Below are 288,358 nucleotides of genomic sequence, written 5' to 3' on the forward strand. Positions count from 1 at the left end.
GGCTGGTTGACATAAAGAATAGCAACTCAAGTGACAGGAGTCTATGCTAGGTAACTGAAGAACCAGTTGTCAACCCATGTTGATGAGCCACATGGGAGGAGATCCTTGTGGCTGCATGAAATAGTTTGTTTTTCCCAGTTGTTGGTTTATTTCAATGGTTTATTTAATTCACACCATGAGAAAACATCCCTTAAAGCAGGCTTTCTTGTTAAAATCTCTATACACTATCAATTATGGTGACATGTAACAAAATACAGGTGTTCCATGTTTTGATAATGTTTCACACATTTTGATTGTGGGTGACACACTGACAGATCTGAGGTTGACAGACAGGGTGCGGTAAAGGATAGTGTTTTCAGATGAGGATGCTGCTGCATGTTTGTATGTGACAGAAAAGAAGGCAGAGGAGAGGTTTAGGGACATGATAATACATCTGATCTCCAAAGGTATTTAGGTGCTTGATTCCCACTGATTTCAGTGGCATTTACAGAATAACTGAGAATCTGGGCCAGGGAGATCAACATCTGAGGGGGGTTGGGCAAGGGGAACAGGTTGAGGGATTGAAACTGGAGAATAAATCATAGAATCAATCATAGAATCATAGAATATCAGGGTTGGAAGGGACCCCAGAAGGTCATCTAGTCCAACCCCCTGCTCAAAGCAGGACCAATTCCCAGTTAAATCATCCCAGCCAGGGCTTTGTCAAGCCTGACCTTAAAAACCTCTAAGGAAGGAGATTCTACCACCTCCCTAGGTAACGCATTCCAGTGTTTCACCACCCTCTTAGTGAAAAAGTTTTTCCTAATATCCAATCTAAACCTCCCCCACTGCAACTTGAGACCATTACTCCTCGTTCTGTCATCTGCTACCATTGAGAACAGTCTAGAGCCATCCTCTTTGGAACCCCCTTTCAGGTAGTTGAAAGCAGCTATCAAATCCCCCCTCATTCTTCTCTTCTGCAGGCTAAACAATCCCAGCTCCCTCAGCCTCTCCTCATAACTCATGTGTTCCAGTCCCCTAATCATTTTTGTTGCCCTTCGCTGGACTCTCTCCAATTTATCCACATCCTTCTTGAAGTGTGGGGCCCAAAACTGGACACAGTACTCCAGATGAGGCCTCACCAATGTCGAATAGAGGGGAACGATCACGTCCCTCGATCTGCTCGCTATGCCCCTACTTATACATCCCAAAATGCCATTGGCCTTCTTGGCAACAAGGGCACACTGCTGACTCATATCCAGCTTCTCGTCCACTGTCACCCCTAGGTCCTTTTCTGCAGAACTGCTGCCTAGCCATTCGGTCCCTAGTCTGTAGCTGTGCATTGGGTTCTTCCGTCCTAAGTGCAGGACCCTGCACTTATCCTTATTGAACCTCATCAGATTCCTTTTGGCCCAATCCTCCAATTTGTCTAGGTCCTTCTGTATCCTATCCCTCCCCTCCAGCGTATCTACCACTCCTCCCAGTTTAGTATCATCCGCAAATTTGCTGAGAGTGCAATCCACACCATCCTCCAGATCATTTATGAAGATAAATGAGTTACACAGAGCTGGTGACTGGGGTAACAGAAGCGATGGGAAAGGGTAGTGAAAGAGGTGGAAATGAGGGTTGAAAAGGGCTGAAAATGGAAGGATCTTGTCAAATTTCTTGGGAAAAAATCACGAGGCCCTGGGTGGAGAGAGAGAAGGATTGAACTACAAGAGAAGGCTTGAAAAGGTAGTCAAGGATGGTAAATAGGTGATGTGAATTGTAGGCATAGGACTCAAGGACGGAAGCTGTAGTTTTTTTGCAAGAAACATAGAGGTGAAGGGGAACAGGAATGTGTTTATGTGAGCAGGGGTCAGGAACAGCACTGCAGTGAGAAAGGGGGTCAGAGAAATAAAGGGTTGCAGGGGGGTAAAGTTGAGGAATTTGACTACAGAATCAAGGAAAGGGGAAGGAAAGGGGGGTGCTTAAAGCTGAAAGAGATTGGGGATGGTAGTGAATTGGAGGGCATGGAAAGACCAGGTGAAAGGCAGAAATGCAGGGCCTGGCAGACTGTTACAGGTAATCAGATGGTGACTGGAAACTAGTTAGTAAGAGGTTTGAGAATAAGTAGATCTCAGTGAAGATAAGGAAATGGCCTCATTGGTGTATAGGAGACTTGATGGTCAAACAAGAAGGTGAAGGCAAGAAAATGGAAGGCTAAAAGGTTGGACAGGTTGTCAACTCAAAAGGTGAAGTCACCAAGGTAGATTCTGAAGAGAGGAAGAGCCACATGTCAAAATCAGAAAGGAAGGAGTCAGAGAGTTGATAGATATCAACAAACTTGGTATTATCCAAAAGCTTCATTAGCAAGCAACTGCATATCTAGTAGCATCAAAATGGCAAATTTGTATTCATTGCTAAAAACAGAATTAATTTCCATAAGTGGATCATCTAAAAAAGAAATCTTTTACATTTTCTTGAGGTTTCATCGGAGTCAGTTTTAGAAGGAAGATGTGTGAGAATCCCTTTATAAATGTTCCAGCAAGGATAAGGGAGTATGATGGAGAACAAAGGGTGCTTTTATATTTCACTGTTTGCAGTGTTGCTGAAACTGTGTTGGTCTCAGCATATTGAGAGACAAGGTGGGGGAGGTAATATCTTGTATTGGACCAATTTCTATTGGTACAAGCAACAAGCTTTCGAGGTTACACAGAGCTCTCCTTCGGGTCTGGGAAAGGTTCTTCAAGTGTGACAGCTAAACACAAGATGGAACAGAGAAGGAGTTACCACGTTGCAAGAGACCATTCAGGGTGAAGTGGGCAGTTATACGACAGTCATAGGATGAAGGAGGGCTAGTAGTTTACAGATTGTTGCAATGAGTCATAAAGCCAGTGTCTTTATTAAGTCCATGATATTTGGTGGCTAGCAGAGTTACGTTTTACTAGAAAATTCATGACCAGATCCAGTATGAACTACTTCAGGGTAACTGCAATCAGTTAATTTGCAGTTAAAAACTGGTGAAAACAAGCCCTCAAGTCAAGCCTACACAGTTCTTGTACTGATACAACTATTTGGGTTCAAGGTGTGATTTTTTTTAACCCCAAGAGTTATACCTGTACAATCCCTAGTTAGACACAGTTAGATCAGTATAGTTTATTTCCCTTCCCATATGGGAAGAGCTATACCAAGAAAACACTCCGTTATCTCAGTATAACTCCACGCTGGGAGTTGTATCCTTTCATTATTGTTAAAGGATACAGCTTTTGTTCAGACCAGCCCTTAGAGAGTGAAATCCTCCCATGTGTGCAGGGCTAGGAATATTAGCAGTCTGTAACATATTCCTGTGGGAGCATGAAAGAGACTGAAAACGACTAGACAAAGTCACTCAGAAATCTCAAGGGTATGATGATCCATACAAGAATGGCACTTGGGAAAGGCTCGTTTTCTTTACAAGAAACTAGCTGCCATCTGAGACCACTGACCATTGTGCTACAGACCAACATAATAAAGCTAAGGCCAGGTCTACACTAGAAATTCTTGCTCACATAGCTATATTGGTCAGGGGTATAATGAGATGTGATTTATGCGATCAGTAGCTGTGCCAGCAAGAGCCTGTAATATGGATACCAGCAAAACTGCATCTGCAGTAGGAGCAGGGCAGTATACTGGTCTAGCTGGTACAGCATAGCACTCTTAGTATAGACCTGGCCTGAACCAGATGGATCTGAACAGTTAACTGGTGCAATGACCTAGAGAGTCAATTATTTATGGTATAACAGAGCAAGGTCAAAGCAAACTTATTGCAAGTAAGGGTCTTGATTTTGGAACCAACAATGGCTAAAATGCTTGCTGATGAAAGTTACATGCCCCATACTTCACCTGGAGGCCTCCCCCTATTTGGGGGAACAGTGTCTCCCAGTTGCTACCAAGAAAGATGCCTGGACCCTTTTCTTTTACCCAGATGGTGCGGGACGAGGGGCTCACTCCCCTCGGGGGGGGGGGGCAAACAACTTAGTTAGTTTTAGGAGAGAGAGGGTACAGGGTCTGAGAGAGAGGGTGACAAATTTGCGACTGGGAAGGGATGATGTGGTTGCTCGCAGTGACCAGTGTCAGCAGGGCTTAGCAGGCCTGGAGCTCCCTTCCAGTCTGTCCTATGTTCCCAGGACCTCGTGCTCCCGCGGGCCCGCTGCTGGGGGCAGGGAGGGGGCTCCCCACCCCCACGCACTTTGATGTAGCCCCTGGTCTCGGAGGCGCCAGGGCGGGGCGCAGCTGGAGGCGGGACACGGGGCGGCGCGGGCCAGGGTGCGGGACTCCCTCCGGCAGGTGCGTGGCGGGTTCGCTGGCTCAAGGCCCGCCGGGGGCCGGGGCCGGGGGCGGCTCTTCCCCCCGGTCCGGGGGCCGGTGACCCCGGGGGCCTCCAACGTGCTCTGCAGCGCCGGGGCTCGCTCGTTTCCCGGCCAGCGCAGGGCCCTGGGTCTCCTCAGGCTCCCCCCCCAGGGACACGTAACCCTGTGGCCTCCCGCGCTCCGTCCCCGGGCCGGGCCCCGACCCGCGCCCTGCACCTGCCGCCCAGCCCCCGCCCCCCTCGCGCGAGGGCACGCGCCACGCTGCGGATCCCGGGCGGGGAGCAGAGGCGCGTGCACGGCGCCGCCCCGCCCACCAATCAGCGGCCGGGGTGGTTCCTCTGACTCCTCCCCCGCGGGGCCGCCCGGCGGCCTCTCTGTCTGCGTCGCGCGCGCGCCAAGGCCCGCCCCTCGCCTCCTGCGGCCCCTTCAGCCCGCGGCCCCGGCTGGCGCGAGAGGCGCGTGAACGCGTTGGCGGGCTCGCGCCTGCAGGGGCCGTGGAGCAGCGCGCGTGCGCGCGGGGCCGGTCGGCCTGAGCCGAGCAGCGCCGTTGCCCGCCGCCGCCCGCGCTCAGTGTCGGCTGAGGGGAGCGCGAGGCGGCCGCCGCCCGCTGGTGAGCGGCGGGGCGGGGGGAGCCGCAGGACCCGCGGCCAGGTGAGGGGCGGCCCCGGCGGGGCTCGCCGCGGCTCGAGGGACCGCCCCGCCCCGCCGGGACCTGTCCAGGTCCTGACGCTCCGTCCCCGGGCTGCGCCGGCCCGCCCGCCCGCCGGAGGCTGCGGAGCGCTCGGGGCGGGGGTCCCGGCGGCGGGGCGGGGGTCCCGGCGGCGGGGCGGGCTCGGGGTGCCGGCGGCGGGGGCCAGGGCGCGCGGCGGCAGGTGCGGGGGCGCCGCGGCGGGGGCCGGCCCCGGGGCAGGGCGACGTCCTGTTTCGCTGGACCCGCGGCGGGGCCGGGGCGGGGGGACTCGGGTCACAAGCCCGCCGCGGCCCCCCCCCCCGGCTCCCCTCGCCCGGGCGCGGTGTCCGGGGAGAAGCCGCCTCCATCCCCGGCATGTTTGCGGCGGGCGAGGCTGCGACTTGCTGAATCCGTAGCGCAGGTTTGCTGGGGGCCGGGGCACCGCGCTGGGGGCCGGGGCCGGGGCCGGGGTTGGGTCTCTCGCTCTCTCTCTCTCTGCAGGGAGTTCAGACAAGATTAGGCCCAAAGACCGCTGGCGATTTTCAGTCCATATGTGTGAGGGGTCGCTAGCCGGCTTTGCTGTGGCTGTGGGCAGCTGCAGGGAAGACTCTTCAGAGGGTCCGTTTCTAGCTACCTAAAGTCCCTCGCGTCTGTCTTCGTGCTCTGCCGAGTTAAAACGCAACGTGTATTTTGTTCTGGCAATTCATATCCTCGGTCATTGCCTTTAAAATCAGTTGTGTAAGTCTACTCACTTCTCGCCACTCAACATATTGATAGCTAAAGCTGGAGGTTTTGGGTTTTGGTTTCTTGATGCTTAACTAAAATGCAGTTTAGGAACCTAACATGCAACCAATGCCTCTGATTTGGGATTAGAAAATAGTATCGTTCAGTCACATTTAGAACACCGATTCAAAGACAAAGGCTCAAAATGGCTTTAAAGTACTCCATGTTCACTAAAATTACCTTTTAAAATTTATCCTTTTAAAAAAGTTGATGAAACACTATAAAAACTGACCAGGATCATCTGATCTTTAAATGTAGTTCATTGATGTGTGAGTACAATATTTTCATGCTTAATCTTCTATGGTGCAATGGTCTTAGGGAGTGGGTAAGGTGAGGGGATTCCACTTTAAAATGTATTTTTTTCAGCAGTTCGCTCTTGCATTTCCTAACTGTAGATTTATTTAGGGTTGTTTATGCATAGGCACTGTCAACAAAACTTTTGTCTTTCATGGGTAGTTAAAAAGTCCCCCCACGAAGGACAAAAGTTTTGCCGACGCGAGTGGCAGTGCGAACGGGGCTTTGTCGGCAGGAGCGCTCTCCTGCCGACAAAGCTAATGTTGCTCGTGGGGTTGAAAGTATTTTGTTGGCAAAAATGCCGACAAAGTACCGAAAAAGAGTGTTTACGCACGCTGACTTTTAGCAACAAGGATGTGTCGACACAGCCTTGTCACTAAAAGCTGCATGGCGTAGACAAGCCCTCAGAGTGGTATTACTCTAACAAACTCAAGTTCAAGAAACTAATAGAATTGAGGGGTCCTGTCTGTAAAGAGCAACAATTAGAGAGGGATTGACCGAAGAAGATGCAGACACACACATACATCTCAACCAGCAGACAATAGTGATGTAAAGAGAAGCACAATTCCCTGTAGAGTAGTTGGTGATGGGGGCATGTGGTTTAACTAATTACAGAACTGAAAACCTGGACTACCAAGAAAGATTTATGCTATGCAATTTGAAACACGATTAAGGTATTTGAGCACTGGGCTAAATAAAATAAATTCCTTAAATTACTTGTAATTTCAGAATTTCATTGGTGTATAGAATATTTCTTTTGGAGTGGCCCACAAGGGGTGAGAGCATCACAACATTTTAGTTATTAACAAATATATGTTCTCCTGGTGGCTGAGATAGTTGTACCTAAATGTTTAATTACACTTGTGCATAGCTAATGGTCAAAGAACCCTTAAGTTTCTACTTTTCCAGTTCTGTAATCTAAAAATTCTAAAATAGTTTAGTGCTGCAAATTCACAGTTTACTATGTGGTTTGAATGTCAGCGGATGTAAGAAACTATATAAAATCTTTGGAGAAAATTAAATAACCCAACAAGGGTACCATGGCGAAGGAGGAAAAGAAAGTCTTTTTATTATAAGTCCACCATATCCTGCTTTTCTATTACCGTTAAGTATGTTTTTTAGAACTAACTTCACCTACATTAGGAATTCATTGTTACACTGAGTGCTCTGAATTTGTGATGTCTCAGGATAACTGAAGTGTGCCACCAGCAGGCTGCTGCATATTGGCTTCCAGCTGCATAATTTGCTTTATATATTACAAATGATAGTCCACAAACCTTAAGGACACTCCTTACTAAAAAAGGGAATAAAGTCTATTCTAACTAGCATCAGCTTATTAATTTTTTCATTTGATTTCTGAAATATTGTGGTTAAAGAAATGAATTATGCTGGTATGTTAACATGTTAGTGATACTTTTTTAAATGCTCAGTTATGAAAGAAGTTTACAGTGAGGTATATTTGTAGTCCTACCTAATATACATGGTGGTATTCTAAAATTATTAATTGCTTAATGTAATTGCTCTTCTTTACACCCTCACAGAAGAGTTTTATGTTCTGAACTAGCATGTTTTCAAAGTAAATATAGTGGTCTTGAAAAGATTAGCTTGTAAGCTTTTTTGGACAGGGAGAGTGAAATGTATGGAGCCGGCTGTAACACTTAACAAATATCAGCTATTACTAGACAGTAAAGTGTTCTGTTTCTTTGCAAAATAAGTATGGCAGGTGCAAAACAAACTTCCCCATTCTCTCCAATTTACATTGTAATTCTGTTCTAGAGATTTCTAGGAACGCTTACGGTGCAGAGGGCAAATTAGTCATCTTGGACCGTCATTGATCGCCCTCTTAGGCCTTGTCTACACTACAGGGGAAATTCGATCTAAGTTATGCAATTTTAGTTATGTGAATAGCGTAACTCAAATTGATGTAGCTTAGATCTACTCACTGTGGGGTCCACACTACGTGATCTCGACAGGAGATGCTCTCCCGTTGACTCCCCCATCTCTTCTCCATCCAGTGGAGTACAGAAGTCGATGGGAGAGCGATCTGCAGTTGATTTAATAGGTCTTCGCTAGACCCACTAAATCGACCGCCGATGCATCGATCACTGCTCGTCGATCCTCTGGTAGGTGTAGACAAGCCCTTAGACATCAGCAAGGGGCCTGACACAAAATGTTTAATAAATACCAATCTGGGCGGATAAAAAAGATTTTAAAAACATCCCATTTTTAATTTAAAAATTGTTTGCTTCAGTTTTTAAATTAAAGCAGATTTTTATTTGCATGTTGCTAGTTCTTTACTTTCTTCCCATTTTGTAGTCTTAAATTGCTAAACTGGGCTTTGTATATTAATTCCCTAGAATTTCATATTTTCCATGGAGGTATTTTCTACAAGAAGTATCCCATTTAAAATGTTCACTATGCTGGAAAAGAAGTCCAGAGCCTCATTAACATAGTTATTATGAGAACAATTGCAAATAGATAAGAAAATAGCCCATGCTGTATTTTCAGTCAGCATTGCCTGCTGATATATCAGGCTTCTACAAATCAAGAAAGTTGAATTGCATCATCCAGGCTATGCTTCATCTGAGGTTGAAGTCAGTGGGCCTTGTGCTACTAGTTCTAGTTCTTCATGATGTGACAAAGATTCTGTGCCACTAAGAAGTTTTTAATAAAAATACAATTTTAGCCTGTTATGCACTGAATGTTATGCAGATACAGGTATTTAACTTTAAGCCCATTGATAGCCCCACTGAAATCAGTGGGGCTAATCATGTGTGTAAAATCACGTATCTTCTTAAATGTTTGCAGGGTCAGGGCTTCAGTTGTAAGTATTTCATTTTTTTTCTTGTAGCAGCTCAATAAACTCAAATAAGGGACTCTTTCAGTAGTATGTCTTTATATACTTAGTTAATTATACATTAGTTTAAAAAAGCTTCAGCCTCAATTAAATCAATGATTTTAAAAAAAGTGATTTTTATATTGCTTCACCCTGATCATTAGATAACTCTTAAGTAGTGGTCTCGTCTGGATTTGAACTGCTGACCTAGAGGTGCAAAGTTCTATGAACTATTGCCGATCATTGAACCATTCACTTCATAGAAGGTATATTTTAATAACTTCTTGAAGTTAGTTGCTGTGCGACTAGCTGAGATCTATTCCTTGTTAGTTTTTCAGACTTTATGCTATCGAGAGAGCTGTTGCTAGAAAGGTTCTGAATTGCTGTATCCATTTCTAATAATTTCTAGCCAATCTTCAGAATTTCATTTTTAATATCTTGGACTCCTGTTTGATATTGTTCTCTTTTGAAGAGGAGAACTGTATGTGTGTATAGATTAATTACTGTAGAATAAAGAGCACCATGGCTGCTCTTTGAGGTCGAATGGCTTTGTTCCCTGATTGTTTAAAACAAGCTACATTGATTTTCCTAGCATGGCTTTGCCATCTGTTTCTCTGGCCTGTGTATACTTAGGTTTCATTATTTCTGGAGTATTTGGTTGGGTCTAGCTGGATTTTAAATTGGCTTCACAATTTTTTTTTTTTTTTTTTTTGGGGCAGGCCAAGCTGTTACATTTTAATTTGGGTAAAATCTGTTTGTTGAAGGGTTTTTGTATTTTAAAATTCTTTGAACTATAGCTAAAGTGAGTTAACATAAGTCAACTTAATTATTATTGCAGATAAAAACTAATTTGTTTGATGCTGCTTTTTCTTCAGACCAGTTTTAGATGATAGGAAATGTTTTAAAGATTTGAAGTCAAAACTGCCATTGCGATGGTATCAGATACTGAATCAAAACAGTATTTTTTGTGGCTTTCCTCACAATGTTGCTGTAAGTGGTGTTTAAATGTATGTAATTAGAAACAAATCGCTTTCCATTGCGGCATGTAGTAGTTAGCTCAGGGTGTCATATTAACACTTCATCATTTTTGCCCATATTTGAACTTCTTCTGTTTCCATCCCTGAGCATTTCTTTATTTTTTTTAATTTTTTTAAATTACATGACAAATTTACATTAAATATATCAGGGTTTTTCAACCTTTTTTCCCCACGTATAGCCCCAAAAAGAGCTGCTGTTTGTTTCCAGGTTCCTAATCCCACAGTACTTTGTAGCTGCATGCATCCTACACTCTCTTGTAGATTGCTGCCGCTAATTTTTGCACATTTAATTGAATATATTTTTCCAGAGATTGAGGAAGATTGTTGTGCGCTTGGGTGGTGGTGGAAGAGTGGCTGCTGCTTGTTGTAGATCCTCCCTTTTTTGTGCATTCCTGCTTGACCCCTTTGAGGTCTGGACAGAACACTGCTTAAGAATTTTTCATTCAGCTGATTTCTATAAGCGAAGGAACCTTGTCATCTCAAACTTGTCAAAAATGTTACAGAGGTATGTGTCGTTTTGAGCAGTGTCGGTCATAAAGTTGGATCAAGTCTTTAAAAGCAAAACTGTTTTTTGAGCTATGCTTTCCATTAGCTCTTCAGCTAGGTGCTAAATAGCAAAGATAAGACATTCCACACACATGATTCTAAATTAGTCTTTTTATTTTTCTGCTAGCAACTTTGAATGCTCAACTAGCACCAGAGCCAATGTGATGCACCTAGCATGCACCATGTTGGAATTTCCCTATTAGCTTTGAGGCTACTGAAGAAGCATAGAGATGAGGCTTGGGGGGCTCCGAGCAGGAGGTAGATGACATAATGGTAAAAATGCCAGAGCAATGTCTACTTCTACCCCTGATTGAGGGCTTGTCTACACCTCTGCACGAGGTCGATCTAAGATACGCAACTTCACTGCGGTAAGTCGACAGCTGAAGCTCTCCTGTTGACTCTGCTTGCACTCCTCGTTCTGGTGGAGTACTGGAGTCAACGGGAGAGCGCTTAGCGGTCGATTTATCACGTCTATATTAGATGTGATCGACCCCTGCTGGATCGATCGCTGCCCACCAATCCGGCAGGTAGTGTAGACAAGCTGTTGGTTTTACCAGTAATGAATTAAATGATCCCATTTTTCTTAGTGTAAACAGGACCTATTGGTTTGAGTTAAGTATGTGGTACAATTTTGCTTACTTGAAAACACAGTAACACATTTGCCATGCTGTTTGACTCCGTATAAAACCTTGCTGCTTCTTCCATCAGGAGACTGTTCTACAGTAGAACCTCAGAGTTACAAACTGATCAGTCAACCACACACCTTATTTGGAACCAGAAGTATGCAATCAGGCAGCAGCAGAGAGATGACACCCCCCCCCCCCAAAAAAAAATACAGTACAGCAGTGATGAGCTGCCAAAATCTTAACAACCGGTTCCCTATAAAAAGTTATGATTTAAGGGATGTGCCACAGTACGTATTTTTTGTACCTTTTTCCATAAGAAATGGCAATGCATTGAGTCATTGGGAGTCATACTTAACAATAAAAACAATTTTTTTTACGTTTATTACAATAGAAACAAAGTATTGCTTTCTTAAACGAATTTAAAATACATTTGAAAAGAAGAAAATATAAAGAAGAGATGTATGAGTAAGCAAACGATAATAATATTTAAGAATGAAATGTCTATTATTCTTGTATTTTTAAAATATTACCTGTGAACTACTTAAGTTGTTAAAAATAAAAAGTGTAATATATTCATGTTGAAGTATACAATGCAACAAGCAATATTTTAAAGAATATTTAAGTACATTATTTATTACTAATTAGGTAGTAATTTCCAAATGGCTTCTTGATCTTCTCCATAATCTTTCGTGTTGGATACACAAACTCTGGTATCTAATGTGGATCGATGACTTCTCATCCATGCTTTAACATATGGTATTGGGTTCCAAGAACTTAGTGGTTTTCCCAACAAATAGATGGTCATAAAGCTTGAGATACGTTTAATTGTTAAATTCGCCCTTTTATTACTAAAAATAATATTCATCAATGAAAAAGCTCTTTCTGCTTCTGCAGAACTAATTGCAATTGTGTTCATAATTTGCTTTGCTTTCCTTATTGTTTCCAGATCAGGAAGATTTTTTAAAATCCTTTACATCAACTACACATTTTATGAATTTATTTAATTCATGCACTTTTTCTTCTCCTGATTTCTAAAGTAACCTGACTTCTTCAATATTCCATGAAATGGGATCCATAACATTGAATAATTCAACTGTTTTAGGTGTATTACTAGAATGACCTAAATTATCTTCTTTATATTTAATGTGATTTTCGTTTACTAATCTTGCCTTCATTTTTTAAATTATACACTCTATTACTTTGTCTCATGGCAGTGATTTAAACCTTACATTATCTTCAAACTCTATACATTTAAAAGCATCACTTTCTATCATTTCATTAATTTTATTTTCTTATATACTAAAACTATCTTTTAATTGTATGAAAAAATCAATTGTTCGTTTGATTAGCTTATCTGCCTTTGTTAAACTCAGTTGTCTCGCCTGCAGTGCATTTGATAATCATGCAAGTTCATCCAAAATGTCAATCGAAATGTTAATGCCAAGTCTTTTAAAAATTTTGTTTTTCAATCTTTTTTCCATGCCAGAAAATGTCTTATTTTTGGAAAAATAAATAAAAGAGCTGGATAAGCTCTCCAGACCACTTTGACAGCTCTAAGGCTACAAGAAGCCCATCGTGGACCAAAAACACTGCCTATTTTGATGATTTCAATATATAGTTCTTCAGAAACTTGTTTAAGTTCAAACTGTCTTTTATTTGACTGATGAAAAATTGCCTAAATCTTGTCCAAAAAATCTTGATAATGGCTTATTTATTGATATCATTTATAGCATCATCCAAAGCCAGTTGTAGCTGGTGATTCAAACAATGCCAAATTATAATGTTTGGAAAAATCTTGAAGCAGTCTTGTAGCAACTCCAGATTTATGTCCAAGCATGGTGCTTGCGCCATCAGAACAAAATCCGATTAAATTTTTCTTTAAATATTCTGTGTCAAGTCCTGTATCAGTTAATATATTTCTCAAAACATTATAAATATTTTCTGCTTTTGAAGAATCTTGTAATTCACATTTTATAAGACTTACAAGCACAGTTTTACTTGAAATTGTAGAAGCTTATTCAATAATAATACAAATCTTTGAATTGTTTTAGATGATTTTACTAAAAATTTGTTTTCTTATTAATTCAGCAATATGCTCTACGATTCTGATGGCTGAAAATCGAGAATGTAGGCCATTCCCTAAATCGGTTTCATTCTTAATTTGTAGCTCCACTTCATCCTCCATATCCGATATTGATCGGTTTCTTTTTACTAAGCTGTAAACTATGTTGAAAATTTTGCTGGTTATTGCAATATTTTGTTCAGTAAGTTTATCAATCACTATAGTGAGAGTTTCTTTTTTTAGATTCATTGAAAATATTTATAACTCTCAAATGAGAGCTTGATTCCAAACGTTCCTTCTTTTTTTCCCTAATGAGGCTTGCTGAACTTTATCTGTTCCAGATGCTTTAATAGTACACTTTTGCCATTCTGAAGAAATGTGTAAAGATTTTCCTTCAATGACCCTCAAATGTGACATTTGCACAGTGGAAACAGCCAAGTTTTTTGCCTTCAATTATCAAGCCATTATATTTCTTTAAAAAAATATTGTGCTGCTTGGCAGTCCAACAATTAGGTACTACATTTTCACAATCATGTAAATCCTCTTCCGTTGCAGACACATTTTCAGATGATTCAACATTTAAGGTATTTTCATCACCAAAATTGTCATCGGTGTTTTCAGTATTTAAATAATTATTTTCACTACTAGAACTACTGACTAATCATAGAATATTGGGGTTGGAAGGGACCTCAGGAGGTCATCTAGTCCAACCCCCTGCTCAAAGCAGGAGCAATCCCCAACTAAATCATCCCAGCCAGGGCTTTGTCAAGGCTGACCTTAAAAACCTCAAAGGAAGGAGATTCCACCACCTCCCGAGGTAACGCATTCCAGTGTTTCACCACCCTCCTAGTGAAAAAGTTTTTCCTAATATCCAACCTATACCTCCCCCACTGCAACTTGAGACCATTACTCCTTGTTCTGTCATCAGCTACCACTGAGAACAGTCTAGAGCTATCGTCTTTGGAACCCTCTTTCAGGTAGTTGAAAGCAGCTATCAAATCCCCCCTCATTCTTCTCTTCTGCAGACTAAACAATCCCAGTTCCCTCAGCCTCTCCTCATAAGTCATGTGTTCCAGTCCCCTAATCATTTTCGTTGTCCTCCGCTGGACTCTTTCCAATTTTTCCACATCCTTCTTGTAGTGTGGGGCCCAAAACTGGACACAGTACTCCAGATGAGGCCTCACCAATGTAGAATAGAGGGGAACGATCACGTCCCTCGATCTGCTGGCAGTGCCCCTACTTATAGATCCCAAAATGCCATTGGGCTTCTTGGCAACAAGGGCACACTGTTGACTCATATCCAGATTCTCATCCACTGTAACCCCTAGGTCCTTTTCTGCAGAACTGCTGCCTAGCCATTCGGTCCCTAGTCTGTAGCGGTGCATGGGATTCTTCCATCCTAAGTGCAGGTCTCTGCACTTGTCCTTGTTGAACCTCATCGGATTTCTTTTGGCCCAATCCTCTAATTTGTCTAGGTCCCTCTGTATCCTATCCCTACTCTCCAGCGTATCTACCTCTCCTCCCAGTTTAGTGTCATCTGCAAACTTGCTGAGGGTGCAATCCACACCATCCTCCAGATCATTTATGAAGATATTGAACAAAACCAGCCTGAGGACTGACCCTTGGGGCACTCCACTTTATACTGGCTGCCAACTAGACATGGAGCCATTGATCACTACCCATTGAGCCCGACAATCTAGCCAACTTTCTGTCCACCTGATAGTCCATTCATCCCCCCCATACTTCTTTAACTTGCTGGCAAGAATATTGTGGGAGACCGTGTGAAAAGCTTTGCTAAAGTCAAGGAACAACACATCCACCGCTTTCCCCTCATCCACAGAGCCAGTTATCTTGTCATAGAAGGCAATTAGATTAGTCAGGCATGACTTTCCCTTGATGAATCCATGCTGACTGTTCCTGATCACTTTCCTCTCCTCTGAGTGCTTCAGGATTGATTCCTTGAGGACCTGCTCCATGATTTTTCCATGGACTGAGGTGAGGCCGACTGGCCTCTAGTTCCCAGGATCCTCCTTCCCTTTTTTAAAGATGGGCATTACATTAGCCTTTTTCCAGTTGTCCGGGACTTCCGCTGATCGCCATGAGTTTTCCAAGATAATGGCCAATGGCTCTGCAATCACATCTGCCAACTCCTTTAGCACTCCCGGATGCAGTGCATCCGGCCCCATGGACTTGTGCTCGTCCAGCATTTCTAAATAGTCCCGAACCACTTCTTTCTCTACAGAGGGCTGGTCACCTCCTCCCCATGCTGTGCTCCCCAGTGCAGTAGTCTGGGAGCTGACCTTTGTCATTTTATTGGAAAACCAATCACTAATGCTTTTCTGGCGTTTCATTATGAAGGGTAAATAATATTGAATAGAAAACTTTAATCTTCGAATAACAGTGCAGTTAGTATTACACACTGAAATATCACGCGCAATTTACTAGAAACAAACAGACCGACTATAACTCACTGGTCTTGTTGAATCGGATAGAAAACAGTTGAGCAAGTGCACGAACGAGGCAAGTGCGATCCCTGTTAATAAAATAATAAACTAGACGTTTGTCTCGCGTCAGGACGAACTTGGATGCAACTGAGTTGCAGCCTGTGACGACATTACATGCGCATGCATGTAGCAACATAAATCTTGACCTATCTGTTGTAGAAACGGCTCTTTAACGGCTAGAATTGTGCATCCCTTTGCATTTGAAGTTTATTTTATATACCATATTACAGGGGTCGGCAACTTTTGAGAAGTGGCGTGCCAAGTCTTCATTAATGTAAGGTTTCCCATGCCAGTTATAAATTTTACATTGACAAGAGCCCCCAGTGGAACCCCAGACTGGCAGCGGCCTAAGCGGGGCTGGCGGCCAGGTGACTGGAACCCCGGACCAGCAGCGAGGTAAGCGGGGCTGGTGCCTGGTATTCCAGGTCAGCAGCAGGCTGAGCGGGGCTGATGGCCAGGACCCCGGCTGGCAAGGGGCTGTCAGCCGGAACCCCAGACCATCAGTGGGCTGAGTGGGGTGGCGGACAGAACCCCAGACTGGCAGTGGCTCACCTGCCTCCGGTCTGGGGTTCAGTCCACCAGTTCCTGCCAGCTGGGGTCCTGGCCGCCGGCCCCGCTCAGCCTGCTGCTGGCTGGGGGCTCCGTTCACCCAGGCCAGCAGCGGGATGAGCGGGGCCAATGGCTGGGACCCCAGCTGGGAAGAGGCCAGCAGCTGGAACTCCAGACCGGCGGTGGGCTGCGCGGGGCCGGCGGTGGGCTGCGCGGGGCCGGCGGTGGGCTGCGCGGGGCCGGCGGCCGCCGGTCTGGGGTTCCGTCTGCTGGCTCCTGCCAGCTGTGGGCCCGGCTGCCGGATCCACTCAGTTCCATTCACCCAGGCAGGCAGCAGGCTGAGTGGGGCCAGCGGTGTGGCAGCAGTGTGTCAGTAAAAATTGGCTTGCATGCCGCCAGTTGCCGACCCCTGCCGTATTATTTTCTACACTGTTTTATAAGATTATTCGATTTTAAGATCATTTTATAACATTTGTTTTCATAACTATTTTTAACAACCGGTTTTAAAAGTGCTTCAAAATTTAACAACCGGTTCACGCGAACCGGCTCCAACTCACCACTGCAGTACAGTACTGTGTTAAACATAAAATACTAAAAAAAAGGGAAAGTTTAAAAAAAAAAATTTGATAAAGTAAGGAAACTTTTTCTGTACTTGTTTCCTTTCAGTTAAGATGGTTAAAAGGTGCATTTTTCTTCTGCATAGTAAAGTTTCAAAGCTGTATTGAGTCCTTGTTCAGGGATAAACTTTTGAAAGAACAACCATAACGTTTTGTTTAGACTGTGTAACTCTGAAATATTCATAACTCACCACCTCCATTCCTGAGGTGTTCATAACTCTGAGGTTCTACTGTAGATGTAAAATGTGTCATGTGCCAGGCTGTAGTGTCAATATGGGAGCTGGCTACACTTCTGGGGATGGAAGCAGGCCAATGTTTGGGAAGCAGGACATGTTTAGAATAATTAATGACGAAATAGCTTTTTAAAACTAATTGTTTATCTAATGCTCACTTGTAGTGCTAGCTACCTCTAAAAATATGCAGGCCTCCTGTGTAATAAATCTTTTACGTAAACAGTCATGTCTTGAATGACAGTTGATACTTTTGGAATGCTACTTACACACTGTTGCAGACTTTTGCGATTTTTATGATGAGTAATATGATGTAGCCTCTGTTGTAAACAGTCTTGCCATGATGAGAAGCTCTGGCCTCACAATTTTGGGAAAGAAAACCAGGTTGTGAGAGACTTCTCCAACAATTCCCTGCAAACCCAGACATCATGAGTTCTAGTCCCAGTTCTTCCATGGGCTGATGTTAATATTTTTGTATACCCTTATGAGAATATAGCTCAAACTGCTGTCTTGAGGGATAACTGTAATTTGCCTATTTCAGAGGTAAGATAGCTGAGAGCTTGCACAAGATCACTACAAAAAGAAAAGGAGTACTTGTGGCACCTTAGAAACTAACCAATTTATTTGAGCATAAGCTTTCGTGAGCTACAGCTCACTTCATCGGATGCATACTGTGGAAAATACAGAAGATGTATTAACATTAAGATATAAGAACATCTTCTGTATTTTCCACAGTATGCATCCGATGAAGATGTTCTTATATCTTAATGTTAATACATCTTCTGTATTTTCCACAGTATGCATCCGATGAAGATGTTCTTATATCTTAATGTTAATACATCTTCTGTATTTTCCACAGTATGCATCCGATGAAGTGAGCTGTAGCTCACGAAAGCTTATGCTCAAATAAATTGGTTAGTCTCTAAGGTGCCACAAGTCCTCCTTTTCTTTTTGCGAATACAGACTAACACGGCTGTTACTCTGAAAGGTCACTACAGACACAGTTGGGAATAGAACCCCAGTTTCTAATATAACAGAGTAAATTTTTATCTACTTTACCACACAGTCTTTGAGACTGGGTGAATCTGTAGCACATGCTAACATAGTGTGGCACTGTGCCTTTACCAGATAAACCTTTACATGTTATCTAAGACAAGAGATCTGATTCTTCAGGTGAAGTGGTAGAGGTTCATGCTTTTACATCTATAGGTCCTGAGTTTGTTCCCCAGAGTTTACCAAAATAGGGGCATTGTTGCATTTAGTTATGCTATCTGTAACTACAATATCACAGTCTGTTTCTGGAGCAGGCTGAGAAATTGTTTTGGTAAGCTTATCTTTCAAAAACAAGCGTCATTCTCAAAGATGTAACATTAACAATTATGGGGAGTGGATGTCTTAAAGCTTTGCTAATGAACTGTAGAGGCTTTTGCCTGTATGTCACCAGTTTTGAATCCTGCCGAGTTCAATCAGGATGAATTGTCCTTATCTAATGGAATTTTGGTAGCCCGTGTATGAAATGAGTTTGTGTTTCCTGTGTCCAACTCCCACATAACTAACTACACTTTGCACTAGATTCTAAGCTCTTCAGAGCAGGAACTGTCTCGTACTCTGTGTTTGTACAGTGCCCAGCACTACGAGATCTGTAAGCTGGCCAGAGAATTCTACATAAGAACGGCTATACTGGGTCAGACCAAAGGTCCATCTAGCCCAGTAGCTTGTCTTTGGCTACTGTCAGAAGACAGGATACTGGGCTAGATGGACCTTTGGTCTGACCCAGTATGGCTGTTCTTATGTCTTCCGACGGTGGCCAATGCCAGGTGCCCCAGAGGGCATGAACAGAATAGGTAGTCATCAAGACATCCATCCTTCACAACGTCTAGCGAGAGCTCCTGCAAAGGAGTCAAAGTTAAACATGGTTAATGTACAAAGTTAAACATCATTTAGTTTTTTTTCCTCAAAGTCATAAGATTTTTTTTTAATCTCATATTTTAGGTATCTGACCTGATTTTGGAAGTTTTGGAATTGTAATACGGAGTATGTACCAATAAGGCTATATACTATAAGCACATCTGTATATGATGTCCCAAGGCATTTGGTGCCAATAGTAATAAGCTAAAGAAAAAATTCTAGGCCAAAACCTTTATCTTGGGCACACAGATGGCTTGATATTCACAGGTGTTGTTTCAACAACTTCTACTGAAGACAGTGGATGAATGGGGCCGAAATACGGATTTTGGTGCTTAAGGTTAGGTACTAATGTTACATTTGGTTTTAGTTATATTTGGTTGTAGAGGCCCTTTTCAATGTGAAATTGAAATTTATAGCATACTATAAAGGACCTTTTAAAAAATGATCACATGAGGAAGCTTAAATTACTTTTTAAAACCACAGTTTCTTTTGTACCTACATTGAATGTGGCTATTTCTTGGCTGTTACCTATCTTTTAATAACAAAGAATGCATTTTTTCCCTTCTGTTAGAATATATTATTAATATTCTTTTGCATTTTAAGGATTTTATATAAATGGTGGACTTGAATATTTGGAAATCAGAAACTAATTAAATTCATTTTAGAAGATGGTGAAAATATTAATCAATATTTAGTTTCATGATTTTAGTTTTTTAATCAGTAAAAGAGGTTTGTGTGCAGGATTGAGGTTTTTGTAGTTTGCAGGAGCTAGCTCTGAGTCTCAGACCCAATAACTGACAAGAACAAGGCGTTTTGGAATCCAGTTTTTAGAGAAGGGTCTAAAATCTACACTGCCACATGTAACTGCTATTTTATTTAATTTTCTGGGACAATTTTGTTACAATGGTATCAGCAACTATGACCTTATCACAAACAATATCACTCCATGCAGTGATAGAAATACCTGAGTCAGCTGTAACATATGGGGTGCCAGGTATGTGTACAGTAGGATCTCAAGTATTTGAGAAGAGTGGAGAGTTCCAGCAAGCCTTTTTGAAGACAACCCATGGAGACTCCTGTAGGATCCAGGCATCATTTCAGAAAAATGGGGCGGAGTTGTCAGCATTTTGGCTTCCACTTCCTTGCTGAGTCAATGACTGCTTGTGGGAGGTTAGTGGGCTGGTCCTATCCCATAGTGGGCAGGGATGTGACATGACAGTCCTATTTCAGGGAATGTAGGGGGTCTCACTGAAGGCTGGTCATCTCAATGGCAGCAGGCCTGAGGCAGGGATTGAGGCGCAGCTCGCTTTGTGGTCAGCTCCGGCCCAGGTTGGTAGCTGCTTCCTGTCTTGACAGCAGTGAAAGGTGTTGGTGCCAGAGGCTGTTCAAGGTAATCTGCTGCCCCCCTTCTCATTGGCCTAGGGCGACATATTTTGCCTGGCTGCTGGAGGGAAGGCTGGACCAAATTAGAATGAGTGGCATTGTGATCTGGTTGCAGCCGCACTCAAATTTGGCCCTCCCACTCCTCTGTTGAGAAAGAGGGGTGGTTGAGCCAAATATGCCACTCTAGGAAGCTGTGCTGAAGAGCATTGATCTGGAAGAGAATCTAGTAGAATCAGAGGTGTGATGTCAGAGAAAGCCAGGAGCTGATTTGATGGATCTTTTGTTTTCTAATACCTTTCCAGACTATTGTGGACCTTTACTTCCTTAGAAGAAACAGGGAAAGAGTGAGAGCTAAGGCTTAGAGCAGAGATACTATGTATTAGAGCTGTTTGCAGAAAGATGGATGAGGATTTGAAGTTCCACTTTAGAGAACTTTATGATCTGGTCTACAAAAATTCCTTCAGAGATCCTGCTTCTGCCACTTGAGTCATGATTTTTCTGTGCTGAGGGGCTTTGGCAAAAAAGTTGAATGTATTTTGGGGATTGACAACCATGTAATGATTTTTTTTTCCTGTTGAACCAGATATAGTTTTAAGGAGATTGTTTATGCCTTTCTTCCTTTCTGGAGTGGTCCATTCTAAGGTCATTCTTTTCAAGGGATTTTTCAATACAAAAGTCAGCTTTGTCCTTTCATCTCTCTAAGGGGATGTGGGTTGGAATGAGCTGAGAGTTTGGATCTGTTGTTTTTAGGGACACTGATAAAATCCAGGTATGTCCTCAGTGCACTCATTCAGGAAGGGATAGCATGAATAATCAGAATCGGAGTGCTTTAAGAGTGAGTGGAAAATAGGTGATGAGTTTGGGGACCAGTTGCAATGCCTGACTCGGAATTTCACACAGGTTTGTGCTTTTTGTTTTGGAAGTCTTGAAATTGTGAGAACAATTTTCTGTGGTTTATAACTAGGTCAAATCTGGATAGACTTTCACAGGGAAAGTAAATGGCATCTCTGATTTTAGGACAATCCTTCTGCCAAATTTCAGCTACTTACTCCAAACCACAGGTATACTAAAGCTGTTAACTTTTCTATCTGATTTTTATTTTTCACTATATTAATGTAGTTTTGCCAACCTCATTTTTGCAAAGGGCTGATCTGATTTAAGCTCGAGCAAAAGGGAGGGGGAAAAAACCTAATCTGAGGCAGACACCAGGCATAGAAAACTTCTGCCCATGCCGCTTGACAGTTATATGTTTTAGCCACAGGTATTTTTAGTAAAAGTCATGGACAGGTTACAGGCAATAAAAGTTCATGGCCCATGACCTGTCCATGACTAGTACTATATGCCCCTGACTACATCTTGGGGGAGGGAGATGGGGGTGGTCGTGCATGGCCCAAGACCTCTGCTGGTGCTGGGGGCGAGGGGAAAGGATTGGCAGGCTCCCTACCTGGCTCCATGCCTCCCCAGAAGCGGCATCATCCCCCTCCCTCTGCTCCTCGGTGGAGACATGGCCAGGCAGCTCTGTGTACTGCCTCTGCCCTGAGCTCTGGCTCCGCAGCTCCCATTGGCCAGGAACTGTGGCCAGTGGGAGCTGCAAGGACAGTGCCTGCAGGTGGAGGCAGTGCACAGAGCCCCCTGGCCATGCCTCCGCTTGGAGCCAAGGGATGTTGTCGCTTCTGGGGAGCTCCCCCAAGGTAAGCGTTGCCCAGAGCCTTCACCCCCTCCCACGCTCCAGCCTTGAGCCCCCTCCCACACCCAAACTCCTGCTGCTGTTGGGGGCAGGAGGCGTGGTGCCCTGAGACTGCCCCAGCAGCAGCCGGTGAGGCTAGCCTGGGGGCTGATCAGATGGCCCACAGGCCCGCCACACTGGCTGCTGCAGAAGTCACGGAAAGTCACAGAATCCATGACAAACTCACAGCCGTGGTTATAAGCAACTGAAAATGGGGTTTAAAATAGAAATTTTTATATGCAACCTTAATAACAGGCATTGTTGTGACTCTGCCTACAATGTAGGCTCTTATTTAAGTGCATGGTTGCTGAGGTGCTGAGAGCCTGCAGCTCCCATTCCTGTTGAATTCAGTCGGAGCTGCAGATGCTTAGCATCTCAAAATGGGGCCACTTTCAGGTACAGTAGAACCTCGGTGTTGGACACCTTGGGAATGGGGGTTGTCAGTAACTCTGCAATGGTCCGTAACTCTGAACAAGATGTTATGGGCCTCAGCCACAGGGGAGTTGGGGCTGCAGCCGCAGGGCTGGGGTGGGTGTCAGGCAGTGTTCCCTCTAATTTTTGACAGGCCGTGTACACAAAATAATTTCTTCTGTGCAAATTTTTGTGCGCGCAGTGTTTAGGATCTGTGTGCACGCGCACACGCACACAGCTTAGAGGAAACAGTGTTGTCAGGGCTCAGGGTGGGAGGGGGTCGGGGCTTCTGACCCTAGGGGCCGCCAGGGCTCAGGGCTTTAGACTTGGGGGAGCGCTGGGGCCTGGGGCTTCAGCCCTGTGGCTTCGCGTCTGGTTTCAGCTGGGTGGAGTGGTGCTGGGATCGGAGCTTTAGCTATGGGGGAGTGCTGGGGTTGAAACAAGTGCTCCTCTCCTAGCTAAAGACCTGGTGCGCCCTCCCCCCTGGGCTAAAACTGGGAGTGGATCTGTCAGGCTGAAGCCCCGAGCTCGAGTGCTCCTCCCCTGTCTAAAGCCCTGAACCCCAGAGATCCCGAGCGTCAGAAGTCCCGAGCTCCCCTGCCTCTGCCTGGAGCCCTGACATCTCCCTCCCCTGCCACAGTGGCTGAAGCCCCAAGGCAGTACAGTATTTTCTTTTTTTGGGGGGTCTGTGCTGCTGGCTGATCTGGGGTGTCAGGTAGACTGGTAAGTCTGTAACGCTGGTGTTCGTATCTTTGAAGTTCTACTGTATCAAATATTCAGAGTCCTAACTTTACACTTGAAAATTTTGGTCAGTTTCTAGTAAACTTTATTTATTGGTTCTCTCTACTGCCATAATGCTGCAGTGTTTGGGTTGCAAATTGAAGGGAAATGATTATTGAAGACAAAACTTTTCATGAATTTTTTGAAATCAGTGACATTTCAGTTAGTTTTGTAAAAGCTTTTTGTTTGGCTCAAAATGTAGTGTTCGTAAAGTCTGTTTACTTTGCATTTTTCTCTAATGAAACTTTTCTTCTATCTAAAGTATTGAGTTTCTAGGGTTAATATGAAAGACACCACTGCTACACCACTGATTGGATCTTGTATAATCTGTAACTCAAAAGGCTGTTCAGCCAGCTCTACTCATTCAGAAGCTGTTCGCACAAAGATTAACGGGAACACGTAGGATGAATATTTTCATTAGGATTTTCGGAACCACATTTAAAAATAATATTGGGTCCACATTTAAGCTAAGTAAAAACAAGTTTTTACAAAACTGCACTGTTTTCATGATTAAAAATGCATTGGGAAAATGTCTTGCAAAACCATAAGGGAAGTTATTTGTTTAAAAAGATCGCATGACTAGTGTGTGAGAGTCAACAAGTGAACTAAGTGAACAAAAGTGAAATTGATTAGTTTGTTTCCATTGTGCAAGCTAATAGAAATGCAAAAGTAAATACTATGAGTAGTGAGAAGTCTTAAAACTATGATTTAATGTTGCACAGGTTAAAATTATTAGTAAAATAGGTAAGTAAATAAAAAGCTTTTAAACCTGACATTGTCCTTCTAATCCATGTGCAGTATGAGACTTAGTAATAAGTGCATTCTTGAATATTTTTATTGATTGAGCTCCAAAGAGACAGCAGCACAGTTTTCTTGCTACCCAGTGAAATCACGAAGAGCTGGACTAAGTGGGGGACCCTCAGAACACAGCATCGCAGAAGTGGTAGTGAGCAGCAAGCAGCAGCAGTGATAACAGAGGCAGGGATGAGTGGGAAAGAATGTATGTTTGGACATATCTTCTGTGTATAATAGAATATAGCTGTTAAAAACAACTTGAGTAGCTGTTTTTACAAAGTATTCTGTGTATCGGAGAATGGTCCCTAAATACTTGCACTTTTCCATTTTGTGCAGTAATGAAGATTACTTTGCACCATTCATTTCTTTTAAAAAAAACCCTAAGATTAGTGCTGAAGTCGTCTAATCCCTTTTAAGAGATACCATATTGAGCCTTAATTTGCAGTGCATTGCAAACATAACAGTGGAATGCATTGCTTGATACAGCTCCCTACCCGCTTTTCAGGGGTGGGAGCTAGACCCATGTAACTGCACCTCTGAAATCGAGGTCTTTGCTGACTAATGACAATGCTTGGGGTGCAGTGTAGGAAAAGAGTGGCGTGGTAAAGAGACATTCGTCCATCAGACTTTTACAAAGCAAAGAGGGAAACTGAGACACAGGACATTGCCCAATGTATTGTGCTGTGGGTATTTCAAATGCTTATGGTTACATGCTTTTGAATTGTGGTTGTGGTGTCTTCCCAAATGAATTCTGGGTTCTCTTTCCTTTTTAATAAAAGTTTTCTTTTGTTATACACAGACTCCGTGCTTGTGAGTAGAACAGTGTTGCTTCTTAGAGGCTCTCAGGAGGATAAAAGGGACTTTCCTGCGTACATAAATAAAGTGCTCTGCATGGCCCTCCCTCACCACCTAATCCAACAGGGAAATGAAAAGAGGATGACAACTCTACCTCTGTTTATTGTACCTCTACTTCTTCTCATACAAGTAAAACAATGAAAACTAGATACTTTTGTCTTGTCTTGGGGATGGGATGGTTACCACCTTTAAATTTAAACGTTTTAAGAGAAAATGCATGCACATACTTATCAGAGTTCCCTTCCCCTTTATCAAGCTTATCCATGCTCACCTGGAAGGGCTGGCTAGAGTGTGATGGAATCTTGAACAGGTCCTGGCTCACAGTATTACTAGAGCCTCTCTCTGCATCCTCCTTGCTGTTCACTGCAGTGGTCTTTGTCTCTGGCTTTTCTGAGGTATCCACAGTAGTCTGTGGGATGCTGATGAGGTCTTTGACAAGAATGGCATGCAGTTCATTGTAAAAGCAGGAGGTCTATGGAGTAGCACCTGATCTACTGTTGGCCTCTCTGGCCTTACGGTATCCTTGGTGAAGTTCCACCACTTTCAAGTGGCACTGCTGCTGATCCCTGTCATACCCCTTTGACTGCATTCCCCATACAATTTGTTCATAGATGTACACGTTTCTACGGCTGGTCTGTAGCTCTGCTTCCACAACCTCTTCACCCCACAAGCCCAGGAATCATAGAATCATAGAATATCAGGGTTGGAAGGGACCCCAGAAGGTCATCTAGTCCAACCCCCTGATCGAAGCAGGACCAATTCCCAGTTAAATCATCCCAGCCAGGGCTTTGTCAAGCCTGACCTTAAAAACCTCTAAGGAAGGAGATTCTACCACCTCCCTAGGTAACGCATTCCAGTGTTTCACTACCCTCCTAGTGAAAAAGTTTTTCCTAATATCCAACCTAGACCTCCCCCACTGCAACTTGAGACCATTACTCCTTGTCCTGTCATCTTCTACCACTGAGAATAGTCTAGAACCATCCTCTCTGGAACCACATCTCAGGTAGTTGAAAGCAGCTATCAAATCCCCCCTCATTCTTCTCTTCTGCAGACTAAACAATCCCAGTTCCCTCCGCCTCTCCTAAGTCATGTGTTCCAGACCCCTAATCATTTTTGTTGCCCTTCGCTGGACTCTCTCCAATTTATCCACATCCTTCTTGTAGTGTGGGGCCCAAAACTGGACACAGTACTCCAGATGAGGCCTCACCAATGTCGAATAGAGGGGGACGATCACGTCCCTCGATCAGCTCGCTATGCCCCTACTTATACATCCCAAAATGCCATTGGCCTTCTTGGCAACAAGGGCACACTGCTGACTCATATCCAGCTTCTCGTCCACTGTCTCCCCTAGGTCCTTTTCCGCAGAACTGCTGCCTAGCCATTCGGTCCCTAGTCTGTAGCTGTGCATTGGGTTCTTCCGTCCTAAGTGCAGGACCTTGCACTTATCCTTATTGAACCTCATCAGATTTCTTTTGGCCCAATCCTCCAATTTGTCTAGGTCCCTCTGTATCCTATCCCTGCCCTCCAGCGTATCTACCACTCCTCCCAGTTTAGTATCATCCGCAAATTTGCTGAGAGTGCAATCCACACCATCCTCCAGATCATTTATGAACAAAACCGGCCCCAGGACCGACCCCTGGGGCACTCCACTTGACACCGGCTGCCAACTAGACATGGAGCCATTGATCACTACCCGTTGAGCCTGACAATCTAGCCAACTTTCTACCCACCTTATAGTGCCAGCCCATACTTCTTTAACTTGCTGACAAGAATACTGTGGGAGACCGTGTCAAAAGCTTTGCTAAAGTCAAGAAACAATACATCCACTGCTTTCCCTTCATCCACAGAACCAGTAATCTCATCATAGAAGGCGATTAGATTAGTCAGGCATGACCTTCCCTTGGTGAATCCATGCTGACTGTTCCTGATCACTTTCGTCTCATGTAAGTACTTCAGGATTGATTCTTTGAGGACCTGCTCCATGATTTTTCCGGGGACTGAGGTGAGGCTGACTGGCCTGTAGTTCCCAGGATTCTCCTTCTTCCCTTTTTTAAAGATTGGCACTACATTAGCCTTTTTCCAGTCATCCGGGACTTCCCCTGTTCGCCACGAGTTTTCAAAGATAATGGCCAATGGCTCTGCAATCACAGCCGCCAATTCTTTTAGAACTCTCGGATGCAACTTGTCCGGCCCCATGGACTTGTGCACGTCCAGCTTTTCTAAATAGTCCCTAACCACCTCTTTCTCCACAGAGGGCTGGCCATCTATTCCCCATGTTGTGATGCCCAGCGCAGCAGTCTGGGAGCTGACCTTGTTTGTGAAGACAGAGGCAAAAAAAGCATTGAGTACATTAGCTTTTTCCACATCCTCTGTCACTAGGTTGCCTCCCTCATTCATTAAGGGGCCCGCACTTTCCTTGGCTTTCTTCTTGTTGCCAACATACCTGAAGAAACTCTTCTTGTTACTCTTGACATCTCTCGCTAGCTGCAGCTCCAGGTGCGATTTGGCCTTCCTGATTTCACTCCTGCATCCCCGAGCAATATTTTTATACTCTTCCCTGGTCATATGTCCAACCTTCCACTTCTTGTAAGCTTCTTTTTTATGTTTAAGATCCGCTAGGATTTCACCGTTAAGCCAAGCTGGTCGCCTGCCATATTTACTATTCTTTCGACACATCAGGATGGTTTGTCCCTGTAACCTCAACAGGGATTCCTTGAAATACAGCCAGCTCTCCTGGACTCCTTTCCCCTTCATGTTAGTGCCCCAGGGGATCCTACCCATCCGTTCCCTGAGGGAGTCGAAGTCTGCTTTCCTGAAGTCCAGGGTCCGTATCCTGCTGCTTACCTTTCTTCCCTGTGTCAGGATCCTGAACTCAACCAACTCATGGTCACTGCCTCCCAGATTCCCATCCACTTTTGCTTCCCTTACTAATTCTTCCCGGTTTGTGAGCAGCAGGTCAAGAAAAGCTCCCCCTCCCCCCCAAGTTGGCTCCTCTAGCACTTGCACCAGGAAATTGTCCCCTACGCTTTCCAAAAACTTCCTGGATTGTCTATGCACCACTGTATTGCTCTCCCAGCAGATACCAGGAAAATTAAAGTCACCCATGAGAACCAGGGCGTGCGAGGTAGTAGCTTCTGCGAGCTGCCGGAAGAAAGCATCATCCACCTCATCCCCCTGGTCTGGTGGTCTATAGCAGACTCCCACTATGACATCACTATTGTTGCTCACACTTCTAAACTTAATCCAGAGATACTCAGGTTTTTCTGCAGTTTCGTACTGGAGCTCTGAGCAGTCATACTGCTCCCTTACATACAGTTTTCAGAGTAACAGCCGTGTTAGTCTGTATTCACAAAAAGAAAAGGAGTACTTGTGGCACCTTAGAGACTAACCAATTTATTAGAGCATAAGCTTTCGTGAGCTACAGCTCACTTCCTCAGATGCATATCGTGGAAACTGCAGCAGGCTTTATATATACACAGAGAATATGAAACAATACCTATTCCCACCCCACTGTCCTGCTGGTAATAGCTTATCTAAAGTGATCATCAGGTGGGCCATTTCCAGCACAAATCCAGGTTTTCTCACCCTCCACCCCCCCACACAAATTCACTCTCCTGCTGGTGATAGCCCATCCAAAGTGACAACTCTTTATACAATGTGCATGACAATCAAGTTGGGCTATTTCCTGCAGAAATCCAGGTTTTCTCACATCCCCCCACCCCCATACACACACAAACTCACTCTCCTGCTGGTAATAGCTCATCCAAACTGACCACTCTTTAAGTTAAAATCCAAGTTAAACCAGAACATCTGGGGGGGAGGGGGGGAGGAAAAAACAAGAGGAAACAGGCTACCTTGCATAATGACTTAGCCACTCCCAGTCTCTATTTAAGCCTAAATTAATAGTATCCAATTTGCAAATGAATTCCAATTCAGCAGTTTCTCGCTGGAGTCTGGATTTGAAGTTTTTTTGTTTTAAGATAGCGACCTTCATGTCTGTGATCGCGTGACCAGAGAGATGACAGTCCCTACCCAGGCCATTTAGTCAATGTTTTATGTGTAAAATGTGTACTGTATAACCTGTCATTGTAAAAAGTGTGATACAGCAGGGCCAGAGGGCAGCAGGAGAGTGGTCGATGGGAGGTATATAAGCCCTAGGATGATCAGAGCCTTATTCCCTGTGGACTGGGGAAAGGTTATGACAGGTTAATTGGAGCACCTGGAGCCAATTAAGGCCCTGCCCCAGACCTAATAAAACCCCCTACTTCAGTCAGACAGGGAAGGGAAGGAGAGTTGCCTAGAGTTGGAGGAGTACTGTTGTTAACCAGAAGACCAGAGTGCGGATAAGCAGCCCGCAAAGCTGAAGGGGCTGGGATCTGGAGTAGGGGGAGGACCTGGGTCCCTTCCCCGCTCCTCTCCCTCGCCCCCATGGGGGCACGAACAGAGCCCACAATGCCCAAGAAAAGGGGCAAGGGGAGGCACCCTGACCCATCATACTAAGGAAAAGCACAGTACCCACCATAGTAGTGTCAGTCATTTGCCACAAAAGGTACACCGTTTAGGCAAAAAGAGCATTGTCAAAGATGAGTGTGGTGAAGTTGTTAGCACATTCCATTATTTTGTCTGGGGAAAAATTCCTTGGTATGAAGTTGTTGCTCTTTCCTCTCTTCCATTGACCTTGGAACAGAAATGGATCAGATCATGAAAGATCTAGTTCTGTCACCTGGAGATGTTGTGTTGCCTACAGATCTCTCAACCACTTCCAACTCTGTAGAGTGTGCCAGTGTTCAGCACTTACATAAATTCTGCATGTTTCTGACTTAAAGCGGTTAAAAGAGTGGTTTGTCTCTCTTCCTTTTTGAGCCGTGTCTGTCTTAACTCCTATTTCTGAACCTGAAGACAGGAAAAGAGTGAGGGACCTGGGCTGCAGGGGAAAAATCAGATAAGATCAAAGAGAGAGAAGGGTTGGGAAGGATTTGGGGGTGGGGGTGGGAACTGGCGGGGATTCCTCCCAGCTACTTCCTTAGTGGTTGGCTGCTCAAAGTACTCACTCCCTTCCATTCCCTGCTGAGGGGCCAGGATAGGGGCACACTGTTCCTTGCCCACTCTTCCTCTCCATTTCCCCCAAACTGGGCAAAGGCAGGGACCCACCAAATAGCTCCTTCCTATCTGCATACCTGTCTGCTTCCTCCATGTAGAATGTGTAGTAGGGCCCTTCATCCCCATAACCCTCACTGTCTACTTCCCTTCCACTCACTGTTTAGCACGTCCATGCTACATTTTGACCTTTTGATACACATTTTAGAGAGCTCTGCAGCACATCTTGTGTCTAGGAAATTGTGGCATGAGTGGTTGTGCTTTATAAATTTATGAATCAATAAAAATCAGTATGACAGAATAAATACCTAGTTTGAGTACTGGCAAAATAATTGATTTTTTCTATGGTAAATGAATCCTCAAAATACTTTGCCTCTTTAGAAAATTGTCAAAATAGTGTACTTTGATAATCTGTGAGCTGGACAGGAATTCCTTAATTTAAACTTCTATAAAAAGAGCTGTGTTTAATATCTAAAAATTCAGCATACAACATATGAATAGATAACTGCGCAGTATTATACAGGTAAGAAATGCTTTCACATGACAGTTTTACATTTCAGAAATTAGTGACATTGGTTGGTAGACTGAACAAGAGTGTGAATTTTTTTGCTATTTAGAATTAGAGAAAAGACTCTAAAACTTGCATAGCAAATTACACGAAACTTCTCGTAGCTAAAACACTTCCTGTTTGTGTACTTGGATAACAAACTTTTTGTTCCTGGATGTCTCAAAGGATGAAGAGTAGTTCTTGATCTCAGTCTCATTAGTTGGTTTCACAGTGTGATAGTTGCAGAAGCCAAAGATTGAAATGGTCATGGAGGCCTTTACTAGCCTTACCTCTAGAGGTGATCCTTCTAGAACAGGGCTTAGTGGTGCATTGTCAGGGCAATATAGGGAATCTTGCATTGTCAGAGTTGCTGTTCTGTGAAAAACTGACTATTCTCATGGGCTATCTATTAATCTTTTTGCTGTCAGTAAATTCATTCAAATCAAATCAATGAAATCTTTATGCACATTCAGAAATGTCCATCCAGACTTCTTAGAGACAAGGTGGGTGAAGTAATATACTATATTGGACCAGCTAATATTACCTCACCCGTGTTGTCTCTCTAATATCTTGGGGCCAACATGACTACAACACTGCTGCATACATCCAGACATATAGCAGATCTTCCTAACTAGAAACAGCACTGCTGAAAACTGGTACCAAGGATTCTCTTTCTTCACTGAGCCTCAGAGGTCTCAACAGCATGATGCTACTTCAAATAAAGAGATCCATTAATAATGGAAAAAGCTAGTGAAGAGAAGCAAGAAGTGTCTTGCTTGTGGGGCTCAGCTGTTCAGGCATGCTTACTGTGTGATTGGCTCACTGTTCCCCTGCTGGCCTCATATCTGATAACAGGGACATCAGCTTAGCGGTCCTAAATGCTCCTCAGCCAAGAGACTGTCATAGATCTGTCTTCTGAAGGACAAATCAAAAGCCTGTTATCAGTAGATGATGTAGCTGGACTATTCATTCCCTCCACCATCTCAGCATCTACTCACTGCATAACTCTCCTTCACATCCCTCCACAATGTGCACTAATCCTGCATTACCATTGGAGATAACCCACAGTCAGTTGAACGGATGTTTTACTAAACAAAAACTTAAAAACAAATCACCTACTGTTCCGCTGTGCATCTCCAATATGTGTGCACAGCACTCTGTTTAATGGTTGTCTAGGTTTGTCTTGGCTTGTATACTCCTCAGTGTAAGGACTTCTACTCCATATTACTATGATGCTAAGTACACTGTTAGTGCACCACAAATAACTAACACAGAACTATCATTTTTAGAGCAGAAACAAGGATCTAGAAAGCTTTCCAACTTTGAGGGGGTATACCTCTATGTGGAACACAGAGGTTGTCTTTCGCTTTTAAAAATTTTCACTGGTGATAGTTGAACTGTAAGAAGGAAAGCTGCAGGAGGACGACATTCTGGAGGACAGTCAAGATATTCCTAATTCACTGGTTTGTGGAGGGAGGCGAGTGCAGTGGCAATGTGCATTCTGATTAAAAACAAACAAAACAAAAAAAATCCCCAAACCAACTGTTCTTCAAGAATGCTTCAGGAGACTACCATACCATTCATACTCTTCTGACTGAAGGGAATAGATGTAAATAAGTCATAATTTCCTTTCAAGAAGGAATATATTAGGAGCATTGTTTTAAAAAAACCAAAAAGACTGGCTTCGATGGCTGCCTTTTCTTTTGGGTCCATCTACTACTTTCAAGCAGTCTACACCAAGCAGTGCTGTATGATGCTCTGAAATAATGCATTGAGAGCAGAGACTAAGTCTCAATGTTTCCTTGTATTCCCCCGTCTGTCTGCATCTCTCTTGTCTTTTATTGTAAGCTTCTTGGGGCAGGCATTGTCTTTTTCTTCTGTGTATATACAATGCCCAGCACCATGGGGTCCTTGTCCATTACTAGGTTCTCTTAGGCACTACAGTAATGTATAAAATACATGCTATTTCTCACTATGTGCAAATACCACCACAGATCAATGGGTCCTTCTCCAGTACTAAAGGAATGCTCAATAGAACTTGCTTCAAATCTTTTTTCCTTTGGTGTCTCCAAAATAGCTTTCTGCTGATGTCTACTTCTTCATTCTCAAAATAACAGGGTTTGATGCCTGCTGTTGATATGAGACTCCTTCATCAGAGGCAAGCATTTTCATGGGGTCATTGAAGTCCATCACCAGGTGGTAAATTGCAAGGGAATATATCATCATGTACACTATGCAGATTTGCTCTTAGTATAACGGTTTTACGGATTCCCTTTATTTTCCTATTCTGGGGCACCTTACCAACACCACACAACGTTTTCCAGCTTGGTGTTGATAAAGCATCGCTGGTGCCCTGCCAAGTGTTCTGATGTCATAGAAGAGTTGGTAATGCTTAGGTAACCTAGACACAGCTCTCAGAAAACTCACTAAAATATAATGGTGGTTCAGCAACAGCTTTTAGATCGGGTAGGGTTTGTTTCCCTGTACCTTAACTACTGGCTAATCAGAGCTGAGTTGGAACACTGCCACATTAGTAATATGGTAAGTCTGCTACTGGAAAAGTATGACTGAGTCATAAACCAGGGCATGCTGTTCCAGCTCAAGAGCTAGTGTAAGTATGTTCCACTTCCAAATTCAACTTTGCAAAGTCTCTGACTGAAGAACTACCAAATTATAGAATAAAGTCTCAACTCTCCTATATAGACATTAGGATCAGCAACAGGCTGGTCCAAGATAGTACCCTCAATGTATTTCCATATGTACATCCTATATCTCTTCCATCAGCATACTGATACGGTTTCACTGTACTGAGTATGAAGTCTGTTTTCTGATGTATGTTTCAGTGTTAATAAACATTTTGGAAATTACATTAATCTCTCAATTTTGCTGTTTTCCACTGAGATCTAATCTGGCAATTTACAGGGGAGTGATGTTGCTGCAACAACTCATTGTATTAGATGCTTGGCTAAAGATCCTCCCTAAGCTTTTGTAAAAGCAGCTATAAGAATTAACAAGACAAATTTCCCTTTAAGGTTTTACTAGTTTCCATTAGGTCTGATAAGTGGTGTGCATGAGATCCAGGCTTGGAGACCACTATGTTAAATGCATCTAACTATTTATCTGCATACTACCTAGCCCCTCTTCTCTCATTTCCAGAAAACTGATCCCAGATACAAACCAATCTTCAACATGGAAGTTTGAAAGGCAGTAGCTGTTTTGAATTTAAAGTGTAGAAATGAAAAGGAGTACTTGTGGCACTTTAGAGACTAACCAATTTATTTGAGCATAAGCTTTCGTGAGCTACAGCTCACTTCATCGGATGCATACTGTGGAAAGTGTAGAAGATCTTTTTATACACACAAAGCATGAAAAAATACCTCCCCCGACCCCACTCTCCTGCTGGTAATAGCTTATCTAAAGTTATCACTCTCCTTACAATGTGTATGATGATCAAGTTGGGCCATTTCCAGCACAACCTCAGCCTGGTCCAGTCCACACAAGAGATCCACTTCCTGGACACTACAGTGCTAATAAACGATGGTCACATAAACACCACCCTATACCGGAAACCTACTGACCGCTATTCCTACTTACATGCCTCCAGCTTTCACCCTGACCACACCACATGATCTTGTCTACAGCCAAGCTCTGCGATACAATCGCATTTGCTCCAACCCCTCAGACAGAGATAAACACCTACAAGATCTCTGTCAAGCTTTCTTACAACTACAATACCCACCTGCGGAAGTGAAGAAACAGATTGATAGAGCCAGAAGAGTTCCCAGAAGTCATCTACTACAGGACAGGCCTAACAAAGAAAATAACAGAACGCCACTAGCCGTCACCTTCAGCCCCCAACTAAAACCCCTCCTACGCATTATTAAGCATCTACAACCTATCCTGAAGGATGACCCAACACTCTCAAAAATCTTGGGAGACAGGCCAGTCCTTGCCTACAGACAGCCCCCCAACCTGAAGCAAATACTCACCAGCAACCACATACCACACAACAGAACCACTAACCCAGGAACCTATCCTTGCAACAAAGCCCGTTGCCAACTGTGCCCACATATCTATTCAGGGGACACCATCACAGGGCCTAATCACATCAGCCACACTATCAGAGGCTCGTTCACCTGCACATCCATCAATGTGATATATGCCATCATGTGCCAGCAATGCCCCTCTGCCATGTACATTGGTCAAACTGGACAGTCTCTACGTAAAAGAATAAATGGACACAAATCAGACGTCAAGAATTATAACATTCATAAACCAGTCGGAGAACACTTCAATCTCTCTGGTCACGACTGTTGAATTGGAATTCATTTGCAAATTGGATACAATTAACTTAGGCTTGAATAGAGACTGGGAGTGGTTAAGTCATTATGCAAGGTAACCTATTTCCCCTTGTTTTTTCCTACCCCTCCCCCCCCCCCCCCCCCGTTCCTCAGACGTTCTTGTTAAACCCTGGATTTGTGCTGGAAATGGCCCACCTTGATTATCATACACATTGTAAGGAGAGTGATCACTTTAGATAAGCTATTACCAGCAGGAGAGTGGGGTGGGGGGAGGTATTTTTTCATGCTTTGTGTGTATAAAAAGATCTTCTACACTTTCCACTTTATGCATCGGATGAAGTGAGCTGTAGCTTATGAAAGCTTATGCTCAAATAAATTGGTTAGTCTCTAAGGTGCCACAAGTACTCCTTTTCTTTTTGCGAATACAGACTAACATGGCTGTTACTCTGAAACATTATGCAAGGTGTAGAAATGAGTAATCACTATCAGTATTACATTTACCTTCCTTGGTGCTTCATAATACTGCATATTTTAAGTTCACTTAAGAATGGCCCTCCTATCTAGACCATATTCTATTCTTTGCATTCTGCCTTTCCTGTGTTCCCCAAGTAATTTACTATCAGCCAGATTTTTGAATCTATGAATGTAGCTGCCTTGATGTGAAGCAGAGAGACTTGCTGGGTTTTGGTTCAAATTTAATACGGAAATGTCAATCTTCATATATTTCATCTGTATTTAAATTTTATTTTCAGGATCTAGTAGAAAATAACAGATTTCTTCACACATATAACTATGCTCTCCCTGTTTATTTTAAAGTTAACTATTTTAGTTTGAATGCTGTCAAGAAAATTTCACTATGTACTATAGTGGGAACAAATTTGACTAAATTGTCCTTTATAAGATAACTCAGTAGAAATTGCAAAGAAATAGCTATATTTTATAATTTCACTTTATTATTTATATTCCTGCAGAACCTAGCTAATTACATTGTTTATAATAAGAAAGCATCTGAGTGTTTATTTTAACAATTCTGAATATTTTCCAAAAATGTAAGGCCAGTTCTTTGCATCTAGACCAGTTTTAAAATAAAAGGGCCATCTCCAAGCAAACTTAGTTGTTTCATTTGTTAGGGTGATCAGTTCCTTTGAATAGACTAGGACGATACTTGGCACATATCCAGAGTCATTTCAAATACACATTAGATAAATGAAAATTTTGGTCCTTATCTGAACTTCTCTTTCCTATCACTATGTATATTGGTTTGATAGGTATTTGGGAATAAAAGGGGTATTCAGATTGAGGACATCACTTTTTGTTGAAAGCTGTTCTCAAAGAGGAAGGACTTTCTCAGGATGGTCTGTCTCTGGATTTGCCCGGTCTCCTCTGGAGCATTGTTCTGTAGCTGGATCCCTTTGACAGAGAATACTTTGTCCCTAGTTCTTAAATGCTTTGTGGCCTGCATTATCTCAAAGAAGTGCAGCTGTCATGGTGGTTCATAGATCAAAATTTGGTCTCTGATGTACCTGAGACTTGATTCATTAATTGCTGTGAAAATGAGGTCCAAGGGAGGGACTTCAGCAAGGGTCTGATGTGCTTACAGCAACCTGAACCATGGAGAAGATGGGCAGCTGCATTTTGTACCAAGTGGAGCCTGTGCATAGTCTTCACATTCTGGTTTGGGTACAATCAGTTACTGTAATCCAGCCTGGAGGTGACAAATGCATGGATTACTTGACCACATTCTGGTCTAGGAGGAAGAGATGAAATTTTTTGTCAAACTGAAAGCGAAAGATGCCATTTTCATGCTGTCTGGTATGTGGCTCACAACTGAGTGTACCAGTCTCTGGTCAGACTGTCAGAAAAAGGGCAGACACCCCAAACTGATGGTATAATATGTAATTAGATTTTACCAAGCCAGTAACGGGTGCTCCTGAATCACTATATTAGTATTACAATGGAGCCACAAGCAATCCCCTTCAGCTCTTCAGCGCATCTTGCCACTCAGACAAACTGGACTTCTGTGATGAAAGGTTATTAAAACGAAAAATCACCTCACACTGTGTTTTTTCCAACCCCAAAGGGTCAGTCAATCACCCCAGGTCAGTGGATACTCCAGATCTCACCAAAGACAACGCTGAAGCCACTTTCTCTAGTAAACAGACTATAGATTTATTAGGTAAGAAATAGAAATGAGTTATTGACAGGTTAACATTGGTAAAATATATTAACAATTGAGTTAGAGTTTGCAAATCCAAATGATAGCAGAGATGTAGTATCTGCTAGTTTCCCATAAGTCTCTCAGGGCTACACAAAATGGCTTTGGGGATCTCTGTCCAATCGCTCAGAATTTCATCCTGTCAGAAATCATCAGTCCAGAGATACAGAATTGCTCCCATGGTTCATTTTTATAGCTGTTTTCCCCAGAAAGCAGTCTGGCAGGTGTTCCCATCACAGCATGGATCTTCCTTTGTTGGCTAAATGTAGGATAAGTCTGTGGATTTTCCATTGTTAAACACACTGACCCATGCTTTGAAGTTAGCATGTTTCTTCATTTACAGTTCTAAGACTCCAATCCTGTTTGATGGGCAAATGCCAAGTACACACAATATGTTAGCCAGAAACAATCCTTCATTAGTTTTTATGAAGCCTTACACATTAAGTCAATTCTCATTCTAATGTTAATAAATACTTTTGATCTAGGGTCATCTAATTACAGGCTATACATAAGGTAATGCGATCGTAAACAAGAAGTTATAGGTAAGTGAACTATTCCTTTGAAAGGTTTCAGAGTAGCAGCCCTGTTAGTCTGTATTCACGAAAAGAAAAGGAGGACTTGTGGCACCTTAGAGACTAACCAATTTATTTGAGCACAAGCTTTCATGAGCTACAGCTATAGCTCACTATACACTATAGCTTACGAAAGCTTATGCTCAAATATATTCCTTTGAACTATACCAACAAGTGAATTGGCCTGATCGCATTACAGTGCTTTTTGACACTTCGTAGATTCCTATTAGCATGCAAATGATTAGCCTGCTTTGGTCTGAGCTGGCAATCTGCTAGACAGCATCACAGATGTATTTGCAAACTGATGCAACCTGATCATCCAAGTTTAGCAACGAGTTCCAAGGGTTCTTTGATGAATTCAGTGGAAGGCGGAAACATCTTTGGCTAGCTCTTCTCAAGTGTTTCTTGTTTCTGACCAGCATCTCTTCCATCTTGCCTGTGTTCATATTCAGCTAGTTGTTTTTTATCCAAGACCTAATTTCCTGTTGGCATTCTCACATTGAAAGAAATGGCAGTGGTTGTATCCATTGAGAATAAGATATAGAGTTGAGTGCTATTTGTTGAAAAGCCCTTGGTGTCGCACTATCTCACCCAGTGCCAGCATGTAGATATTGAAGAGAAGCAGGGATAGTATGGATCCCTGTGGGACACTGCACACGACAGACCTGAGGAAGGAGCAGTTACCATCACCAGTCTACTTTCTGCTGGAGAGGAATGATTGGAGCCACTGCAGTGCTGGGCCATCAACCCCTGTGATGTCATGTAGGTGTCAGTAGTACCTTGTGCGTCCCCTGTGTCAAAGGCTGCAGTTCAGCAGTATGAGAATTGTAGTCTTAATTGTGTCCATGGCCATGAGGTCATCTTTTTATTGCCACTTAGAGCTATCTCTGTGCTGTGCCCCAGTCTGAACCCTGATTGTAAGGCATCAAGGATCTTGAATGATGTCACATGTTGGGTCTTTGTTTAAATTAGTTTGTCAGTTTATCCAGGAACAGAACTCTGGAGATGGGATGATAGTTGGAGAGTTGGCTTCTTGAAGATTGCATTTTTGAGGAGTTTGGTAGGAGTCCTTCTCTGAAGGCAACATTGATTATTTCCATTAGTAATGCGTATATTTGTTCTTCACTGGCTTGAACAAGCGTCACAGGTTCTGACTCGATAAATTATATTCATTACGTGTGATGGTGCCAAAATCAGTCAGGATGGTGGGATAGATTTGTTGATTGATTTTATCAGTGAAGTATGCTGACAGTTGTTCAGTGGCAAATGGCACATGAAATTTAATGTGGATAAATGTAAAGTAATGCACACTGGAAAAAATAACCCCAACTATACATACAATATGATGGGGGCTAATTTAGCTACAACTTATCAGGAGAAAGATCTTGAAGTCATTGTTGATAGTTCTCTGAAGACGTCCACGCAGTGTGCGGCGGCAGTCAAAAAAGCAAACAAGATGTGAGGAATCGTTAAAAAAGGGATAGAGAATAAGACAGAGAATATCTTATTGCCCTTATATAAATCCATGGTACGCCCACATCTTGAATACTGGCGTACAGATGTGGTCCCTTCATCTCAAAAATGATATAGGGGCATTAGAAAAGGGCAGCTAAAATGATTAGGGGTTTGGAATGGGTCCCATATGAGGAGAGATTAAAGAGGCTAGGACTTTTCAGCTTGGAAAAGAGAAGACTAAGGGGGGGATATGATAGAGGTCTATAAAATCATGAGTGGTGTGGAGAAAGTGAATAAGAAAAAGTTATTTACTTGTTCCCATAATATAAGAACTAGGGGCCACCAAATGAAATTAATGGGTAGCAGGTTTAAAACAAATAAAAGGAAGTTCTTCTTCACTCAGCGCACAGTCCACCTGTGGAACTCCTTGCCTGAGGAGGTTGTGAAGGCTAGGACTATAACAGTGTTTAAAAGAGAACTGGATAAATTCATGGAGGTTAAGGCCATTAATGGCTATTAGCTAGGATGAGTAAGGAATGGTGTCCCTAACCTCTGTTTGTCAGAGGGTGGAGATGGATGGTAGGAGAGAGATCACTTGATCATTACCTGTTATGTTCACTCCCTCTGGGGCACCTGGCATTGGCCACTGTTGGTAGAAGGGATACTGGGCTGGATTTACCTTTGGTCTGACCCAGTCTGGCTGCGCTTATGTTCATGTTTGGGTCTGCTGTCTGGGCTGTGAATCTGCAACTTAATGTCCTGACTTTTTTGGAAAACATAACTGTGTCATCTTAATATAGCTGTATGAAATAACAATAAGGAATTAAATGTTAATTACACAATATTGCACCCACTAATTACATGATACAGCCAAGTGGACATTTAGTTGGCATCCAGTTAGAATGCTCAGGCATTGTTCAAATTGAAAATAACTTGGTAAGCAATTGGAAGAGTGATAATAGCGATTATAAAAAGACCAGCCAGAGGGTGCCAGAATATCTGTGGTAGCTAGGACAAAGCTGTTTGAATAGATCAGGCCTTCTGATGGTGGCAGGAGGAGTGACAGACTGTGGAGTCTGAGGGGAAGAAAGGAGGGAGCAAAGGAGATAGAGTAATGGCTGTAGGAGCTCTCCATGGTACCCTGGGAAGAGGTAGATATTCTGCACAGTATTCTTGAAATGGGATTTGAATCCTAGTATTATAAAATTTAAAACTGGCAAACCTTAAAATGAAAATAGAAGTCCAATTTTCATAATGGCAAATATGTAGACAACTCTAACTTTGCTCTAAAATCCTTTGATCAAATTATAGTCCTGAAATCTAGTTGACTGTTAATTCATAAATACATATTGTGAGATATGCAGAGCACTCACTTATATAATCATTTAAGGCATAGTAGAACACCTCTTCTTCCTGCAAAGACTTTTTTGGTAATTGAACAGAAATGCAAGAGGAAGGAATAGGAAATGAACTTATCTTACTCTTTTGTGCAACAGCTTATACAAGCCTGTTATATTCACAGCAGTGCTGCTTAGTTATTGTGACTCATAAGTATTAATAATTGTACACTAGAAATAAGTCATTTGAGCAAATTAGAACTTAGCTTGGCTTTTAGATGATTATTTCATTCTTTTCATCCTGGATGGTGTGCTGCTTGTGTTTCTAAGAGCCTTCTCATCCTTCAGAAAGGGATGAACTCTTGGTGGTAAGCCTTCTTAAAGAATTATCCTTGATGGCATGTGCCACATTCTGAGTTGCTTGGTTTGCTTTATAATATTTTCTCATATTCTGAAGCAATATCTGGGCAGTTAGAAAACAGTACGCATTCAAAATAGTCAACTTAAATATCATTCATGGTTCCCAGTCCACTTGTTTTAATCTTTACAATACCATTGTCATTAAACACTTCAATATTTTCAGGACACAGATGCTTAAATGAAATAAGTTTTTAAAATTTTATTTTACTACTCGGTGAAATGTTGTTGAAAAGGTGAGAGGAGTTGATAGACACACATACCTGGATTTTCCTCAGCCTTTATTAAATGTAAAAGGCTACATTAATGAATCCTTAAGGATGAAAAATTAAAACAGGATCAATAAAATTCAAAAGTTAAAGATCCTGCAACTCCTTTAACTCAATCACATTGAGTATTCTCTTACAAATATACCTGCTTAGGCAGAGAGAAGATCGTATATGCAATGTAACCATTAATATTTCTGTAGAAGTCTGCTTTTTAATTTTTGTGTTTAAATTCTTAACCTCAATATTGAGTTAACGTACATTTTCACATTTATTATGTTTTTGGTGAAAATACATATATGGAATGTGAATGTTGAAAAGCAAAACCTCAGTTGTGCATAGGTGTATAATTTGCAATGTTTATTTTCCTATATTTGCAAATGTGCAGCAAATAATTTGTTGATACTAAATAGCAAATATAAGGATTGTTATGTGATCCTCCTGACTGCCAGTCACTTTTTGTAGAATGAAAGATGGAAAAGTTAGCGTGATAGCTCCTTCTACTAAGAAGCAAGGAGGAAAAGCATGGACAATTTCATTGTCCCCCAGTCTCTTCTTCCCAGTTCTTTTGCTACTTTTGATGTGAAAGAATGGAGTCTTCACCTCTTTTTCTTACTCTGTCTGTTTCTGTTCCCTCATATCTCTTCATTCATCCTTTACTAAGAAGATTGTCACATATTTGTCTATGAGATCTCTTGCACTCCATACATCTCTTGAAGTTGGGGGAACTTGCGCAGAAAGGGAAAACGGAAGACAGTTTTTCATTTGAGAGTCAGAGTCATTACCCTTCTCTCTGTGATTTGATACTGGAGATACCAGACATCCCACTTCTGTACAGGGAGTGGACACCGCCTCCAGTAGTTCCATCCCTTCTCTACCGGGCTGCTGGAAAACATGGCAATATTGCATGTTTTTATAGATCTCTCCTTCCCACTCCACTTCAGGTTATGTCAGCTACCATCTCATTTGCTAGCCAGTTGATATACATTTGACTTGGGTGATCTCAGTAATAGAAAAAAACACTGTCCTATCTTTCAATACAATAGTACAATCACTGGAAACTGATGCATAGGCTATATTTAAGGAAATTAAGTTGTGCTAAAGAAGTTTAAGCAATTGTTGTATCCATGTCAATAGCTCAGGTCTCAAGTAGCATCATTTAGATGTCAGAGGTAACACAACCAAATCACTCTTTCCTTTCAAAAAGAAAAGGAGTACTTGTGGCACCTTAGAGACTAACCAATTTATTTGAGCATGAGCTTTCGTGAGCTACAGCTCACTTCATCGGATGCATACCGTGGAAACTGCAGCAGACTTTATTTATACACAGAGAATATGAAACAATACCTCCTCCCACCCCACTGTCCTGCTGGTAATAGCTTATCTAAAGTGATCATCAGGTGGGCCATTTCCAGCACAAATCCAGGTTTTCTCACCCTCCACCCCCGCACACAAATTCACTCTCCTGCTGGTGATAGCCCATCCAAAGTGACCACTCTTTACACAATGTGCATGATAATCAAGTTGGGCTATTTCCTGCACAAATCCAGGTTTTCTCATATCCCCCCCACCCCCATACACACACAAACTCAGGTCTGCAGTTTAGTTGTGGGAGAGGCTGTTGCCACAGCAGCTGTGCAGCATAACCCAACACAGGCAGCTGGACTGACTTTCTGTATCCTTGGAGACTTTGTCAACCCTACAGATATTCTAAGCTTCCCAGGATTCCCTCCACTGCCTCAGCTCAGAGTACCTGCAGAGCTCCCGTGTTTCACGTGCTTTTTGTGTCCTCATCCACCAGAACCTGTAGCCCTCATGAGAACTTGGCTAGCTTCCCTGAGTGATCTGCTTCCCTGCTTTTTAGCTTTCCCAGTGTGCAAATCTCTTGCAATAGGGGCAGTTGATATAATCACTGGTGTTTAATATTCATAATGAGTCTGAAATAGGACAGTCCAATAGTTGCTGTTACAGTAGCCTTCAGGAAAATATTCAATTGCTGCCCTCTAGTGGACATGCCTAAGGAATTCGGACTGGAAGCGTAATTCCTGCTATACAGTGGCATTGCATTGTAAAAACATAACATTTCTGAGAAGCGGTAGAAAACTAACTATGCTTATTAGTCCACAAGTTCATCATCTTAGTTATAGAGTAAGTATACAAACAATATCTATAGGTATGATGGAAGTAGGCTGTGTTTTGGAACGTACTGAAGCTTGGGGATTTGATTAGTTTGTGCTATTCAGGTCAGATGCTAAGTGAAAAAGATGAGTATTGACCTGAAAGGTACCATGGACTTAGGCTCAGAAGGAGAATTTGTTCCAGGTGGTGCAGCAGTATTGGGGAGACACTTAACTTATAGTTGAGGGACAAGAGTACACAAAGATGATGGTATCTGAGGGAATTTAGGAATGGGCTGAAGGACTGGATGGGCTGAGGTTAAGGCAGAATCCATTAAATGGGGTGGGGGTGGGAGTTGCACTTCATCCTTAAAAGAAACCCAGTAAGGTATGAAGATGGTCCTCCTTCTAGGTGGCTATTGGGTGCACTTGGGCTGGATTTAAAAAAAGTATTTAAGAATATCATAAACTAGTCAGTACACATGTTGATCAGACAAAGTAGGCAGGAATGATCAAAGACTGGAGGGTGCCTTAGGTGACAGGGCAGATTTGCAGACCAAGGAACCAGCTGTTGAGTTGAGTGACTGACTCGTTCTTCACAACATGAGTGAATTGGAGATGGAGGATGTAGAGCTCTTGTGAAAAACTATCATAATTGGTCTTAAATTTATTTAACTTACCATAATGACCTAGAATGCTATGGTATATTCTTTTAGTAAATGTTAACATGTAGAATACTACATGTGGAATTATTTTATTTTTCTACCATGCTGATCTCTTATGTGTAGGAAACATCCAACCAGTTGCTTGTCTGGCTTTGGTTTTATGGTGCTTGAACTACATCCAGTTATAAATACAATTTTTAATTATCTGAGATTACCCTTTAAAAGAAAAAACAAAAGAAAAATTAGAGACTAACCAATTTATTTGAGCATAAGCTTTCGTGAGCTACAGCTCTCTTCATCAGATGCATACTGCAGAAAGTGTAGAAGATCTTTTTATATACACACAAAGCATGAAAAAATACCTCCTACCACCCCACTCTCCTGCTGGTAATAGCTTATCTAAAGTGATCACTCTCCTTACAATGTGTATGATAATCAAGGTGGGCCATTTCCAGCACAAATCCAGGGTTTAACAAGAACGTCGGGGCGGGTAGGAAAAAACAAGGGAAAATAGGTTACCTTGCATAATGACTCAGCCACTCCCAGTCTCTATTCAAGCCTAAATTAATTGTATCCAATTTGCAAATGAATTCCAATTCAACAGTTTCTCCCTGGAATCTGGATTTGAAGTTTTTTTGTTGTAATATCACAACTTTCATGTCTGTAATCGTGTGACCAGAGAGATTGAAGTGTTCTCCGACTGGTTTATGAATGTTATAATTCTTGACATCTGATTTGTGTCTATTTATTCTTTTACGTAGCGACTGTCCAGTTTGACCAATGTACATGGCAGAGGGGCATTGCTGGCACATGATGGCATATATCACATTGGTGAATGTGCAGGTGAACGAGCCTCTGATAGTGTGGCTGATGTGATTAGGCCCTGTGATGGTGTCCCCTGAATAGATATGTGGGCACAGTTGGCAACGGGCTTTGTTGCAAGGATAGGTTCCTGGGTTAGTGGTTCTGTTGTGTGGTGTATGTTTGTTGGTGAGTATTTGCTTCAGGTTGGGGGGCTGTCTGTAGGCAAGGACTGGCCTGTCTCCCAAGATTTGTAAGAGTGTTGGGTCATCCTTCACCTGCACTCTACATTTTCTGCAAAAGCTGCATGGTGGGTATTGAATGAGGTAGGAAATGGCGAGAAGTAAGAGGATGGTCTTCTTGTTAAGGTGGTGAGTCACTCACGAGAACTGGGCTCTATCCCAGAGTTTGCCGCAGACTTGCTGTGTGTTACTGAGCAAGTTATTAAATGCACTGATTGTGTGATCTTCATGTTCTTGGTGCCCAATTTGAGACATATGGGGTCTGATTTTTTTCAGAACCAAAACCAGAGGGACTATCAAACCTCTTATCAGAATTAATAGCAATAATGTCCAGAGCAGAGAGAGATGCAGTTTCTTTCAAGGAAGTTCATATAAAGGATACACCTCAGCTGCTACTTTTTTTTCCTCTGCTTTGATCTTAATCCTAGTTTGGTACTGTCCCAGAAGTCATTGTTTTCAGACTTTACAGAACCAGACAAGGAAACTCACTTGCATATGCAAAAAAGACCCAGACTTCCTGAATCAAGGGTCCCTTCTTAATCCTGATCCCTAGAGTATTTGCAATTGACAAGCTTGGGTTATAGAAGAAAAGTGTAATTCACCAGTGGTTCTCGGTTAGAGTCATTGATATGCTTTTAGTATCCAGATGGGACTCAACTATAAAAATCCATGTATTGTTTTGGTCAGCTTTTACTTTTGGTATGAGGGGAACAAGAATCTCAAAGGTCTGGACATCCTGACTGATGAGAGTTTCTTCAGGATGATTTCAGCAGACTCCTGTAAAGAAGCAATATGTAGCAAGAAAAAAAAAACATCCCTCAGAAGCATTCTTATACAGGCACATCAGTATCCTTAACTGAACATCCACAAGACTCCTTAAAAAGGCCAGAGCGAAAAGACTGTGTGCAAATCCTATTTCCTAAAATCATATGTTTCTAGGTATCTAAACTCTGGCAGTTACTTCATACTATCTGTAGATTAAATTCTGCTTCTCCAGAGGCGATCTTCAAAATCCTGGTTTTGAACAGTGGAACGATTTTAAATTCAATTTTAAATCACTTTAAAAATCCTCAAAGCTTCAACCTAATTTGAAAACTCGTGCTACTCCATTGGAAGACTAACATTCATAACGAACTAAATTATCAATCCTATTTTTAAACATCACCAAGAGTGGGGGTATCTCATTTGAGTCTTACAAAATTGCAGTGAACAAAATATTGGAAAATTTGGGCCTTGATCTTGTGAAAACACTTACGCACAAAGAAACTTTACTCACATGAATAGTCCCAATGACTTCAGTGACACTGCTTGTGCTTAAAGTTAAGCAAGTGCATTCGTATTTGCAGGATCAGAACTTTATAACAGCAAAGTGTCATAAAATTTTTGACTACAAAACAAAATTATTTCAATATTAACAAATGAAAACGGAGACTTGTGAATTTTTTCATACACACAATCTCAGATGTTACTAAATATTTTCATAATTCAGCCTGTTAAACATAATTGGAATCCTGGTCAAAATCACAAATCAATTAAAACTGAGTCAGTTAAATTTCATTGAGGGTGCTTTTAAGTCAATCAAAATAAGAATTCTTGAAAATGAAAACCGACTTTGAAGCATGATCTGTTTTCATGAAGTTTCTAATCTTTGGGAGCCCCAGGCCTAATGATGAATGTACTCAATGGGCACCTGCAGAAGAAGCCACAGCAGTTAACTGCTGAGATGTTACCTTAATGAACTGCATCCTTGTTTTCTTCTGGAGCATTTACTTGATTTTAGCCTCTGAATAACTCTTGTATTTTTCAGTATTTCATTGGAGAACATGACGTTTGAAGTGCAGGAGACTTGGCTTGCAGTCAAATGACTAGGAGTCTGGTGGCACCTTAAAGACTAACAGATTTATTTGGGCATAAGCTTTCATGGGTAAAAAACTCCACTTCTTCAGATGCATGGAGTGAAAATTACAGTTACAGGCATAAATATACTGGCACATGAAGAGAAGGGAGTTACCTTACAAGTGGTCAGGCTTGACAAAGCCCTGGCTGGGATGATTTAGTTGGGGATTGGTCCTGCTTTGAGCAGGGGGTTGGACTAGATGACCTCCTGAGGTCCCTTCCAACCCTGATATTCTATGATTCTAAGTGGAGAATCAGTGTTGACAAGGCCAATTCAGTCGCTCTCAGTCCCTATTGAAGCCCAAATTAATGGTGTTATGTTTGCAAATGAATTGTAGCTATTCAGTTTCCTTTGAAGCCTGTTTTTGAAGTTTTTCTGTTGAAGGATGGCTACTTTTAAATCTGTTATTGAATGTCCAGGGAGATTGAAGTGTTCTCCTACTGGCTTTTGTATGTTACCATTCCTGATATCTGATTTGTGTCCATTTATTCTTTTAGGTAGAGACTGTCCAGTTTGGCCAATGTGCATGGCAGAGGGGCATTGATGCCATATATCACATTAGTAGATGTGCAGGTGAATGAGACCCTGATGGTGTGGCTGGTGCTGTTGGGTCCTATGATGGTGTCGTGAGAGTAGATATGGAGACAGAGAAGGCAACGGGGTTTGTTACAGGGATTGGTTCCTGGGTTAGTGTTTCTGTGGTGTGGTGTGTAGTTGCTGGTGAGTATTTGCTTCAGGTTGGGGGGCTGTCTGTAAGGGAGGACTAGGCTGCCTCCCAAGGTCTGTGAGAGTGAGGGATCGTTTTCCAGGATGGCTTGTAGATCGTTGATGATGTGCTGGAGAGGTTTTAGCTTGGGGCTGTATGTGATGGCCAGTGGTGTTCTGTTATTTTCCTTGTTGGGCCTGTCCTGTAGTAGGTGACTTCTGGATACCCATCTCGCTCTGTCAATATGTTTCCTCATTTCCCCAGGTGGGTATTATAGTTTTCAGAATGCTTGATAAAGATCTTGTAGGTGTTTGTCTCTGTCTGAGGGATTGGAGCAAAAGCAGTTGTATCTTAGGGCTTGGCTGTAGACAATGGATCATGTGATGTGTCCTCGCTTGATGCTGGTTTCTGGTATAGGGTGGTGCTTATGTGACCATCACTTATTTGCACTGTAGTATCCAGGAAGTGGATCTCTTGCGTGGACTGGTCCAGGCTGAGGTTGATGGTGGGGTGGAAATTGTTGAAATCCAGGTGGAATTCTTCAAGGGCTTCCTTCCCGTGGGTCCATATGATGAAGATGTCACCAATGTAGTGTAAGTAGAGGAGGGGCGCTAGGGGACGAGAGCTGAGGAAGCGTTGTTCTAAGTCAGCCATAAAAATGTTGGCATACTGTGGGGCCATGCGGGTACCCATAGCAGTGCTGCTGACTTGAAGGTATACGTTGTCCCCAAATCTGAAATGGTTGTGGGTGAGGACAAAGTCACAAAGCTCAGCCACCAGGTGTGCGGTGGCCTCATTAGGGATACTTTTCCTGACAGGTTGTAGTCCATCCTCATGTGGAATATTGGTGTAAAGAGCTTCTACATCCATAGTGGCCAGGATGGTGTTTTCAGGAAGATCACCACTGCATTGTAGTTTCCTCAGGAAGTCAGTGGTGTCTCGAAGACAGCTAGGAGTGCTGGTAGCGGAGGGTCTGAGGAGAGAGTCCAAATAGCCAGATAATCCTGTACAGCTGAGGTTATGGGGCAAGTGATGCTATTTGTTCACTATTTCAGCCTGTACATGTGTGTGGAAACACATTATATAGAAGTCCAGTCTGTCATTTTGACCATCAGGAGGAGTCCACGCAGAATTCCTCTTCTTGTCGTGTTGGTAGGAGGGTCCCTGTGGGTCAGTGCACTGTTCAGTGGTGTGTTGAAAATATTCCTTGAGTCGGAGATGGCGAAAGTAGACTTCCAGATCACCGCAGTACTGTATTATGTGCATGGGGCTGGTGGGGCAGAAAGAGAGTCCCCAAGATAGGACAGTCTAAGTGTGTGGTTGGATAGATTAACAATATCTTTGGGTGAGTTAAGGGTACCACAGTTGTAGCCCCCGGTGGCATGTAGGAGTTTAGGTAGTTTACTGTCCTTTTTCCTCTGTAGTAAAGCGAAGTGTGTGTTGTAAATGGCTTGTCTTGTTTTTGTAAAGTCCAGCCACTTTACCAAGTTTGTGTGGGTTTTGTATGAGAGTCTCCAGTTTTGAGAGCTCATTCTTGATCTTTTCCTGTTTGCTGTACAGGATGCTGATCAGGTGGTTCCTCAGTTTCTTTGAGAGTGTGTGGCACAATCTCTCACCATAGTCAGTGCCGTATGTCGATTGCAATGGATTTTTTACCTTCAGTCAAATGACTGTCGGCAGAAATCCATTTCTACACAAAACCTCTTCCTCATACTTCAAAAGTATGTGTTGATTCTGTTGCAAGTAGAAACAGGCACACATGGGATTGATCATATGCTAGAAAATGACATGGTGCTAAAGCCTGATGGTAATTTTCAGAACACACATACACACTGCCATTATGTAAATGCAGTTTAGTAAAAGTTTCTCAGTCTTCTTGAACTCTTCATTTTCAGAATTGAACAAGAATTCCTATGCACATAATATAGTGCCATTGCTACCAGTTTTAATATTTAGACCAATTCCGTAGAAAATCTCAGACCACTTTTTTTTTTTTACCATTTAATTTGGGCCACTTTGAAATTTACTTTCAGACGGTATGTATGTTAAAATATTCCACTTCATTTCTCGAGGCATGACAAATGTATGACATGTATCCTGTTTGAATTTGGCAGCTACTGGAATATAGTTAGTAACAAACTTAAATTTTTCTTCTAAAGGGAGATGTATACATATACACGTGCACTTTAAAGAGAATATAATTTCAAGTTCTCTCAATGGTAAAAAAACAACAACCCACATTTGTTTCTCCAGCACTGAAAGAACTTAGCTGGTGGCTAAAAATGTGGGGCAGGAGTTAGTCGTAGGGCCCCAAACAGCATCTGACTGCCTCTGATTTCCACAGGAAAGTGGCACAGTCTATTCATACATACAGAATTAGTGGAGAAGCTACTACCAAGGAAATCAATGGTAAGAAAAGGAGTACTTGTGGCACCTTAGAGACTAACCAATTTATTTGAGCATGAGCTTTCGTGAGCTACAGCTCACTTCATCGGATGCAGTAGCTCACGAAAGCTTATGCTCAAATAAATTGGTTAGTCTCTAAGGTGCCACAAGTACTCCTTTTCTTTTTGCGAATACAGACTAACACGGCTGTTACTCTGAAATGGTAAGAAACTTTTCCTTCCATCTTCTTTCACCCACCCAGCTTGGATGGCCGGGAAGGTAAGGAAGGACTGGGTTTGTTTCCTCTTATAACAATGTATTGGCTGTGTAGACCTTGAGATGTCATTTTGTGCTCCTTGGAAATTGCTGTTCTTTAAAGACCTGAAAAAGAAACCAGTATATTGTGAATCTCTGGACAAGTTCAAGCTATATCCTGGAACTTGAGTATGAATCTTCCAGATTTCAGGTACTTCAAACAGCTACTTGATATCCTACACTCCTGAAAGCATTTTGCATCTAGGGCAGGGGTAGTCAATTATTTTTTGTCAAGGTATATTCAAGGTCCAGACCCCCACCCAGCTCCCCTCCCATCCCCTAACATTATTAATTTCAATTACAACACAGAATACAAAGTATACAGTGCTCACTTTATATTATTATTTTTGATTACAAATATTTGCACTGTAAAAATGATAAAAGAAATAGTATTTTTCAGTTCACTTCATACAAGTACTGTAATGCAATCTCTTTATCGTGAAAGTGCAACTTACAAATGTAGATTTTTTTTTTGTTACATAACTTCACTCAAAACTAAAACAATGTAAAACTTTAGAGCCTACAAGTTCACTCAGTACTCCTGGGGGAATTCGGTGCCAAAAAAATTAAAAATTTCTACGCACAATATTTTAAAATTCTGCATATTTTATTAGTCAAAATAACACAATATTATCACACCAGTTTCAATTATTTTTGGTCATTTATTTCAAAATACCTGTCAGCAAGTATGTCTGTAACAATACAGACAACAACAAAAATTGTTTTTTTGACAAATAGATTCCTTATTAGGAATATTAATACAGAACTCTGAATAATAATTCATTTAAACTACAATACAGAATCGTATTTCCCACGCCCCTCAGAAGCAGTTGAAAGGCTTGGGGGAGTCAGGGGTAACAGAGGAGCTTAGGGAGAGGGAAGTAAATTGCTGGGAAGTAGCCTGGGTGTGAACTTGGAGGGTTGTTGGGTATGGGTGGGAAAAGTATGGAACAGTTTTTTTGGGGTGGGGAGGGATTGTTAGGGAGCTTCCCCCATGCAGACCCTGGCTAAACCCTAGCCTCTCCCATTGTCAGGCACATCTGTCCCTGTCCCCATGTGTTCCTGCACCTCCATTTGTTCTTGCACCCCCCGTCCACAAGTCCCTCCACCCCCACTCAGACATCCACTCCCCTCATCACCATATGGCCCTGCACCCCTCCCCCTGGACCCATGTGGCTCTGTATCCCATCCCACATCTGGTTCTGTACCCCGACCCAGCCACTCCCGTGTCCCTGGTCCCCCTCCCCCGTCCCCATATGTCTCTGTGACCCCACCCCACTCCCCTGTCCCTGTGTAGCTCTGCACATATTCCCCATCACCATGTGGCCCTGCACCTCCCTCCCTGCTGTGGCCCTGTGCCTCCATTCCCATTCAGCCCCTGCTCCAGTCTGTCCTCCCCCACTAGCCCTTATGAGCCCCTGTGTGACCCAGCACCCTGTCTCCTGACCTGGCCTGACAGGTGCTGCAAAAAAGTTAGGCTCTTTCTCTTTTCTCTCCTGGCCAGGAGCTGCTTCTATGTTCTAACACCACAGCGCCCTCTGGTGGGCAAAAGGTGGAATCACAGTAATATTTCGGCAGAAGCTTTTTTCTGCGCAAAAAATTTAAAGTATGCATGACTCGTTAATTATGTGCGCGCACAGTAGTGCAGAATTCCCTCAGGAGTATCTCAGTTCTACTTCTTGTTCAGCCAATCACTAACAAAACAAGTTTGTTTACATTTATGGGCAATAATACTGCCCAATTCTTATTTGCAGTGTCACTTCAAAGTGAGAACAGGTGTTCATATAGCATGTTTGTAGCCGGCGTTGCAAGTTATTTACATGCGAGATATGCTAAATATTCGTATGCCCTTTTATGCTTCAGATACAATTCCAGAGAATATGTTACCATGCTGATGATGCTTGTTAAAAAATTAAATTTGTGACTGAACTCCTGCGGGATAATTGTATGTCTTCTGCTCTATGTTTTACCTCCTGTGATGGGTTGGATCACCTGATGTGCTGGGGTCCCACTGGTTCCGCCCATTCCACCAGCCTGGGTTTCCTCACCCTGTTATAGCTGTGCCAGGCCCTCATGCTTTCCTTAGCGCACACACACAGGTAAGGCCACACCCAGCTGCAGACACAGACTGAAATCAGCTCTGTGTGGGAAGATTCAGCTTGGGGATTTACTCAGCTTGGGGATTTACTCAGCACTGACGTGCAAGAGAGATCTGTACAGAACAAACTCATAAAAATCAACCCCTCCCTGAATGTGGAGAGAGATATGCACAGCTTTTTGCTCCCCCTTCCCCCCCGATATGAATTGTACAAACTGGGATTTGTAATAAATAAAAAAGTTTATTAACTACAAAATGTAAATTTTAAGTGATTAAAGGGAGAGCAAACAGAACAAAGCAGATTACTGAGCAAATTAAACAAATCATACAAACTAAGCTTAATACACACAAGAAACAAGTTACAAAATATAATTTCTCACCCTAAATGTTCACTTTCAGGTGACATTGTAAACAAGAAGTAGGCAGCATTATTTCTCACAAATGTAAACAAACTTGTTTGAGTGAGTGATTGAATAAGAAGTAGGACTGAGCGGACTTTGTTTTATTTTTGAGTGCAGTTATTTTTTGTACAGAATTCTGCATTTGTAAGTTCAAGTCATGATAAAGAGATTGCACTACAGTACTTGTATAGATGCATTGAAATACTATTTCTTTTTCTTTTTTACACTGCAAATATTTGTAATAAAAATACAGTGAGCGCTGTACACTTTGTATTCTGTGTGGTAATTGAAATCAATATATTTGAAAATGTAGAAAACATCTAAAGTATTTAAATGAATGACATTCTATTATTGTTTAACAGTGCAATTAATCGTGATTAATTTTTTTAATCCCTTGACAGCCCTATTATACTTATATTTATTTCATCTTATTGTTTAAATCAGGATATTATGCGACCTTCATTTTGTCCTAATCCACCTTACTCCTATGACGCAATAGCCCCACCTGGATTTCTTGGGCCATTACATTTCATTTGAACCCAACGTTTTCTGGAAAAATTATTTCTCAGTTTAATTCTCTGGCAAGAATAAAGGCCTTCTAAGCTTTGAAAGCAACATGCAGTTTTTTAGTAATCTTGTGTAGCAGTTAAGATTTAAGAATTCTGGAAAATTTCACCATCTAGCCTTAGAACACATTTTGCAAGATTCAGAGTAGCAGCCGTGTTAGTCTGTATCTGCAAAAATAAAAGGAGTCCTTGTGGCACCTTAGAGACTAACAAATTTATTTGAGCATAAGCTTTCGTGAGCTACAGCTCACTTCATCGGATGCATAAGTGAGCTGTAGCTCACAAAAGCTTATGCTCAAATAAATTTTAGTCTCTAAAGTGCCACAAGTACTCCTTTTCATTCCACAAGATATATTCCACTTCATGAATGGAGACTCAGATTTGTGAGAGGGAACTAGAAAAGCAGTTGTAATCTACATATTTATACTGCAGAATTTGATTTTATTTTTTAGCTAAAAAAGTGGGAGTGAAGCGGTGGGAGAGGAAGGAACATGGATTTTAATTGAATCCTTTCTTTCTGCACCTGTGCAGAGAGCAGGGCAGAGCAACTTGCTTAGAAGACCCCAGAGGCATCTAGAGGAGAGGTGTAGTTACTGGACATGCTCAATAACTGTTTCTGAAGTTGTACAGATAGATTCCACTAAGCGCAAGCAATCTTGCAAGTTTCATACATTGACCATCTGAGAAATGAGGCAGTGAGAGTTCAGGGGAAAAGGTTATGCATTTAGGAGTTGGAGCTAGCCCAAGGGACTCAGCACCTGTTTAATGCAAAACCAAGAGAGGTCTTCTGTGCAGACTGCATCCCGGTACTTGACTACTTTATATGTGTGCTAAAGATTCCCTGATTTGCTAGGCACCAAAGAGATAATTAGCTAATTAGCTATTAGCTGAGGGATTGAAATTTGCTGCTGGCTGAAAGAATCTTTGGATTGTTTTGTTTAAGAGATTCTGAAGTGTTTGGAGGGGAGCCAGGATCCATTCTCCTGAGGCTCTGGGGGAATTCAGGAGAGACACGGGTTTTGAGGCTATGCTATAGACCAGAGGTAGTCAATAGGTGGACCACAGGCCAAATCCATACCATCAGATGCTTTTGAACTGCAAAATCTTATTTACTTATTATTATCAGTATTGTTATTGTGGTGTGAAAAGTGTTTTCCTGGAGTCTGGACCTTGACTATACCTTGATCAAGAAATTTGGACCTGAGAAAAAATAGACTATCCCTGCTATAAATACAGAAATTGTCTCTGTGAGAAGATCAGAGGGGAATATGTCTACAATATGAACTACAGTATAAAAGTGTACATGTTCTGTTGAAAACTTGCATTGAAATTTATGTAACAGCAACAAGATTGAGTAATGTATAAAGAACATAAATAGGTTTACTGCCTAATAGTTTTGTTTGTTTGCAAGTATTCCAAATACCAAAATTATTCCAACATTCGTAAATGTTGTGTATGTATTAGGCATACCTCTGTTCTTTCATAAATTATTACAGCATAAATGTGCCATCATCCTCAGATGTGGCACTTGGTCATCGGGTTCTGCAGCGTGCTATCCTTGACCTTTGTTGCTACTTCACCTGCTCCATTTCTGGATTAGCTGCTTGCTAATTCCTAATAGTCCATTCCAGGCTGATGGATTGCTTGTGTATGACAGTGTGACTTTGTCCTTACTTGTACATTTGTCTTCTCTGAATGAGGAAATTAATCTGTTTTTATTCCCCCCACCCCACTTGTGACAATATATTTTAGTTTTATCATAGAACTTCAAACATTTGAAGCTATCTACTGGGCCTGTGGTGCTGATTTGGTTTGTACAGGGGGAGCACTTGGGTGCCAGACCTTCTATAAATTGAGCGGCCGCCTAATTGCTTGCAGATGAGCTTACCCAACAGTCTCTTTCAGACTGATAGGGTAGATTTTCTGATCTGAGAAGGCAAATTTACAGGTAAGGACCAAATTGTCTTATACCCTTTTACTACTCTTTTAATATATAGAATGGGGTCAAAATTTGTTTTATGTATTTCTGAAAATGTTTTGACTTTCCATCTTTGTTGGTGAACTCCGGCAAAGTTTGGAGGACTAGAGCAGTAGCATCAGGATAAACTGAAGCATGAATGCAGATCATAGAATCATAGAATATCAGGGTTGGAAGGGACCTCAGGAGGTCATCTCGTCCAACCCCCTGCTCAAAGCAGGACCAATCCCCAACTAAATCATCCCAGCCAGGGCTTTGTCAAGCCTGACCTTAAAAACTTCTAAGGAAGGAGATTCCACCACCTCCCTAGGTAACGCATTCCGGTGTTTCACCACCCTCCTTCTGAAAAAGTTTTTCCTAATATCCAACCTAAACCTCCCCCACTGCAACTTGAGACGATTACTCCTCGTTTTGTCATCTGCTACCACTGCGAACAGTCTAGATCCATCCTCTTTGGAACTCCCTTTCAGGGAGTTGAAAGCAGCTATCAAATCCCCCCTCGTTCTTCTCTTCCGCAGACTAAACAATCCCAGTTCCCTCAGCCTCTCCTCATAACTCATGTGTTCCAGTCCCCTAATCATTTTTGTTGCCCTCCGCTGGACGTTTCCCAATTTTTCCACATCCTTCTTGTAGTGTGGGGCCCAAAACCGGACACAGTACTCCAGATGAGGCCTCACTAATGTTGAATAGAGGGGAACGATCACGTCCCTCGATCTGCTGGCAATGCCCCTACTTATACATCCCAACATGCCATTGGCCTTCTTGGCAACAAGGGCACGCTGTTGACTCCTATCCAGCTTTTTGTCCACTGTAACCCCTAGGTCCTTTTCTGCAGAACTGCTGCCTAGCCATTTGGCCCCTAGTCTGTAGCGGTGCATTGGATTCTTCCGTCCTAAGTGCAGGATTCTGCACTTGTCATTGTTGAACCTCATCAGATTTCTTTTGGCCCAATCCTCTAATTTGTCTAGGTTCCTCTGTATCCCATCCCTACCCTCCAGCGTATCTACTTCTTCTCCCAGTTTAGTGTCACCTGCAAACTTTCTGAGGGTGCAATGCATCCTCCAGATCATTTATGAACATATTGAACAAAACCGGCCCCAGGACCAACCCTTGGGGCACTCCACTTGATACCGGCTGCCAACTAGACATGGAGCTATTGATCACTACCCGTTGAGCCCGACAATCTAGCCAACTTTCTGTCCACCTGATAGTCCATTCATCCCTCCCATACTTCTTTAACTTTCTGGCAAGAATACTGTGGGAGACAGTGTCAAAAGCTTTGCTAAAGTCAAGGAACAACACATCCACTGCTTTCCCTTCATCCACAGAGCCAGTTATCTCATCATAGAAGGCAATTAGATTAGTCAGGCATGACTTTCCCTTGATGAATCCATGCTGACTGTTCCTGATCACTTTCCTCTCCTCTGAGTGCTTCAGAATTGATTCCTTGAGGACCTGCTCCATGATTTTTCCATGGACTGAGGTGAGGCTGACTGGCCTGTAGTTCCCAGGATCCTCCTTCTTCCCTTTTTTAAAGATTGGCACTACATTAGCCTTTTTCCAGTCATCCGGGACTTCCCCTGTTCGCCACGAGTTTTCAAAGATAATGGCCAATGGCTCTGCAATCACATCCGCCAATTCTTTTAGCACTCCCGGATGCAGTGCATCCGGCCCCATGGACTTGTGCTTGTCCAGCTTTTCTAAATAGTTCTGAACCACTTCTTTCTCCACAGAGGGCTGGGCACCTCCTCCCCATGCTGTGCTGCCCAGTGCAGTAGTCTGGGAGCTGACCTTGTTCGTGAAGACAGAGGCAAAAAAAGCATTGAGTACATTAGCTTTTTCCACATCCTCTGTCACTAGGTTGTCTCCCTCATTCAGTAAGGGCCTCACACTTTCCTTGACTTCCTCCTTGTTGCTAACATACCGGAAGAAACCCTTCTTGTTACTCTTAACATCTCTTGCTAGCTGCAACTCCAGGAGTGATTTGGCCTTCCTGATTTCACTCCTACATACCCGAGCAATATATTTATACTCTTCCCTGGTCATTTGTCCAATCTTCCACTTCTTGTAAGCTTCTTTTTTGTGTTTAAGATCAGCAAGGATTTCACTGTTAAGCCAAGCTGGTCGCCTGCCATATTTACTCTTCTTTCTACACATTGGGATGCTTTGTCCCTATAACCTCAATAAGGATTCTTGAAACTACAGCCAGCTCTCCTGGACTCCTTTCCCCCTCATGTTATTCTCCCAGGGGATCTTGCCCATCAGTTCCCTGAGGGAGTCAAAGTCTGCTTTTCTGAAGTCCAGGGTCCGTATTCTGCTGCTCTCCTTTCTTCCTTGTGTCAGGATCCTGAACTCTACCATCTCATGGTCACTGCCTCCCAGGTTCCCATCCACTTTTGCTTCCCCTACTAATTCTTCCCGGTTTGTGAGCAGCAGGTCAAGAAGAGCTCTGCCCCTAGTTGGTTCCTCCAGCACTTGCACCAGGAAATTGTCCCCTACACTTTCCAAAAACTTCCTGGATTGTCTGTGCATTGCTGTATTTCTCTCCCAGCAGATATCAGGGTGATTGAAGTCTCCCATGAGAACCAGGGCCTGCGATCTAGTGACTTCCGTGAGTTGCCGGAAGAAAGCCTCGTCCACCTCATGCCCCTGGTCTGGTGATCTATAGCAGACTCCCACCACGACATCACCCTTGTTGCTTGCACTTCTAAACGTAATCCAGAGTCTCTCAGGTTTTTCTGCAGTTTTGTACCGGAGTGCTGAGCAGTCATACTGCTCCCTTACATACAATGCAACTCCCCCACCTTTTCTGCCCTGCCTGTCCTTCCTTAACAGTTTATATCCATCCATGACAGTACTCCAGTCATGTGAGTTATCCTACAAGTCTCTGTTATTCCATCATAATCCTTGACTGTGCCAGGACTTCCAGTTCTCCCTGCTTGTTTCCCAGGCTTCTTGCATTTGTGTATAGGCACTTGAGATAACTCTCTGATCGTCCCTCTTTCTCAGTATGAGGCAGGAGGCCCCCCCCTCGTGCGCTCCTGCTCGTGCTTCCTCCCAGTATCCCACTTCCCCACTTAGCTGAGGTCTTTGGTCTCCTTCTCCTGGTGAACCTAGTTTAAAGCCCTCCTCACTAGGTTAGCCAGCCTGCTTGCATAGATGCTCTTCCCTCTCTTCGTTAGGTGGAGCCCGTCTCTGCCTAGCACTCCTCCTTCTTGGAACACCATCCCATGGTCAAAGAATCCAAAGACTTCTCTCCGACACCACCTGCGTAGCCATTCGTTGACTTCCACAGGGAGGATGGACGAGAACACCACTTGCACCTCAAACTCCTTTATCCTTCTTCCCAGAGCCACATAGCCTGCAGTGATCCGCTCAAGGTCATTCTTGGCAGTATCATTGGTGCCCACGTGGAGAAGCAGGAAGGGGGAGCGATCCGAGGGCTTGATGAGTCTCTGCAGTCTCTCCGTCACATCATGCATCCTAGCTCCTGGCAAGCAGCAGACTTCTTGGTTTTCCTGGTTGGGGCGGCAGATAGATTACTCAGTCCCCCTGAGGAGAGAGTTCCCGACCACCACCACCCGCCTCCTTCTCTTGGGAGCGGTGGTCGTGGAACCCCCATCCCTAAGACAGTGCATCTCATGCCTTCCAATCGGCAGAGTCTCCTTCCGTTTCCTTCCCTCAGATGTATCATCTAGTCCACTCTCCTCATGAGTACCTGTGGAGAGAACATGAAAACGGTAACTTACCTGTATCTGTGTTGCTGGTACATGGACGCTCCCCTTTTTTCTTCTGGAGGTCACATGCTGCCAGATTTCTTTACCGTCCTCCTGTCCCTGCAGTGCAGCTTGCTCTGAATCTTCAGAACGTTGTGTCCGAAGAAGCATATCCTGATGTCTGTCCAGGAAATCTTCCGTTTCTCTTATGCAATGCGGGGTCGATACCTGTTGCTCCAGACCTTGAACCTTCTCTTCCAATATGGAGACCAGCTTGCACTTTGTAGAGACAAAGTCGGTTCTGTCCTGTGGAAGAAAGACAAACATGGCACATCCAGTGCAGGCCACAACAGCTGAACACTCCCCATCCATATTACCTTCCTTCTACGAGCTTCCTCAGGAGTTGTAGTAACTACTCAGAGAAGCCGGCAAGATGTAAGCCTCAGTGGGCTCTCCCCAGGCAAATTCCCTCTGTTAGCCTCTCTGCTGTTCGCAGCTCAGTTGGTTCGTAGATCTGTTGTTGTCTAGGGGGAGACAACGTTGAGTGCTAGGTAGTCAAATTTAGTGTGAATTATTTGAATCCGGTTCCCTCTTAATTTAGAATTGGGATAATTGCAGCTCAGGTTTCTGATTAGTCTCCCTTCATTAATTTTATTGGAGGGAAGTCAGGGCTTAGATCTTAAAAAACAAAAAAAGGTCTCCAAAACCCAACCCTTGCTGAAGCTGTCTTTATAAACAAGAAGGGGCGTAAACATTATTATTGCTTTGTAGTTCATTCTTTAGAGTTTAAGGTGGTTTGAAATTTTAAGCTTCCATAAGAATTTGTCAGCTTAAGCACTTAGCTTCCTGTAAGTGCTTAGCCAACTTTTATCCTGAAGACAGTTTAAGCAGTGAAGGTGCCCCAAAGCTAAAGAAGTTACAAACGCCCACAACCTTCTTACTGATTTTAGTTTTGAGTTAACCTAGAGAGAACTATCTTGTGTTCACATACACATCTTTAAATCTTCATATCATAAATAAACTTAACCAATTTTCTCCAGATTTGGAATATTTCTTTTATTTTATGAATATTGTAAACAACTAAAGTTTAAAGTTTATAATTTCTGCCATTTGAAAGTTTATATCTAAGCAAAAAAATTTTAAAATGTGGGCAAAATACTGAATACTGAAATATTTAAATATGAACATACATTAAAAAAACCCACTTAACTATAAACAAGTGAGGAAAGTTTCAACCTAATAATTTGAGAAAATTATATGAGTAACTCAGTGGGGGGCGAAGAGGGTTGGAATGGAAACACTTTCAAAATTTCAGCCATAAGTATAGTTACAAATGCTTTAATAGACACTGAATTGTTTAATGAAAAACAACTGAATAATTCTAGACAAAAAGTTGTAACTCCATAATCAAGGCTTAGTTGAGTTTTGACTTAAAGAAGGAATTCAGCAACTCTGACTTCATGGATGAAAAATACAGCGTATCCTCCTGTAAATTATGCTACTTTATGAGTACAGAATGCATTTTCTGAAGATTTACAAATTGACTAGTTTGAATTCCAAAGAGGATGGAGCTTGGCTGTTTTCAATGGTGGCAAATGACAGAACAAGAAGCAATGGTCTCAAGTTGCAGTGGGAGAGGTCTAGGTTGGATATTTAGGAAAAAGTATTTCACTAGGAGAGTGGTGAAACACTGGAATGGGTCACCTAGGGAGGTGGTGGCATCTCCTTCCCTAGAGGTTTTTAAGGTCAAGCTTGACAAAGCCCTGGCTGGGATGATTTAGCTAGGGTTGGTCCTGCTTTGAGCAGGGGGTTGGATTAGATGACTACCTGAGGTCTCTTCCAACCCTAATCTTCTATGATTCTTTAATTCTATGAATTTAAAAAATAAATAAATGACTCCTTTAAGAGATTTGCTACTCTGTATAAGGCCTTTTTGTCCTAATGCTATCTTAATGGAGCAGTGCAGATTTTACACCCTTCCCATGTAGTTAAAACCCACTGAAACTTGTGTGTAGGCTACATTTGAAGAACTTCTTTTTGAATTAATGGTCAGTTTTGTCCATTATTTTTCATAACTGACAGTTTCTCCTTCAGCAGAGCTCAAGAAAAAAGTTCTGCTTGAAAAGATTCTATAAAAACTGTCCATTTTCAAAATGGCTGACATCTCCTATCACTGTCGATAATACTGAGGCCACACTTAGAAAAAATAATCCCTGCCTCCATTCACCTTATTGTCACAATGCTCTCTTCCACGCCCTCAGAGTACAGGAGGCCTGTCGTATTAATTTCAATGGAATAAACAGGCCCAGAGTCAATGGTATTCATATGACCCTGTCAGTGTACAATATTAAACAGTTATACAAAGCCTGGGATACAGAGACCTTGGCTTGCTTAATCTTATGACACACACACTATTAATAAAAGGTTAAAAGATTTGAAAAGGAGAAACTGTTAAAACATTTGAAATGTAAAGTACAAAAGAAGCCTTTTGTTTTAACAATATTCCATATTCCCTTTAGTTGTAGAGAGATTTTTAGAAGAACTCTCATCCTCTTGTGAAAGTCTGTCTTTGATGGGATTAATGGTAAAAACTGTCCTTTGGGGGAAGAGAGGAGGAAGGGGGGAAGAAAAAGTGTTAGTTCAGATGGGCTGGAGCTGTTGTTGCTGTTGCTGAAGTCCATCCCTGTTTCCTATAAGGTGCAAACACAGAGTGGGAGAGAAGAGAAGAGCAAAGATAGCAAAGCTTTGGGCAGCTGCAGAGTGGCATAACCATTGCTGATAAAATTTGTGGATGACACACAGGTTGGCAGAGTGATAAATGATGACCAGGCATTCACACAGATTCATCTGGATTGCTTGGTAAACTGAGCCCATTCAAACAAAGGGCATTTTAATATAGCCAAGTGAAAGGACATACATCTAGGAAGAAAGAATGGAGACTATATTTACAGAATGTGGGGACTGTATTCTGGAAAGTAGTGGGTCATACTGGACAAACAGCTGAACATGAGCTCCTCATGCAAAGTGGTGGAGAAAAGGGCAAATGTGATCCTTGGATGTTTAAATAGTGGAACCACAAGCAGGAGTAGGGAGGTGATTTTATCTCCATATAAGGCATTTGTGAGATAGATGCTGGTCTACTGTGTACAGTCTGGTTTCCACATTTTAAAAAGGATGTTGAAAAATTGGAGAGGGTGCAGAAAAGAGCTGCAATTCCAGTGTTAGAGAAAATGCCTTACTGTGAGATACTTAAGAGTTCAGTCTGCTTTTAGCTTATCAAAAATATTGAGAGATGACTTGATTAGCGTTTAAATATCTTTATGGGGAGAAAATACTGAGTATTAAAGGACTCTTTAAGCTAACAGAGAAAAGCATGGCTCAAGAACCACTGTCTGGAAGGTGAAGCCAGACAAATTCAAGTTGGAAATGAGGCATAGATTTTTAGCAGAGAGGGTGACTAACTATTGGAGCAAACAAATAGAAATGGTGGATTCTCCATCTCTTTGTGTGTTCAGGTCATTAGTGGATGCCTTTCTGGAAGTTCTTCCAGTGAGCTCCCTATGTGGATTCCAAACGTGGATATGCATATGCACCATGCGCTGGAGCAGGAACTGTTCATAGTAGTGTCCACTGACTCTCACGTGTGTCAACCACGTGGCGCGTCCAAGGCTTTAAGAGGCTCTGCTGGTCAGTGCTGCTCCAGTTCCTTCTTACTGCTGCATGGCCACAGTCGGAACCCCTATTCCTCAGTGCTTTTAGCTTGCTAAGAGAACTGTTCTTCGATTGTTGTCTGTAGATAGTTTTTCTAGTTGTATATAGTTGTCTGTTAGTTCGTTACTTCGCTAAATCTCCTTTATTGGACTTCTCCCCTTGCGGGGCTCCTCCCCAGCCAGGGTCTATGCCCTGGCAAGCCAGGTTTAAATATTGTGCTTTGTGCCTATGCTCCTTCTCTGTGAGTGGTGAGTACCAACATTACCTCTACTGTTTGGGCGAAGCTCGTATTGCTACCCGGTGCTCCATCTGCCACTCTTTCCCGGCTCGGACTTGAGAGGCTAGGGAACTTCACCTCCGCAAGTTCCTTATGCAGGAGGGAATGTGCCCACATGCACAACCAGATCTGGCACCGACGGATCCAGCGGAGTGCCACTTGTACCAGTGGTGTGCACTGCTCTGGGCCCTTCCCAGCCAGCACCAATGGCATGACTGCAACTGCCCAAGACCCACTGTGCTCACAGGAAGCACAGCCTTGGGCAAAAAGGTGGCTCCCCAGTGGGGACTGCCTCTAAATGCAGCATTGTCTCCCCAGGCTGTGCTAGGTCAGGTGAGAAGTTGTGCGTTAACCAGGATGCTCTAGCACTGAAGAAGTTCAGATCAGAGTATAAGTCGAAGTACTGCGCTCCATTGGCCCTGCCGCCATCACCTCTTGTCCCATCCACTCCACTGGAACTGTCTGGACTTGCATGCCTGGTCCCACGTACATTGGGGCTCTTGTCCCCTCTCATGCCGGTGGTTGAACTGATGTTGCCACATGCCAGCTCCCCTCCATGCTCTGGGCCTCATCACTTCCAGACTGCCGTCTCCCACAGATGAGCTGCTTCTTTTCCAGCATCCTGCTCCACTGTCTCTCTCTGCCGGGCCCTTCCACAGAGGAACCTTTTGCTCTTGGACTGTCTACCCTTGTCTCATCCGAGACTGATGGTTCTGCCCCTACCGGATCTGTCTTCAGCCTCTGAGTGGTTCTCCAAGCCAGACTCCGCCTTCTTGCCCACATGGTCATATAGCCTGGACCCACAGTGCCACCCATACCATCCAATGTATGCTCTGCTGGTCGACCTGTGCTTTCACTATCTGCAGGCATGGCCGATACCTGGCGACCCCTATGCCTGGCCATACTGGGCCACTTGGGACCCCTACCATGACCAGGGAGGGCAACCATGCCCTCATCATCATCCATCCCCGATGCACACCATCCCTCCCTCTGTCTATGAGGAGCCCCAGGACGTTCTGGCCCTGCCGGCACATATGGTACAGGTGGTACCATCAGACCCTCCAGTCTCTACTTGCGCCTCTTCCTCCCTGGACAATGCACTTATTCCATCCTCTGTCTCTTCCCCTGCCGACCACCTGCAATACCAGGGTCTGCTTTGACGGATGGCTACGGCCCTCAACCTGCCTGTAGAAGACGTACAGGACCCCCAGAGCCAGTTTCTGAACATACTGCAACCCCCCGGGCCCTTTCTTACCTCCCTGCTTATTCACAAGTCCATTTTATAACTGGCCTAGATGGTCTGGCACACCCTGGGCTCTTGTGCCCCTATTCGCAAGGCGGTAGAGTATCGTTATTTCATGCCCTCCAAAGGGACAGGCTTTCTGTTTACTCACCTGCCACCGAACTCACTTATAGTCCACACGGTGACTGAGCGCAGCCCATAACAGCATTTTAAATCTATCCCCCTTACCCCGATCACACCGCCAAAAAGCTGGACCTGCTGGGCTGCAAGGTCTGCTTTTCTGTGGGTCTGCAATTCTGTATTGCCAGCTACCATACCATCCTGGCGAAGTATAACTTCCTCTAATTTTTAAAGCTTGTAGAATTCCAAGCCTGCCTCCTTCCAGAGAAGCAGCAGGACTTCCAACAACCTTCTGGACAAAACCAAGTTGGTTGCCAAGGAGGCTCTCCAGGCAGCAGTTGATGCTGCTGATACTGCGTCCCTCTCTCTGGACTTGGGGTTTGTCCTCCACTGTGATTCCCGGCTGCAATGTAGCGGGTTTCCAAAAGAGTTCCAGACTATACTCGAGTATGACAACTCCCCTTTGATGACGACAAACTATTTAGTGACAAAACCAATGAATTCCTGCACTCCTTTAAGGACTCTTGTATACCCAACGACTGGAGGGTGGCACATATCTCAGCCCCAACCCACAGGCAACAGAAGTTGACCTTCAGACCCTACCCTTGTGCTGCTTACCAGTCCTAGCCTCAGTGTCCATTGGAACTGTCTCGGCATTGCCGGTGCTCACAGTGACCCTGCTATACCACTCCTGCTGCTCCTGCCACTTCTGCCTTCCTGCAATGTTCCTCCAAGCAGCCCTTTTGACTCCTTCCCCGAGAAGTGTGAACCTCCCTCCACCCTTCCAGTCATCCCCCAGGTTGTTTTTGGGGTCATCTCGCCCTCTTCAGTTGCAACTGGGGTGTGATTACCACCAATCTCTGGCTGCTGGGCATTGTTTGTTTGTTGGGGTACCTTAGAATTCCTCTCCTTTCCACCCTGTCACCAACCCTGGGGACCTCTGGGAAATACTTCCCAGTACCATCTTGTCCAAGAGGAAGCGGGTGCCCTCCTCTGGAAGGGAGCCATAGAACGTGTTCCACGGTGCTACCACAGTCATAGTTTCTGCTCCCCTTACTTTCTCGTACTGAAGAAGGCAAGTGGTCTCCGTCCCATTTTGGACCTCTGGTTGTTCAATAAATTTAACCACGGATTCCATTTTTGGATGGTCACGCACCCCCCATCATACCTCCTCTTCCCCCTTGTGCCTCGTTCACGGCTCTCAATATGAAGGATGCATATTTCCATATAGACATCCACCCCACTCATTGCAAATTCCTCTGCTTCATGGTGGGGCGTTCCTACTACCAATTTCAGGTCCTTCCCTTTGGGATTGCTACAGCCCCCTGCATATTTACAAAGGTTTTCGCCGTCATGGCAGCCCACATGCATCTCCTGAGTCACTCTGTATTTCCCAGCTAGACGATTGGCTTCTCGTGGCACTATGCTGGGCCCACCTCTTTACCATTATCTGGACCCTACGCATCCTCTCAACACCTCCATGACCCCACTCTCCACTCCCTATTTCATCTCTGGAGCATGGCGTTCTGGGATCTCTTCGCAACACCAGAGAACCACAAGCTTCCCTACTTTTGCTCTAGGGGCACCTTTGGACTGGGTTTCCAGGGTGACACCCTTCTTATCCCATGGACCACTGACCTCCACTATGCCTTTCCCCCATCCTCTTGCTTCCCCAAGTCCTGCTCTAGGTACGTCATGACCAGGCAACAGTTATTCTTATTGCTCCTTCCCTGCTTCTTCACCTTTCCATTCGCCCTTTGATCCGTCTTTCAGTCCTCTTGGATCTCCTCTCACAAGCTCACGGTCACCTGCATCACCCAAACACAGGTCCTCTCCATCTCACAGCGTGGTATTTGGATGGAGCTCATGCATCAACAAGTTCTGCTCTGCCCCCGTCTGTGACATCCTCATGCATAGGCCACGCTCGCCCACTCAGGCCTACTACCAGGCCAAGTGGTGGTGTTTTATTGCATGGGTGCACTGTCACCATCACCCCATTGACTCTGCCTCTATTCCTTTTCTCGTTGACTACCTCCTTCACCTACGCCAGTCGAGCCTCACCAACTCCTCCATCTGCCTCCACCTGGCAGCACTTACTGCCTTTCTTCCCACCTGTGGATGGGTTCTCTGTCTTCACTCACCCGACCACCTCCTGCTTCCTTCATGGCCTTCTCAATGCTTTCCCCACTGTGTATAAACCTACCCCCTCTTAGGACCTTAACCTCATTCTGCCCGCCCTCACTGAGCCACCCTTTGAACCACTCACAATCCGCTGCCTTGCCCACTTTTTCCATGAAAGTGATCATCTTGATGGACATCACATCCATGAGATAAGTTAATGAACTGTGGACTCGCCATTCATCATCTTCCACAAAGACAAGGTATCCCTCCAGCTCCATCCCAAGTTCCTTCCCAAGGTGGCCCCCCCATTTCACCTCAACCAGTGTGTGCATCTCTCAGTCTTTTACTCTAAACCGAAAGCCTTTTATCTCCAACACACGCATGCCTTCCAAGTGTCCCCTTGACTCTTTTTTGCCATTTAGAGGGCTGCCAGAGTTGCGCGCACTCTTCACAGCGACTCTCCAAGTGGATCTCCTGCTGCATTGCAAACTGCTATATACTCTTACATGTCTTTCCCCGCTCCCTGAAGTCACAGCACACTCTACCCGGGCATATGCTGTGACATTAACTTCCTTGTGGATGTTCCCTGGGATGACATTTGTAGGGCTGCCACCTCGCACCTTTTCCACCCATTATGCCATTGCCCAGCCTCGGCGTTGGATGCTGCTGTCGGTCCTTAAGACTGTGTCTTCTGATGAGCCCTTGTGCCTGCCTCCACGCTGAGCACTGCTTGCTACTCTCTCATGTTGGAAATCCACATAGTGACCATCATTCGAAGAAGAGGAGAAGGTTACTTACTGTAATTGGAGGTTCCTCGAGATGTGTGATCCCTGTCTGGATTCCAATCCTGCCCTTCATCCCCTCTGATTCAGGCTCCTCTGCTTCCTGGTAAGAGGGAACTGGAGCATTGTCAACCTGCACAGTGTCTTAAAGCCTTGGACGTGGTTGACACATGTGCGGGTCAATAGACACTACTATGAACAGTTCCGGCTCTGGCTCATGGCACGCAAGTGTATCCATGTTTGGAATCCGGATAGGAACCACACATAAAATATTTACAGAATTTGATATCAGTTGGCTGTAATTTGGGGTGAAGTGATTCCCTGTATGCATATACGTATGTGTTTGTGAGGTATTTTTATTCTGAATGAAAGGCCTATATAAGTGTGTGTGATAAAGTTAATGAAGCAGAAAGACTAATTTGATTTGAAATAGTGTATCGTATACCATTTGAAAAAGGTTGGCAACTTTAATAACTTAAGTCTCAAACCTTTTGAGAAGTAGTGATTTGAGATGGTTGTAAATTAATATTGAGCAATTAAAAACTTAGAAATTATATCCATCTCAAACTTGATTCCAAATTAAACTAAAATATCCATACATGGTGGATACAATTTTAGTTCAAAATTACATGGATTTTTTAAAATTCAAACTATAAACCATGTTACCTTTATATTGAAATTATTTATGAAGCTAGCAGACATTCTGCTTAGTCTTCAGTGCCCTCAAGTGGTTACCTTTCATTTAGCACCTGTTGAAGTGTGTGTAAACTTCGGTAGTCTCTTTTTATAGTATGCTTGTATATGCGGTTATAATATGCACCACAGCATTTCATATTCTTTTTCACTTAAATGTTGCTTGCAAAAATGTACAGATATTGGACAGCTGACTGAGGAGATATCTGAGCCATTAGCAATTATGTTTGAAAACTCATGGAAGATGGGAGAGATTCCAGAGGACTGGAAGAGGGTGAATATAATGCCAATCTATAAAAAAGGGAATGAGGACAACCTGTGGAATTACAGACCAGTCAGCTTAACTTCAGTACTGGGAAAGATAATGGAACAAATAATTAAGCAATCAGTTTGCAAACACCTAGAAGATAAGGTAATGAGTAACAGTCAGCATGAATTTGTCAAGAACAAATCATGTCAAACCAACCAAATAGCTTTCTTTGATGGACTGACAAGCCTAGTGGATGCGGGGAAGCAGAAGAAGTGGTATATCTTGACTTTAGTAAGACTTTTTTGATACTGTTTTGCATGACCGTCTCATAAACAAAGAAGGGAAATATAACCTAGATCAGTGGTCCCCAAAATTTTGAGGGTTGTGCCTTCTCCTTACCGCTGTCCGCACCCTCCTGGAGCTGGGAGTGGGGCTGCAGCTGGGGTTGAGGGGGGGAAATGCAGACAGGGATAAGGGGGCTGGGGCTGGGAGTGGGACATGGATGGAGCCACGGCCAGGGGCTGATGCTGGGAGTGGTACTGGAGCCACAGTCAGGCCATGGTGGGGGCTGGCAGCCAGACCCCTGGCTGGATGCAGAGCTGTATTGAGGCTGGGGGGCGGAGCCATGGCTGTGAGGCGGGGTTGCATGCCGCTCCCTCCCTTCCCCTTGTGGTTGGAAAACTGTTCCCAGAGAGTAGTTATCAGTGGTTCACAGTCAAGCTGGAAGGGTATATTGAGCAGGGTCCTGCAGGGATCGATCCTGGGTCTGGCTCTCTTCAGTATCATAGAATCATAGAATATCAGGGTTGGGAGGGACCTCAGGAGGTCATCTAGTCCAACCCCCTGCTCAAAGCAGGACCAATCTCCAATTTTTGCCCCCAATCCCTAAATGGCCCCCTCAAGGATTGAACTCACAACCCTGGGTTTAGCAGGCCAATGCTCAAACCACTGAGCTATCCCTCCCCCCATTGATTTAGATAATGGCCTAGAGAGTAAACTTATAAAGTTTGCAGACAATACCAAGCTGGTAGGGGTTGAAAGTGCTTTGGAGGAAACAATTAAAATTCCAAATGATCTGGACAAACTGGAGAAATGATGGGAAATAAATAGGATGAAATTCAAAAAGGACAAATGCAAAGTACTCCACTTAGAAAGGAACAATCAATTGCACACATACAAAATGGGAAATGACTACCTAGGAAGGAGTACTGCGGAAATAAATCTGGGGGTTATAGTGGATCACAAGCTAAATATGAGTCAACAGTATAACACTGTTGTAAAAAATAAGCAAACATAATAGTGGGATGCATTAGCAGGAGTGTTGTAAGCAAGACACAACAAATAATTTTTCTGCTCTACTCTGGGCTGATGAGGCCTCAGCTGGAGTATTGTATCCAATTCTGGGTGTCAAATTTCAGAAAAGATGTGGAGAATTTGGAGAAAGTCCAGAGAAGAGCAACAAATATGATGAAAGGTCTAGAAAACATGACCTATGACAGAAGATTGAAAAAATTGGGTTTGTTTATTTTGGAGAAGAGAAGACTGAGATGGGACATAACAGTTTTCAAGTACATAAAAGGCTGTTAAAAGGAGGATGGAGATAAATTGTTCTTGATTTACCTCTGAGGATAGGACAAGAAGCAATGGGCTTAAATTGCAGCAAGGGCAATTTAGGTTGGACATTAGGAAAAACTTCCTAACTGTCAGGGTAGTTAAGCACTGGAATAAATTTCCCAGGGAACTTGTGGAACCTTCATCATTCCAGGATTTTAAGAGCAGTTTAGATTAAACACCTGTCAGGGATGGTCTAAATAATACATAATCCTGCCATGAATGTAGGGGACTGGACTAGAAGACCTCTCGAGGTCCCTTACAGTCCCACACTTCTATGATTGGTACTTTAATTATAGACGGTACGTGTCTCTTTTGTTTGGGGAGGCTTATGCGAGCACCAGAAGCTCCCTTGAAGTGGGGGTTGTGATGGGTTGTCACCTCCAGGGTTCAGTCTGGGAGCCCTGGGAACCGCTGTACCCTCTAATCCCCCAGCTGGGCAGGCTTCTCTCACACTGCTTTGCTGGAGATTCAGCCAGCCTCACCAGGCCCTGTTATCACCCAACATGACACCAGGTGGCACCACACACCCAACTGAGTTACCTGAGTGCTTTAACTAAGCCACTCAAGGACATATTGTGAATTTTCCAGCTACCCTGCCTTGCATCCCTGCTGGAGTATAAACCCAGAATTATACCGTTTTACACTGCACAAGGATCTGTACAAAATGAGCTCCTTAATATAGCTCTCTTTCCCCTCGTTGTGGGAAAGATATGCACAACAAGCTTGTGTGAACCAAACTGAGATTTTTTTTCCCCCAGACACTTCACTCAAAACACACTGTTAAAGATGAAACATATAACAAGTTTATTAACTACAGAAGGATAGATTTTAAGTGATAACAAACAGATCAAAGCAGATTAGGCTTAGCTTGTGGTTTTGTTTATTACTAGGTAAACTACCAGATAGGATTTGAATCCATAATCTCTCACCCTGACTGATGATACAAGCAGTCCACCAAGTTTCCATACACAGGCTAGAAATCCCTTTAGCCTGGGACCAGCAATTCCCCCAGTTCAGTCTTGGTCCTTCAGGTGTTTCCAGGAGTTCTCTTTTGTGGGGAGTGAGGCAAAGAGATGATATCGCTCACCGCCTTATATAGCTTTTCCATATGGCGGTAGCTCTTTAATCCAAATTGAGTTCCCAGTCCAGTTTGTGGAAAAATACAAGTACCAAAATGGAGTTCAGTGTTGTGGTCAGGTCACATGCCCTTGCAGGCCTTGCTCAGTCATAGCGGCCATTATCCATAGGCTGCCTGGGGTGTTCCCCGGAAGCTTCTCCTAAGGTCTGTTGTTTCCCCTAATGGCCCATTACCCTTCACAGCCAGCTGTCTAGACTGGAAGCATCTTGCCTAGTGGGTGTCACAAAGGTGTAACTACATTTGAAATACATCTTATGGAAGAATAACCACCAGTTTTTGGGTGTGTGTGCCCCTTTTCCCAGCAGCTTGTTCTGAATTTGGTATTCTCGGTTGTGACCCACAGAGGCACAGTGACAACCAGTCAGCCTAACTTCAATACCTGGAAAGTTACTGGAACAAATTAATCAATTTGTAAGCACCTGGAGGATAATAGGGTTATAAGGAATTGCCAGCATGGATTCCCAGAAACAAATCATGCCATGCCAGCCTCATTTCCTTCTTTTACAGGGTTACTGACCTAGTAGCTGGGAATCACAGAATCATAGAATATCAGGGTTGGAAGGGACCTCAGGAGGTCATCTAGTCCAACCACCTGCTCAAAGCAGGACCGATCCCCAATTAAATTATCCCAGCCATGGCTTTGTTAAGCCTGACCTTAAAAACTTCTAAGGAAGGAGATTCCACCACCTCCCTAGGTAACGCATTTCAGTGTTTCACCACCCTCCTAGTGAAAAAGTTTTTCCTAATATCCAACCTAAATCTCCCCCACTGCAACTTGAGACCATTACTCCTTGTTCTGTCATCTGCTACCACTGAGAACAGTCTAGAGCCGTCCTCTTTGGAACCCCCTTTCAGGTAGTTGAAAGCAGCTATCAAATCTCCCCTCATTCTTCTCTTCCGTAGATTTAACATTCCCAGTTCCCTCAGCCTCTCCTCATAAGTAATGTGTTCCAGTCCCCTAATAATTTTTGTTGCCCTCCGCTGGACTCTTTCCAATTTTTCCACATCCTTCTTGTAGTGTGGGGCCCAAAACTGGACACAGTACTCAAGATGAGGCCTCACCAGTGTCGAATAGAGGGGAACGATCACGTCCCTCGATCTGCTGGCAATGCCCCTACTTATACATCCCAAAATGCCATTGGCCTTCTTGGCAACAAGGGCACACTGTTGACTCATATCCAGCTTCTCGTCCACTGTAACCCCTAGATCCTGTTCCGCAGAACTGCTGCCGAGCCATTCGGTCCCTAGTCTGTAGCAGTGCATGGGATTCTTCCGTCCTAAGTGCAGGACTCTGCACTTGTCCTTGTTGAACCTCATCAGATTTCTTTTGGCCCAATCCTCTAATTTGTCTAGGTCCCTCTGTATCCTGTCCCTACCCTCCAGTGTATCTACCTCTCCTCCCAGTTTAGTGTCATCTGCAAACTTGCTGAGGGTGCAATCCACACCATCCTCCAGATCATTTATGAAAATATTGAACAAAACCGGCCCCAGGACCGACCCTTGGGGCACTCCACTTGATACCGGCTGCCAACTAGACATGGAGCCATTGTTCACTACCCGTTGAGCCTGACAATCTAGCCAGCTTTCTATCCACCTTATAGTCCATTCATCCAGCCCATACTTCTTTAACTTGCTGACAAGAATACTGTGGGAGACAGTGTCAAAAGCTTTGCTAAAGTCAAGGAACACCTTGATTCCTTGAGGACCTGCTTCATGATTTTTCCATGGACTGAGGTGAGGCTGACTGGCCTGTAGTTCCCAGGATCTTCCTCCTTCCCTTTTTTAAAGATGGGCACTACATTAGCCTTTTTCCAGTCGTCCGGGACTTCCCCCGTTCGCCATGAGTTTTCCAAGATAATGGCCAATGGCTCTGTAATCACATCCGCCAACTCCTTTAGCACTCTCGGATGCAGTGCATCCGGCCCCATGGACTTGTGCTCGTCCAGCTTTTCTAAATAGTCCTGAATCACTTCTTTCTCCACAGAGGGCTGGGCACCTCCTCCCCATGCTCTGCTGCCCAGTGCAGTAGTCTGGGAGCTGACCTTGTTCGTGAAGACAGAGGCAAAAAAAGCATTGAGTACATTAGCTTTTTCCACATCCTCTGTCACTAGGTTGCCTCCCTCATTCAGTAAGGGCCTCACACTTTCCTTGACTTCCTTCTTGTTGCTAATATACCTGAAGAAACCCTTCTTGTTACTCTTAACATCTCTTGCTAGCTGCAACTCCAGGAGTGATTTGGCCTTCCTGATTTCACTCCTACATGCCCGAGCAATATTTTTATACTCATCCCTGGTCATATGTCCAATCTTCCACTTCTTGTAAGCTTCTTTTTTGTGTTTAAGATCAGCAAGGATTTCACTGTTAAGCCAAGCTGGTCGCCTGCCATATTTACTCTTCTTTCTACACATTGGAATGGTTTGTCCCTGTAACCTCAATAAGGATTCTTGAAACTACAGCCAGCTCTCCTGGACTCCTTTCCCCCTCATGTTATTCTCCCAGGGGATCTTGCCCATCAGTTCCCTGAGGGAGTCAAAGTCTGCTTTTCTGAAGTCCAGGGTCCGTGTTCTGCTGCCTTCCTTTCTTCCTTGTGTCAGGATCCTGAACTCGACCATCTCATGGTCACTGCCTCCCAGGTTCCCATCCACTTTTCCTTCCCCTACAAATTCTTACCGGTTTGTGAGCAGCAGGTCAAGAAGAGCTCTGCCCCTAGTTGGTTCCTCCAGCACTTGCACCAGGAAATTGTCTCCTACATTTTCCAAAAACTTCCTGGATTGTCTGTGGACCGCTGTATTGCTCTCCCGGCAGATATCAGGGTGATTGAAGTCTCCCATGAGAACCAGGGTCTGTGATCTAGTAACTTCTGCGAGTTGCCGGAAGAAAGCCTCGTCCACCTCATCCCCCTGGTCCGGTGGTCTATAGTAGACTCCCACCACAACATCACCCTTGTTGCTCACACTTCTAAACTTAATCCAGAGACTCTCAGGTTTTTCTGCAGTTTCATACGTGAGCTCTGAGCAGTCATACTGCTCTCTTACATATAGTGCAACTCCCCCACCTTTTCTGCCCTGCCTGTCCTTCCTTAACAGCTTATATCCATCCATGACAGTACTCTAGTCATGTGAGTTATCCCACCAAGTCTCTGTTATTCCAATCACATCATAATTCCTTGACTTTTCCAGGACTTCCAGTTCTCCCTGCTTGTTTCCCAGGCTTCGTGCATTTGTGGATGTGATATATTGATTTTAATAAAGTTTTTACACAGTTCCACATGATAGTCTCATAAGCAAACTAGGGAAATGTGGTCTAGATAAAATTAGTATAAGATGGGTGCACAACTGGTTGAAAGATGGTACTCAAAGAGTAGTTATCAATGGTTCACTGTCAAACTGAGAGGATGTATCTAGTGAGGACCCAGAGGAGTCAGTCCAGGGTCCAGTATTCTTCACTAATGACTTAGACAATGGAACGGAGAGTATGCTTATGAAGTTTACAAATGGCACCAAACTAGGAGGGGTTGCAAGCACTTAGGAGGACAGGATTAGAATTCAAAATTTGGTCTGAAATCAACATGAAATTCAATAAAGACAAGTCCAAATTATTACACTTAGGAGGGAAAAATCAAATGCGCAGGTGCAAAATGGGGGGGTAGCTACCTTCATGGTTGTACTGCTGAAATGGATCTGGAGGTTATAATGGATCTCAAATTGAATATAAGTCAACAATGTAATGCAGAAGCAAAAAAGGCTAGTATTCTGGGGTATGTTAATAGGTGTTGTATGTAAGACACAGGAAGTAATTGCCAACTCACTACTGGTGAGGCCTCCTAAGGCTGGGCACCACACCTTAGGAAAGGTGTGGACAAACTGGAGAGAGCCCAGAGAAGAACAAAAAAAATGATAAAAAGTTTTGAAATCCTGACCTGTAAGGAAAGGCCAAAAAATCTGGGTATGTTTAGTCTTGAGAAAAGAAGACTGAGGGGGAACCGGATAGCAGTCTTCAAATATGTGAGGAGCTGTTATAAAGAGAACAGTGATCAATTGTCCACTATGCCCCCTCCCTCCCGCCGCCTCCTAACCCTTTTCATCATGAAAATTTCTTATGACTTTCCTTTTCAATAGCTCTAATTGTTTGCAACAAGCCTTTGAAATTTGCCCAAGGGTGGGGAATGGGGGTGGTGGTGAGGGAGGAGCAGCTAGGGATACGGCTTTTGCTAATTGCAGGTAAATCCATTCAGTTCTAGAGCTCAGTGCATGCACCGTTCCCCAGTACCTCACTGCAGCATTCCACAAGCCCCATATTGACGAGCAAAAAAGACGGCATTTTTCTTTTTTTCAAAATGCCCTGCTCAATATACCCTTCCAGCTTGACTGTGAACCACTGATGATTACTCTCTGGGAACAGTTTTCCAACCATAGGGGGCAGGGAGGGAGCAGCATGCAGCCCCGCCTCACAGCCATGGCTCCGCCCCCCAGCCTCAATACAGCTCTGCATCCAGCCAGGGGTCTGGCTGCCAGCCCCCACCATGGCCTGATTCCAGTACCACTCCCAGCCTCACCCACTGGCCGCGGCTCCATCCATGCCCCACTCCCAGCCCCCTTATCCCTGTCTCCATTTCCCCCCCTTGCTGTAGCTCACAAAAGCTGATGCTCAAATAAATTTGTTAGTCTCTAAGATGCCACAAGTACTCCTTTTCTTTATGCGTAGATGGGCGTCTTCCATGGTCCACTGTGAGTTAAGTGTACCTTGATGAGCCATTTAACATGACTAGTTCCTTCACAATGTGCTGGCTAAATAGCTTGTTACCACATGAGCAAACATTTGAAATACAGGTACATAGTTAATATTTATAACCTGAGATACAAAAATGATACATTCATACAACTAGCATAATCATAGTCAGGAAATCATAACCTTTCCATAGATACCCTACTTGACATACTTTGTACAAGTTTTGTTGCAATTATATAACAGTGATAGCAATGATGTGTGTGGTCATATTTGAATTAGATAACGTAACACTGGTCTATAATTTCCTGGGTTCTCTTTGTTCCCCCTTTTTAGAGATAAGTACTCTGTTAGCTCTTCTCCATTGTTCTAGGACCTCCAAGAGTTCTCAAAGATAATTACTAATGGTTCTGAGATTGCTTCAGACTTCAGTACATCTCATGTATCTAATATTCTTTAATCTGTTCTTTCCCTATTTTGGTGTGTGTTCCTTTTTGACATTATTGACATAAACTGTGACCATATAGATTATTGTTGCAACCAAGGTCCTGTAGTGGCACCAAATATTGTAGAAAGGTTTTCATGTGAGGTATCTATAAAAAGGTTATGATTTGCTGGTTATTATTATGCTATCTGTATGTGTGTATCATTTTTGTAGTTGAAATCATCAATATGTTAGTTATGTTCTTGTATCTCAATGTGTTTGATTCTAAATAGCCTCATTAAAGCATTTGGATAGTTTCTTGAGAAAGCAATTTGCAGATTAAGTGCCCAATCAAGAAACACTTAACTGACAGTGAATTTTGGGAGATGCCAGTCCACATCTGAGCTTTCCTGGGAACGTTCAAACTAACATGTAAACAAAGGCATAGGTCTGCAAACTGAGTCATGCATGGACATGTGACTGCCCATGTGACTCCAGGCTCCATCTTGCTGCTGTGTTTTTCCACAATAAGAACCAAGGGAGAGAATATAAAAGGCACTTGAAAACCCATCCATTTTGTCTTCAGTCCTGCTTCTTACTTCTGGAGGAATGTTGCTTCAAACTGAAGCTCAGAACAAAGGACTGAATGACCCATCCCAGTTGTGGATATACTCCAGAGACTTGATTTGAACCTGCAGTTTATTCCATCACTGCTACAAGACTGAACCAAGAACTTTGCCATTACTGTATGTAATTGATTCAATTTAACCAATTCTAGCTCTCATCTATATCTTTTTCCTTTTATGAATAAACCTTTAGATTTCAGATTCTAAAGGGTTGGCAACAGCGTGATTTGTGGGTAAGAACTGACTTGTATATTGACCTGGGTCTGGGGCTTGGTCCTGTGGGATCAGGAGAGCCTTTTTTCTTTTATTAGGGCATTGGTTTTCATAACCATTCGTCCCCGTAACGAGTGGCACTGGTGGTGATACTGGGAAACTGGAGTGTCTAAGGGAATTGCTTGTGTGACTTATGGTTAGCCAGTGGGGTAAAACCGAAGTCTTCCCTGTCTGGCTGGTTTGGTGTGCCGTAGAAGTGAGAAAACCCCAGCCTTGGGCTGTAACTGCCCTGCTCTAAGCAATTTGTCCTGAATTGATACTCTCAGAAGTGTCCCACCAAAGGCAGCATCATTACATCCTTTTCTCTTGTTGTTAATATTAATTGTGTTAAGTATCTGGTCATCATTAACATTTTCAGTGAACACTGAAGCAAAATAGGCATTAAACACTTCGGCTTTCTTAATGTCGTCAGTTGGATGACATTGGAATATTGTTGGAATATGTTTCTAAATAAAAAGCCTCCCATTCTTTGCTACTGTCATTATTAAAAAAGTAACATTTTCTTAAGAAAGGACACCAGAAATATGGGGCCAACCCAGTGTTAGTATAATTTTAGATAACAATCGGAACTGTCCGAGGAAGAAATGTTTGGCTAAAAGCAGGGTTCAATTGAGATGTTTGAATTCAAGATAAAGTATTTTCTGTGAACTAAAGACACAAGAATCAAATGTGTGTGTGCAAAAATCAATTGAGCTTCGTGTCTATGGGACTATTTCGGGGTGGGGGGGATTGATGAAGGGGCACGGGATATGGTGCTTACAGCATGCTGATAAATCTAATCCAGGGTCCACTGAAGTAAATGGAAATCTTCTCTCTGACTTCAGTGAACATTAGACTGGGCCTTGTCTCCATGTCACTTCCTTCATTGCATCATCCTCTAGGCAATATCCTTAAGATATTCTGTCACTTCAACTGTGCTTATGTCTTCCAATGATTCTGAACATCATGAAGTGTTTTAAAAAAAATCTGATGTGAATTAACCAGACTGTGGGTTTGTCTACCTGGGAACACTCAGGAAAATTAACCCGGATTAATTTTTAAAGTGGATTAGTTAAACCACATTAAACCGCAGTGTGGATACTCTTATTTGGAATTAAAATGCCCTTAATTTGGTTTAGTTTAATGGACTGAAGTGATCAATGGCTCCAAGTCTAGTTGGCAGCCGGTGTCAAGTGGAGTGCCCCAGGGGTCAGTCCTGGGGCCGGTTTTGTTCAATATCTTCATAAATGATCTGGAGGATGGTGTGGATTGCACTCTCAGCAAATTTGCGGATGATACTAAACTGGGAGGAGTGGTAGATACGCTGGAGGGGAGGGATAGGATACAGAAAGACCTAGACAAATTGGAGGATTGGGCCAAAAGAAATCTGATGAGGTTCAATAAGGATAAGTACAGGGTCCTGCACTTAGGATGGAAGAATCCAATGCACTGCTACAGACTAGGGACCGAATGGCTAGGCAGCAGTTCTGCGGAAAAGGACCTAGGAGTGACAGTGGACGAGAAGCTGGATATGAGTCAGCAGTGTGCCCTTGTTGCCAAGAAGGCCAATGGCATTTTGGGATATATAAGTAGGGGCATAGCGAGCAGATCGAGGGACGTGATCGTTCCCCTCTATTCGACATTGGTGAGGCCTCATCTGGAGTACTGTGTCCAGTTTTGGGCCCCACACTACAAGAAGGATGTGGATAAATTGGAGAGAGTCCAGTGAAGGGCAACAAAAATGATTAGGGGACTGGAACACATGAGTTATGAGGAGAGGCTGAGGGAGCTGGGATTGTTTAGCCTGCAGAAGAGAAGAATGAGGGGGGATTTGATAGCTGCTTTCAACTACCTGAAAGGGGGTTCCAAAGAGGATGGCTCTAGACTGTTCTCAATGGTAGCAGATGACAGAACGAGGAGTAATGGTCTCAAGTTGCAGTGGGGGAGGTTTAGATTGGATATTAGGAAAAACTTTTTCACTAAGAGGGTGGTGAAACACTGGAATGCGTTACCTAGGGAGGTGGTAGAATCTCCTTCCTTAGAGGTTTTTAAGGTCAGGCTTGACAAAGCCCTGGCTGGGATGATTTAACAGGGAATTGGTCCTGCTTCGAGCAGGGGGTTGGACTAGATGACCTTCAGGGGTCCCTTCCAACCCTGATATTCTATGATTCTATGATTCTAAACCAAATTAAGGCCACTTGAATTCTGAGTAAGAGTATCCACTCAGGATTTTTATGTGGTTTCACTAATCCACTTTAAATTCACATCTTTCATTAATTCAGATTAATTTTCCTGAGTGTCCTCATAGAGACAAGCCGTGAGTTAATGCAATATTTTAAAAAATGGCTCTTGACTTTAATTTATTTTAAGTGATCTTATGTAGTGCAGCATCTCCCTCTCATGGAACAAAACTAACATTTGAAATATTCTAGTTTCTGAATGAGAAAAGAAATCAAACTTGCTTAGTAGAAAAACCTTTATCCAAATACTGTAGAGGTGGTGTCTGTTTATGTTCAAATTATACTTCTGCAGCAATACATCGTTTCTGAATTCTTGATTGCACAGCTGTTTAACCACAAATATTACTGTGGAAATAGTTTCTATGACTTATAGAATTATAGAAGATTAGGGTTGGAAGAGACCTCAGGAGGTAATGTAGTCCAACCCCCTGCTCACAGCAGGACCAACTCCAGCTTGGTGATACCCACAGCCATTTTGGAATTTGTCAATATAAACAGAAAAAATATTTTTAGGCACAGATGCAAGTATTACGATCCAACTAGTTTTTTATTCTGCATAGATGACAGCCCTGCCGGCTTCGTTTCTCAAGGGTATCTTTAGGGTATTTTAAATACAGCTTGCGGTTGTGCGCCATAGTAGGCGTGATTCTTTTCTGCACCCTTATGTTAGATACAGGAGAGCATGAATGGATCTGTGCTCTGCCCAGCCCTGGCTGCAGGTTACAGCAACCTCAGGGGCTGCTCTAAACTGTGCCAGCTGATAGGAATTCCCAAGAGGTTCTCCACCATCTGGGGATTTCCAGAGCGAATTGTTCCCCTGCTGGTGCTTTCCTGGTCCCCTCCCTGTGCCTGAGGGCTGCGTAGTAGTTGGCTCTGGTAGTTCTGTGTCTGCTGTGCGGACGCCTTAGCTGGCGGCTTGTGGCAGGTATCCATTCCCTTTGTGCAGCCTGAATAGAGCAAACAGGGAAGATAATCTCCTGCTAATAATTGTATGTTTTGCCACATGAACTGTAATCAGTGATTATAGGCCGAATCACCACCAAAGCAGCTTTGTCCCTTTATGGACAAAAAATTGCCACTTACTAAATGGAATGTGTTTTTTCTTGGATGAATCTAAGTGTGGTTGTTTTTTGTTTTGTAGGTTGCAGGACCAGCACGTGCTTCTAAGAGTTGAAGAGGTAAGCAGTAAATGAGCCAATTTAATGGCCTTTAATTAAGAAAAAAATACTTATGTTTACAAAATTATTACTGAGAGATTGTGTGGTTTCTAATTGATATATATTCAAGTTTTTTATGGAAGAAAATGTGTGTACACAATGAATTCTTCAGTTTTAAAAAAAGTGTTAAAAAATCAAACATTTAAAACGCTTGTTTATAAATTCATTCAAGAATTAAAAGGTACAACTTTTAAATTTATAAAACCAAAACCAAATGTTTCAGTACAATAAAATCCTGAATCAGGACTGAAAATAAAAAACATGATATCCTGAAATATCTGATCTCTATCAAGTGAAACTGCATTTTAAAAGTTTACTAGTTCACTTAGTCCTGATTCTGCAAATCAGTATTTATCACATAAATAACTCTTACTCACACACTGACTATAATGAAATTACTTGTGAGAGCAAGGACTTCTTGTGTAAGTCAGGTTTGAAAGATTTGATACAGTATTTGTATCTAGTTTGGTATATTGTAGCAATTAGCATCAGTATGGTTAGTGTAAATTATTTTGGAAGATTTAGTGGTAAACTTGTGACATAATGAATGGTTTTTGTTTTATTTATGAACTAGCGGTCCCATCCTGCAACCTTTTCCTCATAAAAATAAAACCTGTTAGCGTACTATAGTGGCTGCTAATTGTACTCACTGTAGTAATGTTTTAAGCCAGTTAGTATTCTAGTGACTTGTTTGAATATTTTTTTGTTGTTTAAAAAACATTCACCTTTCAGACTGAAATTTTCTAAGCAAGGTCTGTGGCTGAATGTAGCAGATCAAACACTCATCTGTGCGGTGCCTCCTGCTGGTTGTCCGGGAATTAGCTCTTTGCAGGCTCAGAGCGCCTCCTGTTGGCTAGTGTCTCTCCTGCCTCAGGCCCCCGTGTCCCTCCCGGACCTTAGTGCCCTTTACTTTGGGGTTCTGCCCCCAGCAGTACCCCTACACTCTGGGTCTCCCCTTCCAGAGGCACCCCCCACTGTCTATGCCCACCTTGCCTCAGTGGCTACTGCCAGTCATCATCTAGCCCCCTTTCTCTAGGGCAGACTGCAGTCCTTAATGGCCACTCATCACTAGCAAGGGGGTTGGACCAGCTGCCTCTGCCTATCCCCGGGCTGCTCCTCTGCTGCCTCAGTACCTCCTTAGGCCTTTAACAGGGCCTCAGCCGGGGGAGTTGACAGGCTGGAGCTCCCCAGCTCCTCTTGCCCTTCCCCAGCACTGCTCTGCTTCCGATACCTTGTGCTCCCAGGCAGCCAGGTCCTTCCCACTCCAAGGCTGGAGTGAGACTGACCCAGCTCCTCCCTTAGCCCTTACATCAGGGCCAGCTGTGGCCTGATTGGGTGTGGCCCCAGCTGTGGCCGCTTCCCCAGTCAGCCTCCCTTTCCCCAAGTAGTAACTGCGGTAACTGCCCCACTACACTGAAGGTGAATATTTTCATTAGTGTGTGAGAAAAATCCCTTTAGCAGTTCTTCAGGTATGGAAGAATAGACAAAATACTCTTTCAATTAACCTCCTTCCCCCATTCTGTCCTTTTTGCTGTTCTTTTAATAGCAAGCCTCTAATCTTCAAAACCACTTAAATAGATATTAATAAGGTCCTATTCAATTTGTGATATTGTAGAAATTGTGAATCTCGCAATATTAGGCTTCGATTGCAATTTTGACAGCAGGTGTCCCAGCTATCAGTTCCGGGCGGCCAACAGCGGGAGTCCCCACTGTCAGCTTTTCCAAATTATTGCACATAATAAGGACCATTATTTTTCTGCAGTTTTCCATGTCTGGCCCACAACTCAGCCGCAATTATTTGACAATTGTCCTGTGATTCAAGTAGGGCCTTAGATATTAATTCAACTGAAATACATAAACTACCCTTTTTTACACAGCAATACTTGGTTGTAGCTAGTTTATATTTTTTCCCAAAGTACAATAAAATGCTAACAGTATTCACCCAAAGATCCAGAATATTCTGGTTTTCTGGCTGAAATGGTATGTCATCCTTTTCACTTTCAAAATGTTGTTTTCTTGGTACCAAGCCCTACATCTCTGTTTTTTTCATCTGGCAGTATATTGGGGATCAAGAATTTGGCAGAAGTTTTTCAGAAATATTAAGTTATTATGTAATTAAAGGCTGTGTTGTAATATGCAAAGATTTGTGTGCAACCTTAACTTTAGCATTTCCTGACTTTTGTGTGCTTAATTTTGTAATTTTAATGCTTTAACATAGTTTTTAAAGTGGAATCCTGTCAGTGGTGTTAATTTTATGCAATGTGATTGTGTTAATTGTCTTTTTTAATAATATATATTTTTACCTTCCCTTTAAGACCCAATTTAGCTAGAAGCACTCTTTTCAGATTAAGGTTTTTTTGAACATATTACTGTAGAAATAAGTTTAAGACATTTTTTGGGAAAAAATAAAATTTTAGAGCTTTTTTCACTCACTGGAACATTACAAGAGAAATACAGTTGTGTATGTAGTCTGTAACATTAGAGGGTGCTGTTGGATTGCATTTCTGTATTTCAGGATTTTAACAAAACATGCTCTGTAGTCTATCGTTTACAGTACTAAATCAGTGGTTTTACTGTACAGTTCAGGCATTCTGGGTTAGTGACATGAGAATTTGTTTTACTGTGCAAATCTTATTTGGCCTATTACAATGTTTAGCAATTGTACTAACTTACTGTAGTAAGCCCGCATAGACCTGGAGTTAAGTGAGCTGGCTGACTATTTAGAATAGCAGGAAGGTTGGTGCTGGTGTACTGTAATAAAACATATGAAACCATTTTCCTTTATTCTGTTGTGCAAAAGGGGTGGAACACTTGGCTCAATCACTTAGTCTTGGAATAAAATGGTCCCTTTGACGGTGTTACCATTATCATAGTTGATTTAACTTGGGTGGGAATGAGTAAAAGCAAGATAGTAGTGGCTGAACATGCAAGTGAGAGTGAAACTTAGACTATCATTTTTATTGATCTGTGGAGTTATATTACATATGAGCTCAATCAAACGTGAAGTGATATCCTTTTGCTACATAAGTTTCCAATTCTATCTTGACATTGCACCTAATTCTCTTTTTTGATCTAGTGGTTCCGTAGCTTAGTTGAGAAAATAAGTGTTTATCAGTCTAGAGAATTATCAGATACAAAATTTGAACCCAACCTGCCCCAAAATTAAATCATTCCATGTGACTGTAGGAAACATCCAGTAATTTCATACCTCTAATCTTCCCACTGATTTCAATATTTATCTTTCCTTCATTCTCTCTACTTTCACCTTCACTGTGAAAATTGAAGTTACTGAGGATTAGATTCTATCCAGTGTTCTAGCTCCCTGCATTCATTTTCCTGTTTGATCTTCAGCCCTAGATCTGTTTTCCCACTCAGTGAGCACTGAACCTTCTCTGATCTTTTCATAATCAAATACCCTCTTTATGACCATCCAATCTCTTTTAACGGCCCACTCACCAATGAAGGGGGTCCCTCTCCATCTCATTTGTCTTCAATTCCTTGTCCTCCTCCTCATCTTCTCTTTTGTTACCTAGTGCTTCCACGGCACACTCATCACCATGGAGGACAGAGGTCTAATGGGAAGTTAGAACATCAGAAAGGGGTAACTTTTTAAAATCCGGTTTTCATTTATTTTATTTAAATTTATGTAAAACATAAACAAGTACCTCTTAAGGGCTCTGGCTGCCTTTGCCATATACTCAGATTTAATACAAAAAAGAATCAATTCATCAGCCTGCTCAGAACAAGAAAGAAAAGAGGGACCCCCTCTGTGTACAAATACCAGCCTTCAACACACCCTTCCCTTGCGAGAACACTGAGAAAAGAGATGGGTTTTGCAATGTATCACAGCGATTTTCCTCCCCAGGAACAATCTGTTGTTCCCTACCCAAGGGGTTGTTTCCTCTTTCTGTCCCACCTCTGCAAAGGTCGAGAGTTAGGGTCCCCTGGGGCAGTACTCCAGTTTCCACAGTAGGGGGAGGCAGTGGATTTGCCTCCCTAGCCACTGACTCTTGCCTCTGTGTGTTTGCACTTAAGCCAGTTTGGCGCTCTCAACCTGTAGGGGAGTGGGCAGATTTTCTCCCTGCTTCCCCTCCCAATACGGGTCCATTTGTATTCTCACACACACCTGGGCAGTGTCCTAAGGTCACCTCCTTGTCATTGGAAGAGGGAAGGCATCTCCAACCTACTTTTCCCAGCTAATTCATTTGTATTCTTACACTCTTCAGCTGCTGTGCGTGAACAGAATTGCCTGAGCTTGCTCCAGTAGCAGGACTGGACCCTGACTCAGACTTGCAATGTCATTCCCCAATAAAATATTAAATGGAATATCCTTTAATGTTTCCCCAACCATCATTCTCAAGCCTTCCTGGCTCTTGACAGGGATCATGACAAAAGGCAAGGCAAATAACTTTACCCTTGGAACTCTTATCTATATCTGGCTGCCTTCCAGAACCTCATTTGATTTCACCACATGGGGCTTGACGAGGGTATGAGCAGTGCCTGTGTCTCTCCATTCCTAGAATGTCTCCCCATTAACTTTCACATTTTGCCCCCACTGGGGATCTGGTGTTTGTTCCCATTAGAGTGTCTGAGGTGTGAACTCAGCACCATGTTTGCTGTATGCCCCAGATGAGCTGACTAAGGCACACAGTTAACTCCATAAATTCGAGGTGTAGTCTGGATTGCTAATAGGTTAGTCCATTGTGGCGCACTGTCAGCAGCCTAATATGTGGTTCCTTAGCAGTTAGCTCACTTGTTCTTTGTTCCTTGATGGTTAAAACACCTCAGATCTCTGGGATTTCTCTGAGGGGGCTAGCTTGGACTAGTAGCTGCTTCCATCTTGGGATTAATCACTTTTCATTGCTGGGATGCATCTGCATGTCCCCCTCCTGGGTCCCATACTTGACCACTTTTCTCTTGGGCTTCCTCCCAGAACCTGACCTACTGTCCCCATACTTGTCTGCCAGGCAGCTTGTGGTCAACTGCCCACATTTTAAAGTCATGGGAACACAGATGATAAAACTCTTACAACACAACCATTTCATACAACCTATCTAAGGTGGGGACTTTCTACTTTTGCCCCATTTGTGGCGGTAGTCCACAACTGAGTTTCCATCTCCATATAGAATTGTAGAACTGGAAGGGATCTCAAGAAGTCACCTAGTCCAGTCCCCTGCACTCATGGCAGGACTAAGTATTATCTAGATCATCCCTGACAGATGTTTGTCTAATCTGCTCTTAAAACCACCAGTGATTGAGATTCTACAATCTCCCTGAGCAGTTTATTCCAGGGTTTACGCACCTTTATAGGAAGTGTTTCCTAATGTCCAACCTAAACTGCCCTTGCTGCAATTTAAGCCCATTGCTTCTTGTCCTATCCTCAGAGGTTAATAAGAACAATTTATCTTCATCCTCCTTTTAACAACCTTTTATGTACTTGGAAACTGCTATCATGTCCCCTCTCAGCCTTCTCTTCTCCAAACTAAACAAACCCAATTTTTTCAATTTTCTCTCATAGGTCATGTTTTCTAGACCTTTCATCATTTTTGTTGTTCTTCTCTGGACTTTCTCCAGTTTGTCCACATCTTTCCTGAAATGTGGTGCCCAGAACTGGACACAATCAGCACGGAGTAGAGTGGAAGAACTACTTCTCGTGTCTTGCTTACAGCACTCCTGCTAATACATCCCAGAATGATGTTCGCTTTTTTTGAAACAATCTTACACTATTGATTCATATTTAGCTTGTGATCCACTATGACCCCCAGGTCCCTTGCTGCAGTACTCCTTCCTAAGCAGTCATTTTCCATTTTGTATGTGTACAACTGATTGTTCCTTCCTAAGTGGAGTACTTTGTATTTGTCCTTACTGAATTTCATTGTATTTATTTCAGACCATTTCTCCAGTTTGTCCGGATCATTTTGAATTTTAATCCTATCCTCCAAAGCACTTGCAACCTCTCCCAGCTTGGTATCATCTGCAAATTTTATATGTATACTGTCTAAGCCATTGTCTCGATCATTGGTGAAGATATTGAACAGAACTGGAACCAGAACTGATCTCTGCAGGACCCCACTCAATATGCTCTTCCAGCTTGACTGTGAACTACTGATAACTACTCTTGGGGAACGGTTTTCCAACCAGTTATGCACCCATCCTATAGTAGCGCCATCTACGTTGTATTTCCCTAGTTTGTTTATGAGGAGGTCATGCAAGACCGTATCAAAAGCCTTACTAAAGTCAAGATATCTCCCCCTCTCCCCCTCCCCAAAGCTTGTTAACATGTCAAAGAAAGCTACTAGGTTGGTTTGACTTGATTTGTTCTTGACAAATCCATGCTGACTGTTACTTATCTTCCTATTATTTTCAAGGTGTTCGCAAATTGATTGGTTAATTATTTCCTCCATTATCTTTCCCGGTACTGAAATTAGGTTGACTGGTTTGTAATTCCCCAGGTTATCCTTATTTCCCTCTTTATAGATGGGCACTATATCTCTCCTGTCTTCAATGAGTTTTCAAAGATTATCGCTAATGACTCAGATATCTCCTCAGTCAGCTCCTTGATGTATTTCATCAGGCCCTGGTGACTTGAAAACATCTAACTTGTCTAAGTAATTTTTAACTTGTTCTTTCCCTATTTTAGCCTCCGATCCTACCTCATTTTCACTGGCATTCACTTTGTTAGACGTCCAATTGCTGCTAACCTTTCTGGTGAAAACTGAAATAAAAAGTAATTTAACGCTTCTGCCATTTTCACATTTTCTGTTATTTCTCTCCCCTCTCCCCCATTTAGTAATGGGCCTACCTTGTTGTTGGTCTTCTTCTTGCTTCTAGTGTTTTTGTAGAATGTTTTTTTTTTTTACTTTTTATGTCTCTAGCTAGTTTAATATCGTTTTGTGCCTTGACCTTTCTAATTTTGTCCCTACATACTTGTGTTATTTGTTTATATTCATCCTTTGTAATTTGACCTGGTTTCCGCTTTCTATAGGACTCTCTTTTGAGTTTCAGATCATTGAAGATTTTCTGTTTAAGCCAGGGTGGTCTCCCACACATTGGGATAGTTTGCTCTTGTGCTCTTAATAATGTCTCTTTGAAAAACTTCCCACTCTCTTGAACTGTTTTTCCCCTTAGACTTGTTTCCCAAGAGATCTTACCTACCAACTCCCTGAATTTGCTAAAGTCTGTCTTTTTGAAATCCATTATCTTTATTGTTCTGTTTTCTCTCCTACCATTCCTTAGAATCATGAACTTTACCATTTCATGATCACTTTCACCCAAGCTGCCTTCCACTTTCAAATTCTCAACCATTTCTTCCCTAATCTAGATATAAATCATCCTCTTATTCTTCTGAACCTCTCCCCCCTCAAAAAGCCCCTCTTTCTTTAAGCCTCTGGAGTCAGTTAAAATTTAAGGGGCAAGGCCATTTTATATTGGCACATATTAAATTGATTGAAAACTGGTTAACTGATACGTCTGACAGTGTAATTGTAAATGGGGAAACATCACTGAGTGGAATGTTTGTAATGAGGTCCTACAGGGCCCGGTTCTTGGCCCTACGCCATTCAATATTTTTGTCAATATATGGAGGAAAACATGAAATTGTTTTTGATAGTTTGCAGATGACACAAATTGGGGAGTGGTCAGCAATGAAGAGAACAAGTCACTGATAGTGATTTGGGTCGCTTGGTAAACTGGGTGCAATATGCATTTCAGTTTGGCCAAATGTAAGGTAATATATAACCAAACAAAATGTAGACCATACTTACAGGATGGGGGATTATATCCTGGAAATCAGTGAGTATGAAAAAGCATGAGACTCATATTTGATAATCAGCTGAACATGAGCTCGCAGAATGATGATGTGGCTAAAAAGGCTGGTGGGATTTATCTGGCTATACTGGAAGAAAGACAGGACAGGTTGGGTATAGTTTAGTTAGGCTGCACCTTTATTATTAGATGTCTGGGACTACTCGGCAGATAAAAGTGTACAGTACAGGTAACTCCATCATTTCAAAATTGACCTGGAGGCTTCTGTCAGCTCCCCCACCCCCAGCCAACCTGCTGCTGGGACCTTACCATCTCTCCACTCCCTTGAATGAAGGTTGAGGTGGCTTATAAAGGAGGCGGTGGTCTGCTCCCTGCTGTGCCAGTCATAGGCGCCCTAAACCCCCTTGTTCTGGTCCTTTAACATATACCTCATTTAAATCCTTTTCCAAACCATTTGTCTGATTACTGTATCCCCTCCCTCTGGAGTACCTGCACAGGACATCCACCCGACAATTACACAATGAGTTGTGATATCATAGCCTAACTCCTATTCCCTACTCGCCCTAACAAAGCCCCCCCACCCCCCTCAACCCGCTGCGGGAAAGGCCAAAACCACCCCAAGTCCCCCTTGGCCAATCTGATTGTGAGGGGAAAATTCCCTCTCAGCCTCCCTGAGAAAGGAGCAGCTTGTAGAATGCCCACAGTGGATCCTGACCAAATCTGGTATTTTGCCATTCCCAAGGGTGGGAGGGTGAGTGCTGCTCTGCCTGGTTTGGGGAAAAGGGGACTTCTCCTACTGGCCTTGTCCTTTATCAGCTCCGTTCCCTTCCGGTCCCTGGGGGATGAGACAGCATCACCATGCTGATCCTCTCTGCTTCTGCAGCAGTGTCCGTGTCTCTCTATCCCACTTCCCACCCTAAAGAAGTATATCCCTTCCCCTAGTAAGCCAGACAGGGGCCTGTCACTTTGGATGTATATGTGGGGTAGAAGGGGAGATAGACATTGATATCTCACTGCATTTGAGAAGGCTTGTGACTTGAATCAGGTTTTCTCTGCAGATCAGCTCCATTTTCAGGGAATATTGAGTAGGAGTAAGGAGGATTTATTATCTCTGTTTTGCACTGGTCTGACCACTACTGGAATACTGTGTTAAGTATGGTGTTCTCAATTCAAGAAGGATGTTCAAAAATTGGAGAACATCCAGAGAATAGCCACAAGAAAGATCAAAGAAAAGAAAAAAATGTCCGATAGTGAGAGATTCCAGGAGCTCAATTTACTTATCTTATCAAAGAGAAGATTAAGGTGTGACTTGATTATAGTCTAGATGTATCTACATAAGTGCCAGAAATGTGATGACTGTCTTTAGCCTAGCACAGTGGTTTTCAACGTTTCTTCATTTGTGAACCCCTAACACATTTCTCTACGTAAAAGAATAAATGGACACAAATCAGATGTCAAGAATTATAACATTCATAAACCAGTCGGAGAACACTTCAATCTCTCTGGTCACGCAATCACAGACATGAAGGTCGCTATCTTAAAACAAAAAAACTTCAAATCCAGACTCCAGCGAGAAACTGCTGAATTGGAATTCATTTGCAAATTGGATACTATTAATTTAGGCTTAAATAGAGACTTGGAGTGGCTAAGTCATTATGCAAGGTAGCCTGTTTCCTCTTGTTTTTTCCTACCCCCCTCCCCCAGATGTTCTGGTTTAACTTGGAGTGGTCAGTTTGGATGAGCTATTACCAGCAGGAGAGTGAGTTTGTGTGTGTATGGGGGTGGGGGGGATGTGAGAAAACCTGGATTTGTGCAGGAAATAGCCCAACTTGATTGTCATGCACATTGTGTAAAGAGTTGTCACTTTGGATGGGCTATCACCAGCAGGAGAGTAAATTTGTGTGGGGGGGTGGAGGGTGAGAAAACCTGGATTTGTGCTGGAAATGGCCCACCTGATGATCACTTTAGATAAGCTATTACCAGCAGGACAGTGGGGTGGGAGGAGGTATTGGTTCATATTCTCTGTGTATATATAAAGTCTGCTGCAGTTTCCACGATATGCATCTGAGGAAGTGAGCTGTAGCTCACGAAAGCTTATGCTGTAATAAATTGGTTAGTCTCTAAGGTGCCACAAGTACTCCTTTTCTTTTTGCAAATACAGACTAACACGGCTGTTACTCTGAAACATTTCAAATGAAAGTGTAAATCCCTTTGAAAATCTTAGGCATTGTCTGAGGACCCCAGGGTTCCACAGCTCATAGGTTCAAAATGACTGTTCTATGGTAACAACAACCTTCCATGGGCCCCTTAGACATAGTCTGCAGGCCCTCAGAGATCCGTGGACCACAGGTTGAAATCACTGGTCTAGTGGACAAAGGTATAACAAGATCCAATGGTGGGAAGTAGAAGCAGGGCAAATTCAGACTGGAAATAACGTACACATTTTTAACAGTGAGGGGAATTAACCACTGGAATTAATTACCTAGGGTTGTGGTGGAATCTTCATCACTTGCAGTTTCAAAATCAAGATTGGATTTTTTTTCTAAAAGATATGCTCTAGTTCAAACAGGAATTAATTCAGGGATGTCCTACAGCCTATGTTATGCAGGAAGTTAGACTAGATGACTTCAGTGGCCCATTTTGGCCTTAAAATCTATGAATAAACTCTATATTGCTCATAATCCCCACAGTCTGTACCTTCCATTTGGCTATAGGCCCCTGTGGTTTTTTCTACCAGTAATGGGATTAGAAGAGGGAGCTAATCTGCAAAGAAATTCTGATTTGAGTGAAAAGCCTTCTCAAGCCTCTTATCAAAGGTGAAGCGATGGGCTTTAATACCCTCCTTCCTTAAGTTGGGGCATCAATTTAGCATCTGTGCTCTCTGCGGAGTTGGCATTCTGTGTTCCATCCCCAGTTATTGTTTATGTGCTTTGGCTAGGGTTGGGGTGTGCTCCAGGTGCGCCTCCTTCAGCTTCTGTGTAGAGTCCATTGTCCCAAGGAATTGCATTGGTCGTTGAGCCATTCAAAGGCAATGGCACTGCTAGGAGAACACCCAGTGTTCCAGTAGAAAAGAGTCATTCGTTGTTGCTGGTCCTTGTTAGCTATCTCATTGTTGGTACTTGTCAAGTGTCCCATCCCCTACCCTGAGCACACAACATCCAGAATAGACCCTGTCAAGATTTGACTGGCTTTCGACACCACCTGGATGTCTTAACCCAAGATGGAGGTTACAGTTCAAGGTGAAGGGTATAATTGAAAATGGCATTCACCAAACAAAATGGAATTCAGTTTGTGACAGACATAACCCACAACCTGTCATAGAATGTTTCCCCAAAGTCAGTGGATTTGGACTGTTTTGGACAAAGGAGAATGTGGAATGAATTCCAATGTTCAGGTCCCAAAGAGAATGGCCTGCCAGCACCTCTCTCCTAACTGTAGGAGCTTGAACACCCATGCTAACAGTGTTGCAGCAATGGAGAGAGGCAGTCTGTGTTAGGTAGATTCCAAGCCATTTAGGGCTTTATAAGTGAAAGGACCTAAACTCTACCTGAAAACAGTAGTCAGCAAGGTGAGTTCTGGGTGGTTTTTCTCACCTAAAAAGAAAGTAATTCAGAAACTGCCAGAATGCACATAGAACAGTCAAGGGACCCAAGTCAGTCCCTTATTAAGATAACTGCCCTGGCAAACTTCCATGTGTTGCCAGCTATGTAAGGGCGCGATGAAATCTGGGTAGTGAACTAGGGGAAAAATGAGAGTGGTTTAATGGATTGGACACTGGACTGGGATCTGGGGGACCTGGATTCTACTTCTAGCTCAGTCACTGACCTGCTGTGTGAATTTACACAAGTTACTTTACCAGTCTGTGGTTCTTTTCTCATCCCAGCCATTGTCTTGTCTCAGTTGGGACCTTGAGATGCTACTGTAATACAAATAGATAAGGGGAAGTAATGAGAGAGGATGGGAAGAGATCTAGGAAAACAGATAGAGAAGGGGAGACAGGTCTAATAGGAGGGATTGTTTGACATGCATTTAAGAGGATTATGTAGTCAGGACTTTATCAATATCGATATCAATATTTGACCCCATCCTGATTATTTGTGTGTTTTGTCATTCCCTGCTCTTCTGCATACCAACCCACAGGCCTTATTTATGCTGTGTGTGTGTAATTTCCAATCCAGGAAAGAGAGAAGTAAACTGGATGATATAGGACTATATAAACCTCATTAATGCTATAACACGAAGAGCTGGCTGAGTGTTTAAATCCTTCTGTCCTGAGGTATTTGTCATTCTTTTTAGGTGACATGCTTTAGCTAGTGATCTCTGAGAAGCTTGAGGACCTCTCACAAGCCAGGTGATACTTCGGCTGTCAAGCATAGCTGTCTTTCCAGCCTGCTCCCCAACTATTCCCCCCATTCTTGAGTTGCGCCTAAGCTCAATGAATGGCACTACTGTGGGGTCAGGGTTCTCCACTTATCTATGTTTCAAGTCTGCACTCCAAATACTGTGTTAAGCTTAAGTAAAACAAATTCATATTTTTCAAACAATACCTGCTGAAATACTGTGGAACCGTAGCTGAACCGTAGCTCCAGCACAGTGTTTCTCAACTCTGGTCCACCACTTGTTCAGAGAAAGTCCCTGGTGCACCGGCCTGGTTTGTTTACCTGCTCTGTCCACAGGTTTGGTCGATCGCTGCTTCCACTGGCCACGGTTCGCCACTCCAGGCCAATGGGGGCTGCAGGAAGGGCGGCCAGCACATCCCTCGGCCCACGCCACTTCCCGCATCCCCCATTGGCCTGGAACAGCAAACCGCGGCCAGTGGGAGCTGCCATCGGCCGAACCTGCAGAAGTGGCAGGTAAACAAACCTGCCCGACCCGCCAGGGGCTTTCCCTGAACAAGCGGTGGACCAGAGTTGAGAACCACTGTTCTAGCACCTCCTATTCTATTTGATATCACGGAAGTTCTACACATTCGGCTTTGGCCCCAGAGGCACCCTTCCAAATTTCAGCCCCAAAAGAATTTATTTGAATATTTGAGAAAATGTGAACAATAAGGCTTATAATGGTAACTGTGATAAAAGCTTAATTTACCTTATGTAATGGCATAAGCAACAATAAAACTTTTGTCTAACTGGAAACTGGAGATAAGAAAATGTTGTACAAGTACTTTCATTGGAATTTAGAAACTTGATGTATACTGTTAAGCAAAACAAATAGAGCTTAATTTATGTTATGTACTTAATATTTAAAGTAAAGTTAAGTTAGTCTTTGTATAAAGTGACATCTCAAGCAGTAAATCTTATGTATCTTATTACAGATCTCTTGATCTTGTGAAAACTGTACATAGGGCCTGTTCTTATTCTTCTTCGAGTGCTTGTTCATGTCGATTCCAATTAGGTGTGTGTGCACAGTCGTTGGAAGGTTTTACCCCTAGCAGCCCTCATCGGGTCAGCTGTGGAGCCCCCTAGAGTGACACCTTCATGGCGGTGAATATAGGACCCTGCTGACCTGCCGTCTCTTCAGTTCCTTCTTACCACCAGTGACAGTTGTTGGAACTGTGGTCGCTTGCCTTAGCAAATGCTTCCCCTAGTGATTGTAATTGAGCTTTCTGTAAATAGTTTAGTTAGTGTAAGTTACTTAGTTAGCTAGGTGTGGGAGGCCTTCCCCCACCCCAGTTTGTCTCCCCTCTTGGGGTTCAGGGCATGCCTCAATTCCAAGGGTTTAAACCCTGTGGAACCTGCCACAAGCCCATGCCAATGGGCAACCCCCACAACTCTTGCCTCAAGTGCCTGGGGGAGGTGCATCAAACAGATTGGTTCAAGACCTGTAAAGGGTTCCACCCATGGACAAAAAAAGAATGGGACTTCAGGCTGAAGCAGATCCTGATGGAAGCAGCCCTCCATCCCCAGATGGCTCCAGGCTGGCAGGAGCCAGCACCAAGCACCTCTGTGCAGAGTGCTCCGGCCTCCATTCCAGCGGAGGGCAATAAAAATGATTAGGGGACTGGAACACATGACTTATGAGGAGAGGCTGAGGGAACTGGGATTGTTTAGTCTGCAGAAGAGAAGAATGAGGGGGGATTTGATAGCTGCTTTCAACTACCTGAAAGGGGGTTCCAAAGAGGGTGGAGCTCAGCTGTTCTCGGTGGTACCAGATGACAGAACAAGGAGTAATGGTCTCAAGTTGCAGTGGGGGACGTTTAGGTTGGATATTAGGAAAAACCTTTTCACTAGGAGGGTGGTGAAGCACTGGAATGCATTACCTAGGGAGGTGGTGGAATCTCCTTCCTTAGAAGTTTTTAAGGTCAGGCTGACAAAGCCCTGGCTGGGATGATTTAATTGGGGATTGGTCCTGCTTCGAGCAGGGGGTTGGACTAGATGACCTCCTGAGGTCCCTTCCAACCCTGATATTCTATGCTTCTTTGAAGGACTCCGGCCATAGAGATCCTCAGCACGAACACTCCCTGGCGCTGAAGCATGCGTAGACAGCACAGCACTGCTCGCATTCTCTGGTGCCACATAAGTGGCACAAGAAGGTGGACAGAGGGCGTTCACCAACATCTAGAGCAGCCAGGTTGGACAGTGCCACCAGGGTGCATCCCATGCATGGGCACTCAGCGCCAGTCTTGCAGGAGCCGGCACCTTTTGGACTTGCAAGGGGGTCTGTCGAGTCCAGTGCCGTTGGACTCCCCTGCTTGAGAGTGCCAGGGGAGAAGCTGGAGCTGCCTTCCACCCCAGACACATTTGAAGTGGCCAGGGACTTGATTGCCATGATGGCTCCACAGTCCCGTCAGCCAGGATAAACCTCTAGCGCTGCAATGCGCAGCACCGTCCAGAGGCAAGACCGCAATGATGAGGCGCTGCTCGCTGTCCCCATGGCACCAATCCCTGCGGCATCGTTCCCCAACACTGTCCTCGCAGCACCACACCCCATGGCAGTGTTCTCTGGCACCGTCCCACTCGGCACCGCTGTGGTCTTCGCTAGGGTGACTAGATAGCAAGTGTGAAAAATCGGGATGGGGGTTGGAGGTAATAAGCCTCTGTATAAGAAAAGGCCCCAAATATCGGGACTGTCCCTATGAAATCAGGATATCTGGTTACCCTAGTCTTAGAGCTCTATGTCCCAGTCATCAGACTTAGAGATGGAGTCCTGCTATTCGCGGCGCAGACACAGGCAGGATGCGAGGATGGTGCCGTGGCAGGTGCAGTGGCAGGGGCCTGCACCATGACCATTCTGGACCCCCATGGGCCTACCATTGGTCCAGGGCACGCACTCTAAAGGTTCCCAGTTTGAGGTATCGGAAGGACGTGTGCCCCTGCCAGCCAGGGACCATCCCACCCCTCAGGGCTCCGAAACAGCTTAGGTGAATGGCACGGAGCCTTGTCCAGGTCCTGGGTCCACGACTGGCACCGAGGCCGCAGTCAGCGCCAAGAAGCACAGCACCGAGCAGGACGAATCGAGGGAGCCGGAGGCCAAGAGGGCCCGGTATCGCCTCTGGCTACTTTGTTGTCCTCACTGGACGAAGCGGTAGCGGGGTCTTCATCCTCTGGGCCACCCCCTATCAATAGTAGAGCGCATCAGGCACAGGCGCCGACTTTCCAAAGTGCTGGGGGGTGCTCAACCCCAGGCTCTGTCCCCAGTCCACCCCTTCCCGCCAGGCCCCACCCCACCTGTTCTTGCCCCCGCTCCGCCTCCTGCCCACCTCTTCTCTCCCAGTTCCCCTCCCCTAATCCCCAAAGCCAAAGGGGCTCTCAGACCCATCCTCTGTCTGGAAGGTCTCATCAGATTCATGAAGAAGTTGAGCTTCCACGTGGTCTCTCTAAATGTAATCATTCCACCTCTGGATCTGGTAGACTGATACCCATCCTCGACCTCAAGGATGCGTACTTCCACATCTCTCTAATTCCAGCCCACAGACGTTTTCTCAGGTTTGTGGTCGACTACAACCATTACCAATTTGCAGTGCTCTTTTGGTCTGTCAATGGCCCCTCAAGTGTTTACCAAATGCATTGCAGTCGTAGCTGCCTTCCTGCAATGAAGGCAGGTGCAGGTATTTCTGTACCTCGGCAACTGGCTGCTCAGGGGCCGATCAAGTGGAACTCCATGTCAATTTGGTAAGATCTACCTTAGGCAGGCTGGGTCTCCTTCTCAATGAGCACAAATCAACCCTATCCCCTGTGCAGAGGATAGAGTTTATTGGAGCAGTGTGAGACTCGGGTCAAAATGACAGACAACATACAAAGATTCAAGCAGTACCCCACCACCACAGCGAGGAATTGCTTGAAACTCCTTGGTCACATGGCAGCGTGTACGTATGTGGTACAGCATGCAAGGCTGAGGCTCAGACCTCTCCAGGCCTGGCTGACATCAGCCTATTGGCCAGGGTGTGATAGTTTGGACAAGATGGTCACCATCCCAGTGTCAGTTCTTGAATCTTTCCACTGGTGGCTCAACCCACAGAAGGTACGCGCGGGAGTCCCCTTTGCCAAGCCCCAGCCCTCCCTGTCTCTAGTGACAGATGCATAAGCATTGGGGTGGGGTGCTCACCTGGGAGACCTTCAGACTCGAGGTTTCTGTTCCCAAGATGAACTCTCACTCCACATCAATGTCAAGGAGCTGAGAGTGGTCTGCCTGGCATGCCAGACCTTCCAGGCCCACTTCTAAGGGAAATGCGCAGAGGTGATGACAGACAACACAACTGCAATGTTTTATATAAACAAGCAGGGTAGAGCTCATTCCTCCCCCCTGTGTCGGGAAGCCCTCAAGCTATGGGACTTCTGCATAGCCCACTCAATTCACCTGGAAGCATCCTATCTCCCAGGTTCTCAGAACGAGTTGGCGGACTATCTCAGCAGATCCTTTCACAATCACGAGTAGTCTATTTGCCTGGACTTGGTGAACAATATTTTTCAAAGTTGGGGCGTTCCCCGAATCAACTTGTTCGCCACAAAGAGCAACAGAAAATGCCTACAGTTCTGTTCCTTCCAGAATGATAGTCTGGGCTCCCTTGTGGATGCGTTCCTCCTCCCTTCCTGACGTTTCCACTCATCCACAAGGTTCTGCTCAAGATCTGCTGGGAAAGGGCTGTGGTCATTCTGATAGCACCAGCCTGGCCTCACCAGCACTGGAATGCCATGCTCCTGGAGCTATTGGTGGACACCCCAATCTCATTGCCCCTGCTTCCCAGACCGCAGCCGCCTTCATCATCGCAGCCTCAAGTCTCTTCACCTCACCGCTTACAAGTTTCTTGGTTAATCCCGACAGAGCTAATGTGCTCTGAGGCTGTTAGGGAGGTCCTACCTGGCAGTAGGAAACCTTCCACCAAGGCCACCTACCTAGCCAAGTGGAAAAGATTCTCAACCTGGTGTTCTCAAGTTCACGCTCTCCTGATGCTGGCACCTATACTTTTCATTTTAGACTACCTACTACATTTGAAACAGTAGGGCCTCTTGGTATCATCTCTCAAGGTCCACCTGGTGGCCATTTTGGCATTTCATCCATGAGCGGCTGGCCGTTCAGTCTTTGCCAACCTCATGGGCAGTCGTTTTCTGAAGGGTCTTGACAGACTATACCCGCAGGTTAGACAACCAATCCCAATTCGGGACCGTAATCTGGTCCTGTCCAGACGAATGCCCTCCCCCCTGCCCTTCAAGCCCCTAGTGACTTGTTCATTGCTCTACCTATCATGGAAGGTGTCATTTCTGGTCTCCATAACATCAGCAAAGAGAGTGACTGAGCTTAGGGCCCCATCCCTCCTTATATGTTTTTTTATAAGGACAAGGTGCAACTTAGGCCTCATCTGACCTTCCTTCCAAAGGTTGTCTCCCAATTCCATGCCAATTAGGACATTTTTCTACTGGTTTTTTACCCTAAGCCTCACGCAGATAGTTGGGAACAAAGACTACACTCCTTGGATGTTTGACGAGCACTGGTCTTTTACATTGAATGCATGAAGCCGTTCTGTAAGTCGAACCAGTTGTTTGTGGCAGTTGCAGATAGAATGAAAGGCTTCCTGGTGTTGTCACAGAGAATTTCATCATGGCTCACGTCCTGTATCCGAGCATGCTATGATCTGGCAAAAGTACCAGCCCCTGTACTAACTGCATATTCCACAAGAGTGCAGGCCTCCTTGGTAGCGTTCCTGGTCCAGGTACTGATTCAGAAGATTTGCAGAATGGTTCTCTCTTTCACCTCTCACTATGCTATTACCCAGCATGCCAGGGACGATGTGGTATTCAGCAGAGTGGTGCTTCAATCTGTAATTCCATAAACTCCGACCCCACCTCCTAGTTAGGGCTTGGGAGTCACCTGATGGGAGTGGACATGAACAAGCACTCGAAGAAGAAAAAATGGTTACTCACCTTCTCGTAACTGTTGCTCTTCGAGATGTGTTTCTCATGTCCATTCCAAGACACACCTGCCTTCCCCTCTGTCGGAGTAGCCGGCAAGAAGAAACTGAAAAGGCAGTGAGTTGGCAGGGTCCTATCTTCACCGTCATGAAGGTGCAACTCCAGGGGGCTCCACAGCTGACCCAACGGGTGCTGCTAGGGGAAAAACCTTTCAATGACTGTGCATGCAGTGTGCACACACCTAACTGGAATGGACATGAGCAGCACATTTCGAAGAACAGTTACGAGAAGGTAACTGTTTTTTTTCCTCACCTTCTCCTAAGCCAAAATGAGGCAATGTAAATGTACCCAGGAGCCAGGTTGTAGTAAAGATACAAATTTAGGAAATAACCTAAATTATGGGAACTCTTCTGAGAAGTGGATCTGAAATAAATTAACATACAACAAGAGAGCTGATGAACCATTAGATGTAATCTGCAGTTCATGGCACACAAATTTAACATAATTAGGGTACCGTTTGTTTTGCTATGCTGATAGATTTTTAAATTACTCAGACTTTCAATAAAGAAAAAAAAATATGGTGTTGGGAAGATTTACTGTGTGTTCTTCCTCCTCAAATAATGCAGGTCAATAACAGGCTGGGTTGTCAGTTGGGGAAGCCTGTGGCGTGATGTCCATTTGCACCTATTGAGACTCCGGCCCAACATATACATTGTTGTGTTAGGGAAGAAAATTCAGTAGGCCATATTCTGATCTTAGTTACACTTGTGTAAATCCAGACTAACTTCAGTGTTACTGTAAATGATGTAAGAATCTAACCCAGTACATCTTGATACTGACAGTAAAATGAAACCCGATTTAGAACCAAGGATTGTAATGTATGTTCTTGCTGCTTCTTAGAGCTTGTACCACCTGAGGCATGTTGTGCATAATCAGGATTAATCACCGAATTTGGTCTGCTGGTTGGATCATTAGCTTCCCCGGTGCATGCTGGGTACTGATGGGGAGATGCTGATCCATGCCCCCCTATGTTCTTGCTTGAATAACACCACCTTTTCTTTTTTGCTTTTCTTTCATAGATCTCAGAGTGCTTTACAAAGAGGTCAGTAATATTATCCTATTTTACAGATGGCAAAAGTGAGTATTCTAGTACTTTACCATAAGATTAGTATTAAATATAGATTCAATATTCCTTTTTTCTAAACTTATTACTGCTTTGCGTAAAGAGGATTTTTAGTCTAGTTTTCAGTTTTATTTTTTTATTCAAGAAGTACGACTTTTACAAACAGTCTGTTACTGAGGAGAACAGTTGCAGTTGCACCTGAAGACACAGGGCAGAAGAATCTTTATATGTATATATATAAACTTTTTTCAACAATGGGTAACAACAGTAACATATTCAAAGTTTTCTTTGTACTAGTATAGTACATGTCCTCAGTAGTAGCTACAGATCTGGATGTAAGATTGTCTTGTAAGTGATATGAGTAAGAGAAGTATAATGTTGAAATTGAGTAATTGACAACTTGAGTGAAAAAAATTATTCTTGTGCTAGAAAAGATCTCTAGAAGAGAGCAGCAATTAAATATAAATCATTCAATTTTGGGCAAAGGGTGATTTACGAAATATTTTCCTGTATCATTCCTTTATGGTCACTACCGCTGTCTAATGAAATCTTCTGTTGTGGGGGAGAAAAACCCGCCTCACTAAGTATAAGGTTAAGGCACTGGAATGGGACCTACAAGACTTGGACTAAATTTCTGAATCTGTGTTTAGATTTTCTGTATGACCCTGAGCAAGTCGTTTACTGTGTCTCTCAGTTTCCATCTATAATATGGGGATATTACTTCCTGCCTTTTGTCTGTCTTGTGTGTTAGTCTGTGAACTCATCGAAGTAGGAACTGTCTCTTACCACATGTACTTTCAGTGTCTTGTGCAAAGGAGCTAGATTGGTGCTACTATAAAGAAAATGAGAGCAAACTCTGTTATCTGTATGCTTAAGCAGGAAACATTCAACCTCATAGGAGAAGATTCTCTGCTATGAAGAAACTTGACTCAATTTCCAGCCTCTTAGGTTGAGCAGATTTGTGTGGGTGTTTGGCCCTGGATCCTAGGAGAAAGGGGCAGAAATCAAGGTTTTATATATTGCTAGTTCTGTGATGTCCAAGAACCAGATTCAGAAGAGGATGGCTGCGGAGCAGTAACCCAATTTTGGCTCCCAGTTTTAGGTAAAAGCTTTTAGGTAAAAGACAGGTCAAGGGGCAGGGCGGTGGGGGTTTCAGAATAAAAATGAGAACTTTCCAGTGTAAAATGCAAGTATTGTGATGAGGGTAAGCATTCTTCAGGAAAGATGCCCTGCTGAAAGTACTGGAAGATGGATCTGGAAGTTTTGATACAGAATTTCTTCCTTAGGATCAACTTGGCTGGGCAGTGCAGGTATAGGATAGGATATAACTCACCTGTCCAGTTTTGGATGTGGACATACCGGGAGGAGAACACCTAGTCCCATTTTTGAGAAGGAATAGGCAGGTTGATTTGTTTGAAAAGCATCAAGAAGTCTGATCTGGAGGGCAGAGGGCTTATTGGGATCACTGGGCTAAAGGATGGGATGGAAACCTAAGGGATGAGAACCCAGGAGAAACACAACTGAGAATTCAAGAAACCACCTGTTGTACCAGGAAGTTGAGAATTCAAGCCCATATCTCTACAGAATAGAGAAGGAGGCCACTGTCCGGCGGCAGTTTGTCTAAGGGCGGAAGAGGCAGTGGCTTGGGTTCAGTAAATTTGCTTAGAAATAAAGGCAAAAGGGGTTGTATGGGAGTAATCCTGTAGGTGGGCTCTGAACTGCCTACACAGGGAAGAAAGCAACAAAATCAGTGGTGGCATTGTTAGGGTCCATAGGAAGGTCCCCAAGAGATGGGAGACCCTTTTCTGAAATGCATAGCAAGAAGAGAAAGAGGGCTGCCTTACCACAGTTAAATGTGTGTCTTGACAGTTTTATTGCCTGTTTCTTAATCAGTTTGTTTTTTCCCTAGTTAGGTATTTTACTTTTTTCTGATTGGGTAAGGGTTAATTGTTTGTTTATTATCTGCACTATTATGGTTCCTTAGCAGGTCAAAACTTTAGCCCTGGGGTGTGACTGTCTTAGCTGTTTGGCCTTTTTCTGCTGATTTGTCATGGCTCATGCTTACAAGATGGAAGGGTTGTGTACATTGTGTAACAAAACTCCAACCTTGCTGCCGTTGCGTGGAGTAAGGGCATTCCCCAATTTCCTAGTTGAGTGCTCTGATTGTGTGGGCTTCAAGTCTGCAGCTGAGAAGCAGAGAGATGTGCTAGAGGCTTTAACTGTTTGCAAAGCGCTTTCAAATTGAGCACTCTAGATTTGCCTTTGTCTGGTCTGATTTTGGTTGGAGCATTGGGCAATCTAACTCCTTGAACTTAGGGGCAAGTCAAACAATAAATATGCAAGATTACAGTAGTTCTTTCAAGACTGTACAATATATATATTTACTAACCAAAGGAAAGGCTAATAAGGATACCCAATCTGGTAAATGTTACTAAAGATTATGGTTTTGTAACTCCTACTTAAAAATGAAGCCAACAGCCCTGCAAACGTGCCAGTTGGGACAGAATGCAGCAGACCATGCAATGTATCTCCCTCTTTGCACTAGCTCCTCATTGAATACAGCAATATTTAGTATCTCTCTTGTGGTATTTGAAGTCCTCTGTGGGTTTAGCTTAAACTGCCTGAGAAGATGTTTAGGGCACAACTGTCTATTACTTTGTGTTTTTACAGTAATTTACACAATGGGTCCTCTGCGTGTGACTGTAACTACAAATAAATAATCAGTTTTATATTTACCGACTAAAATAAATCATGGCTGTTTGTTCCATTTAGTGTTGCAGAGTGAATACAGTTGTGGGGGAGTAAGATTATATTTTGGTTCATGAAACAACAGATTTGTCAAACTTAAGTTCCATTTCCAGAGTCTCTATTATTAGTGGTGATGTATAAGGCTATATAATCTTTATGGGCCTCTCAGCTTTCATGTGAAGTTGCCCTTTTTCTATGTAGAATGGTAAAATCAACTTTTCAGAGATTTTAGAGAAATTCAAACTTTCTGCTAGTGTTTCACTGTCATATGTGCAGAGACAAGCCTGAAAGCTGTGGATGGGACTGAGTTGTCTCTCCAAGGTAGAGCTGAGCCTTTAGGAGGGAGGGAGGCCTGAGGCTGGGGTGGAGCCAGCTTGACGTAGTCTTGAGCTCTCAGAGACTTTGTCTGCAGTTCATATCACTGAGAGCAGAGTGGAGAAAGGAAAAGAAAATGCAGGAGCTGAGAAGAAAGGGGGCTCTCTTCTCTCCCAAATAAAATGGTACTGTTTTCTCATGTGGACAGAAGGGCTGGGTCCTTTTTTCTGCTAAGTTCTTGTTCTTCGTGTAATGTCCCGATGGGTGCTCCACTGTAGGTGCATCTGTGCCCCTGCTCCTCTAATTGGAAATTTTAGGTAGCGGCATCCATTTGGCCTGCTCATGTGCCCTCCCTCCCACATGGTTTGCCTCGAGGTTATCTAGTACTGTGCAGGTGAATTGCCCTCAGTTCCTTCTCAACCACCTTTGGCCTCGAATGGAGTAGGTACTTCTCTTCCTTTTTCTGTGTCATAAGAATAATTATGCAATAGAACCTCAAAGATACGAACACCAGAGTTACGGACTGACTGGTCAACTGGACACCATGGGGAACTGGAAGTAAGCAATCAGGCAGCAGCGGAGACCAAAAAACCCGACCACCAACAAAACAAACCAGCAAATACTGTACTGTACTGTGCCTATATTGCACCTTAAATGTAGGCACATCTGGGCTGCCTGTCCCCACCCTCACTCTCTACTCCCCATGGTGTGGGGCAGCCACTTACAGGAAGGAGGTGGTGAACACTATTTTCCCCTTTCCCTCCCCCCGTGGCTGGGAGGGGGACAAGCTTGCAAGCTCAGAGGCCAGGAAAGCATTTCTAGTTGCCATTACCTCAGGTTGATAGGAGAAATAGTGTCCCTGATGGCATACCTGCCCTTCATGGTCTTTTTTAAAGACAAAGTCACATTGAGGCCAAATCCCAAGTTTCTCCATAAAGTAGGCTCCCCACCTTTCATATGAATCAACTAATCCATCTTCCCATTTTTTCCAAAAACCTCATCATAACAACAGGGAGGCAATTCTATATACGCTAGATGTAAGAAGAACCCTAGCATTTTATTTGGACAAGACTAAGGACTTCGGAAGTCTCCTAAACTCTTCCTTTCATTCGCAGAAAGATCCAAAGATTCTGCAATGTTGGCTCAAAACCTCTCCAAATGGGTCTCTGGTAGTATTTATTAATCACTGTTACCAGGTGCACAATCTGCTGCTCCTGTTGGGAACCTGCACGCACTCCACAAGATCAGTTTCTAGCTTAGTGGTGTTTCTTAAAAATGTTCCCATCTTGGAAATTTGCAGAGCAGCGACCTGGGCCTCTGCCCATGAGATCACTGGAGACTCAGCCTCTAATGCCATCTTCGGCTCCATAGTACTGTCTTCAATAATAGACCCCACTCCGAAGCCGCAGTCCTCCATAAAAGATGCTGCTGTGAAGTCACCTACAGTGAAGCAACCATAGGAACACTACTTGAAGAAGTTACTCACTTATGCAGTAACGATTGTTCTACGAGATGTGTCCCTATGGGTGCTCCATAGCCCTCCCTCCTCCCCTCTACTTCGGAGTTCCTGATAAGGGTCTCTGTGGTAGAGAAGGAACTGAGATTCACCCATGCAGCGCTAGATCACCTCGAGGGAAACCATGAGGGCACATGCATGGGCCAAACGAACACTGCAACCTAAAATCTCCAATGAGAGGAGCAGGGGTGCAGATACACCAACTGTAGACGCACATCTCAAAGAACCATTGTTACTGCACAAGGTGAGTAACTTCTTTTCTTTTCCAGATTCCCATTGCTGTGATCATTTTAGGAGAAGAGGGTCTCCCAAACACTGCTAACAAATAGTATCCATCTTCTGTGAATTGAAGCAGGAATTCCCATTCTCCTAAATAGTTTTTCCTCTTCCGCATTTCTGAATGGTTTAATCCTCCTCAGGTCCATACAGACTTTAGCTATCTTCCTTGCTCTCCAGGTAAGCGACTACTGACATACTTTTAAATTGATTGTTGTTGTTCGGTGTATGAGAAAATTAAGTTAACCCTTTTGAGTTATAAGAAGGTAAATATATTTTTCCTATTCTGAGTAACACATCCCCCTACTTTTTTTAAATAAGGGACATGGGAGTGTTTCTAGTCCTCAAGACTGTGCAGGAAAAAACTTGAGAATGTAAATGGAATGTAACCAATGCATGATGTCTGCCTGAGCCTGCAGGCTGCATTTAGCAGAGGGGGAAGCAGCAGCCCCTGCAGTCAGAAAGAAAACTACCCGTCCCTATCTTACCACCAGAGAAGACCAGGCCTCTGCTGCCCTACAATCATAGAAATGTAGGGCTGGGAGGGACCTTGAGAAGTCATCAAGTCCAGCCCCCTGCACTGAGTCAGGACCTAGTAAACCTAGACCATCCCTGACAGGTGTTTGTCCAACCTGTCCTTAAAAGCCTCCAATGATGGGAATTCTACAACCTCCCTTGGAAACCTATTCCTGTGCTTAACTGCCCTTATAGTTGGGAAGCTTTTGCCTAATATCTAACCTAAATCTTGCTGCAGATTAAGCCTATTCCTTCTCCATGTCCATTAAAGATAGACAAGAACGATTGATCACCATCCTTTTTGTAATGGCTGTCAACGTAGCCGAAGACTTACCAAGTCCCTCTTCTGTCTTCTTTTCTCAGGACTTAACATGCTTAGTTTTTTTTTTCACCTTTGCTCATAAGTCAGGTTTTCTAAATCTCTTACCATTTTGTTGCTCTCCTCTGGACTCTCTTCAGCTTGTCCTCATGTTTGCTAAAGTGTGGCATCCAGAACTGGACACAGTACTCCAGCTGAGGCCTCACCATTGCCAAGTAGCGCAGGACCCCCCATATCTTACATACAACAATTCCGTTAATACACCTCAGAATATTAGCCTTTTCACAACTGCAGTATATTGTTGGCTCATATTCAATTTGTGGTGCACCATAACGCTCAGATCCCTTTCAGCAGCACCTAGCAGTTAGTCCCCATTTTGTAGTTGTGCATTTGATTTTTTCCTTTCTAAGTGTAGTACTTTGCACTTATTGCTATTGAATTTCATCATGTTGATTTGAGACTAATTCTCTTATTTGTCAAGGTCATTTTGAATTCTAATCCTATTCTCCAAAATGCTTGCATCCCCTCTCAGCTTGGTGTCCTCTGCACATTTTATAAGCATACTCTCTGCTCCATTATCCAAGTAATTAACGAAATTATTGACTAGTACTGGACCCAGGACTGACCTCTGCAGGACGACAGTAGCTGCGCTCTTGCAGTTTGACAGCAAACCATTGATAACTACTCCGACTACTCACTTTGTACTGGAATGGACCTGGTCATTTTAGAGGGTGTCTTGGATGTCTTTCTGTGTTCTGTGACTTGACTTCTCCTTGATGGGGACTCAGATGTCCTTCTGGGCTCCTCTAGTGTTTTGGCTGTAGGATTTAGTTGGGAGTGTGGTGGGGAAGTGTAGTGGTTGCTTCCCATGCATCATCCGTGTGTTGCACCAAAATGAGAACTCTTAGAGTAGATTGTTCCTCTCATTTCTTACAAAAAGAAAAGGAGTACTTGTGGCACCTTAGAGACTAACACATTTATTTGAGCATAAGCTTTCGTGAGCTACAACTCACTTCATTGGATGCATTCAGTGGAAAATACAGTGGGGAGATTTTATATACACAGAGAACATGAAACAATGGCTGTTACACTGTAATGAGAGTGATCAGGTAAGGTGAGGTATTACGAGCAGGAGAGTGGGGGGGGGGGACCTTTTGTAGTGATAATCAAGGTGGGCCATTTCCAGCAGTTGACAAGAATGTCTGAGGAACGGGGCGGGGGGAGGAGGGTTGTATTGTCCATTGTCTACAGCCAAGCTCTATGATACAACCACATTTGCTCCAACCCCTCAGACAGAGACAAACACCTACAAGATCTCTATCAAGCATTCTTACAACTACAATACTCACCTGCTGAAGTGAAGAAACAAATTGACAGAGCCAGGAGAGTACCCAGAAGTCACCTTCTACAGGACAGGCCCAACAAAGAAAACAGAACGCCACTAGCCGTCCCCTTCAGCCCCCAACTAAAACCCCTCCAACGCATCATCAAGGATCTACAACCTATCCTGAAGAACGACCCATCACTCTCACAGATCTTGGGAGACAGGCCAGTCCTTGATTACAGACAGCCCCCCAACCTGAAGCAAATACTCACCAGCAACCACACAACAGAACCACTAACCCAGGAACCTATCCTTGCAACAAAGCCCATTGCCAACTGTGTTCACATATCTATTCAGGGGACACCATCACAGGGCCTAATAACATCAGCCACACTATCAGAGGCTCGTTCACCTGCACATCTACCAATGTGATCTATGCCATCATGTACCAGCAATGCCCCTCTGCCATGTACATTAGCCAAACCGGATAGTCTCTACATAAAAGAATAAATGGACACAAATCTGACATCAAGAATTATAACATTCAAAAACCAGTTGGAGAACACTTCAGTCTCTTTGGTCACTCGATAACAGACCTAAAAGTGGCAATTCTTCAACAAAAAGACTTCAAAAACAGACTCCAACGAGAGACTGCTGAATTGGAATTAATTTGCAAACTGGATACAATTAACTTAGGCTTGAATAAAGACTGGGAGTGGATGGGTCATTACACAAAGTAAAAGTATTTCTCCATGCTTATTCCCCTCCTCCCCCCGTCACTGTTCCTCAGACATTCTTGTCAACTGTTGGAAATGGCCCAGCTTGATTATCACTACAAAAGGTTTTTCCCCCCTTCTCCTGCTGGTAATAGCTCACCTTACCTGATCACTCTTGTTACAGTCTGTATGATAACACCCATTGTTTCATGTTCTCTGTGTATATAAAATCTCCCCACTGTATTTTCCACTGAATACATCCGATGAAGTGAGCTGTAGTTCACGAAAGCTTATGCTCAAATAAATTTGTTAGTCTCTAAGGTGCCACAAGTACTCCTTTTCTTTTTGCGGATACAGACTAACACGGCTGCTACTCTGAAACCTGTCATTTCTTACAGTCTTTGATCAGCAGTGAAATAATGAAGTGCTCATATTTAAATAGTCATCACTGGGCATGCAAGTTAATGCTCCATTGAGAGAAATGGGAAAGTTCACACTTCTCTTAATACTGGTTTTTGGCTTTCTGCAGACCCAGGCAGACATCACTATGTTAGTTACATTCACTTAGTTTGAAAGTTTCCTTCTCAACCATAAGGGTTAGAGACTTCATGATTAATAATAAAAAATCTGAGATTCTGGAGAACAAGACTGCAGCCTTGGGGGGGGGGGGAGAATTGCATGATTGTTTACCCACTCAACTTGAGCCCGAATAATTTTTATCAAAGTTTTAGGAAAATTTGAAGATGCCAGTGAGAGAATGCACCGTAAAAGAAAACTTCATTTGAAAGTGCATGCCCCACTAGCTATCAAAATACACTTTTTCAATTCCTTAAGTCATGAATTCATTTTTGTGCTCATTTTTGGTAATATGTTGGCTACCAGTTGGCCAAAGCTTATCTTATCAGAAAACTATGATCCGTAGTTGTGTGTGTGTGTCGGGGAGAAGGATGGGAATGACACGTATTTCATAGTGACAGAATAATGTGACAGGAAAATGTTGGGCAGCCACAGCAGAATTTAGTCTCACTGTGTGGTAGAATACAAGGGGTCTTACATAATCCCTCTGATAGCATATGTTATCTGCCCCTGTTGTGTTTGGTCTATGTAGAGGATAACAGTTTACTGTTGCTACTAGTTATTCCTTTAGTCTAATGTGGATATAGGGCCTGTTGTCAACCTTGTTGAATTACCAGGCGTGGGGGTTCAGTATAGTTTCATATGCTATAAACCCTGTTTTCTTCAGTGTATGTAATTTTCTAGCCTTTTTATAAACAATGTTAACGTTGCAATGTCCAACACTCAAAAGTTAGAATCTGTGTGTTAATCCATCTATGTAAAACAAAGTGTCTGTATACATAGTCATGTTTATATTATGTTCTTCGAGTGATTGCTCATGTCAATTCCAAGTAGGTGTGTGCACGCCATGTGCACGGTCGCCGGAAGGTTTTTCCCCTAGTGTTACCTAGCGGGTCAGCTGTGAAGCCCCCTGGAGTCGCGTCTTCATGGAGGTGTATATAGGTCTCTGCCGACCCACCGCCTCTTCAGTTCTTTCTTACTGCCAGTGATGGTCCTTGGAGCAGCTCCTCTCTTGCTAACAGCAAGTGATCCCCTAGTGGACTTTTTTCTTATTGTTATCTGTAAATAGTTAAAATCTTAGAGTTAGTTCAAATAGTCTAGTTAGTTTCGTCCCCAGGCGGTATCTGACCCGAAGTCCAGTACTTTGGTGTGAATCATAGAATCATAGAATATCAGGGTTGGAAGGGACCCCAGAAGGTCATCTAGTCCAACCCCCTGCTCAAAGCAGGACCAATTCCCAGTTAAATCATCCCAGCCAGGGCTTTGTCAAGCCTGACCTTAAAAACCTCTAAGGAAGGAGATTCTACCACCTCCCTAGGTAACGCATTCCAGTGTTTCACCACCCTCTTAGTGAAAAAGTTTTTCCTAATATCCAATCTAAACCTCCCCCACTGCAACTTGAGACCATTACTCCTCGTTCTGTCATCTGCTACCATTGAGAACAGTCTAGAGCCATCCTCTTTGAAACCCCCTTTCAGGTAGTTGAAAGCAGCTATCAAATCCCCCCTCATTCTTCTCTTCTGCAGGCTAAACAATCCCAGCTCCCTCAGCCTCTCCTCATAACTCATGTGTTCCAGTCCCCTAATCATTTTTGTTGCCCTTCGCTGGACTCTCTCCAATTTATCCACATCCTTCTTGAAGTGTGGGGCCCAAAACTGGACACAGTACTCCAGATGAGGCCTCACCAATGTCGAATAGAGGGGAACGATCACGTCCCTCGATCTGCTCGCTATGCCCCTACTTATACATCCCAAAATGCCATTGGCCTTCTTGGCAACAAGGGCACACTGCTGACTCATATCCAGCTTCTCGTCCACTGTCACCCCTAGGTCCTTTTCTGCAGAACTGCTGCCTAGCCATTCGGTCCCTAGTCTGTAGCTGTGCATTGGGTTCTTCCGTCCTAAGTGCAGGACCCTGCACTTATCCTTATTGAACCTCATCAGATTCCTTTTGGCCCAATCTTCCAATTGGTCTAGGTCCTTCTGTATCCTATCCCTCCCCTCCAGCGTATCTACCACTCCTCCCAGTTTAGTATCATCCGCAAATTTGCTGAGAGTGCAATCCACACCATCCTCCAGATCATTTATGAAGATATTGAATAAAACCGGCCCCAGGACCGACCCTTGGGGCACTCCACTTGATACCGGCTGCCAACTAGACATGGAGCCATTGATCACTACCCGTTGAGCCCGACAATCTAGCCAGCTTTCTACCCACCTTATAGTGCATTCATCCAGCCCATACTTCCTTAACTTGCTGACAAGAATATTGTGGGAGACCGTGTCAAAAGCTTTGCTAAAGTCAAGAAACAATACATCCACTGCTTTCCCTTCATCCACAGAACCAGTAATCTCATCATAAAAGGCGATTAGATTAGTCAGGCATGACCTTCCCTTGGTGAATCCATGCTGGCTGTTCCTGATCACTTTCCTCTCATGCAAGTGCTTCAGGATTGATTCTTTGAGGACCTGCTCCATGATTTTTCCAGGGACTGAGGTGAGGCTGACTGGCCTGTAGTTCCCAGGATCTTCCTTCTTCCCTTTTTTAAAGATTGGCACTACATTAGCCTTTTTCCAGTCATCCGGGACTTCCCCGGTTCGCCACGAGTTTTCAAAGATAATGGCCAGTGGCTCTGCAATCACAGCCGCCAATTCCTTCAGCACTCTCGGATGCAACTCGTCCGGCCCCATGGACTTGTGCACGTCCAGCTTTTCTAAATAGTCCCTAACCGCCTCTATCTCCACAGAGGGCTGGCCATCTCTTCCGCATTTTGTGATGCCCAGCGCAGCAGTCTGGGAGCTGACCTGTGCTGTGGAGCACGCCAGCCTTGGTAAGAGAAACCATGGTGCCGAGAAAGGACTCTGGCTGCAGGGACCCTTGGCACCGCCATTCCCCAGCGCCAAAGACCTCTTCCAGTCCGAGTGCCTGGCACCACTCCCATTCACCGGTGCTGCACAAGAAGAAGAAAATAGAGAGCGGTCGCTATTCCATTAAAGTAGTGGAGAGAGGAGGCACCAGTGGGGAGTGCCCCGTGCTGGGACACCCTGCCCCAGCTCCAACTCAGCCAGCATGTTGACTCCAGCCTCACAGGAAGGTCTGTTGCGTCTGGTTTTAGTGGACTCCCTGGTGCAGGAGAGTCAGAAGGAGGACATAGACCTTCCTTCTATACCAGACACTTTTGGGGCAGCTAGGGAGCTTATTCTGGTGACGGTGAGTCACCGGCACTGGTGCCACAAAGAGGCACCGTGCTACTTTGGGGCAAGCTGCTGCTGCTGAGGCACTGCTCATCCTCACCTCGGCACTGCTCCCTGGCACTGTCTCGCTCTGCAAGGTCGCCAAGGTCGGAGTCCTCATCGGACTTGGAGGTGTAGTCGCCTGTAGGGGAAGCCGGCACTGTTCCTGGTACCACTCGAGGCAACAGGAAGGGCAGCTGCTACCCATGATGTCCTGGCTTCCACGGTGGCAGGCACTGGCTCAATGGCCCTAGTGGGCCCCTTGGGCCTACCACCAAGTCCAAGGGCCAGGGTCCAGATCCTTGTCAGTGCCTTCGGAGGCATGGGTCCCTCCATCATCGACTTCAGTAGCCTGGGAACCTCTGCAAGGGCAGGAGATGGACACGCAGGTTGGCACTGAGACCACTGTGGGACCTGGCACTGGGGTCAGTACCTAGACGGGTTCAGGCCCGGGAAACAGCACCACCCCCTGCACCACACAGGGCGTTGCAACACAAGGGGATCCCCACGAACCAGAGGGACAGGAAGACTCGGTGCCCCCGCAGGCATCCTCCTCATCCTCCCCAGATGAAGCGGTGGTGGGTACCACCACGCTGCCTGCCATGGACACCAGGGCACACCAAGAGTTGCTCAGGAGGATAGCTCAAAACTTGAGCATGCACGTGGAGGAGGTCTCAGGAGACTGACCCTAAGGTGGATATTCTGTCCCTGAAGGTCCTTCAACGGTGGCTTTGCCCCTCATTTAGACTATCCATAACCACTAAGGTGGTAGAGGGTAGAAAGGGTAGAGAGGATATATTTTGTGCCCTCCAAGGAGTATGAGTACTTGTTTACCCATCCTCAACCAGGTACTCTGGTGGTGGAGGTGGCCAACCAGAAAGAAAGACAGGGACAGCTGGGGCCGACCCCTAAGCAAAGAGTCCTATACACACCTCCATGAAGGCTCAACTCCAGGGGGCTCCACAGCTGACCCAATGGGTACCGCTATGGAAAAACCTTCTGGTGACTGTGCACACGGTGGACAGACACCCACTTGGAATGGACACGAGCAACACATCTTGAAGAACAACAGTTACTAAAGGTAGGTAACCAGTTTTTTTACAGCTATCCATATATACATATAATATATGCATATTTACCTGTGTAAAATAGAAGCATATATATATAAATATCTGTGTGTGGTATATAAAGTGGAAAGCTAAAACTACACTAGTGCTACATTAAGTTGGAACAGTTAAAATGAGTCAACAAGAGTCAAAATGAAGATTCATGCAGGAACCTTAATATGTTGCTTGTACCTATCATGTAGTATTTTTGTTTTTCTTGCCACATTATACCTTTAATATATTGTTCAGATAATTGCTACAAAATATAAAGGAAGAGGTACAGTCTGAGTTAACCTTGCTGTTGGAACCTTATCTTTTGTGTTTTCTTGCTTAATTTTACTGTAACAGTGATACAGGTTATTTCCATTTTATAACGGTGAAAGGAAAAGACAGACTGTAACTAGTTGGTGTGGTGTTGGTGTCCTCATCTCTGGAAATATATGTTCAGTTTCATAAACCTGTCCCTCCTTGCTCTCTCATTTTCAAAACAATCTGTAAGGGTTAATTGTCACATGTGCCTCTTGCGGATAGTAGGAATGAACTGCAGTGTTTAGTGTACTGTGCAGTTAATCCTGCAGTTTGATGAATGGACCTTGAATAGACAAGGAGAGTTTGTAGTGCTGACATGTTAACACAAGAGTTAACTGTTCTCATTGCTTCTATGGCTTGCTGAAATAAATCACTGTAGTAACACAGTGAGTTTTTGAGACAGAGTGAGATTTAGCACTCTGGCAACCTGAGCTGACTGGGTTGTAGCACTTAGCCTGCATGGCATCTCTGCTAACTGGGACTTTGAACATGGGGACCTTCTTCAGCATTGTGAGGCGTCGCTATAAAAGGAGGCGTAAGAAACGTTCTGAGAGGAAAGGTAGTATATTAATTTTTGTACTGTCAAAACAGAATATTGGTGAGCTTTTACAAATAGAAAAATGCATTGTAGAAATGTTTTCAGATTATACTGAAATGTAAATACTAAATATAATTTTTTTCATACATATCTTTAAAAAATAATTTCTGTAACACTTTTTTTATTATGTTTGAGTATTGAACACCAAAAGCAATAAGCTTCAAATGGAAATCAATTTTCCAATATATTTCACTTTCCTTCCAGGCTTTCAAAATTCAAAATATTTATTTTTAGACAAACATGTGGAAGCCTTAAAGTTGCACAGCTTTTTGTATTTTACTGCTTATTTTATCCCTAATGAATTGTTTCATGTGTCAGACTGTAAGCTGTCTGTCTTGTCACTGGATATTCATTAATCAGCTCATAAAATGTGCTTCTTCTGTCTTTAAAATTAGCCTGTCTTGAACAGCAAGTATAAATTGAGAGCTACTAAAAGTCTCCTTTATCTTTTAACTAAATTTGTAAGAAATCTGTAAAGTATCCAAACTATTAAAATCTCATTTAGATTGCATTGCTATTCATCGAGCTACACCTTTGCTGTTTAACACATTTAGATTAGGTAAAGAAGGAATTATTTTATTCCTTAAAATCTGTCAACTAGCTTACATATCTCTTGAAAACAAAGTGCATTAATGAGAACCCTGGTATAGGCTCGTTATAATTTCTTGAAGTATTTTGTACTATTTGTATCTTTGTACAATTAGAAAATACTGAATTGTCTCTGGAGAATAATATGATATCTGGAAAAACAGAACATTTCATATATGACACTTCATAAAAATACATAAACCTTGTAGAAAGGTGTAATTCTGCTGCTGTAAATGTTATTTTTCTGATTCCATTTGTATCTGTGCATATCTGTAATTCTTCTGTCATTTTTGTATCTGGTTGATTGGTATGGCTGGCATGTAATGTATTTAGAATTACAGGCATTCTTGTCAAATGCTGCTCTTTCCATTTTAGAATATGGCAGTAGATACAGCCCTATATAGATGACATTAACTGCAGTAACTGTATTTAGTTACCAAATCTATTTTGTGTTTTTGATTAAATACGTCAAATAACTCTAAAACAGTGATCATATATCTGAAAATACAGCAGAAGACTGTACTAACTGAAGCAATATCTCTAGGGAAAAATGATGGCTTGCAAACTGGAATTTGGTTTTTCATTATTTAGATTCCATAAGTGGTAATTAATTTATGTAAAAACTGAGTAACTCAACCCAAATCACTAACAAAGTTGAGCTGGCATGTTGGCTATATCTTATAGTACCTTTACCCTACTGCAAATCCCTGCTAAGCAAATATTTAAATTTTTTCTTGACTCTTGTCTTTTGTTTGAAAATACATTTTTTCCCAGTGCTTTCAAAGTTTAGTATTCAAATATTATGGATCATATTTTAGAACAGGCAGGAGAGGAAAAATTAAGAGGAAGGCTAAGGGCTGCATCCAGACAACTTAAATGGACTTTGGATCATGCCTATAGTGAGAAGATAATGATTATCTGACAAGACAACTTGAATCTGTGTAGAACTCTGTGCATTTTGTCACTGGACAAATTTCACTAAAAATCACTGATGGATAAAATAGATCATTTTTAGTTTTGATACTAGTGCATGCAAGCGTTACTCATTTTTCAGGTTCTGAAAGCTCTCTGGGTTAGTAGTGGATTAGTAGTATTGCATGAAGTGCATATTCCCTATTGCACATACATTCAAATCGATCGTGCAATGTTTTTTTTATTAAGATCCTTAAAATAAAATGTAAACATTGTATTGGAAAGTTCAATCAAGCTATGTTAGTTCTTTCTCTCTTATGTCCCATCTTTTAGATGAATTTAGAAAAAAATTATGTTTGTCAAAGTAGACTGGTGACATGATCCACGAATCTTGTAAAATAATACATCTGTTTGAGTCAAACTAGAAGTGTATGGAAGGAATATTTAAGCTCTGTGAATAACTGTATAGGGATGAAGAAATAAAACAGTTAAAAGAATAAAGCTTCAGTGTATAAAGTGCTATAGAAGATAGACTAGTTAAGGATTCAACAAAAACTTTTTACCAAATCAACACACACTTCACTTTAAAAAAACAAACAAACAAACAAAGCTGGAGATTTCTAAATCCCTTTAGAGACCTGCGAACAAGACTAGATTTATTGTACAGTGTTTTTTCAAATAATGTTAGGGATTTCTAAAGAGCCAAATCTTGGTCCCAGTGAATTTAATGGATGTTTGTCATTAACTTCAGTGGGGCTCGGATTTGTCTAAACGTGCTCTTTGGTTCTGTATGTATTTTTTTTATTCTGTTCTTGAACATTTGTTTACTTTTGACACCACTGAAGTGGAAATGTGAGTTTTACAAGGTGGCTGGTTTTTGTTCTTATATAATTAATTAACTATTTTGTAACAATTTCCTAAAATATAAAAATGTTTTGGTAGATTAATTTGGCATTTAAAAGATGAGGAATCTAAAATTCTGTTTATTATTTTAAGTAATGTGACTGATTAGAAGACATGATAATCAAAACATTGTTCTTCAGAACGTAATCTGAATCAGATCGGCTTGTGGTTTGAAAATTGATCAAGTTTGGGTTTGTTCAAAAGGGGAGCTGATTTGGGACGGTGGATGGCGGATGGCTTAATTTTAATTCTGTTTCTAAAACCTGTAATCCAGATTTTCCAATGTCTGTAGCACCCACTAGCTACTGTTCTCAATGGATTTGTTGAGAACTGAGCCGTCATGAAAATCTATCCCTTATGGCCCAATCCTGTTTCAACTGAGGCCAGCAGAAAAACTCCCATTGACTTTTTTGGGAACCAGAAAGCAAAATTAGACCCTTTGTTATATATACTTTCCTAAACCATGATCTTTACAGTCCTATTGTATTAATTTCAGAGATCAAGCATTAAATGGTGTTGTAAAATCTGTCATGGTCCAACATGAAACAGCGTAACAAAGGTTTGGAATTTTTTTTTCTACAGAGGCCTTGGTTTCACTTGGTTCCTTGGCAAACACCCAAAAGCATTAATTCTAAAGTTGAAATTTTATTGATCAAACACAAGAAAGAATAAGCAATTAAAACAAGCATGTATATTGAAATGGGGAAATTGAGTGATTATGGAAAACAAATGATCATAACCTTTAAAATCTCTCTCCTTTTTTGGAAGCAAAATATCAGCATGTCATTTTCAGAACAATCTGTCTCTGATGAAAAGGAAAAGATTAATTCTACTTTTAGTCCTGATGTGTAAAGTGCATTCACTTCTGTTTCTAACAAACACAGACACATGGTGGAGGAGAGGGGATCGAAAAGATGAGGAAAATACAGCTTTTGTTGATGTGTATATATACCTACTGCTATGCTCTTATTATTAGAGAATGGAATTACTGTCCATAGAGATTCTATAGTACACTTTTTGGTTCATTTAAGATTTTTACTTCATTTTATTCTATGCTTTCTTTCACATATAGTGCCACTCCCCCACCAGCACGACCTGTTCTATCCTTCCAATATATTTTGTACCCTGGTATTACTGTGTCCCGTTGATTATCCCCATTCCACCAAGTTTCTGTGATGCCTATTATATCAATATCCTCATTTAATACAAGGCACTCTAGTTCACCCGTCTTATTCTTTAGACTTCTAGCACTGGTATATAAGCACTTTAAAAAATTGTCACATTTTAGCCGTCTGCCTTTACATGATGTAATTGAATGAGACTCTTTTTCATTTGACTGTTTCTCATCAAATGCTACTTGTATTTTATCATCTTCTATCTTCTCCTCCTTACTAGGACATAGAGAATCTCCATTTAATAGACCCTCCCCTAAGGGATGTCTCTGTCCGAACCACGTGCTCCTCTACACCTGTTGGTTTTCCCTCAGCCCTTAGTTTAAAAACTGTTCTATGACCTTTTTAATGTTAAGCGCCAGCAATCTGGTTCCATTTTGGTTTAGGTGGAGCCCATCTTTCCTGTATAGGCTCCCCATCTCCCAAAAGTTTCCCGAATTCCTAATAAATCTAAACCCCTCCTCCCTACACCATTGCCTCCTGAGTGGTTTAGGTGGAGCCCATCTTTCCTGTATAGGCTCCCCATCTCCCAAAAGTTTCCCGAGTTCCTGATAAATCCAAACCCCTCCTCCCTACACCATTGCCTCCTGAGTGGGCACTTGGAGCACAGGTGCAGCCCCACACCTATGCTCCAAGTGCCCACTCAGTCCTGACAGCTGAGGGCATAAAGGCAGGGCAGATACAACCTGCAGTCAGTTCCTTCACTAAGAATCCCCCAGGGGTAGGACTCTGATAAGCAGGGATGGAGGGAAAGCTCTGGAGTCCATGCACACAACACATCTCAAAGAACCAGTTACTTAAAATAACTGCATCCGATGAAGTGAGCTGTAGCTCATGAAAGCGTATGCTCAAATAAATTGGTTAGTCTCTAAGGTGCCATAAGCACTCCTTTTCTTTTTGCAAATGCAGACTAACACGGCTGCTACTTTAAAACTTAAAATAACTGTTCTTTCTTCAAATGATCACACATATTCTACTCTGGGTGAGTAACAAGCAGTTACCCCAGTGCCAGGAGGTGAGTGAGCAGAGGCCTTCTTGTAGAATGAACATAGGACTACCCTGTGAAAACAATCATTTGACCTGGCAGCTTGCATTAAGGAATAAGGCATGGTAATAATGTGGATCAAACATCTTGCTGCTGCTTTACATATTTCTGATACAGAATGTTACCCAAGCAGGCCACAGGGGCTACCTGGGCCCTAGTAGAATGAGTTCAACCTGTCCAGATGGGTATTTTAGCAAAAGCTGGAAAGTTCTGACATAGTGTGAGACCCAATGACTCTGGCTGTCCCTTTACCCTTTCAGCAAATGCCATGAAGAGTCTAGGTGTACACATGGATAACTTGGTCCTGTCCAAATGAAGCTCTCATAACATCCAATGCTTGAAGTCTCATTTTGTTTGGGGGGTGGGAAGGAATATGGGTTAGGGAAGAAAAGTGGTGGGGGATTGGGAATAGACTGATGTGGGAGTCCTAACCACCCGGAAATGTCAGGTGAGGCCTGAGAGCAACTGGGTGTAAGACCCTACATGGGGGGCCTGCCATTAGTCTCTCCTATCCTAACTGATAGCATGACCACCAAAAAGTCTGTCTTCATCCATAGCTGGTAAAGAGAACAAGTAGCTAATGACCCAAAAAGGGAGGCTCCATCAGAGCAGCCAACACCAAACTGAGGTTCCAGGAAACAATGTCTTGAACTGCAGCAGGTACCAAAGGTGTACCTACCTCCTATATGCTGTCATTTCTCTTTGAAGATTGGATGTTTTCCCTGTGGTGGGGAAAACACCACAGGAACCCAACACTTTAGCATTTAATTTCAGAAAGGGGGACTACACAAAAACGAGGGAGTTAGTGAAACAGAAATTAAAAGGTACAGTGTCAAAAGTGAAATCTCTGTAAACTGCATGCAAACTTTTTAAAGACACCATAATCGACGCTCAACTTAAATGTATACCCCAAATTAAAAAAACCTAGCAGGAGAACCAAAGAAGTGCCACCGTGGCTAAACAACTAACTAAAAGAAGCAATCAGAGGCAAAAAGGCATCCTTTAAAAAGTGGCCATTAAATCCTAGTGAGGAAAATAGAAAGGAGCATAAACTCTGGCAAATGAAGTGGAAAAAATATAATTAGGAAAGCCAAAAAAGAAATTGAGGAACAGCTAGCCAGAGACTCAAAAAGTAATAGCGAAATTTTTTTAAGTACATCAGAAGCAAGAAGCCTGCTAAACAACCAGTGGGGCCACTGGACAATTGAGATGCTAAAGGAGCACTCAAGGAGGATAAGGCCACTGTGGAGAAACTACATGACTTCTTAGCATTGGTCTTCACTGCTGAGGATGTGAGGGAGATTCCCAAACCTTAGCCATTCTTTTTAGGTGACAGATCTGCGGAACTGTCCCAGATTGAGGTGTCATTAGAGGAGGTTTTGGACCAAATTGATAATCTAAACAGTAATAAGTCACCAGGACCAGATGGTATTCACCCAAGAGTTCTGAAGGAACTCAAATGTGAAATTGCAGAACTACTAACCGTAGTCTGTAACCTATAATTTAAATCAGCTTCTGTACCAAATGACTGGAGGATAGATAATGTGATGTCAATTTTTAAAAAGGGCTCCAGAAGTGATCCCGGCTATTGCGGGCCGGTAAGCCTAACTTCAGTACTGGGCAAACTGATTGAAACTATAGTAAAGAACAAAATTGTCAGACACGTAGATAAACATAATTTGTTGGGGAAGAGTTAATATGGATTTTGTAAAGGGAAATCATGCCTGACGAATCTGCTAGAATTCGTTGAGGGGGATCCAGTGGATATAGCATACTTAGATTTTCAAAAAGCCTTTGACAAGGTCCCTCACCAAAGGCTCTTAAGCAAAGTAAGCTGTCATGGGAGGAGAGGGAAGGTCCTCTCATGGATTGGTAACTGCTTAAAAGATAGGAAACAAAGCGTAGGTATAAATGGTCAGTTTTCAGAATGGAGAGAGGTAAACCGTGGTGTCCCCCAGGGGTCTGTACTGAGCCCAGTCCTATTCAACATATTCATAAATGATCTGGAAAAGGGGGGTGCACGTTGAGGTGGCAAAATTCGCAGATGATACAAAACTACTCAAGATAGTTAAGTCCCAGGCAGACTGCAAAGAGCTATGAAAGGGTCTCAGAAAACTGTGTGACTTGGCAACAAAATGGCAGATGAAATTTAATGTTGATAAATGGAAAGTAATGCACATTGGAAAACATAATCCCAGCTCTACATATAAAATGATGGGGTCTAAATTAGCTGTTACCACTCAACAAAAAGATCTTGGAATCATTTTGGATAGTTCTCTGAAAACATCCATTCACTGTGCAGCGACAGTCAAGAAAGTGAAGAGAATATTGGGCATCGTTAAGAAAGGGATAGATAATAAGATAGAAAATATCATATTGCCTCTATGTAAGTCCATGGTATGTCCACATCTTGAATACTGCCTGCAGATGTGGTCGCCCCATCTCAAAAAAGTTATATTGGAATTGGAAAAGGTTCAGAAAAGGGCAACAACAATGATTAGGGGTATGGAACTGCTTCTGTATGAGGAGAGATTAATAAAACTGGGACTTTTCAGCTTGGAAAAAAGATGACTAAGGGGGAAGATGATAGAGGTCTATAAAATCATGACTGGTGTGGAGAAAGTAAATAAGGAAGTGTTATTTACTCCTCATAACACAAGAGCTCGGGATCACCAAATGAAATTAATAGGCAGCAGGTTTAAAACAAACAAAAGGAAGTATTTTTTCACACACTGCACAATCAACCTGGGGAGCTCTTTTTGATACTAAACTGGGAGGAGTGGTAGATACGCTGGAGGGGAGGGATAGGATACAGAAAGACCTAGACAAATTGGAGGATTGGGCCAAAAGAAATCTGATGAGGTTCAATAAGGATAAGTGCAGGGTCCTGCACTTAGGACGGAAGAACCCAATGCACAGCTACAGACTAGGGACCGAATGGCTAGGCAGCAGTTCTGCGGAAAAGGACCTAGGGGTGACAGTGGACGAGAAGCTGGATATGAGTCAGCAGTGTGCCCTTGTTGCCAAGAAGGCCAATGGCATTTTGGGATGTATAAGTAGGGGCATAGCGAGCAGATCGAAGGACGTGATGGTTCCCCTCTATTCGACATTGGTGAGGCCTCATCTGGAGTACTGTGTCCAGTTTTGGGCCCCACACTTCAAGAAGGATGTGGATAAATTGGAGAGAGTCCAGCGAAGGGCAACAAAAATGATTAGGGGACTGGAACACATGAGTTATGAGGAGAGGCTGAGGGAGCTGGGATTGTTTAGCCTGCAGAAGAGAAGAATGAGGGGGGATTTGATAGCTGCTTTCAACTACCTGAAAGGGGGTTCCAAAGAGGATGGCTCTAGACTGTTCTCAATGGTAGCAGATGACAGAACGAGGAGTAATGGTCTCAAGTTGCAGTGGGGGAGGTTTAGATTGGATATTAGGAAACTTTTTCACTAAGCGGGTGGTGAAACACTGGAATGCGTTACCTAGGGAGGTGGTAGAATCTCCTTCCTTAGAGGTTTTTAAGGTCAGGCTTGACAAAGCCCTGGCTGGGATGATTTAACTGGGAATTGGTCCTGCTTTGAGCAGGGGGTTGGACTAGATGACCTTCTGGGGTCCCTTCCAACCCTGATATTCTATGATTCTATGAGAGGAGGTTGTGAAGGCCAAGTCTATAACAGGGTTCAAAAAAGAACTAGATAAGTTCATGGAGGATAGGTCGCCCAATGGATCACTTGATGATTACCTGTTCTGTTCATTCCCTGTGGGACGCCTGCCATTGGCCACTGTTGGAAGACAGGATACTGGGCTAGATGGACCTTTGGTCTGACCCAGTGTGGCCGTTCTTATGTTACCATCTCCATTACCATTTTAGCCATGAAGTTATCTGCATTAGTAACCAGAACACATAATACCCTCAGTTTCAATATCTTTGAGTTTATCCCTCCTTCCCGTTCAACACATCGTACTATTATATTCCATACTGAATGAAAGCAAAACTCCTCTACATACATAATTTTCTAAGAACTCGAATGTATTTTGCTTGAGAGCTACATAGGCCTGATTAACAATTATTTACTGACCTCATAAGGTGCACGTATAGTTTCATGCTCTCCCTGAGCAGCCCTTGTCTATGCCAGTAGTTCCCAACCTTTTCTTTGCCACGGGACACCTCGATACCTTTGTTTATGTTGAGGTATACCACCATATTGTCTCCAAATGAACTCGCCCTCTTATTGCCTCAATTTAAGCTGCTTACTACTTTTGCCATTCACAGTCTGTACAATACAGTTAACAGTATTATAGTCTAATCTCACACCAGTTCAGTGCCCAGGCCCCACCCAGTTTTGCCCCCCAGTTCTGCCCCTCTTAGCTCCCCCAACTCACCCCCAGCCTCCACCCCCTTTCACCTCACCTCTGCTTCTTCTGGGGTTCTTTCCACCTCCCAACCCTGGGGGCTGCAGTGGGGTCCCTGCTTCCCTTCCAGGCTGAGAAGAGCAGCTCCAGGGGCTCTGCCCCGTGCCCTGCCAGTGGCTGCAAGGGGGAGAGGCAGAGGAGCTGACCTGTTGCTCACAGGAGGGAGAAGACCGAGATTCAGCTCTGATTGGTTGCTCTGTCCCTGGAGGAGGTGGGGCAGTGAGGCAGACAGCCAATAGAAGATGGCTTTCCCCTCCCCTGCTTGAATCCCACAGGAGTCAGATTTGCTCTTAACCTGGCTTTGTGGAATGGAATGTGACACACATACATAGTATTTGAAAGGGGCCTCATCAGTGGTGAGCTGGAGCCAGTTCGCACCGGTTCGCTGGAACCGGTTGTTAAATTTAGAAGCCCTTTTAGAACCGGTTGTTCCGCGAGGGACAACTGGCTCTAAAAGGGCTTCTAAATTTAATAACCGGCCAAAAGTGGCGCCTTAGGCGCCGACTCTATGGGTGCTCCCGGGCTGGTTTACCCAAGGGGAAAATTTGGTGGGTGCAGAGCACCCACCGGCAGCTCCCCGCCCCACGCCCCTGGTCCCAGCTCACCTCCACTCCGCCTCCACCTCCTCCCCTGAACGCGTCACCCTGCTCTGCTTCTCCGCACTCCCAAGGCTTCCCGTGAATCAGCTGTTCACGCTGGAAGCCTGGGAGGGCTGAGAAGCAGGCGGCGGCTTCGCACTCAGGCCCAGGGAGGCGGAGGTGAGCTGGGGCGGGGGAGCGCGAGGAGGGCCGCCCATGCTGCAGCAGGTAACCTGGGGGGCGCGCAGGGGAACCGCTCCCCACCTCAGCTCACCTCCACCACCCTGGGCCTGAGTGCGAAGCCGCCGCCTGCTTCTCAACCCTCCCAGGCTTCCCGCCGAACAGCTGATTCGCGGGAAGCTGGGGGGGGTCGGAGAAGCAAAGCGGGGCGGTGCCTTCAGGGGAGGAGGCGGAGCGGAGGTGAGGTGAGCTGGGGCCAGTGTGGGGCGGGGAGCTGCCGGTGGGTTCTCTGCACCCACCAAATTTTCCCCGTGGGGTGCTCCAAGGTTGGAGCACCTATGGAGTCAGCGCCTAAGGCGCCACTTTTGATGTGATCAGTGGGGGGAGCAGCCACTCCCCCTGCTTCCCCCCCCCAGCTATGCTACCCCCCCCCAGGAACCAGAGGGACCTGCTGGATGCTTCCTGGGAGCTGCCCCAGGTAAGCACCTCCAGGACTCCCCACCTCGCCCCCCGGCAGGTCCCTCTGGCTCTTAGGGGAGGGGTGGGCACCCACTACGGTGGCCCACGAGACCCTCCTGCCCAGTTCTGGGGGCAGACACGGGACGGGGGTGGATGGGGCAGGGGTCCTGGGGGGGGCATCAAGGAGCGTGGGGGGGTGGATGGGGCAGGAGTCCCGGGGGGCGGGGTTGGGAAACAACCCTCTCATGGGGTGAGGAGGGAACCAGTTATTAAGGTTTTGGAAGCTCATCACTGGGCCTCATGCTGGAGAGCAAAAGTACAGAATGTGATCCAGCTCTAACACTAATTAAAATACAAGGAAAGTATATTTTGTTTTCACATGGACCTTTTCAAAAAATTCCAAGCAATACCTGTTCGGGCCTCATGGCACACTGGTTGGGAAACACTGGTCTATGCTACTGTTACATGATTATGTCATAACCTTATTACCACACAGTTTGGTTGTGCCTATGTAGATCAGACCAAATCATGTTATTACCATGTTAATGGAATCGTTAAGGTTTATTTCCCTTAACATGGTTGTAACATGATTTGCTCTGGTCCATGAAGATACAACAAAAATGTGTTCTGACATGTTTAGGACGAAACAGTGTTGTGGCTGGGGTCTCAAATAGGTGTGTAATTGTAATATAGACAATACAAGAGTGGTATTCCCTATGCTGATGACTCATCACCATATATATAAACTGCATCCAAAAAAACTATGTGAAAGAATATTGATTGCAAAATCAAGCAATCAAAGCCCAGGCAATGCCAAAATTAAGGTTTCCTGTACATACCTGATTCAGCCCTCTCGTAGATATGCACTGTGATACAATCTTTCATTACATATTTTTCCACAATTATTTTTCTATTTCTTTTAGTGTATTTTAATGTAATTTTCTAAGCTTTTAAAAAATTTAATAGGGAAAAAACAAAATATGGTTCCATATTGATCTCCCCACATGGGTCAACAGCAGTGCTGGAAGCTTTAGATTCACAACAGTCCTCTGCCACTTGAGCTAATGGAGTAACTGATCACAGCCTTCTACTACTATCTTCTACGTGAAGCACCTTACCAGAGGGGTTGGAGATGTGCACTTTGCCAGTGGGTTTCATCACAGTTTTTCCTAGACACCAGATGAATTTTGGAATTTGAGATGCCTGGGGTCAATTCCAGGCTCTGTAAGGAATTGTCTAGTAGTTATAAAGTTTTCTGTCCCTGCCCAGCCTCTCCCTGTCCCTTTATACTCCTACCGCCTCACTCCCCATCTGCTGTTGCTCCTCCTGTTCCACCTGATTATTGCCCCCTGTTGTTCCCCCCACTCCCAATGCCTGGCAAGTGCCTCTCTCTCACCTTCCTCCTTTTCCTGTCCGTTTTTCTCTTCTCACTCCCTTCCTACCAGGGGCATCACAAGGGGAGAAAGCACAGAACTCTTCCAGCCCTGTGGAGACAATGGCAGGGAGAGTGATCCAGGACGGGGGAGGGAGGGAGGAAAGGAAGAGCAAGCTCCTGCCAGGGTGGGGGAATGGAGGAAAGGAAGAGCAAGCTCCTGCCAGAGCTGGTGAACACAAAATGTGCCCCCCTGAAAAGGGGTCAAAGTTAAATTTCTGTACACGACCCTGCTTCCTACTATTCCTGAACTTTCAGCATTTGAGTTAAGCTGCTTCCTCCTTGCTCCCTGTATTCCAGAAAGGTGTAATTGAGAGCGTGCTTTTAGTATTTCTGTATCTGGTACCAAAGCAGCCCCAGCAGCCAGGAGGAGCAGTTGCTCAGAAACTCCTTCTTAGTTTCTATAGCCCTGGGATAGAACATGCTGAGTCTTTGGATGGTGCATATGCTTTCCAGTTGCCACACAGGAGCTGTGAGAGAATGCAGCACGCTGAGTGCAGTTGGAATCTGCAGCTAATTTAGCTGCCATACTCTAACAAGTCTCTACTGAACATGTGTGAACTGAGATTTTTCTCTAACCTTCTACTCAGAAACTGTACTTCAGCTGTTTTAGCTGAAACTTTAGAAAAGAAAGCAGATACACAGTATGAAAAGAACCTGAACAGTTAAAGTTTGGCGAAGTTCCAAGCAACCAAAAATGGGTGTTATAATAGGAAGTGCCGGACCACATTAAGCACAGGCATCACTGTGTTGATAAATTGGTATTTGATGTTAATAGATTGGAGAAGGTTCAGAGAAGAACCATGAGAATGATCAAAGGATTGGAAAACATGCCTTATAGTGTTAGACCCAAAAAGCTTAATTAATTGAGTTTAACAAAGAGAAAGTTAAGGGCTGACTTGATCAGACTATACGTACCTACACTGGGAACAAAATATTTGATAATGGCCTCTTCAATCTAGCAGAGAAAGGTATAACATAATCCAAAGGCTGGAAGTTGAAGCCAGACAAATTAAAAAATTAAAGAAGTTGCAAATTTTTACATGAGAGTAATTAATCATTGCCATAATGTACCAAGAGTTGTGGTGGATTCACCATCAGTGGCAATATTTAAATAAAGAGTGGATATTTTTGTAAAAAATCTGCGCTACTTCAAACAGGCATTAATTCAGAGGAGTCCAATGGCCTGTGTTAGGCAGGAGAACATTCTAGAGGATCACACTGGTCCCTTCTGACCTTGGAATCTATGACTCTGCTGCAGCACAATTCACCACACACCCATCCCCTGCTCCTGCCTGCCAATCCATCCCCCCAGACCTCACATCTCTGCTGCATCATTGGTTCCCCCTGGTTCACTGGCTTATTGGTTCCTTATCTTTAAGTCTGTCCCTGGAATGGATATAGTAAGGAGCAGGAGAGAGAAGATACAGTGATTGAGACTTTGAACCTGGGATAGGAAGTATAGTAAAATTGAGAGTGGAAATAGAGAAAAGAGTGAGAGGAGAGATATTATGAGGAAAAGAGGAGCAGTTCATATATGAAAAGATACAGTTTGAAATTGTCTGGAGTTCGAAGTAGAGATGACAGAGCAGCAGCTTGAAATGTGAAACTGAACAAGAGGGAGAAAGGTCAGATGGAGAGGTAGATTTGACAACTATCAGCATAGAGTTAGTGGTTGAAATAATGGAAGAGGCTGTGTACACCAATAGAGAGAGGAGAGAAAGAAAATGAAAGAACTAAGAACCAAACCTTGGGGGATAACACATGAAGAGAAGATAAATAACTGTTAAAGGAGATGGTGGAGGAATGATCCGGAAGATAAAGAATCAAAAGAATATAGCTGTGGAAACAGAAGAGAAGTTGCAATGGGAAAGTGATCAACCATATCTGAGACAGCAGACAAACCAAGAAAATTAAGTAGGTGTGGAGAGATAGCCAACACTGGGAATTAAAAGTTTCGAAAGCATGGGATGAGAGAGGATGTGATGGGACCTCTGTGCCCCCTTAACCCTTCAGCCAGGGCTGACTCTCACAATGCTTTACTAACCTTCATAAAGCAGCAAACCCCTCCAGGCCCTGTTATCACTCAGCACAACAACACGTGGAGCCCCACACCCAGCTAGATTGCATGAATCCTCCCAGAGCCACTCATGAATTACACAGAGAAAGCACCAGCCGAATCCTCCCAACTTCCAGCACTATACCTCAGGAATATACTATCTTGCACTGCTCAAGACGAGCAGTGCAAATTTATTAATTGGTTCACCATTTCATCAATGGAAAGTGGATATACACCAGACTTTGCAAACCTGAGCAGACACACTTCAGGGTAACTCACTGGTAAAGATAACCAGTTAAACAAATGTATTGACTGCAAAAGATAGATTTTAAGTGATTATAAGTGATAGGCAAAAAGTCAGAGTACTTACCAAAATAAAATATAAACACACAGGCTAAACTCTCAACCCTATTAGACTGGGCAACATCTAGATTAAGCAGTTTTTCTCATCCCACTAGATATTGCAGTCCTTAATATACAGGTTTGTCCCTTAAACCTGTGCCAGTCTCCTCTGTTGGAGTCTTCAGTCTTCCTCTGAGTGTCTTTGTTGCTTGCAGCATATGCAGGGGCAGGAGAAAGGCCAAGCATGGAGTCCCGTGTTCTGTTTTATACCCTCAGTCCCATGTACTTGGAGAACACAAGTCAAGGCATGTCTGTTGGGCATTGCTGAGTCCCCAGGCAAGGTTGCGCAATCCCCTTGGTGTGGCCTCATGCAGGTGAGTCATTGACTTGTAGTTCCCTTGCTGGACAATGGCTGTTGATGGCTGTTTGATACCCTGCCTGGGCGTTGGTTACTTTCCGTGCTGTTGTCTCTGGGGAGCTAATATCTGGCTGATTCCCCAATTTACAGCATGTTTTAGGGACAACCATACTACACAATCTCATAACTTCACATGCACTAAAGATATACATATTTAGATAGAACAGTGACTTTCAGCCAATCATAACCTTTTCAACAGGGGAGTGACAGTAGTCAGTTTTTATGAATTTGCAGAGGTGCCAGTTTATATTTTAAAGCTAAAATCTAACAAACTAGGTTTGCCAATTGAATAAGTGTTATAGCCAGTATAGAATGGAATCTAATAGGACAACATATTTTTATTGAGTTCAAGGAGTGTTAGTTTACTAATTTTATTGCTGGGTTCTTTTCAGTCAATTTACAACTTGAACAGTGTTTCTCAAATCAGACATTAGCTTATTCTTAACCAATCAACAATTTATTAATTCACTCAATAATAGTATACCATTTATGTAAACATTTTTGGATGTTTTCTACATTTTCAAATATATTGATTTCAATTGCAACACAGAATACAAAGTGTACAGTGCTCACTTTATGTTTATTTTTATTACAAATATTTGCACTGAAAATACAAAAAAAGTATTTCAATTCACCTAATACAAATACTGTAGTGCAATCTCTTTATCATGAAAGTTTAACTTACAAATGTAGAATTATGTACAAAAAATAACTGCAAATGTACCGAAACAAAACAATGTGAAACTTTAGAGTCTACAAGTCCACTCAGTCCTACTTCTTGTTCAGCCAATCGCTCAGACAAACAAGTTTGTTTACAGTCAGCCTCACCTCAGTCCCTGGAAAAATCATGGAGCAGATCCTCAAGGAATCAATTCTGAAGCACTTAGAGGAGAGGAAAGCGATCAGGAACAGTCAGCATGGATTCACCAAGTGCAAGTCATGCCTGACTAATCTAATTGCCTTCTATGACGAGATAACTGGCTCTGTGGATGAGGGGGAAGCAGTGGATGTGTTATTCCTTGACTTTAGTAAAGCTTTTGACACGGTCTCCCACAGTATTCTTGCCAGCAAGTTAAAGAAGTAAGGGCTGGATGAATGGACTATAAGGTGGATAGAAAGCTGGCTAGATGGTCAGGCTCAACGGGTAGTGATCAATCGCTCCATGTCTAGTTGGCAGCCAGTATCAAGCGGAGTGCCCCAAGGGTTGGTCTTGGGGCCGGTTTTGTTCAATATCTTAATGATCTGGAGGATGGCATGGATTGCATCCTCAGCAAGTTTGCAGATGACACTAAACTGGGAAGAGAGGTAGATACGCTGGAGGGTCGGGATAGGATACAGAGGAACCTAGAAAAATTAGAGGATTGGGCCAAATGAAATCTGATGAGGTTCAACAAGGACAAGTGCAGAGTCCTGCACTTAGGATGGAAGAATCCCATGTACCACTACAGACTAGGGACCGAATGGCTCGGCAGCAGTTCTGCAGAAAAGGACCTAGGGGTTACAGTGGATGAGAAGCTGGATATGAGTTAACAGTGTGCCCTTGTTGCTAAGAAGGCCAATGGCATTTTAGGCTGTATAAGTAGGGACATTGCCAGCAGATCGAGGGACATGATTGTTCCCCTTTATTCGACATTGGTGAGGCCTCATCCGGAGTACTGTGTCCAGTTTTTGGCCCCACACTACAAGAAGGATGTGAAAAAATTTGAAAGCGTCCAGCAGAGGGCAACAAAAATGATTAGGGGACTGGAACACATGACTTATGAGGAGAGGCTGAGGGACCTGGGATTGTTTAGTCTGCAGAAGAGAAGAATGATGGGGGATTTGATAGCTGCTTTCAACTACCTGAAAGGGGGTTCCAGAGAGGATGGATCTAGACTGTTCTCAGTGGTGGCAGATGACAGGACAAGGAGTAATGGTCTCAAGTTGCAGTGGGGAACATATAGGTTGGATATTAGGAAAACCTTTTTCACTAGGAGGGTGGTGAAGCACTGGAATGTGTTAACTAGGGGGGCGATGGAATCTCCTTCCTTAGAAGTTTTTAAGGTCAGACTTGACAAAGCCCTGGCTGGGATGATTTGGTTGGGGATTGGTCCTGCTTTGAGCAGGGGGTTGGACTAGATGACCTCCTTGAGGTCCCTTCCAACCCTGATACTCTATGATTCTATGATTTGCAGGAGATAATGCTGCCTGCTTCTTGTTTACAATGTCACCTGAAAGTGAGACCAGGCATTCACATGGCACTGATGTAGCCGGCATCACAAGATATTTACGTGCTAGATGTGTTAAAGATTCATATGTCCCTGCATGCTTCAACCACCATTCCAGAGCACGGGCAGCGTGAGGGAGCCCCTGGAGCTCCCTGGTCCCTGCAGATGCAGGGGATCCCCACAGCTCCCGAGCCATCGCAAGCGTCAGGGGAACCCTCGCAGCTCCCCCATCTGGGGGGAATCCCCCAGAGCTCCCCAGTCCCTGGGTAGCGGGGGATTCCCCACCGCTCTCCAGCTGCCACAGGCGGGGGTCCCTCCCAACTCCCAGCCATGGGGTAGGAGCCGCAGCTCCCAGCCACAGCAGGGCAGGGTGTTCGACCCTCCTCCCTTCCTGATTTGTCATGGACATTTTTAGTAAAAATCAGGGACAAGTCATGACTTCTGTGAATTTTTGTTAATTGCCTATGACCTGTCTGTGACTTTTGCTAAAAATGTCCTTGACAAAATCGTAGCCTTACTTACAATCTTCTAAATTTGGAGGACCTACTCCATACATTCTTTGATCGTACATAGGCATTTTACAGTATTTAGGACTTACAAGAGACATTATCCACATAGAGAAGGATGTAGATCTGACTCATAATGCAAATAAATATGCAGCTTCTAATTTGGGGTGAAAGACAGCTCTATTTTATTGATCCATGGTCTCTGTGATTTACAAGGAAAACAATGTATAGTTTATCATTTGTGGTGAAAACATGTGGTTTGGATATCTTGGGGTAACAAGTAGCTCATCCAAGTGGACTGTCAATATTATAGCCAATCATTTCTGGTTTGCTTGGCTTGGTAACTTGGAGTTCTTTCCAGCTAGGTTGGCAAGGAGAAAGAGGTTTTAACTATCTGCAAATTATGAGAGATTTTTGCCTAAATGATTAATAATTTTAGCTAAGCCATTTTGTTTGTATTCATGGGGAGAGGAACTCCTGACCTTGGCTGATCTGTGAGTACTTAGACAGAGTCTCATGTGGTGTGAACCATTTTCTTACTTTACTTCCTAGGTGAATTCTGTTTTGGTATAAAAAGAGATGTATAACTCTTCTAATTTTTCAGGGGCAGGAGGAATCAGTAGTTATTAATCATTGAAGGCATATCTGTTTATATATATCCCTTGCATAGGAACTGAGTCAGTGACTGTGCACTACAGCAGATTTCTTGTCAAATGCAGTGGGTTTGGTTGCCATACATATTTGCGATTATAACTAAATTATAAAGTGCTGTCGTACTCCCAGTGTATAACTGATATGGTTGGAATTGGTGCATGAGGAGTAGCGTTATGGACAAAGGACAGATCACAAAGTGATTTAGATTTCTCACAAAAGGGACCCCAAAAAAGTGAGATAATTTAGTGAAAAATTGGCATAAGGGTTTATTTTGAACTCTTATTTTTTCTTTGTACTATTCCATTTTTCATGAAATCATCTTAAAAAATTCAAATAGTGCTCACAGTTTACATTCTGCATTCTGGTTTTCTCCATGTCAAAGAGATTTTTACAAAATAAAGTTTTAAGTTTCCTGTTAAATGGAAAACTGTAAGCGAGTCTTCTCTGTTACGGAACTACTGCTATACTGGTCCAGAGGTTTGTGTTATCGTTCCTCTAAACAGCAGGAGGTGGGGACAGAATATTAAGACTGTAGCAGGCTGCCAAAGGAAAGAAGAAAGAAACAGGCCTTGGAGGACTAAAGGATGCACTGGTTATTAATCCCCTTTCTCTAGGCTTGTGAACTTATCAGATAAAGTGATTTAAATGTAATGTAACTAAGGAAGCCATCAACCTCAAAGATGTTTGGAGAATCTTTGTGAACTCATGTGACGAAGTTTGGATTGGGTTGATCAAGGCCACAAAAAATTAGAGTCAGAACCATAGGTTAGAAGGGACCACAAAGGTCAACTAATCTAACCCCCTGCCAAGATGCAGGATTTGTTAAATGCTGTGTGTGGAATGCTTGTTAAATGGAACATTGAGCACCAAACGCCCGTCAAAGCTTTGGGAAGTTAGGATTTGAATCTAATTCCAAAACTCGACTTCATAACTCAGATTGCTACCATTATACTCTTTCATCCTTTTGTGAACATCTGACAATTGTTTGCAGTTTATCCATTTCCATTCTCCCAGGTAGCTGAGTTTTAAATATGCTTTGAATATGGTATCTCTGCTTCTAATTACACAAAATCAAAGTGTTGCCCTGTTGTCAGTCTAGAGAAATTAATTTTCTATTTACTTAACTGTGAAGACAATTACATTACACAATGTGATAACAGGTAATCTGGTTGGTCATGGCATTAGTCAGTGTGGTATATCTTTTGTTGGCTAATTTAATTTTAAATATTCAGACACAGCCTGCGACCTGAAACTTGTGTCACATTAATATAGATAAATAGATATATGTACAATTTAGGATTGCACTGCTGAGATTGTCCTCTTTAATAGAAGTGTTTTTATATTTACATATAATCATAAGTCCAAAGCTTGAGTTTTTTGTTTAATGTTTATTTAGGTTACACTCATTCCTTACTCTGGCACACCCTCACTGACTTCAGTGGGAGTTCATTTGTGTGAGGCCTGAGAAAAAACTGACAACGAACCTCAGCAGTATGGCGATCCGGGGAAGTCCCGGACGACTGGAAAAAGGCTAATGTAGTGCCCATCTTTAAAAAGGGGAAGAAGGAGGATCCTGGGACCTACAGGCCTGTCAGCCTCACCTCAGTCCCTGGAAAAATCATGGAGCAGGTCCTCAAGGAATCAATTCTGAAGCACTTAGAGGAGAGGAAAGTGATCAGGAACAGTCAGCATGGATTCATCAAGGGCAAGTCATGCCTGACTAATCTAATTGCCTTCTATGACGAGATAACTGGTTCTGTGGATGAAGGGAAAGCAGTGGACGTGGTGTTCCTTGACTTTAGCAAAGCTTTAGACACTGTCTCCCACAGTATTCTTGTCAGCAAGTTAAAGAAGTATGGGCTGGATGAATGCACTATATGGTGGGTAGAAAATTGGCTAGATTTTCGGGCTCAACGGGTAGTGATCAATGGCTCCATGTCTAGTTGGCAGCCAGTATCAAGCGGAGTGCCCCAAGGGTCGGTCCTGGGGCTGATTTTGTTCAATATCTTCATTAATGATCTGGAGGATGGTGTGAATTGCACCCTCAACAAGTTTGCAGAAGACACTAAACTGGGAGGAGTGGTAGATACGCTGGAGGGTGGGGATAGGATACAGAAGGACCTAGACAAATTGGAGGATTGGGCCAAAAGAAATCTGATGAGGTTCAACAAGGACAAGTGCAGAGTCCTGCACTTAGGATGGAAGAATCCAAGGGACCGCTACAGACTAGGGACCGAATGGCTAGGCAGCAGTCCTGCAGAAAAGGACCTAGGGGTTACAGTGGACAAGAAGCTGGATATGAGTCAACAGTGTGCCCTTGTAGCCAAGAAGGCCAATGGCATTTTGGGCTGTATATGTAGGGGCATTGCCAGCAGATCGAGGGACGTGATCATTCCCCTCTATTCGACATTGGTGAGGCCTCATCTGGAGTACTGTGTCCAGTTTTGGGCCCCACACTATAAGAAGGATGTGGAAAAATTGGAAAGCGTCCAGCGGAGGGCAACAAAAATGATTAGGGGACTGGAACACATGACTTATGAGGAGAGGCTGAGGGAACTGGGATTGTTTAGTCTACAGAAGAGAAGAATGAGGGGAGATTTGATAGCTGCTTTCAACTACCTGAAAGGGGGTTCCAAAGATGATGGATCTAGACTATTCTCAGTGATAGCGGATGACAGGACAAGGAGAAATTGTCTCAAGTTGCAGTGGGGGAGATTTAGGTTGGATATTAGGAAAAACTTTTTCACTAGGAGGGTGGTGAAACACTGAAATGTGTTCCCTAGGGAGGTGGTGGAATCTCCTTCCTTAGAAGTTTTTAAGGTCAGGCTTGACAAAGCCCTGGCTGGGATGATTTAATTGAGGGTCGGTCCTGCTTTGAGCAGGGGGTTGAACTAGATGACCTCCTGAGGTCCCTTCCAACCCTGATATTCTATGATTCTATGATATTTTCCTAGGTCTCATTTCTGTGGGTTATTAGGATATTGAATCCATCTTCTTATTACTTATTCCTCAAGCCAGTTCCTCGGCTTTAGTGGCATACATTTTACCATTTGCCTCCTTTTTGTCTGCACCTTGTATTTCTTCTTTCTTCTTTGAGTGCTTGCTCATGTCAATTCCATTATAGGTGTGTGTGCCCATGTCCATGGCCATTGGAGCTTTTTGCCTGAATAGTATCAATAGGGTCAGCTGTGGCATCCGCTTGAGTGCCACGCTCATGCATACATTTATTAGGTGCTGCCAGCCCTGTGCCCTCTCAATTCCTTCTTACTGCCCGTGCTGGTTAGTCAGAGCACCTTTCCCTCACCTAGCAAGGGTTAGCGGTTCTTCGTCTTTGGTCTTTGAGCCTTAGGGCCTTGTAAATAGTTTGTTTACAGTAGTTATTTGGTAAGTAGTTGTTAAGTATCAGAGTAACAGCCGTGTTAGTCTGTATTCGCAAAAAGAAAAGGAGGACTTGTGGCACCTTAGAGACTAACCAATTTATTTGAGCATAAGCTTTCGTGAGCTACAGCTCACTTCATTGGATGCAAGTAACATGCATCGGATGCAAGTTAAGTAGTAGACTTTGCCCTAGGAGTGGCATGCCCCGGTCTCTGGGCTTTAAGTCCTGCTCTGACTGCAACAGCTGAAGCAGCAATTTCCCAAGGGGATTTTTCTATAGTCAGCTGAACTGAACATCTATCTACATATTATGTGATCCTCCCATAGGAGATATCTCAGCTTCACATGCAACAGACAACATTCTCAGTATGTTGCTTTATCTTTTCGCCTATCTGCCCCTAACCCTAGCCAAAGTGCTAACTAATATTGTGGCTTTCATTGAGCAGAAAAGGGTTCTTATATAAACATTCCAAGATGACCAGCCCATCAGAGCACCCTTCCTGCAGAAGGCACACAAAACAGCTCTTTCACAGTTGATTCTTTTCTGGAGCAACACGGATTGGTCAACTCTGACATGAACGGAATAACTCCAAGAAGTCTATATTAATTCTGGGGAGAGTCATAGATACCAAATGCCACACAAGATTATTTCTATAAAAGTTTTTCAGATGCTGGTGGTCACAATATCATCCATTCTCCATTCACATCTAACAGGGCTCTGATGTCTCTTGTCCGGATGATGGTCTCTTGCAAAAGCAGACTGTTGTGAGGTGAAGTTTCACATGTTCTGTCCAGCATTTTCTTATTTTCCTGAGCCCACGAGACCCATCATCCCTGTCCTACATAGTCCCAATGCCAAAGCAATATTGATATCTTTCTCTTGGCAGCTAAAAGAAAGGAAATACTCAGAGAGCTGGGGTATGTCAGTGTCAGAGAGGGTAGGTGGAGACAATCTACACAAGCTTCAACAGCAAGGAAGCTCATCCAGGAAACAGTTTCATCTGAGGATAATGGCAAAACAGAGCTCCAACAATGTATCAATTAGCTCAAGCTCAGGGCAGTCATGTACTCTAAGAGCTGTAACACCAATCCTGCTCAGCCAAGATATACTGATGATGTTCTACAACACTGACAGTGGCTTGTATCAACAAGGAAACAAGTTTCAGGTCCTGAGACCAGCTATGAGCCTCTAATTTGCTCTGTTCCTACGTGAAGAAAGAAAAGAAATAAAATCAAACAAAATAACAATTTGCTGTCTTTCAAAAACTAACTTAAATAAATATCATAGCGGCTCATTAAGCAAGCAAAGGTTAGATCCAGGAGAGTGGAGAGTCAGACACTGGGATGCCTGCCCATCAGTTGACTTATTTGCATCATCCAGCAAAGGTTTGTGTGTGTGTAGTCCGTTGGTTCGATGATGACATTTTCATGCTATCTTTTTTGTGGATTCTGGAGTGACTCTGAAGTCCAAAGCATGACGCACGTGCTCGTGAGCAGATAGGGCAGACAAAGTCATTGATGAGCTTCTTGGTAGTTATAGCAGTAGTAAGACGCTTTTCCCTTGCAGCTAACAATCGATTATTTCTGTCCTTTTCAAAGGCTTGAAAAGCTCTGAGTGTTCTATGTCACCATGCTGATCTATTTAACACAGTCTTCTCAAGATCAACCAGTTTTATTGCACCAAAGTGTGTGCTGTTCTTGATGCTGTCCTTGTAGTGCTTTCTGGGGCGGCCTTAATTCCGGTGTCTTCATGCCAATTCTCCATAGAAAATTTTTCTGGAGAGTTGATGTTCAGGCATTCTAATGATGTGTCCAACCCAGCGCAGTTGGGCTTTTATCAGCATGGCCTCGATGCTTATGGCATTTGACTTTTGCAGAACCTCCAGGTTGGTAATTTTGTTCTGCCAGTAGATCCCCAAAATGGCTCACAGAGACCGCATATGGAAGGCCTTTAGCTGTTTGATATGCCATTTGTATGGTGTCCAGGTCTCACAGCTGTAGAGGAGAGATGTGAGCACAAAAGAATTATAAAGTTTTATTTTTGTTGAAAGGGTTATGTTGTGGGATTTCAGGACTTTGTTACGTAGCTTTCCTAATGACTGACAAGCTTTCTGTATCCTGTTCATGATCTCTTTCTCAAGAGATCCATCATGGGAGATGTTGCTGCCGAGATAGGTAAAACTGTCAACTTACTTTAGTTGGATTCCACTCATGGAGACGCTCGGGGATATGCCCCAGAGCGGTGATGAGATAATTGGTGCAACCCACAGGCTGATTGTGAGGCCAAACCATTTTGATGCTTCAGCAAAGCGAGCTACGATGCACTGGAGATCTCCCTCCGTGCGTGCTAGGAGGGCACAATCATCCGCAAAGAGTGCTTCTCTTAGTCGTATTTTTGTTCCTTTTATTTTTGTTTTAAGCCTTGTAAGACTGAGCTGTCGTGTCTTTATCTGATGTATATGCCTCTGTTGAGTCCATTTGTAGCATGATGAGAACTTGGGTGAAGAAGAGGTTGAACAGTACAGGGGCAAGGACACAGCCTTGTTTGACTCCATTTGAAACGGGAAAGGAGTCAGTGAGATCTCCATTAAAAAGTACTTGACCTTGCATCCCCTCATGAAATAAATGAATGATCTTTACCAGTTTTGGTGGGCAACCAAGTTTGCTAAGGATCATCCATAATCCTTCTCTATTGACTGTATCAAATGCTTTTGTCAGATCAGTGAAAACACTAAACAGATTCATGTTTTGTTCAATAAATTTTTCTTGTATTTGCCTGATACTGAAAATCATGTCTATGGTGCTACGGCCAGGTCTGAATCTGCACTGAGTCTCGGGTAGATTGGCTTCTGAGACAGCTGAAATCAGTTGGTTCAGGAGGACACGAGCAAAGATTTTTCCAGCAACCAATGAGAGAGATATCCTCCGGTAGTTATGACAGATTATTTTGCTGCCTTTATTTTTAAATAAAGGAATAATTGTGGCATCTTTGAAGTCTTGTGGCATTCCTTTGTTGTCCCAGATGTCAGTAAGGATCTTCTGGAGTGTTGTTACCACGTTTGGAGCTGCAGATTTATATATTTCTGCCAGTATTCCATTTCTGCCCGAGTACTTTCCTGAGCTCATCAAACATATTGCCTTTTCTATTTCTTCAAGTGAGTGTGGTGAGTCAAGGTGGTGCTGAATAGGCTTTTGAGGTATCTGATTAATAGCACTTGTTTCAATTGGGGACGGTCTGTTCAGTAGTTAGCTGAAATGTTCAACCCATCTCTGTTCTATGCCATGTTTGTCTTTGATGACTGTCCTGCCATCAGCCATCATGAGCGAATTGTGCCCACTTTTGAAAGTCCATAGACTAGCTTCAAGGAATCAAAGAACTTTTTTGTTTCCTTTGTTTCTGCATACATTTGAGTGTCTTCTGCTACTTTCTTCCACCATTTATCTTGTATCAAGCGTAGTTGTCTTTGTGCCAGCAAAGGTACAAAAGTTTTATTCAAGATGATGAGAGTAACAGGCCAAAGCAAGGATCATGCACTTTCATCAGTGGCCCAAAACATTGTTTGTATGTCTGTAGTTGTTGCTGCTGCTATATAGAGTTCCATAGGAAAACTTAAAAAGAGAGACAGAGACAGACAGAGACAGAGAGAGAAAGTAGAAGTGGTCCTATGTTGTTGCTAGTCCTCAGATCTAATTCAGGTGGCCCCCTTCTGGAGGAAGGATCATCTCTCACAAGGATCATTTTGACAGGTTTCAGAGTAACAGCCATGTTAGTCTGTCTTTGCAAAAAGAAAAGGAGTACTTATGGCTGGATCTAGCTACATGGTAACTAAAACATGCTAATTAAAATAGGTTATTTGCATGTGTTCATAAATACCCATTTAATCCTGAGAATGTATTCCACAAAAAGGGCATTTTCAGGGGCTTGTTCTATCTGTAAGGCACAGTGTAAAATCGTTAGCATGGATCCAGTCACATCCTGAGTGAAATGTATTTTTGGAGTATATACAGGAAGGTTTTCATGTGGGCCTGAATCTTCACAATGTAATAAACCAAGTGATGGCCATTTCTAGTGCGCTAGAGAGCAAGTGGGTGGAGGATTTTGTTTCACCTGGATGTAGGAAGATTAGTTGCCTCATTTCTTTGCCCTGTGCCAAGAGGTCCTTCTTGGGATCTAAATTTTGTATTAAATGCCCTGACCAAGCATCCCTTTAATCCCTTGTCTGATATGCCTCCCTCCCAACCCCCTGCTATCTTTAAAGTTGTCATCCTGGTTGCAGTCACTTTTCAAGAATCATTTTGGAGTCCTGTTCCTCTCATGACAGCAAAGTTGTGCTGTGAGTGAGTAGAATCCTTAATACCTAACTAAACACTATTCCACAGGTCACAAGAAACTGTCTTTTCCCCCATCTTTTGCCACACATACAAAACACCCTAACCCCGCTCCCCCACACACAAAATCACCCTTCTGGTCTACTCTGCATATTATGAGACCTGTAAAAATCCACATTGGACATTCTCTGTTGTTCTATACCACTCATAAAATAAAAAAGCTGCCAAGGCTTCCGTTTTTAGATGATAAAATTGGTGTATTTCAGAAGCTTTCAGAGGTAAAAAGCAACTTTCCCCCCCCAAAATCTCTCTGCTCATTCAAGTCGATGGAAACCTGAAGGATAATATGCAACATATAAAGAGATGTAGGGTGGCAACCTGGGCATTTGTTGACACCTTCACTAAGTTTTACAAATGAAACATGCATGCCTTATCAGTCCCTGGCGCTGGAGGGAGAGCAGTGCATACTATGTTCGCCCAGTAACACTTCAAACAATACAGAATACAAAAATCTACTCATTCATCCTTTGTTTTCCTCCCTTGAGACACACTGATTAGACATCCCATTGTACTGGATCTGCAGACTTTCCCATTGAAGAATGGAATAGAATGTGTTAATTTACCCTAGGGTTGCCAACTTTGTGCTGGAACCTCCACTGCCCTGCCTCTTCCCCCTGAGGTCCCTCCCCTTCACCTGGGGCCTTACCCCTATTCTCTCCTCTTCCCCTCTCCCCCTCACTTGCTGCTTTTCCCCTCCCTCCTGCCCAGGTCGGAAGGGACTCATCTGTGGAACCGGGGGTGGGACCTGCAGTTGCCCAACACAGATAGGAGGCAGCCTCGGCTAAGTAGGGGCTGGTGCAGGTGATAACCGGTACCTCCCCCATCTGCAGTAACCAAACTTTGGGTGTCCAGTAAGTAGGTCTGACCGGACACTGTCAGGTCCCCTTTTCAACAGGACTTCCTGGTAGCAAACCGGACACCTGGCCACCCTAATTTACCCCAAAATTTCTTTTCTTCTACCAAGAGAATCTGCAGATCCCTCTCACCCAGCACAAGGATAATAATTCTAAGGGAAGGCTTGAATTCTCACATCTTCCTTTGTTTTCTATTTGGTGCACAATTTGTCTTTCTGCTAGTAGCTGGGGTGAAATTTGAAGTTCTGCAGTAGGAAAAGTGTGTGATAATTTCTGTTTATGTCTGATTACCTGTTAATGCTTAAATGAACTAGCTCCACGGAGCAACTTTGGAAGTATCTCAGGCTGCCTTGTTCTCTGGGAGTGGTGTCACTCCTAGCCTGTCTTGATTGACAGGGCCAGTTCTGTCCCCACAGAGCTGCAAACAGAGGTAAGACCCATTGTAAGTGATCCAAAGATGTTACTTCCAGAAGAAAGAAAACTTTTTAGGTAAGTTAAGAATTCTCCTATTTCAGCTATTTCAGCTTTTCCCCCAGGTTTTCTGCTTCCTCTAGAAAAAACACTGGTAGGGGGATTTAGGATGGGCGGAAACTGAGGGTCTCCTTGCAGCATTTCCTTTAACCCATTTTTATCTGATTGGGTCTCTTGTTCGCCAGTGGAATGGATTCCTCCCCTAAACCCTGCAGCTCTGTGGGGATCTACCGAAAGTAAGGTCTATCAACATGGAGACATCATAGTTTTGTGCTGGCCTGGAGTCCCCCTTTGGCTCCTGCCTGTCTCTACGTTCTTGGTTCCAATATAGCCACACAACAGGCTGTATTACTTTTTTACAGCTAGTCTGTAAGGAGATAGTGGAGCTGGAGGTGGAAAACAAGTTGAATGTCCATCCCCTCCCCTTATCTCATCTCAGCTTTCTAGTTCCTAATCCCTGCACCACACAAATCCTGACCCCCAAAGAGTCTTCGCAAGACCCCAAGAAAGGAGTTATGTGCATGGATCTTGCGGGAATAATATGGACCTTGGTACCCTGCTACCAAGGATTCACTGCGAAAGCATGAAGCATGTTGAAACCTCTCCTCGGAGACTGACCATTGTTTCTTCAGTTATGTCAGTGCTACTGGGCAAATGAGTGGGTGTTCTGAGACTGGCTGTCCCAGATCCAGCTCTTCTGCCTGACAGTGCGTGTGGCTGCCCACTAAGTCATCAGGCTTGCTCCAGCAAGGTACTTTAAATAGTTATTTGAAAGGGAAAGCATTGCTAGGTGCTTGCATTTTGCTTCGTGTTGGCTTTTTACATTTAAAAAAATGTGTACAGATAAATTTGGAGTTAATGGGATCTGAGTAAACGTTGATTTACATATGGGAGTAATCGGAGATGCCTGTGGACAAACTAATTTGAAAGTTCACATCTTCTGAAGGTCAACTAGCATCACACATTTGTGCAGATAATTTAGATAATTAAACAGTATTATCAAGTGGTGACACAGACTGAATTATGAGTGGTATGGACATCAAGCAAACTCACAGATTGGGATGCTTCACTTCTCTCAGGCTATTTCATCTTCCGTCCAAAGTATAATCTCTAATTTCAAAGGTGCAGACACATGCTATTGATATAAAGCTACAAGAAAAGGAGTACTTGTGGTACCTTAGAGACTAACCAATTTATTTGAGCATAAGCTTTCGTGAGCTACAGCTCACTTCATCGGATGCATACTGTGGAAAGTGTAGAAGATCTTTTTATATACACACAAAGCATGAAAAAAATACCTCCTACCACCCCACTCTCCTGCTGGTAATAGCTTATCTAAAGTGATCACTCTCCTTACAATGTGTATGATAATCAAGTTGGGCCATTTCCAGCACAAATCCAGGTTTTCTCACCCCCTCCCCACCCCCCCCACACACAAACCCACTCTCCTGCTGGTAAATAGGGTAACAGGGGACACCATCACAGGGCCTAATAACATCAGCCACACTATCAGAGGCTCGTTCACCTGCACATCCACCAATGTGATATATGCCATCATGTGCCAGCAATGCCCCTCTGCCATGTACATTGGTCAAGCTGGACAGTCTCTACGTAAAAGAATAAATGGACACAAATCAGATGTCAAGAATTAGCACATTCATAAACCAGTCGGAGAACACTTCAATCTCTCTGGTCACGCGATTACAGACATGAAAGTTGCTATATTACAACAAAAAGCTTCAAATCCAGACTCCAGCGAGAAACTGTTGAATTGGAATTCATTTGCAAATTGGATACAATTAACTGAGGCTTGAATAGAGACTGGGAGAGGCTAAGTCATTATGCAAGGTAACCTATTTCCCCTTGTTTTTCCTACCTCCCCCACCCCAGACGTTCTTGTTAAACCCTGGATTTGTGCTGGAAATAGCTCACCTTGATTATCATACACATTGTAAGGAGAGTGATCACTTTAGATAAGCTATTACCAGCAGGAGAGTGGGTTTGTGGGGTGGGGGGGTGGGGAGGGGGTGAGAAAACCTGGATTTGTGCTGGAAATGGCCCAACTTGATTATCATACACATTGTAAGGAGAGTGATCACTTTAGATAAGCTATTACCAGCAGGAGAGTGGGGTGGTAGGAGGTATTTTTTCATGCTTTGTGTGTATATAAAAAGATCTTCTACACTTTCCACAGTATGCATCCGATGAAGTGAGCTGTAGCTCACGAAAGCTTATGCTCAAATAAATTGGTTAGTCTCTAAAGTACCACAAGTACTCCTTTTCTTTTTGCGAATACAGACTAACATGGCTGTTACTCTGAAACCTGATATAAAGCTAGCAACTCTTTGCTGGTTTATCTTTTTATAATGCTGTAAAGGCTGTTACATTTTCGTATGATGATCATTTATATTATTATCTTTATAATAATTTTAAGTTGTACTACTGTAACATTATATTGTTACAAACTGTTACGATATTCTGTAGATCTTACTTCTACTAATGAACATTATATATTTTCTGGGCCAAATTCTGCTCTCAGCAACACTAACATAAATGCACAGTAACTTCATTGACAGCAATGCAGTTTTCTGGGTCAAACCACTCTCCTCTGTGGATGGTTTCTCTGGCGGTGAATGCACCTCCCCCTCTCCAACCCGTCCTAGTTGTTCTGCCCAGAGATTTGTGCCTGAGAATTGTGGAAAGGACCAACGGTGGGGCTGCGATTAACATGTATCTTTTATGTTCAGGTTTTTAGACTGTAACTATCGTGGTTTGTCTCCCCATCCTCAGCTGCCAATGATAAATATCTAAAATGTTGTCGGAACCTGAGACTGCATTCATTTTTGCATTCCCCTCTCCACACTGTGGAAAACTCCCTTTAAGACTTTGTTTTCTCTACAGAGTTTTGTCGACAGAAGTAATCTTTCGTAAACAAAATAAAGTAGGTGTACACCCACAGTGTTCCTTCCGCCGACAAAACTCTCCTGCTTTGCCGACCAAAATAAAACCACCTCAACGCGAGGCGTAGAGCTTTTTGTGGCAAAGTTATATTGATAAATTGTCAGTATAGGCACTGCGCTTGGTTATGCTGATGTAAATAGCCTCCAGGAGGCATCCCACAATGCCCATCCTGACCATTTATGGTCAGCAGTTTGAACTCTGCTGCCCTGCAGCCAGATACACCGGCATCTGCCCCTACCCCTTTAAAGGCGTGGGAATTTTTGACGTTCCACTTCCTGTTTGCTCGGTGTGGAGAGCTCCTATCACATCTTCCCAGCGAACTATGGTGACTCCGTAGTGAACGCTCCCTGCTTGGAGCACATCTGAGTTGGTGGATCTGCTGGCTCTGTGGGCAGAGGAGGCTGCTCAGTCCCAGCTTCACTACCGCTGTAGGAGCTTCGATACCTACAGTCTGATTTCTCGTGGCATGTTGCATAAGGGGTATGAATGTGACACGCATCAGTACCGTGCAAAGATTAAAGGTGCTGAGGCAGGCATACCAGAAGATAAGGGAGTCATTTCATCACTCTGGCATTGCACTGAAAACCTGCCGCTTCTGTAAAAAGCTGGATGCCATACTCAGCAGAGTTGCTGTGCAGTATTCCTGATGTAGAGCTCCAAAGCATTTTACTGTTTGTGGATCACAAATAACGAGTATATCGGTGGTGTGCATTTGATACATTTATTATATTTATATACTACTGAAATTGCATGGAAGCAATGCGAGCATGATGCTTTTTTCTGTTAATATGTTAATACCATGTTACTACTGGTTTTTTAAAATACGGTTTTAAATCTCTGTTGGTCTGACACTTGTGCACACTGTAGAGCTAAGTATATTCCACACCATTTTTTGGTACTAATTGTGTTGTATTGAAATTTGAATTAGACATGTAAATGATCTGTGCACTAGCAAAAGACCATCTTGGTCCACTTGGAATATTTTCTGAATTCACTGCTATTTGCCCATTCGGTTTAGTTTAAAAAGTAAACCTGAAAAATACCAGTACATATTTATTGGAGGAAGTAATATTAATACTTTGAGCTAAGAAGATATAAGGTGTTATGTAAAGAAGGATTTACAAAAATGAAGTGCCACAACACCCTGTGAACAAATTAGGTAGTATTACAACATTTTACATTTGGAAAAACTGATGCAGGTAGAATTTAAATGATTTGCCTACATTCACACAGCCATGACGGGTAGAGGCAGCCAGGGATACAGCCTAGAACTTCTCATAAATCCCATGTTTAACCATTAGACGCACTTCCCTTAAAATTTGTTTTGTTTTGCCAACGGAGACTGTGCAGTTAGTACTTCTTCCAAACTTTTACTTATGCAATCTTCATACACTGCACACACATTATATTGATATTTTGAACATGATAGTTAAAAGGTCTCTACTAAGGGACACATCTTGACCCCTGGATACACAGCAGTAGGAGGCCCCTAATTCTCCATAACAGCTTACCCCCTCCGAAGGATATCTAGGCTGCTACGTAAGATGAATGTGGCATCATGCCAGAGGAGAATTTTATGGCAGGATTTGAAGAAGGGCAAAGTGATAGCTTTGCAGAAGTAGCAGTATAGGAGAGAATGTGAAAATGTTGAAAAATTTTACAAATGAGCAGTCAAGACTGGCAGCATTTTGGGTGCAAAGGGGGCAGATGTCAATGTCTCTCTACATATGAGATGATAGAAGTGTGTGGATAGGCCATAAAAAACCTTTGAAAGCAAATACAAGTAGCTTTGTGTTTGATTCATTGGAGTGCGGGGAGCCAAAGTAGGGATGGAAAAGGGATGTGTGAGAGACAAGGTTGAGGTGATGAGCCAAGATAAAGTCTTTGCAGCAGCATTATGTGTAGATGTAAATGGGGCAATATGGGTTTTTTCCAGGCCAGAGAGGAGAACTTTGCAGTGGTCAACATGTAGGGTGATGAGGGCATGGATGAGAGTTCATTATCATGATATCTGAGCTCCCCCTGCAATAAGTTGCACAATAATATTTCACAATAATATTTCACATATGCTCTTTGCAGATAGATGAGTTCTCAGTCATCTTGCTCTAGAAATAAAAAGCATCATTGCCTGGATTTCTTCCAGTCATTTTTCAGGGTTCTCATTATACATGAGAGATTCTATAAATAGGTCACTAGATAGAATTGCATTCTCTGCTTAGTCATTTGGTTACAGTTAGTGTTCTGCCTAGAAAGAAAATGCTGAATTTGGTCTCCATTCCCCTTTTCTATTTATATGGTTACTTTCCACAAATAGAACTGTGTATGTGATTTATTATCCCATTTTCTGTGGTGTTCAGGTTTTTATTAAGTACAACAGATGTGCATCTGGAAGGTTAACTGATATTGTAAACTGGACAAAAGCTTTATTGTAGAAAGGTAATTCTCTGTGTTCCTAATTTTGCAACATTACACAGTGTCTTTTAGACTTACTCTGTAAATAATTTAGCTGAATTAATCAGTCTGCAGTTAATTACTGCCAACCAACTTTGCTATAGTCAATACTTTTTTGAGGGGTTAACTTTTTGAGAGAACTTAAATTATGAGAACAAATGAAGTCATGCATATGCATGCACAAATGCAACTTTACCATTATAACTTTTGAAATATACTACTAAGTGTATATATATATATATAACATCATGTATAAGTAGGAGCATTGCCAGCTCATCAAGGGATGTGATCATTCCCCTCTATTTGGCATTGGTGAGGCCTCATCTGGAGTACTGTGTCCAGTTTTGGGCCCCACACTTGGCATTGGTGAGGCCTCATCTGGAGTACTGTATCCAGTTTTGGGCCCCACACTACAAGACGGATATGGAAAAATTGGAAAGAGTCCAGCGGAGGGCAACAAAAATGATTAGGGGGCTGGAGCACATGACTTATGAGGAGAGGCTGAGGGAACTGGGATTATTTAGTCTGCAGAAGAGAAGAATGGAGGGGGAATTTAATAGTGTCTTTCAACTACCTGAAAGGGGGTGCCAAAGAGGATGGATCTAGGCTGTTCTCAGTGGTGGCAGATGACAGAGCAAGGAGTAATGGTCTCAAGTTGCAGTGGGGGAGGTCTAGGTTGGATATTAGGAAAAACTTTTTCACTAGGAGGGTGGTGAAGCACTGGAAAGGGTTACCTAGGGAGGTGGTGGAGTCTCCTTCTTTAGAGGTTTTTAAGGTCAGGCTTGACAAAGCCCAGGCTGGAATGATTTAGTTGGGGATTGGTCCTGCTTTGAGCAGGGGTTGGACTAGGTGACCTCCTGAGGTCCCTTCCAACCCTGATATTCTATGATTCTAAGTTTTGTACAGAGAATTATTTCCATTTTGTAGTCTTCCATTCATGAAAATATTTTGGCAAGTGTTCTGATAATGAAAAAGAAAAAAAAATTATGTACAAGAAAAGAGTTATACCTCAGTTGGGTTGACTCCAGCAGAGCTGCCTTGGTAGTTGTCATCTCAAAATGATTTCAGTAGCAGAACTGGCCAATACAACTGTGTGTGATAGCTTAGTTCTTAGTAGGTGTATTAAGTACCTACTCCCTCTCAACCTCACTTTGCCTGTTTTGGGGATAATTCACAATATATTGATCAAAAAAATAGAATTTTAACATTTGCAGTTTTCCTTTGAAATATTGTTGACAATATTAGCATATCACTGGTCTCATTTTCCTTAACAAAAACATTTTTGTCTTTTCAGCATTTTGTAAAGAGCAATTCAAAAGCATTTTGGCACTAACATATACTTTAGGAGCAACTATCTTACAACTACAGTATTACTGTGTATATTAGGGATCTCAAACTCAAATCACCACTAGGGCCACATGAGGACTAGTACATTGCCCCAAGGGCCACATCACTGACACCTTTTCATATAAAGATATAAAAGCCCCGCCACCTCTGCCCCCATCCCCACTCCACCCATGAGGCCCCGCCCCGCCTCGCCTCGCCTCTTCCCTGCCTCCACTCCAACCCCTTCCCCAAAGTCTCCACCCCAACTCCGCCCCCTCCCTGCCCCAATTCCAACCCCTTCCCCGCCTCTTCTCCACCTCCTCCCCTGAGCATGTAGCTCCCCACTCCCTTCTGGAAAGTGATAAGCATCGCCAAACAGCTGTTTGGTGGTGGGAAGCGCCTGGAGGTTGCCAGAGAAGCAGGGACACAGCGTGCTGTGGGCAGCGGGTGAGAGGAGTTTGGCAGCCACAGGAAATAACTTGGGTCGGGGGTTGAGGAGCCAGGGAGCTTGGCAGGCTGTAGCAAATAACTCCACGGGCCACATGTTTGAGATCCATAGTGTATATTCTAGTAGAATGCAAAGGTCATTAGATATTTTCTTTTTATATTTTAAAATGATTTTCATGCTTGTAGAAGGGTCTGAGAAACAAGTCTTATTTATCCACAGAAGCTGTACTACATTTCTAGATATTTGCATTTGTTAATTGACTGTATTTTATTTAGTTATATTTTATTCAGAACATAGTAATTGCTAGACTCCTGCCATTGGGGAATATTGCAATAGTTCTTGCACCTTCTTGTAAAAAATGAGTTCTATTAAAGTGTTGATTAGTGAGACATCAGATAGTAAGATTAACTGAATTTATTAAGCTAGATAACTCTAACTAAAGAATATAACAGCCCATTACAGAAAGGGGTGAGGTTTACCACACCAATCTGGACTCCAGTCTGCAAACTCAACTTAACCCAACTTTGGTCATGCTTTTTCAGGTCTTTATGTGTAACTTGTTTACCTTGTATTACAGTTTGTGGTATAACTGCATGACTGGTACCATCCAGTCATTGACATATGTCAACTTGTTGACAGTACAGCTTATATCTTCCATTATGTTCCAAATTTCCACCATAACAACTTTAACCAACTTACAATAGAGCTTAGATAGTGAAAAACAAATCTTTCATATACCTGTGCTGTGAGTAAAATTCCCCTCAACCATTTCCATTTTCTTATACCCTTTCATGTGATTTCAGTTACAACTTAGCATAGCAGAAAACAATTTACATACAATAGGTTGTGAAGGTATATCATACTAATTTTTTTTTTACTCTATAAAGAGTCTTAACTGGTACATTTCCATCATCTTTCTCTTAGCGTTACTTGCCAAACTTTATGGGAGTCTTGCATGACAATTCTTTTAGCATAGCCTTGGGGAATTCTTGGGCTTTAGGCCTCTGTACTAAAAATCCTCTCAAGCATCTGGTACTGGCCACAGCTGGCGACAGAATACTGGTCTAGATGGAAAACTCTTCTGACCCAGTACAGCAATTGCTGAAGCATGAGAGTTTCTATCTATAAGCATGTGGGACTCACCCCTGCGGCACCTCCTGCTGGTGTCCTGGGAATTAGCTCTAATTCCAGCCTTGGAGCACCCTCTGCAGGCCAGTGTCCTGCTTACACGAGGCCCCCTTGTCCCTCCTGGACCCGGTGCCCCTGGCAGTAACCCTCACTTGCAGGGTCTCCCCACCCAGGGGAACCCCCACCTCCTATCCCCACCTCAGTCTTTGGCTACTGCCCAGTCACTATCTAGCCCCCGTTCACTGGGGCTGACTGCAGTATATAAGCCACACATCCAGTTTTGGGCCCCACACTACAAGAAGGATGTGGATAAATTGGAGAGAGTCCAGCGAAGGGCAACAAAAATGATTAGGGGTCTAGAACACATGACTTATGAGGAGAGGCTGAGGGAGCTGGGATTGTTTAGCCTGCAGAAGAGAAGAATGAGGGGGGATTTGATAGCTGCTTTCAACTACCTGAAAGGGGGTTCCAAAGAGGATGGCTCTAGACTGTTCTCAATGGTAGCAGATGACAGAACGAGGAGTAATGGTCTCAAGTTGCAGTGGGGGAGGTTTAGACTGGATATTAGGAAAAACTTTTTCACTAAGAGGGTGGTGAAACACTGGAATGCGTTACCTAGGGAGGTGGTAGAATCTCCTTCCTTAGAGGTTTTTAAGGTCAGGCTTGACAAAGCCCTGGCTGGGATGATTTAACTGGGAATTGGTCCTGCTTCGAGCGGGGGGTTGGACTAGATGACCTTCTGGGGTTCCTTCCAACCCTGATATTCTATGATTCATCGCAGGTAAGAGGGTTTGGACCTGCTGCCTCTGCCTACCCATGGGCTGCCCCTGCAACCCCAGTACCTAACTGGCCTTCAACTAGTCCCAGCCTGGGGGGTTTCCAGGCCGGGGTTCCCTTGGCCTTCCCCCAGCCCTACTCCACTCTAGGCACTTGGTTAGGCTCCCCAGCAGCCAGACCCTTCTCTCTCTACAGGCAGAGAGAATCTGTTTGGACTCCTGGCTCGCAGCCTCTTATAGGGGCCAGCTGGGCCTGATTGGGGCATGGCCCCAGCTGTTGCTGCCTTCCCCAATCAGCCCAGACTTCTTGTCCCAAGCCACAGCCCTCTCCTGGGCTGTTCTAAGCCCCTGAGGGCAGGAGCGGGTGTCTACCCCGGTACACTATCCTTTCCAAAACTCTTTAAAAATATATTTAGTCACTGTTATTCCCAAACAAAAACTGAAGGAGTTATGGTTATGAGCAAATATCAGTAACTTAATGATATAAATGTTACAGGAATGTATTTTGAGGATAATTAGATAGCATAACAAATTTAAGAAAATCACACTTAAGGTTAAACTTAAGAGATATGGAAACATGTTAAGGAGAGGAAATGCACAGTTAAGGCATATGTCAATGATAACACTGTCCTGTAGGAACTGCATGTAGTAACTATGCAACTGTGATTCATGCATTCTAGTATTGGTGGGCAGAGATTAGATTAAACTGATATTTAAAGATACATTTGGTTGTTGCTCTCTCTATTTTTTCCTCTTATTGTGTTAGTACAGGGTAGTGTTATGATTGTGTTGGCCCTCTCCTTCAGGTCTTGCATGTTGTTTGTGTCTAAAAAAGATTCCATTGTAGGGCTTCCTGCAGGAGGACCAGCAGACCGTCCAAGCTCTTTTCAACTGGAGCAGGGACTTGAATCTGACTCTCTTACATCCCTGGTAAATGCCCTAGCTACTGTGCTGTGGAGTCTCCCTCTGGCACAATGAATATTTAGTTTTTATACAAAGTGGAACAACTTCAACAGGCTAGAGGACATAGCCCCATCCCAAAATACTCAAGCATCAGGGCAGTCACTTGGGATGTGGGTGACCTGGATTCAAGTCCCTGCTCTAACTCAGGCAGAGTGGGGATTCAAACTTAGGTCTCCCACATCCCACAGGAGTGCTCTAACCACTGAGCTGTTGGCTACCATACAGTAGGATTTCACTGTCTCCCCCCTGTCTTTGGGGTGTGTGGTGGGTTTTTTTTTCTTTTTGTGTGAATGGACTGACTTGTCTTAGGTGCCTAACTCCAGGAGAGGATTCACGGCGGAGAATCCTGAGCAGATATAGGCACTTCCTGTCAGCCCGTAAGTCAGGTGCATAAAGGCTCAGCTCAGATCAGTAGGAGATAGGCACCAAAATATCTCTGAGGATCTGAGTCTAAGCCCCAGCCCTTTTCTCTGCATTTCACTCCTGATTTGTTTAGGCGGCTCGCTGCTCAGTTGCTGGCTTCTGAGAATCCTTTTGTTGGGTGCCGAGCTTTCCCCATATAATGCATAGGGAGCCTGTGCACTCAACTTCGGGCAGAGAATTGCAGCAGGCAGCAGGGTGCCTGGGAGTTGGGTGTTTCACTGCTCAGCATTGGAATACCTACATACCTTTGAATCTAGCCCAACATGCTGATAGAGTAAGAGGGCCTTTGGTTACTTTTTTTCCACTTAAGACTTCAACCCAGAGTGTAGGCCTAAATTGACTTAATGGCTCTAACTAAAGATGGCACTTAAAAAGCTGCATGGTGCTTAAGGGTTAACACTGTCTGTTCCCATGTTTAGTAGACCTGCCTCCGGGCTGCCTGACACACACGGTGGTAATACTGCATCTAATCTAAATACACCCTTCTCTGTTTAGCAACTATGACATGTAATGGCAGCTTTGGGGTGGGGGGGAGGCATCCTTCAAGTAAGGGAGGACAACACTATCACATACCCAGAAGAGAAATTCTGCCCCAAACGCTGAAAGGAAAGGACGTGGCCCTATGAAACCACTGCCCCCCTTTCCTGCCACGTGTAAAAGGTTCCAATACTGCAAGTTACTTTGTCCCCATTTCCATTTTAAAAATAAAAAAGACCTTCAGCACTTACTGTGGCCTCCTCTCATTTCTCTTCCTATGTGCCATTGTGGTCTGGCTCCTTTCCTCTGCTGCAGCAATCTTTAGAAAGCATGCCAGGTTTCCATTGTCCCTCTACAGTCTCTTATCTTTCCCCTCCAGCCTTTGCTCTATGTGAAATTCTCCGCCCCCCACCATTTTCTCCTCTAATGCCTCCTCCCTCTCTCTAACACCACCTCTCTCTAAACTTTCCTTCCTTCCACATCCAAGTCTCCTGGAACACCTAAAACTCCCCTAGTCTCTTCTCCTTTCCCTCATACTTACCTCATTCTCTCCTTTTCCCACCAAAACCCCTTATACTGTCCTCTTCTCTGCAAATCTGCCAATCTCTCCTTTCCCTCATGGGAAATGCCTCATTTCCCAACCTCTTTCCCTGCCTCATACTCCCTTTATCCTCTTTTTCCCCGCATTCACCAGTCTTTCCTCTCTTATCCCAAACCACCTGATTCTTCATTTTGATTTTTCTGCTATTTTATTGTTTGTTGTTACACTGTACTAATCAGCGTGATAGTCCTCCTTCTCCCCCAGATCCTCCAGTTTCTCATTCCTCTCCTTCCAAACCACTTCATTCTCCTCACTATGCCTAGTGTCTCCTCTCTATACAAGACTGACTTCCTCAGTCTCTTCTCCCTTTCACAAATCACAGCTCACTTTCTTCTCTTCCCAACCCCCTCCTCCTCCTCTCCCTGATGGCCTGTACTGGTTTCATTTTAAAGCTGTGAACATCGTATGGAGAGCTTCACATGCTTTTTTTTCAAGATGAAGTACAAGGAACCATATTTATTATTCATGCATTTCCATTTCCTGCCTTTATAAGAAAATGTGTGTGCTCTTTGATTTGATCAATACAGGCATTTGGTAGGTGCCTGTATCAATGTTTGCAAGAAATGTGTTATACACCTAAAACAGAAATTCACTGACGAGGCTAGTTATGGTCTTTAACAAAAGTGGGGGTTTTACTTAGTGTTCTTTTCAGTCATCATATGCAGTCCAAATGTATGCTGAAACTATAAACACAAAGCATGAATTCCAAATGGAAATCCATTTTTATAAAATTTTTCATTTAATTGTGGTTACTTATAGACTCATAGGACAAGTCTACACTTCAGTGCTACATCAGAATAGCTGCTCCGATGCAGCATTAGGCGTGCTGGCATAGTTACTCTATCTCTGCGAGAATTGGCAGCTATGTTGTGGGGAGAGCGTCTCCCGCCGACATAGCACTGGTGTGGTGGACAGTGCAAAACTTGTGTCGCTCCAGAGGGGAGGGTGCTTTTAACACCCGATTGATGTAAGTTACAATGACTTATGCGGTAGTGTAGACCGGCCCATAGACTTTAAGGTCACAAGGCGCCATCGTGATAATCTATTCTGACCTCCTGCCCATCATGGACCGTAGAACTTCAGCCACAGACTCCTGTAATAGACCCATAACCTCTGGCTGAGTTACTGAAGTCCTCTGATTATGATTTAAAGACTTCAAGTTCCACAGAATTCACCATTTACTCCATTCCAAACCAGCAAGTGACCCATGCCTCATGCAGCAGAGGAAGTCAAAACAAAAATAGGGTCTCTGCCAATCTGACCTGGAAGGAAATTCCTTCCCAACCCCAAATACGGTAATCCGTTAGACCCTGAACTAGTCACCAGGGAAAGAATTCACTGTAGTAACTGAGACCCCTTCCCATCCAGTGTTCGATCTTCAGCCCTTTGAGATATTTGCTACTAGCAGTCGCAGGTGGGCCACATGCTCGGCCTGCTGGCGGGGGAGGGGTGCTCTGTCCTGCTGCTGCTACGCCTCCCCCAACCCCCGGCACTTCCAACTTGCTCAGCCCTCCCCCCGGCAGCTGGGCCAGGGCGGGAAGCTGAGGGAGTGGTACAGAGACGCTTCTCATGCCAGCTGACTCCCCTCAGGGTCTCTGCGAGAGAGCCCGGCTGGGGAGGTGGCGGCAGCCCACCCCCTCCTCTGCCTGCCTGGGCCCAGCTGTGTGGGAAATGTGCTGAGGAAGGAGTCTTGTGCTGATTTTTTAGCATAATTAAATGTCTGGAAAGCATAGAGAAGATACCACGCGCTGTAAAGGTGCAAAGTAGTAAGATTATAATCGTCTTGTCTCTTGTTGTAATGTGATGTCTATAGACTTCCCTGATTTTCAAAGACACCGAGCATCCATTGCTCCCGTTAAAGTGAATGGGTGCTCAGCACTTCTGAAAATCCAGACCATTATTCTTGTAACATAACCTCAGGTATTGCAAGTAACACCAAGATATTCAGGCAGTCCACATGTAGGGAAGAGACAGCACCATCTGTTTCTCTCTCCTGCGGATATGGTCTTCACCATCGCTATTCAGCAGCACAGCTTCTAGAAGGATGTTGGAGCAAAGGCTGGCTTTATGTATACAAATGTCTAACCAAACCCAGTCTTTACCACAAACCCCCTCTTTCCAGGAACTGTCCTTTTAAGTAGTAGTACCTGCTATACCCTGCATATGATTTGCCTGGATTTTCTTGATGTTACCTGCAACATCAAGTTGCCAGTATTTTGACTTTGTCCTTTTTCCTCTGGCTTGCTGGAGGGGAAGCATCTCTCCACTGAACCAGTTCCAGAGGTGCTGTCACGTGTGACCTTTTAACTGGTCACATTCCTTAAAATAGTCTGTTGGTGCAATAGACAAGGAAATGACCACATTTTCCAGTGAGAGTGCATAGTTTATATCTTGTAAGTATACGAACCAGGGAAAGTACAACAGATTAAAAACAGTATGCCCTTCTAGACAATCTGCCATCTGAAAATGTAAAAATGCTTGTAAACATTAATGGGTTCTTAGCATCTCCATATTTTTGAGCTCGAGAAATAACATTACCCTTCTGTGGGAGAAAGACACACAGAGTTGTTCCTGATTGCACATGATTGTGGGAGAGCCGTGGAAACAACCCCGATCTCCTGACTCCTAGTCCCAGGCCTTCATCATGTGGGCTCTTTCATTTTACGTAATATAAGCTTAAAACACCCACTCTCTATTTTTCAGATAGAAGCCGTCTACGCCAGTCAAGAAACCAGCAAAAGTATTTCACTATGGATATAGATGATGAAGAAAATATGAGTAAGATATGTATATTTACATAATAAACAATATAGTCCTTTCTGCAAGAGCCATTTTCCTTGCAGCTGGGTGGGCATACAGAAACAATATGAATACAATGAGAGGAAATTTCTGTGTGTGTATAGTTCACTTTATACTTGTGTTCATTAAAAAAGAATTTCCATACTGGGAAAGCTTTCAAATACATTATGATTAACACATAATCCAGTTACCCTTCACGTGACTGATATCTTCATACCATGATCACTAATCGTCCAAGATATTTGTATTTCAAAACAGCTTGCTCCCTCTTAGCCTGTTTTCTCCTACTTTGAACCTGCAGTGAAGTAATGATGATTAATTAATACATCTATGGTTTGCACTGAAGAAATGCGGAGTGATATACTCTATTGATACGACACGCGCGTACCCTGTGTAGCATACTGTCTCCTACAAAAAACTAGATGTCCCAACACCCTTAGCTCTATGTACTTTCTACCTAATATCCCCAAATGCCACCCTGCAGAAGAACTGGAAGTAGAGATTACAGGACTATCCTAAACTCATATGAGGTCTGGGTTAGTGTAAGAGAGGAGCTCCTGCCTCTTACAGTCTTCCAGCTAGATTACAGGCTGAACAGAGATCTTATCTGCCCTAAGGATCAGAGCCTTTGTGCGCCAGGAGCATGCCTGTAGCAGCCAGTCAATCAACAGGCAACAGACGACACTAACCTGGGAGGAGTGGTAGATACGCTGGGGTAGGGCAGGGACAGGATACAGAGGGACCTAGACAAATTGGAGGATTGGGCCAAAAGAAATCTGATGAGGTTCAACAAGGACAAGTGCAGGGTCCTGCACTTAGGATGGAAGAATCCCATGCACCGCTACAGACTAGGGACCGAATGGCTCGGCAGCAGTTCTGCGGAAAAGGACCTAGGGGTGACAGTGGACGAGAAGCTAGATATGAGTCAACAGTATCTTGTTGCCAAGAAGGCCAATGGCATTTTGGGCTGTGTAAGGTGGGGCATTGCCAACAGATCGAGGGACGTGATCGTTCCCCTCTATTTAACTTTGGTGAGGCCTCATCTGGAGTACTGTGTCCAGGTTTGGGCCCCACACTACAAGAAGGATGTGCAAAAATTGGAAAGAGTCCAGCGGAGGGCAACAAAAATGATTAGGGGACTGGAACACATGAGTTATGAGGAGAGGCTGAGGGAACTGGGGATGTTAAATCTACGGAAGAGAATAACGAGGGGGGATTTGATAGCTGCTTTCAACTACCTGAAAGGGGGTTCCAAAGAGGATGGAGCTCGGCTGGTCTCAGTGGTAGCAGATGACAGAACGAGGAGTAATGGTCTCAAGTTGCAGTGGGGGAGGTTTAGGTTGGATATTAGGAAAAACTTTTTCACTAGGAGGGTGGTGAAACACTGGAATGTGTTACCTAGGGAGGTGGTGGAATCTCCTTCCTTAGAAGTTTTTAAGGTCAGGCTTGACAAAGCCCTGGCTGGGATGATTTAGTTGGTGTTGGTCCTGCTTTGAGCAGCGGTTTGGACTAGATAACCGCCTGAGGTCCCTTTCAACCCTGATATTCTATGATAGATGGAATGAGATTTGAAGGGAACAGAGATCATTATTACTTTTGGGGTGTACCTGGGGGAGGGGAAACTAGGTAAATTGGGCAAGAAAGAGAGTTTGGGAAACCTGGGAAAGGGATAGGAATTGTGAGGACATGGGGTACAGGAGAATGGAGGGAGGGAGGATAAAGTAGATCAAATATAAGGGTTTGTGAAACAAGAAAGAGGGAATGTATAAGGAGATAAATCAAGTAATGGAAGAAAGTAAAGGAAGAAAATTGTACAGTGCTCTGGTCCCCAGCTATTTAGAGTAACAGATTGTTCTCATTAACGGTTTAGTCTTGCTCTGGCTCAGATTTAGCAAAGCATTTAAGCAAATGTGTAGCTTTAGATATGAGTAGCCCCTTGGCTTCAATGGAACTCCGCAAGGGCTTAAAGTTAAGCACATTTCTAAATGCATTGTTGAATTGGTGTGAAAGTACTCAGCCTCCTGCAGGGTTGAGCCCTAATTACCTACAGGAAGAAATACTGCCACCACATTATTATGCAGTTATCTCATTTTAAAGGTATTTGGTCTTTTAACCATCCTTATTTTTTGTAAATGATAATGAAGTAGTGCATATGTGTTGCTCTTAAAGTACTGTGCATGAAAATCTCCTATGCTTTACTGTAAATTGTTCGATGCTGTTTAAACATGAGCATTTGTTTATTCTGGCCCTGAATTGTAAAGCTAACATATATCATACCCTTTCTTTGATAAAGACATCCTGACATCCTAACAGTACAGCAAGGCCTTGTATGGGAAAGATACAATTTTACATGGGACGTTACAGTGCATTTTTATTGGGAAATCAAGAAGCTGGGCTGTTGTAAAATGACTTCATTTTATTAAAATTTATTCTTCTGGGCTGTGTTTCTTTAATTAAAATACTAGCTTGGGTTGGCCTGTGTTTGCTGCCAGTTAAATAAATTTTCTTGCATATTCAGAAGATTTTAATGTAGAGAAGACAACGGAATCAACTAGACATTTAAAAACAACAAAATGATCAATTAGCCAAAATTCATTCAAACAGCACAAATAGGAAATGGCAGCAATGCCTTTGCCTTTCAACTGATGTAGGAACTACTAGAATCCCATAGTGCTGAATTGAAGTTTGTGAACTTTCCTGGAAAATAGTTTCAGTAAGTAGAGATAAATATTCCTGAACCCTTATCCCTTACTATTACCTTGCAACTAGGGAGGCCATGACACATTCATATTGGGTTTGTCTTTTTATTTATTTTTTTTAAGCCTAGCCTGTGCTCTGGAGGCTATGTTGAGAACAAGATCAACAATTTCCAAAAGACACTCCCATAATAAGGACTAAAAGAAGTCAGAGATGTAATTTTGATAATTCAAGTGAATTAAAGAAAATACTACATAATTAAATAGGCAAGTTCTAACTGAGTATGCCTGAATACAAATAAAAATGGCCCTGTAGAGTTTGAGGAAAATGTTATTTTTTTATATTGATGTCCTGTAAATTTCCTTATTCAAAATATTTAATATGTCTACAACTTTTTTAATTAAAATGAGAAATCAGTTAAATGCAATAAGCTTTTCATCTTGTCATATAAAAATGTCACTGCACCAAGGACGATGCATGAAGCATATGGTATAATCAAGGGATGTCTAAGGGAAACTAAATACAGCCAGTTACAGTTGGATGATGATGTCATGTATGATACAGAGGAGTCTGTGCATTTGTATGTCTCCTTAGTGTGTGCGTGCGTGGGGAAGGGATTTTATTAAGGGTAAAATTCTTCTAAATAAATTTGATAATATAACCTTTTAAATTATGAAAAAATCAGCCCATCTATCGTTGAATTCTACAAATATTAATATTCGCTATCTTTCTGCACTTTTAAATCACATGGAGCTGCAGCTTGTAGTATCAGAAGTTAGCTATTAAAGCTTATATTTTTTGTGGAACTACTTTTTAGGGAAATCTTGACAGGAGAGGAAGGTGGACATATGCAATATCATAGCCTCCAACTATAATCTTTATTTTACCTGCAGAGACTAAAACTCACAAAATTGGTTGTGCAAAATTTGAACGCAATGGTTATATTTTTTTCCTAAAATAGGGAAAAAATTGAAAAAACACTTGTTGGGATTTCAGGTGAAAGTGGGTATAATGCCTTTTTGTCTTTTATGCATTGAAGGTGTGGAGAAGGTGGTATAACAACACAGAATCATAGAATCATAGAATATCAGGGTTGGAAGGGACCTCAGGAGGTCATCTAGTCCAACCCCCTACTCAAAGCAGGACCAATCCCCAATTAAATCATCCCAGCCAGGGCTTTGTCAAGCCTGACCTTAAAAACTTCTAAGGAAGGAGATTCTACCACCTCCCTAGGTAACGCATTCCAGTGTTTCACCACCCTCCTAGTGAAAAAGTTTTTCCTAATATCCAGCCTAAACCTCCCCCACTGCAACTTGAGACCATTACTCCTTGTCCTGTCACCTTCTACCACTGAGAATAGTCTAGATCCATCTTCTTTGGAACCACTTCTCAGGTAGTTGAAAGCAGCTATCACATCCCCCATCATTCTTCTCTTCTGTAGACTAAACAATCCCAGTTCCCTCAGCCTCTCCTCATAAGTCATGTGTTCCAGACCCCTAATCATTTTTGTTGCCCTTCGCTGGACTCTCTCCAATTTTTCCACATCCTTCTTGTAGTGTGGGACCCAAAACTGGACACAGTACTCCAGATGAGGCCTCACCAATGTCGAATAGAGGGGAACGATCATGTCCCTCAATCTGCTGGCTATGCCCCTACTTATACATCCCAAAATGCCATTTGCCTTCTTGGCAACAAGGGCACACTGTTGACTCATATCCAGCTTCTCGTCCACTGTCACCCCTAGGTCCTTTTCTGCAGAACTGCTGCCGAGCCATTCGGTTCCTAGTCTGTAGTGGTGCATTGGATTCTTCCGTCCTAAGTGCAGGACCCTGCACTTATCCTTATTGAACCTCATCAGATTTCTTTTGGCCCAATCCTCTAATTTGTCTAGGTCCCTCTGTATCCTATCCCTTCCTGCCACCGTATCTACCACTCCTCCTAGTTTAGTATCATCCACAAATTTGCTGAGAGTGCAATCCACACCATCCTCCAGATCATTTATGAAGATATTGAACAAAACCGGCCCCAGGACTGACCCTTGGGGCACTCCACTTGATACCGGCTTGCCATCTAGACATGGAGCCATTGATCACTACCCACTGAGCCCGACAATCTAGCCAACTTTCTATCCACCTTATAGTGCATTCATCCAGCCCATACTTCTTTAACTTGCTGACAAGAATACTGTGGGAGACTGTGTCGAAAGCTTTGCTAAAGTCAAGAAACAATACATCCACTGCTTTCCCTTCATCCACAGAACCAGTAATCTCGTCATAGAAGGCGATTAGATTAGTCAGGCATGACCTTCCCTTGGTGAATCCATGCTGACTGTTCCTGATCACTTTCCTCTCATGTAAGTGCTTCAGGATTGATTCTTTGAGGACCTGCTCCATGATTTTTCCGGGGACTGAGGTGAGGCTGACTGACCTGTAGTTCCCAGGATCCTCCTCCTTCCCTTTTTTAAAGATGGGCACTACATTAGCCTTTTTCCAGTCGTCCGGGACTTCCCCTGATCGCCATGAGTTTTCAAAGATAATGGCCAATGGCTCTGCAATCACAGTCGCCAACTCCTTTAGCACTCTTGGATGCAACGCATCTGGCCCCATGGACTTGTGCACGTCCAGCTTTTCTAAATAGTCCCTAACCACTTCTTTCTCCACAGAGGGCTGGCCACCTACTCCCCATGCTGTGTTGCCCAGTGCAGCGCAACAGAAGCAGTGGAAAGAGTTATAATTTATTTATTGAGTTGAATTTTTTACTGCTCCACGTTAAGTCCATCCAATGCTCTGAGTGTCCTTGGCAATCTTTTAAAAATGTTCATAATAATAAAAAGACCCATCGGTTACCTCAGTATAAAACCAGATAACCCTGCAACAGTATCAAAATATAAAAAATTATTTGACCTCCCCTCAAAATCCCTTCTCCCCACAAAATCCATCCCATTGCCCAGACCTACCCATCAGATTGTGTCTGAGAGAGAAGAGACGGGTCTTGCAGCACACCCTGAATTTGAACCATTCAGGTTGATGAATCCCTTTGTGGCTGTACTGATCTCTTTCTGTTTTTTCAAGTTTCTTCCCACAAAACTATCCAGAGAGTGCTCACCCATGTGTAATTGGTCTCAACATGCCTGTTGCAAGGGAAGTTGCCCTTGCTAAGAGTTCCGCAAAAAAGTTAATGAGAACAGCAATAAAGAGGATGCCAACATTTTTGCAGCTGTGCCTTAACCAAGTGGGTGAAATTTAGGCATGAGAGGGATAGCTCAGTGGTTTGAGCTTTGAACTGCTAAACCCAGGGTTGTGAGTTCAATCCTTGAGGGGGCCATTTAGGGATCTGGGGCAAAAATTGGGGATTGGTCCTGCTTTGAGCAGGGAGTTGGACTAGATGATCTCCCGAGGTCCCTTCCAACCCTGAGATTCTGTGAACAGAGATCATTCTTTCTCATCAGATGAGGGGACTGCCCCGATGGCCCACCTTACCTGCATGTATTTGTTAACCATGTCTTTGGCCAGGAAACTCTCAAAAATAAACAAGCACACTTATAACAGATGCCTCCTCTCTTCAAAGAGGTAACTGTTTTCTTTGTAGCACGCCTTCCTTCTTTATTCTGGTGCCTTATACGTAGTAAAGCTACAGGGAAAGAACATTTCAGTGGCAAAACTTGTTTCTTCTTCTGCTGACAACGTCAATGGCTGATCTATCAGACTTGATTTTTGCCAACTCAGATACTGCAAAAATGGCTGAAATCTCCTGTTCACCCTGGAATATTTTTTAGTGTACATAAAACAAATTAGCTTGTCTGAGAAACGACTCACTCTCAAGTTATCTGGGGCCAAGATTTCCAAAAGTTGGATCCTGCAGTCAGACATCTAAATCCATACTTTGACTAGTTTGCAAAAGTGCTGCGCACAGAACAGCTCTCATTGACCATAATGGGAGCTGTGAGGTGTGCAGCACTTTTGAAAATCAGATAGATGCTTAAATACATATTTAGAGTTTAACTTTTTGAAAATCTTGACCCTAGTGGTTAAGTGACCACTGGAAGAGTGTGTATCTTCACCAAGGAGAGGTTCAAGTAGACATCTATTCACCTGTTCAACACAAAAGCTGATTTGAAGAAGTTGTATCCATTTTGCTCAGTGCAGTGTTTTAACAGTTCAGATAGTGAACCCTTTCTTGCAGTCTGTCAGCTAAGAATTTTACTTGCCAATAAAGTTGTTGATATTGATATTTCTGAGCATGCTGCTGGTTCTAATGGATATTTTGTTGAAAACTGTGACAGCAGCAGCACAAGATCTAATGTCAGGTTATAAACCAATTTCTTTTCATCGTGTTTTAGTACTCGTTTCACATTCAAATGAGTTAATTTATAAGCTAGATTTTCAGAGGATCTCAGCTGCCGTTTGGGCACCTTTATGAAGTGACCAACTTTTCAAAAGCTCCTATTTAGGACATCAGGAGCAGCTGTGGGCTGAGCGCTTTTGAAATGCTTACCACTTCATATAGTGGTCTAAATGGCAGTTGAGCTCTTTTCAAAATCTGATCCATAATCTTTAAATAAATATTAATACTTAAATATAAAAGGTTTTGTTTCCAGATTCAATTACAGTAGAATCTCAAAGATTCAAACGCCAGAGTTACGGACTTACAGGTCAGCCAGACACCCTGTGGAACCAGAAGTAATAAACCAGGCAGCGGGGAGACAAATTAAAACCAGCAACTACTGTACGGCCTCGGGGCTTTAGCCCTGGGACTCAGGGCTTCTGCCTTGGGGGTGGGGGTGGGGGGTTAGGTCTGCAGCTGCAGGATGGAGGTGTGGGTCAGGGCTCCAGGTGGGGGTGGGGAGGCTCAGGGTTTCTTAGCCTCGGGAGCACCAGGGCTCAGGGCTTCTGACCTGTGGAGTGAACCAGGGCTCAGGGCTTCATCACCACGGGGGGCACCGAGGCTCGGGGTTTCAGCCCCGCGGCTCTGTTCCCAGCTTCAGCCCCCGGGAGGCGCCAGGGCTTTAGCTAGAGGGGAGTGTCAGTTTCAGCCCCAGCGATTCCCCCATAGCTAAAGCCCCAAGCCCTGGCACACACACCCCCCAGCTGAGACCAGGAGCAGAGCCTTGGGGAGCCCAAGCCCCAGCGCCCCCCGCAGGTCAAAAGCCAGGAGCAGAGCCACAGGGTTGAAGCCCCAGCACTCCCCCCAGGTTTAAGGCCGTGAGCTCTGGTGCTTCCTCGGGGTAGAAGCCTGGATCCCCCTCCCTGGAGCCTGAGGTGTCTGTAACTCTGAGGTTCTACTATAATATTAAAGACAGTTAGATCCGCATTCTCCTTCACAACTTCCTTGAGGAGTTGGTCTTATTGTTACTGGTTTAGAACCCTTAATGAAAAGAAATTTATAGATGGAGGCCATGATTGGTATTTTATATCTAATAATTTCCCTTTAGTTTACAAATTATACCATTTCATAGTGAACTTCTGATGCCACATTCGCTGTTCATTAAGTAGTTTTATTAAATTATGTTACTTAAATTCCCTCAACGCAGTACTACAGTATTATAAAAGAAACAAAACTTCATGAATTAACATGTTGTGTTGACTATTATAATCCACTAGTATATATACTGTGTACAATACCATTTGAGGTTCAACTTCAGAAATCCTTTTCTGATAAAATGAATTGCCAGAGCATGTTTCTAATGATCAAACTATTAGTAATTTGGGAATATGAGTGTTCCCCAAGAAGATTTATTTTACTTCTATTTGCCAATATTGTACCAATTTTTATTGTCCAATACCTGTTCGTTAACAACGTGTATGTTTCTACTTTGGCTCTTTCTTTTGATCTTTTATTCTTTTCGAGCACCGAAAGGAGTAACCTATCGAGCTTTTGCTGGAGGATGTTATAAATGAAAATTTAGTAACCATTCCATCAGCTTTGTAAACTGGGTGAAGTGGTGTGTGTGCACCAGTATTTGGGAAAATTAAGCAAAAGTTTGAAATCCATCAAAGTGCAAGAAAATTTCCACTTTGTTTTGTTTAAATTCTGGATTAATTTGTATAATCTGTTATCATTGTGGGTGTATTATATTGCTAGATATTTGAAATCTTTAAAACTGAAAGGCTGGAAACTCTTAAACTACTAAAATTGCATTTTAATTTACATAGACTAGTATAAATTCAAACTCTTTATTTGCAGCAGTTTCTTCACCTAACAAAAATTAGGATTTAAAAGCTGCAGCAGGAACAATTCTTAGAACTAACTCATAGTATGATATCAGCACCCAAGTTCGTAATTTCAAAAATATTATGTTAAAGTAATTTAATAATTTAATTTGTTTTTATATAAACAAATCAGTTCCATGAATAATTATCAGTGTACAACATGATTAATTTGTCAGGTTTAACCTGAACATGTATTACAAATCTTCTTGCTTTCTAATACTATCTTAATAAAGGATTGCTGTGTCTTAAGGGGGATGTTTGGAATAGGAACTCTGTCTAAAATAAAAGCAATTGCTTTTCCTTTGCAAAGAATTATAAAGTTGTGTGTAAAGGACTATTAGAAATATAAAATTTCTTGCTAGATGATAGTACAAAAACCATATATATTATTCTTCTGGAACAACATAATTTAAGCATGATTTTTTTAACAGAATTCTGAGGAGAGATGAAGTATGTCTATTACAGACTTTACTTCCAAGTTTTGAGGATTGATATCAGAAGAATAAATATGGGCACTGAGTTTGGCTCATTCCACTCTGCAGTGCATGTTTACAGTCTAATCTAACTACCTTTGAAGTCAAAAGAAAGAAAGAGTCTGACTGGCTTCAGTGGGAGTTGGTTCAGGCTGTTAACAAGTCAGCGTGGTTGGGTGAAAAGCTCTAGTTTCTTGTTGGAGTCTTCTCGGATGAACATTTAAATGATTCTAGATAAGTGCCCAGTTACCAGAAGTTAGTCATTTAAAGTTAGTCATATTGTTAAAATGGACACAGTTAAATATCTATATAGGTGATATATAAGTAGGGTTGTTTCAAGCAAATGAAAAGAAAAAGGTATATACAATATTTATGCACTCTTAAATCAGTGAACCTACAAAAGGAGCTTGTTATTTTTATTAAATTAATTAAATTACTCAGATTTTATATAACTTCTCTTTTTAAAATAAATAAAAATCATGTAAGATGCCATACTTGAGCCACAACATGAGCTTAAAGTGAAGAGGTTTGAATTAATATGAAAACTTATATCTCACTAGTACTCATCTTAAATGTTCCGTTTATTAGTTATTAATGGAAGGATTTTGAAATATAAGTATCAAAAATGTTGATTAAAATTATAAATAATCTTTCTGGGTTTAGAACATTTTTCAGAACAAAAGTAATTTAAAAATAGACCTTTTGTCTCAAAAGTAATCTGAGTGCAAAATAAAAATGGTGCAAATTTTTAATCCCAGTATTAATAAAAATGTCAAATGCATAATTTGTAACTCAGACCTGCACCTGATACTTCTTGGGTTATTAAAATTATGGTTTTTTGTTTGTCCTGCAAAGACATAAACCTATAAGCACACATCACTTCCAGTTACAAAGATAGATAAAGGAATCTATAAATTTTGCATTTACAAGATCCTGCAACGAAGGCATTGTAAGTTACTCTTTCTGGGCACCACAGGTTCAAGCAGCACTGATGTTAAAGAAAACCGCAACATGGACAACGTTCCACCTAAGGATGGCAGTGTGCAAAATACCAGGGAGGGGTCTCAACTCTCCAATGGTGGTAGTAGCAGCAGCAGAAAACGCCCATTGGAGGAGGGCAGCAATGGACACTCCAAGTTCCGCCCTAAGAAGAGGAAGAAAACACCAGGGCCTGTTTTGCCAAAGAATGCTCTGATGCAACTGAATGAAATTAAACCTGGTTTACAGTACAAGCTTCTATCCCAAACAGGACCAGTTCATGCCCCTATTTTTGTGATGGCAGTTGAAGTTAATGGACAGGTGTTTGAGGGATCTGGCCCTACAAAAAAGAAGGCAAAGCTTCATGCTGCTGAAAAGGCTTTGAGATCTTTTGTTCAGTTTCCAAATGCATCTGAAGCACACCTAGCGATGGGGAGAACACTCTCTGTAAACACAGATTTTACATCTGACCAAGCAGACTTCCCAGACACACTTTTCAATGGATTTGAAACACCAGTTCAGACTGACAATTCCTTTTATTTGGGGTCCAATGGAGATGGATCTTATAGCTCCAGTATAGACTACAGTCTGTCCTCATCCACTGTGGCCGGTACTCTTATCCAGTCCCCTCTTCCCACACCATCACCATATCCATCCACCAGTGGAAAGAACCCTGTGATGATTCTGAATGAGCTGCGGCCAGGGTTGAAGTATGAGTTTCTCTCAGAAAGTGGAGAAAGCCATGCTAAGAACTTTGTGATGGCAGTGGCAGTGGATGGTCAAACTTTTGAAGGATCAGGAAGGAACAAAAAGCTTGCAAAGGCTCGGGCTGCTCAGTCAGCTCTTGCATCCTTATTTAACATGCAGCTGGACCAGACACCATCTCGCCAGCCCATTCCCAGCGAGGGTCTCCAATTACATTTACCACAGGTGAGAAATCTATACATTTTTCTTTAATATGTTTAGGCAGTTTCCCAGACTACATCAGCTGCTCATTTTTTAAACATTTCAAAGAATATTTCTGGTGTTAATACTGTTTGTTTCATTATGTGATCTCTCCACTAATAATCTACCAGTGTGGAATCATCTTATTCAATTAGAAAGAAAAAATGCCACATTGTTGATTTTGTTGATCTTAAGTGCATGGTGTGTAATACAGTTCAAGTTCTAGTTTAGTGGTGGTTGGTGTTAAGGGAATCTTGGAACAATTGTTTTGTCTCTTGTTCTGCTGCAAAGCCTGGATTGTGAGTTGAAGTCAGGATTTATTGCTCTAGATTGTTTGACTACCTGAAAACAACTTTTACCAAAGAAGAAAATCACTTTCAGCTGCAACAAATGCTCAGAGTGAAAGGTGTTGAATAGTGGTTGTCAAGGAGAGGTTAAAATACGAGGGAAAATAAGGTTAATACAGGAGTTCCTTATTTTGACTATTTGACTAAAAGACAAAATTTCAACACACAATACCAAAGAAATCTTGAAATATATATGGTATAAATGGACTTTGCAATCATCTACTATAGCAGTTACAAGAAGTTTACAATTGCCTTCGAAAATATGTGTAAAATAAATATTTTTAACAAAATAACTAATAGGATATCCTAAGTATTGAGCATACTAAAAGTAGTCCAGTAACATTTGGTAGCTGCAAAGGTAACTTTATTGAGCTATCAATGAGAAAGCTAAAAGAGAGTCTACAGTCCTGGACACTAAAAGTTCAACTTATTTCCCCTAGGTCCAGCAGGGTCAATTCATTGAACAATATTGAAGTTCCTTCAGGACAGATGAAATTAAGTCTTTAAAAACTATATAATGATAGATACCAACAGTTCCAAAGGACAGGTTTTATGAACACATTTTAGCTTTCCTTTTTAGTGGTGCTTATTGTGTTAGGAAGAAGCTTGAATGGTCTGCCTGTTGTTATGTGCAGTATTGTTGTAGCTGTGTTGGTCCCAGAATATTAGGGAAGCAAGGTGGGTGAGGTCATATCTTTTATTGGACCAACTTTGGTTGGTGAGAGAGGCAAGCTTCTTCCCAAAGACCTCTGTGTAAACTTGTCTCTCTCACCAACTGAAGCTGGTCCAATAAAAGATATGACCTCACCCACCTTGTCTCCCTAATTGCTCTCCAAGAGCAGTCTTGGCTGAGAGACCAGGTTGGTATGCTACAAGCACAGGATATCTCTTCCCCTCATAATGCTGATGATTGTGGCTGCTGGATGCAGGTATATTGTGCTGAAAGGGTTTTCCTGGGGGCTGGGTGGAAGTGGCCAGTAGTTTGCTGGGACTCAGGAATTGTAATCTCCTTGACCAGAATTTAGAAATGTATACTGTTCTTGAAAATATCAAACTTCATTATCTCCCCTCTTAGTCCATTATTTTCTGTACTTTTATAGTGTAGTGTATAGTATAGTGTAGTGTAGTGTAGCTTGTTAGCATGTCAGAATTTAGAAATATGTATGGGGGACACAAGTGGTCTCTTAGCCTTTGCTGGGGAATTGAATCACCCTGTCCCCACACTGATCAATATAGCTGCTCAGCAACAGAGAAGGGAGTTTGTTGTGCCGTGTTAAAACAGGTTGACACACAATCTCTTCCATAGCTCTTCGTTGCAGTGCAAGTCCACAACACCCTGACTTGGCGGTGTGGTATAATGCTCACTTGAATCCTTAACACCTTAACTAGTAGTTGCCACATCTGGGTAAAGTGGGCAAGTTACTATTACTGTTAATACCTCACAAAAGAGCAAATCCAAAGCCCTCTGAAGTCAGAGTCTTTCAGTGGACTTTTGATCTGAGCTCTATTGCATTTCTTCACTTTTGAGTTTGTTTACAGCCTATTATCATATTTACATGTTTTGAATTTAATTTTAAAACTCCATGAAATCAAAGGAGTTACATCAGGGCCCATTATATTTTACTGAGATGTTGGGAGATGTCTAGTGGGGTATTTAAAGTGTTGGTATTATGTCATGCTTTATTTAACTTTTTCACTTATAGTCTAGACCAGTAATTTTCAAACATTGGGTTGCGACCCAGTACTGGATCGTGGATTGCAAGGCACTGGGTCACCTTGCTCAGCACCCAGGGTACCTGGCAGCCGGCCAGTAAAAATTAATAGTCCCTATGTGTTCTGACACCGCACTGCACCCTTGAAGTGGCCAGCAACAGGTCCGGCTCCTAGGCAGGGGGGTGATGGGGTTCCACGTGCTGCCCCCACACCGAGCATTGGCTCCGCATTCCCATTGGCCAGTTCCCGGCCAATAGGAACTTGGGGGGTTGTACCTGTAGGTGAGAACTGCACAGAGCTGCTTGCACGCCTCCGCCTAGGAGACGGACCTGCTGCTGGCCACTTCCAGGGCGCAGCGCAGTCCACGGTGCCAGGACAGGTGGGAAGCCTGAGTCTGCACCCTGGCTGTGCTGCTGACCAGGAGCTGCCAGAGGTAAGCCCGTACCCCAACCCTGCGCCCCAATCCCCTGCCCCAGCCCTGAGCCCCCCTAACCCAGAGCCCCCTCCTGCACCCCAAACCCCTCATCCCCAGCCCAGAGCCTGCATCCCCACTCCCTGCCCCAGCCCAGAGCCCCCTCCCACACCCTGAACCCCTCATTCCTGGCACCACCCTGCAGCTCTCACTCCCACACCCCAACCCTCTGCCTCTGCCCTGAGCCCCCTCCCACATGCCAAACCCCTCATCCCCAGCTCCGTTGGGTCATGGACATCTACAGTTTTCTTCAACTGCATTGCCAGAAAAAAAGTTTGAAACCACTGGTCTAGAAGAGCAGGTAAACAGCATGTTAAATCTGGAGATGACTCTAAATTGGGAGGAGTTGCCAACTTTATTGAGGATAGAGAAAATACATATAGGGGCCAAGACACATTAGAAAACAGACAGAAAATAATAAAATGATCAAATTGGGAAATTGAAAACTAATATATCTAAGTGAAAACAATCCAGATACCAGATGTTTGGCAGTCATGCCAAAAGGCACTTATGAGTACTACTGGACAGCAGGATGGAAATTAATTTTCACTGAAGGATAGCAAGGTAAAAAAAGAGAATGCAGTTTGGGCTACATAAGCTGAGACACCATTGCATCATGGAGCTGGGAAGTTATAGTCCCTACTCTGTACAGGTCTGTGGCATCTGCGTCTAGTATATTTCCACGGTATGCATCCGATGAAGTGAGCTGTAGCTCACGAAAGCTCATGCTCAAATAAATTGGTTAGTCTCTAAGGTGCCACAAGTACTCCTTTTCTTTTTGCGAATACAGACTAACACGGCTGTTACTCTGAAACTAGTATATTATAGTCAATTTCTGCTTCCTTATTGCAAGAAAAATGGTGATCTAGTGGAGAGACTCTAGAGAAGGGAAGAAAATGATTAGGGAGATGGAGGAGCTGATTATCAGGAAATACTAAGCATTAAATATGTATTGTTTGGCTAAGCAGTGATTAAAGGGAACAATCTGAAGGATGTGTAGATCTTTTGCTGTTCAAATTACCTTTATTTCCATGTCAGAAAATACACATGTTTCAGCCTCTTTAGGTTGATATTGGTAGCTTTGAAACGTTAAAGTACATGGCTTATCATAAACCTGTAGAACTGGCAAGGAACCGAAGCTGATGAGAATTGAATGGAGGAGAACTCAGCAGTTCTGAGATGTGTGATTAATATGTTGAGATTACCTGAAAAGGCAAAAATGTCAAATCTTTGTGGTCAAAGTGGAGGAGCTAACATTATTAGATATTTGAAAATTGTGAGCATACGTTTTGGTATCTAATACTAGAAGAAATGAATGTGTTCAAGCACCAAGACCTAGGCTTATAGGAATTGAACATTTCATGATGCAGTGAAATGAAAAGTTTTGTGTTTGTAATTGTCAGCATTTCAGAGGGTTGATCAGATAGGAGGAAAGTATTGTTCATCTGACTAGTGTTATGTTTCAGTACACAGATGGCCTACAATTGTAGTGTAATACTTTGCTGTTGCAAAAAATATCTGAACCCCCCCCAATGCCCTCAGTTAATAAATAGCTAACCATAAGAGTTTTCATTATGTTTTTTCTTTTATGCATTATTATTCTGCAGTATACCGAAATAAAAAACATAATTACGTCAGATATTCTTACATTGAGAGCAGTGTGGATGTTGACATCATGCTGAACACTTCTATAATTTATGTCCTCTTATTTGTTTCTTGAAATTATGTAGGCTTTTCTAATTGATTGTTAAAAAATGTTGATGGACAGAACAGCTGCCTAATTACCTAATTTCTTCAGTGTTGTCGAGATATTTATTCAATTTGCTGGTAAAAGTATTTGGTCAGAAATAGTGTGGAGAGCAGGCCTGAGGGAACGGTCAATGTTTCTGTTTGTATTACAAAAACTATGCTGTTGATCTTTCAGTGCAGTTAGAATAGTCTCTCTCTCTCTCTCTCATTTTAGCTCTGATTTATTATTTATTATTGAAAATCTGCTTTTAGTAATCAGCCAAAAGAGTGGTGGTAAATTTTCTCTGCCTAGAGTAACTAAAGAAATCATAGACATCTCAATCTAAAAGAGCATATCCTACCTATGGCCTTTATTCATTAAAGCTCTCCAGCACATGCTTAAATTTACCCACATGCTTAAGTCTCATTGATGTCAATGGGTGTAAATGGGAAATTTATTTTTCCATATACTGTTAAAATAGGAGGCTTCAGTGGAGCTGTGCCGGTTTGCACTAGCTGAGAATCTGACCTATGGTTTTCAGTTTGTTAGACATTACTCAGCAGCACCTTTCATCAAGTCTCTCAGCTGAGCTTTCTGTGTAACTAATGATGAAGATCAAAAGAGAGAGATGGAAAATTTGTGAGCAGCTTGATGTATCTAAGAGCCTTATCCAGCAAACATTTACTCCAGTGCAGATGCTAATCTTGTGTACAGTTCCATTAACTGTAATCTGCAAGTCAGGTAAATATGGCCAGTGTAGTGTGTCTCTCCACCTGTTGGAAATACAAGTCACTTTTCTGTTGTGGTCTGAGTATTTTATATAGGCAGCAGATAAAATGATGTCTGGAGGCAAAATGTGTGGAATATCCCTCTCTGCTTGGTATTTCCATAATTTCAAAGCTTTGGATGGGCAGGTAATGCCCTAAAAGAGCTGCTTGTAATGGAGATCTGGTTTCTGGGAATGTACCTGTAGCATTAAACTGTTTCCTGATTAGGAACACAGGAATTGCCATACCTGATCAGATCAGCCATCCATCTAGTTTAGTATCCTAACTCTTATCGGTGATCAATACCAGAAGCTTCAGAAGGTCTAAAATCCCATAATGGACCACTGTAAAATAACATGCCTATTGGGGAAGTTTCTAATCCTCAAGCAGTGAATCTTAACTTTGGGCAATGAGCAGGGTGGATAAAATTTGATCAGATTTTTGTAGTTTTTATAAATAATATTTACTTAAATCAGGCTTTTTATTTAAATACAGGTTTATTTTTGTGTGGATAGAGAGGAAAGCCCACATCTTAGAGAAGTTCTGTAGTAAGAAGCAACATGATTTAGAAACAGCCTGGATTTGTAAACCTAGAGAGGTGACTGAGTCAAAGCTGAAGCCCAGACTATGGGTCTGAGTGATAGGTAGCATGGTGATGTTATGATGGTGGTTTTCTCCACAGTAACTGAGGAAAAGATGAAGGGGAGGGCTTGGCAGGGAAATAATCACAAGCTCAGTTTGGAACATGTTGACCTTATGCTGACAGCTGAAGATCCACAGAGAAAAACAGGCAGAGATTTTACTTTAAATGAAAGGATACAGGTCCAGAGTAAACAGGTAGATTTGTGATTCATCAACATAAAGATGATAGTTGAAGTGTTCCTTTTTAAACAAAATCACATGCATGTAAGATGTGGAGGGGGAAGAGGAAGGATCCCCACTGAAGGTTGGAGGGGGGAATATCGAAGATCTTCCAGATCGAACAGTGAAGGAGTGATTAGAGAGGTAAGAGGAAAATGAGAAGACTGAGTCACCAAAGTTGAAGTAAAACAAGATCTGCAGATAAGCACAGCTGTGTCAAAGGCATCTGACAGTCAAGGAGGATGAGAGTGAAATATTAGTTCTAAAAAATGGCCATGAAAAGGATGTTATAAACTTTGCTGACAGCAGTTTCAGTGAAGCTTAGAAAGTGGAGGCCAAATTGGAAAGAATCTAGGATGGAATTGGAGCAAAGAAATTCCAGATAGTAGTTATAGATAACACTTTCAATGAGCTTAGAGATAAAGAGAAGAAGGGAGACAGAATGGTAATTGGAGAGAGAAACAGTGTCATGGGTGAGTGGTTTTTAAGGGGAGGAGGAATGAAGAATGCTTGTATTTAGAGTGGAATCACCCAGAAAAGAGGGAGAAGTGGAGAACGGTGAGGGGGGAAATGAGAACTGGTGTCAAGCCAGGAGATGGGGTGGGATAGGGTCACTGAAGCAGGTGGGGCAAGAGGAGGAAAGTGGATGACAAACCTTGGTTTCTGTGACACAGGAGAAGTAGGAGAGAGTGATGAAAGAGGGAAAGTGGTAGCCATTTCAAAGCTTCTGTCTCCATGCATCCGTGGGTCATGACTGAGAATACCAAATCCAGGACAAGCTGCTGGAAAAAAGGGCAGACAGACCCCAAAACTGGTGGTTATTCTTCCATGACATATACCAAACCAGCAACAAAAGTAAACTTCTGTCTCACCACACTGGCTAACAAGAAGTCAGAAATGCAGCCTCCTTAGGTATTCCAGTCCTAGATTCGCAAAAAGAAAAGGAGTACTTGTGGCACCTTAGAGACTAACCAATTTATTTGAGCATGAGTCCTAGATTCAAAACCCAGACACTAGACGTAATGATGAGTGGTTATTTAAAACCTATTTCATCAAACAAAAGGGTTCTTCTGGTCCCAGAGGAGCGGCCACATACCTAGGTCAATATATAACTCAGATCTTACCCAATAGTCACACTGTTGCCAGTCCTTTAATATCTAATATCTAAAGGTTTATTTATAGAAAGAAAGAAAGAAAGAAAGAAAGAAAGAAAGAAAGAAAGAAAGAAAGAAAGAAAGAAAGAAAGAAAGATGAGAGTTAAAATTGGTTAAAGGAATCACATACATACAATAATTGCAAACTTCTTGGATCAGGCTTGTAGCAGTGATGGAATAAGCTGCTGGCTTGTTAAGTCTCTGGTTGCTTCCAAATCATGGGAAGGTCCTCAGTCCTTGGGTTAGAATGCTCCCGTTAATACAAGTTCATCATAGTCCAGAGAGTTGAGCAGGAAAGAAACAAAATGGACATGTTTCCAGGGCCTTTTATAGCTTCTCCCAAGTGAAGGGAAACCCATTGTTCTCACTGTGGAACGTTACAGGTAGCAAGATGGTGTTTGGAGTCACATGGGCAAGTCACAAGTCCATGTATCCTTCGCTTTGTCATAGTAGAGGCCATCCCCCATACTCCAGTTAGAATGTTCACATGAAAGTCCATTAAGTTTAGATAGGCATCTTCCAATGTGAGTTAAGTGTTCTTTGATGGACAATCCAATTTGAATAGTTCCTTCAAGATGTGCAGGCTAAATACCTTGTGGGTGTTACTACATGAGCAAACATTTGAAATACAGGTACATAGTTAGTATTCATAATTTCAAGTACAAAAATGGTACATGTTTTTAAATAGTATAATCATATTCAGCAAATAATAACCTTTCTATTGACACCTTACTTGTATAAGATTTATTGCAATTATATGAGAGTGGTAGCAACAATGATCTACATGGTCATATTTTAATCAGATAACGTCACACCTTCTCAATACATCTTTGAGAAAATCAGTATGATCTTGAGCAGACAGAGAAGTTAAGGGAGAAGGGCTTAAGGAGAGAATTAGAAGTGGCGAATACGTAGCTGAGGTTTCAGGTGGGAAGACAGTCAGGGTGGAGAAGCGTGCTTGGCTAGGAAGCTGGAAAAACTGAAGGATGAGAGAACAAGTTCATAGCAGTGGAAATCAGCCTGGTCCAGGACTGCCATCACAGAAGACCTACTTCATGAAAGCAAGAGCCGAGGAAATGGAATTTCTTGTTTGTTTTTCTGTGCTTGTCTTTTTATGCTCTAAATTCCCTCTTTTATTTTCTAAATTCCTGTTTAGATTTTATTTGCCAGAGTTTATATTTAGGGCCCTACCAAAGTCACGGTCCATTTTGGTCAATTTCACAATCATAGGATTTTTAAAATTGTAAAATTTCGTGATTTGAACTATTTAAATCTGAAATGTCACAGTGTTGTAATTGTAGGGTTCCTGACCCTAAAAAGGAATGGGAGGAGGGGGTTGCATGGCTATTGTGGGGGTTGCGGTATTGCTACCCTGACTTCTGCGCTGCTGCTGGAGCCCCGTTCTGAAGGCAGAGCCGCCTCCAGCACCAGCGCAGAAGTAAGGGTGGCATGGTCTGGTATTGCCACTCTTACTTCTGCGCTGCTGCTGCTGCCAGTCAGCAGCCGCCGCTCTCCAGCCGCCCGGCTCTGAAGGCAGCAGAGAAGTAAGGGTGGCAATACTGCGACCCCCATACTTTATAACTTTGTGACACACACACACCCCCCACAACGCCCTTTTGGATCAGAACCCCCAGTCTGAGAAATGCTGGTCTCCCCTGTGAAATCTGTATAGTACAGGGTAAAAGCCCACAAAAGACCAGATTTCACAGGGGGAGACCAGATTTCACAGTCGGTGATGTGTTTTTCTTGGCCGTGAATTTGGTAGGGCCCTATTTACTTACTGCTCTCTTCACTTTGGTTAGAATTTCTTGAACCTAACTCTTTGCCATTTAACCATACTTTTTTCCTCCTTGCTTTCCTTTTTCTGTTTTGTTTACAAGATTGCATGTCTTCTAGCAGTGATTAAATAGCTACCATGCTTATTATAAAGATGTTAATAGTTTATATTAACATCCATGTGTGTGCAGAAAACGTTCTGTCAAAATTCGTAAAGTTGTCATTTTATCCTTTCATAAATAGCTCATTAAAACTTACCTCTGCTGTGATGGCTACAAATCACTGCCAGCTGGCACTGGTCAGGCAAATGGTGACCTTTGACTTCTGCTTCTCTAATTAACTGTATTCATTTTTATTCATCTCATCCATTCAATTCATCCCCACTCCATTTGTCTTTTTGTCTACCTGTTGCATCCTCTGTGACATGTAAATTGAATCGTGAGCTCTTTGGTTCTGGGGCTGTTGTCTGAAGTCTGTACAGTGCCTAGCAGAGTGGGGTCCTGAACTCTGTGTCTCTGAAGCAAAGTCATTAAATGCTTAGAAATCCTGCTGCGCAAACCCTGAGCAGGTCCTGTGTGCCTCAGTGGGTGGTGCTCAGTCAGGGAGTCCTAGAAAGCTCAAAGTATTGTGTATGATCTTTGCACTTTGCTGCTGCTGCTCATAACCCCCACATAGCTACTTTCTAGCCATCAGTGCCTGCACCTTATGCTGCAATTTAAAAAAATGTTTCACAAAGGGCCAACTATTCACATCCATGAGCCTTGCTGAATTCTGTGATTACATATGGCTGCTGTTTTCTGGGGTTCTTGGCTCAGTCCCCTTTTCCAAATTCTTTGTTTGGTCCTTTTTACCTTACATCTGACTGTTTTATTTTTATGTGACCCACAATGTGTATTTGAAGTCATGTTTTTGTCACCACTCCCCTCTATTGAGGTATGTGTTCTGCTCCTGTGGATCCACACCAAAATCATTTATTTAGTAATTCACGGGTTTACAGTTTAGTATACTGTCTGCACAACAGCGTTCTTCAGTTTCCATCATGATCTCTGCAGTACCTTGACAACTGAGAACTTTTACACATTCTCAAATTTACTACTCTTTGTATGGCTTAACCTGGGTAGGGAAAAAATAGTGACATTCAGAAATACATTCCATATGCTTTCCAGATTCTAAAACAGAATGAAACACTGTTAGAAAAATACAGGCTAGTAGTTCATATTGCAACACACAATAACAAACAAAAAAATTCTACAGTATGACAGTGTACGATAGAGGACCACAAGATAACGGAGAAGGCAGTGGGAAAATCACTTCCTACAGTGGTTTTAGGCACACCACTCTGGCAGCTCCCCACCCAGCCAGTGGCATGTGATGGTTCATGGCTTCTCAGAGGTGTAGTGGGACTTCAGGATCTTTAGTGCCCATTCTAGTTGTAACCCATTCAGTTTTGTTTCCTTTTCCTTTCTGCTGGTTAGATCTTTTTTGTTTGTTTGTTTGTTTTTCTAACTGTTGTCTTCAGGTATAGCCATTTTTTTCCAAATAGGCACGGCCTTTCCACATGTATTGAAAGGTTCCCAGCTTTGTATGGCAGCTGAGGGGACTGAGCAGTAGATGTGGACGTTGTTTGCCCTGACTTGTACCTGAGTACCTACATGTGCGCCGAGCATGCAGTGGAGTTCATCAGTGCACAACAAGATCATGATGAGACTATTGTATGTAACAAAGTGCTTCCTGGGTAAACAGCTCTCAACAGGGAGCCCCAAAGTACCAGTGTGTCTGTGGAAGGAATACCCTTTCACATTTTGAGAGCACTGATGTGATTCAATCTGGTTATCTGTTGAATGACAGGCTAGCTGTCATTTTGCAGTCTCACAGAGGCTGAGCGCTGGCGCAACTCATCAGAGGATTCTTTACTGCCTTGCTCTATCTGTACCCAGCAGATACTGTACATGGGGCAGAGATTACAGTGTGTGATTCAGACATTTAAAGTGTCAGCTGCACTGTTCTCCCTCAGTGCCATTATTTGCATTAGACCTTCTTTCCTACTTTAACATTTGTTGCTCTTTGTAGCTGCTTATCTGGGTCATCACTTACCGTTTTTTATCCCGTGCTACTGTGTTGCTGCTTTGGGGTGTTCTTACACATTTGTGCAATGGTACTTGAGGAGACAACCACCAAAAGTGGGAAATGAGGTTGCTGTTTAGATACTTTTAGAGAGTGTGACAGTGGCTATGTTTTTCAAGTGTAGAATGTGACAAAAGATTATATGCAAGAAGAACGAGCAGTGTTACTCAGCCCTTTTTCATCAGCCTTAGCTGTCTTTCCTTGTCTGGGTTGTTAATATGGGGATAGGCAAGTCTTTGTGATTTGCAGATATTTCACAGCGATTAGGGACTGCTCCGCCAGCTAGGCTAAAGCCTCATTTCTTTGTGTGGGAACTGGGACGTGCCCATATTTGGGGAGTCCATTGCACAATTCCATCCAGCAGTATTGTGCTCTGTCATAACACCAGTATGAGTGCCAGAGCTTCCTCTCCACCACAGAGGGTCCCGCGCTTCCATTTAGCGGCAGGCTGGGATATTCCGCTTTTCCCTCAGGATCTTTCACACGCCCCTGGGCTTACTGTCCACACCCTGCTCCCAGAGCAGGGTTCCTCCCAGCCTCCCTGACAGGGGGAGTCGCAGGGAGCCTCTCAGTCTCTGGTTGCCCCTTCGGGTATGGTGGCAACAGACCAGACACCCAGCTCAGTCTCTCCCCTCTGGCGGGGTCTCTTCCCTCAGACCTCTGGGGCCCAGAAGGGCCGTCCTCCCTGTTGGGCAGGGATCTCCGGTCCTTTGCCTCTGTACCTGCGTGGCTTCTCTCCTAATGCTTGTCAGTGTCATCACTGCCTAGCTGTCCAGGAGCTCACCTTCCTCCCTCAGCTCCTATCGCGCACCCCTATCTGTCTGGAGGGGAAGCTTTTAATGGGTTCTGGCAGGCCCTTGATTGGCCCCAGGTGTCATAATTAACCTAGAGTAACCCCTGTTCAGCTACCAAGTGAAAAGGGACCTGCTTATCCGGGGGCGAATATATGTGCCTTCCAGCACTCTCCTGTAGCCATCTGGCCTGACCCTGTCTCGTATGACATCCCCTTGGCTAACTGCAAGCCAAGTTCTTCTGGAAGATCCATCAAGTTGTGGTTTGGGACAGGTTAGGTATGGTAATGTTAAAAACTAGATCTCCAGCTTTGCAGCTAGGAGACCCAATTTGTTGACTTGGCGGTATTCTTGAGGTTAAGAACTGAACTGGGACTCTGGTCTGGATTCAATGCTGGGCCTCAAGTAAAGCTTAAATTTTCTGAGGAACCTCCATAAAATCTGTTCATGAGTTTCTGAATTTGAATCATTTAACATAGGTCAGAAAAATTCACATTCCGCAGCTTGTGATCTTTCTAGCTTAAAAACTGAACGCTAGAGATAATAGACATTTTTTTATGGTGAGAGTTTATTTGGAGGTCTTTCTGACATCATGTAATTATTTTGTTAATGAACAAAAAGTAGGAAAAAATTGACAGCATTATTCATCATAATCAGATCATTGGAGAATGTGTTCTCTGTTGCCTACTGTCATTCTCTGATACAGTATGCAGAAGGATTTTTGCATAGTTAATGAGAGTAATACACCACCATCTTTTGTCATTTGCACACAGTAGTGCTTCCTGTATTGAAAGTAGTGGCTATTATGGTGTACAGGGAATGGATTTTGCTAGCCCAGTGGCATCTGTGTTTTGTCAGAAAAGATGATTTTCAACAGAGAACACCTACTTAGTCAAAGACCTGGATCTTCGACAGATCAGTGAGTTTTTTGTCAAGTATCCTGTTCATCATGAAACTGTTCTGCTGGCACAAGAGCCTCCCCACCTGAGTTGGCTGAACTTTTTTAAGAAGGTCCTGGTCTTTGTGAAACTGTTCAGGAAGTTCAGTAGTAGAGTTCCTGGGCTGGCTGAATGGTTTTGCAAAGAACAGGATCTGCAACAAAACAGAGATGAGTTTCTTTGTGCATGTGCCCAGCTGTCTCAATAGCAAATCCTGTTCTTCATAAAAGAAGCCATAGTTGTATTAGATATCTTGTTTTAATCTATTGTCATTATTCTTCATAACTGAATCCTTATGTGCAATGGATAGCTAGTGAAAAACATGAAAAAGTTGAGTTTTCAAAAAGGACAAATAACAAGTAGAATTTGCTTAAATTTGCTTGATATATCCCTGTCATCTGCTTTGCATATATATATGCATATATGCTTTATTGTCAGTCTCTATAACGACAAAACCAGGACTGAAGCTAGCACCAAATGCAGCTTTCTCTGAGTTTTAGCCGGCGCCACTCAACAAGACTCTGGAAAAGTTCAAAGAGCTTAGGGTTATGGCCTGCAAGCTGGACTCATGTCCTCCTTGGCCAGTAAAGTCCAGGAAGGAAATAGGCATTGAGAATTCTGCTAATTGTCACATTATTTCTCATCACTCAGTTTCCAAGGAAGATTGTTGAGAAGGTTGTGGTGAGTCAACTCTGACAATGTCTGGAGCCCTTGGGTTTCCTTGACCTATGACAGTCTGGTGTTAGATCTGATTATGTTCAGGTGTCCATATTTTGTCTTTTAGATCTGTCAGCAACTTTTGGTACTTTTGACCATGAGGTATTCGTGACATGCCAGTGACCCTGTCTAGGGTAGAGAGAACAACTCTTGAGTGGTTTTGCTCTTCCCTGAGAGGACTCACAGGGTAGTTGTGGACAAAGGCTTCTTAGTCCCATGAGCTCTCTTATGGATGGAACCTCGGGGTTTCCCTTACTTCACCTCTCCCCTTGTGTGTTGGGTATATGTGATCATTATGTGAGATAAAGTGGAAGTAGAGCTGCATTGTCTTCAGTATGCCCGTAATAAACAACTCTCTCTCTGTTCTGTCACATCTTGATGATGTGGTCTATCTGCTTTCCCAGTGTCGAGCCAAGCTTAGATGAGAGGTAGGTTCCCAAGGCCCAGTCTGTCTGTATAAGAAAAGATGATGATGACAGTAGGCTGGAGAAGACTATGAGAGAAAATATGGAGGTTATATCCATTCTCTGAATTGGGAGAGCATGCTCACCACTGCATGGTCAGATTCACAATTTGTGGGTCCTGTTACATCCTCTACTGCTTCTGGATGTCTAAGTGGTAGCTGTGGCCAAGAATGCCTTTTTGCCAACTGCGTGGTTGGCTAGAAGGTTTCAAGCATTTCCTTTGAACGTGGAACTTCCATAATCTTCTATGCCATTGTCATCTCCAAATTGGATCACTGCACTGTATTCTGTGGAATTACTGTACATATGAAAACTATTCAGCTACTTCCAAATGCAGTACTTTACTTATTTAGCAATATTTTTCACAAATAGCATCATTGTTCCATAGTCAGCGTTAGCTTCCAGTTTGTTTCCAAGTGAAATTCAAGATGTTGATTTTGACTTACAAACCTCTAAATTCTGTGTTTTCTGGCTACCTTAAAGATAGCTTTTCTCCTCACATGATAATATGTTGAGATCAGCTGTGGTGCTGGAACTAACAATTTCGAGATTTAAACAAGCTGGTGGTAGGTCATTTTAAAGGAGTTTTCCTTAAATCTGCAACTAGTCTTCACTCAGTCTGACAGACCGTAAGTTTGTTGACACTCAGGGCAAATTGAAAAGCCTTCTCTATTATTCCAGGCTTTCCTGAGGATTAAAGGGATAATACTTCTTTATTTTCGATGGACGTCATCGAATTTTATGTTGAAATTGTCCATTTAAAAATTGTATGTTTTTTGTAATAAAACAAAAAATAAAATAGTGTATATTCACCTAAAGCTAAGGGAATGGCACATTTTTATAAATGTGAAAAATAAATAACTATTTCTGGTGTAATAAAATATTTTTATATGTTGGTCAAGATGACCGATTTTTGTTATATTTTGGCCTTATTTTCAGGCCCAGTGTTTAGGTCACTGAAATTAAATATTTTTGAGATACAAGGATAAAAACATGGACTCTTGTTTAGGACTTTAAAATGATGTATGTTGAGATAAAAGCGTTGAATCTTTCTGCCATTTCTTTGTTCTCCCAGGCCCAATTTTTCAAAATTGTCACTACTTTTCGGTCCCTCAGTTATTAGGTTTTCAGTTTTGGGTCCAAGAACCAAAACTCCAGTTGAAGTCTTTGGGAGGTGTTCTGCTCAGCATCCTGGAAAATCAGATGCTAGATATCTGAAGTAGGGCACCAAGAGTTAGTGGACACTGGGAAATCTTGGCCCTAATCAGTGGAGGATAAAAAATTAACAGTGTGGATGATTTTTTTCATCCATCATATTAAATGCCAACATTTAATCGTTGTTTCTTGTTTGATTCTCTCTAACGTGTATTTCTGTGATTCTGCAGGTTTTAGCTGATGCTGTTGCACGCTTGGTTGTGGATAAATTCAGTGATCTGACTGATAATTTCACATCTCCCCATGCACGTAGAAAAGTTCTTGCTGGAATTGTCATGACAACAGGTAAAAAAACCTAATCAGTACTATTTTTAAGTGTTCAGATGCCACGGTGATGGACACAATATAAATACCTCGATATTTAGAAAACATTTGTCTTTACACTTAATTTTTCTTTTCTCAAACTGCTCTGGTACATTTTTTAATGCATAATCATAATGATGGAGTAAATAATAGAATAACTGAAGTCAAGCCTTTGCAAGGTCTTTATTGTAGGCACTGCAGCAAAGTTCTTCTTCAAGTAATATCCCTTTAGGAGCTCCACTTCGGTGCGCATGTGCCACCAGTCACCTTCTATCAGAGATTTTCAGTAGCAGTGCCCCTTCTGCCCACGCACGCTCTATGCACATCCTCATGGTCTATATTGAGGATATATAGAGCTGCAAAGGCAAACTACACTCAGTTCCTTCTTGATCACCTTCCGCCTGAGATGGAACATAAAGCATGCCTGCTTCACTTACATGTAGTTAGTTAAACATAGTTTGTTCTGTTTCTTAGTTTAGTTTAGTTGTAGTATTTAGTTCAGGGAGTCTGTTGTTGGTTTTTCCCCATTTGTTCTTTCCCCGCTTGAGAGGTTGTTCTGGAATATGGGGTATGCCAGGATCCCCAGGCTTTGAGCACTGTCTTTCCTGCTGGGAAGCTATCCTAGTCAGTGACAGACAATCTCGGCACCTCTGTTGTTTGGGAGACATCCATATACGAGTCAAATATAAGATCTGCTTTTCCTGCAAAAGCAGATCTTGTAAAAATAGAGAAATAAAATTGAAATTGTTAATGATGGAGCAAGACTGGCCACCAACCCGGGCTCTGAGAATCCCCCGGTACACCAATCTTCAAGCACATTTAGTGCCCCTCTACCTCTGGATCCTGGTCACCAAGACCCTCAATGGATACAGCACCTGCTTCTGCATCTGTGGTACCAAGAGGCTTGTGCAGTAAGACTGTGTGTTCTGACAAGAGGAGCAGGAATGTTAGGTCTCCTACTAAAAAGTTTCGTTCACCAATCAAAAAAACTGTTCTGGAGACCTCAGGTCCCGAATGTGCACTGTTGAGAATTTCAGTGGTTCCAGTACCGTGAAATCATCTAAGGCTTCCTCTAAAAGCCACTCTAACAATAAGCTGGATTTGGTGCTGAAAACTTGTTCAGCATCAGGTGGTCATGTCCAGTCTAGTAGACATTCAACTTCAAAGAAGTCTGCACCATCAGACGCTACTGTATCTTTGGTATCTGTACACTGTCCCTGATAGCTCTATTGCTACTGCCTGAGTCTGAACATACTCAGTGGAAGCATTTAGTGCCCACAGCACCGATGCAATCTAGACAAGTCCCTACCTTGGTACCGTTGTCAGTCTCCACCGGATCCTTCTCAACACCCCTTCACATATCATCACTACCGCAGGAGTTAGATAGTCAAGGGATCTTTTTATGTTGGGGTCTCCATTACCTACTGGTACCATAAAGTTATCTGTACCATGATCTTCTGTGTTACAGGCTTCACATTTTTCATCAAGACCTCCTGCTTCACGGGCATCAACCATCTAGGGTGAAAGTTATCACCTTCTCTGAAATATGTTGAGGATGATTCTTCTGACTCAGGTTTCAATTCAGGGATCTCCTCTTTACTCTACAAGTCACTACTCTACTACTTAGAGACTTTTGGGGACAGACAACCTTGACCCCAATTTAGTTGGTGTGACCAGTGATGGGTGCCTTCTCCTATGCTCTGGAGCCCTACCAGTGACTTTATTGGGATCCCTGGGCCCTATATCACCAACAGTTCTTAAAGGTCCCAAGTCCCTCTCAGAGAGAGCACAGGTAGAGGCATTCTCCTGCATCTTTGCTACCACCTCGTCACCTTGAGCCGTTAGAGTAGAACTTTGAGGAGCAGGAGGCAAGGGCTGATGAGGAGGTAACACTTCACACAAGTATTTCTTCATCATTGCCAGATGAAGCTGTAATGCCTCCGCCATCTTCCATTGCAAATGATTTTAGGCCGTTTTAGGAGCTGATGAAGGACATTGCAGATATGCTTCAAATTCGTTTAGAGGCGGTCCAAGACACTCATAAGCTCCTGGACATCTTACATAGTTCAGTTTTGTCACGTGTGGCCCTTCCTTTGAATGAGGCTTTATTAGAGCCTGCTAAGACCATCTGGCAGACTCAAGCTACAGCACCCTGTACTTTAAATGTGATGACAAAAATATTATGTTCCAGCCAGGGACTCTGAGGGACTTTTTTACACTTGTCACCAAATTCTTTGGTCAGAGAAGCAGTGAAAGAGCATGGTAGACATGCGAAGTCTATCCGTTACAACAAGGACCAGAAGTGAGGTTATCACTTCGGTCACAAAAGTTAATCCTCAGCAACATTACAGTTCAGAATTGCTAACCACAAAAAGTGGATGTCAAACTAGGACTCAATTAATTACAATACATTGAACAGCTTTATAGAGCATTTACCAGAGGAGCATCGCAAGCAATTTAAAACCATCATAAATTTAAAACCATCATAATATTGCTCGGGCATGTAGGAATGATATCAGGAGGGCCAAATCGCACCTGGAGCTGCAGCTAGCAAGAGATGTCAAGAGTAACAAGAAGGGTTTCTTCAGGTATGTTGGCAACAAGAAGATAGCCAAGGAAAGTGTGGGCCCCTTACTGAATGAGGGAGGCAACCTAGTGACAGAGGATGTGGAAAAAGCTAATGTACTCAATGCTTTTTTTGCCTCTGTCTTCACGAACAAAGTCAGCTCACAGACTGCTGCGCTGGGCATCACAAAATGGGGAAGAGATGGCCAGCCCTCTGTGGAGATAGAGGTGGTTAGGGACTATTTAGAAAAGATGGACGTGCACAAGTCCGTGGGGCCGGACGAGTTGCATCCGAGAGTGCTGAAGGAATTGGCGGCTGTGATTGCAGAGCCATTGGCCATTATCTTTGAAAACTCGTGGCGAACCGGGGAAGTCCCGGATGACTGGAAAAAGGCTAATGTAGTGCCAATATTTAAAAAAGGGAAGAAGGAGGATCCAGGGAACTACAGGCCAGTCAGCCTCACCTCAGTCCCTGGAAAAATCATGGAGCAGGTCCTCAAAGAATCAATCCTGAAGCACTTGCATGAGAGGAAAGTGATCAGGAACAGCCAGCATGGATTCACCAAGGGAAGGTCATGCCTGACTAATCTAATCGCCTTTTATGATGAGATTACTGGTTCTGTGGATGAAGGGAAAGCAGTGGATGTACTGTATCTTGACTTTAGCAAAGCTTTTGACACGGTCTCCCACAGTATTCTTGTCAGCAAGTTAAAGAAGTATGGGCTGGATGAATGCACTATATGGTGGGTAGAAAATTGGCTAGATTGTCGGGCTCAACAGGTAGTGATCAATGGCTCCATGTCTAGTTGGCAGCCGGTATCAAGTGGAGTGCCCAAGGGTCGGTCCTGGGGACGGTTTTGTTCAATATCTTCATAAATGATCTGGAGGATGGTGTGGATTGCACTCTCAGCAAATTTGCGGATGATACTAAACTGGGAGGAGTGGTAGATACGCTGGAGGGGAGGGATAGGATACAGAAGGACCTAGACAAATTGGAGGATTGGGCCAAAAGAAATCTGATGAGGTTCAATAAGGATAAGTGCAGGGTCCTGCACTTAGGATGGAAGAATCCAATGCACCGCTACAGACTAGGGACCGAATGGCTAGGCGGCAGTTCTGCGGAAAAGGACCTAGGGGTGACAGTGGACGAGAAGCTGGATATGAGTCAGCAGTGTGTCCTTGTTGCCAAGAAGGCCAATGGCATTTTGGGATGTATAAGTAGGGGCATAGCGAGCAGATCGAGGGACGTGATCGTTCCCCTCTATTCGACATTGGTGAGGCCTCATCTGGAGTACTGTGTCCAGTTTTGGGCCCCACACTACAAGAAGGATGTGGATAAATTGGAGAGAGTCCAGCGAAGGGCAACAAAAATGATTAGGGGTCTAGAACACATGACTTATGAGGAGAGGCTGAGGGAGCTGGGATTGTTTAGCCTGCAGAAGAGAAGAATGAGGGGGGATTTGATAGCTGCTTTCAACTACCTGAAAGGGGGTTCCAAAGAGGATAGCTCTAGACTGTTCTCAATGGTAGCAGATGACAGAACGAGGAGTAATGGTCTCAAGTTGCAGTGGGGGAGGTTTAGATTGGATATTAGGAAAAACTTTTTCACTAAGAGGGTGGTGAAACACTGGAATGCATTCCCTAGGGAGGTGGTAGAATCTCCTTCCTTAGAGGTTTTTAAGGTCAGGCTTGACAAAGCCCTGGCTGGGATGATTTAACTGGGAATTGGTCCTGCTTCGAGCAGGGGGTTGGACTAGATGACCTTCAGGGGTCCCTTCCAACCCGGATATTCTATGATTCTATGATAAATGAAGGTCAGCTCTCAACAAGAACATCATTGCAGGCCTTCTTAGATGCAGCTGATACTGCAGCCTGGTTCATTTCCACCACAACTGTGATGCGACAAGCATCTTGGCTCCAATTGGCTAACTTCTCTAAGGAAGTACAGAGTATTGTTGAGGACCTTCCTTTTGATGGTGTCAAGCTGTTCTCTGAGTCTGCTGATGAGTTTCTTCACACTTTGAAAGGTTTGATTTAAACTCGTAATCATCTACTCTACTGGAGCCTACAGTCTCACCCTCCTTTCCCACCCCCCTTTTGGATACCGTGTTTACCATTTCCAACCTACATGGGAGAGAATAATATCCAACAAATGGGTGTTGGAGATCACAGTGCCTGATTATTCCATCCATTTCATCTCCATCCCTCCCTCCTACCCTCCTTCCTCATCCCTTTTCAGGGATCAATCTCATGATCAATTGCTGCAATAGAAAGTTGCCTCTCTTCTATGCTTAGGGCCCACAGAACCAGCTCCAGTCCAGCACAGGAGAAAGGGTTTCTATTAGAAGTACTTGCTGGGTCCCAAAAAGAATGGAGGATGGAGACCAATATTAGCTCTAATCTAAAGCATCTAAACAACTAAGTGAAACCACAAAAATTCAGGATGGTGACCCTTGCAGCTATAATTCCTTCTTCAGATTCCAAGGATTGGTTTGTGACCCTTGACATGTATTTTCATGTCACAATTCACCCCCTCACAACAGGTTTCTTCATTTTACGAAGGACAGGTTCGCAATCCTAAAAAAATCTAATTTCAAAGGTTCAGGTATGTCCTTAAAGCTCAGCAAGAAATTGTCTCCAACTATTAGAACATATGGCAGCTTGTACCTTCGTAACCCAAAGCTCCTGGATACATCTTCAGTGCTTCCAGGGATGGCTCAAGGCAGTTTATATGCCAAATAAGCAGTCAAGACAAACATATTTCTGTTCCCCATTGTGTTTTGGACTCAGTCAATTGGTGGAAGGACCCCTTTAAAGTCTGTGCAAGAGCCCCTTTCATGCAACCTCCTACTACCATCATTATAACATTAGATGTGTCCCTTTTGGGATGGGGAGCATATCTATGGTGTCACAGCATTCAAGGTAAATGTTCTTCTCAAGATGACAGGTTTCAGAGTAACAGCCGTGTTAGTCTGTATTCGCAAAAAGAAAAGGAGTACTTGTGGCACCTTAGAGACTAACCAATTTATTTGAGCATAAGCTTTCGTGAGCTATAGCTCACTTCATCGGATGCATACTGTGGAAAGTACAGAAGATATTTTTATTCACACAAACCATGAAAAAATGGGTGTTTACCACTACAAAAGGTTTTCTCTCCCCCACCCCACTCTCCTGCTGGTAATAGCTTATCTAAAGTGATCACTCTCCTTACAATGTGTATGATAATCAAGGTGGGCCATTTCCAGCACAAATCCAGGGTTTAACAAGAACGTCGGGGCGGGAGGGTAGGAAAAAACAAGGGGAAATAGGTTACCTTGCATAATGACTTAACCATTATGCAAGGTAACCTATTTCCCCTTGTTTTTTCCTACCCCCCCCCCACCCCCGACGTTCTTGTTAAACCCTGGATTTGTGCTGGAAATGGCCCACCTTGATTATCATACACATTGTAAGGAGAGTGATCACTTTAGATAAGCTATTACCAGCAGGAGAGTGGGGTGGGGGAGAGAAAACCTTTTGTAGTGGTAAACACCCATTTTTTCATGGTTTGTATGTATAAAAAGATCTTCTGTACTTTCCACAGTATGCATCCGATGAAGTGAGCTGTAGCTCACGAAAGCTTATGCTCAAATAAATTGGTTAGTCTCTAAGGTGCCACAAGTACTCCTGTTCTTCTCAAGAGTGTCCTTTTCACATCAACCTTCTAGAATTGAAAACAGTCAGAAATGCTTGCACAAATTTTGTTCCACTGATGAGAGTCAAATTGATCAAGGTCATGACAGACAACATGGCCTGCATGTTGTATATCAATCAACAGAGTGGGACATGCTCTCCCTTGCTTTGTGCCAAAGGAATAAAACTCTAGAATTTGTGCTTCTTACCTCCCAAGTATACAGAACACCATGGCCAACCATCTCAGCAGGCACTTCTCCTGGACTCACGAGTCCTCAACAGCATATTTCTAACCAGGTGGGGCTTCCAGAAGTGGATCTCTTTGCCGCCACCATCAACACAAACTGCAAAAAATTCTTCACGGCAGGGTGGGACTCAATTGAAGTATCCCTAGAAACACTGAAGTTGTAACCAGGTGTGCTGGGTTACAAAGATACCAGTTGTCACTAGAAGATGCCTTCCTTATTTCAGGGATGAAGGGCTGCCTTTATGCATACCCACCCACACCATTGCTTTGCAAAGTACTGAACAAGATCAAAAAGGACAAGGCTAACATCATTTTAATTGCACCAACTTGGCCAAGACAAGTGTGATATCCTTACCTGATTTGACTTCTCATCCACTGCTGAGAACTCCAACCAATTGTTTCCTGTTGTCTCAGGATGCTGGTCAGACACTTCACCCCAACTGGAAGTTGCAGGCATGGCTCCTAGATGGTTCTTAGGAATAGAGACTTCCTGTTCAACAGAGGTGCAGCAGGTATTGTTAAACAGTAGAAAAGCATCTGTGTGATATACTTATTGTCAGAAATGGAAGATATTTGCCCACTGTGTACCCATCAACAAGTTTCTCCTGTTCACTCTTGTCTTTCCACTATCCTTGGCTATCTATTGGAATGTAAAAGGTCAGGTCTTACTATGATGTCCATCAAGGTTCTCTTGGTAGCTGAAACAACATTGATACTTCTGTGAAAGGTTTTTCAATTTGTACTCATCCCACAACATCAAGATTCCTCACAGCACTGATTAATCTTTTTCCATAGCTTAAGGAACCTATCCTGATATGGGACTTGAACTTTCTCATTAGTTCCCTTATGAAACACCCCTTTGAGCCATTAGTTACATGCTTGCGGCTTCACCTATCCATGAAAAAAGCTTTCTTGGTGACCATCGCTTCTGCCCAGAGTGTCAGAGAACTGGGGGCTTTAATGGCAGCTCCTCCCATCACTTTACAATGTCTGACAAGGAAAAAGTCTCATTTCAACCACATTCTAAGTTTCTACCTAAAGCGTCTTCTGAATTTCATTTTAATCAGACCATTCACCTTTAGTTTTTTCCCCTAAACTGCATCAGGCTAGGCAAGAAGCTGCCTTCCGTACCTTGGATTTCAGAAGGGCATTAGCCTTCTCGCTGAACAGAGCCAAACCATTCAGAAAGTCGCTCAGACTGTTCGTTTCAATTGCAGACAGATCCAAAGGAGCCACAATCTCCACTCAAAGATTTGAGGTGGATCTCTTGGCTTACTGTCTCACGTTATGATTCTGCCAATATTCAGCCTCCTAGATTGTAAGCCCATTCTACAAGGTCGCAATCTACTTCTGTGGCATAACTGGATGTTCTAGTTGCTAAATTTGCAGAGCTGCAACCTGAACTTCAATACCTATTGTCTCCATGCACTATGCTTTGGTTCATTCCATTAGATCAGATGTGTCAATTGGCAATGCAGTTGTGTTCTCAGTATTAGACTCTGCTACAATGCTCCCTCTTCCCTGTGGGGATAGTGTTTGGGAGTCACCTGAACTGCAGCACGAACAGGGTCGTTTCTCCAAAGGAGGAGAGGATACTCGCCTTGTGCAGTAACTGGAGTTTTTCGAGATGTGTGTCCCTATGGATGCTCCACTGCTTCCATTCTTCCCTCTGAATCAGAGATTCCTCTGCAGAACTTTGCAGTAGAAAAAGAACTGAGGGTGGTTTGCCCATGCAGCTCTGTATATCCTCGGTACAGGACAAGAGGGTGTGTAGATCACAGGCACAGGCTTGAATTGGCACTGCTATCAAAAATCTCCAGGTGCATGCACATCTGAAGTGGAGCACCCAGAGAGACACACATCTTAAAGAATTCCAGTTTCTACACAAGGTGAGTAACCTCTCCTTATTCCTGCACACACCTCTCTTTTTCACTGAGCTGTTTCACCATCTCCAGATAAGTTAAGTGAGTCTTCTGAGGCAAACCACATTCTATAAAATACACATACCTTTTAAAATGAACTTTGAAAATAATTGTCAGGATGGTAAATTCATATATATCATTAGACTTGCATCTGAAGAAGTGGGTTTTTTACCCACAAAAGCTTATGCCCAAATAAATCTGTTAGTCTTTAAGGTGCCACTGGACTCCTTTTTGTTTTTATTATACAACAATACATTTCATACATAAACTAGGTCATATACAGTTTGCCTTTTAAATCTTTTCAAGTTTGCATTTTGTTTAGTTATTGTTACTGTGGTATACCTGATTCTTAAGTATGCTTGTACTTAATACAGAGATTACAGCAGTAAAATTACTTACTTGCAAACAGCAACTGTACAGATTTTAATGGCAACCACCGAATCTCCTGATTCAGCTAACAAGAACATTGCCAAGTATGCAAAGTACCATCAGAGTCTGAGCTTCTGTTTTCTGCTCATCTTATCAGTATAAGGATCTAGTGAGTTTGAATGAGAGAAGCTTTGCAGTCCTGATCACTTTTGAAATTCATTTTATTGAAATTCAGTTTTATGAATTATTAGTAAAGAGTAAAGTCTCATAAAGGAGAAAAACTAAAACTGAATGTTGTAATATACAAAATCCCAATGTGTCTAAGTATTACACAACAGGTAAAACACACAGAGTGTCTGCTCTGCACTGATTGATTTAAAGGCTTTTAGATGGTTGGCTTGGGCTATTTTTTGTTTCCTTTCCCACATACATTTTATTTTGGGCTGGTTTTAAATACAAAATCTAACTGGGGTAGACTCAACAGAATGTATGAACAATAGGGGAACTACCTGTCCTGAATGTCAAGGGACATTCTGTAATATGTCATAAAACCTATCCAATAAGGGGTTTCTAAGAAGTATTTGGTCAGGTAGCAATTATGTTCCCAGGCAATAACCAAGTAGAGCACCGTATATGTTCGTATCACAGTATGGGGTCAGATTCTCTCCTGCACCAAGATATATAGTTGATGCACGAAGACCATCAAGGAGCTGGTTTATGGTTGCCTAATTCTCAAGTTGATCCAGCCCTAACCTCATACAGAAACTAACTATGATTAAGGAACCAAATACCTGTGAATTGCCAGAGCTCCATCTCTCCCTCTCCCCGTCCTTGACATATACCCTCTTCAGGGGTTCTCAAACTTCATTGCACCGTGACCCCCTTCTGACAACAAAAATTACTACATGACCCCGGGAGGGAGGCCAAAGCCCAAGTCCAAGTCCCACCGCCTCGGGCAGGGAGGCCAAAGCCCAAGCCCAAGGTCTTCAGCCCCAGGCAGGGGGCCTGTAATCTGAGCTCTGCTATCCAGGGTTGAAGCCCTCAGGCTTCAGCTTCGGCCCCGGGTGGAGGAGCTCAGGCTTTAACTCTGGCCCCAGGCCCCAGCAAGTCTCAACCAGCCCTGGCGACCCAATTAAAATGGGGTCTCACACCACTTTGGGGACCCGACCCACAGTTTGAGAACTGCTGCCCTACAAGGAGGAGAGATGGAAGCAGCTGGCATAGAAGTTAGCTCTGCTGGCTATATATGATTTGAGAATTCCTCTCTTCTGGGAACATAGCAGGTGTCGTTTGCCAGATGTGGTCAGTTTCTGGTTCCTTTACAATAAATCAAGCATCACAAAGGAACGAAATCACAAATGGAAATGTGGCCCATGATTTTTTACCTTAAGTAAAAGTTTAGTGTTTTGTCCTTTCTCTGTATTTTTCATGCAGTTGTCCTTTCTTTTTTCCAAAGCATAGTCTGTCATCCTAAGAGACAATACACAGGATATTTTGCTAAATTTGCATATTAAGTTGTAGTGTGCAAAGTTATTATGCCAGAAATTAAGTCTTTGGATGTGCTATACAGCTCTGTTTTGCTATTCAAAATGATTAACTGTTCAAAAACCTGGTTTGCCAGTTGCATTTTTAAAAATCTAATTATATTTTCCTTGTGGTCCTCATATTTTTCTTCCCTGGCATGCTTTCTAGTTTCTTTTAATGGGTCAGTGCCTTATAGTAAGACTAATTAATAAACCAGACATGATGTTCTTAAATGCTACCTGGGGGGCATGGATCAGCACTCATGTCACCCTCCCCGTCAGTAGCCCACCCGGGCAAGGGAAGCTAATAATCCAAACAGTGGACCAAGTTTGGTGATGAATCCTGGTCATGTGCCACCTGAGGCATGTTGCCATATGCTAAGAAGAAACGATGCTGTCTACCTCCATGGGGCCAAGTTCTACAAACTGGAACTTAGCTTTCTATCACTCTGTCCCAGAGGAAATCTCCCTTTTTTACTAAGAACTAAATACCACAGAAGGTTACTTTCTCAAATTGGTTATAATCAAATTTTGCTCCATATGAATAACTTGATATTAGACCCTGTTCTTTAAGTTTTTCCCCTGTATGGTTAATTTTAAAATATGTTATAAAAACTCTGAATGAATAGAATTGTATGAAATCCAGAGACTTAAAGTACTGGTTACAGCCAAGCAGAGTGTGCGCAAGTGCTGTGCCTTTCAAGCCTAATCTGCACAATCATTCCACCCATTCTGAGCCTCTACTTTACAGAGCTTGGCAAACAGTTTGGCAGTTTTGTGAAAATACACATGTGGGGCTAGTATCAGACCAAATTCATTCAGTATTCCCATGAGCCCTGATCCTGTAATGAGATTTATCCCAGTGAAGCCATGGACCTGCATGAAACCCCATTTAAGTGGTGATCCATCAACAGTACAAAGGAAAACTACAAAGCACGTTTCAGAGTAACAGCCGTGTTAGTCTGTATTCGCAAAAAGAAAAGGAGTTCTTGTGGCACCTTAGAGACTAACCAATTTATTTGAGCATAAGCTTTCGTGAGCTACATCCGATGAAGTGAGCTGTAGCTCACGAAAGCTTATGCTCAAATAAATTGGTTAGTCTCTAAGGTGCCACAAGAACTCCTTTTCTTTTTACAAAGCACGTAATAGTCTTGCTGACTTAAATGGAACTACTCACATGTTTCAAGTTGAGCATGTGTTTGAATGGTTTTCTGGATTGGCATCTAAAATTGTTGACTTTAAATCACTTGGGCTAAGTATATTATTTTCATTGAAACTTGAAACTAGATAGCACTCTTCTTTGTAAAGAAAACTTTTCCCTGCTGTACCAGAAGATTCATGAAACTGGACTGAGTTTTGGAATTTTAACCTAGATTCAATCCCTCATCTCACTTCCATCTCTCTTCTCCTATCAGGCCTTAGTTTGTCCCCTTACTTTAAAGAGCTTTCTGCAGTTGGCCTGGTTTTTCCCCACCCACTCTTTCCAGGATCTTCAAGAGGCACCAAAGGATTACTCCCCAAGATCTACTGCCTCCTGAATTCTGAAAAGGGTCTTTTGGGTTGAGTTCCAGAATTCACTTGGGGTATAGTTGAGGCTGTGGAACATTGGCATCAGATTTCAAATGTGGTTTGAACCTAAAGCAAATCTGAAAGAGCTGACCCCATGAACCTATGTGAACAAATTCCACTTCTTCAAGTTTACTATATCCATGCAAAGCTATGCCAAAAGGCTTTAAAAAATTTCTGATAATTACCAAAGCTGCGAATTTGCCCAAGACACTAGGAATATCACCTTATTCCTGCAGTAAGTGCCATGGGATCTTCCATCAGTGTAAGTTACCAGAACCTTGACTTTATATCTCATCCAAAAAATTGCATTTCCAAGAACATCATGCCTGCTATCATTGTGCTGGCATATTAGTTCAGTACTAACTGAGGAAAGTGTACCGTCTAATGATACAGTCTCCCACAGTATTCTTGCCAGCAAGTTAAAAAAGTATGGATTGGATGAATGGACTATAAGGTGGATAGATAGCTGGCTAGCTTATCATGCTCAACGGATAGTGATCAACAGCTCGATGTCTAGTTGGCAGCTGGTATCAAACGGAGTGCCCCAGGGGCCGGTTTTGTTCAACATCTTCATTAATGATTTGGATGATGGGATGGATTGCACCCTCAGTAAGTTCGTGGATGACACTAAGCTGGGGGGAGAGGTAGATATGCTGGATGGTAGGGATAGGATCCAGCAAATTGGAGGATAGACAAATTGGAGGATTGGGCCAAAAGAAATCTGATGAGGTTCAAAAAAGACAAGTGCAGAGTCCTGCACTTTGGACAGAAGAATCCCATGCACTGCTACAGGCTGGGAACCAACTGGCTAAGCAGCAGTTCTGCAGAAAAGGACCTGGGGGTTACAGTGGATGAGAAGCTGGATATGAGTCAATAGTGTGCCCTTGTTGCCAAGAAGCCTAACGGCATATTGGGCTGTATTAGTAGGAGCATTGCCAGCAGATTGAGGGAAGTGATTGTTCCCCTCTATTCGGCACTGGTGAGGCTACATCTGGAGTATTGCGTCCAGTTTTGGACCTCCCACTACAGAAAGGATGTGGACAAATTGGAGAGAGTCCAGTGGAGGGCAACAAAAATGATTAGGGGGCTGGGGCACATGACTTACGAGGAGAGACTGAGGGAACTGGGCTTATTTAGTCTGCAGAAGAGAAGGATGAGGGGGAATTTGATAGCAGCCTTCAACTACCTGAAGGGGGGTTCCAAAGAGGATGAAGCTCAGCTGTTCTGAGTGGTGGCAGATGACAGGACAAGGAGCAATGGTCTCAAGTTGCAGTGGGGCGGAGGGGTCTAGGTTGGATATTAGGAAACACTGTTAGGAGGGTGGTGAAGCACTGGAATGGGTTACCTAGGGAGGTGGTGGAATCTCCATCCTTAGAGGTTTTTAAGGTCTGGCTTGACAAAGCCCTGGCTCCTGAGGTCTCTTCCAGCCCTAATCTTCTTTGATACTATGATTCTATGAACAGTATTCTTGCCATAGAGGTCGACTCCTCCTGCAAAGAGGAGCAATGGAGCCAGTCCCTGCAGACCCTTAGGGCACAGGATTCTACTCCAACTACTTCCTCATACCCAAGAAGAAGGGAGGAAGGAGACCAACCTTGGATCTCCGACACCTCAGCCGATTCATTTGAAAATCAAAGTTCCGCATGGTCACACTTGCGGCAGTTCATACCTTCACTAGAAGGTGGTTCATGGCTGTAGGTATGCAGGATGCCTACATCCATAGTGACATACGTGTGACCCACAGATGATTCCTGAGGTTCATGGTGGGTCCTCGGCACTTCCAATACTGGGGTCTCCCATTTGGACTTACCGCTGCTTCACGAGATTTCACAAAAGTTTTCTGTGTTGTAGTGACTCACCTCTCATGACAAGGAGTCCTTCTCTTCCCTTATCTAGATGATTGACTGCTGGTGACACAGTCCAGAGCAGCAGCTCAAGAATTGGCATCCCAGCTTCTTCTATTCCTCTCCTCCTAGGTGTAAGCATCAACACAGAAAAATCAACTTTACGCCCTACACTATCCCTAGAATTCATAGGAGCATGCATCAGCGTGGCCTCCACACATGCTTATCTCCCAAAAGACAGATTCCTGAGCTTACTGAACCTGATCACCTTAGTAACTTCCAGCCCCTTGGTATCAGCCAGAAGAACTTGCCTTTCCCTCCTCGGTCACATGGCAGCATGCACATACGTCATGCACTTCACTTGCCTAAGATTCGTCTGTCTCCAACTCTTGCTGCAGGGAGTCTACTCTCCCATGCACCAATTCATGGACACCATTCTCAACGTTCCACCAGAAATCCTCTCTTCCCTCTGATGGTGGACAAACCCACTCCACATTTGCTTCAATATGCCCTTCCTTCCATGCTCCACAAGTGTTACAATTATAATGGATGCATCACTCAAAGGCTGGGGTGCCCACAAGGGAGATCACAGGATGCAAGGCGCTTGGACCACTCGGGAAGCCAGGATGCACATCAACATCCTGGAACTTTGAGCGGCATGCAAGGCATGCCACATGTTCTTAACAACTATCTGTTCTCATCATGTCCTCATTATGTCAGACAACACTACTAAGGTTTACTACATAAACAAGCAAGGGGGCACGCGGTCTCGAGCACTATGTGTGGAACTGGAAATGGTGCATTTCACATCAGACCCTCCTGTCGGCAGCCTATCTGCTGGGAGCTCAGAGTGTACTTGCCAATGCTCTCAGCAGAAACTTAGTAACCTGCTACAAATGGGAATTGCGTGGCGCGGTAGATGTGGACATTTTCAGCCACTGGGAAACACTGATCAGGGACCTCTTTGCATCTCACCAACACCAAGCGCATTCAGTACTGTTTGAGGGGAAGACTCAATGTCCACTTGCAAGGGGACGCCCTGATCATGAACTGGTTGGACCAGATCAGCTACGGTTTAATATAGTGCCCTCTATTGCCACATGTTCTGCACAAACTCAGATGGGAGAGAGCGACGGTCATCCTGTGATTACTCCATATTGGCCTCCCCAGTTCTGGTTTCCTCTTCTTCTTCACGTGTCAGTGTCCATCACTCCTGCTCCCAACATTCCCGCAGCTACTCACGCAACACAATGGCACACCGAGGGCACCTCATCTCACAGTGTGGTATTTGGATGGATGCCTCTCCTAATGCAGGAATGCTCACAGGCAATCTGAGACATCCTCTCTAATAGCAGAAAGGAGTCCACAAGGTGATCCTACTAGGCCAAATGGACCTGTTTCACTACCTGGGCCCTACATAGAGGTCTTGACCCCAAGGCCATGGGCATCCCCATGCTATTAGACTATTTTCTCTCTCTAAAGACCTTAGTGCTCACTCTCAACTCCATCAAAGTACATATAGCGGCCACTAGTGCCTTCCACCCTCCCATGGAGGGGCACTTCGTCTTCACCCACCTCTTGACTACCAGATTCTGGAAGGTCCTTGTACACAAATACCCGTCCATCCAGGCTGTCACTCCTCAATGGAACCTCAACTTAGTCCTCACGTCATTAATGAACTCCCCCTTTGAACTTTTGGCCTCTTGCCCCCTGTCTCTTCTTTCTATGAAAGTAGCTTTTCTGGTCGCCATTACCCCTGCAAGGAGGGTTGGTGAACTGGTAGCTATGATGGAAACCCCCCCCTTTTACTACATTCCATAAAGACAAGGTCTCAATACACCTGCATCCTAAATTTCAACCAAAGGTGGTTTCCTGCTTCCACCACAACCAACCCACACACGTGCCTGCTTTCTTTCCCAAACCGCACGCCTCAAGTGAGAAGCGGCAGCTCCACTCTTTGGATGTACGTAGGGCCGCTGGCCTTTTACGTGCGAAGAGCAAAGTGTGGTATATGGTGTATTGCCCCCCTACTTCTGTGCTGCTAATGCTGGTGGTGCTGCCTTCAGAGTTGGGTGCCTGGCCAGCAGCCGCCGCTCTCTGGCCGCCCAACTCGGAAGGCAAAAAACCAGAGAACCGCTGTCACAGGAAATTTGTCACACTGTCACGCCACGTGATTTGCAGGGTGCGGCTGGGGCGGGGAGTTTCAACTTCAAAACACTATACAGAACAGCAAATCTTTCAGTACATCATAAAAGACGTTACTTCCTAGAGGCTGTCTCTTATATCTTCTCTGTCCAGCTGGTTTAATACAATGCTATGAGAAAAGATCATTTATAGATCAGCTTTCCTTCTTGCTGGTCCATAATTGCAGAGTTAATATTTAAAAAAAACCAAATAGGATAAAGACTTATTTTACCTGTTTTGTTTTTGGATATGTAATTTTTAAAAAAAAGTGGGAGGTAGGTAATCTAAAACAGAAGTGCACTCTTTCATAAATTCCAGTACAACGGGGTGAGCACTCCATCACCTACTACAGGAATTTCCACGATCCGTAGCTGTGGAAATGGAGTCTCACGAGATTAAGGCTTAAAAAACATACTCACAATAACCAGTCAAACGGAGTACAGAACATACAGCGCTTGGTTTGCCTGGGTTCTCTTGTTATAATTGTATAGCAACCACCTAGCAACTTCTGTGTTAGCTAAAAAACAAAAAGCAATAATAAAAATATATAAACAAGTGCAAAAACCATGGCATAAAGGATATAAATTTTGGACGTAGACATATATTGTCTGCTATTAAACAATCTTTACAAAAATAATTTGATTAGGCTAATCAGTATTATAAAAGATGATTCCAGTGCTTATTCTGAAGAAATTATCTTTATTAGGAATTAATTTGTAGAGTAATTCCTGTGCAAACTCTAACATTCTAGCTTTAACAGCATTACACATCTACAATGTCTGTCTCAGAATCAACAAGAAAACATGCTTTATCTCTCACAACATGCTCTGTATATAGCCAGTAGGAGTCTGCCATATGTGATTTTACTTCGGGATAAAAAGCATAGAATCGTTCTTTATTCCTCATGACAGCAGCAAAACATCAAAATGTTTGCAGACAAATCAACACAAATATAGTGCTGCTCCAAAACTCTGAACTGCTGAGCTGCAGCAGGAGCTGGGGACAGATCTTGGAACCTTCCTGAGTTAAGTGAGATTAAGAGTATGAATAAGGACTCCTTACAGCGTAAAGGTTTCAGGCTCAAATCTTTGGCTCCTGCTGGTAGGTTTCTGCATGCTCCCAAGAAGAGAGTAAGGGAAGGAGAGAACCTAAGCAGACCTAGGGGGAGATGAACTCATCTTGTCCTAGTGCAGAGAAGCTGAGAGATGGTAGTCACTGATAAAACTGACAGGTTTCAGAGTGGTAGTCATGTTAGTCTGTATCAGCAAACACAACAAGGAGTCCTTGTGGCACCTTAGAGACTAACAAATTTATTTGGGGATAAGCTTTCGTGCGCTAGAACCCACTTCATCAGATGCATGGAGTGGAAAATACAGGAGGCAGGTATAAAAATACAGCACATGAAAAGATGGGAGTTGCCTTACCAAGTTGGAGGTCAGTGCTAACGAGGCCAGTTCAATCAGGGTGGAAGTGGCCCATTCTCAACAGCTGACAAGAAGATGTGCGTATCAACAGAGGGAAAAATACTTTTGTAGTGACCCAGCCATTCCCAGTCTTTATTCAGGCCTAATTTGATGGTGTCAAGTTTGCAAATTAACTCAAGTTCTGCAGTTTCTCTTTGAAGTCTGGTTTTGAAGTTTTTTTGTTGAAGAATGGCCACTTTTAAATCTGTTATTGAGTGTCCAGGGAGATTGAAGTGCTCTCCTTCTGGTTTTTGAATGTTACAATTCTTGATGTCTGATTTGTGTCCATTTATTCTTTTGCATAGAGACTGTCCGGTTTGTCCAATGTACATGGTAGATGTACAGGAGAACCAGCTCCTGATGGTGTGGCTGATGTGGCTATGTCCTATGATGGTGTCCCTTGAGTAGATTTGCAGACAGTATTTTCCACTCCATGAATCTGATGAAGTGGGTTATAGCCCACAAAAGCGTATGCCCAAATAAATGTGTGAGACTCTAAGGTGCCACAAGGACTCCTCGTTGTTTTTGCTGATAAAACTGAGTGCGATTTCAGGCATCTAATCTGAAACGTATGTCTGAAATTATTTGTAAAATACACAGTAATAACTATCATAATGAATAACCCCTTCTCCCCTAGCTCCTCCCACACTTCCTTCTCTCCTAACCCCTGCACTCCCCTCCTGTGTCTCTTCTCCCCCAAACCCTTCTGCACCCCTTCTCCCTTAACTCCTCCTGTGTCCCTTCTCCCCAGTCCCCTGCACTCACCTCCTGTGCCCCTTCTCCCCAGTCCCTTGCACCCCCTCCAACGCTAGGTGCTCCTTGTGTCCAGATCACTTCCCCCATGTGGGCTGCATAAGGGAAGGGCAGGACAGCAGCTCCTGATGCTACACAGCCCTGGTGGAGAAAGTGACCTGGACGCACAGAGCGTCTGGTGTTGCTGCTCATCCCCCTCTCCCAGCCCAGAGGAACATTCTGGGGGGAGGGAGCCCAGCAGCAACACCAAGCGCTCCATGTGTTGCCACTCACCCCCCTGAACACATTTTTCCATGGGGAGAAGCAGGAAGAAATCTGGGCACACCCTCACGCATTGCCTCTGTGAATTTGCGGGGGGGGCAATGCCCCTGTGCCTCCTGAAAGTTCACCCATGTGCAGCACTCCCTGCTGTCACTCACTGTTCCGGGTGCTACCCTTCGCACCAGCAGCACACCTCTGCACTGCGCATGGCGCCCCCTGACCACGGCACCTGGGGGGTCACCCACCCCTAAGGCCAGCCCTGCTGCCCTTTACCACCTTAGTCGAAACGATGAGGCAATGTAAGGGCACATGCATGGACCCAAGGACATTACTACTTCGGAAAGCTCTGGCTGTGGGCACTTCGCTTGCACCTTGCCCTCAGTGGAATGCAGAAAGGGACCACACATTTCAAGAACCTCCAGTTCCAGGTAAGTAACCTCCGCTTTCAGATTGAAGCTTTTTTTGTAAAGAAAATGTTTGAAGAAAAATACTTTCTTTTTTAAGAACATGTTTGAATTCCAAAAGGAAAGTCAGTTATTAAATTTGTGTGCATTTAATTACATTTTCTTCCTGAAATTTGTTTCCCAGGTACAGATGTGAAGGATGCCCAGGTTATAAGTGTTTCCACAGGGACGAAATGCATAAATGGAGAATACATGAGTGACCGTGGTCTTGCATTAAACGATTGCCATGCAGAAATTATATCTCGCAGGTGCCTGCTTAAATTTCTTTACACACAACTTGAGCTGTTTGTAAGGTAAGTTTAAGGAGGCTGAGATTGTGCTATGAACATCATGTGTCTATCTGATGATTAGTTGAATTGTAACACAAAGCTAAGGAGTCCCATTGAAAAAATTATCATATAAAATAGCTGAAGTTACTGAAATTTTAAATTGAACGCTCTGGTCCCTGTCACAAAGTGTGAGCTTAACAGAAAAACACTCATTTAAGGAGGCATATCTATAACTATATTGAACTCTGATATTTTTATTATGGTTCAGAAATAGTGAGTTATGAATTAATCATGTCGTTCTTCAAAGTGTAAACACATTTTAGTTATTCAACTGTTCTTTGAATTGGTGGAAATAAAATTAAAATGCCATCAAATGGACTAGCAGATGTATAGTTTTGTTTCAGTTACTAATGGTCCTTTATAAGTTCACTGGGCAATGTCAGGTACTCTTTATTTCTTGTTTCTAACTTCTTTTCTTTCTGTATGGTTTGCAGTAACGCTTAGGTGACACATTTGATGCCATACGTTAATAATTTTAATGTATAGTAAGTTACACTGGGCTTAATCTCCTGCATTTGTTTCTCTTCAGGTTTTGACTACAGTTCTCTTCTTTGTTTATATTCCAGTAATAAAGAAGATCAACAAAAATCCATCTTTATCAAGTCTGAACGAGGCGGATTTAAACTGAAAGAAAATGTGCAATTTCATCTCTATATCAGTACCTCTCCATGTGGAGATGCTCGGATTTTCTCACCACATGAAGCAGCACAAGAGGGTATGATTCTAGCTATCAAGGAATTGCTTAGAGTATATTTGATTACAGACAAATGGCAACATTAGAAGTAAGCAGTCATTTTAATTCTGGCCTCTTGTATATGGATTTGGGGGGGGGGGAGAAAGATCTCTTCTTGAAAATCTGGACCATTTACTTTAGACTAAATATAAACAGAAAAACTGGCCATTTGGGCTAGAAGCTAGAGCTGGGAAGATCCTGGGTTCTGTTAGGGATAAGCCAATAACTCACTTTGTGTCCTTATGGAACTCATTGGGCTTCCTCATCATTGCTGCCTTTTAATGATTTTTGTTGCTCTTCTCTGAATTTCCTGATTTGTTAATGAGACAAAGTGAGAGAGGTAATATCTTTTATTGGCCCAACATCTGTCAGTGAGAGAGCTGGTCCAATAATAGATATTACCTCATCCACCTTGTCTTTCTAATATCCTGGGGCCCACATGGCGAAACTACACTGATTTGTTAATTTCATTCTAGCACTGAAATGCCCAGAACTGAACTTCAGAACTAAATACTATATCTGAGATGTTCTTTCCTGAAAAGCTTGGTTTAATAGAAAATGTATTTTGGAGAATATTGTATACAAGAAAGATATTTGATGCTGTAGCTAAATTAAAATGAGTAATAGAAATCGGTACCAAACTTTGTGACCTTTTCCAAGATGGTTACCAGCATAAAAATATATTGCCTTCACTCATTTCATGACCACTGCTTCTGTACAGTTGTTTCTTAATTGACTTAAAACAATTTTTGTCATTCAGATCAGGGAGACAGACATCCAAACCGGAAAGCAAGAGGACAGCTACGGACAAAAATAGAATCTGGAGAAGGGACAATTCCAGTCCGATCTACTACTACCATCCAGACGTGGGACGGAGTATTACAGGGAGAGAGACTGCTTACTATGTCTTGCAGTGACAAGATAGCTAGGTAAGATATTAAGTGTCTGGTTTCTCTTCCCTATTATTCTGGTTTTATTCTGAAATGGGGACTCTGGTTACAGCTTGCATCCTAAAACATAGGTTGCTGGAGGGTGTACTTAATATCTGCTTTCCGCATAGCCTGAACATCTGGATGGATGGAAATTCTACATGGTCTTCAGATGTCATGTTGACAGTGTCTTGTCTGAGTCATTCATTAGTTGACCCAGGAGGTGAATGTAGAGGTTGTAGATCAAGCTCGTTGTCTAGACCCCCAGCATGAGATTAGATGCTCTGATTCTGCTCCCATTGAAGTCAGTGACAAAATTCCCATTGGCTTCAGTGGTGAGGCTCAAGCCCAAGAAGGATAGGAATCATTTATTCCATCCAAAACTTATCCCACAAGCATATTTTCTCTCTTCAAGGTGGTAGAGTGCCATAGAGTCTAATTCACTAAATTTGCTACTTTGTTATATCTGCATCATTTTGTATTGTTAATATCTTGAATAATATTATTATTACAACATGTAGCTTTCGTCAGATATAATGTGGTATTGGCAAAATACAACATGCATGAGTATGTTGTGTAAGTCATGCTTCTATATAACTTGGATCAAAATATAGACTGTGCCAATGTGCTGTAGATATATGTCTATATACTTCATATGTAAATGTACAATATCATTTTAAATGGCAAAACATCGTTAGTTAAGAACCTGTTACTTGGTTGATACAGTTAAATGTGACCTTTTTAAAAAAAATTAATGGCTAGAAAGCTTTTTAATAAAAGTAGTGTTTTCGTCTGTGAAAATGTGACACTGATTTATTTTTATTGTTTTAGTTATTGTGCTCTTTCATTAGTTAAAGACTTTGTTAAAATGTAAACAAACAAGCTCAACCAACCTATTGTCCCCCAAATTAAACAGCTGTATCCTCTGAAAAGTGTAGCAACCTCAGGGAAATTTTAGGAAAATGACAAGCTAGCTTTTCAAATCAGCTCTACATTTTCCCAGTACCCCATAGGGTCCCACAAATCACACAAAAGAAATGGCAGCTTTTCTTAGTTGAGGATATTGTGTATGTATGTCCTTTTATTTTTTTAATAAAAAATAGTTTATGCATTTTATCAAACCAGGATTAATTGATTAAAATATTGTTAGATACATTTGTAAAATACAAAGTGGGTTGAACCTATTCACTGTGCTGTATAAGCGTTATATGAGAATTAAAACCAGAGAGAGAGATCTACTTGCTTGATTCTCCATTCTCTGTCCTTGTGGGAGAACCAACAGGGTTCCTATAGTGTGTGAGAAATGTATGCTTTTATATGTTAAACTTCTATGAATAAGTCAGGACCTGTTGGGAGATCGCAAAAGCTCCATTTTGAAAATGTTACTCTACTTACAAACCTTCATTCCATACTGGTTCCAGACTATCCACTGATTCAAATACGGTTACACACTAAAAATTGATTCTATAAGAATGACATGCGCATTCCTTATTTATTCTTTACGATGACTGGCCACACAAATTTCCTAGCTTACAATTCAAGGTGACATACCTAACTGCCAACTCTGTAAACTCCATCTGAGACATGAAAACTGTGTTGTATTCATCACGAGTTAAAAAAAAAACAGATTATTCAGCCAGAATTCATTTGACTATTTTGTTGATTCTGTGTGACGCAGAACAGAATCCAGGTCAGTCTCTCATAGCTAGTTGTAATTCAGGGGGGTAACCAGAGTAAAAATGTGAGTGTCACTAGAGAAAGCAGATGCGACCCTGAGACACATAGAGGGGATGCTGTATGAGGAGTAAGGAGGCCCAGTGTTTACATTTATAGTCATGTTCTGCCAATTTCACTTTTAATGGGTTTATTACTATGCAATTTCCAGTATTCAGTACCATACCATTACTAACCAATTTCAGATGCCATTGAGTTTTTTTTGGGATTTAACAAAAGATATGACACCATTTGCATTATTGAAATAATTTAATGCATAAAAACTGTCCAGTAATGAAACAAAAGTAACATTATGGTCAAACGTTTTGTATTTTGGTAAAGATAAAGTTTACTTGCATAGTAAATCCTCTAGTCTGGCAAAGACTATTGAGATAACTCTGCCCATAAAAGGTCATACAGGCAACTCACTGATTAAACTTTCTGGCTCCTGAACAGCTTCCTCTGTATATTCTAAGCTAAGCTACAATGTCACAGCCCTGTCCTCTGTCTCTGGTCCCTCAGTAGCAGCTTGCTACTGGGCTGGCTCGGCTATGAGCCTGTTAAGAATGCTGCAGGCCTCTAGGAAGTGCCTCTATCCATTCATGCTTTTATCCTCTCCATTCTTGTCTTCTCTCCGATCTTCACAATGAAGAGTCTGGAGTGGTCAGTGCTGCAAACTCAGTGCAGATCATTGACCATCTTCTATGATGGTGGGGAGCTAGTCCCACTACTCATCAAAATTAGCTCACCTCACTTACACCTGCCCGAGTCTCTCAAGCTGCAGATATTCCATTCCCAAACTTGATAACTCTTTGCTCCATAGAGATATCCTCCCAAGGAGATCTGAACATCCAAAGACTCTTTTGTATTTGAATGCTACTCACAAGATCATTATTGTTCTATATCAATCCTCTGTCATCCTACATCAGTAGATTAAGAGACAAACAGCATCATGATGCCCACTACTGTGAAGCAAAGAGATGTGAAGTTCTGCCCTTGATCACTTAGCCTCAGCCAGAACATCCTCTTACCAATGTTGTTTGCCTTTTCTCCTGAGTCTCCTATTCTTTCCTTCCCACTGCCTCTTTCACTCTATTTCCCTGTTGCAGGGTCACTAAAGAAGAAAAGGAGGTAAGAAATCTTGAGAGCTCTCCTTCAGGCTAGGAGGAGAGGGTGAAAGAGCAGAGCTCCGAGCCAGGACACTCAACCTTAATGCTACCCTGTAGTGACACCATGAGAGGAAAAGATATGAAAAAACTGAGTCTTTAAAAATCAGGATAATGTAGTCTGGAATCACAGTCACTAAAATGGATTCATCATAATCGTGTGGTTATTGCATGCTGCACTGTACTGCAGTGGTAAGGTTGCTTGGGTGCCTTCGCTGTGCATTTCCAAACAGTAACATGATTACATTTCTTTTAAGTGAAACCTTAACACTGAATTTCCTAGGTTTGTGATACTTCTTTTGGGATAAGTAAAACATTCCGGTAGTGTTTTTTACCCTTACAATGCTGATATATACATTGCACCTTAACTGCATATTCATGTAGGATTTTTGTCTGCAAATATCAACTTATAGGTTCTAATAGGACTTTACAGATACTAATGAGACAGGCCTCACAATCTGACTGAGACAGGGAAGTATTTGTGTCCTTGTTTTGATGATGGTGAGACTTAAGCACTGAGAGTTGGAGTAAGTTCAGGACTTATTTCCCTTGTAACTTCCCTGTTGCCCATATGGCACTCCTTCTATTCCCTGGAGGAACCCTTGTTTTTACACTAACAGTTTGTCTCTCTGGACTGGTGGGCTTCTCCATCCACCCTTTCTTTCTGCCTTCTCTTCATCCCTCACTTCTGTATTCCCCACCAATATGAGACTCTTCGAATGGGGTGATGCAGTGAACAGATGGCCAGCCCAGAGTCACTGGTCCATGGAGCAATGCAGGTTGAGTATCAGTCTTCTCAAGCTACACCTTTCATGTTGCTCTTCTGCCATCGGAGAACCTGGTACTTGAATTACTACATCCTGTTCCACTGTGACAGTCTAACTGTGATGACTTCTGTCGCCTGCCAGGGCAATTATCGGGGTACCCCTCTTTTCACACATTATATTTCTGGGAGTTTTTCTCCTTGATCCCCCTATGTCTGGATGGCTGCAAGAATGTCTTTGCATACTCTCTGCTCTCAGGATACCTCCAGCAGCCACAGGGTCTTGTAGTCTCACAGTAAGGAATGCCTGCCTTTTGAAGTTACTGCATGTGATGTCTGTGGTCTGGGTTTGAATCCACTGCCATAGGATAGAAGAAAATAGATACTTATGGCAAGGGGATATTACTTCCTATGAATTCTGTTTGTCATCTCCTTTTCTCCCATTCTGCATCCCACCCTCCTACCCTGTTGGAGGTTGGTGCCATTGCTTGTTTGTGAATTATTTGTCTCACTACCTTGCATTCTGTTCTTAGTCTGCAGGTCTCTTTAACAGGAGTGATGGGGACTGGCTGAGGCCTATATAGTCAGGAGTGGGGGCTCACAACACTTTACCTCCTTGCTTCCCAGTTGGTAGCACCGTAAGGCTTAGAGGAGTCTATCACAAACAGAATTACTAGTAAATAATTTTTAGACTCTTTCCCTTATCATAGAATCATAGAAGATTAGGATTGGAAGAGACCTCAGGAGGTCATCCAGTCCAACCCCCTGCTCAAAGCAGGACCAACACCAACTAAATCATCCCAGCCAGGGCTTTGTCAAGCCAGGCCTCTAAGGACGGAGATTCCACCACCTCCCTAGGCAACCCATTCCAGTGCTTCACCACCCTCCCCCCTGCTGAAAAAGTGTTTCCTAATATCCAACCTAGACCGCCCCCGCTGCAACTTGAGACCATTGCTCCTTGCTCTGTCATCTACCACCACTGAGAACAGCCAAGCTCCATCCTCTCTGGAATCCCCCTTCAGGTAGTTGAACGCTACGATCAAATCCCCCCCTCACTCTTCTCTTCTGCAGACTAAACAATCCCAGTTCCCTCAGCCTCTTCTTATAACTCATGTGCCACAGCCCCCTGATCATTTTTGTTGCCCTTCGCTGGACTCTCTCCAATTTGTCCACATCCTTTCTGTAGCGGGGGCCCCAAAACTGGACAAATACTCCAGATATGGCCTCACCAGTGCTGAATAGAGGGGAATAATCACTTCCTGCTGGCAATCTGCTGGCAATGCCCCTACTTATACATCTGAAAATGCCATTGGCCTTCTTGGCTACAAGGGCACACTGTTGACTCCTATCCAGCTTCTCGTCCACTGTAACCCCTAGGTCCTTTTCTGCAGAACTGCTGCCTAGCCATTCGGTCCCTAGTCTGTAGCAGTGCATTGGATTCCTCCGTCCTAAGTGCAGGACTCTGCTCTTGTCCTTGTTGAACCTCATCAGATTTCTTTTGGCCCAATCCTCCAATTTGTCTAGGTCCCTCTGTATCCTATCCCTACCCTCCAGCGTATCTACCTCTCCTCCCAGTTTAGTGTCATCTGCAAACTTGCTGAGGGTGCAATCTACAGCATCCTCCAGATCATTTATGAAGATATTGAACAAAACCGGCCCCAGGACCGACCCTTGGGCCACTCCACTTGATACCGGCTGCCAACTAGACATGGAGCCATTGATCACTACCCGTTGAGCCCGACAATCTAGCCAGCTTTCTATCCACCTTATAGTCCATTCATCCAGCCCACACTTCTTTAACTTGCTGGCAAGAATACTAGGGGAGACCATATCAAAAACTTTGCTAAAGTCAAGGTATATCGCATCCACTGCTTTCCCCATATCCACAGAGCCAGTTATCTCATCATAAAAGGCAATCAGGTTGGTCAGGCATGACTTGCCCTTGGTGAATCCATGTTGACTGTTCCTGATCACCTTCCTCTCCTCCAAGTGCTTCAAAAGATTTATCACATTTATAGATCACATTTGTTGATCTCACAAATGATATTAATAAGAATAACTTTGGGCATAAAAGTGGGAAATACCACTTTTTGTCAAGTTTTTCATTCCATGGTAAATATAATTTCATTGTTCAACCAGTGCTGTTTTGGCATTAGACTGAGGTCCTGTAAACAAAGAATGCCTGAGATAAACTCTGATACTGCACATTCTAAAGGTTATGAATTTTAATTGCATAAAGCAGTTCCTTGTGTACTTCTATTACTGTACAAATAACAGGATGTTAGGAAGAGAGTTGTGAACATTCTACTTTGTCATCTGCTAAAGTTACGCGCCCTCATTCCTGTTGTTGCTCCAGAGTAGTGTAAATAACAAGTGTTCTATAGAATCAATTTTTAAAAATTGCAGCATAAATTCCCATCCTCTTATTACAGCAAGAAGTACATTGGCAGAGTCTGTGCTTGTGTACTGATGCAGAATTAGACATATATTTATCTCTCTCATCTGTTCAGAGATGAAATCGGTTTAAATAAATACATTCAGAAATGTCAAGCGCCTGCAGCCCACTTGGCTATGGGCATATATTAGTTTGAGGAGGAAATTTGACAGCATAGCAGGGAAACCACGACTCTCCCTATTTGAAAGATTCTGATGTGAACCTGTGGTTTTCCTTCTCTCATATTAAATGTGAAAAGACTGAAAATAGAAAAAATCAAGAAGCACAAACGTGTGTGTAATGCTGAGGCAATGTTAGTAGCACAGATAAAAAGTGCATTCTGAATAAAGAGAAAAGGAATGTATATGGTAATTCTGCAAAATTCACCTAATGTACCATAGAGAGAAAATCCTTCAAACTGAGTAAATATTAGAATTTTTAAACAATTAATTTGTAACATCAGTGATACAACAGCAGTTGTATATGTTTCTGTATCTATATTAATGGCTTGTCTGATTGAATCCTTGAAACAACTGCATTGACAGCAACAGTCAGCTGGTAGGAGTTTATATATTAACTGAAGTAGAGATTTGCACTGGAAACTGTTGGCCTCTGGTCTGAGAAGATGACTGACACACAGAAGGGTTTTTTCAAAGGAGGTGAGAGGGGCACTCTGTAACAGGAAAGTGCCAGCGCTCTCTTTTGCACACCCTGAACATGAGACTGATTTCCAGAGGGCCTGAAGGGGTCTCAGAAGCAGGAGAGATAGGAACCCTGCGGCCACACCACTGCTCGTCCAGCTGGAAAACCCAGTCCAGCTAGGAGAAGGGGACATGAGGTACCTGAACTGCAGCTCTTGTGAGCCTCTGCGGCAGCATTTCTAAGCCAGTGTGGGTTTCAATTTTAGATGAAATTTTTCAGATGTTCAGGGGTTTTTTGATGGCACACCATAATTTCCATAGCTTTTTTTTTTTAATTTCTTTGTGCCAAAAACCCAGTTTTCTATCAGTAAAAAAAGAGAAAGGGGAGAGAGAGCGAGAGAAAATGTTGATGGAAAATTTTCAACCAGGCCTAGTTGGCAGTAAAGCTGATAACAAAGACAAAAGCTGCATTACAGGTTATGCAATTCCTCCTTCATAAAATAAACAGTGATTATGGAACTTTATTCACTCAGATAATGATAAAGAGGTATGTCATATGACAGACCAGGACTAATCTGTACTCTCAATCTAAAACCTAATCTTGCATCTCCTTGTTCAGTTGAGTAGCCCAGTTGAAATCAGTGGGACGACTTGAATTAGTAGGAATTGCAGGTTCAGCCCTTCTGTAGTTCTAAAAGCTAACTTTAAAGCTTGAATCATACAAGCAAATCGCCTTAATCTTTGCCTTTTGCTTGCAAACCCCTAATTGCTGTAACTATTCAGTAGCCAGATTTCTAAATAAAATGGCATCACTTATGTCTATTTTTTCTAAGAGAAGCAGCAGCAGCTAATAAACATAGTAATGAGAACAATGATAAACTCTTAACCAGAGTGGTGATAGTGAGAGTCACTATAACAAAACTTTCAACCTCTTATCTGTAAAAAAGGGCTGGATTGCTACTTTGAATTGTACCTTTTAATTGCCATTTTCATGTTTAGGCACCTTTTCTAATTGTTTCTAGGACAGGATTACAAAGTAATCAAAGAAATTCTGATGCCTGATCAAACAGATTGTTTAAACATAATCTTTGGCTAACCTTGGTGATTATTAAAATGAAAGCCTGACAAATGCCTTCTATCCATGGAGTGCTCTACATCCGTATTTCTCAATGGCCAGACCCTGAGATCTCCATGACACAGCTTAGGAAGGCAGCAAGCCTGTCCGCTGTATCAAAAAGGCTGAGAAACACTGCCCTGCCTCATGAAAGGCTGCTCAGAAATTAACGTCAGTTCTTAATCCCTTCTGGATATGCTTGCATGCCAGTATTTCAGGGCAGCACTTCCCCATATCAGTTTGAATGGCTTCTCCTTGCATTGTGTGTAACTCACAAAAGTGCAGAGTTGTAGTTAGAGGAATGTTGCATATTGCCAATTACTTTACTTTTTCGTATGACTGCACAAAAGTTTAAAATGGAAATATATGTTTAAAATGTCATTTCTATTTTATAGCTTTAGAAAAGCTCACGAAAGGGAGTTGATTGCCAGCCCTATGAACTTAAACCCACAAGCACGAGCAGCGCAGGTTTTGTGCACGGCTGTTCCACAGAAACCAGATCTTAGGCTGGGAAGCGGTCTTCATGCCCATTGAGGCCTCTGTTCAGCAATACATGAGAACACATGTTTAACTTTAAGCACTTGAGTTGTCAGTCCTATTAACTTCAGTGGGATACTCAAGTATCAGGGGATAGCCGTGTTAGTCTGTATCCACAAAAACAACAAGGAGTCCAGTGGCAGCTTAAAGACTAACAGATTTATTTGGGCATAAGATTTCGTAGGTAAAAAACCCACTTCTTCAGATGCAGTGGGATACTCGTGTGCTTGAAGGTAAGTATGCGCTTAAGTATTTTCCTAGACCAGGGCCTCAGTCTTTATTCTCTCTGTTAAGGGTGAGAAAGGATTGAGGGACAGAGGTAGCCATGTGTTTGTGACGTGGCTCTCTGGCCTCTATGAACTGAACTAAGATCACCAATTTATTTCACATAGGCTTTGTGGACTTTTGCTCACAACTAAGCTGAAATGAAGTTGAACTGATGACCTACTGGTGAAATATTTATTTTTCATTACCAGTTTCATGAGCCATCCAATCCCCCTAAATATAGCACTGTGCCCTTGGGCCAGATCTTGTGTCTTCCCTACTGCAATGTGTAACATTGAAAAGCTAATCAATTATTATAAACCTATTCTTATAAACCTATTCTTAAGCCAGGTGGGAGAGGGGTAGGTTTGTGTTTGGTTTGTAAATCAGGTGCAAGGCCACCTATATTTGGTTTGGAGGCAGCCACTTTCTCTTAATATTTTATACACTGATTTGAAGAGAGCACTTTTCATAGACCCCATAATACTGCAGGGACATGATGCATCCTGTGAGGTTACTAAACTCTGTGGCTAAATTTTGCTCTCCCACCTTTGTAACCTCATTGTTTGCGGTGAAGATAAATGGATGTAGATGAGGAGAGAATTTTGGCCTGTTAACTTCAAAAATTTGGGCTCTAAATTTGGGCCCTAAATGTACATGTCCATGAAACAACATTGAGAAGATGTTTGTGACCCTTTTAAAAAATAATACTACAATATACTTAGAAAATGAGAAGATGCTAATACGCGATGTCATGTTTGTGTTCATGAGAGTGAAAACAAATAGTATTAACTTCAAAAGCAAATATAACCTGGAAATCGGCTGTAAAAACGTTGCCTACGTACCCCTGTCATTGTGTCTTGGTTATGACCTACAGTATTTCCATTCAAGTCCCATGTTTTTCTCAAACAGAAAAACAGCCTGAATCATAGAAAATTGCTCAATCATTTTGTGGTATTGAAAAATATCCACAGTGATTCTGATGGGGCTAGTATGATCATTTTTAGTTCTGAGCGAAATCAAATTTGAATCTAGTTTTCTAGGCACAAACGCATTTAAGAGATTTAGTTTTGCTTTAATCAATATAATTTTTAAACCAGCCCAGATGTTAGTTTTCATCTTCTGCACTGAGTAGGGTCACCGAATTGTGTAGTTGAAAAACTATAGATACTTAACAAAGGCAGGGAGAAAGGCGGCAGGGGGAAGGTTTTGGTCAGGGTCACAGAGGTGTGCACAGGAAGGCTTGGGTTAGGGTCACACTATGCATTCTGGTCTTCCTGGTAGGGTTTTTGAAATTTAAATGTAATAGGCTGGGCTTGTGGAAGCTGTCCTTAATTTGAGTGCACATAGATTACAGGTGCAATTGTAAGACCGAAACTGACATCGTTTGCCCTTGAATTCATTCCAGTTTTGTATTAAATAGTGCTACCTCTGTATTTGCAGTAGTCCATATGCTTCCTCATATGTGGTATAAGGAATACTGCAAATACTGAGGCAACACCTTGGCAATTGGAATATTGGTAAGGAGAACCATTGTGAGGTATCTGGTCATCTAAATATCTGCTTGTGCCAGCAAAATTCTAATTCTGGTAAAGTCTGGAAATGTTCTCAGTGGATCTAATTCTAAAATTGTGACTGACTTCTCACATATAAAGATGATCATTAATGTAGTCTTTTATATATAGTGTGTATGTAAAGTGTTATTCTGTTGTAAACCTTGTTTAGCTTTAAAACTAATGAAATACATTTGAAATAATTTTCTCACAACTCCTTTATTTTTATTTTCCAATATTTGGCTAACAAATATAATGTAAATATGATATAAAATATGCCTTAATCTTTCCCTTACACGTTTTGCATTACTGCAAAATGCTGCTTGCTCTCCCAGTAACTTGGGACAAACATTTTTAATGACAGGTGAGTAAACTGGCATATGGTGTTTTCATGTTCATCCTTACTATAGTAAGCTTGAGCTTTTTTAGTAATGTTACAGGGTTCTTACACAGGGTTATAAGTTTAGGATTTCGTTGACCCTTTTTAACAATTGTGCCCTGTAATCTTTGGCCTGGGCTGAGAATGTGGTGGAGCTGTGCCATCCCAGCTGGAGCTCAAAGAAGTACAGTGCCTCAAGCGTGTGCTTCCCTCTGCTGCCCCACCTGTTCCTGGCTCCTTACGAAGGGCGGCTAACACCACAAGCCCCGTGCTTAGATGAGCCCAGGAACTACAACTGTAGCTAGTTCCTATGCAAGGGCACCAAATTGTACCTCCCCTCCTTCTTCATCCACTCGGGGGCCGTTAGGGTTAAATTTGATATATTAATTTTGCAGAAATATTCTGCAGGTGCCCTGCAAGACAGAGACTGATCCAAATACCCCAGAATGGGGATTGAGGTTTTTTAAAGTCTTTTAAATGCTTGGCAGTCATCTAAATCCTGATGTATTTGAACATGGGTGTAAAAGGTAGTTTACTCCTGCACATATTGGTTCCATACCAACCTGACCTACCCTAAGGATGGTCAGACCAATGCAGACAAGGCTTCCACAGTCAAAATCTGTGAAGCTGCTGAAAGGGGCAAAGACTGTGTGCGTATGAGCTCCTAGATTAGAGAATCCCTTTGCAGAGCCCATAGACACGATAGCGGTTGTGGAGTTGCAGTTATCCATTCAAAGCAGCAATAGAGGAAGGGTGACTTGTGGGTGAAGGGGACAGAATTGTCTCCTGTGGGGAGGAGGAGAAACTTTGGGAAGTGTCCTGCATCCCGACCCTGGGAAAGGGGACTTTCCCACTGACGGATCTGTTTTGAAGACATCAGTGCTCACTTCAAGCTAAGAGCTCTCATCCTGTCCTGTGTGACTGACATTCACTCAGCTGGATAGATCTCATCCCTCTCCCTACACTAGGACGTTTGGAGAGGCCCCACCAGCTATGGCAGTGGGGAACCAGAGTCATGGACTCTGCCTCTGAAATTGGGCCTTGGCTGCCATATCGCAGATTTGCAGCACCTGCTGATGTTCAGGACTCCAGGATGTGCTTCACAGGCATGGTGTAACGCTGTGCTGTGGGACTCTGGCTGGGTACACAGCTACAACAAAGTCAGGCTTTGGGCAAGAGGGGAGACTGAAAGTCGAGTCCATTGAGATTGTCTCCTTTTGTTTCTAGTCAAGATTACTTGTTCTGTTAAAAAGAAAGTGTTTTTTTTTTCCTTCCCCTTAGGTGGAACGTGTTGGGTATTCAAGGATCCTTACTTAGCCTCTTTGTGGAGCCAATTTACTTCTCTAGCATCATCTTGGGGAGTTTATATCATGGGGACCATCTATCCAGAGCAGTATACCAGCGGATAGCAGAGATAGAAGATCTACCACCTCTGTATACGCTCAACAGACCTTTACTTAGTGGCAAGTATCTAATGGAGAAGGCTGTACGGTAACTGAATCTGTTCCAACAGTAACATAATTTTGCAATTCTCAACCCTTTGCAAATTATGTACTGTGAGCAAGTTGCTTTGTGACTACAGCAAGGAAGTTATGACCCAAACCTGAAATTAAGCTATAAACAGCTAGAATTCCTATTACAGGACCCCCTTTGTGTGTTACAAGACCCTAACAGGAGTTTCTGTGAACTCTTCTATGTGAGCCATTTCCTGTGGCTGTATTTATCTGCAATTTTGAGAATGCAGGTCACCCAGCAATACATTAGAAAAGATGAAAGCCTGGGTTTGGTGAAATCTCTCTTCCTTTCCCACCCACAGAATAGTGTGAGGTTTCAGTGTTTCTGCTCTTGCCATTGGAGTTATTTGTTGAGCCATCTCCATCATGTTAACAGTGTGCCAAGATACACAAACATTTGTTTCTCAATTCCTAGATCAATAATCAACTCAAAATGGACAGAGAAAACTTCCCAGCTGTCATTGGTTGCATTTTCTTCCTGTCATCAAGCTCTGCTGGCTGAAGTATATGGGTTGGGGTGCAGGTGGGGGTGAGGGCAACAACTCGAAGTGCAGGCTGGGGGTGAGGGGTGAGGGGTGCAGGAGGGTGCTCTGGGCTGGGACCAAGGAGTTCGAGGATGGAAGGGGGGATCAGGGCTCGGGCAGGTGGTTGGGACGTGGGTGGGGTCAAGGGTGCAGGCTCCGAGTAGCACTTACCTCAAGCAGCTTCCAGAAGCAGCAGCCTGTCCCGCCTCCGGCTCCTATTCAGAGGTGCAGCCAGGCAGCTGTGCACACTGCCCCATCTGCAGGCACTGCCCCTGCAGCTCCCACTAGCCATGGTTCCCGGCCAATGGGAGCTGTGGGGGTGGCACTTGGGGTGGGTGCAAACCGCAGAGCCCCCTGGCTGCCCCTAAGTGTAGGAGTCAGAGGGGGGACATGCCGCTGCTTCCAGGAGCCACGCGCAGTGGGGCAAGCCCCTGACCCCGCTCCTCGGCTGGAGTGCCGGAGCGGGACAAACCCTGCTCCCCAGCAGGAGCTTGAGGGCCGATTAAAACATCTGGATGGCCAGATGCAGCCCCCGGGCCATAGTTTGCCCACCCTTGCTTTAGAGCCTACAAGCCCACTCAGTACTACTTCTTGTACAGCCAATCACTCAGACAAACAAGTTTGTTTACATTTGCAGGAGATAATGCTGTCCGTTTCTTGTTTACAGTGCCACATGAAAATGAGAACAGGTATTCGCATGGCTCTGGTGTAGCCGGCATTGCAAGATATTTACGTGCCACATTTGCTAAAGATTCATAATCCCTTCATGCTTCAGCCACCATTCCAGAGAACATGCGTCCATGCTGATGACGGGTTCTGCTCAATAACAGTTCAAAGCAGTGCAGACCGACACATGTTCATTTTCATCATCTGAATCATATGCCACCAGCAGAAGGTTGATTTTCTTTTTTGGTGGTTCGGGTTCTGTAGTTTCCGCATTGAAGTGTTACTCTTTTAAGACTTCTGAAAGCATGCTGTACACCTCGTCCGTCTCAGATTTTGGAAGGCATTTCAGATTCTTAAACCTTGGATCAAATGCTGTAGCTATCTTTAGAAATCTCACATTGGTACCTTCTTTGCATTTTGTCAGATCTGCAGTGAAAGTGTTCATAAAATGAACAACATGGTCTGGGGCATCATCAGAGACTGCTGTAATATGAACTATATGGCAGAATGCAGGTAAAACAGAGTAGGAGACATACAATTCTCCCCCAAGGAGTTCAGTTACAAATTTAATTAACGCCTTATTTTTTTAACAAGTGTCATCAACATGGAAGCATGTCCTCTGGAATGACCAAAGCATGAAGGGGCATATGAATGTTTAGCATATCTGGCATGTAAATACCTTGCAATGCTGGCTACAAAAGTGCCATGCGAACACCTGTTCTCACTTTCTGGTGACCTTGTAAATAAGAAGCGGGAACATTATTTCCTTAAAGGTATGCAAACTTGTTCGTCTTAGTGATTGGCTGAACAAGAAGTAGTACTGAGTGGGCTTGTAGGCTCTAAAGTTTTACATTGTTTTGTTTTGAGTGCAATTGTGTAACAAAAAAAAATCTACATCTGTAAGTTGCACTTTCATGTTAAAGAGACTACACTACAGTACTGGTATGAATTTCAATTGGTATTCTATTGATTAAAACGGCAATTAATTTTTTTTAGTTAATCGCATGAGTTAACTGCAATTAATCGACAGCCCTAGTCTCAACCACCCAATCGACAAGGTTTTACAGCTGTAACATCCTCTTCGGATGCCCCCTCTCCTATTTTCAAGCTTCATGGGATGGTATAACATCGGACGATGGGTTTTGGAAGCCACAACATCCAGTTACGCTATCCATTTCAAATCTATCCCTCCACCCATTTCCCCTCCACAGACCTATTTAAGGACCCTTCTCATGATCAATTGCTGGTGCAAGAGATTGCCTTTCTTGTACATTTAGGAGCAATAAAACCTGTTCTTGTACAGCATAGGGGAAAGGGAGTCTATTCAAAGTACTTCCTGATACCCAAAAAGAATGGAGAGTGGAGACAAATTTTGGATCTCAGGTATCTAAACAGATAGGTAAAACAGCAGAAGTTCAGGATGGTGATCATTTTAGCAATAATTCCCTCATTAGAGTTAGGAGAGTGGTTCATGATTCTCACCTGGAGTATGCACATTTTCATGTCACTATTCACCCTTCACATGAGGTTTCTTCATTTTCTAATGAGCAACGAGCACTACCACTACAGAGTGCTCCCTTTTGGCCTATCTTCTGCCCCAAGAGTATTCTCAACAATTCTGCATGGTCAGGGGCAGGTCACATCAAGAAGTGTTGACACCAAAGATGACATGTTCTCTGTTCCACAGCCTGGGCCTTCAAATCAACCTCAAAGTCTACAGTGTCTAGATTTCATAGGCGCTTCCCTGAATGAATTGACAGGCAGAGCATACCTCCCTTCCAGAAGATTTCTTGCACTAATGAATCTCATCTCAAGAATTCAGGGCAGTCCTCAAGTAACAGTATTCTATTGTCTTCAACTGCTAGGACACAGCTTGTATTTTCGTAGTGCAACACCCCGGCTTACATCTAAGAGGCCTCCAGGAGTGGATTTGAACAGTTTACAAACCAAGAAAGCACAGCTTAGGCTCACTCAACGATAGCAGTGAAAAATGTTTGCCTATACTTTCTACATACAATCAGATCCAAGTCAATAAAGATAAGGACAGACAATGTGGCATTCATCTGTTATGTCAACCATAAGGGAGGAGCATGTTCCCCATATGTCTGAACCAAAGTGATAAAACTCCTAGAATTGGTGCATATCCAACCAGATAGTCAACTCAGTTTCATATCTCCCAGGTATTCAGAACACCGAGGCAGACGACCTCAGCAAACATTTCTTCTAAATCATGAATGGGAACTGAACTCCCGAGTCCTTCACAAGATATTCTTAGCTTGGAGGTTCCAAGAGGTTGATCTGTTTGCCATAGCAACCAACACAAAATGCATCAGGTATTGCTGCAGAAGGGGTCTTGAACCCCAATCCCAAGGAGACACTTTTCTCATCTCCTGGACAAATGGGTTTCTTTATGTATATCCGCTGACACCGTTACTACTAGAAGTTCTCAACAAGATCAGGCCAAAGCCATACTGATTGCACCAATGTGGTGATGAAAAGTTTGGTCTCTCTGTCTGACCAGACTCACCTCTCACCCTCCATGGCAGCTTCCGTTCACTCCTTGCCTACTGATTCATGATGCCGATCAAACTCTTCACCCCATCCTAACAAAAGAACGGGCACACACACACCCCATTTATGGTATTCATCAGAGAGAAGGTTGTGCTATGGGCCCATCCAAGATTTTTACCTTGGGTGTCCTCAGAATGAATTAATCATTCATCTCCTGTTTTTCCCCTAAAGCCACATCAGACTAGTCAAGAACCCATGTTCCATACCCTAGATGTCAGGAGGGCATTAGCTTTTTACTTAGATCGGACCAAACCCTTTAGAAGATCTCCAAGACTATTTGTATCCTTTGTGGACCAAAACAAGCATTCTGTTATTTCAAAACAGAGATTATCAAAGTAGATGTCTGGATGTATCAATATCTATTTAACTGAACTCATTTTCAACCCCTTTGAGAGTGACTGCACATTCAACAAGAACACTATCTGCATCTCTAGCCTGACTTAAGGATGTACCAACTGCAGACATTCACAGAGTGGCAACTTGGTCCTCTGTTTGTACTTTTTCTAGCCATTATGCCTTGGTGCTTGCTGCAAGATATGACACTGCTCTGGGCAGTGCAGTTCTCTCCTCTGTATTGGACTCTGTTCTGAACCACCTGCGTCCTTAGCGGGGTACTGCTTAGGAGACACCTGAAGCAGAGCACCCACAGGGCTGATACTCAGAGGAGGAGGAAAGGATACTCACCTTGTGCAGTAGCTGGAGTTCTTTGAGATGTGTGCCCCTGTGGGTGATCTGCTACCCACCCTCCTCCTCCTCTGCTTCGGTGTCTCCCTTTTGGGACTTTGAAGCGGAGAAGGAACTGAGGGGAGTTCGCCCACACAGCCCCATATAACATCAGTGCGGGGCACAGGAATGTGTAGGATGCATGCATGGGCTGAAGAGGCATTGCTATGATCAAAGACGCAGGGTGCAGGCATAGCTGAAGTGGAGCACTCACAGGGACACACATCTTGAATAACTCCAGTTACTGCACAAGGTGAGTAACCTCTCCTTATAGACTCAAAAAACTTAAGCTACTTAGCTCAACACAGACAAGGTTAAGGGGTGACTTGATTACAGTCTATAAATACCTACATGGGGAACAAATATTTAATAATGGGCTCTTCAGCCTAGCAGAGAAAGGTCTAACATGATACAATGGCTGGAAATTAAAGCTAGACAAATTCAGACTGGAAATAAGGCGTAAATTTTTAATAGCGAGAGTACTTAACCATTGGGACAATTTCCCAAGGGTTGTGGATTCTCCATCACTGACAATGTTTAAATCAAGATTGGATGTTTTAGTATGAGATCTGCTCTAGGAATTACTTTGGGGAAGTTCTCTGGCCTGTGCTGTACCTCAGGTCAGACTAGATGATCATAGTGGCTTCTTCTGGCCTTAGAATCTATGAATCTTTGATAGCTGCAACAGCACTATATTCCTAGCACCATTGTGAGGCTCCAGTATTACTGTCTGATGTGATCTTGTTACAGATCTTTCTACAATCTCTTTACTTCCCTACCATCACCAGGACAAGCATGCATGGATTTTCAGATTTCTGAGAAAGCAGACATGCACAACTGAGCATGGTAGCAGCAGAAATCTTAACTGCACATTCCCCATAAATAGTAATGGAATGTGCATGGCTAAATCCTCAGGTAGCTGTTGAAAATCATGGTGGTATTTTAGAACCACAGCTATAAGAATGCCTAACAATATGATCTGTATAGCACCACCCAATCACTCCTTCATCTATAAACAACTAAGCAGGAATTTTCACATTTTCATTATTATGTACCTCTTCCCTTTCAGGTATTAGCAATGCAGAAGCCCGCCAGCCAGGAAAAGCACCTAATTTCAGTGTAAACTGGACAGTAGGAGACACTGGTCTTGAAGTTATTAATGCCACAACTGGCAAGGATGAGATGGGTCGTGCATCTCGCCTTTGTAAGCACGCTTTGTACAGTCGCTGGATGCGTATTCATGCAAAGGTACATGTCCAAAGATAGGAGTGGTTTTTTACTGCTGGGTTTCAATTTTGCTCAGTCTCATAACCACCTTTCTAATAAAAGGTTGTAATGTGCTGGCTTCTTGTATTGTAGCTTTTGCAAGTGGATATAAAAAACCTTCTCTAAAACATTTTCAAAGTTAGTAATTGGTGTGTTACTGAACCATGGGTAAAAATGGGGAAGAGAGAAGTCTTGCTCCACATTTTCTTTATTATGGTCATTTCTAGTGTAAATGTATGTGAGGATCTAATTACCTGCCTCTAGAACTAAGTAAAGTAAAAATGTTGACTCCTTTGAGCTTTGCTTATAATTTTAATGTACTGGACAACATAGTCTCTTTTAGTAGCTCTTCCGGAGCCGAGCACACGGAACACTAAGGTTAAAAACCAGTAGAGCTAAGATTTGCCAGATCATACCCTGAGACCATCCTATGACATAAGAGGTGGGGTCTGTTGTCTGTGGGGTCTGTAGTTTAGTGTGAAGAGGCATTCCTGTTTGAGTACATGTGGGGTAAAATCCTAGCCCCATTGAAGTCAAAGGTAGTGGCTTCAGTGGAACCAGGTTTTCTCCCCTGGTCCTCCCCAGGAGGTGCAGGTAAAAGTCAAAGAATTGTTTTTTGAAAGTTTGGATTTCTTTGCCTCATGATCGTTGATAAACTCTATAAAAATGGAAAGATACAAGCAGTAGACCATGATCCTTAGGGTTCTCCCAGTCCTCTCTTCAAAGCGTCTGTATTGATAGAAGCAAATAGCACCTTGAGCCAGTCATTTCCGCAGAATCAGTATTCCTACAACAGTCCTTTGAAGTCTATCATTTCTTATTGTAGTGCAGCAAGGCACTGAAATTTAGACAGCTGGGTGCTGAGACTGTGGCATAAGCTTGTCATTCACTTTCACTAGGTTACACATAGGCCTTCCACCCGTGCTGCACAGGGTATGTGTATCTCCTGCATAGGGCCCTGGAATACTGCTTCCCTCCCCCAGCCCTGCTGTCAGGGGAGCCTCTGCACAAAGGTGGGTGGGAACTGTCCCATGAAGAGTAGAAGGGGTGGGTTTCAAAGAGAATTGCAGCCAGTTGCTATCAAGCAAAATGACGATGGTTTCAGTTTGACCTTCAAGGTGCTTATGGAAATTAGTAGATCCTCAGGGTTCCCACTGGACCAATAGTTTTGCTATGAGCTGTGAAGTGATATGTAGTTGGATACAAATCAACAGTAACGTTCTATCTATAGAGTGTTTGTCATTCTTTCAAATTGCTGCACTCATTCTCTCGTTTTTCTTGATTCTGGTTCCTGGAATGGCTTTGTGTAATGGTTTGTTTTCTTTCTTTTTCTATTTGTGCAGCTTTCCTCTAGCCTGCGTGCAAAGATCCTCAAACCAAACCTGTACCATGACACTAAGCAGGTGGCCACTAAGTATCAAACGGCCAAAGAATGTTTGTTTAAAGCGTTCCTGAAGGCAGGGCTTGGAGCCTGGGTGGAGAAACCAATAGAGCAGGATCAGTTTTCTCTCACTGTCTAATTCATGGACTGCACATCACTTTGGAACAGGGGGTCATTCTGGAAATCCTGGCGTCCGGCATCGTTTTCTGGCATCAGCTGTCAAAGCATCTTTTTAACACTTTGAAACTAACTGGCAAATTGTTGTTATGTTTTGCTCAAATATTGAAAGTCAATGATAAGTTGCTACAATAATTCTATATTTTGTTATAAAAATCGTTTTGGTTTACTTCTCTAGAAACTCCTGTTACTGTAGAAAAAACTGCAGTAAGGCTTTCTTTAACAGTACCAGATGACTCATATTTTTCTGGGTTAGAAAAAATTCCTTTTTTTAATGCAATATAAGCAAGTGCATGAAAACATGTAGTAGATTGCATTAGGTTTTACACTGCATTTTTTTAGTCTGTAGCTTAATTTAATCAAAAAAAGCTACAAAGCAAATTTCTGTGCTTCTGTTAGCTTGGTTTTTCTTTTAATTGCAGGGTTTTAATTGCAGAGCATATAGGTGACAAAGCCAGAATGGATTTTGGACAGCTAGCTTTTCCCTTCTTCCTTGCTCTTTAAAACCAGCTGCTGAAAACGTCATGTCTTTGATGTACGTATTTATTAGTCTGTGACCTGGTTTTTAACATACAGCTTTTTATTCTGTTTTTTAAAATACCTTTACCTCCCATTTACATGCATTGTAAAGTCATCATTTTTTACCACTGGAAACTGGAAACAAAAAATAAGTATTTGTAAGTTAAGAAATTTAGTCTGTAGTGTACAAAACCTGTTTAGAAGTAGGCAGTTTGTATATCCCAGGAACTCATGCGAACACCACCATAACATTAACAGTAATGTGGCAACTTCAGAAAAACAGTTTTTCGTTTTGGAGAAATAATTCTGCTTTGCCAAAATAACCCATTCGTAGAATATTAATTACAGTTTTTCTCAAAGAAATGAGAGGCCTACTGAAGATGAAAGTATTGTTAAACTTCTTTCTTGTGGTCTTCAGAGACTTAACAACTGGACTGTTGGGTCCCCTGAAGATTTTATTGGCTGTAGCTTCACATACATGATGATCTATAAAAGTCTTATTTCTAAGTTTTGTTTGCTCTAGTATATATTTAGAATGGTATTTTATTTATAAAAGCTCTTTTTTGTTAAAATTTTCACATATGCTAGATGTGAAAATGAAAAATAGCAGGGAAAATACTGCCAGGTCTGTTAAGTCAATGAGTGCATAGACAGCACTTTTAGAACAATTTGTAAGCGAAATGGAAGGCTGACAATGGATTGAAAAAATCCTCTTTTTCTCAGCATACCAGGTATAATTCTCTAGTTATGTCCAATATGTCTAAGTACACGATGTGACATGTGTGTATCAAAGATATTGTGTGTACAAATTCCGAAAAACACCTCAAAGTATTTTTAAGTCCTATTTTTAAAATAATTAGTTGATAATAGCAGTAACTACCTCAGCACAGGGCATTTCCTGGGGAGTAGCGGCTCCCTGGGTGTTGTGGAAAGTGATGCAAAAACTCTTTCCAGCCAGTTATGAATGTGCTGGAAATGCCCTGTCCTGCAATCATTATTGCTCAATTATGAATCAAAGTGAAAAAAATTATCAAGACTAAAAGTTGCCTGAGTATTGTATTAAACCTCCTAATTAGAGTCTTAGTAGCAATACATTAATGTGTAAAATAAACTCTTGTAGGGGAAAAACATTCAGAATGTGTGAAGGCAAGTAATGTACATGCTCTTTCAAAACACAAGATTTACATTGTATCTGTCTTTGCAAATGTCTTTGGCCCTGAACCTGCAAACTCTTTTGCAATTGCTTAAAGTTAAGCATAAGTAGACCCACGGAACTGCTCATTTGCTCAAAATTAAACGTGTGCATAAATTTTCAGGATTGAAGCCAAAATGTGGAGCAAGAACTGTAAATTAGAGCAATTTATGAATTTTCTAGCTGGTCTAACCATGTGGATATTCTTGGAATTAGTCTTACTTATTAAATGAAATCTCTGTTTTAAGGGACTCTGTCTACTGATGATTTCACTTTGCAATCTTAATCTATTTTTACCAATCTTTTTAAATTTCTCATTCAGAAGTTGAGCTCTCTTCAAATTTTATTTTGAAGTTCAGGCAGTTATTAGGTGAGATTATTTTTGTATTGATGAAGTCCTGAATGTGAGTAATATATTTAAGTATTATTGTAGGCATACATTTTAAGACATTCAAATTTACTATGAATATATGGAAACTATAAGTGAGAGTTCCATGCAGAATTCTTTTTGATAAAAGGGAAGCATTTGATTGATATGAGGAATGAGTTCTCATTCTTTATAGTTCTAGGGTTCTCAAAAATGTTTTCCAGGATCATGTGCAACCCATATCTGTCCTCTGGAAGCCAATGGCTTTCCGCATACCTGCTTATTTATTTTTGTTCAGTAATATTGAAGATCAGAAGTTGGGGGAAGAAGTGTTCCTCTAAAAGATGTATTTGAGATTGTTATATTCAGCTAAATTCTGCCATGTCCCTCTTTTGTCATTCTGTGCTCCTTTATATTCTTGGCCTTTGTATTCTTTGTAATACTCCTGTATTCTTTACAGATGACCATCATCAAGCATGGATGGCTTTTTATGCATTTAATTGTAAATGATTGCAGAGGATAAAGGCAACATGGCTGCCAACAGCTGTTGAAATTTGGGGTTGACCTTTCTCTATCGAGCATTTAGCTTAGCATTTATTTTGAAAGGTTGGATGGTCTTCTTGAATATCTTCACTGTGCGATTTAGTATGTCATGGTTGTGGTGGCTAATCTTAGCAAGGATTTGTTATGCAATCCTGGGAATTCTTGGTTTTTTTTAAGTTGATATAAGGGTATATCTCAGGTTCGTCACAAAATTTAAATGAGTAACTTTAAAGTTAATAAATACTTGAAGAAATATAATTTAAAATGTTTTTCCAAATGACATTCTAGCTATAATAAAAGATAATAGGTTAGTAACATAGAACGCTGTAAATGTAGGGATTTTTTTAAAAAAATATTCTGTAGGGGTGTGGAAAAGAACTTGGACGTGGAGGTGAAACTTGAAGCATTTGGTTATTTCTGTGCTCAGGATTTAATACCCATAGAACATTTCCTGTCACTTGTTGATGATGAATCATACTGTCTTCACATTAATATGCTAGCTCTTTCCTATCCCCCCACAAAGCTCCCAGTCCTTTAGCGTAGTTAGTGATAAAAATTATGATAGTTAAATAGTGTGCAACTTACACACATACAACAATGGGCTCCCTGCACAGGTGACAGTTTTAGTATCTTCCTCGTGCTAGATAGTACAAAACACACTAGGGTAGAAAATAATTAATGGGGGGTATCCCTCAGAGTAGCAGCAGATCTTTATATGGTACCACTCCTGTGTCCTCATTAAAACCTAAAACAACTCACGACTGAAATTTCAGGCGCCTTAGAGCTGCATCACTGGGGTTTTGTTTTACCAGTATGCAGCTCTGAAGTTAAGTATTTTATCCACCTAAAAATATAAACGATCTTTCAACTGGATATCGTGTATATACAAATGATAATACTTTCTGCTGGTGAAGGAATAAAATTATTAGTTGTGGGCTGCTGATCCGAGCTAACAGTGTTAGGAATGAAAGAGTAAAGGTGACATCATGAAAACTGTTTTCTTTCCCATCTCTCCCAAAGACAATTTTTTTTTACCAGGGGAAAACGATTTCAGTTTTGAGACATTTTGAGTTGAGGTTGCCACATAACTGAAGTGGAACTTTCTTTTTCTTTCTTTCTTTCTTTCTTTCTTTCTTTCTTTCTTTCTTTCTTTCTTTCTTTCTTTCTTTCTTTCTTTCTTTCTTTCTTTCTTTTTAAATAATATGCTGAATTTTCTCCATACATTGAAAATTATCTTTTTGCCTTTCACCAAAGCAAGCTTTTTCACTCCAAGGGGATACTTTCAAGTCTTTGCATTTTCATCATAATAGAATGTCTGGTATGAAAATCATCCTGAAGTTTTTTGAATGGGAAGGTGAGCTGTGATTCAGATATGTGATGGGAATCAAAATGTTTAAAGTTATTTAAAATATAAAAGTGAGCCCACAGAAATAAAGTGTAAACAAAATGTATAAAATATATTATCCTGTCTCCAAATCGCTGTGTGGTTTTTGGTTTTGTTTTTTTAAAGACAGGCAGCCTTATAACATATGATATCAGCTGAATTGAAAGTTTTTTGGTGCAATTTACAGTAATACTTGGGTACAATCCCAATCAGATATAGACTGGACATGATGAAAAGTGCTACATAAGAGCGTGGTATGGTTTTTATTTATTTATTTATATGCATATTAAGAATATCATAGAAGATTAGGGTTGGAAGAGTCCTCAGGAGGTCATCTAGTCCAACTCCCCTCTCAAAGCAGGACCAGCCCCAACTAAATCATCCCAGCCAGGGCTTTGTCAAGCCGGGCCTTAAAAACCTCTAAGGATGGAGATCCCACCATTCCCATTCCCGTGCTTCATCACCCTCCTAGTGAAATAGTTTTTCCTAATATCCAACCTAGACCTCCCCCACTGCAACTTGAGACCAATGCTTCTTGTTCTGTCATCTGCTACCACTGAGAACAGCCAAGCTCCATCCTCTTTGGAACCCCCCTTCAGGTAGTTAAAGGCTGCTATCAAATCCCCCCTCACTCCTCTCTTCTGCAGACTAAATAACTCCAGTTCCCTCAGCCTATCCTCATATGTCATGTGCCCCAGCCCCCTAATCATTTTTGTTGCCCTCTGCTGGACTCTCTCCAATTTGTCCACATCCTTTCTGTAGTGGGGGGTCCAAAACTGGATGCAGTACTCCAGATATGGCCTCACCAATGCCGAATAGAGGGGAATAATCCCTTTCCTTGATCTGCTGGCAACTATATATATATATATATATATATATACTAATGTAGCCCAATATGCCATTAGCCTTCTTGGCAACAAGGGCACACTGTTGACTCATGTCCAGCTTCTCATCCACTGTAATCCCCAGGTTCTTTTCTGCAGAACTGCGGCTTAGCCAGTCAGTCCCCCAGCCTGTAGCAGGGCATGGGATTCTTCCGTCCTAAGTGCAGGCCTCTGCACTTGTCCTTGTTGAATATCCAGAATTATCATAATTAATTAAGCAATTTTGAAAGGGATATTAAATCTCATACTTTAAAGCTTAAAGCAATTACAAATTAGGATGAGCCCTAAAGGGCTTGGGGGTCAGATTACCCCACCTGTCCTACTCAGGGTTTTTACACCTTCCTGGTATTCCCCATTGTCAGAGACAGGATACTGGACTGGATGGACCTTGGGTCTGGCCCAACCTGGTAACGCCTGTGTTCTGTGCTGGTGAGAGCTCAGAAGCCACAACACAGAGACGAGAACTCTGGAACTTGATTTTGGAATTCATTTGTCCAAATTAGGAATTGAACCTTCTTATATATCATCTGGCCCATCACGCAGTGTCACTCATCTTTACATTATAGCACATTTCTCAGCAGGCTTCCACCTTCTGATAAACAAGCAAGAAAGGAACCAGAGCTGCTCTCAAAGTTATGTGCCTAGCAGCATTTATATTCAGATGGTCCTGTGGGCTTATTTTGCACAATTTTATTATACAATTCTGCCATATACTTTTAAGGATGTTAATTTTTAAAATAAGTTTTCTTTTGAATCTTTTGCATAAAATTGACATTGCAGTAGCCCAGATTGTCACTGTTCATGCTGGGCAGAAGTCTTTTATGACAAGCACAGAGACTGGCAGAGGAAGGTGGCTCAATTTCAAACACTAGATTGGTTGCCTAATCAGTTTCTGACTGAAACAGACAAAATCGAAGGAAGTTCTTGTTTTTCTTCCTAAAGCACAAATGGCCTTGTAGGATGTAACACTCCATTCCTACATGCACTGTCAGCTCCCAAAATGTGTCAAAGGAGGTAAATGCTATTAGTGTAAAAAATACCTTTGAAAATCTGGCCCTGTGTCTTTCATAAACTGGGTAAAGATTTTTTTTCCCTCCACTATTTCTGTAATGACGGAATAAGCTGTACTGACAACAGAACTAGAAGCAAATTATGGGTGTTATCCTGGCTCCATTGAAGTCAGTGGCAGAGCTCCCATTGAGTTCAGTGCATCCAGGATTTCATCCTGTACATTTAAATATTGTTGACTTTAATAATGAAGCAAAACAAAATCATTTAAATAAATATCAAAAGTAACACTGATTTTGAAATCCCTGTACTGACAATTTTGTACTCTGGCTGCTAATCATGCCAACAGTGTAGAAGAAGGCTTTTGTGAGTGGTCATGTTTTGTTTTTGTTTTCTTTACTGAAACTATAAAACAGATATAAGAAATGTAATTTATGTACGTAACAATCTAGCCCATTTGGAGACAGCAGATGTGACATTTTAAAGATTTTTTATCTTTGAGTGACAGAGTCTGTTGTCTAGGAAGCCCAAAATGTCATCACATTGCTTTTTAAAATGTTTTCAATATTATCATGCACAGACCAGTCTAGTTGCAGTCAGCAGACACAGGGTTAGAAGATTAAAATACAATGTACATAAATTGCTCTATGTTATTTGCATGAAGCAGTTACTCTTGCCCTATTTCTGACTTTGTGATGTTGTGATGGCAACACACCTGCCTTTACTAACTGATAAAGGGATATTAAAAGAGCGCTGTCAAATACTTTCATGACAATGTTTATTTTTGGGTGTCCTCTCCATCCTTCCTAATCCCTCCTTAGAATATGCACCTTAGCAGTGTCTATAAAAATGTTATTTTCCTTGGGCCACAAGCCCTCCCCACTCCGGCCCATAGTGCTACTGAAACACACTCCACCGGCTACCCTAACTAATTACTCTGCTTTGCATACTACCTTGCTTTGTTTCATTCATTACTATTTGTACAGAGAGTTGAAAACACAAAGTTATATAAATACTAAGAATTATTATTTGTACATCGGTATAGTCAGTATCAGAAAAATGTACCCCGATCGGAGAGCTGTGTCACTTATCATCAGAAGTTGTAGATCCAACACGCCCAGCACAAAACATTGTGTGGGTCCTTCCAACGCCTCGTTATCATGTTCGTTACATCATGAAGAATACTCCAGAACAATTCCAGTACTTTTTTTGAGGCTACCATCTTGTTCTCTGTAATCTCAGCTTTCACTTAAAACAAAAAATCAAAACAAATAGGGCTTATTTACAGCTGGAAATTTACTAAAATGTCTATGCCAGAGCAGCGCCCCCTGATTCTGGAATAAGAGTGCCTTTTTCTGAGTTAGCTTATTCCATGTCCAAATCCACTATGGAAGTGGATTAAACTAAATCAGAATTGGGCACTCTTAGTCCAAAATAAGTGTGTCCACACAGGGCTATTGCGGTTAATTTCCAGATGTTGACAAACCCTAGGTCTCTTACCCTGATTGCAAGGAAAACCAGAAAATGTGAAGTACACACCAATATCCTTGATGTGTACACCATAATCTGTAGAGAGCCTAAAACAATAGCTGTAAGAAGTGTGAACTGTCCCTGTGCCCCAATGGCATGCTGACACAAATGCCTAATTACAATAATTTTAAGTTTCAGAGTAACAGCCGTGTTAGTCTGTATTTGCAAAAAGAAAAGGAGGACTTGTGGCACCTTAGAGACTAACCAATTTATTTGAGCATTTGTTAAACCAAGGGGCATCCGATGAAGTGAGCTGTAGCTCACGAAAGCTCATGCTCAAATAAATTGGTTAGTCTCTAAGGTGCCACAAGTCCTCCTTTTCTTTTTGCGAATAATTTAAGTATCAGCATTACTGGGAAAAGGAGGGGAGAAACTCACACACAGATCTGCACATCTAGCCCAGTATCCTGTCTTCCGACAAGTGGCCAGTGCCAGATGATGCAGAGGGAATGAACAGAACAAAGCAATAAATCAAGTGATCCACCCCCTGTCATCCAGTCCCAGCATCTGGCAGTCAGAGATTTAGGGACATCTAGAGCATGGAGACACATCCCTGACCATCTTAAATAGCTATTGATGGACCTATTCTCCATGAACTTATCTAATTCTTTTTTAAACCCAGCTATACTTTTGGCCTTCACACCGTCTTCTGGCAACGAGCACCACAGACTGACTGTGCATTGTGTGAAAGAAATACTTCCTTTTGATTGTGTTAAAACTGCTGCCTGTTAGTCTCATTAGGTGACCCCTGGTTCTTGTGTTATGAGAAGGAGTAAATAATACTTCCTTATTCACTTTCTCCACACCAGTCGTGATTTTAGAGACCTCTATCATATCATAGAATATCAGGGTTGGAAGGGACCTCAGGGGATCATCTAGTCCAACCCCCTGCTCAAAGCAGGACCAACACCAACTAAATCATCCCACCCAGGGCTTTGTCAAGCCAGGCCTTAAAAACCTCTAAGGATGGAGTTTTCCCCTCATGGTCATTTCTTTTCTAAAATGAACAGTCCCAGTCTTTTTTCCCCTCATGAGGAAGTTGTTCCATCCCCTTCATCATTTTTCTTGCCCTTCTCTGTAATTTTTCCAATTTGAATATAGTTTTTTGAGATGGCCCCACCAGAACTGCATGCTGTGGGTGTACCATGGATTTATATCATGGCATTATGACATTTGCTGTCTTATTACCTATCTGCCAGTCATCTGGTACAGAGGCTGATTTCAGCCATCGATTACATACCAGAGTCAGTAGTTCTGCACTTCCATATTTGAGTCCCTCCAGAACTCTTGGGCGATATACCATCTGGTCCTGGGGACTTATTGCTGGTTACTTTGTCAACTTACATGGGGAGTTGAGGTTGGCACCTCCAGGCATAGGGTTCAGGGGGCAGAGTTCCCACCCACAGGACCCCTGCTGCGCCGGTGTTCCAGAGGTGCACAGGGAACAGAGGGCCCTGGTGTGCAGCAACAGGGACCTCAATTCCACCTGTGCACAGGTCTCTGCATGTGAATTTCCTTTGTCTTTCAAGCACACCCCTGAGGCTGGCTGGTGGGGGGCTTGGCCAGCTCCCTAGCACCAGAACAGGTTTACTCTTTCCTGGATGCGAAGCATCGTTGCAGACAATATTAGCCCTTGCTGCGAGTCTCAGTGAGTCTGACGAGGGGTCACCCTGAACAATGGTGCTCCAGAAACAGCCACTCCCAGAGAGCACCCTGCAAACCTCAGGGCCCAGAGAGCCACCCCCTCGTCCCAGAGAAAAGCTTCATCACCACGGACTATTAAAATATACACTGCAGCCCTCACCTGCATTGTCACCAGACATCCCCCATCTCCCTGCCATTTCCACGGGGATAAGCTGAGCAGAGTGGTATGCACAGGGACCTGAGTGCTGGGAACCATGGGTAGATCTCAGGGCATAGACTCTATTACCAATTTTAAAATAGTGAATCTGCGCGCTGCCCTGGTCCACAGCCCTGCAGCTTCTGGCACAGACGCCTCATGTAGTCCTGATGAGACAGCTGTGTGCGCCCCATGCCTGTTCTCTCTCCTTGTACAGCAAGGGGAGTCAGGGCCGTAACCGCCTCCTTGCGCTTTGACCAGAGCAAACCGGGCTCAAGGGAGCCTGGCGCCTGGCTGGGACACTGCTGCAATGCGGATAATAAATGGCAGGAATATTTCAGACTAAGAGACCAGGAACATTTCACCCACAAAGAGACCAGAATTGAACCGATCCGCATGCAGGGGTTTGGTCCTGCAGGGGCATGAGCCCCATCGTCGTTTTTATAGGGAGCAGCTTTTCTCTGCTTGTTTTTCTTCCTTCTTTTGAACTGTGGCTTTGTCAGCTGGCCAGCCAGGTAAGCTGCTGCAGCACGAGCCGGCCTGTGCCAACTCGCATTCTGTGTCTCCACGGGGCCTGCGTGAGCTTTCCCTGTCGCACGGACGTCCTGCTGGAGCTGTGCGAGAGGCCTGCTCAGACCTACCCGCCGGGCTTAAAGCACGGTGTAAGTAACACAGAGGTGTGGCACTGCCTTCTGAGTGCAGGGTTTCCTGGGTTTTCTGCTCTCACTGCCTCTCCTTTGGCCCAGCCCGGGACCCCTCATGGCCCCACCTCTCTGCTGTTTTGCTCTTGGAGAGGGAAGTTATGAACCAGCTGCCTAGAGCCCAGTCAGCTTTCTCCTATGATTCTTAAAACCCAAATATGAGCAGACAGGTTATTGCTCTTACAACTCCATTTTCTTCTCATCCTGCTGTAAGCAGAGACCTAATTTTGTAGGTTGTATGAGTTATGCTTGCTTTGCTTAGGCCCCTCTCTGCCCCTGCCTTCACATCCCTGTGTGGGGCCCAATGGGCTTTCTTTGCTCAGCACTGGGCAAGGCTGGATTTACAGCCCTTGAGTCCTGTTTGTGATCGGTCCCAGCATTTACCCCGTCATTCCCCCGGAAGCTGGAGTCACAGCCTCTGCCCTACTGACAGCCCATGGAGGGAGATGGGGGAAGCCAAGTCTCCACACAGCATGGCATAGCATTGCTACTGCCCAATCTCTATCAGGCTTTCCTGTTTTTCTCTTAAGTGCTCTAGACTTGACTTCCTCCTAGACCTTAGCAGTGAACCCTCCCCCCCAGAATAGCGGGAGTGGCTCTTCCTGAAGCAGTGTGTAAAACATCTGGGGTTCCGGCAGTGTTTCAATGCACTCACTCCCTCAGCCATACCTTGGAGGTGTTGGCTTGTATTATTTTAACTGAACAGAAGAACGGCCAGACTGGGTCAGACCAAGGTCCATCTATCCCAGTATCCTGTCTTTCAACAGTGGCCACTGCCAGGTGCCCCAGAGGGAATGAATAGAACACAGAATCCTCAAGTGCTCCATCCCCTGTCGCCCATTCCCAGCTTCTGGCAAACAGAGGCTAGGGACACCGTCCCTGCCCATCCTGGCTAATAACCATTGATGGACCTGTCCTCCATGAATTTATCTAGTTCTTTTTTGAACCCTTTTATAGTCTTGGTCTTCACAACATCCTCTGGCAAGGAGTTCCACAGGCTGACTGTGCATTGTCTGAAAAAATACTTCCTTCTGTTCGTTTTAAGCCTGCTGCTTCTTAATTTCATTTGGTGGCCCCTAGTTCTTGTGTTGTGAGAAGGTGTGAATAACACTTCCTTATTTACTTTCTCCACACCAGTCGTGATTTCATAGACCTCAATCATAGCCCCCTTTAGTCGTCTCTTTTCCAAGCTGAATAGTCTGGGTCCTGTTAATCTCTCCTCATACGGCAGCTGTTTCATACCCCTAATAATTTTTGTTGCCCTTTTCTGAACCTTTTCCAATTCCAATGTATCTTTTTTGAGATGGGGCGACCACATCTGCACACAGTATTCAAGATTTATATAGAGGCAATGTGGTATTTTCTGTCTTATTATCTATCCCTTTCTTAATGATTCCCAACATTCTGTTCGCTTTTGTGACTGCTGCTGCACATTGAGTGGATGTTTTCAGAGAACTATCCACACTGACTCCAAGATCTCTTTCTTGAGTGGTAACAGCTAATTTAGACCCCATCATTTTATATGGATAGTTGGGATTATGTTTTCTAATGTGCATGACTTTGCATTTATCAACATTGAATTTCTTCTGCCATTTTGTTGCCCTGTCACCAGACATGCCAAACCCATGGGAAAAAAAGCAGAAATTAGTCTTGTTTTTGGCTTAATTGGCTTGTGAGCTGCTTGTTGGCTAGTTTTTGTCTTATTGCTTATTGTAGCTTGTTGCTTCTTTTTTTTTTTGATTGGCTCCCAGCAAGTAGGGACAAGGGGGAGGCAAGGAGGAGAGTGAGTCGGGGTGCACGGGGGGCCCACCACAGTCCCAGACTGCATACTGGGGGGATCTAGTCAGATAAAGTACTGGGGGGATCTAGTCAGATAAAGAATTCTTAGGGATTGGCTTGTTTTGGCCTTGTTTTGAAATGGGATTAGCTTGATTTTTGGCTTACTGTGACGGTGGGGGTGCTTATTTACTGTGTGAAAGTTGGCAACTGTGCCAGTCACCCAGTTTGGGAGATCCTTTTGTAGCTCTTTGCAGTCTACCTGGGACTTAACCATCTTGAGCAGTTTTGTATCATGTGCAAATTTTGCCACCTCGCTGTTTACCCCTTTTTCCAGATCATTTATGAATGTGTTGAATAGGACCAATGTTCCTTCTAATTTTTGACAGGCCGTGTGCCCAAAAAAAACTTCTTCTGTGCAAATTGTTGTGTGCACGGGGTTTCACTGTGTCCACAGGGTTTAGGATCTGTGTGCGCACGTACACGCTCACAGCTTAGAGGGAACAGTGAATAGGACTCATCCCAATACAGACTCCTGGGGGACACCGCTATTTACCTCTCTCCATTACCCTTTGTCTCCTATCTTTCAAGCAGTTACCAATCCATGAGAGCACCTTCCCTCTTATCCCTTGGCAGTTTACTTTGCGTAAGAGCCTTTCGTGAGGGACCTTGTCAAAGGCTTTCTGAAAATCTAAGTACACTATATCCACTGGATTCCCCCTTGCTGGCCCCCCAAAGAATTCTAGTAGATTGGTGAGGCATGATTTCCATTTACAAAAAACATCTTGACTGTTCCCCAACAAATTATATTCATCTATGTGTCTGACGATTTTGTTCTTTACTATCGTTTCAACCAGTTTGCTTGGTACTGAAGTCAGGCTTACTGGCCTGTAATTGCTGGGATCACCTCTGGAGCCCTTTTTAAAAATTGGCGTCACATTAGCTATCCTCCAGTCATCTGGTACAATTTCACATTTGAGTTCCTGCAGAATTCTTGGGTGAATCCCATCTGGTCCTGGTGACTTATTACTGTTTAGTTTATCAATTTGTTCCAAAACCTCCTCTAATGACACCTCAATCTGGGACAGTTCCTCAGATTTGTCACCTAAAAAGAATGGCTCAGATTTGAGAATCTCCCTCACATCCTCAGTCGTAAAGACTGATGCAAAGAATTCATTTAGTTTCTCCTCAATGGCCTTATCGTCCTGGAGTGCTCCTTTAGCATCTCAATCGTCCAGTGGCCCCACTGGTTGTTTAGCAGGCTTCCTGCTTCTGATGTAGTTAAAAATTTTTTGCTGTTACTTTTGAGTCTTTGGCTAGTTGTTCTTCATATTCTTTTTTGGACTTCCCTAATTATATTTTTACACTTCACTTGCCAGAGTTTATGCTCCTTTCTATTTTCCTCCCTAGGATTTAACTTCCACTGTTTAAAGGATGCCTTTTTGCCTCTCACTGCTTCTTTTACTTTGTTGTTTAGCCACGACGGCTCTTTTTTGGCTCTCTTACTATAGTTATTCAATTTGGGCCTCTATTATGGTGTCTTTAAAAAGTTTCCACCCAGCTTGCAGAGATTTCGCTTTTGGCGCTGGGCCTTTTAATTTCTGTTTCACTAACCTCCTCATTTTTGTGACGTCCCCCTTTCTGAAATTAAATGCCACAGTGTTGGGCTGCTGTGGTGTTTTCCCCGCCACAGGGATGTTAAATTTAATTATATTATGGTCACTATTACCAAGCTGTCCAGCTATATTCACCTCTTGGACCAGAAGCTGTGTTCCACTTAGGACTAAATCAAGAATTGCCTCTCTCCTTGTGGGTTACAGGACTAGCTGCTCCAAGAAGCAGTCATTTGAGGTGTCAAGAAACTTTATCTCTTCATCCTGTTCTGAGGTGACATGTACCCAGTCAATATGGGGATAGTTGAAATCCCCCATTATTATTGAGTTTTTTATTTTAATAGCCTCTCTCATCTCCCTGAGCATTTCACCGTCACTATCACCATCCTGGTCAGGTGGTCAGTAGTATACCCCTACTGCTATATTATTATTTGAGCATGGAATCACTATCCATAGAGATTCTGTGGTACAGTTTGGTTCATTTAACATTTTTACTTCATTTGATTCTATGCTTTCTTTCACATATAGTGCCACTCCCCCACCAGCATGACCTGTTCTGTCCTTCTGATATATTTTGTACCCTTATGTTACTGTGTCCCATTGATTATCCTCATTACACCAAATTTCTGTGATGCCTATTATATCAATATCCTCATTTAATACGAGCCACTCTAGTTTATTATTTAGACTTCTAGCATTGGTACATAAGCACTTTAAAAACTTGTCACTTTTTAGCTGTCTCCCATTACATGATATAATTGAATGAGACTTTTTATCATTTGACTGTTTCTCATCAGATCCTACCTGTATTTTATCATCTTCCATCCTCTCCTCCTTACTAGGATATAGAGAATCTCCATTAATAGACCCTCCCTAAGGGATGTCTCTGTCCGAACCACGTGCTCCTCTGCACCTATTGGCTTTCCCTCAGCCCTTAGTTTAAAAACTGCTCTACGACCTTTTTAGTGTTAACCGCCAGCAATCTGGTTTCATTTTGGTTTAGGTGGAGCCCATCCTTCCTGTATAGGTTCCCCCTTTCCCAAAAGTTTCCCCAGTTCCTAATAAATCTAAACCCCTCCTGCCTACATCATTGTCTCATCCACGCATTGAGACCCTGTGGTTCTGCCTGTCTAGCTGGCCCTGCGCGTGGAACTGTAAGCATTTCAGAGAATGAGACCATGGAGGTCCTGGACTTCAATCTCTTACCTAACAGCCCAAATTTGGCCACTAGGACCTCTCTCCTATCCTTCCCTATGTCACTGGTACCTACATGTACCACGACCACCCATTCCTCCCCAGCACTACACATAAGTCTGTCTAGATGTCTCGAGAGATCCGCAACCTTTGCACCAGGCAGGCAAGTCACCATGCAGTTCTCCTGGTCATCGCAAACCCAGCTATCTGTGTTTCTAATGATTGAATCTGCCATTACTAACACCTGTCTCTTCTTAATCACTGGAGTTCCCTCCTCCGGAGAGATATCCTCAGTGCGAGAGGATACCACAACATCATCTGGAAGGAAGGTCCCAACTATGGAATCGTTTCCCTCTGCTCCAGTTGGATGTTCTCCTTCCCTGAGACTTTCATCTTGCTCAACAGCACAGAGTCTGTCTGATCAGGGGTGGGACCATTCTACTGCGTTCCGGAAAGTCTCGTCTATGCACCTCTCTGTCTCCCTCAGCTCCTCCAGCTCAGCCAGCCTGGTCTCCAAAGCCTGTACATGGTCTCTGAGAGCCAGGAGCTCCTTGCCCTGAATGCACACATACACCACCTGCCCATAGGGCAGGTAATCCTACATGCTGCACTGGATGAAATAAACGGGGTAGCCCCCACTCTGCTGCTGGTCTTCTGCCTGCATTCTCTTTTTACTCCTGAAGTTAGTTCCTTTGTTGAAGTTTGTTTTTATCAGGGGTTTTGTGGCGTAAGTTTGAGGAATGTTCCATGTTTCTAGCCCCCCATTCCCCCTGTAAAGTCCCATGCACAAGTTCCCTGTTAGCCGCTCCTGTTCACTAGCTCCTCCGGTGGCTTAGGAACAGGCTTTTTAAAGCCCTGGTCTCCCTGAGCAGCCCCACCCCCTGGTTAAGGGCTGATGGGTACTAAAGGGCTTAGGGGGTCACAGCCTCGTTAAGAAGCTCTCAGCTCTCAGCCTTGCCTAGCAGGCCGCTAGGCTCAGCACCCACCCGGTCAGCACACGGTCCCCTGAACAAACAGACCACACGGACTATTTCAGTCCAGCAGCAAGCACACCACAACAAACACACACACACCAGACAACAAACTTACCCCATGGGTCACGTCACTGCTCCTCCTTCACCTGGTGAAGTCCTTTGGAAAACTCCCCTGGTTCCCCCTCCTGTTCGCTCCTGGTTCCCCCTCCTCTGGTCACTTAGGAGCAGGCTGGTCTTCCTCTGTAACTGAAGATGCCTGTCCTCTGCGCCATACCCCTTGCTGAGAGAGGTTCCTGCTCTCTCCAGGCCGGGGGGACCAGCCCAGGAGGGGGCAGCCTGGGCGCTAGCTGGAGGTAAACTGTCGCAGGGAGGCTGGGCCTCTCCAAAGGGCAGTGGGTGATCCAGGCAGTGGAGTGCCAGGCAGGTCACTGAGTCAGGTATGTGAGAGTCCGTGTCCGCACAACACCTGGGTCCAGAGTCGCACTCGCCTGCATCATTCACTTGCCACAGCTGTCTCAGCAGGAGACAAAGCAAGGGGGTGAGGGGAGCAGGGTGGGTGCCAGGAGGCCCAGTTGGATAACCAAGCTCTGCCTCTCCCTTGTCTTCTCCCAGGTGTCAATGCGATGGCAGCTTTGTAAATCGAGCTTCGTAAAAACCCTGGGCATGGGACTCAGGGGCTTGGCAGCCACACTGGGCATCATTTCAGGTGCACATCTGGCAGCATGAGTCACTGTTCACTTTCTCATGGAGACTCTATATTGGTTATTATTTTGTTCATCTGCGATAAGGCAATTTCCTCCTGTATTTCCTAAATGCTGTGAAATGTTTGCCTTTTCCCATGCACCATCAGAGCTCAAACGAATTCCAGAGCAGTTCTCCCAGAAGTTCGGAGGGGTCCGTGTTTCGTCTGCATTTCCCCAGTTTCTGAAAATGTGCTCTTTAAACATACCTCGAGGGCCTCTGGGGTGGTGCTACCAAACAGCCAACAGGGAAGACCTAGAGGCCAGATTTCCACCCTGGATACCCTCTCTGGTTGTTCTGGGACTTGGAAATCCCACCTTCTACAATGCCACACCAATTGTCTAACGTTCCTGATCAGACCTACGAGGTGACCTATATTGAGACAGATCAGTGGAGCAGAGAGTGGGCAGGTCACAGAATAGGGCTGGGGGCTGGGTCACCCCTGGAAGTAGAAACAAACACTATGGTTAGGGCCCAGCCAAATTCAGGGTCTTTTTTGGTCAATTTCATGGCCAGGGGATTTAAAAAATCGTAAATTTCATGATTTTAGCTATTTAAATCTGAAATGTCACAGTGTTGTAATTGTAGGGGTCCTGACCCAAAAAGGAGTTGTGGGGAGGGGTTGCAAGGTTAGTGGGGGGGGGGGTTGCGGTACTGTTACCCTTATCTCTGCGCTGCTGCTGGCGGCGGGGCTGCCTTCAGGGCTGGGCAGCTGGAAGGTGGCGGCTGCCGGCCAGGAGCCCCGTTCTGAAGGCAGAGCCCCCCAGCACCAGCGCAGAAGTCAGGATGGCCTGGTTTGGCATCGCCACCCTTCCTTCTGCGCTGCGGCCGGCAGAGCTGGGCCCTGCATCAGCAGCCGCCGCTCTCCGGCCGCCCAGCTCTGAAGTCAGCGCAGAAGTAAGGGTGGCAATGCTCCGCTCCTCCCTAAAACAACCTTTTGATCACCGTACAACTCCCTTGTGGGTCAGGACCCCCAGCTGGAGAAATGCTGGTCTCCCCTGTGCAATCTGTACAGTACAGGGTGAAAAGAGATGTGCCTGCCGCTCTGAGGCTCACGCTTTCTAGCTGGGTCTGAGCCTCTCTGGGCTCCGGTGCGGAGTCCTAGGAGCCAGGGTCTGCAGAAGCACTTCTCAGTGAAGAAGATTTGCTATAAAAGGTTTCAGAGTAGCAGCCGTGTTAGTCTGTATTTGCAAAAAGAAAAGGAGTACTTGTGGCACCTTAGAGACTAACCAATTTATTTGAGCATGAGCTTTCGTGAGCTACAGCTCACTTCATCGGGTGTAGTTCACAAAAGCTCATGCTCAAATAAATTGGTTAGTCTCTAAGGTGCCACAAGTCCTCCTTTTCTTTTTGCTATAAAAGGGCGTGCTCTGTGGCCAGGGCTGGTTTTTAGGAATGCAGAGATGCATTTCACCCTCCTGAATGGGGCACATTCCATAAAGGGTCAGGATTTTAACTGAAGTTGATGGACTCCCGTATATTTTATTGTGATGATAAGAGAGGTGAAGATTAGCTCAAAGCAGAAGGAGATGCTTGCATTTCGAGAGTTGACAGGCATGTTTAACCAAAGCCGGAGAAGGATGACCTTCAATTCACAATTTGTTTTTCCTCTTGCCTAGAAGCTAATCAGCTTAGCTCCTGGTTGGGTGAAGGAGAGAGATAGGAGATCTCTGTATTGGTACTGCACCTTTAGAAATAGGCTTTTTGTAAGAGGCACTTATCTGTCACTCTGAGCCTTCCACACAAACAGCCAGCGTTAATACAGAGAAATCAAAGGCCAGGCACGTGCCAGGTTTCAAACCATGCAAAAGCAAACACCATCAAAATTAGAGCATTTGGAATATTTCTGAGGAGAACTGGTGATTAGAAGTTGGATGTTGTCACCTGCCAAGTATTATGCTCCCCAACACCTTAATAATTCTTATCTGTTCCAGCCACATGGTGATCAAAACTTGGCACACTGGGGACATGACTCTGTGTCATATCAGCACCCAGCACCTGTGCGACGTAAATGAGACAGAAAGTAATCTCGCCAGGATTACCTGTCTGTATGTATATTGGAGACCAGCAAAAAATGTCATGAATAAACGCTTGTTCTTGGTGACAAAAAAGGTAATTTAAGATAGTGCTGATTAATAGTGAGTAGACAAGTCTATGGAGAAGAAACCCATTAAGAAAATTCTTTTTGTGTCTCAGTTTTCTTCTCCATATTTGTACTGTCTGTTGCCTTTTCCCTCCCCTTCAAAAAACTGAAACATCCTGAAATTGCTCACAGGAATTGGGCATGGAGTGGAGCAAACTGGATTAGCTGGGACACATCATTTAACTAAGCCCCTCTGGAATTCATTTAAACTGACAGTTCGTTTATATTTCATCGAGAATGGAAATCGTTTTGCAGATTAAGGACAGAAGTGATGACATTTGTTTGACCTACAAGAGTGGGTAGGAGCAAGCCTGCTAGAGGAGGCAGGGCTGCTGTGTGCAGTGCGAGGCAATCTTAAACCAGTAGGAAAAGCAAAAGGCTGTTTAGATTTTCCTTCCATTCCCTGGTTAACCCCTCCTGTCAACCCGAGAGGACAAATCACTTTAACGGGACATTTCAGGCTGGATTTCTCAGCAGGATGGGGATGTTTTGGGAGGTGGTTTACTTGGGCCCGGGACCATTATATGTTACTTTTATTCCAGCAGCACCTTGGAGCCCCAGTCAAGGGTCAGGACCCATTGGGCTAGGAGGTGTGCAGGCAAGAAACAGACAGTCCCTGCCCCAGAGAACTCAAATATTGCTCATCAGACCGGTTGCAACAGGTGGATAAGAGCCCAATGGAGGGTAGTGTGGAAGTATAACATTGTATAAGTATAGCGTTGTATAAGGGGACATGCTGGATACATTGTATATGAGAGGGCATGCCAAAACATGTTACAAAGTATCTGAGGGAGCACACATAGGGACAGTTAGCTTTTGAATGGAGACGCAATTAAGATAGAGCCAGCACGTCTAAGAAGCAGGCATCAGAATGGAAGGTGTGAAGGGCAATTAGTTAAGTTAACTGGAAGCTGTTAAAGGAGATTGTTAAGGGTGGCAGGTAACTGAAGATACGTGACTGGTCTCAGGGATCTCGAAGGGTGGTGACTAAAATCTTTTCCTTCTTTTGTCTGTAACTTCTCTGTAACTTGTTCTCCAAAAAACTGTATAAATTAAGAGACACAAGCCCCACTCGGGGAGCTCACTTCTAAATGTATTAGCAGAGCAGCTTTGCTAATAAAACAGAGTGGTCTGATAAATTGTGAGTCTGAGTCAAACTTTGAAAATTTGGAGGTTCCTCCGAGATGGCAAGCGGCTTCACTGAGGCTGTGTGATCCCTGACTGCCTTGCAGGACGATTGTGGCAGCCGGCGCCTGGACGCTTAGTCCAAGCGATCCTCCACAAGACAGAAAGGTACACAGCAGCAGCGCAGTCTACGCCATTGAACTTGTTGGTTCCCACTCTGTTCGGGTAGGGGTCTTTGGATCCAGCTTCTGGAATGAGACGTCTCAGGTAATTATTATTTTTGTGCTTTAACCGCTTTGAGGATTGTCTTGTCTTTGTGTCTATCTGTCTTCCCCATGGTGTGTGTGTGAATCTGGGAGCCATCTCTGTCCGGAGACTGGCTGACCCACGGGTCCCCGTCCCCACGGTCTGAATAAGTGGAATCTGCGCAGCTGCAGCCGCACCACGCCTTGGGTATAACCCCTGGTGTGAAAGCAAGGGTAGTTGAGGCAGTAGCCTGTGGGCTCCTTTCTGTGTGTTGCACCGGGCACCGCTCTGCTGAGCCCGAATTTCCTTCTTTTGTGAGTGCTGTGTGAAGTCCTCCTGGATGGGTAATCAGAAGTCTAAGGTAGAACAGTTCCCTAAGGGAACTCCAGCTTATTTTATGTATTTTAGGAGGGGTCCGGACTCTTGTAGGTTTCTTGAAAAATGGTCCAGATTAGCTCTAGAGAACCCCAAATTACAGTGGCCACTGTTAGGTTCTTGGGACAAGGATAGAGTGGACGCTTTAAAAAGCAAACTCGTCCTCCCAAAAAGCAAATTGGAGAGAGGAGAAGTAGACTGCTTCATGCAGTGGTGGGAAGAGGCAAATCGTAGATGGACTGAGGCAAAACTCACCTCTCTTAAAAATTCTATCCAAAAACTAACAGTTCAGTTGGATGCAGTCTCTCCCACCACTAGTCCGAGCGCTCCCCTTTGCCCAGTCCTGTGCAATGATCCGGATCAAACCCGACCCCCACCATACTCCTGCGCAAATAAGAAATCAGAAAAGGAAAAATCTTCAGTGACTACAGATAATGAAAGTGAAGAAGATACCCTCATTGGCCTCGCAGCTCTGCAAAATATTATGAAGAAGAAATCCAAAGCAGACTGCAAAGATTCTCTTGACATCTCTTCTTGGAAAAGAGAACCTGATGGGAGGTTAATGAGAGACTCTGATCAAACTGTTGTGGCACCCTTACGAGTCCTTAAGATGGGAGAAAGTGAGTCCATATGGGATTATAAGCCCTGGACTCGTACGGAACTTTTATCTATAGTTAAAAGTTTTCCCAAACCACAGGAAAACTCTGTCAAATTTGCTGAGGAGTTTCTGTTAATCTGTGAAACCTATGAACCCTCTGAGACAGATCTCCTCCAACTGTGTAAATTGTTAGCTCCTGCCAGTTATTATGAAAAATGGTTGGCTGCCGCAGACTGGCCAGCTGAGGCACGCCACTCAACCATAAAAAGTACTGGCCCAGATTCGGCATCCAGAGACCGGTGTATGGCTCTTTGGAAGCGCCTGCATCAAGCCATTCCCAAAGTGTGGTCTCCTAAAACAAACTGGACAGCAATACGTTGCTGTAAGCAAGGGCAAGGAGAAAGCCCAGGCGACTATAGGTCCCGGCTAACTGATATTTTCCTACAACATTCAGGAATACAAGAGCCCGATGTAAATGGGCAGGGGGCCTTGGCACATGCATTTGTTGATGGTCTTCTCCCTGCCACAGGCAGCATGTTAAAACGAATAAGTGTGGGATGGGAGACTGAAACCATGGACAAATTGCTGGCAGTAGCAGAGCATTGCCACCGCACTTTAAAAGGAAAGGAGGAACAGTCCTCCCAAAAGTTAATGGCTCTGCAGATACAGCATTATTCAGGACTAAGCAGACCACACCGGGGACACGGACGGGGTTGCGGAAGGGGGCGGGGGGCTGGATTAACTGGGGTTTGTAACTACTGTAAACAGTCTGGACACTGGAAGAAAGAGTGTCCAAGACGACCTAATAATTGTATGGGAAATCAAGTGAACCCCCCGCTGGTTCCTCCAGCTGATCCGCAACCCTATTTTTCACCCCAACAATGACGGGATGCTGGGGAACCTCACAAAGTTTTAGCTCCCTTATTACCTCTGTCCCCTACTGGAGAATGTGTCCTGACTGTAAATGATCTCTCTCTCCCTTTCCTTGTTGATACTGGAGCTTCTCTTTCTACAATCCGCACCACTGACTTGCCTGAGGTTCCCCGATCTGGAAAATCTGTGTCTGCTGTTGGCATTACAGGGATCCCTACCTCTTTTCCCCTCTCAAAACCTTTGTCTGTTCAGGTCCGTCCCCTCTCTGAGGAGCATGCATTCCTCCCCTCTGATTCCACCCCTGCAAACCTTCTGGGACGGGACTTGCTATGCAAACTTGGCTGTACTATTTACTGCTCACCTCTCCTCTGCTCGCCTCACTAGGTATGAACTTTTGCTGCTTTCAGCCTCACATATCACTATTAAGCGCTGCTCCCGGTTAAACCCTGCTACCCTCCTTCCTTTACCTAGTGATGTTGAACCCCATGACTGCCTTCCAACTGTCTCCGCTATCACTGTCCCGCGCCCCGACCTTTCAGATGTACCTCTCCCTAACTCTGACCCGGTATTATTCACTGATGGGTCCTGTTATAGAAATGACCAAGGCCACCTTCTTGCAGGGTACGCGGTGGTCTCTCTCTCTGAGACCATAGAAGCTGCGCCCTTACCCTCTGTGACCTCTGCCCGGGTGGCTGAACTGATTGCTCTAACCCGTGCCTGCTTTCTAGCCAAGGGGCTCTCTGCCACTATTTTTACTGATTCTCGGTATGCCTTTGGGGTTGTGCATGACTTTGGCACCCTCTGGCAGGCTCGAGGTTTTCTTACCTCTACTGGTACCCCTATCAAGAATGGCCCCTACATTGCCGCCCTCCTGTAGGCAGTTTTACTACCGTCTGCCTTGGCCATTGTTAAGTGTACTGGCCACTCAGCGGCAGACACCGAGGTGGCAAAAGGTAATGCACTTGCTGATGCTGCTGCAAAACATGCCGCCACTATAAAACCTTCACCAGAAGCGTTTCTTGGTCCCCTCTCTGTCTCTGTAACGCCGCCATCCCTGTCTCATCTCGCTCAGCTCCAGGATTCTGCTCCAGAAACAGAGAGAGACTCCTGGAGTGCTTTGGGTTGCTCTTTGCATTCTGATTCCCTTTGGCGATCGCCCACCGGTACCTTTGTAGCCCCCCTCTCACTCTACCCGTCTCTAGCCGCCCTGCTACGTGGTGTTTCGCATGCCGGCAAGGAGGAGATGGTCTCTGCTATGAGTAAGGCGGGGCGGTGGGCTCCCCATTTCAGCTCCTTTGCAACCCGCCACTGTGCCGCTTGTGTTACTTGTCAAAGCCACAATGTCGGCAAATCTGTAAAAGTAATTGCGCAAATCCTGTTGCGCCCCCCACACCCAGGGGAGAAGCTCCTACTGCTCCAAGAGTCCCCTCGCTCTCCCCCCTGTGCCCTCTCAAACCCGCTTCCACTACCTGCTTTCCTTTGGCAGGAAGCTCCCTGGCCCTTCCTCACGCCTCGCATGGCTGACGCTGGAGCTCTGCAGGGCTGGGCACAGGGCTGGGTAAATGGCTGGTGTGGTCTAGCTGCCCTTCCAAGTTAAAGAAGTATGGGCTGGATGAATGGACAATAAGGTGGGTAGAAAGTTGGCTAGATTGTCGGGCTCAACGGGTAGTGATCAATGGCTCCATGTCTAGTTGGCAGCCGGTGTCAAGTGGAGTGCCCCAAGGGTCGGTCCTGGGGCCGGTTTTGTTCAACATCTTCATAAATGATCTGGAGGATGGTGTGGATTGCACCCTCAGCAAATTTGCGGATGATACTAAACTGGGAGGAGTGGTAGATACGCTGGAGGGGAGGGACAGGATACAGAGGGACCTAGACAAATTAGAGGATTGGGCCAAAAGAAATCTGATGAGGTTCAACAAGGACAAGTGCAGAGTCCTGCACTTAGGACGGAAGAATCCCATGCACCGCTACAGACTAGGGACCGAATGGCTCGGCAGCAGTTCGGCAGAAAAGGACCTGGGGATTACAGTGGACGAGAAGCTGGATATGAGTCAACAGTGTGCCCTTGTTGCCAAGAAGGCCAATGGCATTTTGGGGTGTATAAGTAGGGGCATTGCCAGCAGATCGAGGGACGTGATCGTCCCCCTCTATTCTACATTGGTGAGGCCTCATCTGGAGTTCTGTGTCCAGTTTTGGTCCCTCCGCTACAGAAAGGATGTGGACAAATTGGAGAGAGTCCAGCGGAGGGGAACAAAAATGATTAGGGGGCTGGGGCACATGACTTACAAGGAGAGACTGAGGGAACTGGGCTTATTTAATCTGCAGAAGAGAAGAGTGAGGGGAGATTTGACAGCAGCCTTCAATTACCTGAAGGGGGGGTCCAGAGAGGATGGAGCTCGGCTGTTCTCAGTGGTAGCAGATGACAGAACGAGGAGTAATGGTCTCAAGTTGCAGTGGGGGTGGTTTAGGTTGGATATTAGGAAACACTGTTTCACTAGGAGGGTGGTGAAGCACTGGAATGCGTTACCTAGGGAGGTGGTGGAATCTCCGTCCTTAGAGGCCTGGCTTGACAAAGCTCCAGCTGGGATGATTTAGTTGGGGTTGGTCCTGCTTTGAGCAGGGGGTTGGACTGGATGAATTCCTGAGGTCTCTTCCAACCCTAATCTTCCATTCTATGATACTATGTGTCTTGGGATGGGAGGCAAGCCGAATAAGTCAAGACAGGCTGGAGTGCCCCAGGGGACCGTCTGTGACTCCGTCATACAACTGTTGTGGTGTTTCAGGAGTTTGCAGTTGTTACTGAGCTGGTGAAATGTAATTGCGGAGCATGCTGCCAGCTTGGGGGCTCTGCCCTGCTTTTCGACAGTCTGCCCGGAAGCTGGCACTCACCGGCATGAAGCGCTCTCGGCAGCATGACCAGAACCAGCTGCAAAGAGGTAACTGGCCATGATTGCCCTCTGTGATGAGCCCTCTGGTCGGGAGTGACTGGCCCTGATTACCTTTGCACAGTCATCCTGGGTGGAGGTGAGTTATAGCTTTGGTGGGTAAGTAAGGCCACGTGTCCACACGCTCACTTATGTCAGCAGAACTTACATCACTCAGGGGTAGGAAAATACACCCCCGAGCGACATACGTTTTGCGGGTGTAAGCGCTCGTGTGCATCGCACACCCACTCTGCTGCCAACCCAGCCAGGGCGGCTCGTTGAGGTGGTTTTACTGTCTCACTGGAGGGGCTCTCTCCCGGCGGCACGGCACGGCGACACCAGCCCTCACTCAGCTGCCTCCGTGCTGCTGTACGCTCACGCGTGTAGCCCTGACCTACGGTGGCCTTGGTCTCCTGAAGGCTCGTCTCTGTCACGCCTGAGCGCGTGCCCCGCGGGGGTGTGACTCCACAGTGCATTCGGACGCTGGGCTCGAGCCTGCTACCACACCCTGGAAGGGCCCAGTGTGCCCGGATGAGCTGCCGTCTGCAGCAGGAGCATGTGGAAGCATGCTGGAGACGCTGACTGCGGGGGAGCAGGGTCCACGTGGCCAGTTAGTGCACGGCAGATTTGGGCCCCAGCTGCTGCGTGCTAAGTCGCAGTGTAAACACATGGCCACAGCTATGGGCGTGTGATGTGAAGTGCTTCGGTCCCCACGAACAAGCAGGCCAAGGCTGGCACAACGTATATTCCAGCGCCGTCCCTGAAGACAAGAGGAGGCATTGTCAGAACCTGCCCTGTCACCCTAGCTGTTGCCATTGTGAAATCACTCCAGACTCGGTTTTGGCAGGGGTGGTGTGCGAACCTAAACGAGCAAACACACACCCCTGGCATGATCCATCACAGGTGCCAGTGTAACGAGAGGGCCCTTGCTCTAGTCTGGTCCATTTTGTGCGACTTGGATGGTTTTTGTCAGGCTGATTGTCTGCTAAGCCCCTGGTTTCCCAAGGCTCGGCACCCACATTCAAGCCCAGAATTGCTCAGCATGCTTGGGGCACGCAGGGTGCTGAATGGCCTTGGAAACTGGCCCTGGGGTCACCGGGATCTTCCAGCTCTGGGAACGCCATCCCGAAGGAGGCGCTGAGCCCTGCTCCAATGGGGACCGGTGACTGGTTCTGAGCCACTCAGACATCTCTTTCAAACCAGTGGAATCTGTGTCCAAACCCTGAGGAATCTCTTCTCCGTGTGCTTAAAATGCTTTGTGCCGCTCTGATCTACCTTCCTCCGCCCGGATGCGCTACCGGGGTCCATAGGGGTGACTGTGCTGCTTATGTGCGTCTCTGGGAAAGCTGGCTGAAGAAGGGGTTGAGTCCAGTCGCTTGCAGATCACAGAGAATTTAAAAATCAATTAGCCCATTTCCTCACCTCTCTGTGGAGAGCTGTAATGGTGATGGTAGTGAGAATCGTCAGGCTGAAACGAGAAGCTTTCATTGTTTGTCCGTTCCATATATTGAACACAGGAAGGAGGTTTTGTTCCTGCTGCATCTTCTTCTGTAACTTCCCACTCAGCCCCGGCCTCTGATCAATGGCTTTATTACAATAATGGTAGCGGATCAAATACAAAGCCCTGGTTTGTCATATAATGCCTCTGAGGTAAATTGATTTGGTGCTACCTCGGGCGGGGTTGAAACCCTTTCCATGCACTCGTAGGTACAATAAGGGAAGTGTCTAAAGCCCTGTGGTGGCCAGGCAGGCTTCAAAGTGACAGGCCACGATCAGCATTACGAAGCCTGCAGTGGGCACTAGGCAGTAATGCCATAAGGGCAAGAATTCCCAGCAGCTCTAGGCCTGGGTGCAGATTCTGTAGGACCCGCATTAATGGCTGCTGTAGCCCAGGACCTGCGCCGGAGGGCAGAGCTTGACTCCAGAGTGAGGCTGGAGTTCTGGTACTGTCATTTAGCTGCTTTGGCAATTGCAGCTTGACCATTTTTCTTGTTTCCTTTCTGCTATCTGGCCTTTCTAAAGCTCCCAGGGCACACTACCTGGGGAATGGGGAGTGTGTGTGGGAGGAGTGGGGGGATTATTTTAGGCATACTCAGTTCTGTTGCTCAGCTGCACTTGCAAAAGTGATCAGAGTCCAAGTTTCAGTTATGTTCCCCAGGAAATGGTGAGGGACTGACTTCAGTGGGAGGCAGGAGCTGGGCTTTAGCCTCTAGGGGTCTGTTACAAGCCAGTGCAAATTAGAGCAGCTGGAAGGCTGCTCTAATTTATGCTGCGGGGAGGACAAGCTGAGGAGCATAAAGCTGGTGCAAGGCCACACAGATTAAACACTGACAACCAAATTCTGATCCCAGTTACCTGACTGAAATGGAGGGGCTTGCTCTGGATAGCTGGGGCAGCCCAGTGTCTCTTCTGGCTAGAGGAGCGCCGGTACACGCTCAGTCCCCTGGAAAGAGAGGGTGGGGCCTAGACAGGTTTGACCCGGGTGATTTTCAAAGAAGTGCTGTGGGGTCTTGTATGTGTCATCAGGAGACAGGTGCGGGGAACTGAGTTGACCCTCTCAAGGAGGTAGCTCTTCCTTCACGCTGTATTGGCAGGACAGTATGTGGTGCCTCACTCCTCCGTGTGAGAAAGGGCCCAAGATCTGCTGCCCTGCAGGTCAGATCTGACCAACCCACCCGTCCCGGGGGTGCGATTCCTTTATTCCTTTCTGCAGTGCTCGACCGAGCCTGCAACAAGCCAGCTCTTCTCTCTCCGCGCCGATCTCCGCACAAGACTAGAGCAGAAGGTGGGCTCTGGGGAGTGAGTCTCGACCACGCCCTGCAGTGTCGTGCCAGGCACAATGGATTAAATGGCAGGTTTCCTGCGGCTCTCACCCGCTGGGGATCAGGCAGCCAGGGATTTTGAGCCTTACCAACTCCATTTTGGCAGCAGCCATAATTCAAATGTACAATGGCATTTTTACTCCTGGGTTCTCTTTGATTGAAAAGGTTATTTGTGATACGGTCCCTCTGCTCTCTTCCCCTGCTTTCTCCGGCCTTAGTGCGCCTCTGCTTAAGGGTTCACTCACATCGGATACAAACCTGAGACTGGCGTCCTAGCTAAATGCCGTGTCTCTACTTTCTCATTGAGGCGGTGGTTGGTATTGGCCGTCCAAGGCTCCTGTGAAGAGACATGAGGAAATCAGAGCCCATACACCACAGACTCCAGCCTTTGCCAGGGCGAGTAGCCAAAGCTAGAGGGAATGTCAGCGCGTGGTGGGAGTTGTCGCCTTAATGCCCGTCCTGTGTCCACAGACGTGGGCTGTGCGGGCCGCTCAATGCTCATCCAGGAGGTGGCAGAAAGGAGCCTTTGCGTTTTAGTTGGCTATGCAGCGTCTGAGCCCCGGGGCAGGAGTACCCTGGGGTGGAATTACGGGGCAGACACAAACTCGTGCTCCTCTCTGCATGTCTCTGGGGGGTTGCAGATCTGGTCTCCCATTAATATAGCCCAGGCAAATCCGGGTTTTCTGTTCCCCGCCAGCTTGTCAGTTACTCGACTGCACTAAAATAGCCGAGGCTGAAATAAGTCCTGGTACAGAAACCGCAGCTTTTCTTCAAGAGTCTTTGAGAAAAATCTCTTTGCTGCTCTGCCGACGAGGGAGTCGAGGCGCGATTTTCCCTTTGAAACCCCACCTTTGGCTGTCCCTCCACATTCACCCTGAGTTAGGGGCCAGTGTCCACAGGGCCCTGCCGGCACCATCGGCCATGGCAGCTGTTGCTCAGTGTGACAGAGACAGCAGTCTCCGCGGAAGACCTTATTGTGTTGTGTGCGTGCGTGTGTATTATAGTGGGCTGGGATTGTACGTAACCTCCTGGGGCGGGGGAGGTGTGACCGCTCTGAGACCTGGCAGTTCAAAAGTCTCAACTGAGAATGTGTCCCAGCAGGTGGTCTTTGGGGACCGGAGGATTTCCTGGGGAACCCCTCGGGGGAGGGGAGTGCAGATTCCCCACCCCTGGTTATTCCAAGATCTGCCCTAAGGAGAGTGCCCAGTGTCTGCTGATCACTTGTTACGTGAGGCCACGCTCAATGGAGTTGGGGTTGGGGTGATCTCGAGCATGCGTGTAGGATGGTTTATGGTGTAAATGCTTTTCTATGTAATGCTTTTAGCTTAAGAATTGACGTGCACGCTTCGGGGCTGTGTGGGAACTTGTAACAGCGGCAATGCACTGGTCGCGGCCCGCGGTCAGAAAGCAAACTGCAGGCACTGGCCTTTTAGGCAGCCTGCCTCTCTGGGGAACTCACGGTGTAGGCAGGGAGCTATGCAGCCTTAAAATCTCCGTTCAGGAGGGAGAGAGAGACGCAGGTCTCCACCCAAGGGAGGTGGTGTGCTTCAGAAAGGTTCTCCCTCTCCAGCCAAGTTGCGTGCCTCACGCTGTCGGCCTATTTGCATCCTGAGTCAGGGCTAAATAAGAGACTGAAATCTACAAGCCAGGAAATCTGCAGGCTGAACCAAGCAGCAGGGGATTATGAATAAAGACAGAGGATGCGTCTGGTATATCTGGGGGTGCAGAGGAGCGCACTGGGTCCTTCACCAAGGAGCTAAGCTGACAGCACGCATGTCTCAGGGAAGGAGGGTCACAGCCAGCTGGGCCATCAAGCCCTGCGTGGACTTTGGGTGAGTGCTGTCATCAGATGCTGGCTGCGCGTGTGTTCTCTCTGCGGGCTGCCCTGGCTCTGGCCAGCTAACCCGGACAGCGGGCTCCGATCGAACGGCCCAGTAGCCCCCGTCCCGTTAGTAGCGAAGGAACTCGGTTGTGCCTATAATCACTACAAGTACACTAAATACACGTGTGCCTGTGACAATGGACGCAGCTCAGCGCGTGGCGGAACTTTCCACTGCCCCCTCGGCGGGGCAGAGACGCTCCCTCTGAGCTACGTCTTATAGACCAGTACAAACAAGTGACATACCACCCCGCTGACGCGGTTAGGTACCACCCATTCCTTGTACAAGTTGGTTTGATCAAAACATCTCAATCCATCTCTCTGTCATCCTGACGTTCTCGTTAGGCGGGGTCAGTGTGTCCCTGTTATCTTTGGAGGGGGTGGTTTGTACCATACTTGGTATGGGCTGTTCTGGGACCTCCCTTCTGAAATGTGTTTGCGCGAGTGTCCTGTCCCGAGCACTTCCCAGGCACGTGTGTTTTTGCAGCACCAGCCAGGGTCCGTGAGCTTGCAGGACATGTTTTACGGCAGGGCCTGCCTGGTGCTCACAGCCTGAGTTTTTCTAACTTTGCTTTATATCAGCAAAGCTTGCCCACTGCTTTAGCTCAGGCCTCAGGCCTCCGTCTCCGGCTCTCTCTACTTCAAACATTTCTCTACTCGACATGAGGCAGATAGTTAATTAAGTTTAGGCTATAGAATGCATGTTATGATTTTATTTTATAGGTAACCCATGGGTGGGCAAACTATGACCCGGGGGCCACATCTGGCCCTTCAGACATTTTAATCCGGCCCTCGAGCTTCCACCAGGGAGCAGGGTCTGGGGCTTGTCCCGTTCCGGTGCTTCAGCTGGGGAGCGAGGTTGGGGGCTTGCCCTGCTCTGCGCGTGCTCTGGCTCCATGCAGCTCCCAGAAGCAGCTGCATGTCATAGAACCACAGAATATCAGGGTTGGCAGGGACCTCAGGAGGTCACCTAGTCCCACCCCCTGCTCAAAGCAGGACCGATCCCCGACTAAATCATCCCAGCCAGGGCTTTGTCAAGCCTGACCTTAAAAACTTCTAAGGATGGAGATTCCACCACCTCCCTAGGGAACGCATTTCAGTGTTTCACCACCCTCCTAGTGAAAAAGTTTTTCCTAATATCCAATCTAAACCTCCCCCACTGCAACTTGAGACCATTACTCCTCGTTCTGTCATCTGCTACCACTGAGAACAGTCTAGAGCCATCCTCTTTGGAACCACCTCTCAGGTAGTTGAAAGCAGCTATCAAATCCCCCCTCATTCTTCTCTTCCTCAGACTAAACAATCCCAGTTCCCTCAGCCTCTCCTCATAACTCATGTGTTCCAGTCCCCTAATAATTTTTGTTGCCCTCCGCTGGACTCTTTCCAATTTTTCCACATCCTTCTTGTAGTGTGGGGCCCAAAACTGGACACAGTACTCCAGATGAGGCCTCACCAATGTCGAATAGAGGGGAACAATCACGTCCCTCGATCTGCTTGCAATGCCCCATCTTATACAGCCCAAAATGCCATTGGCCTTCTTGGCAACAAGATACTGTTGACTCATATCCAGCTTCTCGTCCACTGTAACCCCTAGGTCCTTTTCTGCCGAGCCATTCGGTCCCTAGTCTGTAGCAGTGCATGGGATTCTTCCATCCTAAGTGCAGGACTCTGCACTTGTCCTTGTTGAACCTCATCAGATTTCTTTTGGCCCAGTCCTCCAATTTGTCTAGGTCCCTCTGTATCCTGTCCCTACCCTCCAGCGTATCTACCACTCCTCCTAGTTTAGTATCATCCACAAATTTGCTGAGGGTGCAATCCACACCATCCTCCAGATCATTTATGAAGATATTGAACAAAACCGGCCCCTGGACCAACCCTGGGGGCACTCTGCTAGATACCGGCTGCCAGCTAGACATGGAGCCATTGATCACTACCCATTGAGCCCAACAATCTAGCCAACTTTCTACTCACCTTGTAGTGCATCCATCCAGCCCATACTTCTTTAACTTGCTGACAAAAATACTGTGGGAGACAGTGTCAAAAGCTTTGCTAAAGTCGAGGAATAACATGTCCACTGCTTTCCCTTCATCCACAGAACCAGTAATCTCGTCATAGAAGGCGATTAGATTAGTCAGGCATGACCTTCCCTTGGTGAATCCATGCTGACTGTTCCTGATCACTTTCCTCTCATGTAAGTGCTTCAGGACTGATTCCTCGAGGACCTGCTCCATGATTTTTCCGGGGACTGAGGTGAGGCTGACTGGCCTGTAGTTCCCAGGATTCTCCTTCTTCCCTTTTTTAAAGATTGGCACTACATTAGCCTTTTTCCAGTCATCCGGGACTTCCCCTGATCGCCATGAGTTTTCCAAGATAATGGCCAATGGCTCTGCAATCACATCTGCCAATTCCTTTAGCACTCTCGGATGCAGTGCATCCGGCCCCATGGACTTGTGCTCGTCCAGCATTTCTAAATAGTCCTGAACCACTTCTTTCTCCACAGAGGGCTGGTCCCCTCCTCCCCATGCTGTGCTGCCCAGTGCAGCAGTCAGGGAAACTGACCTTGTTCGTGAAGACAGAGGCAAAAAAAGCATTGAGTACATTAGCTTTTTCCACATCCTCTGTCACTAGGTTGCCTCCCTCATTCAGTAAGGGGCCCACACTTTCCTTGGCTTTCTTCTTATTGCCAACATACCGGAAGAAACCCTTCTTGTTACTCTTAACATCTCTCGCTAGCTGCAACTCCAGGTGTGATTTGGCCCTCCTGATTTCACTCCTACATGCCCGAGCAATATTTTTATACTCATCCCTGGGCATTTGTCCAATCTTCCACTTCTTGTAAGCTTCTTTTTTGTGTTTAAGATCAGCAAGGATTTCACTGTCCCCCCTCCGGTTCCTACACGTAGGGGCAGCCAGGGGACTTCGCATTTTTCTCCCACCCCAAGCACCGCCCCCGCAGCTCCCATTGGTTGGGAACCACGTAGGAACCGGAAGGGGGACATGCCGCTGCTTCTAGGAGCTGCTTGAAGTAAGTGCCACCCAGAGCCTGCCCCCCTGCCCCCTCCCAAGCCCCAACCCACTGCCACAGCCTTGATCCACCTCCTGCCCACTGAACCCCTTGGTCCCAGCCAGGAGCACTCTCCGGCACCCCCAACCCCTCATCCCCAGAGCCCACACCCCCAGCCGGAGCCCACACACACACACACACACACCTGTGTACCCTGGGAAGTGACATAATACCCTGCAGCAGACGCTGAACTTCTGAACCAGCCAATCGGGACCCTTTGGGTTTTAGAGACCCATCCATGCCACACAGGGAAAGCAGCCAGTGTTATGCCTCCAACATCTGGGAAACTCTCACTTACTGTGCATAAATGTCTGTGACCCACACCCACTCCTTGTGGTGCTCTGTCCCCCTCTAGTGGACACACTGTGACCCACACCCACTCCTTGTGGTGCTCTGTCCCCCTCTAGTGGACACACTGTGACCCACACCCACTCCTTGTGGTGCTCTGTCCCCCTCTAGTGGACACACTGTGACCCACACCCACTCCTTGTGGTGCTCTGTCCCCCTCTAGTGGACACACGGTGACCCACACCCACTCCTTGTGGTGCTCTGTCCCCCTCTAGTGGACACACTGTGACCCACACTCACTCCTTGTGGTGCTCTGTCCCCCTCTAGTGGACACACGGTGACCCACACCCACTCCTTGTGGTGCTCTGTCCCCCTCTAGTGGACACACTGTGACCCACACCCACTCCTTGTGGTGCTCTGTCCCCCTCTAGTGGACACACGGTGACCCACACCCACTCCTTGTGGTGCTCTGTCCCCCTCTAGTGGACACACTGTGACCCACACTCACTCCTTGTGGTGCTCTGTCCCCCTCTAGTGGACACACTGTGACCCACACTCACTCCTTGTGGTGCTCTGTCCCCCTCTAGTGGACACACTGTGACCCACACTCACTCCTTGTGGTGCTCTGTCCCCCTCTAGTGGACACACTGTGACCCACACTCACTCCTTGTGGTGCTCTGTCCCCCTCTAGTGGACATGCTGAGGTTAAGCCTGCTACAGTGGGGGCTGGCGGAGCCCAGCCTGTGCTTGAAGATCCCAAGGTTTCAAGACCAATCTCAGCTGCCAACACCGCACGCTGGGACCTGGTGTCACATGTCCAGTGATGCAAAGCGGGCACTCAAACTCCTTCCTCTCTCTCCATCACGTCCAAAGTCCGAACCCCATGCCCAGGCTCCAGGCTGCCTCCCACTGCAGAAATGCTTCCTGGAAATCGGTTTTTAAGAGCCTCATTGGAGACTCCAAGACTTTAAGCATCAGGGAAACAACCCAGCAAGAAAGAACAGGTGTAAAGGCTCCATGCTAGTGAGCTGTTTGTGCTCTCCATGGCAGAACCAGCTTGACCGGACCCAGCTGGAGAGCTGTTCAGCAGCCATGCCGGCAGGCTTCTTGGCAATGGAGCATGTACAATGCAGAAACCAGAGCCGCCCCCTCTGTTCAGCTAACTGGCCACCCCCCGCTCCCCCAGGCATGCACGTCAGCACACGCAGGCAGCCTCCATGCTCCCATGCCGCGACTCCACTCCCTGGCTCTGGCTTGGCCCAGCTGGCTGCTTTTTGTCACTAGAGTAAAACGTTCAGGTTCCCATCGGCCTTGATTGTCAAATTCGATTTGCCGCCTTCACTCCTGCGGCCTGGAGGTTCCCCCCTTACAGGGAGCCAGGTGGGACTTTGCAAGGCCGTGGCTGGGCTCAGAGGTAGGGCAGTAATGGTGGGGGAGGGGGTGAAGCACAAAGCTGGACTTTACCTATGATTGAGTGTGTTCTGGCAGCCTGAACGAGGCTCCTGCTGGCAGGTAACGGGATCCTTTGTCTGGTTCCTTGAAGGAACTGATCAGCTGACACCTCAGCTTTGCGCATAAATCTTCAGCTGAACAACTGGCAAAGGGCCTGTCTACACCTCAGGGTGGCACCTAGAACCTGTGGCAGGATCCGTTTCACAGCAGTGGCTCCCTTGCCTGGCTGCTCTCTCCAGAGCAGACAGAGCAGCCGTTGGGTACTGAATTTTAAAATGCCATCTGTGGGGCTTGTGAACAGTTTATTTAAAGGGTGCTGGACTGAGAAGGGCTGCTGTGCTGGGCAAACCACAGCATTTATACGGGTCAGCTTCTAAGAGCCACGTGGAGCAGTGCCCCATGCCTTAAACGGCCCCACTGAACAAAGGGACCAAGTGGAGCGCTAAGGTACAACGCAGTGGGAGCGTATCGGAACCTGGCCCATGGATCTTTATGCAGACCACGCACTCTGCAAACAGTAAGTAGTTAATCCCACAACACCCCCTACTAAGGAAGTAGGCTAATATTATCTCTCTTACAGATAGGGAAACTGAGGCACAGAGCAGGACTGATCTTCCCAAGGTCACACAGCAAATCAAGTGTAACTTTTAAAGCCAGGACTAAGAATAGTTCCCTAAAGTGGGGGCATTAGTGCATGAGACTAAGCGGAATGTCACCAGACCTGCCGCACTGCCATAGCGTAGGCTGGGATTACACAGCTCAGCGGTTCCCTCTTTCAACAGTAGGGTTCATGTCTCTCTTGTGACAGGCTGGGTTTTCTGCTATTAGCGGGTGCAGACTCTGGGCCTGTACCAGCCATTGACTCTGGGGTGAGGAAAGTTCAGTGCATCTTCTGGCATTTCTCTGAACAGCTCCCACCGTGTTTGCTAGGTGTCTCCGCGTTGTGTTTGTCCCGAATAAAACAGAACTTGCTGATACACGGTGTCAGAGTAGCAGCCGTGTTAGTCTGTATTTGCAAAAAGAACAGGAGACTTGTGGCACCTTAGAGACTAACCAATGTATATGAGCGTAAGCTTTCGTGGTGGCTAGTGCTTGTCACTTCGTTTCCTTGGGAGAGATTTGAAGTAATTGTTGCCTGTAAAGCAGCCAGCTTGGAGCCCCTCAGGGCTGAGAGTGTGACATTTCTGATACTCCACCCCTTATCACACTTTGCCACGTCCCAGAGCTGGAGACAGCCTAATGTTATCTGCATGGGGGACAGATGACAACCGTTCTCCAGCATCGGCACCCAGGTCAGGTTTCAGTCCTTTCCGGTGGCCTGCGTGTACACACCCCGAAGAATCCAGGGGGTGCGGAATCATCAAGCATACACCTGGGATACGGGCGGGAAAAGGGAATCAGGTGTCGGAAACTGGCTGTGCCATGTGACTGTAAGATGCTGAGGAAAACAGCCCCAACATTGACCAGCCGCAGAGTCGGGTTCTGGGGGCTCAGGGCCAGTCTTGGAATATTTCATTCACGCAGCTTGGCACATCTCTCCCCTGCATGGTGTTCTCATGGAGCAGCCAGGAGGGGAGAGCAGGCTTGCAGGGGGCTCTCTGCTCCCCAGCCAGCCCTGGAGCCCTGAGCCACAGGCTCCCTCTGACAATTGGGTCAGTCGTTTTATCTTTCTGGCCCCTGCTGCTTTTGCATTGCGGGCAGACACCACACTGGCCAGACTGGTCTTGGCAGAGTGCATAAACACATGCCTGAAGCCCCGCAGAGTCTCTTGAGCCTGTCAGCAGCACGTCCAGGCTAGAAAGAGGGTCTGGGTTAAAAAATCCAAACGAGCTGTGAGGGCAGGGGCGATTTGCTCCGGGTGTCTATGGAAGTTGGGGCTCACTCCACCCTGATGCTCCCCTTGCCGCTCTCCTCTCTGTAGGCAGGTTTTTTCTAGCAGTCACAGAAACGTACACAGGCAAAAGGACAGGGGAGAGTCACTTAATTTGCTTTAAAATAAGCAGAAGTAAATGTCAGGCCAGGTTCCCTCTCCACCCCTGTTCTTTTTGCGGATACAGACTAACACGGCTGCTACTCTGACCCCTGTAAAGGAGGCTTAGAGGGTCCTTTCCCTTGTTAAAACAGCCCTGTGGGCAGCAATGCGAGCATTTCCCACCCCTTTGCCCTGCTCCCTGACACTGAGGAGATCCAGCCACAGGCATCGCCTTTGTGTGAGCAGAGCAGGGCAAGTGAACCCCATTCCTCCCAGTTCATTGCCTGGGGGCTGTGTCAGCAAAGCACGTCGTCGTCACACGCTTACCCCTAAGCGCACCGAGAGCCCCCGGACTTCACTCAGACGCCTCACACGCTCCAAGCGCCTCCTCTGCTGGAGTGGTGGTTGGAGCAGGCCAAGTGATCAGCACCTTGCAGGAACAAGCCCTTGGTGCCTTCCCAAGCCCTTTCCCAGTTAGCACGGGGCCCAGTTTGGCTGGGGGAGATTCCTCACTGCTATAGCCTACAAATGCCTGGGGAGAACGTGCACTTACAGTGCAGGCTGGGGCTGGGGGCTAACACAGAGGACAGCTGCAACCTTGAGTCCTTTCACCTCTAGATCCAGCTATTGCACCTTGGATGGCCAATTGCAGAGCCAGGTGAACCAGGCACAGCGAGAGCGGCAAGTCCCCATGAACACGGTGGTCTCATTAGCCCCCCTAAGAGCGACCAGTGCAGAGCTGAGCTCCATCTCTCAGACGGGCTTTGCAAGGTGTTGTATATTTTAATCCTTTGTATGCCATTTGACAGGCATGGGGGAGGAGGGGCATGTATAAGAAGAGGGGAGTATCCCTTTAAATAGTCTGAGCCCCCGAGCTGGGCTCCCTGCGGTCCCATGTCGCAGAGCGGCAGGGTGTCGCTGTAGCTGTGTCCATTTAGTAACCACGGTTATTTGGAAGCCACCGTTCTGGTCTGGGTCCCTCTCGCCTAACGAGCAAAAGACACAAACCTGCCTCCTACGAGGCGCAGCGGAACGTGCTTGGCAGCAATGCGCTGCGCCTGGGAAGGTGGCCGCCGGAGCTCTGCCAGTCGGTCTCCGGCACGGTGTTCCCTTGCCGTCCGGGGGGCTCCGCTCCCTGTCGCCCTGGCCACGGCTCCTCCCATGCCCTCTTCCCCTCCAAACCCCAAACCGTCTTTTCAGCTCCTGCTTGCTCACACAGCCCTGGGCCTGGATGAAAAGCCTCTGAGACAGTCATGCTGGGTCAGCTTTTCAAGGACCCTGTGTGAAACTCTTTGCATAAACATGTAATAACTAACTTCCTCCATGCCAACACCTTATTATGTCCGGTACAACGCAAAATACATGCAGCAGGGCATCTTTCCAAAAGGCATCAGCAGGGGAAGGGGCTGGGGTTGGGCCAAAGAAATTTGCGTCTTGCTGACTTTGCTCTGTGGTATCAAATCTGACAAATAATGAACGAAACAAAGAAGTTTCCAGACAACTGGCAAATTAGTGGGAATGTGAACTGATAGTCCACGTGTCTCAAAGATGTTGGAGGTGTAAATATTTCCACCCCAGAGTTTATGGGTAAGTGAGTATTCCTGTGTCTGCAGTAAGACACGTTGTGCAAATGAGCATCAGTGTCAGTTTCACGTATCTATACAATAACAAGAAATGAAAGTGTTTACGCAGGTTTCAAACATTTAAAATCCTCAAAAACAATGAGGAGTCTGGTGGCACCTTAACAGATTTATTTGGGCATAAACTTTCGTGGGTTAGAACCCACTTCATCAGATGCATGGAGTGAGAATTACGGATAGAGGCATAAATATACAGGCCCATGAAGAAAAGGGAGTTACCTTCCAAGTGGAGAACCAGTGTTTAAAATCCCGGAGCCCAGGAGCGTGGGTGGGAAATAAGGTGCACTGATTTTGACAAATTGGAAAATTAAATCCGATGTGACATATTCCTAAACTCTTGCTAGTCACTCTTTTGCTACCAACCACGTTTTGTTTGCCCAGGGCTTTGTGGAAAAGCAGACCTGTGTGTGGCTTCTACCGTGTGACTACGAACTAGGCTGGTTTCAGCTGGAAGTGGGAGTGGCAAACCAGACCATTGAGCGAGCAGAGTTGAATGTCAAAGCTAAACTCAGGCACATCAAGTAAAGCATAGCCCTGTGTGAAGCCACGCGTCCTCCTCACGTGCACGGCATGACACAGCCATTGGGTTGTCCCACAGCAGGCACTCCATAGCAGTGGTTCCAGTGGGGCCTGGCCTGTTCGGGGAATCAGTGGAGTCCACGGGTCTGCACAGCCATTCCTCACCACAGCTCGCGTATGCGGCAAGTGACAGAAACCATCAAATGCAGCTGTGAATAAACTGGCAAACGGGCTGATCACCCAACGCATGAGCAGACCTGATGTGTAGCCAAAGATACAGATGGATACAACTGGCCTGGGCTCTAGTGCAACAGAGACACGAGCCAGCCAGTTCCACCACGCTGGCTAGCATGGGTGCGAGGGTGACGGCAGTGCTGCCCGGCCGCCGTAAGAGACTCAAAAGTCAAGTGGCTTGTCCACTTCCACTTTATTACGGTTACTATTGTCCAGTCAGGGAACAGAAACAATACCATGTGACTAGCCTCACCACTCTCATACTTAGGGCCCTACCAAATTCCCAGTTCACTTTGGTCAATTTCACGGCCACAGGGTCTTAAAATTGGTCACTTTCATGGTTGCAGATGTTTACATCTGAAATGTCACGGTGTTGTAACCGTGGGGTCCTGATCCAAAAGGGGATCGTGGGGGGGGGGGTCCTAAAGCTGTTGTAGGGGGGCTGCAGGATTTGCCATACTCACTTCTGTGCTGCCTTCAGAGCCCAGCGCTGAAGGAAGCAGTTGCGGAGTTTCCTGCAGCTGGAGGAGGCTCCCGGAGGTGGAGGTAGGTCCAATCTCCCCAGTGCTGCTGGGAGCGACACAGCCAGGGGCTCCTAGCTGCTAGTCAGGGCCAGTGATGGATTAACGCATGGGCACACAGGGCCTGTACCCAGGGTCCCCAGGCAGTTTGAAAAAGGAATGCCTCAACCCCCGGCAGTGGGGTGCAGGGGGAAGCAGCAGCCCTGGCAGGAGCCATGGGGGAGAGGGAGCGAGCCCTGGCAGGAGCTGTGTGCGGGCGGGGGCAGAAGCTCTGGAACTAGGGCGCCCTGAGCCTGGGCAGGAGCTGTGGAGGGGCGCAACCCCCAGCCCGGGCGCCCCCAGCCCCAGCAAGAGCTGCAGGGAGGGGGCAGCAGTCCAGAGCCCAGCTCTGGAGCTGCTGCCGTGCAGGAGTGAGAGTGACCATCCTCACCGCTGTGCGGCCTGCGGAGTGGGGGCTGCCAAGTCCTGTCCCTCCCCAGCCTGGCTGACGTCGGGGAGATCAGATTTCATGGAGCAGGGATTATTTCATGGTCTGTGACATGGTTTTCACAGCTGTGAAATTGGTAGGCCCTATGTGTACTGGTAAACGCTGTCCATAACCCACCCAGAGGCTGCCGTTAGTCTGAAAAATGACATACAGTGAACAAACCTCAAAAAAACCCATATCTAAAGCCCAAAATCTTTGCCTAAGTCATGTGACCAGCTCTACGTCACAGGGCTTGTGACTGACACATTAAACTCACAGAGCATGTCTGTGTCAGGGCAAATCATTGGCTTGACGGGCACAACTTTAATTGGATTCCAAACCCACTGGGGAGAACAGTCCTTGGTGTATTTCACCACCATGGTCAGCTCAGCTGATCGATGCCCTTATGATTTGGCCAGACGTTATGACAGGAGAAATTTCAATGGCTGATGAACGCTCTCACGGTGCAAACTGACAGCCTCTGTCAGGACTTGTTACCCAGCTGTTACCAAAAATATATTGTGATATAAGTGATGCTGTAACACTTGACAAGGTGTCCGCTACAGTAACTTCAGACAGCTCAGTTAACTGTGGGGGGGATAGCTCAGTGGTTTGACCCTTGGCCTGCTAAACCCAGGGTTGTGAGTTCAATCCTTGAGAGGGCCATTTAGGGATCTGGAACAAAAAAAATGGGGATTGGTCCTGCTTTGAGCAGGGGTTGGACTAGATGACCTCCTGAGGTCTCTTCCAACCCTGGTATTCTATGAACTGAAGGTACTGGACTGTAGGTTTGATAACTCATATCTCATGTTGCAATGTACTTACTATATGTCGCTCTGTAACTGTAATGTCATTGTAAGCAGAGTCAGGATGAGCTCCACCCTGACATCTGGTGGTGAGGTGTGGCAGGTTGTGGAAGAGAACTTCAGGGGCTGATCTCATTTGCATAGACACACCCACCCTGCCTAGAACGAGACCATAGCTGCCCAAATGGTCACTTTGGCTGCTGTGGGATCCCCAGTGACTCTGTTATTGGGGCAGGAAGAATAAATTGTTATTACCCTGATTATGGGAATCAAGGACAGTGGAACTGTGCTTGGCCTTTTGTTATAATGGAGGGACTCGCCATCAACTAAGTAGCACTCGCTAGGCAAGGGACATGGGGTCCAATTCTCTGTGAATTGAGAGGCTGGGAACAGGTATTAATACTTGGTGGCATGGGCCTCCTGGTGAGGGCCTCACATGCTAATTGTACTGCCTTCTCTCTCCATTGTGGAATATCAGAGCTAATTTTGATTCCATTAGGAGTCTAGTTACAGGCTGCTGAGCTGAATTCACTTTGGGCTAAGGGTGCACCAGCACTGAGGCTTGCCTATTACAAGCTGAAATCACAAAAGAGCTAAACTTACTAACAGCTGAAATCACTGAGTGTTGTGTTAAGTAGTGGGGGAGCCTGAAGATATATGGTGGAGCAGTTTGCGGGACAGCGAGTGGAGTGGCTGGTGGAGCAGAGCAGTTTGTTGGAGGCCTAGAGCAGCCCATGGGGCAGCTAGCAGAGCCCCATGGAGAGGTGGAGCCATCAGCTTTAAACCACATAAGGTGCCCCTTAATGCCCCCCCCATCTCCACCCAGGTTGGGAGGTAAAACTCTGCAGATAAACTTTCGAACTCTGGGGCTGCCCTGACCAGGGACAGAGACTTTTGGGTCGTTGGACTTTTGGGACTTTGGATGATTTGGGGTTGCTGGACTCAAGAACCAAAGGGAAAGGACATGCCCCAATTTGCTTGGGGTGGGTTTTTTGCTCCTGGGTTGTGTTATGAATCCTGTTGGTGGTGTTTCCCCAACATAATGCCACATGGTTTCTCTGTTATTAAAAGGCTTTTTGTTACACTCAGACTCTGTGCTTGCGAGAGGGGAAGTATTGCCTCTTGGAGGCGCCCAGCGGGGGTGGTATATATTTGTCCCAGGTCACTGGGTGGGGGCTCGAGCCGGTTTTGCATTGTGTTATTGAAATGAAACCCCTAGATACTGAACCCGGCCCTTGTTGCTGCCAACTCTGAGGGGCAGAAGGGTTACATCATTAGTCTGCTACACAGCGCGCCTCTAAATATCTAGGAGTCTGCTGGTTGCACAGGCAGGCAGCAATTTTGCATTCAGTTCAGTGCAGCTGCCAGAGGAGATGCATGCACTATTTGCTTTCTAATGCAGGCATTACTTTTGTTCTTAATTTAGAATAAATCACTGGCCAAGAAGATTGGTTTGTGTGTGGAGAACCATAGCACCCAGGCTCAGAGGAGAAACTGATCTGAGACGTGTGGGGGTTGGGGAGGGAAAGGGGAGAAGGCAGAAGGGGAGAGAAATGCCATGACAAACTTTTGAAGTGTGGAGTCCTTGTCCTTTGAATAAGGGAGGGAAGAGGTGGATGTTTGGGCCTAGGATGGGGGCAGGACAGGGAGTCTGCATGGCTGGGCTTCTATGTCTCTCATTCAAATACATCCACTCAGTCCCAACACTTACATTCTGTCTTGCAGAAAATGCTGGATTTGATGATAATTCTCAGCTGTCTTTGACTGCGGGTTGTGTCACCGTCTGCCCCCTGAAATCAGCAAGAGGCTTAGGAAGGAGTAAAGTACCTCAGGGACCCTTTTAAAACCCTGGCTCAGCACAACTGCCTGCCCCGTGCCGGAGCCTGGACGGGAAAGAGTATGGTGCAGGACCAGCCAGGCCCGACTTCATGCTTTTCTGAACAGCTGACTCTTTTCCAGGCAGAAGTTTGCCAAAGTTACGAGTAGAGCGAATGCCCAGCTAACTGCCGTCCTCTGGAGGGAGCGGCAAACCCTGAGTGCCAGCCGATGGGGCAGGTGCTGCAGCTACAAAAACGCCTGGCATGGAGGGCTGAAGGAAATGGAGAAATGCTACGCGGGGAGATTAAAAGCCTGGAGAATATGTAGCCGTGACAACCACAGCCCAGGGCACTTCAGCTTCAGCTAAGGAGCAGGTGGCTGCACCTAAGGCCATGAGACGCCCAGCAAGGTCCCCAGCCAATAGTCAAAAGAACAGGAGGACTTGTGGCGCCTTAGAGACTAACCCATTTATTTCAGCATGAGCTTTCGTGAGCTACAGCTCACTTCATCGGATGCATGCCGTGGAAAATACAGTGGGGAGATTTATATACACACAGAGAACATGACACAGTGGGTGTTACCATACACACTGTAATGAGAGTGATCAGGTAAGGTGAGCTATTACCAGCAGGAGAGCGGGGGTGGGGGGAGGAACCTTTTGTAGTGATAATCAAGGTGGGCCATTTCCAGCAGTTAACAAGAACGTCTGAGGAACAGTGGGGCGGGGGAATAAACATGGGGGAATACTTTTACTTTGTGTAATGACCCATCCACTCCCAGTCTTTATTCAACCCTAAGTTAATTATATCCAGTTTGCAAATTAATTCCAATTCAGCAGTCTCTCGTTGGAGTCTGTTTTTGAAGGTTTTTTGTTGAACAATTGCCACTTTTAGATCTGTAATCGAGTGACCAGAGAGATTGAAGTGTTCTCTGACTGGTTTTTGAATGTTATAATTCTTGACATCTGATCTGTGTCCATTTATTCTTTTACATAGAGACTGTCCAGTTTGGCCAATGTACATGGCAGAGGGGCATTGCTGGCACATAGAATCATAGACTTTAAGGTCAGAAGGGACCACTATGATCATCTAGTCTGATCTCCTGCACAACGCAGGCCATGGACTCTCACCCACCAACTCCTGTAACAAACCCCTAACTTATGTTTGAGCTATTGAAGTCCTCAAATCGTGGTTTAAAGACTTGGTAAAACAGACCAAGCTGTAACTCTGCTGAAATCAGTGAAGTGCACTGACTTTAACAGAGTTAAAGCAGGGATGAATTTGCAACACTCAGACAGCTTGCACATTGGTAGATGTGCAGGTGAACGAGCCTCTGATCGTGTGGCTGATGTGATTAGGCCCTGTGATGGTGTCCCCTGAATAGATATGTGGGCACAGTTGGCAACGGGCTTTGTTGCAAGGATAGGTTCCTGGGTTAGTGGTTCTGTTGTGTGGTTGCTGGTGAGTATTTGCTTCAGGTTGGGGGGCTGTCTGTAGGCAAGGACTGGCCTGTCTCCCAAGGTCTGTGAGAGTGATGTCAATGACTCAATGTTTTTGCTGAAGTACATTTGTATGAACAGACTGATTTGAGATGTCCATGATGGGGTTTTTTTCGGATGCAAAAAGCAGGGGAAAGGCCCCCAGCTGGAAGCCACAATTTCTCAGCCCAGTGCTCGGCTAGGAAGGATGCTGGGACTTCCGGGCTGCCCCCCGCTGGTGTAGCACTATGAATTCAGTGCAGCTATGCCAATTCTGCTAGCTGGGAATCCGTCGCAATGCCCCTGGGTGTCGTGTGGACACCACACAACTACAGGGTTTTGCATGCACCTCGGTACAGTGTCAGTGGCTTTTAATCCTTTTTACGGCTAGACGTGACCACTGTGACCAGCCACCTGCATGACACATGCCACAGAACCACCCAGCCTATAAGTTGGGTGTGAACTAGACTGCAGAATGCAGCAAGCATCCAATCTCATTTAAAGTCTTCAGTGATAGTGAATCCACCACCTCCCTTTGTGGGCTGTTCCAAGAGTTAATGGTTACATTTCCAGTTCGAACTCTGCTGACTTCAGCTTCCAGCCATTGGCTCATGTAAAACCTTTGTTTGCTAGATTAAAGAGTCCTTTCACTGTCTACGTACTTATAGATCATGGTCACGTCATCTCTTAACTGAAACCAACTGGACGGAGCTCCTTGAGCCTTTCACCGTAAGGCAGGTTTTTCAGACAGCGAATCATTCTTGTAGCTCTTCTCTGAGCCCATGCCATTTTTTCAACATCCTCAGTGTGGATGCCAGATCTGGACATGATAACCAAGGCCACAGCTGAGCTAACAGCACCTCCTCGCTGCTATGTGTTATTCCCTTGCGTGGACATCTGAGCCTTGCATTCACCCTCATGGCCACAGCATTGCCCTGGGAGCTCAGAGGCTTGTGATTGGCAGCAAAGATCCCTCATTCCTTTCCAGAGTCACCGCTTTGCAGCCCTGTCTCTTCTGCTTTCCTATAACAACCAGGACACATAGAACTGTAGAAAGACTACAGAGCTGGTTGAAATGTTATACATAAAAAATGACTTTTTTCATCCAAAAATGGCCTTTTAGTTCAAAAACCAAAACTTTTTTGTGAAAAATTGTCATTATTGAAAAGTTTGTGGGAAATGGCTGTCTCTGACTGCTGAGCAATGGAAACAAGGTCACATTAGTTTGCAAAATCGTGTTCCAGTTTTCAACCAGCTCTAGACCACTATTGCCCTGGGGCGGAAAGAGAGAAATCTCCATGAGGCACCCGCTTCTTCCCCTGCAGACCCGCATGCCTCACTCCCAGACCCATCGCTTTCCTAACCTGCGAGGGAACAACTGCCGCACTGGTCCACTGGACCTTGACTGACGTAGAACGTCCCTGCTAGGGTCTCAGGCCCTAGCGCAGCCAACTGGCGTGTGCATCCTCAGTCTCACCATTTGAAAAGGAGCTAACTAGTTAGTCTCTGTATGAGGTTTATGGAGGGCGGGTTTATGCACATGCGTATAGTCTGGTGAGTGCAGCCACGAAATGCATGCTTTGCAGTGGGCTCCATTGTCACCCGGGCCGTGTTTCTGGCTGTTACGTGGACAGACAGAGCAAACGTTTTCACAGGTGGCGAGTTATATGGGCCCGTGGTGCCCGTGCTCCACCAATATTCGGGAGCGTGGGCCCGGCTCCACCAATGTTTGGGCTTATATTTTCAGAGCTGTCCCATCCATAGGACGGACCGGGGCAATCGCCCCCAGCCCCGTGCTTTGGGGGGCCCCTCGCTTCAGGGAGACGCAGGGTCCAGGGTGGCCTGGGATGGGTTGTGGGGGGCCTGGCTCACAGTGAGCAACGCAGCCCCAGCCCACCCCGCCTCTTCCCGCTCCAGATCTGACCCCCTCCCACCCCCACTGCACCCCTTGCCCCAAGTCCCCGCTCCACCTGTTTCCGGCTTCTGCCCCCTCCCCCAAGCAATGCCAGGAGCCAGCGGGGGGCGGGCTGGGGCCAGGTTGCCAGCTGCTGCTGGCACCGGGTCCCCTGCTAACCTCCCAGACCGCCCTGGACCCTGCAACCCCCTGGGGCCCGGGGCTTCCCAAAGCACAGGGCCCGGGGCGGTTGCCCCTGTCTGTCCTATGGATGGGACGGCTCTGCTTGGACCTATTCTGGGCACCACCAAAAATTATACAGACCTGGTGCCCATGAAAGTTTTGAGCATTTGGCACCTTGTGTTTCTCTCCCGCCCCCTGCTTGCCAGTGCAGCGCGCCTGGGCGACCAGCTGCTGTTTTCTCTGCCATGGCTGCTGCGCGCTTGACAAAGCTGTTTCCTGAACTCGTTCATCACGCGGACTGCACCGCTCTCCGTGGTGCTTTGACCCCCGCCAGCTCCCTCCCACGCCAGCAGCGGAGCAGGGATGCCAAAGGAAGTCCATTCTGCTGCAGTCTCCTTTGGGCCCAGCTTCCCCACAGGACCAGCCCAGCAATTTCAGGGCATGTTAGCAGCAGCGAACGCCAGGCAGATAGCCTTGCCGCCAAGCCCATTCCCACTCTTCCCCACGAGACCGATTTCACCCGAACGTCTGGGTTAGTTCTGGTACCGTTTACACTGGGGTGTTTTGATTTCACCCTGATGAATGGCTGGAAGGGCTACGCGGTGACAGCTGCAGGCTGGGGCTTGTGAAAGGACAGCCAAGAACTGAAGGCACGACACAGCAGGACAATCCAGCGTTGGGGTTAGCGAAAGGGAAGCCAGGCCAGGGCAAGCCAAAACGAGCCATGCAGCGCAAGGCCATTCGCTCGCTGTCTCACTCGTTCTCCTCTGAGAAGCCGCAGACCAGATACGCTACACGGAGGCAGACTTCAAGACCTAACAGTGAGAGGGTGCCTCCCTGGAGCTGCAACAGTGACTCACAGCGCTTTAGGTACCGACTGGCTACAGGGCTGGAGTCTCCGCAAACTCTGTTAATTCCCTACGTAAAGCTCTGATGTCCGCCCCTAGCCTAGTACTGACCTGCTTTAAACACCTCTTGTTCTCACCCACCCCATGTTCCAACCATGCCAGCGCTCCCTTCTCCTAGGTCTATTTGTCTTCACACAACACAGCAGCTGTGTTTAAGGAATGCTACATAGGCACGCAAACGTTAGGAAATGCCAGATTTACAGCTGACCCCACAACCAGAATTCTGGCCCCTTGTGTGTTCACCCTCCTGGGCACTGAATGAAGCAGGGCCTGTGGAAAAATTCGTATATGATCATGGGATTAGACACTGCCTCGTAATGCACACATGCAAGAGAGGGGTGAATTAAACTTGCACCAGCAACCTTAAAGCTGGCATTTCTTCACTTCTGAGTGCTTGACTTTGCCACATAAATAACAGCATTTTAAACGTGTGTGTCATTTCCTAGAGGTTTTTTTTTAAAGAAGTATGTAAAAATTAAACTAAAGTTCTATTATGGGCCACTGTTGATCACCCAGCTACCAGCTGGGTTTGAACCCTGAGCTTTCACTGCAGTACACACTGTTCCCACTTGAGCTACAGGTCTGATGCTGGCAGCTAGCAGCAGACGAAGGCTGGTGTTCCAGAGCAGTGGGTGGGTAGCTGGGTCCAGATGCCGGGTCCAGCAGGTGGTCAGGGGAGCTCCTGCCCCATGAGGTACTCCCTGAGGCATGGGAGTTGTGGGTGCTCCCCTCTTCTGAAAGCAGGCCTTTGCGTTGGGCGCTTAAATATGGATTTAGGAGTTCAGCTTCAAGCCCCATAGTTGAAAATCTTGGTCTAAAAAGTGCCAAATTCTCACAAGTGCAACCATGCATGACTGACAGAAGCCAGGTGTGTAACTGGGGCTTGCCCACCCACATGTGCGTCTGTGCACACACACACACACACACACACACACCCAGGCTGTAACACATCAGGGGCACATATGTTTAAATGAGGGGGGGGTGTGTTCACACATATGTGCATTGTTGCACACGCAGCTTTGACAGTCAGGCCCATAGCAGACAGTGCAGCGAACTTCCTCCTCCCCAAAGGTGCTGGGAACCAGAAGAACCTTGTAGAAAACCCTGATTGTCCATACACACCCGCTGAGCTGGGCCAAGACTGGAATGAGCTGCAGAAACTGCCCTCGCGCCAGACCACTTGTGCGTAAACAGAGGGGATGTCAAAGAGGCCATGTCTTAAATCTCGAGGACCCAAGCCATAGTGCTACTGGGCTACCCGTGTAACGTACGCCCTAGGAGAAGCGCCGTTCTGCGCTGGCTGAGGTTCTGTGGTGGCTCTGGGGAGCAGACCCCCTCGCATGCCTGCAGAAGTAGGGAGGGGACACGCCAAGGGCAGATGGTGAAAGCAACGTTCTTGGCTACTGCTCCAACCTGAAACTCTAGGTGCAGGGGAGGTGCCTGTAGGACTGCAGTGCTAGCTGGCAAATCTCGGTACTGAAAGGGATGCAAATGTGATGGGCCCCATCTTAGCTGGCCCAGGGACGTCCACAGCTAAAAGCATGAGCGGCTCTGGCTTGTGCTAAGAAGTGGTACTGGGGGCAGTAGCAACGGGTCTCCTTTGTGGCTCAGCACAAAGGGGCCCCGCAGTGCACCCTCCCCAGGGGATTACATACAGCCCAAGGGTCCGGAGCCAGTGGGCTGACCTGAATCTGGCCATTTCCCCCAGCCTGGCCACTGTCTTAGCTGCGCTGAGCCTCAGCCAGTTCACTCTTAGCCAACCCCTCATCGCGGCTGGGGCATGAACTCCGGCTGGTGCTGAGACCCAGGCAGAGCCCCCAGCCCACGAACGTACCAGGGAAGGGCTGGATGACGGCGGAGGAGCCTGCAGTACTCACTGGGCCAAGGGGCACTTCGCCAGAGCACCGTTCCGTGGCTGAGCGCAGCCAAGCCTGATGTGAAGCAGGGGAGGGGCAGGGGATTGCAGGGACTGGCTGGCTGTCACGCAGGGAGGGGAATTTGTGCCAAGCCAGCCAGGCAGTCGCAGGAGGGGCTCAGAGAATTGCCAACAGCTGTTTCATAGATACTAAGGTCTGAAGGGACCATTATGATCGTCTAGTCCAACCTCCTGCACAACCCAGGCCACAGAACCTCACCCACCCACTCCTGCAAAAAACCTCACACCTATGTCTGAGCTATTGAAGTCCTCAAATCGTGGTTTAAAGACTTCAAGGAGCAGAGAATCCTCCAGCAAGTGACCCGTGCCCCATGCTACCGAGGAAGGCGAAAAACCTCCAGGGCCTCTTCCAATCTGGCCTGGAGGAAAATTCCTTCCCAACCCCAAATATGGCGATCAGCGAAACCCTGAGCATATGGGCAAGATTCATCAGCCAGATATTACAGAAAATTCTTTCCTGGGTAACTCAGATCCCACCCCATCTGATATCCCACCACAGGCCATTGGGCCTATTTACCATGAATATTTAATTACCAAAACCATGTTATCCTATCATACCATCTCCTCCATAAACTTATCAAGTTTAATCTTAAAGCCAGATAGATCTTTTGCCCCCACTGCTTCCCTTGGAAGGCTATTCCAAAACTTCACACCTCTGATGGTTAGAAACCTTTGTCTAATTTCTAGTCTAAATTTCCTGGTGGCCAATTTATATCTATTTGTTCTTGTGTCCACATTGGTACTGAGCTTAAATAATTCCTCTCCCTCTCCAGTATTTATCCCTCTGATATATTTATAGAGAGCAATCATATCTCCCCTCAACCTTCTTTTAGTTAAGCTAAACAAGCCAAGCTCCTCGAGTCTCCTTTCATAAGACAAGTTTTCCATTCCTCGGATCATCTGAGTAGCCCTTCACTGTACCTGTTCCAGTTTGAATTCATCCTTCTTAAACATGGGAGACCAGAACTGCACACAGTATTCCAGGTGAGGTCTCACCAGTGCCTTGCATAACGGTACTAAAACCTCCTTATCCCTGCTGGAAATACCTCTCCTGATGCATCCCAAGACCGCATTAGCTTTTTTCACAGCCATATCACATTGGCGGCTCGTAGTCATCCTATGATCAACCAATACTCCAAGGTCCTTTTCCTCCTCTGTTACTTCTAATTGATGCATCCCTAGCTTATAACTAAAATTCTTGTTATTAATCCCTAAATGCATGACCTGACACTTCTCACTATTAAATTTCATCCTATTACTATTACTCCAGTTTACAAGGTCATCCAGATCCTCCTGTAGGATATCCCGGTCCTTCTCTAAATTGGCAATACCTCCCAGCTTTGTATCATCCACAAACTTTATTAGCACACTCCCACTTTTTGTGCCGAGGTCAGTAATAAAAAGATTAAATAAGATTGGTCCCAAAACCGATCCTTGAGGAACTCCACCGGTAACCTCCCTCCAGCCTGACAGTTCACCTTTCAGTAGGACCCGTTGTAGTCTCCCCTTTAACCAATTCCTTATCCACCTTTCAATTTTCCTATTGATCCCCATCTTATCCAATTTAACTAATAATTCCCCATGTGGCACGGTATCAAATGCCTTACTGAAATCTAGGTAAATTAGATCCACTGAGTTTCCTTTGTCTAAAAAATCTGTTACTTTCTCAAAGAAGGAGATCAGGTTGGTTTGGCACGATCTACCTTTTGTAAAACCATGTTGTATTTTGTCCCATTTACCATTGACTTCAATGTCCTTAACTACTTTCTCCTTCACAATTTTTTCCAAGACCTTGCATACTACAGATGTCAAACTAACAGGCCTATAATTACCCGGATCACTTTTTTCCCCTTTCTTAAAAATAGGAACTATGTTAGCAATTCTCCAATCATACGGTACAACCCCTGAGTTTACAGATTCATTAAAAATTCTTGCTAATGGGCTTGCAATTTCATGTGCCAATTCCTTTAATATTCTTGGATGAAGATTTTCTGGGCCCTCCGATTTAGTCCCTTTAAGCTGTTTGAGTTTCTCTTCTACCTCAAATATGGTAATGTCTACCTCCATATCCTCATTCCCATTTGTCATGCTACCATTATCCCTAAGATCCTCTTTAGTCTTATTAAAGACTGAGGCAAAGTATTTGTTTAGATATTGGGCCATGCCTAGATTATCCTTGACCTCCACTCCACCCTCAGTGTTTAGCAGTCCCACTTCTTCTTTCTTTGTTTTCTTCTTATTTATATGGCTATAGAACCTTTTACTATTGGTTTTAATTCCCTTTGCAAGGTCCAACTCTACTTGACTTTTAGCCTGTCTCACTTTATCCCTACATGTTCTGACCTCCATAAGGTAGCTTTCCTTGCTGATCCCTCCCATCTTCCACTCCCTGTATGCTTTCTGCTTTTTCTTAATCACCTCTCTGAGATGCTTGCTCATCCTGCTTGGTCTACAACTCCTGCCTATGATTTTTTTCCCCTTTCTTGGGATGCAGGCTTCCGATAGCTTCTGCAGCTTTGACTTGAAGTAATCCCAGGCCTCCTCTGCCTTTAGATCCACAAGTTCTTCAGTCCAATCCACTTCCCTAACTAATTTTCTTAATTTTTGAAAGTCAGCCCTTTTGAAATCAAAAACCCTAGTTGCAGATTTATTTTTATTTATCCTTCCGTTCAGTTTGAACTGAATTAGCTCATGATCACTTGAACCAAGGTTGTCCCCTACAACCATTTCTTCTATGAGGTCCTCACTACTCAGCAAAACCAAATCTAAAATGGCATCCCCTCTTGTCAGTTCAGCAACTACTTGATGAAGGAATCCATCAGCTATCGCATCTAGGAACATCTGAGCCCTATTATTATTACTAGCACTCGTCCTCCAGTCTATATCTGGGAAGTTAAAGTCTCCCATGATCACACACTTTCCATTAGTGTAAGCAGTGTCAGGATGAGCTCCACCCTGACATCTGGTGGTGAGGTGTGGCAAGTTGTGGAAAAGAACTTCAGGGGCCGATCTCATTTGCATAGGCACACCCACCCCACCTAGAATGAGGCCATAGCTGCCCAAATGGTCACTTTGGCTGCTGTGGGATCCCCAGTGTCTCTGTTACTGGGGCAGGAAGAATAAATTGTTATTACCCTGATTATGGGAACTGTGCTTGGAACTGTACGTGGCCTTTTGTTATGATGGAGGGACTCACCATCAACTAAGTAGCACTCGCTAGGCAAGGGTCATGGGTTCCAAAACTCTGTGAATTGAGAGAGGCTGGGGATAAGTATTAATACTTGGTGGTAGGGGTTCCTGGGTGAGGGCCTTACATACTAATTGCACTTCCTCCTCTCTCCACTGTGGAATATCAGAGCTAATTTTGATTCCATTAGGAGTCTAGTTACAGGCTGCTGAGCTCACTTTGGGCTGACGGTGCACCAGCACTGAGGCTCCCCTACTACAAGCTGAATTCACCTAAGAGCTGAAATCACTGAGTGTTGTGTTGAGTAGTGGGGGAGCCTGAAGATATATTGTGGAGCAGTTTGTGGGAGGGCTGGAGCGCCTTGTGGACAGGCTGGTGGAGCCGTTCATAGGACGGCGGGAGCTGCTGGTGGGACGTGGAGCAGTTCGTGGACCGGCTGGTGGAGCAGTTTGTGGGATGGCGGGAGCTGCTTGTGGGGAGCGGAGCGAAGCAGTTCGTGGGGCGGCTGGCGGAGTGGAGCGAAGGCCTATGGAGCTGTGGGGTGGTCAGCTTCAGATCATGTAAGGTGCCTCTTACCTCTCTTCCCCCCCCATCTCCACCCAGGTTGGGAGGTAAAGCTCTGCAGATAAACTTTTGAACTCTGGGGCTGCCCTGACCAGGGACAGAGACTTTTGGGTCATTGGACTTTTGGGACTTTGGGTGATTTTGGGTTGCTGGACTCAAGGACAAAAGGGAAAGGACACGCCCCAGTTTGCTTGGGGTGGGTTTTTTTTTGCTCATGGGTTGTGTTACGAATCCTGTTGGTGGTGTTTCCCCAACATAATGCCACATTGTTTCTCTCTGTTATTAAAAGGCTTTGCTACACTCAGACTCTGTGCTTGCGAGAGGGGAAGTATTGCCTCTTGGAGGCGCCCAGCGGGGCTGGTATATATTTGTCCCAGGTCACTGGGTGGGGGCTCGAGCCAGTTTTGCATTGTGTTATTGGAATGGATCCCCTAGATATTGACCCCGGCCCTTGTTGCTGCCAACTCTGATGGGCAGAAGGGTTACATTAGTATTTACTTTATTAAAAACATTAAAGAGGGCTCTATCCATATCCAGATTAGATCCCTGCGGTCTCTAGCACACCCCAAGCACTATCCCAGGGGAGGCTCTAATAGTTTTCTTCCCCAATGTAATTTTTGCCCAGACGGACTCAGTCTTATCCATTTCATCGCTTCTTATTTCTTTACATTCTACCTCATCCTTGATATACAGTGCTACTCCACCACCTTTACCTTTATTTCGGTCTTTCCTAAACAGCACATGCCCTTCAATACCCGTAGTCCAGTCATGACGACTATTCCACCCTGTTTCTGTTCTCCCTAGAATATCTGGTTTCACTTCCTGCACCGGTAGGTCTAGTTCCTCCATTTCGTTACCTAGGCTCCTCGCATTGGTGTACAAACATCTTAATTTTTGCTGTTTGGCCTCACTCACATTCTGTACCCTATTAGGCACGGTCATTTTACTACCAGTATAACCTATTAGACTGGTATCCACACTGCCCTTCCTCCTTATATACATTCTCCTACCCACGGCTGTATCCTTTCTTACTTCGTTTTCTTCCCTCTCAAGGCTAAAATCCGGCGTGGAGATTACCTGGACATCTCCCAACCATCTCCCCCTAATTCCTAGTTTAAAGCTCTCTTAATCAGTTGTGCCAGCCTCCGTCCTAGAAGTCTATTTCCTTCCCTACTCAGATGAAGTCCATCCTGAGAGAACTGTCCTCTGTCCAGGAATGCCTCCCAGTGGCCATACATCCCAAAGCCCTCCTTATAGCACCACTGCCTAAGCCATCTGTTGATAGTCATAATCTTGTCACACCTTTGTTGCCCTTCTCTAGGAACAGGCAGAATCCCACTAAAGATCACCTGAGCCTCAATTTCCTTAAGCATCTTCCCCAGCCTAGTATAGTCTCCCTTAATACTTTCCAGTGAGAATCTAGCCGTATCATTTGTTCCCACATGAAGGATAATTAGGGGATTCTTTCCTGCTCCCTTTAGGATCCTTTTCAACCTCAGGTCCACATCCTGTATCTTAGCACCTGGAAGACTGCACACCTTTCTATTCTCTGGATCAGCTCTGGTTACAGGGCTGTCTATTCTTCCCAGTAAAGAGTCCCCAATCACATAGACCTGCCTTTTCCTAGTGACAGTGCTATTCTCCAGTCTATCCCCTGTTCCCTCTGGCTGCAAGTTCTTTCCATTCCTATTCTCCCTTGTAATCCTCTTTAACCCATCCTGTATCCTTCTGGGGCTCATATTTGGTGTAGTCTCCATTAACTCTTCCCCTTTTCCTATAGGACTAGCCGCTCTTCTCTTCTTCCTTGCCCCTCCACCTTCAGTGACTACCTGCTGAGCCCCTTCTTCATTTTCCAACTCTGCAAACCTATTCTTGAGCTCTATTTCTCCTTCACTAGCCCGTCTTTTCCTCTGCCTGGTTCTTTTAGTCACATGCTTCCACTGACCACTTTCCTCACCCAGCAGTCTCCCCTCAGAATTCCCCAGTCCTGCTTCCATCTGCAGGTCTGAGCTTTTCCCTTCAGATACCTCATGTCTTTGCTCTATAATCTGCTCAAACCCCTTTCTAAACTCAACCAGACTTTCCACCTGCAACTCCAAACCTCTGATCTTTTCCTCCATCAGCTCGAGCAGACGGCACTTCATACAGACAAAGCTCTTACCAGGTACCCCCTCCAGGATCATGGACATACCACAGCTTCCACATCCAGTCATCTTCATTGTGTCTTCCACGACATGGGTCACTCCCACTGCTGCCTCTGTGTCTGTCATCGCCTTCCCACCTAAATCCTGTTAATCTGGGAAACACAAACCACACCAAAACCCCACCCTCCCACAGCAAAAAGAAAACAACCCAAACAAGCACCACAAGACAAACTCCTCCTCGCACTCCCCTGTTTACAGCCCTGTTTGCTGGCCCCTATACCCCTGCAGCTGTCTGTTCTCCGAGGGGAAGCTCTCATTATGCACACACACTGTGACGGGGTCCTGGGGGTGCCACCTGGACTGTGGGACCCCTGAGCCCTCCCAACCCACCAGCCTGGGCTGTCCCTCACACAGTGCTGCCGTGTCAAGCTACAAACCTCCGGCAGGCCCTGCGCTTACACAGCCGACCACAGGCAGGGACACGAGCATTGGCACCTGGGGCTAGGGCTGTCTGCCCAGTGCCCTTTGCAGGTATGCCAGCCAATGGGCTTTCAGGTACAAGCCTGAGGGGGTGCTGGTAATCCAGGGAGAATGTGAACCTCTTACGGCAGCGTCTCCTGAGAGTGGTGCAAAGGCAAGGTCCCTCCCCAGCTTGCCCCTGAGCCTTAACATCCCATTGGACTGAGCATTAGTGAGTGACATCCTTGCCCTAATGACATCATTGGAAGTTTGGCCAGTGGAGCTGGGATTTCACCCATTCGCTTTTGCCATGGAGGCAATGTCACTTCCTGGCAGCTTAGACTTACAGACAGCAGATGGGCTGTTGACACCAGGGGTGACAGGAGTCTCAGGGCGGGTGGGAGGACAATGTTTTTAAAATAATAGCTTCTGAAAAGCCACCAGTGGCCCCATCTGGACATTTCTGGAGCCACGTGTCTGTCTACTTGGCTTTGCGCAGTGTCCCTTTCCCATGCGCAAAACGGGAAAGAGGCGAATCTTTCAGCCATTGTAGTGTGAAATATGGCAGCAGGAGTGCCCAGCGGGGATGTGCATAACTCACTTGCCCTCTGGGCATGCATGCAGACTCCAGCTAGCAGTGCCGGGCACGGAAACTGGCTTTGGGGCTGAGTACATGTGCAGGTCCCTTTGCAGCATCAGTGCGCTGGCTGCATCAGATCAGCCTCTGACTTTAGGGGCAATGGGGAGTGAGGGTGGGGGAGAGACACTGGTGACGGGTTAGATCACAGAAACCCCCTGGGAACTGCCACCTGATGTGCCAAGACTGCTTCTGCTTTCCTGCCCTGTCAGCTTGGGACTCCAGCGCCCTGTCTTGTTGAGCCAGACATGCCAGTCCGCTCCAACACAGACCCAGGGTCTGAACCACGTGCCCCAAAACTGCAGACTTAACTGAAAGCAACTTAAGAAGTGTTCTTGTCTTTAACACTGAGATGCCCAACTCCCAATGGGGTCCAAACCCCAAATAAATCCATTTTACCCTGTATAAAGCTTACACAGGGGAAACTCATAAATTGTTCGCCCTCTATAACACTGATAGAGAGATATGCACAGCTGTTTGCCCCCCCCACCCCAGTATTAATACATACTCTGGGTTAATTAATAAGTAAAAAGTGCTTTTAGTAAATGCAGAAAGTAGGATTTAAGTGGTTCCAAGTAGTAACTGACAGAACAAAGTGAATTACCAAGCAGAATACAACAAAACATGCAAGTCTAAGTCTAGTACAGTAATAAAACTGAATACAGATAAAATCCTCACCCAGTAAGCTTCCTTTTACAGACTAGTCTTCTTCTAGTCTGGGTCCAGCAATCACTCACACCCCCTGTAGTTAGTGTCCTTTGTTCCAGTTTCTTTCAGGTATCCCTGGGGGTGGAGTGGCTCTCTCTTTAGCCAGCTGAAGATAAAATGGAGGGGGTCTCCCCAGGGTTTAAATAGACTTTCTCTCGTGGGTGGACAGCTCTCCCTCCCCCTGTGTAGAATCCCAGCTACAAGATGGAGTTTTGGAGTCACTTGGGCAAGTCACATGCCCCTGCATGACTCAGAACTTACAGATAGCAGCCATGGTTCACATGCTACCTTGAACGTACTCAAGTAGACTTCTTATGAGGATTGGAGCCTTCCAAGATCCATTGTTCCTTAAGTGCTTCTTGATTGGGCACTTAACTTTGCAAATTCCTCTCTAAAGAAGCTGACTAAGCTTACTTAGAAATCAAGCAAGTACACAGCCACTATTCATAACTTCAAATACAAAAATGACACCTGCATACAATTAGGAGGAATGTATTCAGTAGATCATAACCTTTACAGAGATCTGTCACATGGCCTATGTAGCAAGGAACATGTTCCCGTTATGTCAGATCTACAGTCATAGCCATATTTCCATAAAGCCTTATGGGAGGCACTGTCACAACGCTCACCAGCAGCTTTCTCACTAACCAACACAACCTGAAAAGCTGCATGAGCCTGAGTTTCCACTGCCCTGTGAGCTCTTCAGAGTTGGGCATTTTGGGAATAAAGCATGAATCCGAATTACCCAGCCACACCCACAGGGGCACGTTCCACCACCCTGCACTGTGGCAAATGGCAGCATGAGGGGGAGGGTCAGATGCTGTGGGTCAGACCCTGAGGTCTGCCAGCACTGCATAGCTGGACAGGGGGGGCTAGGTGGCTTCCTCTCCGCTCCGTTGTAGGACGACTGGATGGCCAGCTATGCTGCCGGTATGCATTAGGGCGGCCCCAGGGGGTGCTCTAGAATCACAGAGTGTCGGGCCAGAAGGGGCCAGCAGGTCAGTCAGTCTGACCACCTGTATATCTTCAATGCACTGTAGCTCAAAGCAGTGGCTCTCAACCTTTCCAGATGACTGTCCCCCTTTCAGGAGTCTGATTTGTCTTGCGTACCCCCAGGTTACACCTCACTTAAAATCTATTTGCTTAAGAAATCAGACATAAAAATACAAAAGTGTCACAGCCCACTGTTACTGAAACGTGGCGGACTTTCTCACGGTTACCATGTCATTATAAAATAAATGGGTTGGAATATAAATAGTGTCCTTACGTTTCAGTGGGTAGTATGTAGAGCAGTATAAACAAATCATTGTATGAAATTTGAGTTTGCACTGACTTTGCTAGTGCTTTTTATGTAGCCTGTTGTAAAACTAGGCAAATCTGTAGATGAATTGATGTACCCCCTGGAAGACCTCTGAGTACACCCTGGGGTACGTGTCTCCCTGGTTGATAACCACTGCCTCAAAGCAGCACCCTGGAACCCCTATATTCACCACTGTGATATCTTTATATGTTCTTTACCTTGTGAGGTATCATTTAAAAAGTCTTGATCTGTTGTCCATTAATATCCTGTTGGATTGTATGTGCTGTCATTGTGTGAGGAGTTAGGAAGCTTTGCTATGTATGCACAGGTGCCGACTCTGTGGGTGCTTCGGGGCTGGAGCACCCACAGGGAAAAATTAGTGGGTGCTCTGCACCCACTGGCAGCCAAGGACCCCCCATATCCTGCGGCATCTCCTCCTCCCCTGCCCCTCAGTGCGCCGCATCCCCACTCCTCCACGTGCTTCCCCCTGGCCACCACCAAACAGCTGTTTGGCGGCATGCTGGAAAGGGGAGGCGGAGGAGCAGGAACGTAGCATGCTCAGGGGAGGAGGTGGGGCTGGGGCGTGGATTTGGGGAAGAGGTTGGAATTAGGGCAGGGCAGGGGTGGGGCCGCATGGAAGGGGTGGAGTGGGGGTTGGGGTTGGGGCAGAGAGGGGGGTCGAGCGCCCAGGGGAAAGCGGGGAAGTCGGTGCCTATGTATGTTTGTTACTGAAATACGTTGTGAGGTTGGGAACACCCACAGGCAGCCTTTCAGGTGCAACAACGGAGAGCCCAGACAGCATTAACGGCCCACAGTCCAGGCTCACCCCAGGGACCCCATCACAATATCACTGGCCACCAACACCACCTGCACACTACCCCCAACAATATCAATTAGCCCAGAGCCAATTAGCCCGAGGCCTTCGCCACGGCAGGGAAATGATTAGCTGAGATACACCCACATAATCCTGGTAAGTGACTGGCACCCATGTGCTGCAGAGGAAGGCACCTCCCCACCACGGTCCCTGCCAATATGAGTTTGGGGGGAAATTCCTTCCCAGCCCCACCTATGGGATCAGTTAGACCCTAAGCATGGGAGCAAGAACCAGCCAGCCAAGCACCTGGGACAGAGCAAGCTCGGGGCTGCCTCAGAGCCCTGGCCCTCCCCATCCAGTGTCCCATCTTCATTCGTGGCCATCCCAGACCCTGAATAGGAAGGAGATTAAAGACAAACTGACCCCAGAATACCTTTGATGGGGGGAAGGAATCAGCTTCCTGACCCCTGCAGGTAGTTGGCTTGAAGCCTGAGTTTTAGGAACATAAGACGCGATCCAGAAGTGAGCCCCAAGCTGCTGAGCCCTGCCTCCACCCTCACCAGCAGCCCCATCAGACAAGCACATTCACAACTCTGTCCACCTCGCTCGTTAACGCCTACTGGGAGGCTGCTGCAGCCCCTCCCCCGTGGTCGTTAGACACCCCCTTCTCATTTCTAGCCGGAATATGTTCGTGGCCAGTTATTACATTTGTTCTTGTGCTAACATTGTCCATTAGCTTCACTAGCCCTTCACCCTCCCTGGTACTTAGCCGCTGTCAGAGGTATCCCGGCACCTCCCCATAAGCACCCCGTCTGGCTTGTTCGTATGGTCTATGCCACACGCACACCCAGGTTCTTTCCCTTTCCCCACATGTGCCCTGAACCGTCAGTTCCAGAACGTACCAGACGGGACACAGCAGCAGACTTCCGCACTGCTCCCCAGCCCCCTGAGCCCGCTTCTTATGGCCCAGTTCCTCCCAAATACAGCCTCCCAATTACTGAACCAACGGCCTCATTAGCCCAGCAACTGCACCCACCCGGCAGCGATCCCCAACAGACACAGGTTTATTAGCTTGAGAGAAGCCTGCAGCGGTCCCAGTGCTGTAGCAAAGTCAGTGACCAGGGATTTAGCCCATGCCTGTTTTTATGGCACGGTTCTATCGTGGGAATGCTGCCGTACGAGGGGGGGATTGTCACACTTCTCACTGGCAGCTAGACAGCTGGCAAAGCGAGCGCCCGCCATGGGCTCTGTGGGTCGCACTGCCGCTGTCCTGCAGGCTGTATTGTCATTTCCACCCGTGCCCCAGGGTCGGGGGGAGGTGGAAGACGCGTCCCATTGTCTCTGAGCTGAACCCTCTATTTAGCCTCTTCTTGGCACTACCCGCTGGGTCTACTCAAACGACTGCTGGCCGGGCAGAGCTGCTGGGACTGGGACCAACACACGCAGTGGAAGGCTTCGCCTTTTCTGGTCACCTGCTACCACATTATTCACATACGATTGCCCTTAAAGCTGGTGTATTGTAAGTTAATTGGTTGTGTCATTCTATCCCTGAACAAATGGCCCAATTTAATTATCTAGATAGCTCTCATACTGAAAGGAAAAAATTTCTCTGCAGGAGCTATAGAGAAATGGAAACCTTTATCTTGGAGGTCAAGCCTCCATTCCTGCCGCTGAAGCCTGTCAATGGCCTTTGAAGTTGACAGACTAATTAGAACATCAAACTGCTGTCTCTATTCATGAGGCAAAAAATTAAACAGGCCCAATTTGCATCATGACCTTCCGGATGCTCTGGTGAAGCTGCCCTTTCCCACTTAGCACCGGGGAGCCAGAGCTGGGGGAGAAGTTTAAATGTGTCAGCACAGGAAGAGACAATGGAAAATGGAAAGGTTAAAAAGGAGAGATTAGCTGGTTTTTCATAAAGAAGTCGGCCCAGAATAAGCGGGTTCAGCCTCAGGCAGCCCTTATCAGTGGCTTTGTTTTCTGTCTTCATGATGTAAATTCCACCCTCCCAGCAGCCCGGCTCAGTGGCCAGTCACTGGTTCAAATCCCACCCGGCTAGGCAAGGGCTAAAAGTGGGTCCCACTGGTGCTTACTTGAGACCTATCACAGAGGCATCCCTGGTGGGCAGGGCCGGACGGGCTCTCCCCACACTGGGGCCAAGGATTGATTAGCCCATCATTTGACAATATGCGGCTACACATTTTCACCTCTAGAGGGTGGTTGCTCCTGGCCATGGCTAAGGCATATCAGTGGGGAAAAGGCCATGCGTGCTCTTTACTGTGAAAAAGAGAAGAATTCTCTAGGGCTGCCAATCTCCGCATTTCACACCTCAGAACCTTCCCTAATGCCCTGTTCCTGCCCAGCAGAGCAGCTAGAAGCCCACCAAAGGCAGCCCAGCTGCTTGCTCTGCTTCTTTGGTGATGGTTGTGTCGGACTGTTCGTGCTGTGGCGAACACCATACTGGGACCAGCATCCTGCTCCTGGCCACACAATCTAGGGAGAGCAACTCCACCCTCCTCGCTCAGGCCCCCAGCAATACCTTCCCTCCTTTTCCTTCCTATGTTTAAGCTCAGTAGCAGGTGTTTTAATTAAAGCCCCAGCTCCCAGAGGCCTGTGATTAGGCGAGAACTGCAATGTTCATTTATTTTTAAAAAGTGTCTAGCCCTTGTGTTTGTGGAGCAAAGCTGGACAATGTCCCCCCCCCCCCCCCCCCAAGGCTCACAAACCAGAAGGCAAAGAAACAGCATCCACAACGTAGATTTTTAAATCTCATGAATTTAAAGTAAAGCTCATTATTTTGATGCCTGACTCGGATGCTTGGGGTCAGCAGTTCTCCAAAACTCACTGTTCCTAATGTAACAGGCATCAAACTGCAGCGTTCTGTTAACTGAGTGAACGCTTGGCCAGCTCCATCACCTGTAGCAATGAAAATATTTAGCAAGGTGGCCTGTGTTTTGCTGCTCTGACCAGTCCAGGCAGGTCCCCTTTAGCTGCCTGAAGTGACCCAGCTCCCAGAAAAGCTGGGCAGAGTCACCCACAGCCCATTCGGAGCATCACAGATGACATAACATTCTCCATGAACATGGCCACTCAGAGCGTCCTACTGACAGGCAGGTTATTATGAAGGGCATAACAGTGCATTTGTCGTACTGGGGCTGCACACTAGGGTAAGGGCAGACCTAGTGTGAGTTATGCTGTGCGGGGCTAAGTGTGTACACGCTGTCCACAGGGCAGTGACACTGCGCTGAAGTGTGGGACCAAATACACAGCAGGTAAAAGGATAGGGAATGGATGAGTCTGAATAGCCAGGTAGACTGGATTTTAGCAGATCGTTCCATCCTGAGTGGCAAACCACCCCTGCTAGAGGGTGGTTTCCCAGGGGCAGGCCACCTCACTGCTCAGTGCCTCAGTTTCCCCATCTGTAAAATGGGGATAATGATACTGACCTTCCTTTGCAACTTGTTTTGAGAGATGGGGATGAAAAGTGCTCTAGGAGAGTCGAGGACTAGCTTCTGACCATGTTTGCTCATGATTCAGAGATTCCAAGGCCAAAGGGGACCATTGCGATCATGTAGCCTGACCCCCTGCCAGAGACCTGCCCCACACATCCCGATCTGAACTGGAGCATGTCTTTTAGAAACACATCTCACCTTGATTTATTAATTACCACAAAACTGCACATCCAGGATTAGATATGGAGCCACTAGATCCGGATTAACAGCAGACCAACTCCGGTTTGTATAGTTTGTTAGGCAAATCAGTCTCCCCGTGTCCCACTGAGAAGCTAGGACACAGACACTGAGGTGGGCACCTCTCTGGATCCCTTTACCGCTGGTGACAACAAGCCCGTGACTAGCAATTGTCAATCCCCGGCAATGTACATTTGTCTGTTTTAATCTATGGAGGCAATGTTGTTTCCTGCTTCCCCTGGCCTGGAGCAGAGAGGGAGCTGCCCAGCAGCCAGGAAGACGATAAAACAGAGCAGTCCTTGCTCCTTGGCCAGCTGCCTTGCCCCCTGGAGCAGGGCTCTTTTCTCAGCTATGTCCCAGCTATAGGCAGGAACTAGCATCGCTTTATGGCCAGTCCAGCTCAGGTTTCCTTTTTCTAGGGCTCTTTATGGGCCAATTCTTTCACGTTGTATTTTAGGAATTTTCCTGGGCGTGGCATTAGCTGAGGGTTTGGGGGGGTGGGGCGTGGCAGGGTCTTTGTATGTCCAGCTCAGTACTGGGGTGTAAGGAAAGAATCTCAAGCAGGGTCTGAGGCCATGTCTACACTACAAACTTTGGTCAACACATTCCGTCGGCATACAGCCGCCGCAGTTAGCACAGCGCTTGTGCGGGTGCGAACTTGGCAGCTTGGGGCGGCGGAGCACGTACTCGCCAGGAGTGCTTGTGTCGATGCGGAGTGCAGGGCACCATGGGTAGGTACCCCAGTGTGCCACCCGCCACCGTTCAGCACACTGGCTTTGGGGACGTTTTGACAATGCATGGCGGGGCCAAAACGAGCCACGCAGGGGGGACTGGGAGCATGGGGTCACCTTGCCAGTGTCCAACCGTCTCCATCCCCTAAAGTTAGTTGTCTCCCATCATCTGTGCACCTTTTTTCAAAATCCCACAAACCTGCCTGGCCCTCCCAGCTGTCTGCCACCTTGGACAGATGCATGGGGCCTGCCCAGCTCTGCACTGCTCTCATAAGTGAAGATTTGGTCACCGGTGTTTCTAGTCAAAGTCGGGGACAGGTCACAGGCAGGAAACAAAAATTCATGGACGCTCGTGACCTCTCCCCGGCTTTGACTAAAAATACCCTGGGGAGGACAAACAGCTGCCCAGGTTTGCAGCTGCTCCAGCCCCAAGAGGGCGGACTCTGCCCCCAGCCACTGCTCCGGCGGCCCTGGGACTGTTCCCGCAGCCGCTGCTCTGCTGCCCCGGGGCTGGCCCTGGTCAGCAGTTCCGGCACACTCTCCACTGCTCCGGGGCTGCCGGAGAGCAGCCCTGGGGCTAATTGCGGCCACTGTTCTGGCCGCTGCTGCTCCAGCAGTCCCAGGGCTGACTCCTGCTCCAGCCCTGCCCCAGAAGAAGTCACAGAGGTCCTGGGAAGTCACGGGATCCATGACCTCTGTGACAGAATCATATCCTTAGGCATAAGTGTTGCAAGCACAGGACACATGATCCTCTGGTATTTGCAGAACTGCACGCATCACTAATTCAGTGGGAACATGGTGATTTCGTGGAGGACAGCTTGCTGAGTGGCATAGCGAGAACCATCCAAGGCATTCACAGAGCATGTGCAGATGATGGAGCGCCTCTTCTGGGCCTGAGAAACAAGCACGGACTGGTGGGATCACATCATCATGCAAGTACGGGATAGTGACCAGTGGCTGCAGACCTTCTGGATGCACAAGGACACCTTCCTGGCTCTGTGTGCCAAGCTTCTTCCAGCCCTCCAGCCCAGGCGCACGGGAACGCAAGCTGCGCTGACAGTGCGGAAGCGAGTGGTGATTGCACTGTGGACACTTACCATGCCAGGTTGCTCCCAGTCACTGAGAAATCATTCAGCAGCCATCTTAATTTGTAAGTGGGAGTCGCACTCAGGGGCCTGCTGTGTGAATGGGGTCACCAGTGCGAAACGTTTGAAAACCACAGTCATAGTGGATGGATCTGCATCAGCGAGGGGCTCGCACTGCAGGGGAGCAGCAGGCAGGACGCTTATCCCTATTTTGACACGGGACCACTTTGCGAGAGAGCGGCTGCAGAAGGGGCGTGATACTCACGCTTTTAAGAACATAGGACTGTTCAGAAAGCTACAAGCAGGGACTTTCTTTCCCAACTGACGGATTACGATTGCGGATGTTGAAATACCAGTAGTGACTCTGGGGGACCCAGCCTACCCCTTGCTCTCCAGCTCAACAAATGTACACCGGCCACCTCGACAGCACCGAGGAATTATGATTTACCTACCAGCTCAGCAGGTGCAGAATGACAGGCGAATGTGCTTTTGGTAGACTGAAAAGGTGCTGACATTGTTTATTCACAAGGTTGGATCTATATGAGAAAAATTATAGAACCATAGGGTTAGAAGGGACCGCAAGGGTCATCGAGCCTAACCCCCTGCCGAGATGCAGGATTTGTTGGGTCTAATTTACCATCCAAGACAGATGGCTCCAGCCTCCTTTTGCAAAACTCCAGGGAAGGAGCTTCCACAACCTACCTAGGTGTCTTTCCATTGTCCTACTGTTCTTACAATTAGGACGTTTTTCCTAAGATTTCATCAAAATCTGTTTTGCTGTAGTTTGAACCCATTGCCTCTTGTCCTGCCCTCTGTGGCAAAAGAGAACAACTTTTCTCCATCTTTTTTATGGCAGCCTTTCAAGTATCTGAAGACTATGATCATGTCCCCCCTTCTCTCCTCTTTTCCAAACTAAACATACCCAGTTCCTTCAGCCTTTGCTCATATGGCTTGTGTTCCAACCCTTCTATCATCTTTGTTGCTTGCCTCTGGATCCTTTGCAGCGTCTCTACATCCTTTCTCTACATTGGTGACCAAAACTGGAATCAGTACTCCAGTGGAGGCCTAACCAGCACCAAGTAGAGTGGTTACTATCACGTCCTGTGACTTGCACGCTAGGCCTATGTTAACGCAACCTAAAACAGCATTTGCTTTTCTTGTAGCAGCATCACATTGCTGACTCATGTCGAGGTTGTGATCCACCACCACTCTCAGATACTTCTCAGCAGTGCTGCTGCCAAGCCAGTTACTCCCCATTCTGTATTTGTACTTAGGGTTTTTCTTCCCTTAGAGTAGCTGTAACCGTGCCTCGGTGGGTCACAACTGAGGATGCCAAATTCAGGACAAACTGCTGAGAAATAGGGCGGACACACCCAAGACTGGTAGCTAAACCCCCATAGGATATACCAGACCAGCAAACCAGTAAACTTCTGTTTCACCACACTGGCTAAGAAGAAGTCATAGAAGCAGTTTCCTTGGGCATTCCAGTTCTTGTATCACGACCATAAACACTAGATTTAGAGATAAGTGGTTCTTTACAACCAGTTTCATCAAATAAAAAGTTCTTCTGATCCCAAAGGCCAGCCACACACCCAGGTCAATATGACTCAGATCTTACCCAGAAATCACGCTGATGCCAATCCTTTAGTGTCTAAAATCTAAAGGTTTATTCATAAAAAGAAAGAATCATAAGAGATTATGGTTGGAAGAGACCTCAGGAGGTCATCTAGTCCAACCCCCTGCTCAAAGCAGGATCAATCCCCATCTAAATCATCCCAGCCAGGGCTTTGTCAAGCCTGACCTTAAAAACCTCTAAGGATGGAGATTCCACCACCTCCCTAGGGAACCCATTCCAGTGCTTCACCACCCTCCTAGGGATATAGTTTTTCCTAATATCCAACCTAGACCTCCCGCACTGCAACTTGAGACCATTACTCCTCGTTCTGTCATCTGCCACCACTCAGAACAGCCAAGCTCCATCCTCTTTGGAACCCCCCTTCAGGTAGTTGAAGGCTGCTATCAAATCCCCCCTCACTCTTCTCTTCTGCAGACTAAATAAGCACAGTTTCCTCAGCCTCTCCTCGTAAATCATGTGCCCCAGCTCCCTAATCATTTTTGTTGCCCTCTGCTGGACACTCTCCAGTTTGTCCACATCCTTTCTGTAGTGGGAGGGCCCAAAACTGGACACAGTACTCCAGATGTGGGGTTACCAGTGCTGAATAGAGGGGAATAATCACTTCCCTCGATCAGCTGGCAATGCTCCTACTAATGCAGCCAAATATGCCCTTAGCCTTCTTGGCAATAAGGGCACACTGCTGACTCATATCCAGCTTCTCGTCCACTGTAATCCTCAGGTCCATCTATGCAGAACTGCTGCTTTGCCAGTCGATCCCCAGCCTGTAGCAGGGCATGGGATTCTTCCGTCCTAAGTGCAGGACTCTGCACTTGTCCTTGCTGAACCTCCTCAGATTTCTTTTAGCCCAATCCTCTAATTTGTCTAGGTGACTCTGGACCCTATCCCTACCCTCCAGCATATCTACCTCTCCCCCCAGCTTAGTGTCATCCGTGAACATGCTGAGGGTGCAATCCATGCCATCCTCCAGATCTTTAATGAAAATGTTAAACAAAACAAAAAGAAAGAAAGGTGAGAGTGAAGATTGGTTAAAGGAATCAAATCCATACAATAATTGCAAAGTTCTTGGTTCAGGCTTATAGCAGTGATGGAATAAACTGCTGGTTTAAGTCAAGTCTCTGGCTGCTTCCAAATCATTGTAAGGTCTTCAGTCCATTGGTTAGAATGCGCCCATTATTATAAATTCATAGTCCAGAGGCTTGGGCAGGAAAGAGACTGACGCAGGATAGAGGCCGGAGCATGATAGAGGCAAATGGAGGGTTTCCAGGGCCTTTTATATCTTCTGCCATGTGGAGGGAAACCCTTTGTTCTCACTGTGGAAAAGTACAGTAAGAAGACGGTGGTTGAAGTCACATGGAAAAGTCACATGTCCATGCATGAAGGTTTGGACACAGGAGAAGCTGTTACATACACCTCAAACAGCAGGTTTGCAGGACAGTCCATTGTCAGTGTTTCTTGATGAGCTACTCAATTTGAATAGTCCCTCCCAGACATGCTGTCTAACTATTGTGGGCATTACCCCAGGAGCAAACATTTGAAATTCACGTATA

General features: G+C 44.5%; 1 protein-coding gene across 8 annotated transcripts; it reads left to right on the plus strand.

Annotated features, from left to right (window-relative positions):
- The first annotated feature begins 4,828 nt into the window (after window positions 1–4,828).
- Window positions 4,829–228,088, plus strand: ADARB1 (adenosine deaminase RNA specific B1). 8 transcript variants are annotated; one of them, XM_084643474.1, is made up of 13 exons: window positions 4,829–4,920; window positions 80,374–80,410; window positions 99,639–99,661; window positions 104,531–104,717; window positions 154,447–154,521; window positions 164,898–165,829; window positions 181,083–181,197; window positions 200,176–200,344; window positions 200,947–201,095; window positions 201,874–202,042; window positions 213,888–214,069; window positions 219,674–219,852; window positions 221,214–228,088. In XM_084643474.1, exons 5-13 carry the CDS (start codon window positions 154,494–154,496, stop codon window positions 221,388–221,390), a joined length of 2,100 nt encoding a protein of 699 aa, XP_084499600.1. In that variant the 5' UTR covers window positions 4,829–4,920; window positions 80,374–80,410; window positions 99,639–99,661; window positions 104,531–104,717; window positions 154,447–154,493; the 3' UTR covers window positions 221,391–228,088. The 8 variants fall into 8 exon arrangements, with proteins under 8 accessions (XP_084499600.1, XP_084499603.1, XP_084499606.1 ...); XM_084643477.1 differs by lacking the exon at window positions 104,531–104,717; XM_084643476.1 differs by lacking the exon at window positions 104,531–104,717 and having other exon boundaries at window positions 4,899–4,961.
- Window positions 228,089–288,358: the final 60,270 nt, after the last annotated feature.

This window comes from Lepidochelys olivacea (assembly GCF_965140295.1).
Source record: "Lepidochelys olivacea isolate rLepOli2 genome assembly, chromosome: 11".
Taxonomy (NCBI): Eukaryota; Metazoa; Chordata; order Testudines; family Cheloniidae; genus Lepidochelys; species Lepidochelys olivacea.

What these genes read in the sequence shown, in the direction of transcription:
- ADARB1 (XM_084643473.1), top strand. Translation starts at nt 113,096, where the DNA reads ATGGCATCTCTGCTAACTGGGACTTTGAACATGGGGACCTTCTTCAGC. An exon ending in GAAACGTTCTGAGAGGAAAG is followed by an intron (nt 113,196 to 154,446) that starts GTAGTATATTAA and finishes TCTATTTTTCAG; the next exon opens with ATAGAAGCCGTCTACGCCAG. An exon ending in TGGAATTGTCATGACAACAG is followed by an intron (nt 181,198 to 200,175) that starts GTAAAAAAACCT and finishes TTTGTTTCCCAG; the next exon opens with GTACAGATGTGAAGGATGCC.